The sequence below is a fragment of the Orbicella faveolata genome, unplaced genomic scaffold (genome assembly GCF_042242905.1).
Source record: "Orbicella faveolata isolate gen_17 unplaced genomic scaffold, um_ofav_v1 contig_24, whole genome shotgun sequence".
NCBI lineage: Eukaryota > Metazoa > Cnidaria > Anthozoa > Scleractinia > Merulinidae > Orbicella > Orbicella faveolata.
The window spans coordinates 9,026,212-9,311,357 of record NW_028301552.1 but is presented as its reverse complement, the minus strand read 5'-3'; the positions used below and the strand labels follow the sequence as shown (position 1 = coordinate 9,311,357).

The following is a 285,146-nucleotide window of genomic DNA, read 5'->3' as shown; positions in this document are numbered from 1 at the left end:
GCGGTTTCACATTTTAGGACATTTTAACGCGAGTGCACTGCATATATTGGTTAAATTGTTAGGGTAAAATACTGGACCGATGTCACAATACAAACGATTATAAATTAACAATTATTCGCCCAATCAGAATTGTTTTTCAATTTTTCGATCAATCAGAATGTCCAATTCTTATATTCACCTCTGGAAATTACACTAATGTGGGATATATTTTCGTTTGTCTTGGTCTATTGATGCTGGTGCAATGGAAGACACCAAGTGTGTTATGGTAAAAGAGCCGAAGACACGTATCATTAATTTATTTTGATCACAAAACCAATTGAAGCAATGCTAAGAGGTGTAAAGCGGTTTCAAATATAATACAAATAGAAATAACGGGATAAAGTCGAGACACTTAGAAACGTTGTATGACTCAGGAACACGAAGCGTTAAAGAAAGCGGCGAAGACGTAATATATCAAGACCGAAAGGCAGTGTTTAACCACATTTCCAAACATCGGGAAGAGAGTTGAAAATACGACACCTAGGGGAGTATTTTGGACGAACTTCGTGGTTTTTGTTTAGTTTCCTCAGAAACGAAATGGCGTTGTTTTCAGTTCAGGGTTGAACTATTTACATAATGGAGGTAATATGCAATCATGATCAGAGTAAAGTTCGTAATTGTTAATGTAACTACGGCGGCAAAATCTCAGCCAAAACTCGGTGCATCGCAACAACATGTGGCATTTGCAACATTTCAATTGTTGCCTTGTGCGAAAATGGGGAATTACGATTAAAACTCTCGTTTCTCCTTTTTATATTACACAAGAAAACTAGAAACTAGACTTCTAATCGGATAGTGTTACATTAAAGAAAAGGAAATATATTTTCGAGGTAGGGACACCACCACACCACACGATTTGTCCACCAATGCGATATTTTAATCCGATGGAAGCAGTTAGTACTAAATTTGTTCAGTTCAACGAAGAAATCGTACTGTTTTCCGTTTCAGAGTGATTTATTGACATAGTGAGTACAGAGTGATTTCTTGACATAGTGAGTATGAATGTTATCAGGCTAACGCTTGTAATTCACAAGGTAACTGAACGTGTTCAGCAAAAACAACTTGTTGAAACTAAATTTAATTTCATATCACGGAAACAAAAGGAACTCAAAATGCCATACAGGTGGAAATAGTTGGCGACCTATTTGGTTCTAAGTCAGACTGAAACCATGTATTCTAGAGAAACGAAGATATCTGTTTCCGTGCTTGATTAAAATGTAATTAAGAACACAACTACGACGACATAATTTTGGTCAATCAGAACACCTGTCAGGAATAACGATCCTGCCCCTTTTCTGTGGCTGTTTAGGGGAAATGAACACGCATGCACTTAGAACGATTGGACGATACTATAGGTACGATATATTGTGGAAGGTAACTAATTCATCATATTTTATTTTAATCAACGTCGCTATATTGCGATATTTTACAGATTTAGTTGAATTTGTCAAATTTTCCGGCACAATTCGAGTAGAGTATGTTCTAAGAACGCGCTTTTAAAAATAAGAAAATTTGTATTTTGACGTACCGTTTCCATGAAAATACCGATAGCATTTGTCTTTTAGCTTCATAATATTCCAGCAGAAATGGAAGAATAATTGCACAACTGTTCGTCACACATACGACGTCCTTTTTGAAAAGAAAAATATACTGCATCACTGACAAGGAAACATAGAATGTCGCTTCCATTCGAATCAAGCGCTGTCTGACACAGAAATAGGAAAACGCTTTTGCCTCTTAGCTTCATTTAGCCTCACACCCAATACTTTGCATTTATGAAAAATTCGGCGGGGCTGTGTGGCCCTCTTCCCAAAGCACTCACCCAACTATTCAAGACCAAAAATCTGCGATTTTTCTACCCTATTTGTGACCTGAATCCTTAATTAATATCCTGTTTCAGACCTGCCTTAGTTCTTTTGTTCAGAATAATGTTAAATTTATTGTGAATGGCGTTATTTGCTGGTCTTATCGATAATGATGAAAGAAGTAGCTTGTCCTAAAAAGCATACCTAATTCAAGACTGGAGTGAAAAAAAAGCATACCCAGTTTGAGACCAAAATGACCACAATCGATACTGTACTTCTGACCAAACTGTCTTAAAAAGAACCATACGCTTTGAGGCTGGACATACCAGTATACCCCCCTCCCCTAGGGCAGAGTCAAAGGGATGTAAATACATTTCGAAGTGTGTTGACTGTAGTAACTGCGGATACATGTGTAGACAACTTAAATTAATTAGCCCTTTCTCTTTTACAGCACGTTTAGTACTACACCTCGCCTGGACGAGACTCCCAGTCTCTGGCACCTGAGCGCATCAGTGCGGCGCAAAGCGGCGCATTAGCACAAATTTCCCTCACCCCGGGACTTCTCATGCACGAGATATCAAAACCCCAGCCTTTCTCAGACTTTGAATATTTTTCCGGAAACGAAACGCTATTTCCCTCTGAAAAAGAGCTTCCTGTTGGAAATGTGGCCAAACACGGACGTCTTGATGATTTGATATATATATATTCTGAATCGAAACTAAAACTAAGGAGAAAACGGGGAAATAAAATTATCAAAATCCAAGCTAATTATGATCAGATATCCGTCACAATCAATCAACACCGTCACAATCAAGATTTCCTTTGTTTAAGGCTGATTAATTATTAATGAGTTTAAGAAGGTTAACTTTAAAGCCTAGTTTTTACTAGCGACGCAAGCACAAGCGTAAGCACAAACGTAAGCAATAGAGATGACCCAAGTGCCAACGTAATTCGACGCAAACACAAGCAAAACCAAAATTATCCGAACATTCCGAACTGTTTAGGCGCGAGGTAATCTGGATCCAGTGTTTTCACCGGCCAAACATATCCACGAGTGGTAATTATACTTGTGCTTGTGTTATGCTTGAGCTGGTATTTCGTTTTCATTTGTTGCAGCGCAAACGCAAGCATAAGCGCAAGCACAACTGAAAAAGGACAAATTTTCATTCTTGTGCTTGTGCTCATGCCTGTATCAAGGCCGTTTTCACGGTGAAATAAGAATTGTTGTGCTTGCGCTTGTGCTAGCGTCGCTAGTGAAAACCAGGCTTAACGTTGCAGAACGCACGATGCGAAAGAAATAAAAGGACATGACAAGATGAGGCGACAACAGCGAAGAGTGAGAGGTTTGAGTGACTAGTCCCCTCTCTAACCCTTTTTCTCTCGCAGTTCTTCAATGAGTCAAGTGTATCCACTAATGTTTGGTTCTCAAACAATTCCTGTTTACTGTCACATGGGAAACTTTGGATGTGGAGATGGAGGATGGACGCTGGCCATGAAGATTGATGGAACGAAGGTACAAATCTCTTTACCGTTACTGAAAATTGTTATTATTGAGGACATTTCAGTGAGATGGAAACCCAAGTTTTACTTTAAATTTTCAGAGAACTTTCCATTACAATTCTCACTTTTGGAGCGACAGAAATAGCTATCATCTTGCAGGAGGCAAGACTGGGTTTGACTTACAAGAGACCAAGTTACCGACCTACTGGAACACATCCTTCTCCCAGATCTGTCTTGGTATGAAGACCGGCCAACAGATCAACTTCATTGTCATCAACAAGCAGGCCAACTCTCTGTACTCACTGATCGCTGACGGGCAATACCGCAACACCTCTCTGGGTCGTAACACGTGGAAGACGCTGATTGGTTCACAGGCTTCCTTACAGCGCAACTGTAATAAGGAAGGTTTCAATGCTGTGGGTACTAATCGTAACTTTGCTAAAGCAAGAATCGGTATCGTTGCTAATCAGGATAATGACTGCAGCAGCTGTGATTCCAGAATCGGGTTTGGCACCGGAGGGAAATTTGATGACTCCAACACTTGTGGAAACCAAGCGACGCACTCACCAGATAACGGAAACAAACACATCAAAGCCATGGGCTACATCTTGGTGCAATGACAAAACCTGTATGATGCTGTTAAGTCAAAAAACTTTAAACATCTCGATTAGCAATGATACGCTTTGATTTGAGAGAATAAGTGTACTGTAGAAAAAGAATAAAATGTAGTGATAAAAATGTCGACTGATATCGTGGTGTTCTACATCAAATACATTCTGCACACATCGAAGAAAAAACAATTTCCGTCAGGCTCCCGGGTTACGTTCTGCCTCCAAAAGTCAGGGACAACTCTTAGAATGAAAATATACATTATATATTAACAGTCCTCAGCGAAAGTCATTTATTCGTGAGAAAAAAGGGAAAGCTTTTGACCTTACATTCACATGAACTGTGAGGTACATCGTGACTGATGGCGCGCGCAGCTCAAGATGAGCCAAATCCATTCACGCGAGCCAACCAGTGGAGATGAAGAAATAATGCGTTCCATGGCGTATCTAATAGTTTTTTTAAGCTCCAATTATAAAAATAATATTCTTATGAATTTGGTTCATTATAGCCTATCCAAAGCTTTGTAGAACCCTTGATTGAGTTCATGGCGAACATTGTTGACTGCTGAAATTTAATATCTGTTTCACTCTGGCCAATATTGGAAGCTAGGATCGCAACTTCATCGCATCTAACACCATGACTGGTGTAAGAATAGAAAATTGTTTTCGCTTTTTGTGTGGAACACCTACATAAGTTGAGCTGTTGAAATTTTAATAAGCGTTGACAACGTACCATTTGAAGTCTTACTCCGTGATTGAGACTTGTTGTCTGATCTCAAGTATGCCTTTCAAAAACACAATATACAGATGGAATGTTCAAATTCCTTTTTGGACAACGAATTCATGCCTGGTAGGAGAAAAAGGTCAGATTGATACTGGCTAGGAACTGGCCCATAATCCTTACTCAACCTTCTCCTTGGTGACACTCAACCTTCCCCAAGCTCCGACTTTTTTTATATCTCTTGCTGTAGTTTTTAAAAGTGAAAGATGCTGAGTGACCTAAGAAGGCAAAAATATCTGGGATTCACCGCACTTGTTGGGAATTAACATAAAGCGCATGGAAGATCGAAATGTTTCTTTGACAAGCTTCCGTAATTTCTAAAAGCGGTATGGGTTACATATCAGTAGCAACAAGGACCACTTAGCTTAAATGTCCTTCAAGTGACGTTAAAAATAAACTAGGAACAAGCTGATTGGATCTGGCTGAGTGCGAGTGAGAAAATATCAGAAATTACTGTCTTTTTGCCAATAAAAAGAACCAGACGGCACTCCATCAATTCAGACAAAGGATTCAGTGGAGAGACACGAAATCACTTTTACGACGAATTCGCAAAAATGCATTTGTTGTTATTCGTAGCTTGTTTTAGCGTAAATTTGCTCGCGTTGATGGCCCAGGGCAGCCACATGATACCAAACCACACACCTACAAACTGCTGCAATACGATGATTTCAGCCATTAAGACGTTGGAAACGAAGCTGGAAAACCTTATTGCATTGCTAAACAATACTAGCACCCCAACTCCTCAGCAGACACCACCAGGTAAATTAGATTGATTTCAAGGTTTCCTTTTTAAACTAATCTTTTCAAAAATTAACGTCTAACCTTGGTTTTACTGATCTCGTTTCCAATAGGTCCTGTCTCTTCTTGTAAAGAACAGTATGACACATACCCGTAAGTCATCAGCAAAAATGTCTTTCATTAAGTAAAAGATACACTTTGCCATGTACTGTAGTCGTTTTATTGTTATAGTTAGCTTGGAAAACGTAAACGAGTTTAGGAAGCAAAGAGGCCCTTGTACTTTTATAAAGGAAAGTGACAGAGAAGTTAAAACCGTTGCCACCTCACATTTAAGGCATTTTAACGCGAGTGCGCTGCGTGTATTGGCTGAATTGTTGGTGGTAAAATACTGGACCGATGCCAAAGTACAAAAGATTATAATCTGGGATATATTTCCGTTTGTCTTGTCCTATTGATGCTGGTGTAAGAGAAGACACCAAGTCTGTGGTGGTCAAAGAGCCGACGACACGTATCATTAATTTATTTTAATCACAACGAAGTGAAGCGATGCGAAGAGAAGTAAAGTGGTTGCAAATATAAGACAAATGGAAATAACATGATAAAGTTAGACGCTTGGAGACGTTGTATGACTCAGGTACACGATGCCTTGAAGAAAGCGCTCAAGGCATAATGTATTAAGACCCCAAGACAGTGTTTAACGACATTTCCAAACACCGAGAAGAGAGTTGAAAATACGACGCGTAGTGGAGTATTTTGGACGAAATTCGTGGTTTTTGTTCCGTTTCTTCAGAAATGAAACGGTATTGTTTTCAGTTCAGGGGTGAACTATTTACATAGTAGAGGCTATATCCAATCAGAGAAAAGTTTGTAATTGTTAATGTAAATACGGCGGCAAAATCTCCGTCAAAATTCGGTGCATCGCAACAAAATGTGGCATTTTCAACATTTCAACTGTTGCCTTGTACGAAAATGGGGAATTACGATTGAAACTCTCGTTTCTCTTTATTATATTAGACAAGAAAACTACGAACTGGACTTCTAATCGGATAGTGTTAGTGAAAAGGAAATATATTTTCGATGTAGGGACACCGCTACACCACGTGATTTATCCACCAATACGATATTTTAAGCCGATGAAAGCAGTTAGTTTTGTTTAGTTCAACGAAGAAATGGTACTGTTTTCCGTTTGAGAGTGATTTATTGACATAGTGAATATGAATGTTATCAGGGTAATGCTTGTAATTTACAAGGCAAACATGTTCAACAAAAATAACTAATTGAAACTAAATTTAATTTCGTGTCACGGAAACAAAAGGAAGTTAAAATATCATACAGGTAAAAATAGTTGGCGACCTAAATGGTTCTAAATCAGACTGAAACGATGTATTCTAGAGAAACGAAGATATCTGTTGCCGTGGTTGATTTAAAGGTGATTAAGATCACAACTGCGGCGACATAAGTAATTTCGGTCAATCAAAACATTTGTTAGGAATAACAATCCTTCCCCTTTTCTGTGGCTGTTTACGAGAGAAGAACATGCATGCACTTGGAGCGCTTGGACAATACTACAGATACGATATATTGTGGTGGAAGATAACTAATTCATCATATTGTATTTTAATCAACGTTGCTATATTGCGATATTTTCCAGATTTAGTTGAATTTGTCAAAATTTCCGCCACAATTCGAGTAGCCTAACTTCTGAGATCGCGCTTTTTAAAGTAAGAAAATTTGTATTTTGAGTTACCGCCGCATTTCAAGAATTGGTTTTCATGAAAACACCGATAGCATTTGTATTTTAGCTTCATAATATTCAAGCAAAAGTGGAGGAATTATTGGACAACCGTCGTCACACATAAGACGTCCTTTTTGAACAGGAAAATATACTGCTTCACTGTCAAGAAAACGTCGAATGCCGCATCCATTCAAATCGAGCGGTTCCTGACACAGTAATGGAAAAATTATGCGTCAAATGCTTTTGCCTCTTATACTTTGAATTTATGAAAAATTTGGCGGGGCTGCACAGCCCGCTTCCCAAAGCACTTTACCGGCTATTTAAGACCAAAGTCTGCGATTCTTCTACCCTATTTATGACCTGACTCCTTAATTAGTACCCAGTTTCAGTCCTGCCTTAGTTCTCTTGTTCAGAATGATGTTAAAGGTATTGAGAATGGCTTTAATTGCTAGTCTTATCGATAATGATGAAAGAAGTAGCTTCTCCTAAAAAGCATACCTTATTCAAGACAACATACCCAGTTTGAGACCAAAATGACCAAAATCGATGCGCTGTATTTCTGACCAAAATATCTTTAAAAAAACCATACGATTTGAGGCTTGGACATACCTATATAGCCGACATATAAGGGGGTATCCCCCTTCCCTAGGACAGAGTCAAAGGGAAGTATCACAAGTAAATACATGTCGAAGTGTGTTGTTTGTAATAACCGATACATGTGTGGACAACTTAACTTAAGTAGCTCTTTCTCTTTTCAAGCACGTTTAGTACTGCACCACGCTTGAACGAAAATCCCCAGCCTCTGGTAACTGAGCGGATCAGTGTGGTGCAAAGGGGCGCATTAGCACAATTTCCCCACATCCCGGCACTTCGCATGCACAGGATATCAAGATATCAAAACTCCAGCCTTTCTAAGACTTTGAATATCTTTCCGGAAACGAAACACTATTTTCTTCTGAGAAATAGCGTCTTGTTGGAAGTTTTGTCAAACACGGACGTCTTGATGATTTCGATATATCTTCTGAATCGTAACTAAAACCAAGGAGAAAACGGAGAAATATAATCGTAAAACTCCAAGCTAATCACGATCAGATATCCAAACACCGTCACAATAATGATTTCCTTTGTTTAAGCCTGATGAATTATTAATGAGTTTGAGAAGGTTAACTTTAAAGCCTGGTCACAGCGAGCACACGATCTTGTTGAGTAGGAAGAGAGTTATAAGGGAATAAAAAGAACGAAATAGTTAACCTTTGTCTCCTGTTGTCATTTCTTACGCGACAACCGCTACCTACAAGTCCTACGTAACATTGTGACGCTAAACTCGTACCTAGGCCTTTTCGCGCTCTGCAAAAATTTTTTTGGTTTACATATAACACTGACAAGGGAGGCAACTCTTTGCCCAAACGTTTTGAACACAATCCGAATATTCGCTCGAATCTCTAAATTTCGTTGCTTTCACAAAACCAAACAAACACAAAACGAAGTCGAAAGATTTTACTACAACTTGGCCGAATTTGTTTTTGAATAGTTTCACGACAGTCGGAGTGTCACGTAGGACTTGTAGGTAGCGGTTGTCGTGTAAGAGACAACAGTAGACAAAAGTAAATTGTATATTCTTTTCATCCCTTATAACTGTCTTCCTACTCAACAAGGTCGTGTGCTCCCTGTGGCCTGGTTTTCACTAGACAGGAACGCACGAACGCGAGCAACGGGGATGGCCCAAGTGACAACGAAATTCGACGCAAACACAAGCACGAGCAAAATCATTCGAACATTTCCGAGCTGTTTAGGCGCGAGGTAATCTGGATCCAGTGTTTTTACTGGCCAAACATATTCATGTGTGGTAAATATCCTTGTGCTTGTGTTATGCCTGAGCGGTATTTCGTTTTCACTTGTTGCAGCGCAAACGCAAGCATACGCGCAAGCACAACTGAAAAAGGACAAATTTTGAACCTTGTGTTTGTGCTTTTGCCTATGCTTATGCCTGAGTCTAGCCCGTTTTCACGGTGAAATAAGAATTGCTGTGCTTGCGCTTGTGCTAGCGTCGCTAGTGAAAACCAGGCTTAACGATGCAGAACCCACGATGCGAAAGAAATAAAAGGGCATGACAAGATGAGGCGACAACAGCGAAGAGTGAGAGGTTTCAGTGACTAGCCTCCTCTCTAACCCTTTTTCTTCTCACAGTTCTTCAAAGAGTCAAGTGTATCCACTAATGTTTGGTTCTCAAACAATTCCTGTTTACTGTCACATGGGAAACTTTGGATGTGGAGATGGAGGATGGACGCTGGCCATGAAGATTGACGGAACGAAGGTACAAATCTCTTTACTGTTACTGAAAATTGTTATTATTGAGGACATTTCAGTGAGATGGAAACCAAGGCTTTACTTTAAATTTTCAGAGAACTTTCCATTACAATTCTCACTTTTGGAGCGACAGAAATGGCTATAATCTTGCAGGAGGAAGGACTGGGTTTGACTTACTAGAGACCAAGTTACCGACCTACTGGAACACATCCTTCTCCAAGATCTGTCTTGGTATGAAGATCGGCCAACAGATCAACTTCATTGTCATCAACAAGCAGGCCAACTCTCTGTACTCACTGATTGCTGACGGCCAATACCGCGCCACCTCACTGGGTCGTCACACGTGGAAGACCCTGATTGGTTCACAGGCTTCCTTACAGCGCAACTGTAACAAGGAAGGCTTCAATGCTGTAGGTACTAATGATAGATATGCTAAAGCAAGAATCGGTATCGTTGCTAATCAGGAAAATGACTGCAACACCTGTGATTCCAGAATCGGGTTTGGTACCGGAGGGAGACATGATGACTCCAACACATGTGGAAACCAAGCAACACACAAAGCAGATAATGGCAACAAACACATCAAAGCCATGGGTTATATCTTGGTGCAATGACATAACCTGTACGATGCTGTTCAGTCAAAAAAGCTCTTAACATTTCAATAGATTAGCATTGATACCATTTGATTAAAGAGAATAAGTCTACTGTAGAACAAATAAAAAGTAATGATAAAAATGTTGACTGATATCGTGGTGTTGCACATCAAATACATTCTGCACATATCGAAGAAAGTAAAATCTCCGCCACGCTCCTGGTTAAGTTCTGTCCCCAAAAGTCAGAGACATCTCTTAGAATGAAAATATATATTATGTATTAACAGTTCTCGGTGAAAGTCATTTAACTCTGGGAAAAAAAAAAAAAAAAAACAGAAAAGAAAAGAAAAATCCTGTTACCTCACTGAAATATTAAAATATAATGTTCCTGCCTATGTCATTTTGTTGTATATCAGATATTGACTCAGCATAGCACATGCGGTGGGGGGCAATCTGCAATTTTAGAAATTAAGGTGGTCTTGCACCTTGAAATATAAAGTTTTTCTCCAAAAAGCCATTTTCCCGTAACATGGACGTTCAGCATAAAATTAAGAAATCCGCACACTGGCAACTATATTTCAACCTAGCAACGCCTATCGCAGCGGTTGTTTACAGTCGTGGGATGGTTGCAAAATGGATTTGATTGAGTAAATTTCAATGATAAATTACAGGAAAGCTTTTTGACATCAAATTCACAGAGGACTTTCCATATCAACTGTTGGGGTACAGCTTGACTGATTGCGCGCGCAGCTTACGATGAGCCAAACCCATTCATGCGAGGAAGCCAATGAAGCTTACTCAACACATTCGAAGTTTGTATTATTCCCCAAATAGTTTTTATAAGCACAAACGCTCTTTGCATAGCTCTCATTGTAAAAATGGCGGGTTCTCTATTTTCCACAATAATATTACGAGCTTAAAAAGAAATCTTGAAAGTCTCCAAACTCACTTGCTTAGCGAACTAGATTTTCAGTTTAGTATAATTGCATTAACTGAAACCAGAATAACGAATTTAAAGGAAATTGATTTTAATCCAAACATTAGAGGCTATGTTTTTGAGTATGTCCCAACACCTCTGTCTGCTGGAGGTGTGGGAATTTATATCAATGAGAATCTTGATTATACCGCAGTTGAGAGAACGTCTACTCCGGCGTTCCAGGCTTTATGGATAGAAATTCTTGTTCCAAACAAAAAGAATGTTATTTGTGGCGTATTGTATAGGCAACACAATTCTCCGGAGAGTTTTCTTTCTTATTTTAATGAAACGGTTGAACGGTTTAATGCCTGTGACAAAACTGTTTACATAGTTGGCGACTTCAACATCGACCTCCTCAAATCTGAAAGCTGCAATTATGCGCATATTTTTCTACTTTCGTTACAGAGCTATTCTTTTATCCCCTTAATAGATAAACCTACAAGAGTTTACGGAAATTCCGCTACCCTAATTGATAACATGCTTGTAAATAATACAACCAATCTCTTATCCTGTGGTAATATAATTTCAGATATCAGTGATCACTTTTCGCAGTTCTGTGTAATGTCAAATAAGCTAATGAAAAGGAGTGTTAACGGATTTAAAAATGTCCGTGATTGTTCGCACTTTTCGGAAGTTAAATTTTAGCGGAGGTCTCAAATATTAACTGAAATGAAATAATTTCTCTACCAAATATGAACACCGATAAATTGTTTTCAAAATTTTACAACAAATTCAACAAGGTAGTTAACACCCACGTGCCTTTTAAAACTGTCTCAAAACGCGGAGCAAGACAACTTTCTAAACCATGGATTACCAAGGGTATCAGGAAATCAATCAAAATTAAGAACAGCCTATACCATTCTAACTTTAAAGATGAATATAGACTATATAGAAATAAAATTACAACTCTAATTAGACTGCGTAAGAAACAATATTTTCATAACTATTTTCAATGGAATATTTTCAGCAGGAAGAAGACCTGGGCAGGTATAAGTGAACTCATTAATTGCGGAAGGAAAAAAATGAAAAAAATCCCAGCCTTAAAGGATGAAAGCAGCTGTCGTTTAATCTACGATCAGAAGGAATTACCTTCCATCCTGAACAAACACTTCGCTTCATGTGGAGCAGCGTTAGCTGCTAAGCTACCCTACTCGGAACGCCATTTTTCGGAATTTCTTGTTAATAATCCAAAGACCTTTTATTTCGATCCTGTCACTCTTGGTGGAGTAGAATCGGAGATATCGCTATTACCTTCGAACAAGTCACATGGAGTTTACTCGTGCCCTGTTAGTATTTTAAAAGTTGGAAAATGTTTTATTAGTCAACCACTAATGGAAATAATGAATGCTTCGATCCTTGAGGGAACCTTTCCTAGTAAATTAAAGCTAGCTAAAGTGGTCCCTGTCCTCAAAAGTGGTGAGGATACCGACCCCAATAATTATCGTCCTGTATCGCTGCTCTCTATATTCAACAGAATCCTTGAAAGACTAATGTACAAGCGTTTAAAATCGTTCTTTGAGATAAACGGTCTGTTTTATGAGTCACAGTACGGGTTTAGAGAGAAACACTCCACGCAGCATGCATTAATTGATATAGTAAATAGGATCCAAAACAACATGGGCAAAGGGATGTTCTCTACTGGAGTGTTTATCGATCTGAAAAAGGCGGTTGACACGGTTGATCATGAAATTCTATTAGATAAGTTGCACCGCTATGGAATCAGAGAAATTATGTTAGAATGGTTCTCATCCTATCTTAAGGGAAGATCCCAAGTAACCCAAATCGATGGGCATGTCTCACCTAAAGACCTAAATCCTTGTGGTGTCCTCCTGGGATCTGTGTTGGGTCCTCTCTTATTTCTTATTTATATTAATGATATTCACAAATCTTCTGATAAATTAAATTTCTTTCTTTTTGCGGACGACACCACTATCCTATTTGCTCACAAAAATTTAAAAGTACTTGAATAAGTAGTTAACTCAGAGTTGAGTAAAGTTTCGGAGTGGTTAATTGTAAATAAGCTTACTCTAAATATCAAGAAATCCAATTTTGTTATCTTTTGTCCGAGCCAGATGAAGATTAATAGGGAAATTAGTATCAAAATGTGTGATAACAGTGCCAATAAGTTTTGTTCTCTAGATCGTAAAGATTTTGTGAAATTTCTGGAAATTCTTATTGATTGTAACCTAAAGTAGAAGCACCATATCGACTTTATCTCATTGAAAATAAGTAAGACTATTGGAATTCGAGCTAGACTAAGACACTTAGTTTCAACTGAAACTCTTTTAATGATTTATCGCTCGCTTATTCTGCCATATTTATCCTACGGGATTTGTGTATGGGGTCGCGCAGCCAAGTCGTACATTGGCAAACTGTTCTCCAAAAACGAGCTCTTCGACTGATTTATTTTGCGCCCAGTGATGTTCATGCTATTCCTCTTTTCATTCAATCAAAGATTTTACCTGTAAACATGATCTATTTTGACGCGATTGTGAATCTCATGCATGATATTTGGAAAAAATTAGCCCCTTCGCCTATCAGAGATCTTTTCACTAGGTCAAATGAAATTCACGGGTACAACACAAGGCATGCCGCAAAAGGGAATTATCTTCGGAAAGGAGTTAAGTCGGAAATTTTCAAACGCTCTTTTTCGAGAACTGGCGCGATATTATGGAATCAAATTTCTCCAGACTGGAGAGATTTATCCAAACCAGTCTCTAAGAAAACAATTCGTAGATTTTTATTTGAGACTCTTTCAGATAGGGATGACTATGTTGAAGTCGACACCCTGACTCAAGTTCTTAAATTTAGTTCCTGATTAATTTTAACCCTTTGAATACCAAACTTTAGCCAAAAAATACCGTTTTTAACCGTTTAGTCAGGGTTTTTAGCTGCCATGACGCTAAATAAGCCTAAGTTTTGCTAAGGAAGCTTTTTTTTTTTACTAAAAGGAGAGATTTTTCGAGGATTAGGCACAAAATTGAGTAAAATTTCAATTCCGCATAAGCCAAAATTTGGACTTCTTCTTCTTCTGTTTTTTTTTTTTAGTTTTTGTTTTTTCTGCCATTAACCGTTCTCAATTTTGTTTGTTGCCCCCTTTCCTTTCTGTTTTTCTCGGCCCTTTTACACTGGCTACCTTTTGCGTTGTATGTTCTTTCTGGCTGCCGTGAAAAGTTGGATGTTAATTACGGGCGAAGCCTAGAAATGGACCTTGATCAATCATAGGCGTAGTGCACCATTTTACCACCGTTTTTGCACCAAAACTGATAACGTTGTTTTTCGATTTGCGACGTCGGAATGTCGTCGATATCTAAACCTGACCATAGTGCGGAAAGGCCTAGCCTAGTACTACTATCTGCTCATTAAGAATATCTGATGACATTTAAATTGATGACGTCGCAAGTGGTACAAAGAGCACGACCATTAAGTGGCCGTATATGGCCACTTGGGCGTCAAAGGGTTAACCCATAGTTTAGTTTATCTCTAGTAAATCATAGCTCCTAATGTCAATCAAAATATGTAAATGAACTTGTATTAAACGGTTTTGTAAATCCTTCTATAAGTAGTTGCATAGCAATCTTAGTTTTTATTTACTTATTTATTTATTTATTTATTTACTTTTTAAATATAAATATAGATGTAGCCCGCCTAGATTAGCCCAGGCTACCTGCGGGTTCGCGCTGTTGCTATTATCAAGCATTTTTAACTTAATCTGTATATCTATTTCTGTAAAAATTGTAAATATGCGAGTCATAATAATAAAAAAGTTGCTGTTGTTGAGTAAGAAATAATGCGTTCCATGATGCATCTAACAGTTTTTCAAGCACCAGTTATAAAAATAATATTCTTATAAATTTGGTTCATAAGAGCTTATGAGCCCGTGCTTCGGACTGGCCGGAAGCTATGTAGGACCCTAGATTGATTTCATGGCGAACATTGTTGACTGCTGAAATTCAATATCTGTTTCACCCTGGCCAACACTGAAAAATGCTTACGACGAGGTCATCGTATCTAACTCCATGATTGGCATAAGAATAGAGCATGTTTTTTTTTCGTTTTTTGTGTGGAACACAAAATACGTTGAGCTGTTGAAATTTTAATAAGCAGTGAAAACGTAGCATTTGAAGTCGTACTCTGTGAAGAAGACTTCTTGTCTGATCTCAAGTACGCCTTTCAAAAACACCAATATACAGATGGAATGTTCAAATTCTTTTTTGGATAACGAATTCATGTCTGGTGGGAGAAAAAGGTCAAATTGATACTGGCTAAGAACTGGCCCATAAACCTCACTGGATCTTGTAATGAGCATGGTGACACTCAACCTCCCACAAGCTCCGATTTCCTTTTTTTTTCTTTAATTAATATTTCTCTTGCTGTAGTCAGTTTAAAAGTGAAAGATTCTGAGTGACCTAAGAAGGCAAAAATATCTGGGATTCACCGCACTTGTTTTGATTTAATGTAAAGCACATGGAAGATCGAAATGTTTCTCTGACAAGCTTTCGTAATTTCTGAAAGCGGCATAGGTTACATATCAATAACAACTTGAACCACTTAGCTTAAAGTGTGCCTAACCCCAAATTTTTTTTTCGCTAAAACGAATTTACTTGTTATTTGAAATACTTATGCGAAAAAATGTTTGGATTCGGTTAAGTCCTCGATTTTCTGTGCCCCGACGAAATCTCGAAAATAGCTTTAAAACACCGCCATTTTGTTTCGCGACCCAGTTTGAGGAGAATGGGTCCAGCGGCTGTTGTGACGTCTACCCAGGAAGATCGAATATCTCACGCCCTCTCATTTCCTTGAGGATGGTGCAGTACACATTCGAAAAGTGCTCAGAAACGCCTTCCAGAAGTGCTATCGGCTGTTACAGCAATATCCCAGACATAAAGAAAGATATACTGTGCAATTTACTGGCGATGAGCGGTCAATGCTACAATAAAGACGTAAACGGTAGTTGATTTTGTCGAACCGAAACAAGCGAACTGAGTCCGTGAGAACCATTGAAGAACTCTCACAGGAATTTGTTCCGCAGACTTTCAAACGCTATTTTCAAAATTTTCTGCTTAGAGCCAACCAGCAATTTGTAGAAGGACTACCGACAACCTATATCTTCCACTCCCGTAGTATTTATAACATAGCCGGCAAAGTTGTGTGATCAATCAAGAAGCGTTACGACCTATGTACTGATATGTAAATGTACGTCGCAACTGTACGCCGCCAACCAACACTTATTTCTCTTTCGATTAAGATAAAAGTCGAAGATTAATCCTTAAGAATTACATTATAACAAAACTGTTAGACTCACAGAGTTTTTCGAAGGTTTGAAAATCAGCAGTGCGACAAACATCCTGTGCAATAGTGTCGAAAATATGACCGCGTAACATTACCTGCGGACCGCTTAGGGAACACATCCTTTTCGCTTATCCGACGAATTTCACTGCAAACTTTGAGAAAAATTTACATTGGTTATTTGGAGTTACGACTTAAAACGTGTGACAATGTGAAATCGGTAAATGTATGAAATGTCTCCTTCCGCCTTTGCTTCCCGCAGCTTCAAAAATACAGGTCCAAACAATTCTGCGATTTTCAATCGATCGAAGCCAGTGTTTTGGAGGTCATCAAGTCTCGAAAACTGCAACACTTACGTCGCTCTTATAAACATGAAGCATTCCAGAGAGTAAAACACAAACTGGATTTAATAGAACAACCATACCTTGACAAAATACATTCTCGCTAAGGACAAATGTAATCGGGCTATAAACACGCCTGGGAATCTTGTGTTTAGGTGACGAAATTACCATCCAGTTTTTTCAGTTTTCAGTTTTTTATTATCGCACACTATTTACAGAAAAAAAAACAACTTAACAAAAGATGGTTAACAATGATACAGGAAAAATAAATACAGATAGAAATTAACTAGAAGAAACAATATTTAATTGTGTACAGTGACCAAACTAGCCAATGAGCTTACGAGTTGGTCACTGTTACGTAGATGTAAGTTGGCGTTGGCCGCATGCTAAGTTAATTTAAATTAATATTTACATTAAAGACGATATTATTATCATAAAAGAAGAAAGACATATATAAATGCAAGCTAAAATAAAGGAAAAACAATGTCCTGAATATTGTACAGTAGTATCTTATAGTTAAACTATGGTCAGTTTTGAGTGGTCAGGAAGAATCTTTTATACCGATCCGAAGCAGTCCTTGAGTTTTCTTTACTGCTTTTCGTTTGCCTGCTCCTCCACTTCGTATCTAGCTTTCCATTTCTAATATACAAGCAGCTCGTCCGCAAAGAAGTCTTCCCCGTCGTCGCTTGAAATATTGCAAATTGCTCTCAGAGCTCTATGCAGTGAGTTCACAGTTGTCGAACGTGCTCGATCGAAGTTTATTTCGGATTCTTCCGAATCGAAACTTAACTCTGACTCCAGTGACGAAAAAGAAATGATTCTGAAACAAAACATGACCGTTTTAGTACCAAAATATATTGGAACGATCAGTCTTTTTTTCCATTTTCTCCAGCAAATACAGAGAGCTGACTGAGGCGCCATTGTGTTTGGTTCCTGGGTAGACGTCATCAGCAACCGCCGCCCCAGACTCCCTAAAACGCGGTCGTGTAACACTTCAAGCGCGACTTTGAAAGGGCATAGAAAATCGAGGATTCAACCAAATTCAAAACTTGTTTCGCCCAAATGCTTCGAATAACAAGTGGATTCGTTTTAGCGAAAAACGTTTTTGGGGTTAGGTGCACTTTAAGTGTCCTTCAAGTGACGTTAAAAATAAACTAGGAACAAGTTGATTGGATGTGGCTGAGTGCGCGTGACAAAATCATGTTTCAGAAATTACTATCTTTTTTCCAACAAAAAGAACCCGACGGCTCTCTATCAATTCAGACGCAGGATTCCGACAGTGGAGAGACACGAAATCACTTTTACGGCGAATCCGCAAGAATGCATTTGCTGTTATTCGCAGCTTGTTTTAGTGCAAATTTGCTCGCGTTGACGGCTCAAGCCAGCCACATGATACCAAACCACACACCTACAAACTGCTGCAATACGATGATTTCAGCCGTTAAGGCGTTGGAAACAAAGCTGGAAAACCTTATTGCATTGGTAAAGAAAACTTCTACTAGCACTCCTCAGCCGACACCACCAGGTAAACTAGACTGATTTCAATAAGATTTCCTTTTTAAACTAAACTTTTGAAAATAACATCTAACCTAGGTTTTATTGATCTCGTTTCCAGCAGGTCCTGTGTCTTCTTGTAAAGAACAGTATGACACATACCCGTAAGTTAACAGCTAAAATCTCTCTCACTAAGTAAAAAATACCCTTTAATATGTACTGCAGTCGTTTTATTATAATAGTTAGCCTACAATACGATACGATACGATACGATAGGATACGATACGATACTTTATTTAACGTGGGGTTTACGCTTACCTAATCAGCTAGTTTACAGGTAATCCACGGCCCTAGTAAATTCTAGAAATTAAAACTAAAAATGTACAATGATTGATCGTATAAAACTATAAAGGCAGAGAACTAAAAATGTCGATTCCACTTAAGTTATTTTTAGTTTTAGACGGAAACGGAAGTCTATTTCCTCAGACGTCCGCATGATACCTTTCACCCGTTGATCATGGAATTTTGAAGGGCCGTCTGCGAGGAAATAGGTTTTGTCAGTAGAAGCGCCTAAAGAAAAATGATAGAATCCACAATCTCTTTGGAATAAGAACGCTGGGTGGAAGAAATGTCAAAGTTTGTCCCCTAAGAATTTGAATGAAAGAAATCAGCGATGACAAGAAGAAAGAATGCATTTGCTTTCATTTGTATAACAACATACAGAGAAGCATCGTATTGTTCGATATTGTAACATAACATGAAATACTGTTTCGGTCTGTAGCGATCCTGATCCCGCTAAACGCATCGACGAAAGAGATCTTAGCCCACCGAAGAAAACTATTTTGGTTCCCACGGCAAAACTATTTTTGAACCCAGCGACAAAATTACTCTCAGCCCAGCGACAGGAGTAATTCTGGCCGAGCTGCAAAACAATTCGGAGGGTAGCTAAAATATTTTGAATCCAGAGACCAAAACAACTCGAAGCCTAGCGATTAGCGACAAAACTCAATTTGAATACTATATCGCAATAAAGCAATTCCTAACCATGCGACGGTTGAACGGCCCTAACAGCGCGGATAAAACTCAACAAAACAGCAGCTCGGAGCGAAGTGATCAGCGACAGAAATAATGTTGAATAGCGGTACAGTGACAAATAGTCCATTTTACAGTTGTGTGCTTAGTTACCTGGCCTATGAATGCAAGTGAGGCTGGAGGTGACCTTGCTTTGATACAGGCCTCTCTGCTTTTCTCATATAAATACCAACTAGTTAGCATAAGAATAACTTGACTTACACGACAAAAACAGTGAGGTCTTTATCAAAACAAGGTCAGCTCCAGCCTCGCTGCCATTTAAAGGTCAGGTCACTGAATAGACAACTGTAAAATGCTCTGTTGAAAATAGCTCGGAGTGAAGCGACCTGCGACACATATAACTTGGAATCCAGGAACAAAACAGCTCGAAGTGGGACGACCAGTGACAGAAATAATTTTGAATGCAACAACAAATACCTTGGAGTAATGCTCAGCGAGAGAAATAATTTTGAATGCCGGCACAGCGACTAAACAACTAAAAGCATGGCGATCATGGAAATGTAGCAACAGAACTAGTTGTGAATACTGGTACAGCAACAAAACAACTCCTGCAGCTCGGAGCGAAGCGATCAGCGGCAGAAACCAGGGTAGAAATACTTTTGAATTCACAGAGAAACAGAACAACTCAGAGCGCTGATCAGTGATCAGCGACAGAAACAATTTTTCCATTCGACAACAAAATAACTCACATATAAGCGACAAAATATGATGTTGAACCAGCAACCAAAGTACACTGACCTGAGCTAAAGAGATAACTTCTTCTGACTGCTTTTCCAGCGGAGGAAACCAGAAAAAACAGAGGTGTCATCCTCCTTTGATCATGTTCATGCCAGGTTTTCTTCACCTTCGGTTAATTTGCACTAATGTGAACTTTCTCTCCTCAGTGTGAGGAGAAAATCTCATTGTTATTGCCAACATCATTGTCGAAGTCCATCGGCTTGTAAACTCCATTTGAAAAAGTCACAGCGCATAGTCCATAACAGCAGCCACGACCTTTACAACATGTTCCGCCGGAACGTTTTGTTGTTTTTGTTGACCACTCAGAACTACATTTCCGCCCGTCTGCATGTGCCATTTTATTTCCAACGAGTTGTGAAAATATATCTCCCACTTTGATTTATCCATCCAGAAATACCAACTCTCTCTAACGTACCCGCAAAAGGCGTTTCTAGCGACAACGCGTATTTCCCCGTGGACCGCTGTTTCTAAATTGCCTGATCACTTTAAGAATGATATCATGCAGACGGTGTTGGACACGGTTCACGTGACAGTATTCGACCAATCATATGTCGTCTCAGCCGGAGTAATGGCGGACACATTTTTCGTTGCGAATGGAGAGTAGGTTGCCGTTTCTCGACCGATTTCTGCAGTCATCATGAGAATCAAACGAACCTTTTCTAGGAGCTGCTAGTGTAATATCTAGACCAGTTATTTGCCAAGCCTCAAGTGCAGGTAAGCAATTTTTGCATCAGAACTAGTCAATGGAAGTTATGCTATGTTGAAAACGTTTGTTCACCACACGCGCTTGACATGGAAATTCTTTTGGTCGTTTGCAGGGTAACAGGGATCAGTGTTGTGAAATTTTTTTGCGTGAAGCTTTAGTTCGAGAGTTGAACTTTAAGAAAAGTCCGGCGGGTCCAGGCGGGCCCCGCCGTTTTAACGGTCAAAATCGGACTTGAAGTTGGGGCATTTTCCTTGATTTGTCAGATGTTTGCGGTATTTCGCGGGAGTGATTGTGTGATTTCTACCCTTGTTATTTTGTGGCTCGGTTCGTTCCCTTTACATCTTAATGTTTTCTTGTTATGTTTTTTTTGTAGTGCGTATGTCATCCGTTTGTTTGGCCGATGTTCAAGATTTTTGGATCCTGCTTTGGATGCTAGTCCATTAAAGATATCATCTCATTTTCAGTGAATTTTCACTATCATGACCACTGCCTGTCTTGAATTGTTATCTCTAACAGAAATTTACTACTCTTGGATCGGATGTTATTGTTCAGTCGTCTATGGCTGATCATTTTTGATCTCCCACTTGTTTATGCTTGTTTTCCTTTGAATGTTGGTAGTAGTGGGAGACTATACATTAATAAATAATAAGTGTTTCATGTGTATAGTTACGCATAATTGTCAACCCACCTGGAGCAGAACCAGCCAATGTGATTGAAGCAAATGCTGAATTACCCGCTGGTATTTTAAAAGACTATGGGCTTGGAATTAACTTTGCTATATTTCCCAAGAACTAAATTTATCCACTTACACTGTAGTGATCTAACAAAGAAAGCTACAGCATGCTGCCGTTTAGGATATCAAATTTAGAATGGAATAGACCAAAACAGAATAGATAATTGAAACATACTAGCAAAAGTATGGCTCGGTGACATAACAACACAAGTTGACTAGGCTTGCTCAACACAACAACTTTATTCTCTAAGCATCTTGGGTAATACAACAGCTTAAAGTGCCACTGAAACGAAATTTTCGTACTCTCTTTTATTAGCCCAATTTGTAGTTTCAAACGTGCTTAAAATAATGGTGAACTTTATTTCTGTCAAATCCTAACGGAAAGTGCTTTTTTTAGCTGCTGAAATCGACTTTTTGGAGCAAAACTGTGTCCGGGCTCTGGAACCGAATTTAAGGACCTTGTGACGTCACTGGTTGTATTCACGCAAGAAGCGCTATAGATTTTCTCTTGTTTTCACTTGATTTATTCAAGTCTATTTTTCATATTGTCGATACCTGCTAGTTTTCTACCTTGTAATTTCTGTCCCGTCTTGACAGGAAATACATATCATGAACGTTGGAGGGCGCCAAAGAGTGTAGATTCACCAAAATAAATGCTACAGATTAGAACAGCTCAGTTACTTTTCGAACATCTTGAGTACTCGATTGGAGGTTTCGAAGACGAGTGTGGCAACTTTTATATCACGTCCTAAAGCCTAAACATGATATTTCGTCGTCTGTTTTCAGCCTGGTTCTGAAATTTGGATTCTCACGTTTATCTAAGGTCTATTACACAAGGTTCGAATATATCCTCGGCAACTATACTGCGGTAAAAGCCGTAAGCGCATCAGCCATTCGCACAATCACGAAGTTATTAACGGTCCACAAACTTTGAGTCGAGTACTTCTTTGCATACAGAGGGCATCCTTTTATGATACTAATAAGTGAGAGTTCTTGTGGTAGACAAAATGTATCTTTGAAAATTGTGATCCGCAGCAGGGTTTGCTTTATCGCCGCATACGTATCAGTGTAAACAAAGCGGGAATTTCGCTTCTCTTTTACACGTATCTCCCAATTGCAATATTTCATGGTCGATGGATTACTTTGAGTTCTTTAGCACATACTTATGTCTATGATCTTCATTTAACGGTATCCAAATTCAAAGCAATTCGTTAAAACGTCACTAGTTTACACTCCTTTCGAAGGTTTATTAAACAGAATTTGAACTAATTTGCATATATCACCTTTCGCCGTCGACATTGTCACGCTTTCTCACGTTTCCTGAAAACATACCTGCAGGGTCATGGCAGCTTAGTTTACCTTTATAGTTTAAATTCGCTCCCTCACATAAAAGAAGAGGGTTTCTTAAATTGTTGCTGATTTGATAACTTGTAGGATGTAACAGATACAACTGGACTAAAGGTCACTGTAGCACAATCTCGTCCGCGGTGAAACTCACAAAGCGTCCGGTTTCCTCGAAGCGAAGCGACTCGAAACTCGAAGCGTTGTTGTTGCGATTCGTGCAGCAGCAGTCCGGATAACAATTTCAAAAGCCGCTTTCTCTTGTTTTCATGTCTTTTTTACTTTATGAGTGTAGGTTTTCTTTAATTGAGTGGTGGCCATTTCACCAAGAGTCCCGATCATTTTGCGATCTAAGAACTCCCACTCGTTTGCTTGCTTACATAAAATGTCCTGCAAATATCCAATTAAATAGACTGAAAAGCCCCAGGATCGACTCTCCACCTCTTCTTGTCTAAGGCTACTGTTATTATCTGCTTTACAGCTCTGAGATGTCCTTAAGATGTTTTTTGAGGGGCTTCGAACAGTATTCTCTTCTCCCATAATCACTCTAAATTTTCAGCGCGGCATGAGAGTAATACAACCAGTGACGTCACTAGGCTGTTTTGGCCGCGCCAAGATGGCCGCCAGTTTTGGACTTAACCTGCCAACTTCGAACGGCTGAAAAAGCAGTTTTCGCTTACCGTATGCGAAAAAAAAGTCCGCAGTTTTTCCAAGTAAGGTTGAAACTTTATTACTAAGCAAAAATCTCACATACGAAAATTTCGTTTCAGTGGCACTTTAACACAACTTCCGGTTACGAATATATTACACTGCTTTCCCCCAGATTTTCAGGATGCACTTATACCCAAGACATAGTGATAACCTACAGCTACAGGTTAAGTTTAACAACTGGTTTTCTAATCCTTTGAGATCTTCGCAAAACTGTAGGTGGACTACTTACAACTAAAGGAGATACAACAGTATCCTCGTTTTCAGGCAGATCTACATGTGGTTCAGAAGTACTATCGAGAGGATTCACATTATCATCATTTTATTTTCTGACCACTTGATTCAGGCACTACGACATCTGGCTCACTGACATCATCTGGTACATTATCATGTGCTCTTATTATGTGATCAGTGTGCACATATCTGGTTTTGTGTCCTGTCCTAACTACATAGGTTCTGGGCCCACAAACTTTAATTACAGTGCCTGGAATCCACTTATCAGTCTTAGAATTAGCCCTCGAGTTTCGTACCCGCACCCTGTCATTTCTTACAAAGGATCTTCCCCTCTTACATTTCAAATCCTTATACATTTTCTGTTTCTCTTGCTTATTCTCTACAACTTGTGCCGGATTAGGCTTAATCAGACTTAATCTTGTTCTTAGGCAACGCTTCACCATCAACTCAGCGGGGGTCTCACCAGTTGTACTGTGAGGGGTTGTGCGATACCGAAATAGAAAATTAGCAAGTCTGTGTTTCATAGAGATGCCCTTTTTACCCTCAAGCACTTGTTTAACTAAAGCATCCTTAACAACTCTCACAGACCTCTCCGCTGCCCCATTAGATTGAGGGTGATAGGGTGGAACCAACGTGTGCTTGATGCCGTTTTTGCGCATGAATTCGGCAAATTCAATGGACGTAAACTGTGGTCCGTTGTCAGACACCACCTCTTCAGGTAAACCATGAGTAGCAAAAATTAAACGGAGCTCATCAATAGTCCGTTCAGTAGTTGTAGAGCTCATATGTTTCACTTCAATCCACTTTGAGTGGCTATCGATTACTACAAGGAAGTAATCATTACCCTTCTGACAGAAATCAATATGGATCCGTTGAAATGGTCTAGTTGGCCACTTCCATGGGATCAGGGGTGCACTGGGTGGGGCATTTCTAACATTTTGGCATACTGTACATACTCTCACTGCTTCCTCGATTTCCTGATCCATTTTTGGCCACCACATGCATGTACGAGCAATTGCTTTCATACCACATATACCAGGGGTGTTCCCAATGCAGCTGCCCCAGCATTTTGGCTCTAAAGATTGGTGGAATAATCACCCTAGAGCCCCAAAGGACACAATCCCGTTCACAGGACAGCTCATTTCTTCTATTATGATAGGGTTTGAGGGTCTCATCAGGACACCCTTCTGGCCAACCTGACATCACAAATTGATGTACCTTACCAAGTACAGGATCTACAAGGGTTGCCTTTCCTATATCTTCTGCAGTGATTGGAAAATCATCATCAATTACACTCACACTGTAGACCACACCCTCACTTCCCACTGTGGAGTCCTCATGTGGTAGCCTTGAGAGAGCATCACAGTTGGCATGGTCTTCAGATCTTTTGTATTCAATCTCATAGTCATACGCCGAAAGTACTAGAGCCCACCTCTGCATTCGAGCTGCTGCTAGTGTGGGGATAGCGGATTTTGGATTGAAAATTGCCAACAGTGGTTTGTGATCAGTGATCAGGGTAAATTTACGCCCATACAAAAACTGGTGAAATTTTTTTACACCAAAAACAATTGATAATGCTTCACGCTCAATTTGTGCATAGTTCCTTTCACTTGAACTCAGTGTCCGAGAGGCATAGGCTATTGGCCTCTCCTGGCCATCATCCATCACATGGCTAATAACTGCTCCAATTCCATAGCTGGACGCATCACAAGCAAGTCTCATATCACGGTCCCCATCATAATGCACCAACAGTGCATCACTGGTGAGACCTTGTTTACAAGCTTCGTATGCTTGCTGACACTCTTTTGTCCATGTCCACTGGACACCCTTTTTGAGGAGCTCATGTAATGGTGCTAGTGTGGTTGCTAAACCTGGTAGAAATGGGTGATAGTACTGGACCATGCCCAAAAAAGATCTCAACTCACTGACGTTTTGTGGTACTGGTGCCCTTTTTACAGCATCTACTTTTTCCTCAACTGGATGCAAACCTTCAGCATCTATCTTCAAACCCAAAAAGACAACTTCCCTCTTCAGAAATTCACACTTTGCCATCTTCAAATGCAGGTTATATTTATGCAACCTCTCCAATACCTCAGCCAGGATTTTGATATTCTCCTGCCAACTGACACCACCAATAAGAATGTCATCCTGCTTACACACACATTTTTCTACTCCTTGCAAAATCATATCCATTTTAGCTTGGAATATTTTAGGTGCTGATTTAACCCCATATGGTAATTTAGTGTAGGAATAGAGTCCCTTGTGTGTGCTAATTGTCAGGTACTCACGACTTGCTTTATCAACACTTAGCTGAGCATATGCATGCGACAAATCAAGTTTGCTGAAAAATTTTGATCCCGAGAGGGCAGCATACAAGTCCTGTTGGGTGGGAAGGGGATACTGCTCATCTTCAACAGCTGAGTTGATGGTTACTTTGTAGTCCCCACAAATTCTAACCGATTTGTCAGCCTTTGGCACAACTACTATTGGGCTTGCCCAGTCTGATCTGTCAGTTTTAACGATTACCCCATTTTTCTCTAATTTATCCAACTCCTTTTCAACTTCATCTTTTAGTGCATATGGAACCCTACGTGACTTAATAAATATGGGCTTTGCACCATCTTTCATGGTGATGTGTGCTTCCAACCCTTTCATGCCCTCATAGCTATCTTTGAACAACTCACTGTGTTTAACTAGTAATCCATCAAGTTGACTTTTGGCACTTTCCAACTCGGATCTTGTTAAACTAAATATTTCACCCCACTCAAGCCTTATATGGTTTAACCAATTTCTTCCCAGCAAAGTAGGCTTCTTCTCATAATCAGCTACAATAATTGGCAATGTATATTCATGGCCCTTGTACACTACATCACACAGCATTTCACCACACACTGTAAGGGTTTCACCCGTATAGGTTTTCAATTCAACTTTTGATGGACGAAGTGGAAAATTACTGAATTTCTGAGAATGTGTGCTCTTACTCATTATTGAGTAATCAGCTGCAGTGTCTACTTCCATTGCACATGGTGAACATGGTCATTTCTACAGTATAACGTTTGTTGGTAGGATTGTCTGTACCAACTGCATACATGGAATAAATACCTAACTCATCATTATCATCATAACCTTCTGTGTTTGATTCTAAGACACTATGAACAGTACCTTTAGCTCCTGGTTGTTTTGTTTTCAAGCTAGACTCAACATCTTTACTGCGACAAACTGATGCAAGGTGACCTACTTTGCTACATTTGTAGCATTTTGCTGACTTAAATTTACACTTAGGTGCAGCATGCTTACCACCACACCGGTAACATGAGGGTTCCTTAGTGTTTACAGTTTCCAGTTTATTTACTATGCCTTGGCTGTCATCACTTGCACTGACAGGACGGAATTCTTGGGTGTTCTTCTCTGCCATTTCCATTGACTTGGCAATCTGGCACGCTTTCTCAAAAGAAAGATCCTCGGTGTTCAAAAGTTTATTCTGTATTTTGGGATTGTTCAATCCGCACACAAAACGGTCTCTCAGAGCTCGGTTGAGAAACTCTCCATAGTTACAATGAATCGATAACTTCTTCTAGGCCACAATAAAGTCACTGATGGATTCGTCTTGTTTTTGATAGCGAGTTCCAAAATGAAAACTCTCTGCTATCTCCAATGGCGCTGGATTGTAATGTTTCTCCAATGCTTTGACAATGTCCGCAAAAGGAGTGTCTTTTGGTTTCACTGGTGCCAGCAGATTGCTCAGGGTAGAATATGCTTCGGGTCCAATCTCAGTCAGAAAGATAGCACGTTTTCTATTTGCAACTGCGAGATTGGCTTCCTCTTTACCCTCGCCTGTTTCTTCTATAATATTATTTGCCATGAAGAACATTTCCATTCTTTCCACATAGGAACGAAAAGTCTCTCGCTCAGGGCTGAGCTCGCCAACACGACCAAACAATCCAATTCCCGCCATTTTGATAGCACGAGCTCAAACTTTGATCAAGTTGCCTCGGTCGAAAACAAACCTTTTTCCTCACACAGAGAAAATCAAAACTTCACTGGATTTCTCATACATCTTCGTGCATGTAGAGGATCCCATCCTCGTCGCTAAAATGAAACATACTAGCAAAAGTATGGCTCGGTGACATAACAACACAAGTTGACTAGGCTTGCTCAACACAACAACTTTATTCTCTAAGCATCTTGGGTAAAACAACAACTTAACACAACTTCCGGTTACGAATGTATTACAATAATGACATAATGCAGGTGACTACTTAGAAAGCTGCATGGCAATACCAAGTTTTGAGAGCTACTGCAAGTGTTCAATATAGTGCATCTGCTTGTATTTTAAAATGTTGTTACAATTTAGTTATCTCAGTCAAAACATCTCACTATAGACGATCTAGGATACAGCTACATGCTAGATTACTCTGAATTCAGTTGGTCACAGTCATTACGAGTCAACACGAGGAAGTGCTGTGGAGACTGTTTTTAGCAAAATATTTAACAGCCAATGTAGGAAATGTTAATATCGGTACATGATCACTTTGTTGTTGATCACAGGACTTGCATTAAATAATAAATTTTAAACTGATAGATATTTCAAATGACCTGCAAAGCACTGGATAAGGAGCTCCCTTTAGTTTACACAAGTTACATTGAACCTTAAACTTCAGCAGAGTTGTGATATGAGGACATGCAATGAAGGCACAGGACCATGAGCAATTCAGTCATTGCTAATTGACCGTGCCTATCATTCACAGTCTTCCAGTTTACTAATTTATAAGTGAACGTAATGTTGGCTGCTGTTTCCAGAATATGGTTTTTGTGCTATTTTGCTGGTGTTTTGTTGTGCTTGTCAGTACTTTGCAAATATTCAGGTTAAAAAGCATACTTTGGAATTGAATTATTATTTGCAAGTAAATATAAGTCAGTTTTTTTTTTCACATCTCCCATCTGCAATTTTAGTTGCAACCACTTTAAATAGCATGAGGTATATTATTTGTCCAAAGCATTGATTTCATTTAACTCAACCAAGCCTTCTTTCCATTGAGCCTGATTTCCCTTTGACATGGCCTCACATGTACTGAGAACCCAGGAATGGACACTTGGAGCAGATACAAGTTACATCTAACACCTAAGCACTAGGCGAAGAGAAATCTCAAACTCTCATCAGTTTGAACACTGATATTGCCAGTGGCAATGTCTGAGGCAAAGTCATTTGTAGACCTTTTACTTTAAACACATTCAAGGAAGTTGAACAAGACCAAAATCGTGTTATCCCATTGTCTACAACATAGATCCACGCAGTACATATTTAATCTTGGATTTGTAAGTTGAACAAAAATTTGCTGGAAGCGTGACCTGGTACAGGGGACGAATACAATTATTTTTTACCACTTACATTGAAGCAAAACATACCCTACTTTTCCCATTAAGCTTCTAGTTTTTTAATTTCATTTATTGCAAATTATGTTTGTTATTTCGAAAGAGCCATAGCTCATTAGCAAGCTGTTTATGATTCGTTTTGGTTAATAAGGAAATACAGCGGGCGAAACTCGATTAATCAAGCTTTACACAAGTTTTCAAGGACAAAACATTGCTTTGATTTCGAATTATTCAAACCTTTCCTTCGTAGGTTTTTCTTCTCAGCTCTCTTATCGTCGAACGAAAACATAATAGCTGTCAACAACCATGTTGTTGGCCAGCGATACACTGATACACTGCACACACAAGTCGAGATATCTAAGAAGGAAAGTGCCGAAGGTAGGTTCAATTCCGGCAAGTTAAGATCCAATTCGAAGAGATCAGAAACGGAAATAATTTATCTTTCAACCGTAGAGATTCGACGAGCCGCGAAGCTTCGATTCCTAAAATCATCTGTTTAGCACTGAAAATGGTGGCTTTGTAAATCAAGCAGAAGTCATCTACAGCTATTACTTGGAGTGCGGAACATTTCATATGGATGTCATTCCAGATATCTTTCAGCATCGGATGCGAACGAACCTCCTATAAGTCATATTTCCACATCACCATCGAGGGTCTCCCAGGGGGGGTCTTTGTTCCCTTGTTCCCTTCCAAAATTGCCCTATTTTCCCATGCTCCCACACATCTTCGTTATTTGTTCCCCTTTGTAATTTTTCGAATTTTGCTCCCCTGTTCCCAAAAAATGGCTAATGTTCCCTTGTTCCCTTCAATTTTTCGCCAATGTTCCCTTGTTCCCCAAAACCCCTGGGAGACCCTCACCATCAGCGCGTGGAGATGCTTGCCGTTCAGCGATCAGATGAAAATGAGCTCCAGGGAAAACTTCTCCCGGCATGCTTTGCGAGTCGTGTCAAACACCGCCTGGGTATCATGCGGAAGTAAAAGGAAATCCACTCCCGCTGTTTTCGGCAACCCTAAAATAACCGTTTAGCGGAATTGACATATCCCAAGGCCTGGACTAGGAGCCTCCCTCTCTGTCCCTCATTTTCTCTTGTTCTAATATTATTCATTAGCTTGTTCCCTTTCTTTACGGCAAAATACCTCGCTTGGAAAACGTACAGGAGCTTAGGGAGCAAAAAAGCCCCTGTAAGCATTGCATTTTCAAAGGGATAAAGGAAAGTGGTCGAAAAGTTAAAACATTCCGATTTTACATTTTAGATATTCTAACGCGAGTGCACTGCATATATTGGTTGAATTGTTGGGGTAAAATACTGGACCGATGTCAAAGTTATTTTAGGGTTGCCGAAAACAATGGGAGTACATTCCCTTTTACGTCCGCATGACAACATTCTTAAGGTGATCAGGCAATTTAGCAACGGCTGCTGTTATGGACTATGCACTGTGGCTTTTTTCAAATGGAGTTTACAAGCCGATGGACTTTGACATTGTTATTGGCAATGGCATTGAGATTTTCTGCTCACACTAAGGATAGAAAGCTTACATTAGAGCAAATTAACCGAAGGTGAAGAAAACGTGGCATGAACATGATCAAAGGAAGATGACACCTCCGGTTTTGTTTTTCTCTGTTGGAAAAGCAGTCAGAAGAAGTTATCCCGTTCGCTCAGTTCAGTGTACCCTGTTTGCTGATTTAAAATCATTTTTTGTCGCTTTGATGTGAGTTATTTTGTCGTTGAATTGAAAATTTTTTCTGTCGCTGACCACTACCGCGCTCTGAGCGTTGTTTTGTTTTTCTGTGAATTCAAACCTATTTCTGCCCGGGTTTCTGTCGCTGACCGCTTGCTCAGAGCTACAGGAGCAGTTTTGTCGCTGTACCAGTATTCACAACTAGTTCTGTTGCTACAATCCCATGATCGCCATGCTGCTAGTTGTTTAGTCGCTGTGCCGGCATTCAAAAATTATTTCTCTCGCTGAGCGTTACTCTCCAAGGTATTTGTTGCTGTATTCAAAATTATTTCTGTCACTGGTCGTTCCACTTCGAGCTGCTTTGTTGCTGGATTCCAGATTTCTGTCATAGGTCGCTTTGCTGCGAGCTATTTTGTCACTATACCGCTGTTCAACATTATTTCTGTCGCTGATCACTTTGCTCCGAGCTGTTGTTTTGTTGAATTATTTTCTAGGGTGATAGCTACACTCCGAGTTGTTTTATCCGCGCTGTTCAAAATAAACTTCTGTCGCAGGGTTGGAAATTGCTTTGAAATCGCTTTGTTGTGGTAGAGTATTCAAATTGATTTCTGTCGCTAATCGTTAGACTTCGAGTTGTTTTGGTTCCTGGATTCAAAATATTTTAGCTACCCTCCGAATTGTTTTGCAGCTCGGCCAGAATTACTTCTGTCGCTGAGTTAAAAACAGTTTTGCCATGAGAACCAAAACAGTTTTCTTCGGTGGGCTAAGATTTCTTTCGTCGATGCGTTTAGAGGTATCAGGATCGCCACAGATGGAAACAGTATTTCATGTTATGGTGCAATATCGAACAATACGATACCTCTCTGCATGTTGTTATACAGAAAGCAAATAAATTCTTTCTTGCTGTCATCGCTGATTTCGCTGTTTCAAATTCTCAGAGGACAAACTTTGATATTTTTTCCACCCAGCGTTTTTATCCCAAATAGGTTTGGGTTCTTTAGGCGCTTCTGTTGACAAAATGTATTTCCACGCAGACCGCCATTTCAAAATTCGCTGATCAATGGGTGAAAGACAGATATCATGCGGATGTCTGGGGAAATAGACTTTCGTTTCCGCCTCAAACTAAAAATAACTATAGTAGAATCCACCTATCCCAGCCAACGCCCGCAACGTCCCACCCTGTCCCCTCATTTTCTCTTGCAGCGACATAATTTTGGTAATTTTGGTCAATCAGAACATTCGTTAGGAATAACAATCCTGCCCCTTTTCTGTGGCTGTTTACGGGAAAAGAATACGCATGCACTTGGGGCGCTTGGACGATACTACAGATACGATATAGTGAGGAAGATAACTAATTCATCGTCTTTTAATCAACGTTGCAATATTGCGACATTTTCCGGATTTAGTTGAATTTGTCAAATTTTCCGCCACAGTTCGAGTAGCCTTACTTCTAAGATCGCGCTTTTAAAAATAAGAAAATTTGTATTTTGACGTACCGCAGCATTTCAAGAGCTGGTTTTCATGAAAACACCGATAGCATTTGTATTTTAGCTTCATAAAATATTTAAGTAAAAGTGGAGGATTTATTGCACAACTGTCGTCAGACATAAGACGTCCTTCTTGAAAAGAAAAATATACTGTGTAAACTGCTTCACTGACAAGGAAACGTAGAATGCCGCATCCATTCGAATCAAGCGCTGCCTGACACAGAAATGGAAAAATTATGCGTCAAGTGCTTTTGCCTCTAGCGTTATTTAGCCTCAAACATAATACTTTGAATTTATGAAACATTTGACGGGACTGTGCAACCCGCTTCCCAAAGGGCTTACCCTATTCAGTTTAATTAAAACCAAAATCTGCGATTTTCCCACCCTATTCCTAAATTAATACCCAGTTTCAGACCTTCCTTAGTTTCCTTGCTCAGAATGATGTTAAAGGTATTGCGAATGACTTTAGTTGTTGGTCTTAATGATGAAAGAAGTATAACTTCTTCTAAAAAGCATACCTATACTACTAGAGTGCAAAACCCACACCCAGTTTGAGACCAAAATGGCCAAAATTGAAACTCTATTTCTGATCAAAATTTCTTAAAAAACCATACGCTTTGAGGCTGGACATACCTATATAGCCGATATGAGGGGGTACCCCGTCCCCTAAATACCTAAGTAATACATTTCGAAGTGTGTTGACAGTAATAACTGATAAATGTGTAGATAACATAATCGTAATTAGCCCTTTGTCTTTTACAATATGTTCGATACTAATAAGTTTGAGAAGGTTAACTCCAACGATGCAGAGCGGACAATGCGAAAGAAATAGATGATAACAAAATGGGGCAGTAACCGCAAGGAGTGAGAGGTTTGAGTGACTAGCCCCCTCTCTAACCCTTTTTCTCTCACAGTTCTTCAAAGAGTCAAGTGTATCCACTAATGTTTGGTTCTCAAACAATTCCTGTTTACTGTCACATGGGAAACTTTGGATGCGGAGATGGAGGATGGACGCTGGCCATGAAGATTGACGGAACGAAGGTACAATCTCTTTAAAGTTACTGAAAATCGTCATTATTGTGGACATTTCAGTGGGATGAAAACTCAAGTTTTACTTTCAATTTTCAGAGAACTTTCCATTACAATTCTCAATTTTGGAGCGACAGAAATGGCTACAATCTTGCAGGAGGAAGGACAGGGTTTGACTTACAAGAGACCAAGTTACCGACCTACTGGAACACACCCTTCTCCAAGATCTGTCTTCGAATAAAGATCAGCCAAAAGATCAACGTAATTGTCATTAACAAGCAGGCCAACTCTTTGTACTCACTGATCGCTGACGGGCAATACCGCAACACCTCACTGGGTTGTAACACGTGGAAGACGCTGATTGGTTCACAGGCTTCCTTACAGCTCAACGGTAACAAGGAAGGTTTCAATGCTGTAGGTACTAATCGTAACTTTGCTAAAGCAAGAATCGGTATCGTTGCTAATCAGGATAATGACTGCAGCAGCTGTGATTCCAGAATCGGGTTTGGCACCGGAGGGAAATTTGATGACTCCAACACTTGTGGAAACCAAGCGACGCACTCACCAGATAACGGAAACAAACACATCAAAGCCATGGGCTACATCTTGGTGCAATGACAAAACCTATATGATGCTGTTAAGTCAAAAAAAATTTAAACATCTCGATTAGCAATGAACGCTTTGATTTGAGAGAATAAGTGTACTGTAGAAAAAGAATAAAATGTAGTGATAAAAATGTCGACTGATATCGTGGTGCTCTACATCAAATACATTCTGCACACATCGAAGAAAGAGCAATTTACGTCAGGCTCCTGGTTACGTTCTGCCCCCAAAAGTCAGAGACAACCCTTAGAATGAAAATATACATTCTACATTAACAGTCCTAAGTGAAAAACATTTATTTGTGAGAAAAAAGGAAAGCTTTTTGACCTTACATTCACAGATGACTGTCCACATGAACTGTGAGGTACATCTGGACTAGCCAGGCTCACCTTTGAGTCACACGCGCGAGCGGCGAAGAGCAAAGCGATCCGGCGGGGAGGAGTCTGGTGATGAGGCTTAACCGCTCGATTTCGCGCGCGCGCTTGTGCTCCAACGTGAGCCTGCTCGCAGGCTACATCGTGACTGATTGCGCGCGCAGCTCACGATGATCCAAACCCATTCACGCGAGCCAACCAATGGAGAAAGAAATAATGCGTTCCATGACGTATCTAATAGTTTTTCAAGCTCCAATTATAAAAATCATATTCGTATAAACTTGGTTCATTATAGCCTATCAAAAAGTTTTGTCAGGAACCCTTGATTGATTTCATGGCGAACATTGTTGACTGCTGAAATTTAATATCTGTTTCACTCTGGCCAATATTGGAAGATAGGTTCGCAACTTCATCGCATCTAGCACCATGACCTGTATAAGAATAGAGAATTTTTTTTCGCTTTTTGTGTGGAACACCTACATAAGTTGAGCTGTTGAAATTTTAATAAGCGTTGACAACGTACCATTTGAAGTCTTACTCCGTGATTGAGACTTGTTTTCGGATCTCAAGTATGCCTTTCAAAAACACAATATACAGACGGAATGGTCAAATTCTTTTTTTGGATGACGAATTCATGCCTGGTGGGAGAAAAAGATCAAATTGATACTGACTAGGAACTGGCCCATAAACCTTACTCGATCTTTTATTGAGCATGGTGACACTCAACCTTCCCCAAGCTCCGACTTTTTTATATCTCTTGCTGCAGTTTTTAAAAGTGAAAGATGCTGAGTGACCTAAGAAGGCAAAAATATCTGGGATTCACCGCACTTGTTGGGAATTAATACATAGCGCATGGAAGATCAAAATGTTTCTTTGACAAGCTTCCATAATTTCTAAAAGCGGTATGGGTTACATATCAGTAGCAACTAGAACCACTTAGCTTAAATGTCCTTCAAGTGACGATAAAAATAAACTAGGAACAAGCTGATTGGATCTGGCTGAGTGCGAGTGAGAAAATATCAGAAATTACTGTCTTTTTGCCAATAAAAAGAACCAGACGGCACTCTATCAATTCAGACGAAGGATTCAGTGGAGAGACACGAAATCACTTTTACGACGAATCCACAAAAATGCATTTGTTGTTATTCTTACCTTGTTTTAGCGTAAATTTGCTCGCGTTGATGGCCCAGGGCAGCCACATGATACCAAACCACACACCTACAAACTTCTGCAATACGATGATTTCAGCCATTAAGACGTTGGAAACGAAGCTGGAAAACCTTATTCCATTGCTAAACAATACTTGCACCCCAACTCCTCAGCCGACACCACCAGGTAAACTAGACTGATTCCAATAAGGTTTCCTTTTTAAACTAACCTTCTCAGATTAACATCTAACCTTGGTTTGATCGATCTCGTTTCCAATAGGTCCTGTCTCTTCTTGTAAAGACCAGTATGACACATACCCGTAAGTCATCAGCAAAAATGTCTTTCATTAAGTAAAAGATACACTTTACCATGTACTGCAGTCGTTTTATTATTATAGTTAGCTTGGAAAACGTACACGAGTTTAGGAAGCAAAGAAGCCCTTGTACTTTTCAGTATAAAGGAAAGGGGCAGGGAAGTTTAAACGTTGCGACTTCACATTTAAGGCATTTTAACGCGAGTGCGCTGCACGTATTGGCTGAATTGTTGGTGGTAAAATACTGGACCGATGCGAAAGTAGATTATGATGTGGGATATATTTCCGTTTGTCTTGTTCTATTGATGCCGGTGTAAGAGAAGACACCAAGTGTGTAGTGGTCAAAGAGCCGACGACACGTATCATTAATTTATTTTAATCACAACGAAGTGAAGCGATGCGAAGAGAAGTAAAGAGGTTGCAAATATAAGACAAATAGAAATAACATGATAAAGTTAGACGCTTATAGAAACGTTGTATGACTCAGGTACACGAAGCCTTGAAGAAAGCGCTCAAGACGTAATATACCAAGACCGAAAGACAGTGTTTAACCACATTTCCAAACACCGAGAAGAGAGTTGAAAATACGACGCGTAGTGGAGTATTTTGGACGAAATTCGTGGTTTTTGTTTCGTTTCTTCAGAAATCAAACGGTATTGTTTTCAGTTCAGGGGTGAACTATTTACATAGTGGAGGCTATATCCAATCAGAGTAAAGTTTGTAATTGTTAATATAAATACAGCGGCAAAATCTCCGCCAAAATTCGGTGTATCGGAACAAAATGTGTCATTTTCAACATTTCAACTGTTGCCTTGTACGAAAACGGGGAATTACGATTGAAACTCTCGTTTCTCTTTATTATATTAGACAAGAAAACTACGAACTGGACTTCTAATCGGATAGTGTTAGTGAAAAGGAAATATATTTTCGAGGTAGGGACACCGCCACACCACGCGATTTACCCACCAATATACGATATTTTAAGCCGATGGAAGCAGTTAGTTTTGTTTAGTTCAACGAAGAAATGGTACTGTTTTCCGTTTCAGTGTGATTTATTGACATAGTGAATATGAATGTTATCAGGGTAATGCTTGTAATTTACAAAGCAAACATCCATGTTCAACAAAATAAACTTGTTGAAACTAAATTTAATTTCGTGTCACGGAAACAAAAGGAAGTTAAAATGTCATACAGGTAAAAATAGTTGGCGACCTAAATGGTTCTAAATCAGACTGAAACGGCGGTATTCTAGAGAAACGAGGATATCTGTTGCCTTGGTTGATTTAAATGTGATTAAGATCACAACTACGGCGACATCAGTAATTTTGGTCAATCAGAACACTTGTCAGCAATAACAATCCTTCCTCTTTTCTGTGGCTGTTTACGAGAGAAGAACATGCATGCACTTGGAGCGCTCGGACAATACTACAGGTACGATATATTGTGGAAGATAACTAATTCATCATATTGTATTTTAATCAACGTTGCTATATATTGCGATATTTTCCAGATTTAGTTGAATTTGTCAAATTTTCCGCCACAATTCGAGTAGCCTAACTTCTGAGATCGCGCTTTTTAAGGTAAGAAAGTTTGTATTTTGACTCATTGCCGCATTTCAAGAGTTGGTTTCCATGAAAACACCGATAGCATTTGTATTTTAGCTTCATAATATTCAAGCAAAAGTGGAGGAATTATTGGACAACTCTCGCCACACATAAGACGTCCTTTTTGAAAAGGAAAATATACTGCTTCACTGACAAGAAAACGTAGAATAGGGGTGGCGAATGGTACCCTGAAAATCGTGGATCTCGGAAATTCTTGATCCGATCTCGGAATCTCGGAAGCTTTCGTAACGAGTCACGAAGTCTCGTTTTTCATGTGTTTCTTTCGGTCTCGGGTCTCGAATTTTTTTCGCAAGGTCTCGGAGTCTCGGATTTGCTTTTTTAGCAGAGGTTCTCCAGCAAAAGTTATCGCGTTGAGCGAGCAGAGTCTGTTGCTGCGTAGCGTTTACGCAAACGGCAGCAAGTACGGAACTTTTACTTCTCCTATTATATTCACTCAGCCCGCGCGCATGCTCATTTGATCAGGTTTCCGCTGACAATAACCATGCGCACGCTTTGATGCTGAAATCGCACGAAAACATAGTCGGTGGACTGTATTTTTAGTCGGTTAAGTCAAAGAATTCAAGTAACTCGATTTAGATTTTATAAGTAATTAGCCTAAGGACGTGCGATTGTAGTCTGGAATATACCGGCTGTCTTAGACGATGTATTCTAAGCTATGGTAGAATACCGTTTCGCAAAAGAAACACAATATTTTACTATAGTGGTCTTTGCAGTAAAGGAGCACTACGTCAACTGGAGAACTGCTAGAGGTCGTAGAAAATACAAATGTAGATATAACCTCTAAATAAGACGTCTTAAAGAAAACGACTAACTGCATGCTTACTTTAATTTTGCTTTACTTTTACATTATGTAGTGTTCTTACCATGTGTTTGGTAATCCAACGTTTTGTTCTCCTCGTCCTCTGTGGTAAGTTACTTCACATTCGTGAGTCGTGCGCCGCGTCGCCTTCTAGAGCAAGCTAAACACTTTACTTTCACAGCAGTTGACCTGCACCTCTTTAGAACCTCTATTTTGATTCGTTCCTGTTAATCTGCACCTCTTTTGTTCTTTGAGCTTCTTTGGGCTAGGGTTATTGTTTGTGTTGTTAACCTATTGTTAATTTTTTATTGTTTCGTTTGGCCAATTATAAAAAACCTTGTAATCGGTGCAGGTCGCCCCTTTCACAGTGCCTTTGTCTACCCGAGTATAAATGGGTACCTGCCAACTGTCAGGGAACTTTAAAAAATGCTCAGTAGGGGTTAACCCTTTGAATACCAAACTTTCGCCAAAAATACCGTTTTTTACCGTTTAGTTAGGTTTTTTGGCTGCCATGACGCTAAATAAGCCTAAGTTTTTGCTAAGATAGCTTTTTTTTTTACCAAAAGGAGAGATTTTTCGAGGATTCCGTGCAAAATTGAGCAATATTTCAATTCCGGGCATGCGCATAAGCCAAAATTTGGACTTCTTTTGGTGCCATTACCCGTTCTCAATTTTGTTTGTTGCCCCTTTCCTTTGTTTTTTCTCGGCCCTTTTAGTCTGGCTTCCTTTTGCGTTGCATGTTCTCTCTGGCTGCCGTGGAAATTTGAATGTTAATTACGGGCGAACCCTAGAAATGGACCTTGATCAATCATAGGCATAGTGGGCCATTTTACCACCCTTTTTGCACCAAACCTGATAACGTTGTTTTTCGATTTGCGACGTCGGAATGTCGTCGATATCTAAACCTGACAACTGTACGGACAGGCCTAGCCTAGCACTACTATCTGCCTATCAAGAATATCTGATGACATTGAAATTGATGACGTCACAAATGGCACAAATAAAATGACCATCAATTACGCGTATATGCGCGATTGGAGCTCAAAGGGTTAACATGCGTCGAACTCCTCGTCCTTGGATGTTAAGCCACTTGACACGTGAAGACTTTACTTTTATACCACATTTTACTGGCGATATCTGTGTGGAAGCCTCAGTCAGTGATCGCCCTCTGGAAGTACTGGCACTATTTTTGTCTCTGACTGCCGTTTCTATGGAGGGTTCTTTCCTAGGAATTGGGCTCAATTCCATCACAGACTGAAGGTAAATAGCTTCATCAATTTCCAGATGAAAATCATCATCAACATAACTGATAGAGCCCTCGGCTCTTAGCTTACTTGCAACTTGATCCAACTTAACCATGCCAGTGAACTCATAGTGAAACAGCAAACAGTCCTCTGAATCTGGAGAGTGGTGGCCTCCCACTGGAGAGTATATGTGCATTTTTGCTGCATCACAGGGTTGGGATGGTCTCCAACCTGGCACCAGCTGGTCAAACTTGTTCCAGTATCGAGCCTAGGTTTTTATCCATTTCGCGGTCGAAATTATCGTTTTACTAGGTTACTCACACAGGTGGCCTGTGCAAGAAAATAATTTGCCGGCGAATTTGTTCACGCCATGACAGCCGGTCACTATGATGCTTCATTAGTCTTTCATTGCGCGGTTAAAATACAAGCCAATACAGTTTTAGAGTAAAAGCCTTACGAAGACACAAGCAAATGCATATGTAGATCCCCTTACATCGATGCGTACGAGTAGCAAGAGCTATTCAAGATACATCTTTTATAGGCAATGTCTGGTGATACGAGAATAATAATGAATAATCATGTATGAATAATTACAAAGTTAACAATTTACTTACATTTGCGTTTTCGCCGTTTCTTGTCCTCCACCCTCTCCTCGTCCATAACGCGTTATATCAACCAGTACGGAAGGTCAAAAAATATTTAGCAGCTGAAGTTAGATCGCGTAGTAAGCTCGAGAGACTAACGGATGATCGTCGATGAGAAGCTATGAGATGTTTGAAGCTAGCTGACCGGAAGTTGATGACAGCGCGTGACCTCGAAAGTAGCTTAAAGTCGGGTCGTGATAGGCCGTAAAAAGGTCGAAATGTTAATGCATAACTAAATAGTTAGCGTTTATCTGTGACTGCTATTTTGGTAGTTCAAATAAACTACAAGTTATTGATTGTATAATAGTTTTGACCACTTCCCTGAATGAGATCCAGTTTCAAGCGACCAAGAGCGCACGAATCTCACGTCTCAGGCTCGGCGTTTTGCATAATTAAGGTCCCGGGCTCGGTTTTCTCTGCACTGAGTTTCGGGCTTGGATTTTCCGAAATCGTTTAAGTCTCGGTCTCGAATTTTTAAACAACGGTCTCGGCGTCTCGGCAAGTCTCGGATTTTACCATTCGCCGCCCCTTAGAATGCCGCATCCATTCAAATCGAGCGGTGCCTGACACAGTAATGGAAAAATTATGCGTCAAATGCTTTTGCCTCCTATACTTTGAATTTATGAAAACTTTTGGCGGCCCGCTTCCCAAAGCACTTTACCGGCTACTTAAGACCAAAATCTGCGATTTTTCTACCCTATTTATGACCTGACTCCTTAATTAGTACCCAGTTTCAGTCCTGCCCTAGTTCCCTTGTTCAGAATGATGTTAAAGGTATTGTGAATGGCTTTATTTGTTGGTCTTATCGACAATGACGAAAGAAATAGCTTCTCCTAAAAAGCATACCTTATTCAAGACAACATATCCAGTTTGAGAACAAAATGACCAAAATCGATACTGTATTTCTAACCTAAATGTCTTAAAAAAACCATACGCTTTGAGGCTGGGACATACCTATATAGCCGATATATAAGGGGTATCCCCTTCCCTAGGACAGAGTGAAAGGAAAGTATCACAAGTAAATACATTTCGAAGTGTGTTGACTGTAATAACCGATACATGTGTGGACAACTTAACTTAATTAGCTCTTTCTCTTTTAAAACATGTTCAGTACTATTCCGCGCCTGAACGAAAATCCCCAGGCTCTGGTAACTGAGCGGATCAGTGTGGTGCAAAGGGGCGCATTAGCACAATTTCCCCTCATCCCGGCACTTCGCATACACAGGATGTCAAGATATCGAAACTCCAATCTTTCTGAGACTTTGAATATCTTTCCGGAAACGAAACACTATTTTCCTCTGAGAAATAGCGTCTTGTTGGAACTTATGTCAAACACGGACGTCTTGATGGTTTTGATATATCTTCTGAATCGTAACTAAAACTAAGGAGAAAACGGAGAAATATAGTCGTAAAACTCCAAACTAATCACGATCAGATATCTAAACACCGTCACAATAATGATTTCCTTTGTTTAAGCCTGATGAATTATTAATGAGTTTGAGAAGGTTAACTTTAAAGCCTGGTCACGGGGAGCACACGCTCTTGTTGAGTAGGGAGAGAGTTATAAAGGAATGAAAAGAACGAAATAGTCAACCTTTGTCTCCTGTTGTCATTTCTTATACGACAACCGCTACCTACTGGTCCTACGTAACATTGTCGCGCTAAACTCGTACCTAGGCCTTTTCGCGCTCTGCAAAATTTTTTTAGTTTACATATAACATTGACAAGGGAGGCAACTCTTTGCCCAAACGTTTTGAACACAATCCGAATATTCGCTCGAATCTCTAAATTTCGTTGCTTCCACAAAACCAATCAAACACAAAACGAAGTCGAAAGATTTTACTACAACTTGGCCGAATTTGTTTTCCAATAGTTCCACGACAGTCGGAGTGTCACGTAAGACTTGCGGTTGTCGTAGCGGTTGTCGTGTTAGAGACAACGGTAGACAAAAGTAAATTGTATATTCTTTTTATTCCTTATAACTGTCTTGCTACTCAACAAGGTCGTGTGCTCCCTGTGGCCTGGTTTTCACTAGAGACGAACGCACGAATGCAAGTAACGGGGATGGCCCAAGTGACAACGAAATTTGACGCAAACACAAGCACGAGCAAAATCATCCGAACATTTCCGAGCTGTTTAGGCGCGAGGTAATCTGGATCCAGTGTTTTCACTGGCCAAACATATCCACGTGTCGTAAATAACCTTGTGCTTGTGTTATGCCTGAGCGGTATTTCGTTTTCACTTGTTGCGGCGCAAACGCGAACATTAGCGCAAGCACAACTGAAAAAGGACAAATTTTGAACCGGCTTCTGTTTGTGCTTTTGCCTATGTTTATGCCTAAGTCTAGCCCGTTTTCACGGTGAAATAAGAATTGCTGTGCTTGCACTTGTGCTAGCGTCGCTAGTGAAAATCAGGCTTAACGATGCAGAACGCACGATGCGAAAGAAATAAAAGGGCATGACAAGATGAGGCAACATCAGCGAAGAGTGAGAGATTTCAGTGACTAGCCTCCTCTCTAACCCTTTTTCCCTCACAGTTCTTCAAAGAGTCAAGTGTATCCACTAATGTTTGGTTCTCAAACAATTCCTGTTTACTGTCACATGGGAAACTTTGGATGTGGAGATGGAGGATGGACGCTGGCCATGAAGATTGACGGAACGAAGGTACAAATCTCTTTACCGTTACTGAAAATTGTTATTATTGAGGACATTTCAGTGAGATGGAAACCAAAGTTTTGCTTTTAATTTTCAGAGAACTTTCCATTACAATTCTCGCTTTTGGAGCGACAGAAATATCTATAATCTTGCAGGAGGCAAGACTGGGTTTGACTTACAAGAGACCAAGTTACTGACCTACTGGAACACACCCTTCTCCAAGATCTGTCTTGGTATGAAGATCGGCCATCAGATCAACTTCATTGTCATTAACAAGCAGGCCAACTCTCTGTACTCACTGATCGCTGACTGGCAATACCGCGCTACCTCACTAGGTCGTAACACGTGGAAGACGCTGATTGGTTCACAGGCTTCCTTACAGCTCAACTGTAATAAGGAAGGCTTCAATGCTGTAGGTACTAAGGGTAGATTTGCTAAAGCAAGAATCGGTATCGTTGCTAATCAGCAAAATAACTGCAAAAGCTGTGACTCCAGAATCGGCTTTGGCACCGGAGGGAAACACGATGACTCCAACACTTGTGGAAACCAAGCGACGCACTCACCAGATAACGGAAACAAACACATCAAAGCGATGGGCTACATCTTGGTGCAATGACAAAACCTGTGTGATGCTGTTTAGTCAAAAAAGTCCTTAACATCTCAATAGATTAGCATTGACACGCTTTGATTTGTATATGTAATCGCAAGTGCCCGAGTGCAATTAAGGATTAATTTCACGTGTATTTTAAACGTTTTTACAAAATTGCCCGAGTCAGAAGCGACGAGGGCAATTTTGAAAACTTTAGAAATAAAAGTGAAATTAATCCTTAATTGCCCGATGGCACTTGCGATTACTTGTTTATCACATAAAGGGCAAAATTCTGTTCAAAGGAAAACTTTCAAGGTCTTGCCGTCGAGTAAACAGGTTTGTCGGTTGTCAATAAAGAACAGGCTAGCAGTAGAGCGAGGAAAGCCTACTACAGTAGTAAGCAAAACACAGCAAGTTTAATTCACTCAAAGCAATTTCTTAACAAATAAAGCTTTAAGAAATCTAATTTTATTCACCTGTTTAACGTTTGCGAAGCTTGCAACGGCGTGAAACTACTTAATCGATCGATGAAAGACGTAAACAAGCGTCCAAACAGTTAATAACTTCTTGAATCCAAAACTCTCCTTTCCACCGCGAAAACTTAACGTACTAGCAAAATTTACGCTGTTTTTTACGCCGGTAAGGTGACCTTTGATACTAATGAGGCGACCCGAAGCAAAAAGAAGAAATTAACTTTCAGTTTGGCAGCCATGAGGTTCTGTGACTCTATGCTTCGTGCGACACCAGCCGACCCCACTCAAACCTTTTTCCAGGCTGCGAATCAATACATTTTTGGCTGGAAAAATCATTTTGCTTTTCCACCAAAAGACTGCGCTTTGCTGCATGTCGATTTTCGTTCACGTTAAAATGAAATAACCGCGTTTAGATCAAACTCAGAAGCGATGCGTTTCTGAAATTCCTTTTCAAAATCCGTTTGAAGCGTGAAACCAACTTAATGCAGGCGTGCTCAGTCTATCAGCATGGAGTTAATATACCCTCTTGATTACCAAAAGTGCCCTCGTGATTAGGAAAAAATGCCCTCTGTCTCAGCCAATCAGTATTCAGTAATTTTGCCCTTATGTGACAAGAGAGAATGAGTGTACTGTAGAACAAATAAACAGTAAAAATAAAAATGTCGACTGATATCGCGGTGTTCTACATCAAATAAATTCTGCACACATAGAGGAAGGAACAATCTCCGCCATGCTCCTGGTTACGTTCCGTCCCCAAAAGTCAGAGATAACTCTTAGAATGAAAATATACATTATATATTAACAGTCTTTTTTAGAAGTCAATAATCTGTGAGAAAAAAAAAAGAAAAAACAAGAAAAGAAAAATCCTGTTGTTTTGCACTTGAATCAGGCCACAACAGCTGGGAATTAAGAGGATTTATTTTTACACTCCCTCTGTCTAGAAGTATATAGTCTAACTGAAAGAGACAAATTACAATTACTTTGAGGCTCTGTGCCGTAATTGTCGTAATTGTCCTTGATCTAATACAAACTGAAAATATGTTATAATTCTACTTACAATTCTTGTAATCCTCTCCCGTCCGTAAACCTTGCGTTTAGGTTATGATTCTTTCTCTGTACGAATTTAGCGTCTCTTAACGAAATAGCGTCCCCTCTGCGAGATTCGAACTGCGTGATCCCTTTTATAGTAGTATGTCCCTAGGGACCTTACATACTCACGCAAGGATTTAAGATAACTTTGTTTTCGTACAAAACACCTGTGACCTCAAATATTGAAAAATGTTTCAGTTTCAGGTCGATTTATTTTGAAATTGTTAATCACGATATGTTGCTATCTCTTATTACACTTCCCAAAATGAGGCAAAATAGAAATAACTACATGTACAGAATGTAACTGAAACTAAGCTTCAGGAAATTGCAATGAGGCTGAAATGCAGCAGGCTGAAAAAACCCAAGCACTGTTTCAAATATCACTAGAAACTTGAAAAAGCCAAGCTGTAAACAGGCTCCTGGTGAGAATGAACAACAGCATCAAGTTCGCGACAAATTGTTTTGCGTTAGGTGTAAGCGACGACTGAATTTCTTCATCGAAATTTTTAAAAACATAACAAACTGCAAAAAGAGCTTGGAGCAGAGAACCTCGTGTAGATCCGTTCACTGATTCTCTGTCGAAATTGTTACCTCCGTGGAGAATGCCAATGAGTAACCCCGGATTATTTCGTTAAACGACGAAAAGTACCAACAGAACCATTTCTGGGAGCATACAGATAAGGCGAAAACAGCAACTGATTTTGTGCAAAAAGAACTTTGAGCAGAGAACCTTGCGAAAAATGCATTGTCTATCCATAACCTAAGCAACTCGTTGTTTGAAAATGCGCGAAAGAATAGCCACGCGACGTAACAACATTGCGTTTATCAACTTTTTTCGGAGTGGATTCTACCTGACCTTCTTATCAGTAATACAACGGAACAAAGACTGCAGTTTTTACAGACTGTAAGTTTTTATACTCTTTAGAAAAGGAAACGAAATTAGAAAGAGTTTGTCTCTATCCGCTTTAAAATGGCAAGAAAAGTCACTGTCAGTAAATTCAAACGAGTGTTACATTTGTGAGAGTTGTTTGGTTGTTTTAATTTTAGCTCGGCTCTGTAATGGCGCGTGGTCTTATGTTTCTCTCGACCTACAATTTTCACTAAAAACTGAGTGAATTTCATTCGAGTCCACCACCTCTTTGATCGTATCGTTGGTGTATTTAAGACAATTTCTTTGGAATACACTTAACGAATTCCCTCTCTTTCTGCTGGTTAATTTATGATCGGAGTATAAAACCCTGATTTTAAAAGATTCGCACCGCTGACAGAAATTATTTTTGTAGTGCAACTCCAAACTTAACACAAAATTTCACACCGGAAAAACAATTTTGTAGAACTTAAGCGGGGAACTAAATGCAATAAATATTAATTTGTAAGAAATGTATCTGTTCTTTTATACATACTTTTGTGTCTAGTATATTAAATTTGTTAATATGAGATGTGAATTTCAAATACATCGCGTGGTTTGTGAAAGCATTATCATACTTTCTACTGCTAAAAAGCCTTGATATGTAAATACATTTAAGCACCAGAGCACTATTTCCGTGTTTACATAGCCTCATCTAAGCATGAGGGAGGTTCGGAGAATTCGAGACAGTTATGCAAACCCGAGACGTAGTGGCTGTCGAGAATTCTCCTAACCCCCAAAGTGTTTAGATGAGGCTATGTAAACAAGGAAAAAGTGCTCTCTTGCTTTTATGAAATAATCTCAAGAATAGGCGCGAACCTAAAACATCACAACCATGTTCACATACTCTCATCTTAACACACCTATCGACCAATGAGAGCGCGCGCAGTAGCTCAGCTGTTGTTTAATATGGCCGGGTTTTCCAAAGCCTGATTCAGCTAACCTTTTAGCGCGAATTTTGATTTCAAAATAACTTTATACACTTTTTACTGAGGTTTTATAGTTGCTTTATTCTATTCTCCAGTTCTGAAGTACAGCGATCCCAGACCCCAAAAAACTTTACAGTAATACGTTTATGCAACAGAAATCAAAATAAAAAGAGTGTTGTAAAACAAACAAAAAAGTTGGTGGTGGGAATAAATGTTTCTGACTTATTTTATTGTGTTTTATATCAGGTTTTTACTGAATATTAGTCATCTGCAATTAACAATTAGCTGGACTGCACACAGAAGTATCGATAGCAACGCCGCGAATGAACAGTTCAAGTCCGACCAGTTTTTCTAATTACCTGTGATTAAGAATTAAAATTTCCGCACATCTTGGACGAATTATTCTGAAACCTTTCTTTACAATATAACGCTGAAGATTTTTAGCAAATTATAACAACCAGTTTGTCAGTAAACTGCATCCATTTTAAGGAATTAATGATTAAATGTACTCAAATTTGAATGATTCAGAATATTTCAATATGGCTGAGACATAGCAACGGCAAAAAAGGCAAGAATATTTCTGTGAGTCTCTTTCCGAGGAAAAAAATGGCTTAAAACAAATAGATTTAACTTTTACGGCATTTGTGCCTTGAGAAAATTATTTCCGTGTTTCTTGAGTGAATGGATTGTGCTGAGTACAAATGACTATAGGTTGAACTAGAAAATTAAAAATACACTCTCTATTTTTTATGAGGATATTGCTTTTCAGACTGACGCTGAATACTCTTATTTTCTGCCGATTGCAAGCTAAAAATAATCTTGTGAATATTCTAAAATTACTGCGTATGACATTTTTGTTTTCGAAGGTATTTGGTGTCTGGATGCATGTATGGTAGAAGAGTAATTTTAGAGCCAGCCTGCAGGCATCAGAGCATCGAACATACGGCTAGTCCTGTTGAAGTTGCTTTACGGCTAGTTTTGTCGTTTAGAGAAGGAACGATTTTATACGGTTTAATTAAAAACACTGATAGAATTGTGTTGTTTTAACAAATTTCCAACGCAAAAAATTTTGTTCTTTTCAAAATCTCAGCCTCGGTTTAATTCTTAAACTATTCTTAAAAATTCGCAAGTTTCAGCCTCGATATTCTTATAAAACATATTGTTATGAAAAAAATAAACAGTTTAACTTAGTACAAAAAAGATTGTTACTAGTTCTGAAGTACAGCGATCCCAGACCCCAAAAAACTTTACAGTAATACGTTTATGCAACAGAAATCAATCGACCACTGTTACTCAGCACTTATTGTGCCATTGTCTTTACTAACATATCTTTGGCGACGACGTCCGCTGCTACTTGTAATTGATGGCATAATTGCAGCAACCTGAAATATAATCCATGCATGTTAAACAATTCTCTGTTTTCTCAATAATTGATCACTTGTCTCTTTTGTTTTGACCGTAATGTGTTAATGTACATAAGTGTCAAAACTGAAACATCTCATCAGAGATAAAACGGAGGTATGGTGTCTGTGTACCGAGAAATTCTCATATCGTGCATCGACGGCAGTTGCAGCAGCAGATATATCATGTAGAAGGAAGGCTGTTGAAGATGCCGGTATGTGTGATTCTTGCTTCGCTCCGATCGTGTAATGTAGTTATGCAAAAGCAATTAAGCTTAAGTTTCGTCCTTCAAGCAAAAACCGGTCTGTGTTTCATGACATGCGGAGTAGGAAAGCAATATGGCGACTGTTGAGTATAATAGTGTGTGCGGTGGTTCTTACTTCTCTTCAGCAAAGTTATGTAGAAGGTGGAGAACGAAGTCTATGATCTTGAATTTGAACAGGGGAGTGAAACGAAAATCAGCGTTTAAGAGGTAATGCACTGCCATCTGCATTATAAACCGCTCCATTCTGTTTGCTCGAATGGTATTTGAAAGGTATGAATGATCTTAACGCAAAATATGCTCCTTATCATTGTCAGCCGCATTGGTGGGAAGTTGGAGCGCAGTCAGCTGGGAATGAACACGTCGCTTGCGCTCAGCAATTTTATTCGGCAAATAAAATGCGACGTTTAAATCAAATCAGCCGAACTTATTCATTCGAGTCGACTAAAATTAGTATTTGATTCGGCGCATGTAAAATGCGGCGTTTAATCCGTGCCTAAGGAGAATTAATTTTTCCAGTTTGGGACAAAAGGAGGTTAACATGAGTGGCGTTCACGTTATTTTTGTCAGAAACCTTTGCATAAAAGCTAATGTTAATTACCATTTACACAACAACATTGCCTCGCTTGTGTTCATTAAGCACCAACTTTTTCATGTTAGTGCATCAATGCTTCTATCAGAAAGTCACTTTTCTCACTTTCTGTAATAAAAGTGGGATTCCCTTTCGAGACTTTTACCTGGTTAAGTTTGCTTCGATTCAAGATTATCCGTGTGAAAAAAGTACAAATTGAGCACAAGCCAAATCACCACTTTTGATTAAAACCTGTCTATATCTTGATCAAATGTATTCAAAAACCTCGCTCAGTGGAGAATCGAGAGATAGCACCCCTTCCTTATCCACTTCACCCAACCCTCGCTAATTTTTAACTTCTTCTCTAATTTCGCCACTGATTTGATGGATCTACCGCTTGCTATCGCGATTTTATAGCATTAAAATGATCGATCGGACTGTGTAAATAAAATAAACACAGACAGTTTACTTTTATCGCCTACAAATAAAGCCTTGTGAATAATACAACCTCACATTTTGTGGTCTTTTGATTCATACGAAACCAACAATAAATCATACCAAATTACGGGCCTATTATCCTTTCAGTTTTAAAACTTTTTTATTCCCCTGAAAAGAGAGAAAAACAAATCTGTTCAAAGAGGCTACCTCTGCGTGAATTAGTCACTAGAAGTTCAAAACAAACCAAGAAACTGCTTTGATTGGTCGATATGGCTGCAAGCAAGAAAATATTCGCGTACTGTTGACAATAACACCTTTAGCATAAGGTGGCACAGTCATCAGAAGTTGTAATATACAGAACTCAGTCAGACCGACAACGTACGTTTTCAGTGATCTATCACGAACTCCCAAAATGCGCGTGTTATTTGCAGCTTGTTTGAGCACCAACCTGCTCGTACTCATGGCCGTTATATCATCCGCCGGCGAAGGGCGCCAAATCTTTGTCTCTTGGTAAGGGCATCAAAACACCAAAGCATCAGGCAAAACTCTACGCCGACAAAATGATGGTGTGTAACCTGATTCAGGATTCGCATGTTAACGAAGCTATTACCAAGTTGGAAGCGAAACTTGAAACTCTGATTGCGTTAGTCAACAAAACCAGTGACAAAACTCATATTCCACAACGACCGCAACCAACACCAGGTGACTCGATCGTTAAATTGTTTTGATAATTTTTAACAGACTCGGAGCCCTGTGTATTTTTTACCTAGCCAGCGCTTTTTAAACCGGTTAACATCTGACAGAAGTTTAATCCTTTTTTACAGCCGCTCCCGTGTTTTCTTGTAAGGAACAGTATGACAAACACAAGTAAGTTCACTGTTAGTAAATTACGTCTTAATAATTTACAATCGTTTAGTCCCTACAGCACTTTTCATGATGCAGCCCTTGGAAAGCGTTTGGTCGAAGAGAGCAAAGCTCTAGGCGGATCCGCATACTTCATTTTATAAACTCTCCTGGGCACAGGAAGAGAGAAAATTTTTACAAGCGATTCAGTCGACGAAGAAATCAATAACAGAAATCAGTCCTAGCGGTTTATTCCTCTTGCTTTTTAATACTGTTTTAACTCAGCCCTTAATGTTTGTCCAATGATACTATACTCTAGTACGTACAACACAGAGAATTTGTTTGGAGTTCTTCTCTTTCAGTTGCAACCTATGCACTGCACTGTTGTTTTGAACAGCAGCAAACGAAACTACTCACCAGCCAGAGTGTTACTGTAAATGCTGGAGCTCGAGTAGAAGTACATGGCGAACTGAGCGAGAAAGTCCTCTGATCGTGCGTTAATGATTTAAGGATTGGCCTCAACTTCCAACATTCTCTTCTTTATCCCCTCTATCATCAGGTCGACAAAGAGTCAAGTGATTCCACTGATGTTTAGTTCCCAGAAGGTTCCTGTGTACTGTCACATGGGAAACTTTGGATGTGGAGATGGAGGATGGACGCTGGCCATGAAGATCGATGGCAACAAGGTACAAATCACTTCACAACATGGTTTTAAATTACAAGCACTGTGGAAATTTATCGAATTTAAATCTTATGTTTTATCTTTTATTTCAGAAAACATTTCATTACAATTCTCACTTTTGGAGCGACAGAAATGGCTATAATCTTGCAGGAGGAAGGACTGGGTTTGATTTCCAAGAAACCAAGTTACCGACCTACTGGAACACACCCTTCTCCAAGGTCTGCCTCGGTATGAAGATCGGCCATCAGATCAACTTCATTGTCATCAACAAGCAGGCCAACTCTCTGTACTCACTGATCGCTGACGGCAAATACCGCGCCACCTCACTGGGCCGTAATACGTGGAAGACGTTGGTTGGTTCACAGGCCTCCTTGCAGCTTAACTGTAACAAGGAAGGCTTCAATGCTGTGGTTTTGACCACAACTTCTAAAACAAGAATTGGCATCATTGGCAATGAGCAAAATGACTGCAACAGCTGTGATTCCAGAATCGGATTTGGTACAGGCGGGTATCCTGATGACCCCAACACGTGTGGAAACGGGGCAAAACACTCAGCAGATAATGGAGACAAACGCATCAAATCCATGGGATACATTTTGGTGCAGTGAGAAGAACTTTTCCTCGCCTTTAAGGCCATTCAAAGCAAAAAAAAAAGTATCTCCTGACAGAAAAGCTCTTAAGTCATCTTCACTGCTTAGTAAAGCCCTTCGATTTTTGTGAACAGATTTTAAAATAAAAAGAGTGTTGTAAAACAAACAAAAAAGTTGGTGGTGGGAATAAATGTTTCTGACTTATTTTATTGTGTTTTATATCAGGTTTTTACTGAATATTAGTCATCTGCAATTAACAATTAGCTGGACTGCACACAGAAGTATCGATAGCAACGCCGCGAATGAACAGTTCAAGTCCGACCAGTTTTTCTAATTACCTGCGATTAAGAATTAAAATTTCCGCACATCTTGGACGAATTATTCTGAAACCTTTCTTTACAATATAACGCTGAAGATTTTTAGCAAATTATAACAACCAGTTTGTCAGTAAACTGCATCCATTTTAAGGAATTAATGATTAAATGTACTCAAATTTGAATGATTCAGAATATTTCAATATGGCTGAGACATAGCAACGGCAAAAAAGGCAAGAATATTTCTGTGAGTCTCTTTCCGAGGAAAAAAATGGCTTAAAACAAATAGATTTAACTTTTACGGCATTTGTGCCTTGAGAAAATTATTTCCGTGTTTCTTGAGTGAATGGATTGTGCTGAGTACAAATGACTATAGGTTGAACTAGAAAATTAAAAATACACTCTCTATTTTTTATGAGGATATTGCTTTTCAGACTGACGCTGAATACTCTTATTTTCTGCCGATTGCAAGCTAAAAATAATCTTGTGAATATTCTAAAATTACTGCGTATGACATTTTTGTTTTCGAAGGTATTTGGTGTCTGGATGCATGTATGGTAGAAGAGTAATTTTAGAGCCAGCCTGCAGGCATCAGAGCATCGAACATACGGCTAGTCCTGTTGAAGTTGCTTTACGGCTAGTTTTGTCGTTTAGAGAAGGAACGATTTTATACGGTTTAATTAAAAACACTGATAGAATTGTGTTGTTTTAACAAATTTCCAACGCAAAAAATTTTGTTCTTTTCAAAATCTCAGCCTCGGTTTAATTCTTAAACTATTCTTAAAAATTCGCAAGTTTCAGCCTCGATATTCTTATAAAACATATTGTTATGAAAAAAATAAACAGTTTAACTTAGTACAAAAAAGATTGTTACTATGCAGGAAATTTCTTTTTCTTCCCTAACGAAATATTTACCGATGGAGGTGTATCTGTAATATCATTGATTGTTATCGGTGATCCCGAAGACAAGGACGATCAAAAATGGAAAGCTTGACTTTGACTTAATCACTGATAGATAGCAATGATCTCTCAAGCAATGCTATGGTCAGATTCTTCTGGCTACGTTCAGCAAACAAGACCGGGCCGCGTTTCTTTCGCCAGATTTCAAAATAACCGGAAGTGAGTGAATTTCCAATTAATGTTCACAATATATTTATTGCACAAATCGAGGATGAAGCCCGAGGCAGAGAGCTGACTTCCAAACAACTTAAAGCGAATTCCTCTTAGTTAGTCCAGCAAATTTAATAACTTTCCGTAGTACGCAGGTAAATTCCTAGAGATTAACATGAAATTAATTACTACAAAAATAACTAACCGAAGAGAGCAGAAAACTAAGAGGAAAATACAAAACAGGCGATATACTGAACGGCTTACCGAATGCCGGAAACGGGGTTAGGGAACCAAAAAGTTACGAGGGTAACGGACGATAAACTGACTCTAAATAAACATGAAAGAATAACACAAATATATACGGAACGAAATTTACATACGAAGGGAAAAGAAAAAAAAAGCATGCAGAATATGAGAAAATATATTAACATACGGAACGAAAAAAAGACACAAAGAAAAAAAGAAATAGCCACAACAGGGGAGGTTGCAGTCTTTGCCCAGCATGATCGTGGCTACTTTCTGTCCACTCAGCTTAAGTATCAGATAACCACCTTCATGAAAATGTACGTTAAGGTAGTACAGTTAACAGTGCCCTGTTTTCAGTCAAAGTCAATTATCTGTGAGAAAAAATATCCTTTCATTTTAATATCAAAAAATATTTCAGTTCCACGACGATTTCAGTTGTAATCGCTGTCGACGATATGTTGGCTACTCGTTGATTACACCTTCCATAAAGGATTCAAACTAGAACATTTAACCTACATGAACATGTAAAGCTAAATGAGGCTGAAATATTGTCAAAGAAGAATCACATTTCCGCTGCCTAAGGACTCAGTAAGGGCTGTTCTAGAAATGAAAAACTTGAACGAACTAAGCTTTATACAGGCTCCTAGGTTTACTTATGAGAGAACAAACATAAACAAGTCCGCAACTGACTACAATAGTTCTTACTCAAGTTGTAAGCGACAACTGAATTGAAATTTCCCTTTTTTCAAGTATCCTCTTCGGTAAGAAAAGGGGTTTGCCTTTTTGTTAGTAACACTTGTGTTACTAACAAGAAGGCAACTTGTGGAAAATGGCGGCGAAATGTGTATGAGTGCGGACGCGAAGTTTTGCTTTCGAGATGTATGTCAGATTTTGTTGTAATGCATTCAGTATACGTCTCATGAAAATCTTCACAATATCGTTTTTTTTTTCTTCAAAAGAAAACAGACTGCAGTTGTTTAGCTTTTATGCACATAGAAGAGGAAGCAAAATCAGAAACGTTTATGTGTCCTGGCAAGCGAGAAGGTTCAAAGAAAATGGATGACAATCACGCAATTTCGCCTAATGTTGTAGATGTTAAAATGGACGCGTTGAAACTGTACACTGCGGAAATAAACTAACGTTTTTAACAATCAGACATGTGGTGCAGTTGATTTTATTCCGCTTTTATTTTGACGGAATACTTGGCGCGGGCCTGCTGGCAAGCTTTAATGTCACCGAGTTTTGGACGAAAGCTTAGTTTTATTTATAATATTGACATATGGTCCAAAATGGTTTCGATCAATGTTATTGTGTTTTACATGTGTTACACTTTAGGAGGAAAAAAATCTCAGACATATTAGAGTTGGAACTAACTCCTTCTTCTCAGAGAAAAAGCGGAAAGCCACATTAACGAGGGATTAACAGACAAAAAAACAAGGCTTTATGAAATCTGATCAGTATGGCTGAAATATAGCCGGCGAAAAAGGTGTAAATGGACTATTGACCAGGCGTGAGATCAGAATGTATGGATATTGGCCATTTTTTTTTACGTATTTTGTTTATGGACCGAGACGGAGTCGAGGTCAAAAAAACACGCGAAAAAAGAACAAGGTCAATATCCATTATCTTGAGCAAACAAGCTTGGTCAATATGAGATTTATTTTTTGGAAAAAATATGCTATTTCCTTGAGATTCACAGCGGGTAATCCCGATATCTTGCCCACTCGGGTATCCAATCACAGCGCAGGATTCGGCTCATTCTATCCTGCTCACAGAGCTAGCCATATAATGAAGGCGAGTAACTCTATGTGAGTCAACCTCATAAGTCCTCAGATAGTGCGCTGACGGTTTAACCGCTTAGTTTCGGTCGCTAGACTTGAACAATTATTTATGGCTTCATATGTTTCAGACTACGTAGCTGCCATCTGAGGCTCTGACCTTGCAATGAATCGTAGATACATAGTTTTTCAAATGAGTAGAGTAAAACCGAAACCAAAGTAATCAGTCTACCCAATGACAAAGGGCACGGACAATCAAGTGAAGCATTGAAAACTCAAAGCAAACACAGGAGTCCGTCACATCAAATAAGACGATGAATAAAAGAGACAACGCGATGTTTTGTTTTCATGACGGCCATTTTGAATTTTAAGTAGTAAAATATAAGGGATCATGGATGGCTGACGCAAATCGGAAATTCTCGGGACATCCGCTGGTGCCCCGAGAACCTCCCACCAGATGAACGCGTACTAAAATTCAAAATGTTCGGCAAAGGGCTGCAGGTCAGGCCCCTCCACGACAGCGGCGTTCATTACCTCCTCCTAAAAGTGGAAAAGGGATGTACGTAAACCCTCCGCCTTTCTTCGGCAGTTGGGAAGATTATAAAAAAAAAATGATGTTCAAAGACGTTCCGCTTACCCATTTTGATTTAACGCAAACTGGTGCAAATACCTCAAAATCCCTGTCAAAGGGGTGTTTTCGCGCAACGAGGAAAACCCTTTTCTCCATTCACCGTGTATCATCAACCTGGACGATTTCGGAAGCATGGGCACACACTGGGTTTGTTGCTGGGGCGCGAAAAACGGTGAACATGAATATTTTCACTCTTTCCGACTGCCGCCGCCGAATGAGTGGGAATTAGAACTGAAAAAAATTAGGAAAGAAGACCTTTCTTCGTAATGACAACCAGCTGCAGTGGGTTTGGAGTGTAAGATGTGGATATTATCGTTTTCCTTTTCTAAATGAAAGAAACAAAGGCAAAAGTTTAAAAGACATCCTCGACATGTTTTCTGAAAACGTGCATGAAAACGAACGAATTGTAAAAAATTATTTTTCTTAATATACGAACATGGATGTCTACTGCGTGAGAGACAGGCGTGTGACACCGAATGTTGAAGGTACAGGAAAAATAGTTTTGACAAAAAACAAACAGAAAATGCTCAAAGTCAAGTGCGCTGTGTGCGGAATCACCAAAACCCGTTTTTTTTCCCCTGGAAACTGACGGGGCCCTCTCGCGCAGAAGGCTTTGGAATCTTAAGCAGCGTCGCCGACACCGGGCTCGAGCTGTTTATCTCAAAAGGTATCCCCTTTCTCGCAAAAAAAAAGGCTTCAAGGCTGGCAGATATTATGCTCCTGAGGCAATGAGAAATCCTGCGTTGCAAAAGAAAGCAATAAACTATGGCATGAAAAAAGCTCGGCCTGCCATTGAAAAAGTTGGGCGCGAGTTGCTTGACCAGCTTTCAACAAAAGTGAGGCCAAACTACCGATACAAGACTGATAGGGCTGATCTTGATGGCGTAGGCTTTGACATTCATTCGGCGATTGGAAAGCTCCCTGCCCCCCAAAAAGGTTGGACCTTGCCTGGACATAATTATACCGGCCCATACAATCCTCTTGAACAACAACTGAAATATAATCCAGAAACAGGAGAAATTATTGAAATATATAACAGCCTACCGGCCCTACTGACGCTGTAGCTATGCAACATGACGTTGATTACAGTAGTTGCGCTTTTCGTAAACAAAAATATGGTGGAAACGAGAAAAAATACAAAAACGCCGCAAATCGTAAAATTGTCAAGTCTCTTGATTCTATTCCGTGGAAAAAAGATAATGGGGGCATGCACTCGCGCGAAACGCTATCAACTCAAAACAAAAACTTGGTTTGGGTTACAAAAAAACAATAAAACCGTTTGCTTTCTGCCAACTCTCGGTTCACAAAAAATTTTTTTTCAGGCCAAGGTAGGCGTTTTGTTGTTCCGAACAGCTTGAAATCATAATACTTGTTGCCCTTTTCTGGTTGTCTCATTCCAGTGTAAGCGTTTTGTTGTTTAGAACAGCTTGAAATCATAATACATTCCAATGTCCGTGCGCTGTCTGTTTTGCAACGCCTACGCTAGCGAAGACAGCGCCCACACGAACATTATTGGCCCATTTTCACGTTCCAGTTTCAACACGACCGATGGTCCGTATTTATTGCGACCGCGATCTTGGACTTCATGCACCTTGTATATGACTTGCTGGATATCGCGCCATTTGCCGACTTCTTCTCGCTCTTGGAAGTCTTTGACTGCTGGCTAGTAGCACCTATCTTTTGGTCGTGTGTCAACGATGTCATTTTGTTATCTCCCCAAGAGTTGCATTTGTTCAATAGGAAAAAAGTTGATGACGGCTTCGATAAAACTTGAATTCGACGTTGCCGTTCAATTGACCCTCTTCGCGCCTGCGCCTTTTTTTTTTACCAAACTTGCTTGCCATCGCGGCCCACAACAACCGCACGCTAGATCTTCCTGCCTCGTCAATAGCCTCTTGTGAATTTCTGTACTCATCTCGTGTCATCCCCTGCTCGTCAAACACATCTTCAATAGGCTCTTGTGCGTTTCTGTACTCATCTTCTGTCATCCCCTGCCACATTATTTCTCTTACAGCCTCGGGATCCAACTGCATTCTCGCCGCCTTCACAGGTCTTGTATATATTTCAAAAAATTACTGCTCTCGCCGTCCGTTCGAATTAACATTTAAAATTCACGGCTTCGTTTACATATTATAAAAACATGATTGTCAGTGTTCACTTGATTGCGTTTCTTGTAAATGAATATTTCACGCCTGAGTGGCAGAGACACGTGCGTGATATTACACGCGAAGTTGTTGATTGCTTACATGACGCGCTTCCGGTTGTTTAAGGGACCGTTCACTTTTTATGAGGGAGGGGGGGCTGGTGGGATTTGGGAAGCACCATTTAAAAATCGCATGACCCCCCCTCAGCTTACCAATTTTTTCACATGGCCCCCCCTTATAGCGGTCATTTTTTGGGATGACCCCCCCCAAAAAAAAAAATTGAACAAACGATATTTAGATTTCAACTTTTTTAATATTTCTCTATTATCTGCCTACTTCACGTTATTGTGCTCACTATGAAGACAATATTTACAATCCCTATACTACAGAGAGCTGTTGTTTAAAAAACAAATCAAAAGAAAGAGAAGTCAATTTCGGATCTCCTAGTTATGGCTCGCCCTGAGCGTGTGGCATTTGGCCTCTCATTGGTATCTTCCTCATCTGAATTGATGAATGCAAGAATGACATCACTTGAGTCATTTTCTCTCCTAGAGTCAATGGCATCACTGTCATACTCATCATTGTCACTTTCATCCGTTTCACTGCTGTCAGCACTTACCCTGTTGTCATTTTGTGTCAATGTCCTGGCATTTCTCAGTGTTGGTTGGCCAGCTCTGAGAGGACTCTTCTGCCGCAAGCATGAATGTCTTTATTAAATAAAGTAAACAGAAAAAAGAACAACAAAATAAGTCAAACAGATGGTTTAGAGATCAAACTACAATCATTCTTAATATGCGCAGGAGAATATCACATGGAGCCTTCATCTCCTAATTTGGCCGGTGCTACGACGTTTTCACACCATGAGCTATTTTTAGAAACTGTTTCCTGATGGTCCGCATGAAACCTGGCTTCCGCTGACCAATATGAAAGCGTGTATCCTCCATTTGAGACGTCTCCTTGCTGATGTTCCGCCATTTCTATCTTTCCTATTTCTTCTTCCCTTTTACATTTTTCCCCTGTAATGTTCCTATGATTCAATAAGACCTCTCGCTCATTACTTGCAGACTTGATCGTTTTGGTTTATACCAGCTTAGTTGTACAATGCTTATTTTGTTTCAATGCGAGAATTTTGACTGTCATACGTCTTATTAAAAAATATATATATAGTTAAAAAGCGAAAAAAAGCTTAGAGAATATTTATGGGAAACTGATTATAATGAAGTGCTCTTTTTCGGGTAACCTAAATCATGGAATCCGGAACCGGAAACCGGAATCCAGAACCGGAAACCGCAAGCTGGAATCGGAAATCGAGAATCCGGAATCCGGAATCCGGAATCCAGAATCCAGAATCCAGATATTATGAATGACGATAGAAATAATTAACTTCAGCGATGTCTAATAACTAAATATAGGGAATAATTATTTTGGTGCTATTTATTTTCTTTGCCTTACTTGAACCACAAATCCTAATTGTTAAAAAAGTAATTGTCTAGCTTTCAACAACCCCTAGCTATACACTAGTGTCCTGTTTGTTCAAAAGCTGGATAAAGTTATCCATTGGGTAAATCCCACTAGTGATTTTTCGGGTGGAGAGAGCTACCCATAGCCTGCGAGCAGGCTACGGTGCCTGGGTTTCCCACTCAAGCGCTGCTTTCTTACTTTTTACGTTGGTATGTGAGCGAGAGTCTTCTCGCGGCTTCGCCACTCGCGCCCCCGGCCCAAACACGACAGCCTGCTCGCAGGCTAAGTTACCCATCTTTTGTTCAACCTGACCCTGGTGAGAGCGTGGTGCTTGTCGAGATCAAATTGCTCTGAGAAGGCTGGTGAGTAGCACAATAGTAACAAGCTACTGCGGTGAGTTTCTGGTAGTCTTTTAGCATCTTTAAACAACATGTGGTCCGATCCGTTCGCAAACGAGAAGCAGACGGAAGTAAGTGTGCAAAATTTCTATAAATTGCTTTAATATAATACGATGGCCGACAAGAATAAGTAGTGGTGATTTGTAACAGTATCAGTGTGGAAATGGTGTTGATCTGGAAATAGCCTCGTATCTGTTGAGAAAATCAAATCTATTTAGACGAGCCAGGTTAGCCTTTGGACATCGAAAGTGGGGGGCGTGACCGTCGATGTACAGGTAGCTGCTACTGACATAAACTGTTCACAGCCTCTTTATTTACGCACGCGAAAGAAAAAGCGAGCGCGAAGCGCGCGGGGGTGGGGTTTGCGAGCGAAGCGAGCAAGAAGAATAGAGAGGCTGTTAGCACACCGGTTACGTGGACGAGTCCTTTACTGCAGCTTTCTGTGGCAGTCAACAGGAAACTGTCTTATAAAGAATTTCGTGACCTGCTTATACTTATTTACGGTGATAGTATTGTCTCAAATGAAGAGTTTTTACTGTTGTACGAAACGTTCAAAACATAAAATTCCGAATTTCCTCATGGAAGCTACGAGCGACTTGATCTGGATTCTATGGACTCCGCCAAATGCAAAGCAGAGTTTCGTGTCGAGAAGCAAGACCTCCCTCGCCTGGTTGCAGCACTCCAACTACCACCGCTGTTGAGATGTGAACAGAGAAGTATTTGTGACGACATAGAAGGGCTATGTATGCTTCTCAAAAGAGTTGCCTACCCATGCCGGCTCAGCGATATGATTCCACGATTTGGCCGACCAGTTCCTGTAATAAGTCTGATCACAAATGATGTGATCGACTGCATCTATGACTTTCATGAGCACCTTATAACCCAGTGGAATCAAGATCTTCTGAACCATAGGGCTTTACAACGTTATGCAGATGCTATATCAGGACAAGGAGCCCCCCTCGACAATTGCTTTGGTTTCGTCGAAGGGACTGTCAGACCCATTTCAAGTCCTGATGAACGTCAGAGAATAGTTTACAATGGTCATAAGAGGGTCCATGCCCTGAAATTCCAATCGTTGTCTCTACCAAATGGACTCATTAGAAATTTATGTGGACCGGTCGGTGAGTTTTTTGTTTTGTTTTTTTTTTAAGAAAGTTCTTGTTATTGCTTTTAGCTATGTAAACTTTCTAAGCAACTTCTATTCTCACCTTTGATTTTTGTTTTCTTCGTTTTAGAGGGGCGTAAACACTACGCAGGGATGTTAGCAGATTCTGGACTATTACGTGACCTCCAACGGCGTGCTTTTTCTCCAGCAGGTCAACCAATGTGCATATTTGGCGTACCCTCTCCGTGTGCATCTTCAAACCCCGTTTCGCCATGTCCCACTTGCACCCCTCATGCAGGATTATAACGAAGCTATGAGCGCTTTAAGGATTTCAGTGGAATGGCTTTTCGGGGATGTCATCAATTCGTTTAAGTTTCTTGACTATAAGAAGAATTTGAAGATCGGACTTAGCAATGTGGATAAAATGCACGTTGTCTGCGCACTATTCGTAATGCCATAACATGCCTTTACGGTAATACCACCAGTGATTATTTTGGTATTGAGCCGCCCACTTTGGAACAATACTTTCACTAATTCGGGCATAAAATATAGAATGTAGGGAGGGGACATCACACACTGCAGAGACACGAAAAAACAGACCACCCTCTTCTACAAATAATGGCCCTTTAGCCCCAGTTAGCCTGGACATTTTTGTTTTTCTTGAGCTTGGGGCTGGACTCAAAGTTTCCCACACCCCCCTCTTAAATAAAAATATATATTTGCAAAAGGGGAAGGGCCATTACCTTCAAAACAGCTTAAATGTGTGGGAAAGAGGAAACCAGTTCCATTGTTCGGCATAAATTATCATATCTTAACAAACAGATTATGTTATAAACATTTACATTTCTTCTGCTTTTCCTTTTAGTAACTTCATCGCAATTTGTATCAGCATTCCTCTTTCTGGTTTGTCCCTGGCGCTCTATGGCTTTTAATCTACTTTCTTCTACAGAGGCCTTATCATTTTCATTCTTTTTAGTAAGGGTATTCGAATTTTCTTTCCTTTCGAATTCTAAATCAACTGCCTGTTCCTTTTCTATGATTTCAGGCAATGCTATCTCTATTTCTGTTTCATCATCACATGCTATGCCAGAACCTTGCTCTTCCTTTCTCATCTTTTCTTTGTATTTGGCATGCAAAAGAGTAAGCCTGTCCCTCACAGAGCGCTCACTAACTCTGAATTTCGGTGAACTGATGCTATTTAAGCTTAGTGCTATTTCACCCCAGATTTCCCCCCTCTCTTTACTCTGTCTTGGTGCTTAAATGGTTCAAGAAGAAGAACCTCCCTACAAAGCATAAGGTCATGTTCTTCTGACCACTTCATGGAATAATTTCTGAAAACAAATACAATTTTTATTACGTAAGGAATTTCATCTTCTATTTAGTGTTATTGCAATAAACTTTATCCTATGGTAAAATTAATTAAATTTTGAGTACTTAAGCTTATTTACAAGCTCAAAATTTTTATGCTGTAAATATTTGTAAATTAATTTTTGTTTTAATTTATTTTCTTCGGCTGAAAATCAATGTTAGCTAAAACATGTCAAATGTTCTGCTAATTTCAAAATGTAAAAATTATCTACTCAAACAATAAACGTTTATTCAGTGTTGTAATCAACGTCAAGCTAAGTGATTCAGAGCTAAGCTAAGTTTATAGTCGATCCGAGCAGTTCGGATATTTTTCAAAGCCCAGAAATCTTCTTAAAAATGCCAAGCGGTATGAATTACAAAACTATAACGAAATACCCGCGATTTGTAATTATAAAAGCACTACCACGTACCCTGCAGTACTTTTATCATCATCCGCCATTGCTTTCTCCACTTTGCACTGTAAAGCTCTACCTGCAACTCGAAAGAAATCAGGGTACGATCAAATTACTTTCGGCACTGTTTTTATTCACTAACCGACCCTTTAGATTGAAGAAATCCGTAAGATACGTACATACTCACGTTCTGGACGAGACGGCAGATGGCGAAAAATGGCGTCCTGAACGAGATGTGGATGACGAGTCCTGCTCGATTGGGCATGCGTGGTAGCATCGAAATTCGTTTTCCCAACTTCTGGTCGGTGACGTTCACGTTCTCGTCGTCATCGCTAAAGGTCCCTAATGTCGTGTCAGACGACATCTTCAACTCCAAGAAAAGCTACTAAAAGGGGGAGAAAGCCGAAATCAAGCGCTCCTTCCGATTTTTGTAGAATATGCGCTAGCTCTTTTGCTATTCGCTTGGGGAATCTTGGCAGGACGTCTTACATATCTGCGGGGAATATATTCCGAAGGTGTTACACGGTGTGGCACTCGTCAACTACAATGAGCGTGACACAATTGTTAGCGGCGAATTTTCATTCTATAACATGTTTTGGAATTTTGTATCCAAAAAGTCATCTGCTGTCTTCCGAAAACAAGCTTGTATTTCGCTTCGCCAATCAGCAGAAGCGCGTCCTCCTTTGTCTCCTTTGTTGACAAAACGATGGAAGGAGTCCTAAGCTCTTTCATCTGTCCTGATTTGCTTCAGCATCGGCACATTTGCATTTCTTTTGCCGTTGCGTAGAGTTGATATATCAGACTTTCCTCAAAGCCAGTCGGCAAAATTGCAACAGCAGCCTCTATCTGTTCATCCTTGAGCGAAGAAACGCTGAAATTTCTCTTAACAGGATTCTATTTTAAAAACAACCGCTCTATTACGAATCACGGCACGTGTCAGTGATGACAACTGCTGCAAGCCGCAAAATACACCTGGACGCAATCATGATCAGCCGTTGTCAAGGTGATGACACTGTTGTCGCCTCTCAACCAATGGGAATTTTCCGTTTCTGGAGAAACGGGAAATTCACTTTTTTCCAAAGATGTTTACAACTCCTCTATCTTTCTCAGTCCCCACCCCCTACCCAGTCAAGTCTTCCGTTTTGCGTTGGCGTCCAGTTCTCTCGCGATTCTATCCGCAAGTACGATCAGATTAAAAAACGAGAAAATAGAGGACTGTGAACAGTCTACCACTGACAGAGACCCTGTTCTCTATGACATTTTCTATCTTGTTCAGTATCTACTAGACAGAAAGGCCGAATTTATACCTCCAGTTAATTGCAGATCACTTATTAAACAAAATGGCAATTACCAGCAAGCTTATTTTAGACGCTCTCAGGATGCTCAGAATCAAATTAAGACGCACGTTATTTAGATTCTCATAATCATAGCCCTCACTAGAAATAACGGTTGCACGAATTTCGAGAGACGGGGAATCCTTGTTTTAAAGAAGGTTAAGTTTGAGGTCCTTTTTACTTGGCATCTTAATTTCTACAGAAGCTATGCAAAATTATTATCGCGTATTTGAAGAACTTGTTTTCTTTGATTTGTGGATTATAGATTGCAGTTTCTGGTTTCTGGTTTCTGGTTCCTGATTCCGGTTCCGGATTCCGGGTTCCAGATTCTATGTTTTAGCTAGGGTTGCCCTACTAAAAGACGGTAACAGAAGTCTGTTAAACTTCGTTAACTTCGTGTAAGGGTAGCTGGGGGCGTATATGAACTTCCTTGCAGGGTAGGTGGGGCAAGTGACCCTTTGAAAATACTGAGAAATTGCCTGTCGCACTTAGGTACCTTTGTGTTTTGGTTCTTTGCATATTCTAGGGGGTAGGGGAACGGTTTGTTTTCCGAAACAAACATGGCGTGGTTTTCTTTTAGACGGCAAAATGCTGTACTTAAAACTAAGATTTCGAAATGTAAGGAATAAGCATCAAGAAGACTCGACCGATGGTTAGGAGGGCCACAATGGCTTTAACGCTGTGATATCGTCCTTCGGGTTGCAAGAAGGTCTGAATCAAAAATCTTCTCGAATACACATGAAGTACATGTCAAACAAAACCGCGCTACGGTCCATAGTGGTACGTAAGTTTAAAATGGACTTCAGTTCTTGGGCCCTACGGTATGGAAATATCGCTAGTTCAACCGAATTTGTCGCTTATTAAATTAGCATTCTCTTCGAAAGGAATATTTTAGGTGTTATTTATATAAACGTTTCAGCTGACTTTTGCGTTCTCAACGGATCGACAACAACACGCATTTGGTTGGCACAAATACACTCTTGGAGAACGGTTACATCCAAGTCACTATTTTTCATAAACACGAGCTTTATGTCGTTCACCAATTTATTATTAACTGAAGCTTTCTGACTTCAAACTTTCCGTTCGGAAGCGCTCGTTGATTATAGCTTTTCAAACCTACTTATGAACCTACAACTTCGATTCGCGAAATACTGTCGTACTCGTAGTTGTAAAATTTTGAGACTGCCACGTCAACGTTATTTTTGACAGGCCTGCTGAGCCAAATCAAACTCGCTGATCATGTTTAAGGTTTTCTTCACCAGTTAGATATATTATTTATAACAACTGTTGTTAATGGAAGAAATATATATATTTGTGGTTCATAAATGTTCAACGATAAAAACGTCAACTCCTTAGCTTCGAAGCCATGAATAACGAATATGTTCTCTCCTATACCAGAATGAATCTAATACTGTAGGAAGACATTTGTTCAGTAGTATGTGATGTACAAGAGACTGTTTGCATGGATAGCGCCAAATGCTGTTCAGATCGGTGCAAATGTCAGAGGTTTTTACAAAAAGACAGGAATCTTCTGCTAGACATATTAGTGTGTAGTATCACAGTGGAGTTTGTAAGCTTTTCAGTCATCCAGTGAACTCGGCAAACTACTGGAAGACTTACCGAAAAATATGTAATGAGGCTACATACAAAATTTATTCAGAATTAATTCATTCGCAAAAGAAATATTTAAGGTCGCTCAACGGAAACCAAAAGTCATTCAAAAGGGAAGTGATTAAACTTCATATAATTATATGTTACATTATAACTTAATATATCGGCAGAATATAATGATCTAAGCACAAGGAAGCATTGTCATAAGACTTGAATAGAACTGACTCAAAACAATTTGAAAAATACTACAAACCGACATTTTAATATTCTTCCTACGTCATTGTGAGTGTAAGCCAACAACAACTGTCATGTGTTCCGGTCTGATAGGCGCCTATTGTTTTCTCTTCAACAGCTTCCAAACAAAAGACTACTCAGATAAACTTATTTATGAATCGTAGTTCGCGGCAAGTCAATTTTTTTGAAAAACCGACGTAATATGTCGTGATTTCAGTATTTCCTCCTTTTTCTGGCAAATTTCCTTCTCGAAAGAAGTCGAACACCGGGCAAACACCGCGTAATTTTATTGGTGAAAAGTAAATTTGGAAGTGGTTGATTGGTCGACGAGGCTGCAAGCAAGAAAATATTCGCGGATTTTGTTTACAATAAGGTCTTGTAAACAGGGAAGCGAAATCAGCGAAGTCATTTATCCACGACAGTCAACCGATTAAACTCTCAAAGTTTATTTTTCTTGAGTTTTCAAAATGCGCTTGTTGTTCGCAGCTTGTTTTGGCGTACATGGCGTAGCCTTGCTCGTTCTCGTTGCTATACATGGCGCCGAATCTGGCACCTGTGACAAGACTAACGTCTGTCCAGCCATTAAGGCCTTGGAAAAGAAATTGGAAAAGCTTATCGCGCTTGTTAGCCCGTCAGGTAACTTGGATTAACTCATTCTTTATTGTATTTTTTTATTATTTTGCTTTCGTTTGTTTCTGTTATTATTTTTTTTGATACCAAGCGCCTCACATGAGTTTAATTTTCTTCACAGTTCCTTCCGCTTCTTCTTGCAAGGAACTGCATGACAAACACAAGTAAGTTTACAGCTAAATATATTTTCACCTACTACATCAAAACAATCCTTTACATAACGCAACACTGATTTAATAGGGCCTGAAACACCTACAATGTAGTGGCAAGGCGCTGCGAAGCAGCTTTACGCAGGCCATCGATTTTTCGACCGAGATTGGGGGGAAGTATGTCAAGGCTTTCGTTATTGGCGCACGGCGTTTTGTTCTCTTGTCGGAGCAAGAAAAATCGATCAGTGACTTAATTCATGAACTGTTCTAAAATAATGATTTGCTTTCATTCTCTCCAGGGATAAATTTCAAGCCGAATCAATATGCTTAAACAAACAATGACGTTGTATGCTAAAACCTGAAATATCTTATTTTCACTCACCAGCTTGCGAGTTAACAAAGCTTACATGTTGCAGACTGGCAGTGGAAAGATCCCTGTGTATTGTCACATGACCAGCCAGCTTATTGGCGCATGCGGAGGGGGAGGGTGGACACTGGTCATGAAAATTGATGGCCATAAGGTATAACAAACTAGATGAAAGCAAAGATCCTGGTTTGTTTAGCTGTTTCGTTTGTTAGTTGAAAAAGGAGAGTTCAGTACCGTTGTCAGGGTTTTGAAAACGTGCGTTTTTGTTTCTTTCCTTTCAAATAGTCAACCTTCCACTACAATTCCCCACTCTGGACCAACAAGAATGAGTTTAACCGTCCGGGTGGCAAGACTGGGTTTGATTTTCAAGAGACCAAGCTACCAACCTACTGGAACACACCCTTCTCCAAGATTTGTCTTGGTATGAAGATCGGCCATCAGATCAAGTTCATGGTCGTTAACAGGCATGCCAACTCTCTGTATTCACTGATCGCTGATGGAATATACCGCCGGACCTCACTGGGACGTAACACGTGGAAGACGTTGATTGGTTTACAGGCTTCCTTGCAGACCAACTGTAATAAAGAAGGCTTCAATGCTGCAGGTAGTGGTCAGGGCTCGTCCAAAGCAAGAATCGGTTTCCTAGGTAACAACGGAAACGATTGCGTCACTCCTGACTCGAGAATCGGGTTTGGTACAGGAGGATATCATGATGACTCCAACACGTGTGGAAACGAGGCAACGCACTCAGGAGATAATGGAGACAAACACATCAAAGCCATGGGTTATATTTTGGTCCATTGAGAAGAACGGCCCAGTCACTTGACCTTTCAAGACCATTCAAAGAAATTGAATGTTGTAAAACAAATGGGATTAAACAAGGTGGTGGGAATAAAAAGAAATGTTGTTTTTGACTCATTTTATTGTGTTTTGCTGATATCAGGTTTCACCCATCGGTGCGGGTTTCACTGAACGTGACTCATCTGCAATTAACAATTAGCTGGACTGTACGCAAAAGTATCGATAACACCTCAAGTTGAACGTCTAAAAATTCGATTATCTGCGAAATAATTAAGGAAAAAACTGCCTGTATTTGTTTTTGACACAGAAGGAATATTTCTGCAGTTTTTGGATGCATTATTCCGAAATATTTCTCAACTATATAACGCTGATAAATTTAGCAAATGACAACAACCAGTTTGTCCGTGAATTGCATACATTTTAAGGACGCTCGCGCCAACTGTTTCTGCGCGTCCTAACCGCGCACGCAAATTCACACGCCACGTCATGCAGCATGCACGCGCTAAGTAATAAAATGAGCAGTGATAGGGCAGATGGCCATTGCTATAGCTTTGGCTGGATGTAAGGATCTTGGGCGTTGGGTGACCCCTATTTTTCTTTTGATGGATCGTTGTAAGCGACGATTGAAGTTAAATTTCCTTTTACAGAAGTCTCCCCTCCGGAGGGAAAAGGGGGTTGCATTCTTGTTAGTAACACAACAACAAACAAAACAACGAGGAAGTGTTAGGTGTGATATTGTGGAAAATGGCAGCGAAATGTGAGCGGACGCGGAGTTTGCTTTCGAGAAGTATGTTGGATTTTGTTGTCTTCTTTCTGCCTTCATCAGCAACAATGCAGTGAGTCTCTCGTACGGAACTGGGACAATGTCTTCAGAGGAAAACAGACTGAAGTTGTTTAGCTCTTATGCCGTTAGAACAGGAAGCGAAATCAGAAACATTTGTGTGTCTGGGTAAGCGAGAGGGCATGCGCAGGATATCTATGGGTAATCAAATGGTTACGAGTGAGATTAGGAAATAATTTTACACGTGTTTTGTCAAAATTCTTATAATTTTAGGCGAGAGAAATCATTAGAATTTTGACTAAACGTAAGTGAAATTCCTTTCCTAATTTCACGAGTATACCATTTGAATACCTTTTAATCTCGTGGGTGACAAATTACGCTTATACTATCCTGGGTTTTTCACTTCTTTGTTGTATCGAGAAATCTCGCGCCAAGCGTTACCATGGCAATTTTGCAACTGATCGCAGACGATCGCAGAAGTGTGTTTCCATATGATCGCAGACGATCGCAGAACTTTTTGCGATCTGCGATACGCGATCCGCGATCATCTGCGATCATATGGAAACCAACCTTAAGTAATTTGTCACCCATAAAATTTTATGACAACCGCGATGTTCCGCGCAATGTTGTAGCTGATAAAATCAACGCGTTAAAACTGAATACTGCAGAAATAAAGCAAGCTTTTTCTTCACACTCAGACATGCGGTGTAGTACGGGTTGTAAGGACGTGCGCGCGAAAAGGTTCTACTCGATAGATTTTTTTCACACTTCCATACTGATACATAATGAATTATTGGTTTCAGAAACGAGAAAAAAATGAGGGTCACGGACTTCGCTTCAGAGATAAAGCGTGTGAAAAACTGATTTTGAAAAATTGCAGCGCAAAAATTAGCATGGTCCCCAGGGTTTTTAGCTTAAAATATCGAAGATAAATAAATGGAAACAAACTATAATAGTAGTATTTTGTATAAGTGAATCCGTTGCGTCAATAATTCCAAATTCTGCCAACGTTTTCACAAAACCTAACCCCTCAAGAGGTATTTGAAACCGCCGCACAGATAACTGGTTGAACCAAGAGCTAAAAAGAATGGAATTCGATGGCGCATTTTGCAAAAAAATTCAAACTTCTAATTGATAGATTTGCTCCATTTTTTCGCTAAACGTAGACAATCGATAGAGAAAATAATCCATCAAAAGATAAACGGCGTTCACCGAACGTTCAAGATCGTTAAATCGAGCCGCAGAGCTATAGCAATGCTTATCTGCCCTATCACTGTTCATTTTATTACTTAGCGCGCGCATCGATGCATGACGTGGCGTATGCGCAGTAAGGATTCACCAGAAACAATTTGCGCGAACGTCCTTAATTTTATCCTGCTTTACTTGGCGCGGGCCTGCTGGCAAACTTTAATTTTACAGGGTTTTGGAAGAGAATTAAGTTTTTATTTACAAGATTCAAGATCACTGAACAGAAGCCTGAACTTGACATTTTAATAATGGTCAATAATCTTTTTGATCAATGTTATTGTGTTTTACATCTGTTACACTTTGGGAGGAATAAAATTTCAGACATATTAGAGTTAAGACCAACCTCTTCTTCCCCAAAAAAGCGGAAAGCCATATTAACGAGGGATTAACAGACTCAAATAACCAAGGCTTCATAAAATCTGATCAACGTGGCTGAAATATAGCAATTTTGGTTGGGTATGTTTGAGACGTACGCGGCTGACACCCGAGCTCACTGACCTTGCAGTGAATCGTAGATACTATACATAGAGCGGTTTTCAACTGAGTGGAATAAAAACAAAACCAAAGTAATCACTCTGGCCAGTTATAAAAAGCGCATACAACCAAGAGAGCTGCTGAAAACTCGAAGCATACACAGGAGTCCCTCAAATAATAAAGAAAAAGGATGAATAAAAGCGACAACGCGAGTTTTGTTTTCATGTCCCCTATTTTGAATTTTATTTGGTAAAATGTAAAAGGTCTGGGACGGCTGACGCAAATCGGAAATTCTCGCGGCATCCGACCTCCCACCAGATTAACTTGTAATAAAATTCAAAAAGGTTATTGCACAATGGCTGAGATTACGTCATATATCCTCTGATTTGATGTAAGGGGCTTCTGTGTGCAAAGTATATCAGTGTAGCTGACGCGGCGTGCGGGACCTGCTTTTGATTTTGGTTTTAATTCTGTTGAATGACAAAGCAGCACGAGTAATGCGAAGTCAAAGCAAATGTAAATTTCTTTCCACATGCACTCAAGTGTAAACTGTTCTACAGACATCTCACAGCGCAATAAAGAACGTATTGCACAACTTGGAAAACTCATTTCTTCTCCGCAAGACAACTGGCATCGAATACCAGTGGACAACTCTTAGCAAAGGACTCTCAGTAAACGTCGCAAAGCAAATTTAGTTTAGAGACTCCCGCCCATTTACATTTTTTTCTATCGCGTGTTTTCGCGCGTTTAGCGATGCGGCACACTCGCGTTTATGGTGTGGGGATCCCAAACTATGCTTACGGGGCTCTATAAAAATGCAAGTTTTGGTCTTCCACCAAATCTACACAAACGTATTTCACTTGTGGAAGTCTATGGACAATGCCTGGGTTGAAGATTCTTGCCTATTTATATTTTTTTCACTCGCGTGTTTTCGCGCGTTTAGAGATGCGCCACACTTGCGATTTCGGTGTCGGCATTTCAAACTATGCTTACTGGACTTTTTAAAGATGGTAGATTTGGCCCTTTCTCAAATCTACACACGTGTATTTCACTTGTGGAAGTCTATCGATTTGGACAATGTTTAGGTTGGAGATTCTCGCCTATATCAACTTTCTTTTCTCTCGTAAGTTCTCGCGCGTTTATAGATGCGCCACACTCGCGTTTTAGGTCCAGGGATCCCAACCAGTGCTTACCTAACTTTTTAAAGATGCAACTTTTAGCCCTATCCCAAATCTACACACGTGTATTTAACTTGTGGAAGTCTATCGATTTGGACAGTGTTTGGATTGGAGATTCTCGCCCATATAAACTTTCTTTCCTCTTGTTAGTTCTCCCGCATTTAGAGATGCGCCACACTCGCGTTTTAAGGTGGCTCCATAAGGTAATCATTCATGGCGTTGCGACCGCAAGTGTTATGTTTTGAATGCTGTTTTCGCATTCGCTTTCACACCTAGTCCTCTCAAAATTATTACCTGTAATAAGCAATGATTAAATAGTGTTTTGCTATCATCTCTGTTAAAATTTTGGGATTTAGTCTCAAATTATAAATGCCAAAACAAATGTGTTTTTCACTGTTTTTATGGCTTTATTTGTGATTTTCACGAATTTCCTTCGGTGAAATCTTCCAAAATTATTACATCACATCGCTTCCAGCGGGATACGAATTTTAAACACGAAAAAAGTAGGGTTTGTAAATGCAGTTTTTTCGATGTTTCAAATTTACGTCTTTTACCGCTGCAAAAAGCCTGGTCTCATAGATTTCCCTGAAAAACAAGCTCCGACTAAAGTAAAGTATTTACTACCAATCTGCCAAATTTTACGGAATTTCACCGAAGGAAACGCGAGAAAATTCACTGTCAGTTTTGCTTTTTGTGCTCATGTTGACATAACAAAATATCGAAAAACACTGACGTTTTCCTTTGAGCGCGCGCAGATTACTTCCTCAGCGCTCGTGCGATCGTAAAACTATAGGCAGCCACCTTAAGTGCGGGAATCCCAGCCAATGCTTACCTAACTTTTTAAACATGCTACTTTTAGCGCTCCCCCAAAACTATAGGCAGCCACCTTAAGTGCGGGAATCCCAGCCAATGCCTACCTAACTCTTTAAACATGCTACTTTTAGCGCTCCCCCAAATCTACACACGTGTGTTTCACTTCTGGAAGTCTATCGATTTGGACAGTGCTTGAGCGAGAGATTCTCGCCCATATCAAATTTCTTTTCTCTAGTAAGTTGTCGCGCGTTTAGAGATTCGTCCCAGTCGCAGTTTTTGTGTCGGCATTTCAAACTATGCTGACTGGACTTTTTAAAGATGCTAGATTTGGCCCTTTCAAATCTACACACGTGTATTTCACTTGTGGAAGTCTATCGATTTGGACAGTGTTTAGGTTGGAGATTCTCGCCCATATCAACTTTCTTTTCTCTAGTAAGTGCTCGCGCGTTTAGAGATGCGCCACATTCGCGTTTTAGGTGCCAAACGGAGCCAAATTGCGAAACATTGAACAAACCTAGCAAAATACTAATAAACAAAATGAGGAACTGAAGATTGCTGTAAAAAGGCTACAACAAGAGCAATTTAGCTACTCCATTCTCATTAAGAAGCCAAATACATTTAAGTACTTGTGTAGATTATCTGTGGAACAGTTCAAAATGATAAATTACTGAGTATGGCTAATCTGTGCACCCTGCGTAACAGATGGTTACAGGATATGGCTGTTTTTATGTACAAGACAAAAAAACACATTTGTCCGAAATATATTGCAGACCTCCTCCATATGACAGACACCAAATATTCACTGAGAAACAAGGAGTTCACCATGCAAAGATTTAACACGACTACATATGGCAAGCATTCCATCAGATGCATTGGCCCAAAGTTATGGAGTCTAATACCCAAAAATATAAGACCTTCCTGCATTACCGGTATTTAGGCAACGTATTAGAAAGCTTGATTTAAATTCCTTACTAACTGATGCTCATTGTTCTGATTGTATTTTATGTCGTACATAACAGACACTTTAGTATTTTATAAAGTCTATATGTATTTGTAAATAGTTGTAAGCCACACTCAACAATCATGCACAGGTAAATAATGTCATTAATTTCACACTCGTTTTATCAATTGTAAATAGTTTTATTAATTTTAATTTATTTATAGTGTCCCCATTTAGTGGTTATTTACTGCTATTTTAGTTTGACACTTAAATAAAGGTATTCATTCATTCATTCTCTGGAATTGTGTGCAGCCTTACAGTGATGTCATCATCTATACTGATTGTAAAGGTACTGGGAAGAGATCTCTAGATAAATCAACAGAACTCTTTGCAGTGCTTACAATCTGTAGACATTCTCTCCATCAGGGTGTGATGGCATTTATGCTTAAAGTAGGAGAGAGCACAATTCAGTGCAAATTTGTTAGTTAGTCAGGATAGTTTTCCTTGAAACAATCTTCACGTGTATTAACCTGAAGCCTGAAGCTGGGTTTTACTAAAGAAGATGCCAAACATTTTCGTTACGACTGGCCATGGACTCACAGACATGATCCTCGATTGTACTGAATTCAAATTTCAGCATGTATCAAATCTTGATTTACATTGTCTCATGTTTTCTAACTACAAGAACACCATAACAGGCAAAGCCCTCATTGGAATTGCATCACGTGGGATGGGTCTTTTTTTTTTCAGTGATATCTACCCAGGTTCTATATCAGATAACTGTATCACTGAAAAGTCAGGGGTTGTTCAGTGGACTCAACCAGTACTGTGTACACATGATGTTCAAATGGTTTAAAGGTCTCCTCAATTTTAATGATTCCACTTTTCATTTCATCTCCCATTTGTTGAACATCACGTTTCATCGTGCTATTTTGGGAATCAGCCACTTGATTGCTACCTCCTTTGTTTTCAACTCTTACAGCAGATTTAACTTTTAACTCCCTCGGTGGTACCATTGGTATAGCACTCTTGTGTGAGGACCTATGCCATTTCTGGAGTTGTTCTGGACATGTTAAGGCTTGTATTTTCTCTCCAGTTTCATGATAGTGTTTCAAAAAGAGAAGCAATGCTAATACATGGCAACAGATTCCTCTTAGTCCCATTGGACAACTACAATAAGCTTTGGTTGGTATTCCATTTTCAAACACCGTCGGTGGCTGCCCTCCACTTGGCTGTGGCCGGTGGAATATCCGCGGAATCAAGACTACAGGGAAATACGTAATCTTTTTCTGACTTTACCTTGCATTTCTGGACTAGTCCTGGATATCTTGATAATCGATTTATCCTCATTGTTAGTCCTTGTTTTGAAACAGATGTAGAGGCTCCGATATCTGCCAACCACTTCACGTAATTTTCCTTGTCAAACTCTGCACTTTTCTCCATATTTCTTGAATTTCTTTCTGCATGGCCAACCACTTGAAAGCGGGTATGTGTATTTTCTTAATTTTTACATAGGGTTTTCTACCTCCAAAGACGAATTTCTGATGAAAAGTTTTTAAAACTATGACAATTCATTAAGGACCGCCATATTTACAGTTTTTCCCGCGAAAATTTTGTCCCTACAAACCGCGAAACTAGTACCCAGGCTTCCCGGTATGAGTATGGGGCTCCCCTTGGCGGCCCTTCGGGTCGCCGGAGCTCCGCTAAAAACTAAACGAGCTGAGTAGTTACAAGGGGGAATGGAGAAAGCTAAGGCTGTTGATGAACTTTATGAAACTTCGAAATATTCAAAACTTGGTATCGTGGCAGAGTTGAAACCGGTTTACACAGACGAAGCACGTGATTCCTTTCCTCCTGCGAAAGAGCCTCAGGCTGGATCGAACTTTAAGAATGGCGACTTCAAGCAAGTTGGGAGAAACTATTCTAAATCAGTGCTGAATCTAGGTGCTCAACCTTAGGACCCAGGACCTCCGCAGAACATCATCGGTGCTGGAGACCTGTCTGGTTCCCAAAAGTTGCAAGAAATGTCAACACAGCAGCAAGAAGCTTTGCAGCTTATGGCGTACACAATTCGAAAAGAATTTGAAATGCCCAAAAGTAAGAGCTTTTGACCTTCGATGGTAACCCGCTTAAGGGGGTATGGTACCCTAAAATATGGCGATGTTCATGAAAAATTCAATTTCTTGGAAATACAAGACTTAAGACCCTTGAGGACTTGTCAAAAACATTTTGAAACGATCTTGCCGAATTTCCTTCCAGATGAGTGTGAAATTTAAGGAAAGTACACAGTGCTATAAGTTTTTTCACGTGGCAACGGCCATAACAACGACTGTTTACTATAAGAACGTGACCAAAAATATAGATTATTTTTAATTTATATGAACGAAACTATTTAGAAAAAACTTTTAAGACATGCACAACTCGATTGGTATAATTATTTGTTAAAAGCTTTGCCTCAAATTGCCATCACAGGCTCATTCATTTCCCTTATGACAAGGAATATTTCCCACAACTGCGGTAACTTTTTACAAAATAGAACAACCATTGCACCCCCTCCCCCGAGATCCAATCTGCCCCCCCCCCCCACTATTTGTGGCTCGTTAAATGCTTAATACTTCGTGTAAGAAACTTAGAGTGCATTTTTCCCAAAAGTTTACTTTTTTACCGACTGACTTCGCGCCAACATTTCTACTTTGCAAGGTTTTTAAGTAGAATTTCTGAAAATTGGGCTCATCAAAGACCAATAGTGTCGTGATGATATAAACCAAAAAATCGTAACGTTTTAAGGTCTGTCACGTGACATGAGATGATTTGTCCACTGGGTGTGGTGAAAAATAGGGTTATTTCCAAATAAAGCTGTAAAAAGCACTGAAAATAAGAGTTAACTGTCAAAACTTAGGTTCATATCACAGAACAAAACAGAAACTTACATGATGTGCTTATTTCACAGTCAATTCTTGTTTTGTAAAAGAGCAGGAAGTGTTGGCGTCAATACTATAAAACACTACTTCAAAAGGCTGTGGCTGGTTTCCATAGCAACCATTTTGAGTAAAACTCTAGAAATTTAATTTCTCTTCTTGAGTGCAATAGCACACAATTGATCTTTCTTCACCATATTTAAACAAACTTTTTGGTCCATTTGAGGGTACCATACCACCTTAACTACTGCTTGTTCATAAACAACTTCGAGGTCAACATCGCTAATAGGGTACTGGACGCCGAGACGAGGCTAGCTTACCTTATTCAACATTGTACTGGGAAGGCTAGGGAAGCCATTAAGAACTGTGCTATAATTTCCGGACCAGAAAAAGGCTACAGGAAAGCCCAAGAAATCTTGTACCATAGATTTGAACAGAAACACATCATTGCGCACGCGCACATCACGAAAATTGTGGATCTCACTGGCTTATCAGACCTGTCCGTTGAAATGTAGAATTGTGCGCTGACTCTCGTTCAAATGGGCTACGAGGCAGATGTTAACAGCTCGGAAAATCTCGTAAAGGTGGCGAAGCGCTTCCCCGTTCATCTGTAGTCTAAATGGGCTGACAGAGCCGGCTCATTAACCTTAGCTGGAACGGAACCTACCTTCATGGAACAACACCCAAAAAGGGGCCAAAATAAAAATAATTAATTTCATATACAAAATGCATTTTGTACATGTAAGGATTTAATCTTTGGAAAACTTAAGTACTTCAGTCCTTAAATATCACAAGGAAAGTAGAGGAAAGCGAATATATTCTTAGGCCAGTCACATTTCCACTGGCTAAGCGCTGATTCAAATTTAGAAACTTGAGCCAAGCTGAGCATCACAAAATGCAAAAATGATTACCACAATAATTGCCACAATACATCGAGATTGCCAAAGAGTACGAGTAAAACTGGGTTATCTCATTAAACGACGAAAAATTTCAAATAGATTCGTTTGTGAAAGCGTCTAGGTAAGTCGAAAAAAGTAACAAAAGAATATGCCAAGACAGACAAACTCTGATTTTGAGGCAGTTCCGTGACGAAGGAAAATCAATACCTTTTTTTTTTGTTTTTTCTTGCTGGTCACAAGCTTTTTATTTAATTCTGGGATAAATGCAATGAGAATGAAAACGTCATTTGAACAACGCCGTAATGGAAACAAAGCATGTTTGGCCTTTAATTGATAACTACAGCAATCGTTACAGAAACTGCAATATGAAACGTACTATGCAATGGAGTCTTATGAACTTTGTTGCCCTTTACGCAAATATTTGCGCCAAACTCTGAGCGTTTTCTGAGTTTCCTTTCAATTAAAATAGCTGAATCCCAGAATGTTTCCACTTTGTTTTAATCTGTGCTATCTGTGAACTCCTAGATGGATCAAAAAGTTCAGCGAATCCGTGAAGTTGCCAACTGAATTAGCCCAGCGAAACAATTCCGACACAAACTATACAAATTTATTCCACTGATCAAGGGACGGAGGCCTGGTTTTTACATACATGTAAATCCTCCAGGGAACAGTTTGTTTGAAGGAGAACTCTTTGGGGGGAAGAGTACTGAGGCCTCTGATAAGAACTTGCGTCTCTTCCAAGTGTAGCAGTCTTTTCCATATCTTGAAGCAATTTAGAATATTGTTACTTCCCTGGATGGTATATTTTAGTCCTTCACACGCTACCATTCTGCCCAAACACGAAAAGCTTGGTGAGGACTCTTCAACTCCGGGGTCTAACTATTTAGGCACTCTATTTAGGCACTCTATTTGATCAGAGTGCCTCCACAAATGGATTTAACCTGACTCCCGTCATACTGTAGAATTTAGAATGTGGTATGGGCAACATGTAGAGATCTAAATTTCGTCAAGTGTATCAGATACAGAAGAATGAAGAAGATTGGTGCGAGTCACAATGTTAGTCAAGGGGGTGGGGTGGGGGCTTCCCCACCCCCTCTCTCCCACCCTTCTTCTCATGTATTTACTTGCATAACTCACACCCTTTATTGTTGATTAGACTTCCCTACACTGCACCCGAAAAAAATATGAAATAAAGTTTACTCATAGTATCAGCTGTTTTGTCATTAGCTTGGTTTTTTGTTACATACTACGTATTCTTGCATGCATTGGATTGTTAGAGCTAAGTGGCAGATGAAATTAATTCTGATTGGCACTACGGGCTATTACAATGCGAAATATGACGTGCTATTACATTTTTTACGACAGTTCGGATTCTTGCAAATTTTCAGGCTTTGATTTCACAGCTGCTTAAGCTGTGGATATAACTGTGATGATCAATTATGTCTTCATATCTTTCTCCGCAGTTCAAATATACGATATTTCATATATTCACTTACAACAGCTGTGTTATTACAAAACACAACAACTGTTATTACAATTCATAGGTGTTTTCATCCAAGACAAGTGTTGCAATTACCGACTCATTACATTTCACGATCACAGTATCACAGGTAAACGTGCCAGCATGTAAGAAAATATTTGTGCGCTACAAGAACATCTTGGAAACTGAGAAGCACAATCAGTAAAGTCAAATATCCGCAATTTATATATTTTTTTTCTTTTGATCAATTGACTGATTAATTCTGTGGATAAAAACCCGCCATTTAAACAATGAAGCAAACGCCAGTCAGCAGTACTTTTATTTGCTTTTCAAAAATTCAGCCTTGGATGTATTCTTAAAATATTCTTACAATTTCGCAAATTTCAGCCTCGATATTCTCATAAAATATCGCTTTGATGAACCACACGATGTTTTTGAAACGATACATGTTTCGGATGAAACATCATCAATCTTCAGTTGTACAGTGAGAAATAAAAAGAAAATAAGCAATAAATAGTATAACAAAGTGAGATATTAACAATAATAATTAAGGATGAAGGCGCGAATCAAAAAAAGGGGTAAAACTGTAAATCTTCTTATAAAATATATTCTTATAAAAAAAAGAGAGAGTGTACAGAAGAAAACTCTTCCACAGTGCTTTCTTGTGGCTCTGTTAATTTTGTTGAACAAGGTGGTCCCGACGGTTGCCTGTAAAGGTGCAAAATGAAGCAACCCGGCGAAAACAATATGAAAACGCTTGTCGCGTTTAGTAATAACCCGTAGTGCCAATCACAACTTTATCTGTCACCAAGGAAACTTCAAAGTAAGACAGTTAATCCTCCGTATAAGCCTTATACCCAAAGTCAGGCCCAAGGTTATTTTTAGACATGGTACCCATTTCTTCTGAGGATGTTACTCGCGCGCGCGATGCGTGGACAGCCGAAGCGAATTTACACGCAAGGCCTCGCGTTTTCCTCGAGAGTACTTGAGACAAAAAGGCGGGAAATGCAGTGAAAATCTTTAACCCGTTTTGATGTTCAAAAGAAGTTTCATAGCACAGATGATTTCTGTACTCTCAACCGCCTGTTTGTTCGGTTGGGGCTGTGTTCAGGTTTTCGTTTGCAATGTTCTCGTGTGGATATTTATTCCTCTGCCGTTCATGCGGTTTTCTTAGAGAGTTAAAGCAAACTACACTGACAACGGCAATGGGACGTCACCAAACAAAACGCTTTATGAGCAATTTAATGGCTGTGCACATGCGTTATAATTCTTGGTACATTTCGTTTTCTACAAAACAAGAACATGAAATAACCGCATTCTAATGGTTTCGGTTATTATTACTTTGTTGATTTCTCATATTAAGTATAAGTAAAAGTATTAAGTAAAAGTGTGTTCACGTGACGTCATCAAATTCTCAAATCCAAAACTGAAGAGCCACTAAAGGTTTTATCCTCATCAGGCATAAGATGTACTAATAAAATTTATATCTGTTTACAACTTTCCAGCTCATTAGCGTCCTTCCTTTGGAAACCAGCTTGAAAAGTGCTTGAGTAAATGTTTTTGGGTTCGGTTCAGAAAATCAGTCGACTAGATAGTCAAAGTAAGTTCCAGATGTTTACACAACTTTCCGGCCGCCATATTGGAGGACTAGGCTCTATAATTTTGAGCGGAACATTTCGACGAATATCTCAACTTTGGGACAACGCACGCTCCTTAAACTTGAAAAACTGTCTTCTTTATTCAGATCGTCTATGATATCAAAATTTCTTGACTTTATCCACTGAATGATTTTTGATTTTTCTTTATTATTATCATTGCGTGACAATGAACACACTCTATTCTTGCATGCATTGGATTGTATAAGAGTTAAGTGGCTGTGAAACCGTTAACGTGACCGAGGTCAGAGATACGAAAATCCGGACTGCGCTAAGAACCAATCAGATTCCAGGATTCGTCACCGTGCCCTCTTGAGAAAAAAATGAGTTCCTATATAACATATTCTTGTATCTTGCTTACATGCACTAGAAGTAAAAGTTAAATGGTGCGCACAGATGCAAATATGATTGACACTACGGGTTATTACAAAACACCACAATGTATTATGGCAATTTAGAACACTTCGGATTATTGCAAATTTCGACAACTTGTTATGAAAATTTACGATCGGTACGTTATTACAAACACATTACCTGTTATTACAACTCACGACAGCTGTTATAAGTCACGGTCACATGTCACGATCACAGTACACATGTAAACGTGCCTGCACGCAAGAAAATATTTGCGCATACAAAAACATCTTGTAAGCGGGGAAACGCAACCAGAGATCTTCAAAAGTCGTCCAGACGCTCAAAGGTTTTTTTTTGTTGAGTTCTAAAAATGCACTTGTTGTTTGCGACTTGTTTTAGCGCAACCTTGCTAGTTCCGATCGGTATACATGGCGCTGACTCTGGCACAGCCATTCAGCCCATACTACCGAAGCTGCCAGATCTTGGTGCACTGTTTAAAAATATGCCAGCGCCGCCGCCGGCTCCGCTGCCAGTTGCGCTAGGTAAGCTCAGACTAATTGATCTTCATTAGCTTTTTTTTCTCGCTTCTTTCTCTCTTTTATGACGACTGAGTTCAATTTTCTTTTCAGCCTCTTCTTGCAAGGAACTGTATGACAAATACGGGTAAGTTAAGGTATCAAATTTTTTCACGTTCTATACTTACCACATGCTACTGAAAAGGCCTCGCGCACTTCTGTACTGGAGGGGTAAAAGAGTTAAGTTTGCATACGAGGCAAGTGGCCCATCAGGTCGGAGCTTATTGCTGGTGTTTGTAGCATGAAACGATTAGGATTATTTACCTACCCCCTGAATGATGGGGATCCTAGTCCATCGCAGGTTTACCCCAAGCTTTAAATTCGCCGTTACTTATTTTCACACCTAGATGGAGAGAGGCACTGTGAGAGTTAAATGTCTTGCCCCGGAGCAAAAAATTAAATCCCCAGCCAGGGCTCGAACCCGGACCGCTCCACCCAGAGTCGAGCGCATTGATCATGGGCATGCGGATAGCGAGGAGCCAAAATTTAGCGGCTAGAAACCATCGATAGATTTTTGTCATGGGCACAGTGTTTTGTCCTTGCCATGGCAAGAGGCATCTCCCAGTGACTGCAACGAGGCTACAGATCGGATGCTTGCTCTTAACCTCTCTAAGGCTTAATTCACTTGGAACGGATAGGCAATTACATACAATGGCTTTGTATAACAGAACCTGAAATATCTTGTTTTTATTCATCAGTTTTCGAGCAAATAACGCTTACATGCTGCAGACTGACAGTGGAACGATCCCTGTGTATTGCCAAATGACAAGCATAGGCGAATGCGGAGATGGAGGATGGACACTGGTCATGAAAACGGATGGCCATAAGGTATAACAAACCAGATGGGACGTCTGGTTAGTTAGAGATAAAATACGGAAGACAAAAAGTTGCGAATGTTCAATTAAGTTGAGGAAGTTTTGAAAACCTGCCTATTTTTCTTTCCTCTCATTCAGTCAACCTTCCACAACAATTCCCCGCACTGGACCGACAAGAAGGATTTTAACCTTCCAGGAGGCAAGACTGGGTTTGACTTACAAGAGACCAAGTTACCGACCTACTGGAACACACCCTTCTCCAAGATCTGTCTCGGTATGAAGATCGGCCAACAGACCAAGTTCATTGTCATCAACAAGCCAGCCAACTCTCTGTACTCACTGATCGCTGACGGGAAGTACCGAGCCACCTCACTGGGTCGTAACAAGTGGAAGAAGCTGATTGGCTCACAGGCCTCCTTACAGCGCAACTGTAACAAGGAAGGGTTCAATGCAGTGTGCAACAGTTATCGTAGGGCGAGAATTGGCATTCTTAGTAACAACGAGAACGCGTGCACCACCTGTGACTCGAGAATCGGGTTCGGTATAGGACCACCTAAACAAATCACTTGTGGAAACGTGGCAATGCATGGCGGTGATAATGGAGACAAACACATTAAAGCTATGGGATACATTCTAGTTCAGTGATAAGAACTTTGTAAGATGCCGTCCTGTCAAACAAGCTTTTAACGGCTCAATAGATTAGCATCGATACGCTTTGTTTCGAGAGAATTAGTGTACTGTAGGACAAATAAAAAGTGGTGATGGCAAAAAAAAGATGTCGACTTCCTTTTTACTAATGCTGGGACGTTCGGATTTAGATGCAAAAATCGGGGAGTGCAAGCTCCTGGCTGGTTTCTGTCCACCTTAGTCAAACATAAGCATTAAGGCCCTGTGGTGAACAGTTCCCCGTTCTCAGTGAAAGTCAATTATCTGCGAGAAAAAACATAATACCCCAATATTCAAATGATCACAATATTTTAGTCTTAGGACGATTTTGATTAACTAGAAGTTGTTGATTTCGTTATGTCCCGCAACGTCTTACATTGCATCAACCAAAAAGAGAACAAAATGGACCTATCAAGAAATGGTCTATTGTAGTGGGTCCGTTTTGGTGATTTAACATAAACAATAGCCCTTTTGTTAAACCTAAACAATAGCCCTTTTGTTATTAGAAGCGCCGAGTTCTTTTCCGAAGCTTAGCGAGAAAACTTGTGATCATCGGAAAAATTGTCGGCATGACAAATTAACTACCTTAGAGGAGTGAGGAGTGTAATTTTTGTTATCACAAGATCAATTTCCACCGGGGGAGCCCAAAGGGACACTTGACCGGCTGTATGAGTATCGGCCAGACTCTCATCCCTGAATAAAGTAAGAGCTTTAGGCCTATTCCAAACGTCGTACCACTGCCCTGCCGAACTAAATTCAAGAACTTAATTTGACTTAAGCACGACAGTTGCACAACGTATATTTTTGTAATCGGCTATTGAGGCATGGCCCGCCTAGATTAGCCTTTGCTAGTTGCGGGCATGCCCTTTTTTTGTAAAATATAAATTGAAAATAATAAAGTGTGTGTGTGACGTTTGAAACCATTCAGTTCGGCAAGCTGAATTACTTAGCACAGCAGGCCTTGCCGTGTCGCGACTTGGCTTCAAACGACGTGCTCTTGCAGGCAGGAATTCGTAGCCTGTTACCAGCTGCCATTGCTTGCTATCATTTAAAATGGTCTTAAGCAAGGCAAACTTCGTCCCATCTTCGGCGACTGAATTAAATTCGACGTTTGAAACCACTGCCGTTCTTAAGTTGTCATACCACTACTGGGCCAAATTCATTTGAGTTCGTCACTGCAGTAGCACGACGTTTGGAATAAGCATCAGCTTACAAGTTTGATTGGCAATGTTCGCTTTTATATCGCTTTAACTTGGCAAAAGATAAAATGATTTATTTACTTGTACTAGCATGACAAAGTATTATTAAACTTAAACTTAAACTTAAACTTAAACGGCCGGGACAAGAACGGAAGTTGAGGAGGAGTGATTGATGTAATATATTTCTATGTGTTAATAAATTTAGCCTTCATAAATTTTTGACTTATTTTATCGTTGTGATAGTATCAGGCAAGAGAAAAAACGGTCACTGTGCACGACGCTTCGTTTCTTTGTTTGTCGCGTCCAAAGCAGGCGGCGTAAGTCAAAAGAAAAGAAACAAGTGCGATTTCTAAAAATCCATTAACGGTTTTGTTTTCAACTAATTAAAAAGTGAAAAAAACAGCGGCCTCCGAAAGAGCAAAAGTTTACACAACTCAGTTATCATTAGTGCAAGCAAAATATTACCAAGCTGGTTTCTGTCCACCTTAGTCAAACATAAGCATTAAGGCCCTGTGGTGAACAGTTCCCCGTTCTCAGTGAAAGTCAATTATCTGCGAGAAAAAACATAATACCCCAATATTCACGAAATGATCACAATATTTTAGTCTTAGGACGATTTTGATTAACTAGAAGTTGTTGATTTCGTTATGTCCCGCAACGTCTTACATTGCATCAACCAAAAAGAGAACAAAATGGACAAACTTTAAACTACATGCACAAAATGAAATTCAAACTAAGATTCTGAAAGTTTCAATGAAGCAGAAATACAGCCAACGAAAGAAAGAAAAAAAAGAAATATTTTCATATGAAACACATCTCGATTGACTGAGCGCTCATCACAAAATAAGAAAACCTAACAGAGCTAAGCTTTGTACTAAGCAAGGTCGCGTCTAACTCTCTTGGATTACTCTAGTGTAAACGACGATCGAATCCGGCCTACAAACTTTAACATCACCAAGTGGAAAACGAAAGAAAGAAAAAAAGGGATGTCTAATAATAGGCTGGGGAACCTATTATTAGACACCTCTTTCTTTCTTTCTTTCTTTCTTTCTTTCTTTCTTTCTTTCATTCATTCTTTCTTTCTTTCTTTCTTTCTTTCTTTCTTTCTTTCTTCCTTTCTTTCTTTCTTTCTTTCTTTCATTCATTCTTTCTGTCTTTCTTTCTTTCTTTCTTTCTCTCTTTCTGTCTTTCTTTCTTTCTCTCTTTCTTTCTTTCTTTCTCTCTTTCTTTCTTTCTTTCTTTCTTTCTCTCTTTCTTTCTTTCTTTCTTTCTTTCTCTCTTTCTCTCTTTCTCTCTCTAGACATAAAGTGTGGCACATGTGCCACCTTTAGTCTCTGTTTAAAGAGGAAAATCATTGACTTGCTTTTATCCTAAGCAAAGCTATAGATCCGTTATTTGCAGCCTGTTTAACGGTTCTTGCGAATACTGATTCAATCAATAACTCCCTCGTGAATTTATAGCATTTTAAAGACCAAAATGTAACCTTTGTGGCACACATCAGGGGTAAGAGCCAATTTAAACGGGTAAACTCCCATTTTGTTAGCGATCAATGAATAGATCGATGTCAAACAAATGCTGGTAGGTTCACTCACTTACCCTTGAACTTTTAAATACCTTTAAATACATTTTGAACTTTTAAATACTTTTAAATACATTTTGCTGAGCATTCCAAAAGATCGAGTAAAGTCGTATGAAATTTATCTGACATTAAAGTTTGGCATTTCAGTTTTAGGCCTAAAATGTAATTATCAACTTGCGAAGTTTCCTGCGTCCTTGTAATTTAAGCTGTGATTACCAAAATAAAACAAATAATAGACCAATCTACTAGTAATGTTTTGGCTAAGTTTTACTCCCCTAGGTTGAAAGGTTTTTTTTTTTTTTTAACCGGTGTTTTATCAGATCCCACTTTAGCCGACAAGACGGGTCACAATAGGGCCATAACTCCAATTCCAGAATTCCAGTGCAAGGAGATACCTATTCAAACAACTCAGAATTTAATCATTTTTGATGTGAATATTAATTAATACCATATCTCTTTGTCACGGTAATTGGGAAGGACTGGGGTTTAAGCTCTTTATGCTAGAGCCAGTTATGTCAGGTTTGTCAGTACAAGGTATGTTTCCGTGGAACAGCTAACATATCAGGCAACGCTTCATACAGCTTGTGTGATAACGGCACAGAGCGGGAAGGCTTTTTGCACTTCGTGCGAGTTGCTAAAACGCTACTTAAACTATTTCGAAAAGTATTTATTAGACTTGGTTACAATTCAGGCGAGACATTAAAAAAATTTATAGCGACATTGGCAATCGTAAGACATCTGCCAGCAGCATTACAAAATAAGTCGCACAAATCTTTCATGGAAGCAACAGTGCAAAAATCTTAGTTATATAAATAGCATTAGAAAAGAAAAGTTCCTTTATAAAGGAACTTGTTTTGGTTTGAAAGTTGCGGCTAGGGTCGGCAGACTAACATTGAAAGCTTTATGGTTCGACAATCATTGTAAAAATTGACAACTGGGTCATAAATTGGTACTGACTAAGAAATGTTGGGGGTAACCCTGCGATGGACTAGCATTCCAACCAAGGTTGACCAGCATCCCAACCAGGAAGGGGGGGGGGGGGGGGGGGTGAAGGAGACAGAAAGGTGGTTGTTGTTGTTGTTGTTGTTGTTGTTGATGTACGACAAATAAAAAGTGGTAATGGCAAAAAAAAATTGTCGTGTTTCATTGTTTGCTAAGCTGTGATGTTTTACCTCAGATTTATTGCACAGCCCAGTCCCCGCGCGCCAAGCTCGTGGCTACTAGGTGTTCAGGATTCAGCAAAAACTGCACCGTCCTGAAGTCAAAATGCATGTCAACAAGGAAAGGCATTGAAGTCAGGCGACTTTTCTCACTAGAGACGGCTTTTAATATTCACGAAAAGGGATTTATAACTCCAAAAATCCCATGAGATTGTAAAAAGTGAAAAATATGAAACATTATATTTCGTGTCTCCAAGCTCTTAATTTGGCGCCAAAACTTGGTCACGCGGGTTTGGCAACCCCCTCTTTGATCACTGTTGCCTGGTAGGATAAAAGTCGTGTCATTTTGAAAAAAATATGCTGTTCCTCGTCAAATTAAACCCAGAATTCTTGATTTAAGGATTAGCAGAGGCCAAAGCAAGTTAGCAATGTCTTTATTTTTTGTTAACTGCGAAGAAAAAGACCATTATCGTGTCGTTTCGGTAGGGTAGCTCGGTTTTGACTGCCGCTTGTACTGCAGGCGCAGCTACCGTTTGCAATTCTCTAGTGCGCAGTTCTCTTTCCTTTCTCAATCCTTCGTAGGATAAAAGAAGGATGGCGGCTGTGTATTTTACCACAACACAATGCGATCCTTACAAACCCCATAAGGTACAAGGAAAGCCATATTTTTGCAATATTTGTCCCTGTGCTAAAGACAGTGTATGCGATGGCACTGTATATGCTAGGTTTGAGCGTTGTTAAAGTTTTAATGCGCTAAGAATTATGGGCAAATGTACCAGTCGCCATCTTTAATTTTCCTTTCGGAGTATTATCTGCAAGAACAAATATTACCTCAATATCCAAAACATATTTAGGTTTCGGGACGATTAAATTAGAAATCGCTTATGTCGCTATGTTGGCTGTTCTTTTTATTACACCACCCAAAAAGAGGCCGAAATAGAAAATTTAAGCTATATGTACAACACGCATTTTGCACATGCAAGCATTTTAAGCTTCGGAAAATTTCAGGGCAAGATTTCCGTATAACCCCACCATTTATTATGCATACAGTGCTTTGTTTAATTACTCAATGGACGAAACAGTAGATTTCCTTTGAGACGCGCTTTGAACGACTACAAAACTTCTAAGTCTCAAGATCTCGGGCACAGGTTTTAATGCCACTGTAACATCGGGTTATCTCATTAAACGTCGAAAAATATCAAATAGAATCGTTTGTCATGGCATGTAGGTAAGGCGAAAAGAGCAGTAAAGGAATGTGCCGAGACAAAGACAAACTCTGACTTTGAGGAGGGTGAGGACGGAAATGAACACCACCCCCACACCCGTATTTTAAACTTTTCCCCGTTGGTTTAAAAAAAATTGCTGGTCAGAAGCGTCTTATGTAACTCTGGAAGCAATGAGAACGAAAACGTCATTTCTATGGAAAGCGTGTTTGACTTTTAATTAATATCTACAGCAATCGTCAAAAGCAATGCAATATGAAACGTACTGTAAAATGGAATCTTGTGAACTTTGGTTCTTTTTACAAAAAAAAAAAAAAGAAAAGATTGGCACCAAACGCTGAGAGCTTTCTGTGTCTTTCGATTAAAATAGCTTGTTCTGAGAACGATTTCACTTTGTTTTAGTCTATGCTGTCTCTGAACTCTTAGATGGATCAAAAAGTTCAGCAAGTTCAGTCAGGTCGTCAGTTTCTGTCGGCTCAGTCTTGACAGGAATCTTGATTGGAGGAAGATCTTTGATCTTGATCTCATTCTTGAACAATTCGCCAATGGGTTTCTATGGAATAGTAACGGACATAGATAAGTAACGTAAGGGTGATACTCATGGCTTTGTGAGCTTATCACTAGCCAGTCGAGCCAGTCGTTTAAGTAACTGTGCTGTGTCCGCATTCAGATCAATTTATCAGTTGAGTGTTTTTGTGGACGAAGGCCCACGAGCAATACTTTCATGTCTTACCGTACCCAACTTCGTGGAGCCGTGGAGCCAGAACCCGTGTCTACTGTCCTGATATCCTGATATCCTGCGATATCAAGTCAGTGACCTGATATGACTACAGTATCGTGCACTTGGGTACGTTAAATACCTAACCGTACCATTTTTGTATGCTTCGGCGGCACATCAGGCTCGTTTGGTCTCGCCTTGGAGGAGGCGTAGTCAAGCCAAAATATCCATAGCGATTCCAAGCGAGCCTGATGTGCCACCGAAACGTACTATTTATCATGCTATACGTGGTGGCGAATGGCTCTAACTTTTAAGTCTGTGGATAAAATCCTAGAGTGTGACTATCCAAATGAAAGATACTGGGTAGTAATTTCGTGCGGTACTAGCTAGTACTGACCGTGCAAAGTGGTTCAAACTTTTTTTATGTTGGTGGACTAAGCCCTAATGAGTGACTATTCAAATAAAAGCTAGCGAGTAGCCCTTTCACGTGGCACTGTTTATTATACTATGTGTGGTGGTTCTAATTTTAAAGTTTGTAGATATACCCCTGTTTGACAATTCATATAAAAGCTATTGAGCTGTACGTCATGTGGTGCTGTTTATTATACTGTCCAAGGTGGTTCTAATTTTTCGTTTGTGGATGGAACTCTAGAGTGTGACCATTCAAATGAAAGCTAATGAGCAGTACATTTACATGTGGTACTGTGTATTATCCTGAACAAGGTGGTCCTAACAGAAAATTGTTAAGTCTGTAAAGTTGCCACCTGACCAAACCCACCGGAAATGATAAGTGAAAATAGAAATAACCAACGGTTAGGAAGTGCGGGCTAGATACTGGGAGTAGCCATCATTTAAAGAACAAACAAAATAACATACCATTTTTATTTGATCAAAACCAGGGCATGATGTGAGAAATTATGGGGTGTCTGGAAAAACCGAATAGCGAATAGCGGATAGTCGCGAATAGCGAATAGCGAATATCCCGAATAGTGCGAATAGTCTCAAATAGTGCGAATAGTGGCGAACGGTCGCGAAAAGTGGTGAATAGTGACAGGAGCCATAATCAGGGACGGAGACCGTAAGCGCGCGCCATTTGTAGTATTGGGGCTGTCCCTATGATATGAGACAATTTTTCTATTTTTAGAGCAAATTGCGCCATCCTGTGCGGCACACGCGCGTACATGCTGCGAGGATTTTTGCGGATGTGGCGCGGGGAAATGGCGTCCGAAATTCCCGAAATGTTTGATGCTTTTGGCCCACAACTCAATACTTTCAGGTCTGTTGGAATTTTGCTTCAGTATTTTCGTCGTAAGCTGCTCCAGTTTGCGTGAAGAAAGACCGTGTCGACTTAAGTTATGTGCCGCTTTATGATATCACTGACCAAGTCAGTGTGTTCCGCTGCTTCTTTTGCAACAGTTCCACATTACTCCACTCTAAGTTTCAAATATGTTGAAGATTAACAGCTTTTCCAAAACACAGCAAAAAACTAGTTGGATATATTTGGATATAGCAGCGTTTCAGGACTTCAAAATTTCCCTCCTCTTGCCCCACGCTTGCGAGGATTTCACCAGTCTATCTCGATCGAACAATAAAAATTTCGCCTGAATTGTAAGCAACGCTTGATGTTTTATCAAGGCCTAATAAGTGACAATAAAGTTTATGTCTGTAGATGCTGCTCAGTTTTGGTTGTGTAAAAATCCAATAAATTGACTGTTGTCGATGAATAAGAGCGCCCGCCGATGCGTGTTTTGTACAGTCAGTAAAACTGATATGACAAATTGGACTTTCCCACTTTCGTGTGGAAACGTACATCGAACTCATGTATCTCTAGTTTTTAAATTCGTTTAAGGTTGATAAATGTTTGAGAACATATTAAAAGCTTATCTGAAAATATGTGAATACAGCAGAAATAATCAACTTTCTTTAATCAACTTGAATAGTCACGGTACTGGAATAAAGATTTCGATTTTGTTGGTAGAGTTATCAAAACTCCTTGTCTATTTTATTTTCGCAGTCTTAAATTTCGCTATGTTAAAGAAACACACATGGTGTTAGTAACCTTTTGGCGTTGGTGAAACTTGTTGCAGCATCTCGGCACAAAAGACACCGAAAGAAATCTTTGTCAAGATTTGTTGACAATTGAAAACATCGACTCGGACTTGAAAGTGCACGCGCTGCACTATGCAAATGAGCTACTTGTACGCGTCAGACTTTCCTTTCAAAAACTTTTGCAAACTCGCCAAACAAACAGAAACAATAAGAAACTATCAAAACAGGGTTTGGATATAATTAAGCATTGTTTGGGAAACTCACAAATTAACTCGATACCAGAGTAAAGAGTTTTCTTACATAGCTTTTCTTTATAGAACAAGCGCAAAAGCTTACGCGTACAACTAGCGCGAGCATTCATTCACAGCACGAAATCGAAGTCATGTTTTCGACCCTGAAAAACTCACCTTTTCCATTAGTTCAGAGCATAAAACTACGTATAAGAACCCTGGTTCTTATTCCCTGCCTTATTCCCTGCCATCGCTGTGAAAAATCTGCAAGAGAATCTCGCAACTCTCACCATTTGATCAAGCAACGTGACAACATCCACGCGAGAGCCCCCGACATGTGCGTGGATCTGCGCGGATATATGACGTCAGGATGGCGCAATTTGCTCTAAAAATAGAAAAATTGTCCCATATCATAGGTGCGCGCGGATCCCAAGACTTACGATCTCCGTCCCCGATTATGGTTCCTGATAGTGACGAATAGTCGTCAATAGTCACCGCTTTAGATCTAATATCCTGCGTTAATCAATTATCCAAATAAGCAACAGAATTTCAGTGAATTTATTACCTTTTCTTCTCCGGACTCAGGCTAGGGCTGTTCATCGCCGACATAAAGAAAACAGAAAACACAAGGATAACCTCACAAAGACGTATTTACTCTTTTGCAGCAGTTAAAACAGAAGAAATCACGTTTAGAAACACCTTTTGTCCTGATAAGCGTATGTGCGTTGTAGCGGGAAAATCCCATCCTACGTTGCTGCGAGGTTGACTGCGAGATACTGAGTACCCTATTTGCTACGATTTGCCACTACTTGCCACTATTTGCACTATTTGAGACTATTCGGACTATTCGCACTACTCGTTATTCGCTGTTCGCGACTATTCGCTATTCGGGTTTTCCAGACACCCGAAATAATGTGTGAATTTGCGTGCAGTAAGGATACACAGAAACAATTGATGCGTACGTCCTTAAGTAAATGTCCAATAAAGTGAATTTATTTAGGATAAATTCATATGCACAAGAAATGTTCAAGATCGCTCAGCCGAAACCAACAGTTGTTCAAAAGAAAGTGAATGATTTGTTTTGACTCCACTGGTATATAATTATTTATGATTGTTTCATGAAGAGTGAATGGCACTGGCAACATCGTCTATATATGACACTGAAAAGCAAAAGGGCGAATTGTGCAATCACTCAAAACGATTTGATTAATGGTAACAAATGTTTAAACCGATGTTTTAAAAAATCTTTTCTACCTAATTTTGAAAGAACAATTTTGAAAGAACAATTCCGTCTGGTACGTGCGTAATTATTCTGTTACACCGGCTTGCAAACAAACGGCTATTTATGAGCTCATTTATGAAACGTATTTCGCGAAAATTCGCCTCAATACGTTTTGAAAAATCGACGCAATATGTTAAGATTTCAGCCCTTCGCAACTGTTTCGTCGTTCGTCTTACAAATTTATTTCTCGCAAGCACCCCTATACCGAAAAGAGATCGCATACTTTTATTACTTAGAAATAAGTTTGGAATTGTTTGGTTGGTTGACGTGGCTGCAAGCGAGAAAATATTCGCGCATATTGTTTTATACGAAAATATCATTTGTAAACAGGAAAAGCTAAATCACTGAAGTCAGTTATCGACAACACTCAGCCAGTTAAACGCATAAAACATTTTTATCTTCTTAAGTTCTTAAAATGCGCTTGTTATTCGCTATTCGTTTATACGTACCTTTGCTAATTCTGGTCGCTATACATGTCGCTGAATCTGGCACGTGTGACAATATGAATGTCTGTTCAGCCATTAAGGATTTGGGAAAGAAATTGGACAACCTTATCGCGCTGGTTACCCCGCCAGGTATAAACTTGGATTGATCGATCTTCATAAGATTTTTTGCTTTCGTTTTTCTTTCTTTTTTCGATAACAAGCGCCTCACATAGGTTTAATTTTCTTGACAGTTGTTCCCGCTTCTTCCTGTAAGGAACTGTATGACAAACACAAGTAAGTTCACAGTTAGAATGTATTTTCACGTTCTACTTCAAAACAATTACTCGGCCACTGACATCCATCAGAGACTTAACAAGACTACAGATGTAATCATGAATTGTTTTAAAATAATGATTTGCTTCCAACCCCTCAAGGATAACTTTCCTTGTAAACCGATATATTTTCACTAACAATAACTTTGTTTGCCAGAACCTGAAACATCTAATTTCCATTCTACAGGTTGCGAGTAAATGGAGATTACGTGCTGCAGACTGACAGTGGAAAGATCCCTGTTTATTGTCACATGACCAGCCACAGTATTAGCGCATGCGGAGGTGGAGGATGGACACTGGTCATGAAAACTGATGGCCATAAGGTATAACAAAGACAAAAATCCTGGTTTATTTACCCTCCCATATAGCAGTTGACAAAATTGAAAGACGTTTTGTGATGGAAAAAATGTCGCGAATGTTTAATTAGGTTGATATGGTTTTGAAAGCCCGTCTTTATTTTTCTTCTTTCCTCTCATGTAGTCAACCTTCCACTACGATTCTCCACTCTGGACCAACAAGAACGAGTTTAACCGCCCGGGTGGCAAGACTGGGTTTGACACACAAGAGACCAAGTTACCGACCTACTGGAGCACACCCTTCTCCAGGATTTGTCTTGGTATGAAGATCGGCCATCGGATTAACTTCATTGTCATCAACAAGCAGGCCAACTCTCTGTACTCCCTAATCGCTGATGGAAAATATCGCTCCATCACATTGGGTCGTAACACGTGGAAGACGCTGATTGGTTCACAGGCCTCGTTACAGTTTTACTGCAACAAAGAAGGACTGAATGCCGTTGGTGACAGCTCTGACCCAACTAAAGCACGAATCGGTATCCTTGGTAACAATCAAAATGACTGCTCTTCTTGTGATTCCAGAATCGGGTTTGGTACAGGAGGGTATTATGATGACTCCAACACGTGTGGAAACGAGGCAACGCGCTCACCAGATAACGGACACAAACACATCAAAGCCATGGGTTATATTTTGGTCCAGTAATGAGAACTCTGTGTGATGCCGTTCTACCAAAAAAGTTAAACAGGCTTAAAACCGTGACAGCTCAGTAGATTAGCACTGAGGATGCGCTTCAACTGAGCGAAAATAATTGTACTGTAGGACAAATAAAATGTGGCGATGGGGGAAAAGATGTCGACGTTCTTTCTTACGAAGTTGCGATGCGGTGATCCCCCTTTTATTGCATCGGGAAGAGCCCAGTCTCCTCACGCTATGCCCGTGGTTACTATGTGCCCACCTAAATCACAGATAACTCCCTAAATAAAGACGTACATTAAAGCCCGGTGGTGAACAGTTCCCTGTTCTCAGTGAAAATCAGTTATCTGCGTAAAAAAAAAAAAAAATTGCTTAATATGGAAAAAAACATTTCAGTTTCGGGAAGCTTTAATTAAAAATCGCTGATGTCGTTATGTTGGTTACCCTTTACTTTGCACCACCCGAACGAGAGGCTAAAGTAACTGCATGTGCAAAATATATGCTAAACAAGGCTTCAGAAATTCTCAGGAATACAGTCCTGAAAAATCGCCAAGAAAAGTCAACGAAAAGAAATATATTCTTATGCGAGTCACATTTTCACTTGAGGCGCTGTTTCAACACTTAGAAATACAAGCTCCCTGATGAGTTGAGAGCGAACAACATAAACAAGCTCGTGACTGATTGTTTACTCTGCTACTCTTCTAACAAGCGACAATTGAATTTCGTATACAGTTGAACATCACACAGCGCAAAAATAAGTTAGAACAGAGGACCTAGTATTAAAAAGACCAATTCATTGATCCTGTTTCAAAATGACTACTTCGATGTATCGAGAACGCCCACGTCTGACACTGGGTCACCTCGCTAAACGACGGAAAATTTCAATAAAATCGTTACTAGGAGAATATAAGAGAGGGGATTACTAGGAGAATATAAGAGAGGGGAAAACAGTAAAAAGGGAGTATGTCAAGAGTGAGCCAAACTCTGATTTTGGGGAGGATGAGAACGGAAAGTGCACACCTCTGTCCCTTCTCCACCCACAGCGTATTTTGAACGTTTTTGCTGGTTTCAAGCTGAAAGCACTAAGAAGAAAACGTCCAACAACTCTATGGAAAGAGTGTTTGACCTTCTTAAATTAATAACCACCGCAATCATCAAAAATAATACAATGAGAACAGAAAAGTCATATTTGAACAACACTAAAGCATGGAAAACATGTTTGACCTTTATTTAACATCTACAGCAATCGTCAAAAACAATGCATTGTGAAACGTACTATGCAATGGACTCTTGTGAACTTTGGTTCTTTTTACAAAAAAAAATTCACACCAAACTCTGAGAGCTTTCTGTGTTTCTTTCAATTAAAATAGCTTGTTCTGAGAACGATTTCACTTTATATTAGTTTATGCTATCTCTGAACTCTTCGATGGATCAAAGAGTTCAGCAAGTCCAGTCAGGTCGTCAGTTCCTGTCGGTTCAGGCTTGACACGAATCTCGATTGGAGGAAGATCTTTGATCTTGATCTCATTCTTGAACAACTCGCCAATGGGTTTCTATGGAATAGTAACGGACATAGATAAGTAACGCCAGGGTGATACACATGGCTTTCTGAGCTAATCACTAACCAGTCGAGCTAGGCGTTTAATTAACTGTGGTGTGTCCGCATTCAGAACAATTTATTCATTGTTTCTGTGGACGAAAGTCCAGTGTATGATCATTCAAGCGAAAGCTAATGACTAGTACTTACATGTGGTACTATTTATTATCCTGAACAAGGTGGTCCTAACAGAAAACTGTTAAGTCTGTAAAGTTGACAAATGACCTAACCCAGCGGCAATAATATGTAAAAATATTTTCTAATAATCCTCACCCCGACAATTCCAGACACCAGTTTCCTGAACTGATCTTTCTTCCTCTTTTCCGGAACCTCTCTTCCTTCGAAACAAGAAGCTTCAAAAGCCTCCAAAAAAGAAACAATAAATAAACAAATATATAAATAAACAAATAAATAAACAAACAAATAAATAAATAAAATCGCGTCAAATTGGTATGCACAGTAAGCAATGGCCGGCCAATGAAATTTAACCCTCACAAGCTCACCCCCTGCACTGAAGTTGAAATACCTTAACTTAATTTCACAAAAGGAAAAGAAGTCCACTACATATCGAATTCTAGTTTTACTGCGCCATAATTACGTCAGCTAACATTTACATGCACGAATTAAGTCAATGGGAAAGGGATGGCATCGAGTCTAACTTTCAAGCATTTTGGACATAAAATGCCCCGTTTTGGGGGTAAGGAAAACGTCTTTTACAGTTTTAGCATGCTTTAAACGAAAGAATTCCGTACAAAACTACCCAAAGTTAATCTCTTGATCATGGAACGAAAGGTTGTACATACATGTAAATCCTCCAGGGAGCAGTTTGTTTGAAGGAGAACTTGTTGGAGAGAAGAGTACTGAGGCCTCTGAAAAGTAAAACAGTTCATGAAAATTAAGTCCGTTTCAAGTGTGTTAGTCCACCGGTAACAGGGTTTAACGCTGCAGTCCACATCGTGAATCAACTAGGAGTACTGCTACTCCCCTGAATGGTTTGTTAGCCCTTCACAGGCTGCCCTTCTGGTCAAACGAGTTAAACTTAGTACAGAGATCTGTCTAACCATGAGATTACAGTACTGTACCTCTACAAATGGACTTACACGCAGAGAATCGTCATATTCGTATTTAGCATAAATCTACTAGCATTCTATCACGACTGCCGTTCTCTGATTGGCTACTCTATATACCCACTATCTCAGTCTACTCTGTGAACAGCGGGTAGCCTAGCAGTGTTTGGTTTTGTCAACGAAGTATCTGTGAAGAGGATTTAGATCAGGTTTTGAACCAGTCGTAGATTTATACTATAACAATTATATTATTCGCTCTCGATTTCTATGCTTCAACTATCGCGCGATAGAAATCTGGAGCTCATAATTAATCTAATTGTTAAGTAGAATTTATAGAGTGGTACGAGCAACATGTAGAGATCTAAATTTCGTTATGTCTTGTACCAGTTTCAGTAAAACGAGGATGATATTGAAGCGAGTCAAAACGGCGGTTAATGGAGTGGGGAGGGGAGGGGGCGTCCCGTCTCCCTATCCCCCCCCCCCCCGCACACCTCTTACTTGACTCACCCTCATAACCTCTCTTCATTGTTGTTTACCTGTAAAAATGCCTACCCTGCAGAGTAACAAGGACTGAGCGTCAACAAAAAGGCACTTACCAGAAGTTCGTACATGTTCTGTCCAGTGTAAGTCAAGTATGTTTCGGTAGAACCTTGGCCATGAACATGGAGACCCTGGAATAAAAGATAAATACAATGATCGAAAACAGTTCTATCGCTTAATTACAATCGCTTGTTAATGAGATTCTGGTGACGGAATATCGAAGGTGACAGAGACTGTGCTTTGCCTCAGTCATCCACACGAAAGTAAGACAAAAATGTTACATCACAATAAGAGCTAAAATATCACACCAGATGACAAAACTTGAGCAAGCACCACTGGACCATTAGATTCACTTATTCCAACAAGATATGATATATCACCCAATCTTATAAACGTAATATATCTAACAGGAAAGACCGTGTTTGACCACATTACCAGACACCTAGAAGAGAGTTGAAAAGACAACGGGTAGAGGAGCGTTTTTGACGAACTTCCAGGTGTATCGAAATGTGGTCAAACACCGTCTTTCGTGTTTGATATGTTACATTCAAGTACAGAGTTTCAAAAATAGAGACGGCATCTTCAGAAACAAAAACAGCCCTAACCTTCAAGACCTGAGAGAACAACTGATCCACGACGGTGTCTGCAATCCTGGACCCAGCCTCCTTACATATCATCACAATCTATAAAGACAATCAATGTAATCACTAGACTGATTTCCTATCCTCTTGGCCTTCTGATTCAATTGCCTAGTAGTCATGTAAGAACTAGTAGTGGCACAGGGTGGTACTAATGCGTTCACAGTGTCTTTGTGCCTTACTCCACCCAGGGGTATAAATGGGTAATGGTGAATTTAATGCGAAGGGTAACCCTGCAATGGACTAGAATCCCATCCAGGGAGGGGGGGGGGGAAATACTCCTAGTCGCTAAATACTTCGGAATCCTGGAAAAACGCCGTTCTGATGGACCACCAAACTCGAACGCACTTAACCTAATTTCTCTACGAATGCCCGTAACTGCGCTCCCGAAGAAAGTGTGAGAACTTCTGAAGTATGTTCTTACTTTCAGTTAGTCTTCATTCTATGTTCGTAATGTCCTCATTAGTGTGTTCACCATTAATTGTATTCACATTATACCTTATATTATTATACATTATACATTGTTTGTCTTGGGACGAATTTGCACTTTTGCCGCTTTTTTGCACACGCTAAACAGACAACCACGCTCGAATACAACGTCATTTTCCCCCACCCCCCCCCCCCCCACCCCACCTACAATGCTGAACACTGCAACCTGCAATTTTTCCGAGTTTCAACATTGTCTATAGAGGGGGAGGGAGAAACAGCAGTGATTTTCAAAATGATAGCAGTACGTTTGCAAACTTCTGAGGTGGAATAAGATAATTCGTTGCATTAAGTCAGTGTCCCACGGACTTTTCTCCGCCATTGTAGGTTCTAATGCTTCGAGTACAGCAAACAAGAGAACAGAGAATCAGTGCACACCTCCTTGATGAAAGACATTGCAAGTCGTGTAGCTTTATGGCAAACAGTTGAATCTGGCCACGTCATACAGGCGAAAACAGTACACAGCATCTGCATGTTCGCACTCTGAAATTCAGAACTACACATATTAGTTCTAAACCCAAGTCAAGTTCTGTTAACAATTGGCCTCAGTTGGTCCTGCATTGCAAATGGTAAGCAACTGTAAACTGATACAAACAAATTTTTCACTAAACTTTCGCAAATTTGGAGTGTTTGTTTAACATTGTTTTACTGAACAAGCCGCGGTGTTTTTTGCGAAATAAAATTTTGGCGATTTTTTGAAGCGAAAATGTGAAAGTTTCGAGTAACAAGGTAGTTCAGACCAACAGAGGACACCCAATAAGAGTCAGATACCACAGTAAAACCAACTAAACAGAACCAGTCTTCTTTTGTTAAAATGGCTTTTATTCTCACCTCTGTTCTTAGAAGAAGCAAACCCAGGGATCCCAATCTGGCATTGTACGGATCCAAACCTACACACGGCATTTTGAGTTATGTTAGCCACGTAAAAAAAACCTTAAAATTGAAAGACACTTGAAAATAGTAGCTTACTAAGATAGAAAAACACCAAAGAGATAATAAAAAACCATAAAGGAACAAGGATGGTTAAAGATGGAGAAGATTAACACGGATTACCGACGGCCAATTTGATGATACGCAAACCGTGACGTAGCAACAACGCCATGATTCTCTATCCTCTAATATCGTACCCAGATCTTTTTTTACTCTGGATGAGTGAGGAGACCTGGATACAGGTTATCTTCCAGCTGGAGCGAGTCAACGAACATACTTATGTTTTCAGTGGTAAAATCTTTCATTGCAATCATTTAATACAATTAGTACATGTGATGATCAATGCCTCGACCTGGAAAAACTGATGTAGTGATTAAACCCTCTTTTTCGGACGACTGCCAAGAAATTATTGAATGTTTAGTCCGAAGGATTTACCTGAAAGTACACACTAGCTACGCAATGCTCTCTCGTGGTATACCATGGAATATCCCACAAGCCACTTGTATTTTCTCGGTATAAACTCTCACATAAAGGCCCGTGTCTATACCTAGAAATACAAGTGACAAGTGGGATATTCCATGGTATACCACGAGAAAGTGTTGAATAACTATTTTATACCATGCCATAGAAAATATAGAGGCCAATACAATTCATGCACAGCGCACGATGGGAAAGTTGGGTGTAATACCGACCAGTGTACAACGGCTTCCTTGTATTCTGATTGGCTGTATTTTCTATGCTATGGTATAAACCGAGTCATGAAAAGCTGAATTGGATAATGCAATTCGAGAGTTTTTATTGGCTTAGCCACCATGGGTTATGAATCATTATACCATGCTCTACAAATATGGTAAGCGTACGAGTGATTTTTGAGGCGTTTTTATGTTCACTTTAGTTTAGTTTTCTATATTTTGGAGGCGCTGTTAATGAAACAATTATTCCACTCGCGCTTGTTGGATATGTGATGATTATAGCCAACTAGGTGCTTAACGCGCCTCGCTATCTATCTACCATCTCATATCGAACGCGCGGTCATGAAATAATTGTTAAGTATACCACGAGAAAGTGTTGCATAACTATTTGATACCCAATGCAGCGCACGATAAGAAGGTTGGGTGAAATACCATCGAGTACGCAAGGGTTTTCCTGTATTCTGATTGCGGGGGCGTAGCCAGGATTTTTCAAAGGGGGCGAGGGGGGGGGGGGAGGGTGCGGTCACACTGTGTCAAAGTGAGGGTACTCCCCAGATTGTCATGTTGTTTTCGCCACCCGTTGTAGGTTGTTTGCTCAAAAAAAAGGCTTACAAAAAGGGGGGTAACGGCCACTCTAAGACCCATCCCCTAGCTACGCCCTGGATTGGCTACATGTTACAAATCGAGATATTTAACACTGGTTAATTATTAGAAATAACCTGTGGATCACAAGGTACCTTTCATTTCATCCTCTTCAGTGACCTCCATTCTTGTTGCTGACTGGTTATCCTTGTTCACAATACACGCCAAAGCTGAAATTATTTTACAAAATAACAGAAATCATACATAGCTGGAACTCAGACCTTCCTAAGAGTAGAATAGGTCGGTCGATGATGCGCCGCCACAACAGCGGATCTCACCTCAGCGGCCGGGGCCGCCTTCACTTTCATTGCGCCTCGGATAGGATAGGGGAGCAGGGATGGCGCAGTAGTGAGAGCGCTCGCCTCCAACCAATGTGGCCCGGGTTCGATTCCGGCCCGGTGTCATATATGGGTTGAGTTTGTTGTTGGTTCTCGCCTTGACTCGAGGGTTTTACTCCGGGTTCTGCGTTTTTCCTCCCTCCGCAAAAACCAACACTCCAAATTCCAATTCGACCAGGATAGAGGACCTGCATGAAAACCATCTAAGGCTGATGTGGCTTCCTCTCTGAATATTGATAATTTGACGTTCGGCGTGAACAAATCCGCCGCCAAAGTTTACTAAAGGACTGAGTGGTCCATAAAAGGAAATCTTGTCTTGGTTCTTTAGTATTAAGAACCTTTAAATCAGAGTACGAGGGCGAAATCGAAGACAAGTATGACTTTTCTAACCTAATGCTTATGAGTTCGATTATTGCATTTCAGAGCAATCTCGAACTGACAGTCCCCTGTTTAACCGGTCCGAAACAGGGAGGAGTGAGGTTCTGGTAACCTAAATAGATTTAAATTGAACTTGATCTCGTGTTCATACTGCTAGAAAGCAGAGGTCCCTATTAGAAGAACTGCAAAGCAAATAACTTACTGAAAACATCCAAGTAGTCTTTACTGATAATAGAAACCAGTTGATCTTCAATGATCTCTTTAGATTCCATATTATCCTCCTCATTTACTGCTTCCGTGCTGTTGATTTAAAGAAGCTCATTACTCAGTACAATTTCCCACTACCTTTGAATTTGAAAAGGTCCAGCTAAATAAAATCTTGCTACGTTCTTCTCGAGAGTAACTATACTGTCTGATTTTCAGACACCTCAAATTTTGCTTTGGGAAGAGTATGGTCTCTGTACCTTCCTTTAACTTCTTACACCCACGAAATTGTAAGCCAGCCCCGATAGATTGTAAGCTCATGCCAGTAGGCACGCGTTTTGATATAAGGGAGGGGGAGAAAGGTGCGTGAGAAAACTACTGGCGCGATTTGGAGAGCGCCATAGCTGGGAGCTTCTCGGGGTATTGCCCTCCGGGAATTTTGAAAAATGACAAGGTTGTCCGAGACCGGATTTCGTGCGTTATGAAGGCAGCTCGATAGGAAACTTGCTGCTAGCATTTGAATGATTTTTAAGTTAACGTTAACTGGAACCCAAGAAAGGCCTTATCAGTACAATTCTGAATATATCTTGACATAAAAACCACAGTGCTTGCAAAATTCTTCAGGTGATAATTACCTCTCGGCTTGATGTTTTCTGACTATCTGCCACTGTTCTTCAAGGTGCTAGAAAATGAGAAGTGGCAAAAAACATTACTCTGATATTATCAACACTACCACTGTGTTAGCACTCTGACGGGTAGGTAAGGGCTCAAGCAAATTGTCGATGTGCACCAAGTCTAAAAACATTTCTTGGCTGAAATAATAGGAAGTTTTAGCAACGACGACAGCGACGCCAAGGGCGACGCCTAGTCAAAAAGGGATTTATGTTTTACCTTCGAAATTCGCCATTATCTGGATCTGTTCACTTCGCCGACCGGTCTAAAAACCTGATCAAACTCAATACACAATGGCAGCAATCAATTCCACACACACAAAAAAACGAAAAATTAGCCATCGTGGCCGAGTTCTTCGAAATACGCAGAACTTGATCATTTCACGTTGTTGCTGTGCAAAGGACGGCTAAGAAGTGTACGTGTACAAGGATTTAAAACGCTCTTTAGTCTTTAAACCTTTTGTTTAGGCCCCGTCCACAATATGCCGGAAAAAATTGTTTTTTTTGAAAACAGTGTTTTCTCTGAAAATGCATCAAATGTTTTCCGTTCACACTTTGCCGGAGAAATTTGAAAACGCAACAACCAACGGTCATTTTGGAAGCCTAGAAATGGGCCTTGATCAATCATAGGCGTTGTGGACCATTTTACCACCGTTTTTGCACCAAAACTGATAACGTTGTTTTTCGATTTGCGACGTCGGAATGTCGTCGATATTTAAACCTGACCATTGTGCGGAAAGGGCTAGCCTAGCACTACCATCAGCTTATCAAGAATATCTGATGACATTTAAATTGATGACGTCAAAAGTGGTACAAAGAGCACGACCATTAATTACGCGTATGCGTAGTTGGCATTCAAGGGGTTCAAAGCTTCGTTTTCAGAAAGTTTTCCGTCCACACTAAAACGCAAAGCCGGCGTTTTCAAATTTCTCCGGTTTGAAAAGCGTTTTCGAAAAGCTCAGTTTTCGAAACGGATTAGTGTGGACGGTAGGCCTAACCGTAGAAAAAAAATTAAAGCTGCGTTTACAAATTTCTCCGGCGTAGTGTGGACTAAGAGACGTTCTCGTTGTCGCTACCGTCCTGGTTTGGTTAAAGAAGCACCCTACAATTTCCAGAAGAAGCGAGTAAAGTTACAATGAGATGAACAACGAACCAAAACAAAAAAACAAACAAACATAAGACGACAATTTCTCTCTTCGCTCGATGTGGATACCATACCTGAAGCATGAATGAGAAGAATGGAGACAAGACAGGTATCATTACATCTTGATAGTCACACTCGGGGCAGTGCAGGATAAACAACTTTAAAAAATTACCTGAGCTATGTCAAGGAAATCAAGGACACACAGAAAGACAAGCATAACATAAACATAAATAAGTATCAGAACTTTTAACCTGTTCTGTCAAACACATATCCAGTTTTTTTTTTTTTTTTTTTTTTTACTTTATTTTTTTTACATGGTCCTAGGTTCTAATGACCAGTAAATAAAAAAAAACTTTTTTAACAGCATTGTGGATGTATTGGTGGTGTGGCCCAGTGGTTAGGCTGCAGGATTTGTACAAACCGTTTCACCCTTCACTCAAATAACACGTGATTTATATTCCACGTACCCCTGATGAGATACAATTTTCCGATCGTATACGGACCGAAAACTGTCTTTTACGATCTGTCAAACTGTTACGGATCGAGAACCGTATATCAGTCGGTGTAAATTGGACTTGTTGAAGTTCAAAGGATACGCACAACAAACCTCAGTCTATAGTTTGGAACATACTGTAGAGACTTGATGACATTGTCCGCGAGAAGACGCGACAAGTCAGGAATACTGTAGAAATCATGGCTAAGACAAGACGCTGAATACCCCAGTGCATGGTAACTAAATTAGAGATAAAATCCAACGTAAATCAGATCACAGATGTTTCAAGAGTTCTTGTGATGAGTCCCTTGTTAATGACTAATTTCTCAAACTTATGAATAATTCATCAAGTTTAAACAAAAGAAATCATGACCGTGAGAGTGTTTGGATCTCTGATCTTGGATAGCATAGATTTTCACGATTTTAATTTTCCGTTTTCTCCTTAGTTTTAGTTTCGATTGAGAAGATATATCAAACACTCAAGACAGTGTTTGACCACATTTCCAAACACCTCGACTTTCGTCAAAAATATTCCGCTGCGCATCGTATTTTCAACTCTCTTCTCGGTGTTTGGAATTGTGGTCAAACATGACCTTGCGTGTTTGATATATTAAGTTATAGTACGTAACTCAAATTTTTGGTGGTGGGGTGCTGGACATTTCTTGCGACTCTTACCCATTTCAGACCAAAATATGTGATTTTCGTAACCCTCATTCAGCCTTAACCCGAACACTGATAGCCAATTTACCTCTAAAATTAGTAAGTCTTTAAGGCTCGGCTAATCAGGAATGGCTGAAGCATTTGCATAACTTCAATTTCCTCGAGTTTTATCAGGGAAAACAAAAACAGGTCTCATCTAAACAAAACATTAAATTCCAGGCCAGAGTGTAAAACAGATCTTATTTCAAATCAAAATGGTTAAAATCTTTCCTCTGTCTCGGACCAAAACGATTTGGTCCCGAGACAGAACATAGATTTTAACCATTTTGATTAGCCGAGCCTTAAATCGCTCTTACTTGGGAAATACCCTCCAGGGTTCCAACCCAAAGCTTTTATTCGAAAGGTTAACTAGCGCAGGAATAATGAGAGTCGTGAAGAAACAGAACTTGGTGTTTCCTGTGGGGCCAGCAATTAACTGCTTAGGGACAATGTTTCCCCTACTTCCATCCTCACCATGTGTCAGATAAGTGATATAAAAAGCTTCTTGTTGCTGCAAGAGGGTTTTGGACAGTTGGCACTTCACTTTTGACCCTTTCGTAAGGCAGCACTGGAAAAGAAATAAGAAGAGACAGCATTTATCTTATTTGAACAAATATAGACGGCTTAACCACGCCTTGTCCTGTAATACGAGGGACCTTAAGCAAACCACAACTCTAAAACGGCAAATTCTGGCAGGTCCCTGAAGAGTCTATTGAATGGGGCGAAACGGCGCGTTAGACTCGCCACGAACTATTTTTTGACAACTATTTGACCATTCTTTATTATAGTATTTTAGGAGATTATGCTTTTATAACTTTGACCGTGATGTTTGATACATGTAATTCATACCATAAATTGCGCTTGTATCAAGATCATGCATGTCAAGGGCTGCGGTGTAAGCAGGAGTCATGGCTGATTTTACTACAGGATCATACAGACTGTTCAGGCACCTGAGAAATAAAGATTCCAAACATACAGATGTAATATGTCAAAGCAAAAATCTTTATTTTAGAAACCATGACTGCATTGTTTCACCCAAACCATACACAGATACACCAATGAGAAAATAACACAAATTCTATCACGTCGTTACGCAGTGTGTCAACTAGAGTTCGCTCCATAAAATAAAGGAAGAGTTTGGGGGCTAATCAAAACTTTTATGCGGTACCGTAAATATTTCGGACGCTTTAAACTTCGGACACTCAATCTTATCCGAATCGACCGAAATTTTTTGCAAGTAATGTAGTAAACTTCTGTATGCCATGTATGTTTACTTCTCAATTTCTCAATCACAGAATGGTTCGGACTTAAGATCAAAGAATAAGCACCTTTAATTACGCAACTCTGATATAAAAAGCACTCACGAGATTGGGAAGTTTAAAGTAAAACGAAACCTTTTTACAGGCACTACTGCATCCTCCTACTCCCTTGGATGACATGCAAGTGTAACATACTCAATCCCACGGCATCATGTCTGGTCGCCCTGACAATCGGCCGATCCCCCTGTCTACCCCTGCGTCATGAGAGGTATAACACAAAGATCCCACCCACCAGTGCTCGAAACCAGACCACTCGATCCGGAGTCCACTGCCCCTATATGCCTCCCAGAGTGAGTGGAAGTCTAATAAACAAAGGTAGCTGCAGTACTTACTTTGCTAACACCGTAATATTGCCGAGTAATGGCAAGACATGGGGTGCACACGGGTTGTGCACATAAGGAGTCCCATTGGGCATCGACCCAATGGACAGCCCCTCACTGGTCGCCGTCTGCACAGAAACAAGTTATAACCAGTTTACAACAGACTTCCATCAACAAGAATCTTGGAAAAATCAATCACTTACTCCTCATGTTCTAAATCTATTTATCAAATGCAAGCCAACAATAATATCAAAGTAAAACTTGTAACAACCTTCGAAGAAATACATCTTGATTAAAATCATACGTAACTGGAGTGTACCTTTAGAGAGATCATTCAGTTATACCAGAAGCATATATGGCGATATGCTTCTGGTCTTACATACGTGTAACAATTGAAAATAACATAAGGACTAGGGAAGAGGTAGAACAGTTCTAATCGTCCCTCTTTTTATTACTATCGTGCAGTGCTGTTTGGGGGCGGGGGGGGGGGGGGGGAACTCCCATATAAAAAGGACGGGGGTGCTTGTCATGCCTTTTAGGGGCTAAAACGCAGATTTGGTACCCCCTCCACAGTGGGAGCTTTTGCAGTACCTTTCAGGGTGTTGAGCCGAAAAAAAATATGACAGGAGTTAATGTGTTGTTCTAGAATTCGTACCTCTTAGGGGTGAAAAATTTCAAGCCACACCCACAAAACAAGATCTTGGTACCTCATAAGAGTTCTTTTCAAAATTTCCGACGAGCACCCCTGTCCTTTTTATGTGGGAGTTCGCCCCCCCCCGGAGGGGGGGGGCTGTAGCACCATTCTATTTTGCCATCTTGTGAAGAGAACCAGCTAAGCAATGCCCGTTTATTCGAAAGTATAAGAGAAGGTTGGTAAACCTGTGCTACCCCTTGGAACCAAAATAATGCAGGTTCTATTGATGTCAATTTAGCAACGAATCGAACTGTAAATTCTTACAAAAGCATGCTGACAAAACACTGACTAATCACACTCTGAAATTGTTTCACAGATGTTTCTGCTAGCCTGAGCCGGGTTGTTCAAAAACCCGATTACCCTAACCCAGGATTAGCGAGAATTTTGATTTCATTTTTGTACATTTTCGATGAAGTTTTCTGTTTATATTGTTTGTCCTTCACTTTTTCGCTTGTGTAATCTCAAACTACACAAAACATAAGTAGTGAAAAACATTTCTGTGGAGGAAAATTGTTACTTCGGTTCACTTTTAATCCCGGATTAGCATTAACCGGCTTTCGAACAACCCAGCTCTGGTATTTAGTTACAAAACTTTGCTCATGTAATCAATAGGATCAAACTGCAAGCATTAACCCACCTGGGTATTGAGTAAAGCACAGCTTCGAACAACGGCCATTATAGTGGTGACACACAACATGACCTGGATAAAAATCAATTAAATCGAGACTGACCGCTTGTACCAACAATATAAAATAAACATTGATCAATTTCCACAATTCAGCTCCACTGTACAAAAAAGACTTTTCTTTGCATTATCAGTGTGGCGTATTAGATTTTTATTACATTTAACAGCTCACTTACTTGAAATCTCCTTCCTTTCAACTCAGCTGAAATGTTTATTATAAAATGAACAGTAATTATTAAAAAGTCAAAACATTTTAAAACTATGTGACTGTGTATCTAACTTAATCTGCAAAATTAAGTACAATCCCACCATGCCTTACAACCACCCATTACTACAGTCAGCTTGTTAATACAGCCATTTTCGTCTAACCTGAACAAAAGGTCAGTCAGTGATTGCTTTATTTAAGGAATGCCTAAATACAGCCGCAGTTAATGAAGCCAGATTCTTGTGGCCCCCTGGATAAAGTTTTGAACGACTAGTAGATTTAAAGACTAAAACAATTAGATTATTAATTTGCTCTCGATTTCTATCACGTGATCATAATCTAATTGTTTATTATAACCCAGCTTTTGTAAAATAGTTTGTAATGTAGTGTTGGCATAAAAGTATTGCCTTTGTCACAATGCTTGTCACAAAGGTTGTGCAGACTCTCATAACAAAAATTAAGTTTACATTGCTCTAAAATACAATAACAAAATTTAAAAACAAAACTGTCATTTCCAAACCATTTTGAAAGTAAGAAGCTGTATCCTGGTCCATTCCAATGAATGAAAGAAAATTTTCTGGAGATGAGATTGCCCTAAGATAAAGTATAAGACGATAAAAATGATCACATTTCTTTAAAAAAAAACCTTTTGTGATAATACAGATCACTCACTTACCCTTGCATTTTGTCACTAAGCCAGATGTCTCTGATGGGAGTCAACAGCTCAATCAGAAATTCATTCTGTTTTTCTCTACTTAGCTTATTGCTGAAATTAAAACAACACAAGCAAACGCTTCATTTTAACAGTGTAAAAGCGCAACTTAGCTTACACCTAGCAAGAGTAGTTTTTGAATGCTTTACTCAATCTCTTAAATAACAGTTAAACTACCTCCTCCCAACAGTTTTGCTGACAGAGATAAAGAACTTTTAGCTTTTTGTCGACCTGGTTTAAGGTCTGGAGCAGTTACACAGAATGTGAACATTGTAGATTCTAAGCTTTAAATGCTGTACATAGAAAGACATTATTATAACCTGGCAATGACTAATGCTTCAGTTAAAGTGCATCTGTCTTTCACAGGAACTAGCTCTCCTACAAACAAGGACTGAACATGCTGCTTTAGGGCATCAAACACTGGCTGAAAGAAACAAACAAACAAACTGTAAACAAATGATTAATAATTAATTATTTTAATACTAAGCTTGTAAAATGTTCCAGCTACATATGTGTGGTGACACTGGCCACAGCGGTGTTGTTGTTGTTGACAATGGCGATAACCTTGACCATTTAGGAAGCCAAATGGTTTACTAGTTTAATAAGCCAAGTCTTACCACAAGTAGCTCTCCAAAACCTTTGCAAATTTTTATGACTGCAGCACATGCATGCCGACGGGCGTGGAGAACATCAGGACTCCAGGGACCCTATAGAAAAAAATAATTAACACATGGTCACTAGATACTTAACAGTGATTGGCCACCTGAGCAGGAAAGATGCAGCTATCTTCTTTCCTGCTTAGGAGTGTCCACTGTGTCCTGCAAAAAATGGTGGTCTTTATACCACATAATGGAAGAACCTTTGTCTAAAATATTTACCTTATTAGCATAAGCAATACAGTTTCTGATGGAGCTACAAAAACATTAGTTCTGAATATTGAAGGTGCACAGCACAATTAACTGTCCCGAGGAATTTGAGCCCAAAATGGGTTTAAAAACTCAAAATTTTACAAAGAATGTATGAGCTCATTTATTTAGTGCTTTTGCCATCTAGAAATTTTGCAGTTTTTGAACGCCAATTTCTCCTTGAATATTACACCCAAAGACCCACACATTTCACCCATTACTAAGTTCCAGAAGCCCTTTACGTGTAAATGTTTGTAGCCAATTTGTGTCTAACATGAAGCCTTCTCTGCACAAAGTAAAGATTCGCCCATAAACCTTAACTAACTAATGCAACCAGGTGGCTGGAAATTAACCTTAAATTCTTTTTTGCATGTGTTCATGGTCCTTGGCTACGTCTTGGTGGATAAACACACACAAAAAATTATTACTTATTAGTTATTGGTAAAAAATTCTGCCATCTTGCCACATGCTTGATCAACAACCCACATAGCCGACTTTTATTAATCATTGTGCATACCTTTGGATCACCAGTTGTATTAAACAGAATCACTTGAAACATCTACACAAGAAAAAGAGTAAATGATTTGTGATCAACAAAGCATAGAACAAAAATAGATTAAATTATTAATATTATTTGGTTAACTTGGCAAACATTTCTGCATGCTATGCTGTCTGACACACAGGGCCCTTTGAGAATCACTACCAGTCGAGATTGTTTCTACAATAACAAAAAAAGAATAGGTTTGAAGTGCTGAGCCACAGTATTTGTAGGGCGCTTTTTAAGAAAGTCACATATTTACCCAAAACCGTCCATCCCAACTTCAAAATTACTAGTCCTAACTGAACACTCTGACTGGATTTTTTGTTAATGTTGAGAAGTTAAAGGTTCATCAAGATAACATACTCATGTCCCTTAGTTGATCTTTTCAATTTTCTCCTCACCTGACTGATTGACAGTATATAGAAATAATTATTGTAAGCAGAAATTTTGGGGGTGAATTTGCATTAAGTTAGTTACCTTTTTAAGGACATCCATCACCAAGTCTTTGTTGTATGTAAGGAAAGGATAGAGGGCTTGAGTAGCATCAGCCACACTAGACAACACATCGGGGACCTGTTGAAAAATTATTTTCAATGACCTTTGACCATGAAATGTAAAAGGAGGCAGCAAGACAGAGTGGTTGAGAAGCTGGTCTTGTAATCCAGAGCTGACTATGTCAACAAATAGACACTGTATATTACTTGCAAAAAATTTCACACGATTTTAATTTCAGACAAAAAAAGTGTCTGAAAAAATTAAAAAGTCCAAAATTTTTAAGCGTCCAAATTTTTATAAGTGTCCGAAATATTTACAGTACAGTATGAAACTTTTAAATAGCTCCAGAGCTGCTAGTTTCCTTCATAGAGCGAACTCTAAATGAGATACGTAATGGCTTGATAGTCACCAAATCTTGATTTTGACTATTTTTATAGAAAAAAGTCAATATCAGTAATAAAAAGTAATAAATATATATCAATTTTTTTCTTTTTTTGTCGGTGTATCTGTAAAACCTTGAGGGTGCAGTAAAGCTAACATTTTCACAGATGTTGTTTCATTCTAAATGGATTTTATAGCCATGAATTTACGTTTCTTAGCTATGTTTCAGCAAAGTGTCTGAGATACAAAGAGTCCAAGCTTAAACATCCGAAATTTTTTCTAAATAACGTACCCAAACAGACAAGAGTTAAAGGGAAAGGCTTGCAACTAGTCTAAACACAGTGCTTGCTCCTACCTTTGAGTCAACTGCTAAAGTTGACTGGATGCATTTCCTGACCAGTTCAACAAATGCCACGGGTAATTCTCGAAATGTCACCTGGCCTTGAATGATCTCCTATGTGTGACAAGTGAACAAGACAAGACAAACCTTTTCAACATCATCACATAAGTTAGAAATTAAACCATCACAAATACACATGTTTTGTACAAATGTATTTGTATATGTACATGCTAGAGAGTGATCAGTGATAAACGTATAGAGGTGTAACGCTCTACAAAAACTTGTACGCCTATTCGAGCTTCATAAAACGGGCTGGGTAAATGGGCCATTGACCTTGCAAAGTAAATCTTAGCACCTTTCAAGTTTGCAGCACTTCATTTCCCTTTAACTAACCTCGTAATTATCCACTTTAAAAAATCTGGACATCACTGAATCCAAGTAGCGAGTAAGCCCATCCCACTCATGTATCATCTTCTCTGTTTCAGCTGCACTGACTGAAAAAAATATAGGTCTGCAGTGCATACTTGTGTTACAAGCTTTTATAGATGATACTTACAAGCATGAGTTTTTGTACGGGAGCAAAAATCTTGTCGTTGTACATCAAGAGGGAATAAAATCTGCCCTGGAAACAGCCACGCTTTTTCTGGTTAGTTTTTTTTTTTTTTTTTTTTTTTTGGAGGGGGGGAGTGGGGGTTTGTATCATGTTAACAAATTCAGAGCCATGGTAACAGGAGGGACCTGGAGTTACATGTCTTACCACTACTAAGGTTATACTGGTATTATATCCTTAGATCAGCAAAGTTTTAATAATGAGCCTCCCTTGCCACCAGATTGCTACTTAAAAAGCCTTCTGCACCCTTTCCCAAAGCCTATAGGCTGGTACATGTGGCTTTTAATTTTTTTGAGGGAACTCAACTCTCTTTAGCACTTGACTAAGTTCACTATGATAATCAAACAATTTCATTTTACCATTGGATTGCATTTGTTTTTCAATAAATGAGATAAATTTTACATTTAGATACTACATGCAGTCTGTTAAGAACATTTGAAAACTTAAGGTGCAAGCCAATTTCCAACACTGTTTAGGAATATAATTTAACATGTACACTTTCCTCATCATTTTGGCGAATTGTACAGCGCCTAGAGCAGGCATGGATAGGCGCTATATAAATATTTATTTATTATTATTATTATTATTATTATTATTATTATTATTATTATTCCTCATTACCCTTGTGTTGTTAGGAAACCCATTGTAGAGTATCTAATGACAGTACAAATAAAGGCTTAAAACATTTTTATCACTGACTTCTAGGTGTACAAAATTATTGTACTTAATACATCACAGATAAATTTTATTACAAAGTAACATACGTTGCACATCAGCTGCTGGGGTTTGTGTGGCCCGCTGTAACAACCAGTCGGCTCCATACAGGAAAGTATCAACAGGATGTATCATTGTTATTTGACGAATGATGTCCATGGTTTCCCCTCGCACCTCTGAAATAGGACATTAAGATGGCTTTTATATACTTCTCAGGCCTACCTCAATTATCAAACACCTCTACAGGCAGACACCTCTTGTCTTAAGTTAGTTCCTGAGCATAATATTATACAGGTAAGGTCAGTGCACTGTTAAGTGGTTTTTGATATATGATATCTGCAGGAAGAATGTTTCATTGTTTATAGATATACTGTATACAGGCTGACTCATGATTATAACAGAATGAGAAACTTTATCTCAATTGAGGAATCACCTTTTTTTATTTTAATAATATTAATTTTATGTTCAACATTTGCTCAAAAAGCATGACTGTCACATTAATTTTATGCTCAACATTTTGTTCAAAGAGCATGACATTAATGCTTGCCATTTGCTCAAAGAGCATAGCATGCTCATGAAGAGAGCAAAAATTAAGTCCTATGAAAATATAGACCTTTATGCATTCTTAAGTCTTTGGATTCCTTGTGGAAGCACAGTGAACAAATTGATGGTTGAAAGCACTCAGGACTCTAGATAGAGATAGCCTGGTTTAAGAAACACTGTTCAGGAAAACTTGTCTATCACAGGACTACCCCCCCCCCCCCTCCCGCCAGCACCAATTTATACTCCTGGGTGGAGAGAGGCACTGTGAGAGTAACATGTCATAACCAAGAACACAACGCAATGTCCCATGGGTTCGAACCCAGACCACTCGATCCTGAGTCAGGCACATTAACCATGAGGTCACCATGCCTTCCACATGCTATCCATGGCTGTTGTATGACTTGTTTTGTGAGTAGACTTTGCTCTTCCTTACAACTACCTTTTACCAGTTACATTTAACACAAGGACATTTTCAACTACATTTTTTTCTTAACACTTACGGCCATTAACAGAAGTGAATTCTCTCTCACTGTTGAAGTCTTCTCGGTTAAAAACACTTCCTGGTGAATCCTCCTCTTCTGGATCACCAACCTAACAAGAATAGGAATAAAATTATGTGACATATCATGTCTCATGAAAATGAAATCACCCTCTGCTGTATTATGGCCACCTCACTATCTTTAGTTAGTTGATTACTTGTTAGTACACGCTCTCACATGTGGGAGGCATGGTGACCTCATGGTTAGTGCGCTCATCTTTGGATCAAGTGGTCTGGGTTTGAGCCATGGCCGGGGTCATTATGTTGTGTTCTTGGGCACTTTACTCCCACAGTGCCTAATTCTCTACTCAGGTGTACAAATGGGTACTGGCAAAGATAATGCTGCGAGTAACCTTGTGATGGACTAGCATGCCATCCAGTTGGAAGTACAAATACTCCTAGTCTTTTCATGCTACAGACACCAGGACAAGCTCCGGCCTGTTCGGCCCCTTTGCTCATATGCAGACTTTATCTTCTACCTTACATGATCATTACATTCTGTACATATTTCTTGAAATTTTGTCACTGTGGTGTCAAACACCCTGTAGCATGCAACACCTTGCTCACAAATAAGTTATGAATCAATTCATTCATTCAGTCTGTTTGAAAGCAATGATATGATGCAGTAACTGATTATACACACACTCAAATACTTGTACCTTGTAAAGTTTAGCTTTGGCTATCTCCAAAAGAGATGGAAATATTTCCTGAAATGTTTCATCAATAGCGATAACAGGATTTCTCAGCAATGAAAGCCAGAGTCCATTTGTCAAGTGTGGCAGAGTCTGGAAATAACAACAAAAGAAAATCACTACTGTAACAACTCTAAAATTTTATTGATCAGGGTAATTATTACTGATGTCACTCCTACAGTGTGTAAAGAAAGTCCTGTCTGATAGCCAGGGGCTGGTGGATTTTCTAGATGGGCTACTGAATTCTATCTGTCACTTGGGAAGGGATTATGAAATAGTATCTCGGGAAAATCTTTTGAAGAAATTAATATTACAGAGACAAAGAGACAATTTTTTTTGGGGGGGGGGGGTGGGGTGGGACTAGTGTGAATGATTTTCAGCCCAAAGATTTTTTTTCTTTGCACCCTGTCCTAGCATATCTCTCTTATAACTAATATCTGCAAATAATCTCCTTTGTGTTAGCACATAGCTTGTAGAACACCTTGTAATAAGGAGACATGGAACTCTAAAACCTCAAACAATGGGAACCTAGTGTAACAGCACCGAAAGAACCTGGTCAAGGTGGAGATCTTGTTAAGACAATGACCACGGCTTTGGTTAAACCTGGACTATGCAATTCAGACTCTGATTTATTTATTAATAATCATTCTCAGCCACTTCCACGTCATCCTTAATTCTTTTACATGTATTAATGATCGCATGATCTATAGAGAATACAATTGTGTCTGTGCTTTATGCATATGTAGCTATACCCTTGGTCACTCAGTGCAAAGAAGGAAAAACCTAACTAAGATACCAAGCTTTCATGCTTTGAGAATGCTATCAGTGCTTCTAAATACTGTCTGAAGTTTGGAGGTCTTTCTTTAGGCTTGTCAGCATTCTAAACAAACAGAAAAGTGCTTGAGAAGAATAATTAATAATAAATACATGTATCAGAAACTACATTTAAAGGTGTAGAGATTTATTCATCATCATCATCATCATCAACATTAATTTATTTCAGCTTATCATTCAATTTTAGACAACATTTTAATTATGTACCACAGCTGACTAAATATCACGATGAATTCACTCAAAATTCAAGCAATACAGGTAAGCACAAAAATTACTAAAAATATACTCATGGCATGGTAATGTTTGAATAATTACTATTTGAAATATCTCTGTCACTTTAATTCATTTCTCTGAGGGACCCTGTGATTATATTCTCAAGCATTCTCGAGAAAGTTAATGTGAAACCTCATAAGCCTGCTGTTTTGAACTGATTTGAAATGTCCATTTGAATTAAAATATGGATAACAGTTTTCTCTCATGGGGTCAGCTTGAGAGCTTAAGTCTCAATAAGTTCTTCTTAACTGTATTCAAATTACTACAACCATGCTTTGAGGGTTTTTAGAAACTTTATTTTTGCCATTATATATTGCTCATATGTTCAGCAGAAATCATCTTAAATATTAATATTGAGGAAAAAAATGATTCCAAACTTTTCCTCTTCTTACCCATAAATAATATAGCTGTACTTCCCCTAGATTGACAAGCACTTGACATAGCCTTTTCAGAAAAAGATACTGCTTCTCATCAAATTCAGCTGTAATAGATTTCCTGGAGGACAACAGAAAAGACAATACTTTTAATACATCTCCAATTTGTTTTTTACAACAGTTTCAAACCATTCTTCATGATTACACCCACCATATCTAGGGGTAGCAAATTGTCCCTCAAAAACCATGGGTCTCGCTGTCTCATTTTTTAGTGGTTATGTGCATCTTGCAGTCTCAATTTTTTTTTGCAAGGATATAAGAAAGTCTCAAAGTAACAATTTGTTTTTATTTTTTTATAGATGATGTCTGAATGTCTTAGAACCTGAACATCTTGAGCTTGTATTTAAAATGCCTCTCGGTCTCACATATGAAGAAGTAAAAATGTCTTGGGCTCGCAAAGAAAGTCTTGCCTACTCACAAAGTCTCGCAATACCCATTCACCACCCCTATTATCTTGAGAAGGACCACGCACAACCTTATAGCAATGGAGTACACAAAGAAAAATTGCTGCACAAAATTAGATATAAGAGTAGATTGGTTGGTTGGTTGGTTGGTTGATTGATTGATTGATTGATTGATTGACTGGTAATATTAATTTAATAAAATAACAGAGAGAGAGAAAAAGAAGTCATAACAATTTTTAACAATACTTTAAGATCCTAACAGGTGCCAAGGCTTATGGGACTAACACAAAAGAAATCACGTTCAGGATAACACATGAATTTATAAATATACAGTTTCTTTTGTTTTGTTTCCCTAAGCCTTTGTGTATTGAAATTGGCCTACTAAATTGACAAAACAAAAACTCATCAAGGCACAAGGTGACAAACATATTGCAAAATTATACACAGGAAAAGATGCAGCAAAGTAATGGCACTGCAACACAGCAACAGCAGAGCTGGAAAAATTTAATTATATGTGTATCTTCACTAACTGGGTTACTTATTTCATACTTACTGGGCAGCGGACAGCATAACGCTCATGGCATCCTCACTAAAGAGCTTCAACATTGGTGTCCTCTGCTCATGTTTTCCCTGGAACAAATTAAAGTTTCAAGAGGTACTATACCCTGTGTACGCTGTTAGTAGTTTTTCAATAATAAAAGCAAATTCATATATAAACAAAAAATTGCTTCCATTTGGCATGAAAATGTGCTCCAAAGATATTAGTGCGTGGGCATTACCTGTTCTGAGAAGTGAACAGTTTTCTGAAAATGAAGCTCAAGGAAAACTGTGAGCTTCAAGTAACAGATAATGTTGAAGGACAAATATCTGAACATAATTTTTTATAGTCAAAAGGAGGCTACTTGTGTTTATCATCTTTCAAATATTTTTTGAAACATGCAGGGTCTTTTTACAATTGGGGGATATCACTGACAGTTATTTACCAGATTTAGCTAGGGCATGTTCAGTCACATGATGCATTTACAGTAGACCTATCACATGGTTCATAACAAGAATTAACCTCAAAATTATTGGGGTGTGTGTACACAGGCCTGTATTACACAGGTACATGTATGTGGGTAAATATGGCAGTCTGCAGACATTTAGCAGATTTTTAAGGTATGTAAAATAGATTCAAAGCTCAATAATATAAAGTTCATTACTCAATAGTGATTTGTTTGGCTTGCCCTAGGCAAGTCTTGGTTTACTTCTTTTAAATACTTAATAATTGGCAGATGACTTGCCTGGGCCCTTGCCCCTCAGGCAAGTAAAAATGAAAAGTTACTCGTCCAGCAGGAAAATCTACATGTACTTGTCCTGGATGACCAGACAACCCTTTTTTGAGCCCTAAGTGTGTTATATGAAAATTGTTACGTAAATGTGGCTGAAAATAACTTTGATTTCAATTACCTTTCTACTAACAATAATGAGAAGACATTCACAACTTGGTATTTTTAGTGCATCTTCCTCTAGTAACAAGCACAGCATCTGTAGAATGATGCAATCCTGAACATACAGCACTCCAAACTTTACCCAGTCTAAGTATCCAGTCAGTGTTAACAGTGTCTGCTCAGCTAGACGCTGATGAACTGCTGCCTGGAAGAAGGGAGAATACTCAAATATTAGACAGAGCTTTTAAGCCATGCCTAATTTACGACTATTATGTTTCAAAAATCATATACACTGTACATGTATTCCGTTACCAAAGTGTTAACTTCTCACGGCTGAGAACAAATTAAAGATGGAAATGAAAATTGAAAGTTTTTCTTGCAACCTGTGAAATTCTTGTATTGAGGAGAAGAATGGTTGACTACATGTACATGTGACTTGATATACAGTAAGCCCTTGCAGTTGTCCATTATTAACAGTCTTATTTTTTTCCCAACAACAAAAATTAAGAAAACATATTACTAACCTGAGCTTGACAGCTAACATCTCCGCTTTGTATCTCACTCTGTGGATAAACATTGCATAACAAAAATTCAAACAGTGATCAAATCAAGTTGGGAATAAATAATTGGCAGTTAAAATATCGACAAGGTTGTTCTAAAAAAAAATCACACATCAAAACAAGGGATCCATTTCACTTGTCAGATCGTCAAGTGGTCAGTCATACAGTTAGTCAGAAAGTCATACAATCATGTTGTACAGTTCAGGAGTAATGCATAGAAGAATATCGCTATGGATATTTGAGTTTAACTGAATGTATTGCTAAAATATCACCAAAGTTTAATAAATGAAGCAATTATGCAGTCGGACCACCTTTAGAGTTCTAAACTTTGCAGTATTCTTCTGAAGTGTCTCGATAAAGAAGGTAAACAATCCGTCCATATGTGTGTGTAACTCCTGTGTGATCTGTTTCTTCCTGGTCGGTTGCAGGTTGCTGTCCATTGAGATCACATCTTCCGCAAGTCGAAGTAGAATCATTAGAACCACTTCAGTTTGAACATCCTGACAAAGAATAGATATAAAACGTACAAAGCCGTCATTACAACTGTAACTAAAATTAAATGCTAATGAGAGTGAGTATTAAACACAGGTCTACGTATACAACTTGACAGCATAGAGTGCTGACCATCAGAACTCCATTCTTGTTCCCGGAGTCCTCATTTCTTTAGGTCACAAGGTCAGCGAAACAAGTACAATTTAGGATTCATGAGAAAAGTTAACCACATGACCACAAGGCCTTAAGTTTGTAAGTAAAACTCAGCTTACCCCTAATGCACAGATACTATTAAGGTCTGGAAGAAGTGATCCCCATTTCTGTGGCCATTCCCTCTTGGTTATCTCAACAATCAGTCGTGATAATGCTTCTTTGATGTGTAGAGGTTCATCTGGCAAAGAGCCACTTCCCTGCACAAAGCAATTGACATTGTCATTGACATTGATCAATTATGGTTCAAATTTGATTTCCAAACCAGTTACATGTAAAAAATGTTTCTACGAATTCCAGCACTTTGCATATTGTTAGTTGTGTCCCTACACAACGAAAAAGGAGAGGAGAACTAACGAGCACATCTAGTCATCCTTAAGTATACATGAAAAATCATGATGAAGGTACAATCTAATGGCTTTAATTAATTTCTCGAAGTCTGTACCTGTGCAAGCAGGTGAAGAGAGATTCCCTTCAATCTTGCTTGATCATCACTGCTCATTGAGTTCCAGTTGAACCTGTTATTATATAACAGAGATATTATGTTATAAAAACATTCAAGTCTCAAAAATCTTATCAACACTTCAATAACTTTTGGTGAATTTATAAATATTTGAATTAAACTACGGTACATACAGTGCATACGGCCTTATGCGCCTACTGGCGCCTCAAAAACTGATGACACACTGTAGTGTCTACATTGTACTTGCTGTATGCATTCTATATGAAAAATCCTTTCAGGTATAAAAGGCAAGCCAATTATTGTCTCTCAAATAGACTAGTGGGGTTTGTAGTTATTAATATCTCTCAGATGGCACACATGCTGGGATTGGTCAAGCTTACATGAACATGCTCTTCCTGTAAACAAATTTTCTTTCTCCATAGTGTTCAACAGATGGATTTGGCTAAGGTGTTTATATCCTTGTTGCCACCCAATTCAGACCATGTGATGATTCATTTAGGGGTTACCAAATTGTGCAACTTGCCACATGCAACTGATTGCATGTTTTTGTATTAACAAACAGAACAATTTTACCTCCCAAATGAATCATCACCTGGCAACCAGGATGCAAACACATCAGCGGAATCCATCTATTGCATGTACATACATAGTAAACATCTTCTTAATCTCATTTTCTCGGTCATGACCTATTACTGTCAGTGAAACATGGATCTTCATTTCGTTTTGATAATTTTTGCACAGTATGGCTCATAAATTTACAGGAAATATTTTACAGTAGAGTCCTTGAGCTCAATTATTAAAGAGACATGTAGATCTTAAACTGAATTCTTTCCAAGATAATTAAAGAGTATGTCTGGAAATAATAAGATTCTTACATTAGATAGGCTTGGATTTCATTTCGTGTTGGGTCTTTTATATGTTTGCTTTTCTGTTGGTTTAACAGTTGATGTGAAGCCTAAATCATCAGCTTAAATACCAACATAATAAAGATGATGATGATGATGAGAATTTAGATGCCGAGCTTGGTTTTAGCATGTTAAATAATTATCTAGAAAGAAAACAATCCTCAGAATCCACATTACTTGACAGCGTGCTCCAACAGCTGAAGTCCGGTATGGCGTACCACAGCAGAGTTTTGACGATCGTGCATCAATAGCCCCACAGCAACACATAATGGAGAGCTGGCTTTGAACTGCTCGATGAACTGCATAACACACAAAAGAACAAGCATCAAGCTTAGCATTTTTTGTAATAAATTATTTCTTGGTTTTCATGTGACACTGCCGTTGCCATATTGGTGATCATTAACAAAAGATTTCTAATGACCTGCTTTTGTTTGTACAAAAAACATTGACGAAAGTTAGAAAACGAAATGGACCAGTTTTTGCCAACGATTCTCGAGGGAAATCTCGCTAATTGTCACTACTGACAGAGCTGATAAACTATACAGGATTAAAATCTGATGTGCAAACCAATGTCCGAGACTACAAACTGAAACCACCTGATTATATCACCTTATGGGGCTCTAGTTATGCGCAAGCGACACTTATTATTAAATTAAAGAGGTGGGGAAATACTGCTTTCTTTTTCTTTTAGATTAGTATTTACTCGTTCTCAATATGAAAATACCTTTGAAAAATCTATACCTCATAAGCTTCTATCCTCTGTTTCTGCGCTGTTGACGGATTTAACGCCGTTTCAACAGCTTGAGTCATTCGCAACGCGGCTTCTTGTTCGGCCGCCATATTTGATTCAAAACACGGAAATCAGTGCGTCATGTCGTGATAATGTAGTGTCCTTTGGAGCAAATACCGCTTACCGTATACACCACATGCTCATGTTTACACCCAATTGGCTTTGGCCTGCGGGCTTGCAGTAGTACAAGTACGCAAAAGAATTATTCCTTTGTTGTTTGATAGCATTCGTATAACAAACACTTTTTAAAATGATCGATCAGTTCTCAAACTGACCGTTTCGTGGATATCTTTGAGCACGAGAGTGCGCGCGGGAATTTCGCGAGGAAGATGACTCCTAATGCGTCCCCTCCCGTTCGGAATTAAATTATGTGCCAAGAACTTGATTAATGAGTTCCTTCCGCTTACATAATGGCGGACGATTCTTTTAACGATGGCAGAGCATCGGAAGAACCTTATACCAGGATTCGAACTCTAGGAAGGGGAGCTTTTGGTGAAGCGGTGTTATATCGAAAAACGGAGGTGAGTTATCCATTGAAGCTGACGGCAGCTGCTCGAGAAATCGAATATGGTGCACACGATGTTGTGGGCTCCTAGAAAACGTCAACTAAGCTTTACCATTTTGATTTTTTGTAGTTATCTCTCCAACAATTTGTTGTACATGTAAATCACGTTTCGGTTGCCATAAGCTTGAATTTATTTCTCAGCAAGTTACGACTGCTGCTGAAATTATCATTATGGAAATGGTGTTTAAGATTATTGATAATTTGGAATTGTTTTTGATTGCGGGAAAAGTTATTCCCTGGTTGAAAATTCTCGTCGTTAATCATTTATAATGACCACAGCTGTAGCTACATTTGTCAAAATGGTGGTTTGACCCTCTTATTTCAGTTGACTTCTTCCTAGAAAAAACATGCATGCTATTTTAGAGAATTTTTGTTCGCGATCGTCCGGCCACAAAAATATTATTTTACTTTTATTTAAAAATGTGCAACAGATACCAAGCTTCCTCTCAAGGCCGAAACATGTCTTATTTCCCCTCGTAGTTTTGATGTTTTGTTAGCCAGATGGATGAAATAAATCATAATCATGACAAATTTAAGCTCATCAATCACAGAAAACAGTAACTAAAATTGAATGGACAATATTTTTTATAATTTTAGCTGTACCATGAATGGGTTTGGTTGCATGACAAAGCTGCAATTCAAAATTATCGCAATTTTGGAGATCATAAAATTAATACAGTGGAACCTCGATTTAGCGAACCTCTATATGACAAAGTCCTTGGTATAACAAATGATATTCTTCACCCTAGCAATAGTAAAATGTAAGGAAAAGTACCTTGATACAACAAAACCTCGCTGTAGCGTACATATTTTGCCAGTCCTTTCACCCTTTGTAATATCGAGGTTCCACTGTAGTCACATTCTAAAGTTATGGGCCACTGTATCAGGTCACTCTTATTTGGCAATGATCATGCAGAACAAGATGGCAGATCTGTATCACACTGCTCTGAAGAAATTAAGCATGTAATCTTTAGTTCATAATGATAATTGAACTGACTTGGAGTGCAATTTGGTCTAAAATCATGCATGTGATAATATTTGAAGGGATGCATGGAGAAAGACCCTAAGTGGTATCTGATGGATTACAAGATTCTCCAAGCAAATTTCCAAAAAAAATCGCTTCCTTGTACAAAAAAGGAGAATTTGATGTGAGATCAAGAGTCACTTATGGCTTTTTTCCACGAACCCCTTCATTTGTCCAAATAATATAAGATTTTGCAATAAGTTAACAAAATGAAAATTTGGGTAATTGGCCAGTTGAATGATCTTTTCAACCTTAAAGAATCAAATTATATAGTCACATTAATCGTATCTATAACAAAATTCTCAAGCGTGATTGGTTCTCCCTGTGCCTATTTGTGGCATAATCAGCACGCAAACATGTGAGTGTCCAATTACAGGTATCCAATTTCAACTTTTTGTGATTGGATACCCGTAACGGGATACCACGTGATTCACACATCAATTACGAGCGCTTTAATGGCTTCCTTTGCAATGTTTTCTACAGTTTTCAAAGCTTATGAAAAACGTTACAGACATTTTCGCTCAAACGAAGTTCTCAAAAGACATTTTTAATTGCGAAATTTGTTATAGATACGATTAATTAGTAATTGGACCTCGTGTCGTACAATTCAAGGAGTACATGTAATCATGCTCGTAATTTCAAATCGACCTCGCGCTTCGCAAGGCTGAATTACTCACTGAATTGTAGTTCACTCAGTCCAATTACTGTTACTAAGCATCTAGAAATCCAAATTCCTCAAGTTAAAATGAATCAGCCCGTGATCAGTTGGAAACAAATGACGATGTACATATACATGAATACTGCTTTTCTTAAATTAAAACTAGCACCAACCCTCAATAAAGCTTCCTGGCACCAAGAATAGGTTGCCAAGAAAGAAACATGAAATTATATAATAATTCGATCATCTCTATCATCGAAAAGCAGAATGTATGAAATCAATGTCAGTAGAATGTTAAGTTCTCTTATGAAAACTAAATTAATGCTTTGAAAAAGTTAATCTGGCTCAACATGGAGATTAATGAGGAAAAACCCCGAAATTTAAACTTTACATGTGGTTACCCTGCTCCAAAAAAACAGTATATATAGTGCACATCAATCTTGTTGCTAACTTATTACTTGTTTTAAAAATACATACATGTACAGTACTTTTAAGTACTATATTTAAATATTTATACTAAATATTTTTAATTTTTATAAATATATATTTTTTAATATGTACAAATATTTCAAATATCTATACTAAATATTTTTAAAATAAAAAGAAATGATTTTAATTTGATGTTAAGAACAGTTATGAGTTGTTTTTAAATTATTTTTTTGCTACTTCATTCAGGACAATGTCCTTGTGGTTGTTAAGGAAGTGAACTTAAGTCGTGCAAGTGAGAAGGAAAGAATCGATGCTGAGAAAGAAGTTGATATCCTGTCCTTGTTGAATCACACCAATATTGTGACATACTTTAATCATTACATTGATGGTACATCACTGCTGATTGAAATGGAATATTGCAATGGTATGTTTATATTACAATCTTGAAGATTAAGCGCTTGCAATAATGTTTTATTACCAATTCAAAAGTGGCTAGGTAACAGAATAAAATGACAGCCATTTTTCTATCAAGTCTATTGAAAGAGAATTTTCAGGTCAGGCCTCTTTCTGCATAGAGTTTAGTAAGTTACAGATGAGTAAATTATCTGTATGCTGATTTTTAAGCATCTTGTTTTTCTGGAAGATTTCTGTGATCGCCCATCATATGACATGTACATTGTCAAACCTTACAGTATTGTGTTACTGTACGTATTACTTAATTCTCTGACCTTTTATTGGACAATCCAGAAAACTGGGAAGCACTTTTCAATTTGATTAGGCTAATCAAGGGCAGTTTTAGGTTTAGGGCCACCCTTAAATGCTTAGAGGGCTGAATATTTCTCATCCTGCCTCCTAACCTTACAAAATTATGTTATATTAATATTAAATTTCAGGTGGAACGCTCAATGACAAGATATGCGGTCAAAAAGAACTATTTGCAGAAGAGGTATTTATGATAATCATTTTTCTTCTTGCCAAGTTGTCTTATGATGCTTAGAGAGGTACTTTGGGTAGATAGCAATGAGTTTTGCCCTTAACTTTCACAACACCACCTCTATTTGGCCACTGTTAATAAAAGATGACGTTTTTCGCAAAATCACTCTCAAGTTACAGATTAATGAATTAATAAAAGTATCTTGCTATGGCTGATCTTTGTTGTTTGCAGATTGTGATCTGGTATTTTTTCCAAATATGTTCCGGTATGAGTCACATTCATGAGTGTGGTATAGTTCACAGGTACTGTATGTGGTTTGTCATTGTTTTAATCTGCTTAGCATTTGTAGTGTTCGAGACTTTCATTTTTCTTTTTTTTCCCTCCCTCTCCCTTTAGCTTTAGTAAAGTATCTTTTTAGTTAGTTTGTCAGTTCTCAAAGTTATTTCCCTTCTGTTTGTAATTTTTTCACTGAACTTTAGTATCATTGTGATGGGTGCTTAGGCTGAGGATGGGTTTGTCATGTGGGGCTCATGGCTGGGGTACTGGTAGGCAAGCTAATATATGGTGTTGTACTGACCCATATTTGTGTCGGTGGTACCTGCCCTGCCAGGCTCTTGGGCATCCAACCCTCATTGGCAGCATGGGCATTTACTCTTATTAATAAAAGTAATTGCATTTTGCAGCAAGCCTCTCATTTTTGTCTGCCCTTTTCAGAGACATAAAAACCCTAAACATATTCTTGACTAAAACTGGCTTAGTAAAGCTTGGAGACTTTGGTATTGCAACTGTGTTGAAAGGTTCAAGAGAATATATGGCAGAATCTGTAAGTACATGTACATGTACAGTGTATAATCTCTGACTGATGTTCATTGTAAATAGTGTCATTCTTATACTCTTTTGATTATTAATCAAGTCTAAACATAAGATTTCAAAGTGCCAGTCGAGAACTTCTTAATTAGTACTTGTACACTACGTAATTCAAGCATAACAACATTAAACCAGAAGAATAATAAAAGAAGGAAATTTTCTTTCTAAGTCTCATATTTTATATTAGATCACCCTCTTTGTGCTACCTGTACATCTAACAACAACAACAACAATAACAATGTCAACCATTTTATTTTGCATTAAATACAGAGAATATCACTCAGCAAAAGAATACATTAAACTTAAATAAGCAAAAAAAACTACTCAAAATAGTGAAAACTAAACAAGCTGAGTAGTTACAAGAATTATTACGCTTGAAATCAGTTGTAGGAAAAATAAAGAAAAGAAGAGATAGAAAGAGAAAAAAATATAGATAGATATAAATATAAAAAGAAATACACAATGTAAGTATTAACAGTACCAGTTATAGACAGAGCATTGTTTAATTAAGAGCGATAGTAACTTAAAGAAAAAAATACTACCGGTAAGCTAGCATTAAGGGTAAGAACTTAGAAATTGCTTAGTCAAGGTTTGTTTAAATAAATGCGCAGATAAACTTTTTATCTCTTCATCCAAATTGTTCCAGATAGAAGGACCAGAGAAATGTAGATTGAAGTTATACTGTCTACACATAATATTTCTCCTCGTCAGGTTGTTGGAACACCATATTACATGTCACCAGAAATAGTTCAAGGACAAAAGTAGGTTCATACTGCAAGTAGTTTGCTTTTTCTTAGTACTTTTTACAATCCACTTAAAACCCAGTCTTTAATAAATAAATTGTTGGAACCTTGCATGTGCAGAAATTAGCAAGGCTGAGCAGCAGCCTTAGGTAACCTGGGTACTGTTTGAGGTTGTACATGTACGTACCCTGAAAAAAGGCAACGCCCATCTATTTATTTCCATTCTGTTCGATTTGTCATCTTACCATTTCATTTCTGTAACTATCAGTTTCATGTCAAATTGATCCATGTGTGATAATCTGCTGTGGTACAGCCCTCGCTGGTTTTTAAGAAATACATGTCCACTCCATATAGGTACAACCAGAAGAGCGACATGTGGGCAATGGGATGTGTCTTGTACGAAATGCTCACCTTGAGAAAAGTGTTTGATGCCACTGTAAGTAAAATGTCTCTTAAGTTCCATGTGCATATGGTTTCTGACCCCTCCCCCCTCCAGGGGGGGGGGGTGGTACTCAACACGGATAAATATGGCTCCACCCATGAGCCCAACCCCTTACCCTTTTGTATGCCATTTTGAAAAGGTATCCCTTTTGGATATGTCTTAGTAAAAATGTACCCCTTTCAAACACTTTCATAACTGGCCGATGTATTATGAATAATTTGCCAGAAAAGTGAGTGTCCTCTTGTTATTTTTATGTAGTGCTTTTAAAAATGATCCACCATAAGGTGCATCTGTTCAAAGTACTTCAATTTAAGGCCCTTTGAAATAACTACATGACAGAGTTCCGTCTCCTTTCGTATACCTCGACTTGTGAAATCCCTACCCTTTTATATACTTGAAGCCTGAAAAAGGTGCCCCTTTTGGGTGGAGCCTACCCCTATAGGCTATTATAGGAACTAACTCCCTCCCTCTAGTTTTCTAACTTGCTTTGCTTGGCTACTTTATAACATAGTGTTATTCTACATTATTTGTTGGACTTAATCTGATCTTGTATAATTCTGGTGTAGATCAAAACAGTGAGACCACATACTACTCTCTCTATTCTTTAGAATCCTCTTAGACTAGTTTCTGACATAGTAAAGGGAGAATTTGAAGATATCAGCCCACAGTACACAAGTGAGATGAGCAGCCTGGTAACAATACTGTTGTCACAGGTAACAAAAAAGGCCAGCCCAGTATAAAGTTAAAAACCTCAAATGTGGAAATGTAATAATAATATATTGTTGACATTATGCATGTGGAAACTGTAAGCTAAGTAAGCATCAAAATATTGTGGCCCGTTGCACTTTGGAGAAACACCAGTCTCAGTTTTTAATGGATCAACATCTTTTACTCCATAAAACCAGACCACTGCTTTGTAAGAACAATTATATGAAATTTTATTGGGAGCCATTATATTTTACTTAATGCCTTAGGTTCATGTTTGATTAATATAATTATGAACATGTGCTATATAGATCATACTACTGAAAAATCGAATATAAAATTGTTGTTAATAGTAAAACAATGTTAACACTAGAATCCAGATGACAGGCCAACAGTTGATGCAGTTCTGGCCATGCCACTGTTGAGCAATTTAGGAAGGTAAGTCACTACGTTTTGGAAAAATACTGAGTTTGGTAATTAACATTAAAAGTGTAATTTGTTATTACAGCCTGCAGTACTTAAAATAAGTCACTGAGTGTATATGTATATAAAACCACACTGGAAAAATTATGCTTGAAGGAAAAAAGTACTTATATGACACTAGTTTTCCACTTTTTAATACTTACTCTTTAAGGTATCTTTTCTTTCCAATGTTCAAAGAGAGATGGAAAAGAAAGTTTGGGAATTGAATGCTACAACCAGGAGGGCCAGGTTAGTGTAACGCAGACTTATTTTATAAGTGTCATGTGTTTATGTAAAAACTAGTTTTTTGTAGATACATGTAGCTAACTTAGTAAATATTTCCTAACGACTTCTAAAATACAGTCCATAGTTAGTGCAGAACCCAAAGGAGGGCTTCATATTTTGAACCAAAACATTGGGAAACATGTTCCTTTTTTTCAGACTTGCCAGTGGCTTGACTGAAGTTGTGCCTGTGATTACATCCAAAACCAGTGAGGTGAGAATGTTACATTCACATCAGTGATAAACAATCCTTCTGTTGTTAATGTAGAGCTTTAGGTAGCCCGATATTGAGACTGAAAGCAGCAAACAATGTTTGCATGTCATTCACTTCTTTCACTAATAAAATCAATTAGTGATGCATTATGGCAAAGGTTTTATTTATAACAATTAGGTAGTAGTACTCTACCACCATATTACATGTATAACTCTAGTTAGCATCATAAACAAGGATTATTTCCAAAAAGGAATATGTAACAGTAGTCCTTTGGATCCATTGCAGTCCAATGATAAAGCAGAATACCGCTAGTCCAGTTGCATCATCCCTGCTTTTTGATTGCTTATATTTGTGTTAATTTATAACAGGTATTTTACTGGGGAGGTGGTAAACAAACACCACATAAAGTGGACATGTTCCAGGGAGGACATTCTGCTTTACAGGTATTCATTACATATGTTGAAATTACATGTACAAAGCCATTAAAGTTTCTTAAGAAAGTGTTGAGCAGGGTCAGTTGGGTGAAACAGTTGTGAAGCAGACGTTTTATGCATTAGCCCTTCATCGTGTTAAAATAAGCCTAACTGAATAATATTAATGATTCTACGTATCCCTTCATATGTTCAGTCTTCCCATTTTAGAGAGACTACCAGCTACATGTATAATTTCAACTCAAATACTTCCATACTGATGACACAGCCTAACTGACTTTTGTGTAACTTCTCTGATTGGTTGTCTCAGTTTTCTTTAACTGTAATCAAAATGAAGTGCGTTAAGAAGGACCATCTTTAGTTTCTCATGCAGGTTTGGTTGAATTTACTGTGCATTCAGTGGGAACAGCACTTTCAGATGTTTCTAGCCGCATCTCTTACGAGCTTTGCATCTTCTCAGCCATTCAATAATACTCTGAACGTACTCGCACAGTACTGCTTTTCACCCTGTAATGATGTCGTTCTTGTAATTTCAGCTTGCTGTTGGTCAGTCCCATTTTGCTGTTGTCACTGTAGAAAATGAACTCTTTACTTGGGCTGTAAGTACAAAGTAAATTTTTATTTCAGACACTGTACAGGATGTTAGTAGATAGCTTAAGCAATGAGAAGGGTGACCCAGAGGACGACGCCTACTAAAAAAATGGATTTACTTTTACCTTTGAATTTCGCGATTGTGAACCTATTGGCCTCAGAACTTGCTCAAGCTAAATATATAACGCCAGTGTTCAATTCCAAACGAAAATACGAAAAATTAGCGGCCGTCGTTCTCATTCTACAAAATACGCGGAACTTAGTCATTTCACGTTGTTATTTTCCAGAGGACGGCAGAGAAATGAACAAAGATTTATAGCGCACTTGCACAGCCATTGTTCTACTTATTATACCTTTTGTTTGGTGGCGTTCTCGTTGCCATCGCCTTCGTGGTTTGATTAAGCTCTCTGGCATTAGCCGAAAACGTGATTCAACTTCCAGGTATTGTGTGGTTGAGTTCAAAGTGCTTCTTGTTCAAAGAGTCCTCTGGGTGTATTCCCTAGAGCTGGTACTGTACATTCTGAAGTTTATATTATTTGTTTGATTTTTCCAGAATGCTCATGGTGGTAAACAGATGGTGGGTCAGCTGGGACATGGTGACACTGCAGCTTATCGCATTCCTAAACCAGTTGAGGCAATGCATGGAATCGCCATAAAACAAGTGGCCTGTGGAGATGAGTTTACTGCATGTGTTACAGGTAGAAATTCCACATGAGATGACTTTTTGTTCTTCTTTCCCCTTCGAAGCCGTTATTTGCGTTCGTCACGCAACGCTTCTCCCCACTTACAGTTGCTTTAACCCGATCTGCATTCCTTTCCGCAGATTTGCCAATCATAGCTTGTGTCACATATTCTTTTAGTTGTTTACAGTAGTTTTACAGTAGTAGAAATAAACTGTTGTTGTTGAGGCAGTCGCGTCATGGTGTAGACCGTTTATCCGTCTCAGACGAATAAATCGTCTCAGAAGGATAACTCGTCGCCTGAAACAAATTCAGCATCGAATGATCTGGCTCTAGTGTAAATTCGGCCATCAACAAATCTTCTCAGTGTTTGGAAACGTGTTGAAACTTGGTCTCTCGTGTCTTATAAATTACATCCAAATGGCGTCTCTGACCGAGACTGGATGATAGAGGCGGATCAAATCCACAAGCCAGAAGTAAAGTCTTCATCCAACACCTAATTCTCCGAGCCGGAAAATATAGGAAATATAAATATCTAAGGTGGTGTAGATAATTTCGATGTTGATATATCTTTATTTTCGACCAGAGGAAGGTGTCTTGTACACATTTGGGTCAGACTACTGGGGTTGCATTGGTTGTAACAATGAGTTGGACGAGGAAGTTGCCACGCCTTACAGAGTGGAATTCTTTGCTGAAAACCCTGTGTCACAAGTGGCGTGTGGGGAGTGCCATATTGTGGCTCTTACAGGTTGGTTTAGCTTCCTGCTGTTTCGTTTTAACGGCTTCATTTAGACTAGAGTTATTTCAAGTGTCTGCAGCTGAAGAAAGCTGACCATAGAGCGGTTTACAATTGATACTCGAAAGTAATCAGGCAATTACTTTGGTTTTGGTTTTGGTTTTACTACGGTTTGAGATTGGCTGAGTAGTCTAATTGGTAAGTTATTGGTTTGGTTTTGGTTTTACGATGCTCAACTGAAAACCGCTCTATCTGACTTACCACAACGTAGTCGAATAGTGCAACAAGCCAATCAGGGCTTACTATTAAAACCGCGCACGTAGCAATCCACAAATCCAGTTCACGATTGGTTTCGTTACCGTTCCTAATTGGTCGAGAGAATTTTGGATTTGTGTTTGAGGAAACCTCGGTCAGGGAAATCACATGATTCTCGCGACGCCATCGTTTCCGGAAAGCTCCGTTTTCAAAATGTTTTCCGTACTCACGAAAACGCAAAGTCGGCGTTTTCAAATTCTTTCGGTTTGAAGAGCGGTTTCGAAAAGCTCTGTTTTCGTGACGGATCAGTGTGGACGCCAGTCACAACCGTAGAAATAAAACTGCGTTTTCAGATTTCTCTGGCGTAGTATGGACGCTGGCTAAAAGCAGCTGCCCCAAACGGGGCCTTGTTCTTCTGCAAAGCAAATCCATCTGCCCTTGCATTAGTTTTGTAAGCTCATGGTTTCCATTCAAGTTAAGTTATCCTTTTTGCAGGAACACTACCGCTTCAGTGCGAAACGTTTTGGGGTGAACCGATGGTGTAGTCACAACACGTCGCTTTTTTCGTGTCTAGACTAGTCTCGTAAATTGCTAGATGTTCTGCTTTTCAACGGAGAACATTATTATATGTTTCACTGTGACCAAATAGGTCTTGACGTGAAAACTTTACTAAGCAAAACCTAGACGTGCATATAATGCTTCACACTTTGCTGTCTGTTCGTCTAAACCTCAGTTCTTTTTCTCTTTCTTCATACAGTTTCAATGGAAGTGTATTCTTGGGGCTGTGGAGAGTATGGTAAGCCTGCTGATATGAAATTTTGGAATTTGTTCAGCTTTCTGTTTCCAATAAGATGTTTTGAAAAAGAAGAAGCTATTTTTAAAAATCATTTTCATTGCAGTGTATGATTTTTCAATAGTCTTTGTCAAACTCATTAATAATTCATCAAGTTTAGACAAAGGAAATCTTGACCGTGAGAGTGTTGGATCTCTGATCTTAAGTAGCATAGATTTTTACGCTTTTTTTTCTCCGTTTTCTCCTTAGTTTTAGTTTCGATAGAGCAGATACATCAAACACTCAAGACAGTGTTTGACCACATTTCCAAACACCTCGAATTTCGACAAAAATACTCCGCTACACGTCGTATTTTCAACTCTCTTCTCGGTGTTTGGAAATGTGGTCAAATACGATCTTTCGTGTTTGATTTATTACTTGAAGCTGTAAATAGAAATTTCTTGTTTTATTGAGTGGAAATGCATTTTGGACAGTATTTTGTCTTTTTAGGTCGTTTGGGCCTGGGAAATGAAGACGATTGTGCTGCCCCTCAGAAGGTAAGAGTTGCACCTCACTACGCTGATGTCGTTTTGTGGTGATACTGACGCTGTCAACCTACAATCTAGCTATTTTACCGAAACGTTTTTTCCAAGCTGCAAGGTTCAAGATTGGCAGTTATAACGTGTCGATCGGTGGACGGGATATTGTGTGACTTAGGGAACGTCCTCCAAGGAGCTGTGGAGGCCGTGGTAGTTTTAGCCTGCCAGCAGGTTCGTTACGAACTCAGGTTCTTTGCGGGTTTCGCCTCTCTCTCCTCCGTCATTTTTCCCGCGAAGAGCAGCCTGCTCGCAGGCTAATGGTATTTGCAATATAGAGCACCATACTCTGAAGCATGTCCAGATCTTCTGTTTAATCCACTAGTAATCTGCGGATAACAGTGTCTTTGCAAAATACCATTAACTTCTGAAAATACGCCTTCATGAAAGTTAGTCTCCTAAAAACCCTCCAGTATCACGCTCCCTTGAATATGATCCCATGCGTGGACCGGCATACTTGCTTCAGCTATATCGCAGCCGCCATACCGGAAAGTTTTGTTTTGCGTTTCATATCTTTGCAGCATGTATAGTATAGTAGCCAGCGTTACAGACAGAAATTTCCGTGTAAATTCCGTCTGCGAATTAGTGCACAATTTCTTGTTCGAGACCCCCAACGAACTACTAGGATCTGTGTAGTCGTGTGTGATTGGCCTCTTCATAAAGCGATTTTTTGATACTGGCGATAAAATGGCTCTCATTGAATAAGGAAATCTCCCGAGCTATGTATCAACGGAAACTATCCGCGAGTTAAAATAGGCTACGTGTACAAGAGTGACTGAAATGATTCGTTCTGTTCCAGGTTGATGTTCCATTGCAGTGTAAGGTGGTATCAGTTTGCTGTGGTTCTGACTTCACCTTCTTGCTGACATCAACTGGACGACTGATGGGTTTTGGCAACAACGATGAAAATCAACTAGGAATTGACACACCCCAGTCACTGAGGAAAAGACAAGTTAAGGTATACTGATGACTGAATTTGTTTGACGTTCATTTTGGGATCGATTCCTCTTTTTTGGTGTGCTTACCATTTACAAAAACCATCCGGTTGGAAATTTCAGGCATAAAGATTAAACAATTGCGTGCGACGTTGTGTGAGAAGGAATCGCTATAAAGTATATCCACATCAATTCGAGAGACTTAAAAGAGCAGAAAAATAGCATCACCTCAAATCACAGCCCATATTTTCTGAAGCTTCCCAAACGGAAAGTCGCGAACCATTTGATTTTCTAACTGGAATTTCCGGTTTTCCCATGTAAATGGTAAGTACCCTTGGTTTTGGTTTTCTTTCATTTTGATGTTGAGTAACTACTCCTTGAGCCAGTATTTAAAGGGCTCAGTCACGGTATTTTGAGTTATTTTGGCCACATACAAAATTACCTTTAAATGGTAGGAAACCTAAAAGTAACAGTTTAACAAGATAGAAAAACACCAAAGAGATAATGATAAACCATAAAGGAACAAAGATGGCTAAGGATGGAGAAGATTAACACGGATTACAAACGACGAATTTGAAAAATTGAGGCTAAACTTTTCAATATGCGCAAACCGTGACTGAGCTCCTTTAACATGTTAATCTGACTTACATCAATATTGCTCTTCAGTCTGTAATATTACTTTCTGTTTTGCTCTTAGTCTACCACAGGCCATTTTCCGTACGTCACTCTTCCCAAACCTGTGATGCCGCTTAACAAGTGAGTACACATTGTTAGCTTCTCTTTCAACTTCCTAGCCTCATGGAACGAGTAATCCTTATATGGTCCTTTCCCCATCACGTGAGCCATCTCTTCCTCAAGGAGGGTGGGGAAAAGGGCGATTAAGAATGGGTTGATCATCAGCAAATAGTTGCTATTCGATCTGTATTTGAATGCTGGTATTAAAGGCCCAGGTCAAACGTGGAACTTCGCACGAGACGAACTAAACTGAGCGGATTAAGTTCATGGTAAGCTCGACGTTTGACTGAAGCAGACGGATGAAACGTGTTGGTCCATCTAATTTCGAATTAATTTCGACGTTTGACCCAACAGTCGAGCTTTACCCGTTTGTATGGACTCAAGTTGCAATTTCGTTCGTCTCATGTGAAGTTTGACGTTTGACCTGGGCTTAATAATGTCCTTTGGGAGAAGGTCAATTTTCTTTCTGTAATTGAATTAAGCAATATGGTTGCCTTGCGTTTTTCTTTTCTTTTCATTTTTTTTTTTTTTTTTTTTTTTTTTTTGTCTCCCTTTCATGTGTGGGTGTTTTGTGTTTTTCAGATACAGTATCGCGTCTGTATCCGCTGGTAGATCGCACTCAGCTGTAATAGATGGTAAGTGTCAAAGCTGAGTTTGAACTAGGGTTTAATGATACTTTTAATTAAGCTTTACAACCAAAATGTTGTAAAATTGACTTACAGAACTGAGGCCTTTCCTGCTGCGCTCTCGATTCTTTCCCGCTCAAGAGACGTTCAATCTGAAAAAATCCTTAGTGATGTCCCTGATTGGTTGTTAATTGCGCGGGAAATTCAAAGCCTTTAATCACAATGCTGTAATTTCAACTATTTTATTTGACTTTTTCGCAGCATATGGGCGCCTAATAACAGTGGGATCCAACAAATTCGGTCAGCTGGGGGTAGGAGACTTCAAATCCCGAACGGGACCTTGTGTCATCGGTGGGGAAATGGTCGGCAAACGAATTGTGCAAGCGGCGTGCGGAGATGACTTCACTGTGGTGGCCACTGCAGGTATGAACGCTCCATCCTTTACATGATATCTGACTACGCAAAATAAAACACCTTATCGGGAACTAAACCTTCGATTTTCTCAGCTTTGTACCTCTTTTTTTCTTCTCGGTTTTTTTTAGTGGTTAAATTTTCTTTGTGATGTGTAATCTTCCAATACATGTATGTTTTACATCTTCTTTTCCACAGACAATCAGATCTACTCTTGGGGAAGGGGTGACAATGGTCGGCTTGGCGTATTGACTGACAGCCTCGCCCGGGCTAAGGGTGGAATCCCGTGCACGGCTGTCCCGCGACCTATTTTCGGCGCCCTCCACGTGTTGTCGTGTGTGGCTTGTAGACACTGGAACTCTCTAATAGTGGCAGGTGACTGAAAATATTTGAACTGTTTCAAACTTAAAATTTAACAAGACGCTTTCTTTGGTCGTACAATTTTTCCTCGCCACTGACAAATCACGACATTTTGGTCAACCTCGTGCAATAATTGCTAAATATTTGGAATAAAGATAACACATCAAAATTAACTCATCCTTCGTTGTTTTTTTTTTTCACAGAGCGTGTTCTTAGTTCCCGAACAGTTAAACGTGGTGGGTCATCTGGACGGTCGCTTGAGTCTCAGTCATGTAAGTGCGGAGTTCATTACCTCGTCGTTTTTAGTACATTCTTTAGTCTGTGTGACAAAGTCGGTTTCGTAAGGAGTTTAAGGTAGAAAGGGGTTTAAGTGTGGACAGGAAACATTTTGAAAACGAAGCTTTTCGGGAACGGTGCCATCCCGATAATCATGTGGTTTCTCTGACTGAGTTTTCCGCAACCACAAATCCTTAATGACTGGTGAGTGTTGCGTTTTCAAATTCCCCCCGCCGTAGTGTGGACAGGGTATTAGGGCCTCTTCGTATGAGCCCGGTCAACCGGGCTGGCTCGGTTTCCGGGATCTCGCCTGGCCACTCTTTCCTTCGTAAAAATCGCGATGTGTTCATGTGAGAAGCCAGGCTGGCCCGGTAACCGAGATCTCGGGTTTTGCGACCGAGATCTCGGTAACCGGGATGAAAATTTTCCCATATGAACACTCCAGCCCGGGTAACCGGGACGCAACTTTTTAGACGAAATAACTTCGCTTTCGCAACATAGCGGCTAAAATGACATAATTTTTGCCTTGTATGTATTTCCACTTTAGGAGTGGGCGAATTAGCTTTATTAGTAAAGTTACAAGTGTCTACAAAGCTGCGACAGCCGCGAACGATACAAGTTTATGTTCCACCATTTTGGTTGTGTTTCTTGGATTTTATCCCGGTAGACCAGGCTGAAATTTCCCATATGAACAGACAACAAAATTCGTCCCGGTAACCGAGCCAGCCCGGTTACCGGGCTCATATGAAGAGGCCCTTGGCGGAGAAAGTAGCCTCCTGCTGTTAAGATGCCTGTGTTATTGCCCCCTTTTTAATTGGCTGAGTGTTTGGAAAATAAACAAACAATTCAAAGTCAATCAACAACTTAAACAATGGGTTTCGTTTTTATTATTTCTACAAATATTTCATTTGAAGACGTTTGCTTAGAAGATTCCAGTAGAAAAAGAACGACTGAGCAGATGATAAAACCAATATTTTGTCTTCTACAGCGGGCGATAATGGTGCGGACTCTGTGTTCTCCGAGCCGATGGGACTGAACCTCAATCACGACAGTGGACCTGCCAATCCAAATGATCCGTTTGGTGATACGAAGGACTCTGGTGTTGGTCGCTCGCCCCGGGCACCAGGGTCTGGCTCTGACCCCAGGAGTCTGGGAGAGAGTAGCTTGGCACCAGCTTGGCTTCAAGACGTAACTGTGCTTTTATTTTTGTACTTTTAAAAGGGAATTTTTGAAGCACCCATTTCTCGCCTTCTTCATATGAAGTTGTTTTTGTAACGTGTAAAGTTACCTTCAGATAGATGAAAGTCTCAAAATAATGGGTTGCCAAGATAGAAAAATAACTAACTAAGAAGAGTCAGCGATGTTTAAGATTCGAGGAAATTGAGATCGATGACGAAATGGGAACCTGAATATATAGGCTTTACTTTTCAAGGTCCACCATCAACGAAGTAAGGCCTTTGACGTCTGGACATTGAGAAAATGTTTCAACATTTTCTAGAGTTTCTGTAACCTATTGCTGGTACTTGACAATTTGAATACTTCTTTCTTACTTCTGTAAACATCCCTTTCTCTCCTTCCCCCACAGGAACTTGACCAAGCGGAGTACATTTCCATTGAGTCGAGTGGCTCACACGATTCCAACAGAGGCCCGTCCCAGGCTAGCGCGTCCAGTTATGGTCGTTCTCTTTCCAGTTCAGAGAGCAATGTGCCAGCATGGTTGAAAAATGTATGTGTTTGGTTTGTAGTAAATCCGCTCTCCTTAATTATGATAGTTGGACACAAAAATAGGTATTTTGACGTGCGCGTTTGCAAAAAATTTCTTCAGGAGAGAGCTGTTGTTTTTTCTCGCACCAAAAATTTAAAAAATTCTTTCGAGGTTGACAAAGGATATTTGATGATCAGAATTCAGCTCAATGATGCCTTGTTTTCCGCCTGGGTGTTCACTTTTATGTCAGTAGAATTACCTTTGATTAAGTTAAGAACATATTCTCAAAACGTTCTTCGCTTCAGAATCATTCTTCTGGGCAAGTACCGTGTTTGTAGAATTGTTTTTGAATTTTTTAAAGTGCTTGAACGCTCCAAAAGCTTAAATGTCGCCATGTTTCTTAGTAACATCTCTTCCGAAACTGGCGGTCTTAATCAAACTGTTTTCGCGGCTTTCTAGACTTGATTTACCTGGGCCCTCTCTAGCTCCCCAAGAAGAGCGCGAACTACTTTCCCGAACAGCGGCTGGTAATTAAGCCCAGCTGCTTCCCCGCTCGAGACAAAAATTTCCAAGCTTGATATTTCAAATTGTCAATGCTTTCGTATTAGGAGCTTCGTGAGGCGGAGTATATTCCTATACATGGCCAGGCGAAGCCTCCAACACCTTCTCTTAACAACAAGTAAGTAATATAATTACTTAATTGTTAAAACAATCATTTTGCCCTCACTATATCAATACAAAGTCAGAAATGCAGTTATAAGAATTAAAAAGCTAATCACCAAGAGGAAGTAAAAGAGGGCTATATTTTGACCCTTCTAGAAGGGTAATCCTTCCAAGAGGGTCATAAACAGGCCCTTAATCCTCCCATCTATTACTGCAAAAATGATTAGATACCGTTAATGAGAATCGAATTTATTTGCTGACCGTGAGTTAGGAGTTATCCCATGATCGTTACTGCATAGTAATTCAGGCGAGGATTTGAAAGTGGTCCCACCATGGCTTAGGTTCGATTTCCGCCGCTCTCTCGATTCCGGTCTACATTCCTCTCCGTTCCTCTTGGATACTTCAATAATATCGATTTCTACTTTCCCGAACAGCGGCTGGTATTAAATCGACCTTAACCTAGTTGGTAAAATTTGGTAACTTTCATAACATTTTAAGCAAACGGAATGTCGATCGGTTGATACGATAGGGTACTTTAGAGTATCACGTTGGTTTGTTAATCGGCTTCCTTGCCTTTGACTTCTTTTCTTTTTTTCTGACATTTCAGGGAAATATCCACGACATCTGTAGCGGTCCAATGCGATCTGGAGCCAGGTAAAAACATTCCCTGTTGAATATTTTAAGTTCACAAAGGACCAAAATAACGATGGACTCTCAAAATTAGCATTGTTGTGTTTGTTGTCGTTGTTTTGCAAATTGGAGCGTAAATAAACATAGTGTCGTTGTCCTTTTAGGCAATGTAGAGGAAATGAAGGCCCGTCTATTACAGTTGGAGCAGGAGAATACCAAGGTAATTGCAAGTCTTTGGATTGTTTGCCAGATGAGACGGGGTGTTCGAAGAAGGAACTGGGAATTTTGAAATCTAGGAAAGTAACATAAGCTACCAATAATGCTGGTTTCTCTCATTCAATTTTCATTTGCTATCTAGCTTCGAGGAAAGTTGTCACAGCAAAATGCTAAAATGAAGATCTTACAACAAGAGGTAGGTTTTTGAAAATGCTTTGGGGACATAGTTGGGGGAACATTCAAGTAATGAGGTCTCGACAGGCTTGCCTCAAGAATAACCAAGATGTATAGATTTTTACGTGGAATGTGATTGTCATTTTAGTATTATAACTTCCATGGACCAGGATTCCTTGGTCCTAGCTTCCCGTTCTGATCAATAGTCCGCGGGAGGCTGTGACAAGTAGACGATGCCCCCCCCCCCCCCCCCCTCCTTTAGTCTGTATCTGATTGCCTGCGAAGATCGCTTCTTTGTTCTGATTGGTCGCTCCGGTTGCAACACTTGCACCAGCTTTATGAACCAATGATAGAGTTCAGGAAGAAAAAATCAAAAGAACTGCGCAATCACTTTCCATCGTCATCGGAAATGCGCTCCGCTTGTAAACGGTTCGTTTCTTGTCTTCTTCCCCAGAACGTTACTTTTGTCGCAAACCAGAGGAAGTTCTGGGAGTTAATCGATTCATGGCACAAGGATTGTCAAAAGGCTTCTTCTTTGGGCGCCATCAACAGCAAGGTATGATCTGTTCTAAGAAACACATTTACGTTTGCCTTCGTAACGAAACCATACTAAGAAATATTTAATTACAGTTAGTACTCAAATTATGTACAAAAAGCAATTTACCTTGATCTTTAGCCTGCAGTAACTTTTTTTGTAAACGTGCTTGAGTTCAACTATGAACGATACGAGAAGCAAATAAACACTCAATGTAAGTGTTAGTCGCTAACAGCAGGAATTCCATGCTGCAGTATGGAATTCATCACGCACAGCTTTTGGTCTATCAATCCCTGTGGTTGGAATGAACTTAAACGTTGTTCAGTTATCGTGTTCTCTGTTGGAATATGTAATTTCTGACGGTTGAGTGACAATGAATTAGTTTGAAATTGATATTCTAACGGTACGAATGAGAAGCTCGCGGGTGTCATGGGCTGCTTACGGCTTATTGAAGCATTTGACAGGAGACTGTCAAAGTGTTGTGGTTTATTTATTCTGTGCCCTTCCGTGGGGTCTCGTGCGACTGCATGACCTGCATTAGATGAGGAATACGTTTCCACATGTATATTTTGGGCCACGTCTAAAAGGGTGATTTTTTAGTGGTTTATTGTGTCTCTTAGAACTTCGGGGGGGGGGGGGAAGGGATTTACTCCCTTATATGGGCTATATAGGTATGTGCGGCCCCAAAGGGTATGATTTTTCAGCCGTTTTGGTCATAAATAGGGTATCGATTTTAGCTGATTTTGGCCATTTTGGTCATAAATAGGGTATGATTTTTGCACTCTAGCCTTGATATGGGTAAGTTGTTAAGAAGAAGCCACTTTTTCATCATTATCGAAAAGAAAATCAACGAAAACCCTTCACAAATTATGTTTGCGGTAATTTAACATTGGTCTGAACTAGGAAACTAAGTATAACGCAAGTCTGGAACAGGGCTTTGATTTAAGGATCAGGTCATAAGTAGGGTTTCGAATTTTTGGTCGGGTCATAAATAGGGTAGGGAATGTCGCAGATTTTGGTTATAAATTGGGTAAGGGTTTTGGGAAGCGGGTCGCACACCACCACCCAATTTTTCAGGGAGTAACCCCCCCCCCCCCCCCGGAGGGGCGTAGAACCAATAGTTGTAATTTGTGAGGATGCAGAGTTTGGTATTAAGATACGTTTGCATCAGACCTGACTGACGCACGCATACTCAATAAACTTTTCACATTGAATGTCTCGTGTTCGTGTAGTCAGAATGAAAGGTATGGGTCGTGAACGATGAACGATTGAAACATTCGTGTCTCTCATTACATCACTAGGATATGGATCGAGTCGGCCCAGGTCACAGCTCGACAGATTCATCTGACGATACGTGGGAGGTCTGACATGCCAGTGGATATCAAGGTTATTTCCTTCAAAGTCACCGAAGTTGTATTGATGGATGTACGTTTTCCCTGGCGGTAGAAGGCTATCCAGGACGCTGTTTAAAGGGATGCAGCTTTTGGCCTCCTAAATCGTGGACCATAGCTTGCATTACATAATAACAGTGACTTATTTATTTCCCCGAGGTAAATAAAATATGAGGAAATTATATGTCCCGGTCAGATTGGGCATTATTTAGTCCGTGGGTACTAAGTGGGCCTTAGGTCCCCCAACGCGATTATCTTATGGTAGCCAATCTATTTTAGGCTTGTCTGTCACGTTAGGTCACGTGTTTGTCTGTCACGTCATGGTTGCTCACTCTATTGTAGACGTTTCAATAGACGTTTCTGTCACGATAGGTCACGTGCTTGTCTGTCACTTCATGTTACCTCACTCTATTTAAGGCTTTCCAGTCAAGTTAGATCACGTATTTCAGGCGTTTTCTGTCACTTTATGTTGTATCATAGCATTTATTCTTTGAAACTAGGTCATGCTACGTTAGAAGGCGATTCTGTCACGCGTCATTCTAGAGCGTGACAATTGCGTGACCGAGCCAGACCATAACTCCAATATGAATCAATTGGAACTCGAAATAAAACTAGTGACAAGCACGGGAAATGCCGCGTGCGCCTTATCACGATTGGTTCAAAATGCTGAACCTGATTGGTTAAAAATACGCGTCATTGCTCCTAATTGGTTAGAATTGTTGGCAAGAGTTTTGTGACTAGACTTGTGTGACTTTTCAGAGATATTGTCACGAATTAGAAACTCAATGTTGAAACGCGGAAATGAAGCCTTTATGTCAATTTCTTTGACAATTTGCTTGTATGTCGCATTTCTTTCCTCTGAAAATATTGCCATTAGCAAAGAGATGTTATTATGATAGTATTTTATCAATAATTAGTCGGTTTTAAATTCATTATTGTTAAATTTTTTAGATAGGTTACATTGGGTATAGGGAGGGAAAGGATTGGAGTAAGGGAATATTTTATTTGTTACAGAATGAACTAATATTTGAAAATAATGGGACAGTGCATAGACGGAAGCGTCATGCAATTTATTTATCGTTAATGTCATGGTTCAAAACTCATGACCTACGTATTTACTGCACACTGGGTCAATGTTGTATTTATTGCGGGGTGGTCAGTGTCTTGGCCTCAAATGCCAGTCATCTCCCCCGCCCTCGGCCTAATCTCCGGGCGAGAGACGGTAATTACTACGATTATCAGTTGAGTAAGGTGCGACGAAAGTTTGGTGACCGGGTTTTAAGATTCAACTTGTTTTGTTGTCACGGGCAACTAGCTCCGTTTCTAGTTGCGACTTCGGCCTTTGACGTAATTGGCAGCAAAGAGCACGAAATTGCACGCGACGGTATTGGTACCATTAGAAGCGAGGAAGGTTGCCTGTGGCAACACGGTAATTTTTAATCCAAAACTTTGTCACCAAAACTCCGTCAAAGCTCTCGTCTTACTCAGTTGATAATCGTAGTAGGCTGATGGCGTGAGGTGACTGGCAGTTCAGGCTATCAGTGTCTGGTAGATTAAAAGGGTTCAGTGGATGTATTTATTTAGCATTTCTATTAAAATTTAATAAGTCTAATATTTATGCTGTCTATCCTTTGCGGAGATGGTGCTAAATATATTTAAAAGGCGGGTGTAAAGGAATCTTGCGTTAGGCGCAGACTTCTCGCACTCGGTTGCAAGGTACATTCTGTAGGATTAATCAGTCGTTGAGGCGTATTTAAAAGGGCTATGTTACGAAGTTTTGCCACGAAAAAAATCGCTTTCAATTTGTGGAAACTTCGAAATCATAGTTTACTAAGGCTGAAAAATACCACAGTGGTAATTTGAACCAGAGAACAAGTGAGGATGGTAAAGGATGGAAAAGATTACGCGGAATGTGAATTACCTACTTGAAAGACTTAGGCTACATTTTTCAAGACGAGCAAATCGTGCTATGACTCCTTTAAATCAAGCCTCTTTGTGAATTTCTCGTTCTCTTCCCAGGGAAAGTCGGGAACATTCACTTGTAACTATTGAATTTCTTTAATTATTAACTGTAAGAAAAGAGCTTTAAACTTAAAAAATATAATTAAATGGCGTGTCATTCTCACTTGTCTTTGTTGCACGCGCTTCACGACTAAAAACGGCGTGGAAAGGACACGATCCGAAGGTCATGCCCGTGATGTCCACAATTGGAGAGATCTGTGCTCTTAGGGTATTAATTTTGCTTTTAATGTTTCCTGCGGTAAGATCTCCGGTCCTCGGGGACTACCGAACAAACGTGAAACAAAGCTTGTATTATATCGCCCTATATCATCCAGATTTCCTTGCTTTGGTGACCGCCATAATCTTGTAAAGTATTTTTTTGATGAGTATCTCCCTCTTCGTAGAATCAGCCTACCTAACTAGGAAAATTTAATTAGCAGGAAAAAAAGAGTAGAAAGAAAGATAACACCATGCATGTCTAAAATTTCTAGTTCGTGACTCTATCCAAACTCATCAATATGTATTACTAGGTTAAAAGGGCCGGCTTGTGATACCGTCAGTCGTGAAAAAAGCCACAAGCAAGTCAAGGGTAAAAGCCTGTAAAAGAATTAACGAGCCTTGTATTGTCTTGATTTACTACTAGGTAACCACCACTAAACGAAGCCAAGCATCTGTGTGGCAATCAATGATGAAAATAACCTAACTCTCAAAATATCAATTCTCTTAGCTTTACAGTACAGCTACCTCTACTTGCGGAGAATTTCGCGGATCATCAGGAAAGTGCATATGACGAACATCTCCGAAGTACATTGATACGGCCGGTTCATTCTCATCACCTAATTGCGAGAATCTGTATTGAATGAGTAAAGAGAAACTATTACTTGAACAACTGGAATGGAGAAATGGGAAACTTAACTTATTTGAAATCTAAGAATTTTAACTGAAAGCCATTAAAAGGCTCTATATGACTACTAAATTGTTCGTCAACTAATTCAGTTCCATTTACTATACTTTTTCGAGCTAACTAGCAGCAGCTGCAAAGTGAGTTTTAGCCGGAAACTCAACATTTCCTGCCGTAAAATCACAATGCCAGAGTCGTTAAAATTATTGCTCATTTGTTTACAACGGAAGCCCGATTATCTGTGTTTTTGTTTCAAGCTCCCTGTTGAAAAAAGTCACGCAAATTATAGATGTTTTACATGGCTTTGACAAAAGTGCAAAATATATATATATATATTATATTATATATATATATATATATATATATATATATATATATATATATATATATATATATATATATATATATATATATATTGTTTTCTATTTTCATTTTAGTTTCAGAAAATAAGCTTTCCCTTTGCAAAAATCACTCACGGACCAGATTTATTCGTCTCTTTCCCAAAGCCTCGGGTAAACGTAACTGAGACCTGGGGAGGGAAAAGCCTTGAGATCAACCAGTTTTCATTGGTGATTTTTATTCTTTGCGTTTAAAATTTGGTAACGTAAAATTTTCTACTTTTTTTGTGATTCAATATCTCTACAAATAAGGCTAATAGCAGTGAATAATTAGCATTAAGTTATTTTTCTTGTTGAAAAAATTGACTTGGCCAAGTATGATTGATGCGCAGCATGTACAATATTTCAAAAGACAATTCTGAACAGAATTCTAAACACTCCTGAGTATTTTGACAACATGTGTAAGGTAAGAAGTTGAATCTAATTTTTTTTTACTTTTAAATTTATCAGTGTTTGGCGGAGTCTACTCTTGCCATGTTTAATCATCTCCATAAAGGAAAAGAACGAAATCAGAAAGTCATAGACTTAATCACAACTAGTCTTCGTATCCGCCCAATCAGGGTTTATTTTTGTCTTTCCGGCCCAAAAAGGTTAAGCAGATGACAAAACAGTCTTAGTTTCATCATTGCAGAAAAGCCATGCATCTCCACGTAAGGTATATACGGGGCTGAAATAATAATAAAAAAAACGATAGACAGAAGACAAGATATATATTCCAAGACTTTCTGTTTTTGATTTAAATAGCCCAGGGTCATATTTTTGTTACTATGAAAACTTCCTTTTCCGCGAACTAATTAATTTAATTTCACGTCGCGTATCCAAAGCAGTCACGGAAAGACTTTTGTCTCCTCGAACAACACAACACAAAGTTTGTGTGGTCTACAGCCGGGAGACTTTATTGCAGCCATAATAGTGCGAGAGAAGCGAATTCGTATTTCGGCAAATTTTCCTCTGGCTTCGTCGTCTGGGAATATCTAGAACCTTCGGGGATGACACTACAAACAATACTGTTATCACTGAGTTATCGCTCTGAATTATGCTATTAAGATGGAAATATTACGGCGGTGATTGGTCGCAGTGTTGAAATAATGGCCATGTGTATTTACATTCATATTTAAAACACCGCTTTATTTGCTTTACGAAAGCGATATTTGTCAAGAGAACTAAATTAAAATTGAAACTTTTCACAGACTTCCTAATTTTAATCAACGACTAGGGGAAGCGAGGAGCTCTCGAGAATTTTCCTTTCCGGCTCAACCTTTCTCACTGAACAAACCGTGAGTATTTTTAACGTTTATATTCACTAAAATTCCTCCGCTAAATCATCTCGGACAATACACCCAGAACAGTTTTCCTTCTTGATTCGTGTGAGCCGTAACCGATGTACCTAACGGTCTGAATAATGCATCACTTTGTAAGGGGAGGAATATTTTCCGCAAAAGCTTTTCTCGCCCATACTCTGTTCTTTTGTGTGTTTCGCCGCGATGTTGTCTCCTTGCCGACTCACGTGGAAATATAACAGAACAAGATTAATTTTACAGACTTTACCCGAAGAAATTCAGTAAATTAGTTTGCAAACTTTATCACATCTGGGCGAACTTGAATGAATGAAATAGTTTTCGAAGGACTATTGTTATAATAGCATATTATATAGGTAGGAACGATAAGATACAGGGACCGCTTAAGCCCGGATAAATAGGGAAAAAATGTCTTCTTTTTTTCATGATGCTACAACTGTATCAACAGCAAAAATACTGCCAAAGCAACGCTTATCAATTAATATTTTATTCCTTCCAAGATAACAAAATATTTATTTACCTTGAGGTTTGTTTGTTAATTCAAATATATTTAAATTTTACTCTTAATAAAACCCGAGTTTAACCGCACCTAGTTATAAGACAACCAATATTATGACTATTCTTTTTACTAGCTGGATTTTAATGATAACGCTGAGGAAATTCAGTGAGAGCATTTGTTCGTGGCTTTTCACTTGAGGTGTAACGCGTCGACGAAGGAAGCAAAGTGTATTACGCAACTATAAAGGTTTCAAGATAGTCTTCTGACAAAATATCGGCAGCTTTTGAGACAATCCCTTAGTCTTCAAGTAATTTATTCATTTCGCAGCTTTTAGCCCATTAAAAAACCTGAAACTGGAGCAGTTTGGGGTCGGTAATCACACACGAATAATGCTTCTGATCTTATATAGGCGTGGTTCCACTTTGTTAGTGAACTTGCATGTAAGAATAGTCTAAATAGAACGATTTTAAAGCACACCAAGACCCAAGATAATCAAATTTAGTTCAGTGGTGTTTTCCTGCACACCCTCTTTTTCTATAAGGATATTGCTTTCCTAGCATGGCCCAGTCTGAACGTAGTCTCCTCAACTAACTATGGTCTAAATAAAAGGAATACAAAGTGGATGCCGTCAGATTATCTGTCCTATCACGACATTGTTGGCGTTGAAGTAATTTTGAAGCCAGACTACAGAAAAAAATTAAAATAACACCGTTTTGGAGCCAGACTTCATAACACAAAACGTCTTGCAGAAAATTCGTTAGCATCGAATATAAAGCTAGTACCGACTGTGTTGTTTTTTGGCTATTTTTGCCGCTTAGAGAAAGGAAGGATTCTATACGGTTTAGTTAGAAACAAATAATTGTATTATATTTACAAATTTTCAACGCACAAAATTAGATTCTTTTCAAAATCTCAGCCTCGGGCTTGTTCTTAAGATATTCTTAAAACTTCGCAAATTTTAACCTCGATATTCTTATAAAATATATTCAAATAACAAAAAGACTGTAAAACGTTGGAGCAATCTCAATCGAGTGCAAATATATAGAGGCATGCTGTTGATCAGCGACAGTTCACAGAATTACGCGTCTGTTTTCACCTACAGCCGCCGCCTGATGTTAAATAATTTCATTTAATTAATTTACTGAATGCTTCATCATCGATCGCTCGGTCAGTTAGTTAGATTGTCTACAGTCGAAGCTTCACTGACGGCCACCTCTCCGCTAAGGTCATTTTTTCTGTTCCGGCGGACAGTCCATACCTTCACTCATATTTTAACCTCTCCACAACGGTAACGGCCATTGAGGCCCATCACATTTACCAAAATAACCTCTTGAAAACGCCCAGTTAATCAACGTCTGAGGAACAGGTTTGTACAAATCCCTTTTTCTTCTAGAAGGTCACAAAGTTTGATCCATACCGCGCGTTCTTGGTATATCTGTTTCTGTTTGGCTAATGTTTTATCGATATATTTTGATTGTGCTACGTATTTACATGCTACAATAAGCATCTTTCAAGGATAAAAACGTTGCACCCCGGAAAAAAAAATTGGAGTCATATTACACTCCTACCTCCCCGTAATGGCCACCTCTCTACAACGGCCACTTCGTAGAGAAGTTGGACGGTGTAAGTTGAATCTGACTCGGCAAATACCTAGTTACCCAGTTTTTGTAACGCACGAGTACTTGTCGGTGTATGAAGAGATTGTCCAGCGCGGGAAACCGAAATAAGCTTGGATACACCTCATTTGTCAAAAGAGTCAATTCTGTCTTCTGATTCGCTGATTTAATGCCATGTAACACCTCGAAAACGAAGTTAAATTGTACACGGCCGAGTAAATAGCTTCTTTCTCGTAAAAAGCTGTATTTTGGATGAGTATTTCGCTTCTAGTGCTATAGCCAGGATGGTTTTTGATAAATTCGAGAGATTCAAAATATGGCGTGACAGTTAAAACGATCTGCTGGGTGGGGCATGGTCTTGAATGAAGCAATATTACAGGACCCTTCAGGGAGCATCACAGGTTTTCGTGTATTTTACAAACCAAAGACGTCAACACTTCGTTTAATTCCTCGCTTGAAAACAAAGCCTACCAAAATAATTCTTAGCATGCTTTTCTTTCCTCATGTGCTTTCCGTGCGCGTTTCCCCGGATTAGGCTGGTGTCAATTATATCTGTATTGTGTTTTCATTTAAACGGCTCGTATATCATTTACGATAAAACCCTATCCTATCAATCTGTTACACTATTTTTACGGTAGCCCTGATTGACCCACTACTATCGCTTTCGATTCCTGTCCTGGAGGGACGCATTCCACTTCTTTGTTACCTTTTCGAAGAGCCTTCTGGATTCCAAGGTAACGATCATTTCTACATTTCCTACCCAGTTTTCCTCAGAATTTAGCAAATCTCTTTAGAAATCGGGGAGTATTCGATCTCTGTGCGCGGTATTAGCTCGGAACATTTATACCTGCTTATACAGCACATATCTTTCGTGACATGCCAATTTTAGGTCTTGTATTCGACTCTTCAATATTTTGCAGTACACTGTGGAGCATTAAAAAAATCACGTTTGTTGGAACGTAAGACCAACAAACAAATAACTACAATCATTTCAAAGGCTTTTCTTACATTTAAATGCCCTGTGTTCCGGTAAGTATCAGGTCTATGTCTGGGGCAAGGAGAATTTGTTCGAATTAGCAACTTGGCAGCCTAAAATTTGCTCCACTTATTATTGCTCTCTGTTTTCAAAACAGTAGCTACGGTCATAAATAGAAAGAGGAAAAAACATCCCTGACTTCGAAGATGGAAAAATCTACTAGAAATTCCATTAATTCAGATCACAAGGTACTTAAAGTTTGCAAGTAGAGTACTTTAACTTTTGTACCCACGCTATCGTCATAAGATTCACCACGCGCCCGTGCTTTGTTTGGCCATTGACCTTTGAATGCCCCGCTTTCTCCGATCGCAAAAGAGACCGCGGATTGTGCGGTTTTCCTCCCTCCACAAAAACCAACATTTTTTTATTCCAAATTGGTCTGAAAGCAGTGGACAAAGAGTGATTGTGCCACTACTAAATGGCGCAGATCCCACTTATTTATTTTATTTTATTTATTTATTTGCCGTAAAGAAATCGATCACCGGCATGGCCGATAGAGATCTCGTTGTCACAAGCATAACTTGCATATTATTTACCGTGCTCTCGTTTTTCACCTGCAAGAAACAAAACTGTGAAAACAGATCTCAAGTTATTTCTCTCCGAGATGCTGGGGGTCTCTGCTGCGCCAAACAGCGGGGCTCATGCCGTTGTTAGGATTAAAGCTGACGATACCAGTTGATGGCCTTTCGGCAGAAAGTAGTACACGTTCCACGGACCCGTTCCACGCACGTCTCGCTTTAACCACGCGAGTTGCCAGGGAAGCCCGTCTGAACAAACACTGTTAATTATACGAACATATTTAATTTATGACTTGTCCTTCAGTTTAAATGGTTGTGGTTTCGTGACAAAGGGATGGGAAAATACGGCAGCCCTTGGTAGGTTTTGTTGTGAAACACATTTCGGCACCTCACCCGCTTCAAACCCCGAATTCTCATCAGCGTTTTCCGCAGTCATAATTGGTAAGTTAATGTTTTACTTTGGCGAATTTCCGATCCCTGATGTTATTTTTCGTCCATTGACCAATCCGGAAAATTTCAAACGTTGCATGTCTGGTTATAAATTAGTCATTTTGTGAATTCAGTTATGAAAACCCGCTACCGAGTTATGTTAAGTTACCTTTTGTAAATTCACCTTCTTTTCGTTTTCGTTTGATTTTAAAATGCATCTGTTTTGGTATTTATTTACTATATGTATAAGCCCTGGTTGTAGATATTCCTGAAGACTAACTACATTCTACAATATCAACGACGTTATTGTAAGACCTTGTTAACTGTGATCTTGGAACTGGCGGCCAAAGACGCCTAAAATTAATTTGCTAAAATTAATTGTTGAGCTCGCGCCAAATAATAAGAAAAACAGCGAGTTCGTTTTCTTTTCCAGTCCGGAATAGCAAATATTTTATAGGTGTATCGAATTTTTTCAGTCATAATTTAATTTGAGATCTCAAAACCTTGCAAAGCTTGGGATTAAATTCAAACTTTTCAGTGATGCCCGCGAATTGCATGTCACTGAATCACAACACAAGGGTCATTAGCAATTTTATTTATCTATTTATTTATTTATTTATTTATTTATTTATTTATTTATTTATTACGGAGGAGACAATTCAAGGCAAATGTTACTTTTTTCTTCCATTCCCCGCACTTCTTAAAGTTGGTGTTCTTTTTCATATCGAATGAATCGATCAATCCATCTCTTAGTTCCTCTTCCGAACCTTCTAGTTCTTCAGTCATCAGACGGGTTTTCAGTTTTCATTCGGTTTCAATTATGCTAAATGAAATACCAGACATCAGACCCAGTGGTCATAGAAATCAGAAATTATGGCTCAGTGAACAAACAAACGGACATGTAAACACAAATTAAAGACAAGAAACCCGCTCGTTTGGGGTGAAATCTTTACTCTACGCGAATCCAATTATGTAGAATTTTTCGTTGGAATCAGAATTAGAAGGTTTGAGCTAGGTCGGTATCATCACTCGCCATATTTAAATTTTTAGTCCATTTTAACATATTCAGTCTATAGTTTCTATCCGTGATTATCTCGTCAAGTATATCACAATTTCCGCTGAAAACCCGTTGAAGCACCTTGTGTTAGGTAAATAATAAAGAGGCAATTAGACAAAAACTAACATCACAAATAAAAGTGTGTCCTTCAGCCAGGTTTCTCATAATGTCTCTGATTTATCACTGGAGTGCTATCAACTTTTCGATATTGCTTCCGATTTTCCTGTCTTCAATTCAGTTATCATGACCACGAAAATAAAACGGCAAGAACCATTTTAAACTCACTTTGCTTTTAAGAACAAACAAATTTTAGACTCAGTTAAAATAGAAGTCTATTCGAATTTTATTATCTATTTAAGCGCTCGGGAATTGAATTCGACCGAATTCGTACAAGGGTCGCTATGCTATTCGCTGACATAATTTTATATTTATGATCTGGTTGTATTTACGAGAGACCCGTGCAAATACAAATCAAAAATATTTCAGTAGTCACGGTATAAAGCCACAATTCTATGCTTTAGTCTGTTTTTAAATATATTTCTTTAATTCAGCTTCGTTCTATTTATTTTTAATGATGTTTTTATTGGCGATTCCTCGAGGGCATATGCATTGCAAAAACGGATCTTCTCAATTAAAGTCGAATTTCAACTCCTTATCTCGTAAACGCAGCAACGAAATCAATGTTATAGTAACTGCCTTCCAGGCTTGTTTTCATTTTCTCCAACACCCCACGTTACTGCAAGCAAAATATCAACCAGAAACTAATTAAGGAAAGTTTGTTTCTGAATTGAAAATAGCTCGAAAATTATTTAAAAAGTTTAAGACTATTAGAATGCCCTTTGGGAAGTACGGAAAATGCTTTTTATTAAGTTACCGGCGTTGAGGCTGAAAGAATAGGTTCTTTTACATAAATGTCCAGGTGATGGAGTAAAAAGCAAACTTCACCTTGGCTAAAAGCTGACTCACTATAATCACTATACCCACCTTTACTAATTAGACGTCTTATCTAGTTTCTCGCTCGATTTCTATCAAAATCAGAAACAGACATTATGGAAATACATAACAGCGCAAAGTATTTGAAAATGTCAAAATAATCGAGGACGGTTAAGAGGGGCGGTGCCCTTCTAAAGCAACAAGCTGGGTTGTTTGTTTATTTTCTCTCATATCTCGCGGTTGCTTCGACCACTGCTTTTTCGCGACAGAAGGATTTAATAGAGAAAAGCTCTGGGATGATTGGCTGGGGAAAGAAATGTCCTGGTCAGGAGTTTTAAAAGCAAGTTAAGCTCAAGAACAGGAAAACTGAAACAAGCTGTACTTGAATTACTTCAACGTAAAGTTTTTTGACTTTTCGTTTGAGATTACTTTAGGTTTAGGACAATCACAAAACCCACACTAGTTACTGGTGGTAAATTAGGAAGAGAAACACCACATCAAGCTCACCGTGTAGTTTTATGACTGGCGTTCGCCTAGATCCAGTACGGCCTTTTCTCAGGCCATCATGGTCGATTCATTTCAGTGACGTATCCGAGACGAGCGGCCGCGACAAAATATCGATGTCGAGGCTTAGGATTCAGGCTAGACCATAACCACACAACTTCTTGCGTTTAACTTATCACGTGCACCACCATTAATTTGCTTTCGTTCTTCACCGAACAAAGTTCTTCAGGTGTGATCATATCAGCCGGTATAAATCGTCACTGTATCGGCTGTCTGTTTCAGTTGTAGGGCGTCCTGTGTGCAGCTATTTGTACCGAGGTTTAATTTAATTTAATTTTAATTTATTGCGCACGACCCCATAAGCTACTGAGCTTTAATCATAGGCGTGTCTTAAATAAAGGTTGTCTGTCTATCTGTCTCTCTCTCTGTCTCTCTCTGTCTCTGTCTCTCTGTCTCTCTGTCTCTGTCTCTGTCTCTCTCTGTCTGTCTATTGAAAATTCCCGAGCTGTGTTTGGTCCTCTTTTTTTCTCAAGACGTCACAGCAGCCATATTGGTATTCCAAAACAATGAAACAGCGGCCATGTTGGTGTACCAAACCAATCAAAGTTGACCTTTTTTCTCATGTAAACCCTTCCTTTTGTTCCAATAAATTTACACGGGTGCTTGCCACGGGAGTGAAAACGCTCTATTAGGAAAATAAATTAAACAAAGCTAAATTTTTTTTAATTAAAATTTTAGGAACTCGTGTGTTGTATGCAGTCAGATGACCCTAGCTTTGTGGACAGTCCCAAGCTATAAACGGATCGATTACCTGCCTTTGCTCCAGTGGAATATTCCTTGAACATTTTTCATTCCTTGAGGGGAAAAAAGTTAAAAACTATAAATTGTGTTTTCGGTTCTGTTTGGTTAGGCCACTGGGAAGATTTCAATTTTTTTTTTTTCGGATTGTTTGGAGCGCCGCCGAGAATTCAAAACAGCTGTAACTCTTCAACACAGTATGAAATTTGTTTTTTCAAGCGAGTATCTGTCAGCGCTTGGTGTAGATCTGTTATCTTTGCTCACAAGACATGTTCGTGAAGTATCAAGTACAATATATATATATATATATAGTTTACACATCATGAATTCATAAAGAGATGGAGGCTGAACGATGTTCTGACACTGTTTTCGGAGCACTGTCCGATCAGGCTTAGAGCTCGATTTGGAGGTGAGATTCACTATCAGTGATCCGACACAAATTGATAATATGCCATGTTTAATGATGTCATGTACCTTAATTTAATACATACACCACATTACACTTTCATTTTGCTTTCGATGACGGAGAATTCGTCATAATCTCCGCTCATGGTGGTGAAGAATGAAAAACAAGGATAAAACCACCTAAAAAGGCGAGCAGAATCTACCAGGAACACAGCCATGCAAGGCAAACAAAGGGCATAATTTAGTGTAGACAGTGTGCATTTTGCATGTGGTGCAATCAGACTGATCTTCAGGCTATTTCTTCAGCACTGGAGATGTTTTAGGATCTTTTAGGTCGACATTCCAACACGGGGGCTTGTTTCACTAATTTTTTAATTGCATTCGTTAGATTCATATCAAAACCCCTATAAGTTACAATAATTTTCAGCCGGGAGTATTACCCTACGCTTGGGGTACCCGTATCTTGTCACGGTTTGTCCCGTTCCGCTGATTGGCCAGAAAAATATTTTTCTGGCCAATCAGCGGGACGGGATTCGAACACTTCTGGAACTGGTTCGGTAAGAATAACTGCCCAGGGGCTTGTCCGCTCTTGAAGTAAACTTTCGCCTGAAAATATCGCTCGCCCGAAAATATCGCATCGTTCCGACTAGTAGTCCCTGGGTCTCCGAGGATGAAGTTTAATAAACATGAGAAGAATTGCAGGCACGGAGTAACTGAAATCTTCGAAAGTTTTTAGGCTCGACTGTGCGAAATATGAATAGCTGACCAGGTAGTAATTACATCGTCGTAGAATCGAGTCTAGATTAAACAAAAAAATTGCTTGTTTCCAGCCCAGTGCTATACGACTGAGATCTATTAATGACTGCCCGTTTCAGTATGGACATACAGTATGCCCCAAGACTGGCCTCAATTAAAGGCACACCTTCTCTAAACAGAGCGCTATTTATAGTTGTTACTATTCGGTCAGAGTTCGTTTATAAAGCAGACTGTTGGGACAGATCTGTAGTATGTTAATTGGTTGGTTAAAATAAACATGTATATCTCTCAAGTACTCTGTATCCACCTGCCTATCTATCGTACAATACACCGATACACTGACTTGCTGTTCGTAAAAAGACTTTAAAAAAATCTTGAAATGTACCTTTTTGAACGACAGCTTTTCGTTTGGAACCAGTACCAAAAGTGTTATATCAGTTTCCTCGAGCGACTTCAAGGATCTTCTTGGTACAAAACCGAATTCAAGGACCGGATCTGTTTTGCCATATGCTCTGCTACTGATCTCCATAATTTTTGATAGTTCTAAATGCTAACAAAAGTTTTTGTTTTCTTAATGTACTTCGTCCTTCCCCGAAAATGCCCGAAAATATGAAAAAACAGAAGAAAAAATTCTGCACTTATTAGTTAATCAAATTTACTGTTAACGAGATGCGTCTGACATTTGTTTCGCGTGACCAAATTTTGTCCAGCATCATGTACACCTAGCAGAGAGTACGGTATAATATTTCAGTCACATTTGTGACTGAAAAAGTACAGATGGCAAAACTAAACCACGAAGGCAAGTCCCTTATCACTGAAACAAGAACGCCGGACACGTACACGAGACGAGCGGAAATTGCGCGTTCTCTGCGCAGCTTTCAAAATTATCATCGTACCGTGATCTCTTTTGTTGGCTCCCGCCCCCACTGCCACACTGAAGTGGTCTCTTTTGTTTTGGAGACCATTTTTCAATAAAGCCTGGATAAAGCAGGGATTTAGGTCCAGGTCATGTCATTGAAAATTCAATATATGCGCTTCACAAAAGCTGCCGTATCGTGCCTAAACTTGTGGGAATATAGAATGTCTGATATGTGTAGGTAAGTTGATACCATTACTCAATTGTACTTTTTGCTATTTATGATAATCGCGGGGGTGATGGCTCGCGCGGCCGGCTGTCATGTCACTGGCTTTCACCGGCTGTACTGTCAGTGCAGTGAATGGGCTGTCTTCACGGCCAGTAGCCAATCAGATCGCTCCAATTCAGTCCCAAGAGCTTTATTTAGTTCCCTAGTGTTCATTTACGTCGCTTTGCAAACTCAAACTGGAAGCTGTAACGTACCATGAAACCTACACGGTAGATTTTCCGGGATTCGCTTCAAGGTATTCCTTTTATTACGACTTTTCTCGTTATCCCGTTGTGCACACTTGATATCAGAAGCTCTTTGACTCGCCTTAATGCTTCAAAACGTCGTTGAACATGTATAAATATGGTTGTGCTCGTACACACTTTGAGAATGAAATTTTCTTCTTTGCGGCATTATTTTGAAGCTTGACGTTCTTAGAATTATACGAGTTGTTGTATCTCTAGTATGTTTTGTTTCCACTCCTTGGTAGTGCTTAGTAAAATATAGCGAAAATGTAGCTTGCCGCAGGGGAGCGAAGGAGTAGAAACGAACACGCATTTCTTTGTCAACGGCACCTGGCCCTCATTGTGAGTTGGAAATGAGCTTACGTATTTCATAATTTTGCCGTCCGCTAGTTAAGTTAAACGAAGGCAGGGTTTTTGCTTGAATAGTTCAGTGTCTTACTCAGGGCTTAATATTTCAGCGTGGTCAAACGGTTGGTGTGTATTTTTAAGTTATCTTGAACATATTGTGGTGTTTCGCAGGGTACAACCACCCGTCCTTCCGCTGAATTTTTTATGCTCTTCCGAAATGTCCGACTTTTCTCGTTTAAAAAGAACGAGTTTGTCTGTCGTCTCCGTTTGAACCTTTGTAGGTCTCTCATGGATTAAGCGTTACTTGCGTCTCATGACATTTTCGTTTATTCCTCGAAATTTACCTTGCTTTATCGAGCCCTTGGAAGTAAAACGACAGCGAATCGAAGATGGGAGCTCGGTTAGATGCATGTACAATTTCGAATTGTGTGTTGTGTTTTCAGCACGTAAGCTTGTTAGCTCGTCGCTCTCATTTGAAGGTAAATTCTCTCTTTCAGACGAAGGGCCACTAATTATAATTTCACGTTGAACTAGATTTTTGAGGGGGATTATAATTTTACCGTGCAGCAAAACACGAATTCTAGCTGACATTTTTGACCTGTTTCTGTGATCGCTGCTCAACCGCAAGAACTGCATTTCAATGAGTTTCGGACCCTCGCTGAGTGTAATTGAAGAATTTGGAAGAACGTAGATTTTAAAGCATTAATGATTACGTTGTCTGAGAAATAAATTTTTATGCCGATATATTTTTGTTTTTTTTTCCTTTCTTTCGTGTAGGGCGCCGCGACGTCAACTTGACGCCACAGGAACTCGCGGGAAATACGTTCTTGTTCCCGCCATCCAACAGTTCACCCAGCGACTTATCAGCAAAGAAATGCTGAAATTTTTGGCTCTCAAGTTCAAGAACCAATCCATCAATGAAGTCAAGCCTTACGAGCCACAGGTAAAAGAGTTAACGATTCCTTTCTTCGCAATAACTCTAGTGTTGACACGAACTCATTTGTTCTTATAGCTGGTATCATAGACGCTGGGTAAGCGTAATTTTTAATTTTTTCTCGTTAATATATTTTTTTCAGGTATTTTTACCAGAAAGTTCCGACTTAGAGGAGAGTGCAGACGAAGATGACGAACTGAGGGAGATAAATGGAGGTAATCAAAAATTTGCTCTGTTTTATTCAGTCTCAACATCGATATCACTAATATTTGTCGTTTTAACTTGGCCCCATCAGCCGACAAAGCATTCCGCAACAATAACATACACGAGGAGTCTTTAAAGATCAAGTCATCTTTCGCAGGACAAGTTGAACATGAGGCGACAAAGGAGAATATCTACACAGCGAGAGACAACAGGGAAGAAAACAGAGGTTTTTTGCCGATAGAAATTCCCAGTAGAGAAAGCGGTGCCGCGGAAAAGCGAAAGTGGTCTCAAGTGAACACTCACAAGCTGCTTCAACAATTTGCATCTGGCAACGATAGTTCATCGAGTGACGATGAAATCAAAGAACTTTGTTCTAAAAAGAGTGGCCCGCTGGTGCTCAGCTCAAGTCCGCCTGGCAAAGTCACAATTTTATCAAAACATTCTGCTTTTTCTGCAAGAGTGAGGCCAACGACATACACAAGAGAGGGTCACTCGAGGAAAAAACACCGGGTCGTTTTCGCCGAAGATGATGGATTTTTCTCTAGGCCGTCATTAAACTTCGAGAAGATGCAACAGGTAAAGATTATCAGGCCTTCGTTTGGTCGAAACAATAACTTCCATTGTTTTAATATTTCTGCCTACTCGTGCATGTAAATGTGATATTGCCAGTGTTTATTCTGATGATTTACCTGCATGCAGTGTAAACACCACAACAATTATGACACCAAAAACCCGTTTGAAATGACCTACAATGAACTGCAGCTTCTTTTTGATGCAATTTGTTGAGAGGCGGCAATTCAACGCCCTGCCTTCGTTATTTCCAAAGACACTCGCGCAGAGTTGCGGTTGACTGCGTTGTTGCCACTGGCCTCGTAAGTTCTGTTTGTTTATGTTCCCGTAACGGGTAATCTGAGATATGCTGGCGTTACGTCTTGTGAAATTGAGAAATTCCTGTGCAAAGAACCTTTTGTGTTTCAATGTCAGGCTGATGCAATTTGCTGAAATTCTTTGTGTCAGGATTGATAAGAATCAAGGCTGATTGGCTGACAAATTGAATAGCAGATTTCAGTTGTGCTCATTAGTCATTAAATTATACAAAATCTCTAGTGTTGCATGAGAAGAAATAACCAAGAACTGTGTAACAACAAAAAAACTTTTTTGGTGGCTTATGATATCAAACTCAGAGATAACTAGTAAGGGCCCTTGTCTAAAGTGATAATACCTCTTACAGTCTGGAATTCCCTTTGTCCCAAAGTCATATGAGTTGAGTAGGCCAAATTTCAAGCCTGGAGTAACTGAATATTCTTTATTAGTAGACACTAATGGTAGTCCATCACAAACCAGATAGGTTCTTTACTGTCTGTCCACTGACAAAACATAATGACATGCATTGCCTTGAAAAATATATATGTAGTATGTCTTGTCCCCCCCCCCCCCCCCCCCCTCCTCCGCCGAAGGACACAAAGAGGATTGAGTGATTGTCTTGGTCCCCTTTCCTAAAAGAATAAAAAAGTCAAAAAACAGTGTCTGCCAGTGACAGTCACCTTGGCTGAAGGTGGTTGAGTATTTTTCCATGACCTTGGGTCATTAATTAAATACACCACATCTTCACACATGTCAACTGAAGTGTTCAACTATCCTTCAAGATGAACTTCAGTCTCAAGACAGAGAATAAGAAGAGCTTATGAAGTGACCAATTTTGATGGGTAGCAATGTGCTGTCAAGAGATGTATACAAGTTGTTTTTGATTAACTGAAATTCTCTGTTTCTAGAAATCGGTGCTAATAAAGAAGCATACACATGGCCTGTCGAGACCGAGACCAGTAAGAATAAGGGTAAGTTATGTGCTTGCTAACATGCTGTAAGAATAATTTTTCTGTGTATTGTCATCTGTCAAATCACAGATCCACCAGTAGGAAGGGTGTACTTGTGACAACATTGTGTGTGGTGCTGTACATGTTCTGAATAGCAATGAACGATTTTGTAATAGGCCTAGCGTTGGATCATTTTAATGTAAAAAATACACGCCAGATATGCAATGATCATTCTACAAAAAGTCTGGGTAAGATTCCATAAAATCCCATACTTAGTTGTACATGAAAGTTTGGGAGTCTTGTTGTCAGTATTCATGATGACTATTTTGTGTACATGTGGTGGATACCGTCATGGGTTTCATTAAGAACTAGGCAAATTGACCAGCTGCGAGGATGATTTTGCCTGCCTGGTTTGACCATCAAGAGGAAAGTTTTTCTTATAAAGTAGTTCAGTTCAAAAAGTTTTGCCCGCCTGTGAAAACCAGTTGACCTCTTGCTGAAACGTGTAATGAAGCCCCTGGGTACTATAAAAGAAATTGAAGTCGGGTATACATGGCTATATGGAAATCCTTCCAAGACCATGTATACATGTATGTAGAGATACAATTTAGACCCTAGCTATTTTATTCAGTCTATATATTTTTTTTATTTTTGTGGGTAATAATGGGTATACAGTGGTGACCCTTGACGTGACAGGTTTCCAGTTGAGTTTGTGTGAGGCTGTGTAAACGTAATGTTGTCAACTTTTCTCAGATTTTACCTACATGTAGTCAATGACACTTATACTATCATGTTGTGTTTACATAATCTGACACAAACACTTGAGTTACTTTGAGAGAAGTTCAAAGTACTTATTGTAAACCTTTGTATGCAGTTTGGAGTTGTTCAAGTGTTTGTGTCAGGCTGTTAACTGTAAACATGCATGCACTATTGTTATTATTATTATTTTTTGTAATTTCTAAAGTTATTGTGCCCATGGTGTCCCTAAAAAATGTAGTATACTGTTACCTTGAAGGACTGTTTGTGACAAATCTGAAAGTACACATCATTCTGTTAATATTAATGGATAGGACTTGTTACTCATCAGCAACGTGACCAGAGCTGCCATTAAGGGCCATAACCCGTAACACCTGTTACGGCTGAGTGTGCTTAATTTCCCCTCCATGCTACAGGTGAAATTGCCTGTTATTGAAAGAATTCACCCACAAAGTAACAAGTTTGCTGTGGGTGTGGAGAACAAGGGTACAGGTGACTCAAAACTAAACAACAGCCCCGATGACAATTCCCAGCTTGTTCTAAATAACCTTCCCTGTTTTCGTCTTGCGTTCCTTGCAGAGTATCTCCAGTGGTAGACATAGTCGGGGCTGTGACCCAGCTGTGTTGTCATTCAAGCCCATCCAGATGAACCCATCATTCAGTCTTGCACCAGTCGAAGAACCAGGCTTTGCCTATTAACATGTTTCAGCCGGCATGTTTCCACGCTGTTATTGGCTACATATTAGTACCTAACTCTGGAACCTTTTACAAGTCGTGTGCATCGCACACAGAACGTTAAAAAGGTAGATTACTTGGATACAAGTGAGATACCTTACAGGTCTTAACCCGCCTTATGTGTCATCACTGGTTGCCTACAAGTGGCAGAAGAGCCCAGAGGTTGTATCAAGTTGACATCAGTTAATTGAGCTTTGCATTTTGCAACTTTAGACTCAGAGTAAAGTTAGCTCTCATTTATTCTCGGTTTAATATATATGGTTGCTCAATTTTCGGAGCATTTAGATATGTATGTATAAATGAAAGTTTTCGTGCAATTGGTCATGTGCTGGTTACAATACCTTGTGATACCAACATAATTAACTCAGAAGATGGCCAAATGACTAGTAGGTCTTGTAGAGGTGACCAGCCACATTTTTCACAAGTTGAACATCTTGTGTCAGCGATTTATTTCATTCTGTTCATTGGTCACTCTTGACTAGCCAGGAGAAGTAGGAAGTTTCCATTAGGAAAGCAGTATTGTAGATGAACTTTTTACCAATTTTGATTGGTAACTTGTTGTCTGCTTCTGTGCTGCATCACTTCTGATGTCCAAAAATGCTCAAGATTATCTTTTGGTTTTTGCAGCATGCCTTTGTCTTGGGCTTACATTTGTTGTGATCTAAAATGATAGTGGGTGATTCTCGACAAAAGATCTGACAGGTTGATCCCACATGAAAACTTCTTCAACCATTTTACAACCCTTTGAGCCTTAGCAGTACTATTGATCAGCTTTTTGCTTCTCTTTAAATCGTCATTGGAAAGTCTTGCTTGTAGGTTACAATAATCTAGCAAGTGGTTGACAGAGAGAAAGAGAGAGAAATAATCTTGTGTTTGTTCTAACCAGTTCTGTGTCTTTTGAAAACTGTTGTACAGAAAAAGGGTGTAAGGGTCGATTCAGTACTAAACATGGCTAGTTTGGTGGCAGTGTTTTCTTATCTCAGATGAGGGAAGCAGGCTTCCGTCACCCTCTGTGTGGGATTGCTGATAACAATGGCAAGCTACCAATCAAGCTTTGTTGTATTGTTGGAATGCGTGAAGGAAGTATTTCTGATGACTGTCAAAAACTGTCATGAAATGCAGACTGAAAATTGTACAATGCTAGCTTTAGATCAGAGGGTGGTAGATTTTTCAATGATAGAATACACTTTTGAAGTGATAGTAACTCAGTGAAGAATGAGGGAGATTGTGATGGATATTGAAAAGTAAACTTGGAAAATGTAGGTCAAATTTCACGCCAGCTCAAGAGTACATGGCACATTCAATTTGATAGAAACCCAAGTTAATGTTTAAATGTGAATAAATAATTAATAAAACAACAAACAAGTAAACATACACTTTTTACCAGATTTAGCAGCTTGCAATCTCCCTCCGACTTCTGCTGTAATTTGTTAGCTTTAAACTACCATAAACATGTTAGCGTTTCCTTTCATCTGAACTCTTACAGTACTCACTTAAGTTTTAACACCTGTGTGGAGAGAGCAAAGATTTTCACCTTTAAAGTGGTATATAGCAGGATACAATGACCAGTATCAACTTATCTTGGGAATGTGTACATCACTTAGACTTCTATCCTGTGGTTGTAATTTTGTTAGATCTGAATTCTAATGTAAGTTTTTTTTTACTTGGATTCGATTGTTAAAAGCATGAGTAGTTGATCCATAACAATTGTAAGCCTGAATGTTGAAATCAATTTTGTAACTTTTCTTTGAGGTTTTCTGTTTATTTTTTGCTTTTATTTTCTGTTTTCCAGTTTTGATGTTGATCATGCCAAACTAAACAAAACATTTAGCAATGAGAAACACTTTTATACCAGAGAATTTCAAACCATGACCCTGTTTTGGTGTTGATCAGCTTTTGAGCAATCTGGTCTAGGGATGTAGTTTGTTTTCATCAGAACTAGCTTGTATTTTTGGTATTGAATAGTTTGGAGTTTCTCAGAAAGGGTCACTTGATAAGTGTTTGGTCACTGATTATTTTAAAGGTTCTGTGATTTTTTCCAACCATATCAACCATTTTTCATGAAATGATATGCACACTCATGTCTTGCTAGTCAAGTTTTCCCACATAAAATCTGATTTTAAAATCCAAGGGATTTCTCTCATGACTGCTTTATGTCGATAATGTAAATCTGACCGGGTGCATTTCATCATGTAAACCCATTGTTGTTTGGGGCATGTATATACTCCTATGTATATACTGCAACTATCTAAAGTTTGTTTATGTGTGCCTATAGACATGGAGATCTGACTTGGGTTGTTTGAAAGGTGGATAACGCTATCTATTGGAGACTTCACCATCCAGTGGATAACATGGCTTGTTTTGTGAACACTTGTCCACTGGATAGCAATTTATCTGGTGGATAGCGTTATCCATCTTTTGAACGACTGGGGCCTGACATTAGAGAGTGTTATAAGTCTTCACATTTTCTTTCTTACAGAATAGGTATGGAATTGTTTTGGCTTTTTCACTTTGGACACTTCATTAACCTATTACATTAAGTTTTCTTTAACATCAGGTCTATATTTTTCCAACCTTCCCTTTTTGATACAGTGTGGTATAAGCAAGCTGGATTTCCTTGCAGGCTCCTTTCCCAAATAGTGACTGGTTATTGAGCCCATGTAGCAAGGTGCACCCATAATTTCTTTCTTTTAAGTAAGGTCTTTTTCAAGTTTTGGTTAAGTGAAACAGCCATTACAACAAGGTCTTGTTAAATTGTCCTCTTTATCTGATAGTTTGTTGACTTGAAGACTTAATATTTATCTACTTAAGTATATTTATACAGATATTTTGTACATATGTATTTTATAACTACAAAAGAGTAAGTCAGATTATCTGAGAGTTTGAAACTTAGAAGAGTATTTATTCGGACTGAGACGTACATGTACATTGTTTGTTCATAACGCAACATAGAGTTCGGCAAGGGTGTGTTTTGTTTGCCTCTCAAACATTAATTAAAATGTGTTTTACAATACCTGTCTCATTGTGATCAATTCTTTAACGTGTATTTTCTTTCCTCTTTCATTTCCACTCTTAAAAACTAATTTCATCTTGGGCCGCATAAAATATGAGTTCCTCACACTTGGATAAAATTCTAAAATAGTCTTACCAAAGTTTACAGAATTAAAATAAAAATATGTCTTGAGCTCCTCACACTTTGATAAATTCTAAAATAGTCTTGCTAAAAACCGAACTGTCTAATCTTCATCGTTTCTTCTTCAAACGAGCAGGCTTGGCCTTAATGTCTTTGCATTTTGGTATGTGTCTTTCAGCTGTAGCAGGATTGAATTTCCTCTCGCAATGAGGGCATTGGACATAGTCTGGGTTTTCTGTTGGAGGCGGAGGTTCATTGCTCACTCCCTTTGCGTACCGGATAGCTTTGACAAAATTTTCATGCTGAGTTCTCCAGTCTGCTTTGGGCTGGAATGAAAATAAAATCAAGCTTAGTTTCTATTTTGGCATTGTCTCAGTTGGAGGGGTATACCCGGGAATAAAAGTCATGGACAGGTGTGAAGGATGATTGATTCTATGACACTGACAGATGATTTTTTGTTTATTAAGAAATTTTTTGTGCCAAGTTTTTTACCAGAACAATTTTCGGGGAGGATGGGGGTATATAGTGAGTCATAATAGATAATGAGGTTTGAGTAATTCAATTGCCTTGTGCTGGGATTCTTCTTTAATACCTTTAAGGTGGTTCATGTAAATTATGACCCTTAACATTTTCATCCTGTGTGCATTTTGGGGGATGGATGTAGGTGATGTGTTAATCTATTTGCAGTGTATTGACTGGTAAAGGTTAAGTCTGCATGTGAGCCAAGTGGCCCATCAGGGCGGGGCTTATCTCCAGTTTCATTAGCATGAAGTGACTAGGAATATTTCTAATACCCACTGCCTCCTTGAGGGGATGCTAGTCCATTGCAGGGTTACCTTCCACCACTAAATTTGCCGGTACACATTTATACACCAGGGTGGAGAAAAGAACTCAGAGAGTAAAGTGTATTGCCCAAGAACACAGCACGATCTCCCTGGCCAAGGCTCCAACCCAGACTGTTTGATCCGGAGGCGAGTGTGTTTATAACTGTGAGGCCACTGCACCTCCTCATAGTGTTTTGATAACAGCTATTAAAATCTAAGGGTGCAGGTAGTATGGAAATGCAACTTACCCTTTTCTTGGGTTCCTCCAGGTATTTTCCACTCTCTACATATTTCTCATGCTCAGTACCAACACTTCGGTGCTTTCTTGTGTCAAAAACCTTCCGTTTTGTGTTTGCAGTTTTTGCGCACACTTTTTCATGCTTGGCCAGCCTGTCTGGAGCAAAATTACGTCCACAGATAGAGCAGGGGGAGACAGCAAGCAAAACCTCATTAACATCCTTGGTTGCTTCATCATAGAAATTATTGTATGCATTGTCATGGATATTCTCGCTTTGATCAAGTTCGTCCTCCAGTGTCTGAGTAGGAGGGGGAGTTTCTTTTTTCACTGGTTGTTTGGTGGGTTTTGGCACCTTCTTTGAGACTGTTCTCTTGATCTGTTTAGAATCTTCAGCAGGATCATGTTGCTGAGGCAAGATGGCATGCTCCTCTAAACTGTGTTTTTCTGCCAACCATTTTTCATGCTCTTCCTTTTGCTGTTTCTCCTGTTCTTCCAGTTCTTTCCTCTGCTGTTTTAACTTATCAAGTCGCAATTGCTCCTCTTGTATCTTATTAAGAATTTCGTTCTCCCTTTGGGAAAGAGACAACTCTGATTTCTGTTTGTGTTTTTCCAGCCGCTCTGTTCTCTCTCTGTCCTGTTCCATCTGCCATGTTTGGAAGTCTGTCAGTTTACCATTATCAACATTATCTTGCTGATTCGTAGTTATTAATTTTTGCTTGCTTAGTTGCCTTTGCCTCAGAGCTTTTGCTTTTAGTTTACTTAGATTTGGAGGTACACTGCTATAATCTGTAAGGGTACTAAGGGCATCGTCGTAATCGCTGACAGATTCTTCAGCACTTGGGGATGGTAATGGAGCCTTTGATCGTTTTGTGTTTGGTTTACTCTCAATAGGAGGTACTGGCATGAATGGGCCAGAAGTCTCAAAATCTTCACCATCATCTTGTGCCAAAATGGAATGAGTTTCGTATCTTTTATTAGGAGTTGGTGGTTTTCTTCTTGTGACATCAGAGCCACGCTTGCTTACCGGAGGCAGAGGGTCTTGTTTATCAATACCCTTTGTCCTTTTCCTTACATTGACGCCAATGTGTCTTGTCTGAATCCTTGTTGAGTATTTTGAAGACAGTGGTTTTTGTGGTGACAGAGGTTCCTGTTTCAGACTAATTCTTCTCCCAGCCGGCATGTGTGTTTTTGAAAGTTGTTCACTTTTAACTATGCCTTGTGAAAATGTGTCCTGTTTTTGCTCCTTCACCTTTTTGAAATGTGATTCAATCGGGGGTAGCAGTTCAGGATTTTTCTGTCCTTTTCTCGTAGCTTCCATTGCTCTTCTCTCTGCAAAGAATTCTCGTACCATCCCTCCACCATTACTGCCTGGTTTTAGACTATTTTCTTGTTGAACAACTCGCAACTTATTGATCTTCTCTTCTCTTTCAAGTTGAAGTTTCTTGCTATAATCATTTCTGAGTAACTCCAGACGAGATAACTTCTTCTTTTTTGGGGCACTTCTATTGTGGTTCATGTTGTAATTTGCTTGAGAAATATTTGCCGAGACTGACTTCATAGTATCAGGGACATGGGAAGAAATCGCTGCATTGCTGTTGTACTGATGCAGTGACCGCGTTGGTGAGCTGTCATAAAGGATCTGCGCCATGAAGTTTCTCACTTAATCTATGGTAAAATTAGAATTAAAGGAATAATATTGTAAGAATCCTGAACAATGATACGTTTGAATGGCATTCAATTTCATCATACAGCCTCACCAAAAATTGCCTTGGCTGCCTTTGAAGACAAAGGAGAACAGAAGAGAGCTCAAGGGTGAGAGTGATCACAAGAGGCCCCATGTAGCTAATAGTTTTGGAGAAAGTTGTACACACCCCACTGGTGATTGAGAGGGCCATCATAAAATGATTACACTTCTTATCAGTAATGAGGTGCTACAAATTTATTTAATTTTTGGACAAATCTGTTAGTTATCAGTAAAGCCTCTGCAGATGATAAAATCCCTTAAATTAGTCGTAGATTCAAACTGTCAACAAAAGGAAGAACAGTGTCCCAGCAGATGGCACATGTCACAAAAATGTACTTTGAATTTGAAGTGTCCTTTTCCCATGTTTTGGTGGATCAATATTACCTTATGATGTGAACCTGTTGGACTGCTGTGTCCTTTGATAAAGTCTTTCATGTTAGAGATTTTCATCAACAGAAGTAACCTTACGTACTGTTTGAAAACCAGTCATATTTTCCAAAATTTGTAGTTGTTAGGTAAAGACAGTGGGTGTCGACACGCACATCACATCACTCAATTACACCGCACCAATAAATAAAAAGACGGACATTCTGAAGTGTCCCTGCGGTGTTTGTTTTCATAAACACTTCTTGTTTCTTGAGGCTCGAATAATTTCAACAAAATCAATGAACACAGGGATAGTATTTTGAATACCAAAAGTGTCAATAAAATATTTAATAATCAAGGATGGCTTCCGACATTTGTTGTAAACTACAACAATGATTTGCCGAGTGTACGTGCTTCAAATCATTTGTGATCAGGCAATGTTTCGGAACAGTGAATCTGCTGGGCTTCTTCAAAATGGCACTTGATTAATCGATAGCAGTGGATGAAATCCTCAGTTTAAAATACTGAAATGTCGAATCAGTACAGGTACAACATGAATTCACTGAACCTAGAATGTCTGTACACATTTCAGATCTTGCGGGTAAATAAAACCAAAGTAAAAAGTACAGTTTGTGGCACGTGTGAAACACATTTTCTGTGATTTGTCTTTTTAATTCTAAAGCGTTCTCTTTTACGGAATCGTAAGCTGTATTCACGTTTACTCGAAGACTTTTTATGAGTCTGAAAATTTAGCACACGATAAAACAATCGTTAAGAATATAGACGTAAAGAAAAATCGACTTTTGTTAAGTTGCGCTGTATTGTTCATGCACTGGCGATCCGAGAGGCCAGGGAGAAATCACGAAACTAAGCCCATTTTTTAAAAAAAAGAATTCGACGCAAGTTTTCCTTTTCTTGTTTGAAACGAGTTAAAACGTGTGACAGATACCCACCTCCAAGCACAGATTGTTTTCTCTTTCGGTAGTTTCCAAACCTGTTAGCGAATTTCCACGACGGTCTGATCGTAAGTACATTATTCTTACATGTTTAGTGAATTATTTTTACATCCGATTGGCGTTGCTATGTAAATAAGATACTCGTTGCTATGATCGTTCTTGGTGTCTTTCGTTTCCTAGCAACCTTTTTAATTTCAAACCCAGTCTTCTCAGGAAAGCTCATCCAACATGGCGACCTCTACGCCGAAAAAGTCCAAGTCACCAAAATCTCAGAAAACTCCATCAAGAAAAGAAGTAATTTCGCAGTCAACCTCTCCGAAATCATCTCCCAACAGAAATTTGTCGGATGTTGCTAAAAGGCTAAGAGACTGTTGCGCTACTTGGCATGAGCACGTGAATAAATGGTCCAAATTGAACGAACTGGGAACATCGTTGGCTAACAGATTGGTTAATTTACAACTTCAAAAAGAGTAGGTAACAGTATTTTTTTCCAAAATTTAAACTTTTTGTTTATTTTTATTTTGAATAGATATATTAATCTGATGATCCATAGGGGACCTGTAAGGGTACGAAATGTTGCAGAGAAGTTATAATAATGGGCAATTGCAATTTCCATTCAGTTCATATTTTTACCGTTTAAAACTGCTGTAAATATGAGCACAAGTTTGATTAGTTAAGCTTATTTACTTATAAGCTTAATATTACATTTTTATTGAATAGATACAATGCTGTTGAGGAAAGCACCACACTTTCTCTGGCAAACGACCAAGACTTGGCCTTTAAACTTCAAGGGGACATACCAAAGGCTTCCCAAGAACTTTCAAGAATTTACAGTTCTTTGGTATCGGCAGCAATCTTCTTTTAACCTTTGTTTTATTAGAAAATTTCTTAAGACATTCAAGCTGTATTGCTTGCAGTCTCATTTTGGTCGTCACACAGTACTTCTCCCCACTGAGTAATGCATTTTACAATAACCTGACATGTCACTCATACCATTGCCTTTACCTTAAAAATTCTGATAAGCCTTACCTAACCCCAAAAATAAGCCCTCTCTAAATGAATCCCTCAAAAATATCAGCGTTCTTATCCTCAGAGGCTGCACTCCTTTTCGTCAGCACCAAGAATCGCGACCTCTGACTGGACCCGATTTTCTGAGCATGCACAGAGTATTTGCTTTGTATTCCCAGCCAATCAGATTTGCCAGATTTGACGGGAAGTCTGTGACTCATGGACTTTTGGTGTTGGACCAGCCCAGGGCTCACGATTCTTGGTGCTGACCAAAAGGAGTGTGGCCTCTGGGGACAAGAATGAAATATCAGGTGCAAAGTTCCCCTTCCAGCCACACAAACAGAAGCCCATCATGTTATAATATTCAGTTTTGGGTCTCAAACAAGGATACACAATTTTTTAGATTGACATGGGAGATCTTGTTTTGCATTTGTCATAACAGTAATTTCTGATGTGTGATGTTTATTGACTGTGGGACTTGCTTTGTTTCATAATAATATTATGGTTATGTTTGAGGGTTTTATCATAGAGACACAATTAATTTCCCGTCCAAATGTAAACCTGAATCACTTCTTCTGCCAACGTGTCCCCAATCTGCAAAATGCCTTCTGATAAAGTGCAAGCACAAATGATATAATCAGAGTGTTTTTGTATGTTGGTATATTCTTTCCCTGAAAACTGTCTCTTTCTGTTAGGCTGATTTACATACAAAAATGGAAGCTTTAGTACAGAACTTTCACGCAATAAGAAAACTACAGTCTATTCAGAGAAACAATGACAATGGATCAGACAACCGAATCTTCAATACCTGGACTATTGAGCGTTTTTGTAAGTACGTGTATTTTGTCAAGTGACATAATGGCTGCTAATATGGAAGGGCATTCAAGGCAAGCACTAACAGGGGTCACTGAGTTTATATAATTTTTTGGGCAAAACATGCATGCAATAAGTGCAATTTGGTTTCAAACAAGCTATATCACAACATTTATTATATGGCTGTGTCTCACAAGGACTGGGAACCAGTGAATTCACGAATTTGATTGGCTGAAATTGATATTGTGCGCGGTCTAGATTTTCCCATCTAGACCAGCATATTGCGTTGAAAAAGTAGCAAACTAAAATTCAAAATGTTCACCATTTTCTTCTATTTTCTTCTCAATCATTTATGGAAGTGCCAAAAAGCCCGATGACAAAAAAAAAAAAGAAAAGTAAAGAGGACGAGCAAATTTCGGCAGGTTTAAGTTAAGCTCATTTCCGTTTGCAAGCAAAATGTCAGCACACCAGTTACATTAAACGAATTAAAGTTTTCTTCTTTGCCATATAATAAACATCTTATTAACCCAGTTAAGTTGGTCTGTATGAGAGAATCTTGACCTTGGTCGTGTGTACAGACCTCACTGTGTTCGGTCTGTACTCACGACCTTGGTCAAGATTCTCCCATACAGACCTCCTACTCAGTTAATAAGAGCTAAGTAATGTTGCATCATAATTTCTTATAAAAATTGCCAATTTTTACAAATATTTTATCATTTTTGCAATGTCTTAACCTTCCTCAGTCATAGCCATTCTAACTTATTTTTTGTTTTTTAGTGATTATTGTTCATTAGTTTTTTTGACCTATAAAAACTACTACCAGTTAGTTTAAGATTTCAATCTAATCAGTAATCTGTATACATGTATATCAAAACCAGGAATAATTAAAAAAAATGAATCAAAACTTAAGAAATTTGTAAATATGTACTGTTATGGCATGATTTGATGTAGTGCTCTCCTTCAAATAAGCACCCTCTTTCTAATAAGCATTCCCCATTGAGTGTCATTAGTTCAATAAGCACCCTCCCTTGAGCTACCAAAAGAAAATTAGTGCATAAATACAAATTGGGTATTGATGATGAAATGTAATGAAGTTTCCTGCATTTTTTTTTTCCAGGTGATGCATCACAGAGACTTTTAGATTCATTTACCAAAGAACTTTCTTTAAAGGAAAGACTTGTAACAGAATTTACCTACTGTAAGAACAGAGATCAACTGATGGTGTATCTGTCACTGTGGCTCCATGAGCCACTTTTAAATGATGATAATGACGTCCTCTTAGAAAGCATGTTGATTGAAACTGAGTTGAGATGACACAAAAATCACACAATGGAAAATAGTTTGAATGTACTATAATTCCACAAAAAAGGTTGGTACCTTGGGTAATCCATTAATAGCTAAGTTAATATCCAGTGAGGATGCTGGTCCAGCTTTGTAATATTCTTGTCGAAGGAGCTCAATGGATTTGGATAAGCAAGATGCAAGTTTCCAACATAGCTACCAAGTACTGATGCAATGCCTATTGTGTCTCATCTCATTCCTCATCGTGCTCCGCAAGACACCTGAGGCCATATGTCTGTACTCACATGAAATACCACTGATCATAACACCTTGTAAGCTGGGTACAGTTTGCCTAAGTTCCTAGACCTCCGTATTTTGCCATGGTCAATCCCTTTTGGGCTGAATTGATCATGAAAGCCCGGGATAAAGCCATACAGGAACTTGTCAAGGTGCTGTCTACATCTACATGCCCCCAATTGAATTCCTTTGCCATTAATTTTGCTAATTGCTACAGACAATCATAACCACTGACACTTCACAACATATTTTATTGCTTTTTCACAAGCTAAAAGAACAGTCAAAAGTCCACTAGAGACCAAGAGACAGTTTAATAAATAAGCTTTTTAAATTTACTATTTTCTTCACTTGATATCCATTTACCCAGTTGATTGTAAATTGATGGCAAAAGTCCTCATTATACAGGGATGAAGACTTTCTTAACCATAAGTTTTACTTTCCTACTGTTAAGTTGGTTTTATAGACTTGTGACAAGTCTACTTGGGCTGGGAGGGGTATTTTTACACAATGCACGAAGGCCTGGGTCAGTGCCTCAGTACAATAATTGTAAGTTCTTTTTTTAAACAGAAACCTTGAAATAAAGACATACAAGTATCTTTATAATATATGGTGGTATTATTTATACACAAGTCTAAGCAGATTCATTCCTTTTCTTCCTTTTGACTTTCTCTGTCAGTTTCTTTTATACTCTGAGAAGCACCTGAACTAGGGGATGCCCCAGCTCTTTGAAGTAAGCTTGATCCCAAAGAGCGTGGACTGCCTCCACTAAGAAGTCGGCTTGACAGTGTGCTGCTTATACTGCTAAGGGTGCTGGTAATACCACTTGTCTGACGACGTGAAAGCACAGGTCTTTCAAGTGGTGCATCTAATATTGGGATGTTATCAAGAGCTTGCACTTCACAGGATGCCCAGTCTGGTATCTTGTTATCTTGTATGTACCTCTCTTTCGTTACAGAGCGGTCTGCCAGCACTTCAAGAGCACCAAATATTGCACCTACAAAACCACACTACAATAAGCTTGGGAGTGAAGATAGAAACATTCAACAGGGGGAAGAAGCATCTTTTAGTATAATTATGAATTCTACACCATGAGCAGTCATATTTCTATAGATTGCTAATAAGTAAGAAAGTGTAATTTTAGTCACGTCCTTTATCTTAAATGCTCGGTAATATTCTGTGTTGTCTATTTGAATCCTGCCTATGACATTTGACAAGCTTGCTCTTAAGAAATATAATTTTTGTATTGTAATGAAAGCAGCTAACTGATCTTACAACATTATTTTGGCATTACACTTGAAACTGTTTGGTAAATGGTTAATTAAGCCTGCCTGCCAAATCTCATCTCTACTAATGCCTAGCTTTAATAGCATTTGTAGCAGGACGATCTTAGCAGTGACGTAGCTAAGAGCTGGCAACTGGCAAAATTTTACAAGTGGAAAATTAAGAGAACTTATCACTGGCTAAAATGTCAGTACAAGAACAGCATTGGGTTTTGGCGCATGGAGCGAGACAACAGTGGCTGCTCGTGACTGTGTGACATGGTGAAGGAGAATGTCTGGCCCTATACCCACTTAGGGTTACGGTCAAAATCAAATCAAATCAAAATGTCAGTACAAAACAAAGACCCATAGTAATCCTCAAGGGACACTGGCTAGAAAAGCTATCTAACTTTAAGCTTGTTGATGAGCTGGCTTAGTTTTTCTCAACTGCATCCCTAGAGTAGGAGCATTTTGGATTCCTTCCCCTGGATGAAGAAGGGTGCCGTTTGGGGGGGGGGGGATAGTGGAATAGTGTAGGGGTGGGAGAGTAACAATCCTTTATGCTACAGAACATACTCAGCAGTTATAAGTCACTCAGCTTTTGGAAACCTTCCTACAAGGATTTTTAAAAAAAATCACACAGTCAGATGACATACCTCCAAGCCATGATGTACAGTTAGGGCTGACAGGTGTCCGATGCATTTTGATGGTTTTAATAAACAAGTTCTCCTTGTATCGAGGTGACTGGAGTAAACAATAAATCTCTTGCAAAAGACGGTGCCTAGACCAAAGAAATAGAAAACACCGGTCAACTTAAAATAATCGTCATCTATGTAAAACCCCCTCTCCCCTTTTCTTTTCTCATGGTGTGAATTCCAGACAACCTGCAGTTCAAATGTGTATTTCAGAAAAGAAAACCTTGGAAGATACATCCAAGTCCTCCTCTGCCCCTCCCTCCCCATCCCTTTTCCACTGTTATTTCAGTGCGATGGGTGCCTGGATGACCGTGGGTGGGGGCTCATGGATGGGTTGTGAGGACAGCCAGCCATGGAAGCTTTTTATGATCTAGGGACTGGCTGATCTCAGTGGAGGCCCCTGGACATCCTGGACACCCATCTTCCATGCAGCTGGATGCAGTTCTTCGTTTCTCCAAAACAAAACTTTGAACTATGTTTTTCATTGCATGTGCTCAGGCAACTGCAACCAACTTGCTGTAGCCAGTTTCCTGGTGCATAAGATTTATTTATAGCGGGGGAATTTGAAATATGTTTTGGAATATTATTTGTACTCCACCAGAAGGGTTGAATAATACAATTAATATGAAACTTACGTCTTATAATATTAACACAATTTGTTGTGTGGTAATGTACATTTTACTCTTTATTTGCATTATATGTATAGCTTTACATGTACCTCTACAAAATGATATACTAATACAGTTAGTACTAAGATAAAATGGGACTTACTTAAACCCTGGTGTCATAACTGTTCCTCCAATGAGAACTATGTTTTCTGCCAAAGTTTTCCTGGTGTCAATAGGACACTACAAACCCAAGTTGACATTATAAACATTAGGTACATGTACTTAATTATTACTAAAAATGCAATGATATTGTGAGCATTACTTAAAAGTAAAAGATTAAATTGGGTTCACCATGTACCTTGAGTATGGAATCCAAAACACATGTTGCAATGGATTTTTCTTCCTCATCACCATCAAACAGAATATCAAATGTCTGTTCTCTGTAAACAAGGCAGAACAATATTATCCTTCAACTGAGATTTGTATACATGTCACTCTGGGCATTAATGTGCTCCCTGACTCATCTGCCTCTATTATTCTTATACATGCAGTGCATCTAAAAAAACATGTAATCAAGAAATAATTATTGTTAACCTTACCAGTAGTAGGAGTAGTCAAATCAGTGATTTTACATGTGAATCAAAGACTATGAACATTTTAATAATCTCCTTCGCAGCCGTTATTAGGGTCATTGTGCAACACTTATCCCCTAGTAGGGGAGAAGCATGGTGTGACAACCCTAACAGTGGCGGCGAAGGAGGCTAATTAATGAGCATTGCACTATTAAGGTGGCTTACTACAGTTTTGATGGATTATAACAGCCCAACTTCTAACTCTTTTAAAAAATGTTCCAAGATGTTTTTCCTTTCTCTGTTTACTGTTTACGCATTACAAGTCTTTTACCATTCTACGTGAAACTTGAACAATTAAACGTCAACAAATGCCTAAAATGAATGACCGAGTACCTAAGGATAGACTGAGCACTAGTAGGTTAAATCACATTTTTCTCAAAATCTACCACCTCAACATTTCAGGAATAAGAAATTGGCTCTTATTTAACATTCATGCAAAGTAAAATAAAAATCTGTAAGACATTTTGAGCTATTTTTGATTTCACATTTTCTTAGTTTGAGAAAAATCTGTCTTATTAATAAGACAATTTATAGTCAAATAGATTGTGTTTTGAGCATATTCCTCCGACAATCTCACTACATCCTGTCCTGTCTTTGCTATTTTACCTGATTTGACCTTCAATTCTGAGTATCCTTCCACCATCAAGTGGATAATCAACCTTTGGCACTTGTGAAGCTGGGCGTGGTTCTCCCTCTGGGCCACTAAACTTTGGTGCCACAAAGCAGGTACGCACTACAGAGCAACCATAACAATGTTCAAAACACACAGAGTAGATGATGTGTAACCCGTAGCTGGGGGATCAATCTGGCCCTGCTGATGTATGACCTCTTCTCAGAACATTACAAATAAGATGACAGACGATCAGACAAGCCTCCCAAGAGTTGTATTGACAAGGGTGCAAGACAAAAATTCTTCATGAACATTTTATTGTGTTTGTAAAAATAAAGTTCACCAATAAAGGTATCTGTCTGTCTACTGGTCTATCTGTCTGTGTCTGTCTATCTGTCTGTCTGTTGTCAGTCCGTCAGTCAGTCAGTTAATCATTAACTAATAAAAGGAGAATTTTTCCCAATCAATAGGTTCACTTTCTGGACTGTCCAGATCAAAAGAACTGTTCCTTATTTATTTTTGCACTTCTGCCAGTTGAAAGGGCAAAACAGGTCCTGAGTAGTGACCAGGTCAAAGAAGTCACTTGTCTTAAATGACAAGTTTACCTTTGATATCCTCCAAAGTTTCTGTTTCGACAGCATCTGAAAAATCATTTAAATAACAAATCATCACCCAGTGACTTTTACTTTTACTTTTACTAATTTTCTCAAGAGGTTATGATTGGATACACTCTTCATACAAAACATTAGGGGCAAAAAAATCAATTTGTAGATTTAAGAGCAACCCCAAATTTATGACACACCACATCATTGTCACAATCACTGTTAACTATACAGCTTCACATCAAACTTGCACAGTTCAAGTTTGCAACAGTAGGTTCATGACTAGGGTAAATGTAATGTTTGCGTAAAAGCCAAGCAGCTCATCAGGCCTGCAGTTTAATACCAGTTTCTGTAGCATGAAGCGACTAGGAGTATTTCTACTTCCCCCTGGAAGGCCATTTACACATGTACAGTGTACACCTGGGTGGAGAGAGGTACTGCAAGAGTAAAGTGTCTTGCCCAGGAACACAACACAATGTCCCCGGCCAGGGCTGGATCGCTTGATCTGGAGTGGATGGCACTAACCATGAGGCCACTGCACCTCCCACAGGTTCGTGACTAGTGTGTTTTTTAAAATCTTAATAATTATTTATAATAATATCAGCCTGAGCTATGACAGAGTTTACTCACTCATAACAGATGACAAAGGTTTTATTCCAGTTTCTATTTGCACAAGACTTCTATCCATAAGCTGCTTTTCTAAGTACCTGAAATTGCAAAATGTTCATTGTCACATAAAATACTGTACATTTTTTACTAAGTCTTTCCAATAATACTTGCAAGTCCATTTGGCCAGGGCTTAACACACACTTCTGTCAATGATTGGAAGAAAGAGCTATAACTTAATCTTACTTGTGAATGGCTTGTGACCCTAGGGGAATTGTTTCAACAGCCTTCAGAATGGCCGTCCCTTCATAGATGTGATGGCAGAAGCAAAAATGAGTCAAGTAACACAACTTCTAAATAAACATGAAAAGTCCAATTCATCTGGAGAAGGGATTATATTGACTTTCTGCTACATTAAAACTTGATCTCGTTCAAATTCCAGCTATATATAATTTAAACTAAATATCAAATAAATAAATACCTTGGTACATATATGAGTTTACCAATTAATTTCTAAATTGATGACAGGCTCTGTCAGGTGCCCATAGAAAGGTTTCTGATTGGAACTTGCTAATAAATAAACAATTATAACCTCTATTTGGCACAGAAATATGCTTGGATATTTGTCTGCAGACATTATCTGTTCCAAGAAGCAAACAGTTTTTCTGATAGCAAAGCATGAGGAAAACTGTGAGCTTTAAGGAACAGATAATGCCCAAGAACAAATATTCATTACAAGAATATTTTTAACGACAGATGGAGGCTACTGTGTTTGTTCCTACAAATACTTTTGGCAGCATTAACAGGCAGGATCACTCAGATATTCCTCAGTTTTAGCTGGCACATATTTAATCACATGACAATGTGTTTAGACCAATCACTTCACATGCCAACAAAAACATTCATGATAGATTATAATGAAATTTACTGTTTCAAGGTTCTGGTATAAAAAAATTCACGAGGAGCCCAAAGGTTCCTAACAATGAAATCCTGTGCGCCCATCATTTACTATAAGCATATATAAGAAAAGTAGGTTTTTCCAGTCACTGAAAGGCAAAATTTAGTCGCCTGTGGCACCCACTCGCTTCTAGAGCACAGCCCTGAGTTTTCCAGAAGTATTGATGTACATATTTAACAAATAAAGAAGCCTAAGCTGTGTGTTGCACTGTTATAAAGCACGACAGGCATTTGAGAACATGAGGAAAATGTAGGAAACACAAGCTGCGGGCGAGTGTTTTCTACATTTTTCGAGTGTTCTTAAATGTCCAGAGTGTTTTATCACAGTGTAATACACAGCTTAGGCTTCTTCATTTGCTTTATGATATAGACTCAGTAAAACAAGTTTTTTCTATGTTTTATACTCTAATAAAACATGGGTTTTTGACCAATCAGAGGGCGGACAGGGTCCTATCTATATTACATATTAAAAGGATATTGGTAAGACAACTGTTTCTGTAAGGCTACAGTCTAAGACCAGGCCTGAAGGTACTCCAAGAGTAAATAGTGCCAACAGGTGATGGGGTGCAAACAATAATGATGGAACCTGTTCAAATTGTAACAAAATAAATGGTTTAAAGAGAGAGAAGTAGGTGTAGCCTGATAATCAGTGTATTAGGTTGAGGCTAACTTGTCCAGCTTCCTGGCCATGTAATATATCAAACACAAAAGACTGTGTTTGACCACATCTCTAAACACTGAGAAGAGGGTTGAAAATACGATGCGCAGCAGAGTATTTTTGGCGAACTTAGAGGTGTTTGGAAATGTGGTCAAACACTATCTTGAGTATTTGATATATCTTCTCAATCAAGACTAAAACTAAAGAGAAAACAGAGAAATATAATTGTTAAAATCTATGCTAATTAAGATCAGATATCCAAACACTGTCACGATCATGATTTCCTTTGTTTGAACTTAATGAATTATTAATGAGTTTGAGATGAGCGGTTCAACTCAGTGTTGTAAAACCAAGACCAAAGTTATCACTCTGGCCTATCACAAAAGACACAGACAATCCAATGAACAAATCAAAACTTGAACTTATGAAAGTAGCTCATGTGAAAAGCGGAAAAACATAAACGAACGATTGGTTATTGGTTTGGTTTAAATTCTGATTGGATGAAAAAGTGGTGCGACTTTTTTAAGCCAATCATATGGCATTGTAATGCAAGACCAATTATTTTTCGACTCTCATAACACAAGTGAATACCATTATATACTGTCTGTCAAGAGATTTGTTCACTTGGGTGAAATGAAGCACTGGCAATGATAGCACATGTACATTAATTTGTAAACTGCACAGATTTTCAAAAAGACAAAACAAAGGCAACAACTGGGATTAGCTACGGACCTCTGATATGGCAAATACATATTAAATCAAATACATGGATAACATGAAGAAACATTTTAAATTTGTTTTTATAAATATGCATATTTTACACAATTTTCCACCAAGTGTTTAATATATAAATTATAGAAAAGAAAGATGAATTATTAAAAGATCTCTTTAATTGTAGAATTAAATCACAATTTTATACCTCAAAGTGCTTGAAAAGAACTTTTGCAATTGTATTCCTCCAAAGAGTTGAGCAAAGCACAGACTCGCAAATAACCACTCTTCTGTCACGTGGGTTAACAAGAAGGTACCTGATATGGGAAAAGGTAACTTTTGTTTTATTTTAACCTTAAGTACATGTACACAATTTATGCTTCAAAATTTTGTTATAATCAGTAACACTCAATCTTCAAATTGAAACAAATAATTTCTGACTTTTCCCTAAGTTAGTCCAAATTATTTTTTATTTTATTATTATTATTCTAAAGTCTTGAACAATAACAACTTTTTAAAACATAAACAAGTGAATATTAAGGTTAATGGCTGACGTTTCAGAGTCATTGTGATACCATTCTCAAGACAAAGTGAATAAATTAAATAAATATGATCTTCAAATCTTTGCATTAATCTATTCACTTTGTCTTGAGAATGGTGTCACGATAATACTGAAATGTCGGCTCTTAACCTTAATATTCACTTGTTTATATCATTATTTTAAATAATGTTCATTTATTTGATCAGATGCCTAATGTGCTAAATTCCCTGTCAGTGAGTTTTCCCTGAACTGGCAAATATTTTCCGAAACATTTTTTCTGACATTTGGCAACCCTGATAGTCTCTGTAATGTCTGAATTAACAGGGTTCAATTGCAAGTGTATGACTTGCAATACTCCATGAACTTTGCAATTTGAAGTGTTCATTCACATATCCTACTCTGTTCACCTGCTTGATTATATTTAATTCAACTCATCAAAAGAAATTAGAAAATAGTGCAAAGAGTCTAAATATGTGCTGATAAAATGGTTTAAAATCATGTTTCTGTAACTCGACAGAAACTCAAGAAAGCTGTGGAAACGCTTGCCTCTCAGCTCATGTTCCCACAATGCTCAATTCTCATTCTCCCAAACTTCCACTTGTGTTTCTCAGTACGATAGAAATGCAATACGTTTTCTATTTCTTAACAATTGTTTTGCATGCTAGTTTGGCCTTACCTGAAGTACACTTGGTGGAGAAAGTCTCTAAGGATAGCATACAATTCATCAGGCCTTCTATCTTGTTCATTGGTAATAACATTCACTGTTTCTGTCTGAATAGGGAAAAAACCACAAACCATTGTGTGCAAAATGAAAATTAACAGGTTGTATTTTGGAAACTTCCAAATACAGTGTAATCCTGTCATTTTTTAAATCTGGACTTGATTTTTCAAACCTCTCAATAACTGTAATTTACCCCAATTTTTGAAACTGTACACAACTTTTCAAACTAATGTTCGTTTCCCTAGGAGCAGGGCTTGAAAAAGGGCTTGAAAAACTTGAATTCCAGCTTGCCCTTCAGAGCATGTAGCTCTCAAATTTTTCCTGCCCTGGGAAAGTCAAGATTAGTTTACTTTTATTGTGTTTTAGTTTGCCAATGACTTGCCTGGGTCCTTGACCATTGGGAAAGTGAAAATGAAAAATAACTTGCCTGGTAGAAAAATTTACATGTTTATTTTTTTGAGCCCTGAGGAGGTTCAAAAAATTGTGATTCCAATGCAATTGGCTATAAGACTTTGAAAATTTCACTTGAGGTGTACCGTAAGCGATATTAATTATAAATGGTACCTCTCCATTTATTGTGTGTGTGACGACACTGCGAATGATGTGACGAGGACTTGTCTCTGAAGCAAAACCACATCTGAATACAAAAGCACAACATCTTTATTTAAAGATTTAAACTAAGACAACAATATTGATAATAATCACTTGAGGTGTAAGCAATATTATTTATAAATGGTACCTCTCCATTTATTGTGTGTTTGACGACATGCAATATTATTAATAACAGGGCGCGGCAAACAGATGTGTCCACAAGTTCCAGAGGACTGATGTGGACCTTTAGACAAATATGTTATTGATTGTGCCTGTCCTTAAGAGCAGACAAGCAATTTACTCTTCCTTACTTACTGTTAATGGTGTTTTACTACTACTACTACCAAGTTTCCAAGGCTGCTACTGACAGTCACAGAGGGTGTGCCAGTAATTAGTACAGCTTTCAGGTTCATGAATTCTCAGTCAAAATATATCATATAACCTTGACATTCCCAAGTTGCTGACCTATTTAATTATTGATTGTGATTGGTTCTCTGCATCTCTATTTGTGATGTAATTGGTGTAAAATCATCTGGGTGTCCATTTTCAGCTTTCTGAAATTGGATACCTGGAATTATAGAAATCTACAGCATTTGCAGGTTAACTGCATGCGCCTTATTGTTGTTGCCCCCCAGTTCTCCACTTAAAAGCAGTTCTCAAAGTATTTCCAAACTTGAATAGGCCATATTTGTACTGTCGGTACTGGACTGGAACTAGCTTGCAACTAAGGCTTACATGGGGAGTCTTTTCAAATGCAAATGATATTAATCTCGTTTTAATGATACTCACCTACATGAGCCTCCATTGTACGCTAATTCTACCCCAATACCAAGAAAACGAATATAGCCTATTTTGATGTTGATAGGCTTAATTAGTACCTGAACTATCCTTTGTACAATTCAGAGAGTAATTGTCAATTGTGACCCAGTGGTGGATTTGTAATTTTAAAAAATTATTGTACAGTAAAACACTTAAAATACAACAGCTATAGCTACCCAGATCATGATCAGCTATATATGAGCTTATAACAACAACCCGCGTGGGTTTATTGCGCCGATAAACCCATAGAAATCTGAGCGGTCTGTTGCTAAAATAAAGGCTGGGTGTCGTTGTAAAGCTTACTGTGTACTCAATATAAGACCCTTCTTACTTTGTATAGGCTGCCCCAATGTCGATAACAACAGCATGCTTTTCTCCCCCAAGTCCAATAACGTCAAACAAAGGCATTATATCTCTGTCATCTCAAAGGAAAAGTTCAAAACACATCAGAAATTCACAGCAATCTTCGAAATCTTCTGTATCCTGTGAAATAGCTCCTGAAAGCTTCTGAACGATTCTTGAACGAAAACGAGGCCATCTAACCTACCGCAAACACAACAATCAGCGGCTACAAACATGAGTACCTTATTTCCGGTATTCCCAGTCTTCTGCTGGCGTGGGAGATTGCGCTTCCGGTTTTCCGGCTCCGCTTTCTTTCAAAATGGCGGGAGAGGCTGAAAATTTCGATGTTGTGGTTGTCGGTTCTTGCATGACAGACCTCGTGAGGTAGGCTTGGCGACAGCCTTAGCATCTCCTGCATAACCACGCGAAAAGTATTTTGCATAACTGTTCTACTTTCGCTCTTCTACAGCTTCGTTCCGCGGCTCCCAAAAGCGGGCGAAACCATACATGGCGAGAAATTCTTGATGGGCTTCGGTGGTAAAGGAGCGAATCAATGTGTCATGGCTGCTCGACTGGGAGCTAAAACAGCAATGGTCGCCAAAGTGAGTACCACATGATTTAAACGAAATGAGATGGTGATATTCTTCATTCAAGACACAGAGAACTGTGTTGACTATTAAACATGTGGGCATGTTCACAGTTTAAATTTTGCCGGCAAGCAAATTTGCAATTTGTAGCCATCACTACCAACATGTGTTTGGTTTTCCGAGGACCTGGTTGATGATTTCGTGCTTTTAATTGCTATTTTTTCTAAGGTGTGTAGAAGCAAATGTAGTTGTGTCTTTTTTTTGAGCATCAGGTATTGTACAGTACATTTTCCTAATCAATGGGAATTTGTAAGCTACGCTTAGCTTACATGTTGAATACGTACCGGCCTTGAATTAGGTTCTTAACCTTTTTATCATTTCCATAATGTTGTCCACCTTGTCTTCTTGGTTGTTTAGATCAGGTAAAGATGTTGCCCATTTCTTTTATTGTTTGTGTTTAATATGGAAGTATTAAACTGGGTAAAGAGCTCAAGAAATGAAATCTATAGGTATCACAGAAAAAATAAACTGCACGCCTCGGTATGTTTTAATTGAAGTTAATCACTTCTAAAAACTCAATTCTCGATTTGAGTCATATGGAATGCTTGCGAAATCGCCGATGGCGAGAAATGAAAATAACAAAAGTAAACAGACTATGCGAGACTTCTATTTGTTGCCTTTAAAAACTAGATGAAACTGCCAACGGTACTTCAATTTTAATTACACAACTTCTGACGAACAAGTGCGAAAATCGACTAAGCGATCTCTGGATTGTTCTGTACAAAAGATTTCTCTTGCCATTTTAAAGAAACACTTCAAGTTCAGCTGGAAAATAATCGATGCGTTTTGGCAAAAGTCGTTAATCTTCTGTTCATCCCTGTTGTGATGTAATTAAATTCTTGGACAATGTCAATTGCTAAATCTCTTTTAATGGTTCAGACAAGTTCCTCCATTGAAATGCAAATTTTCCAGACTCCAGTCGAGCAGCTGTTTGCTAGACAGAAAGAGGAAAGATAAGCTTAAAACATCCCATGCTCTTTTGAAAGTACGCTTCCTATTTGGGAAGTTTGTATTCATGAGTGTTTGTCTGGGTAGTTGAGTGACAGTAAAATTGACAGAAGAACCACCAGGAATGTTATTCCTTTGTGAGATCTATAGACTCTCAGATATTTAGACAGCCTTAGAGATAATCTTAACAAATAAGTGACAAATATTTGGAGTTGGTAGGGACGAGCCTGTGTTTTGAGTGTTGGTTTAGCTTTCTTGGAATGGAGTGAATACATCTGTGTACTAATCTTCTTTGCAAGCAGTTGACTTTCAACTTGGGTCGTGAACATGGAATCTGTATGACAGTTCTGAGAGCCGCAATTCTATACTTTGTGGATGAACCCGTAATTAGTGTTACATGGCGTGACCTCACTTATGCCCATTGGCATGTTAAATATAACTATTCAAATCTCTTTCATGCTGGTTTTAAAAAGCTTGGACAAAATGTGGCAAACAATCAGTTTACACAAAATTTAGAGGAGATTCCCTTGTTCAAACTTTTACTACAGAGTGCATCTAAAAGTATGCACAACAAGCTATAAATTAGAACTTTCTCACTTTACTTAGCAGAGAGCAGAATTGTCTGTTTGAATGTTTACATTCTGTTTAGCAAAACATGCTGTATTATCATTTGTGTTATGTGTTTCTTCATTTTGATTGGCTATGGGATTTGTCAAAAGCATCAAGGCTGCAAAGAAAAATCAATCATGGGAGTAAAAAGAACTCAATAATTTTTTGAGTTGTCTCCTGACATGTGAAGCTGATTACCTTCAGTAACCAGCCAGTATCTCTATTCAGTTTAAGCATTTTGAATCTAGCTATTTCAGCTATCATAGTCCTACTGATTCATTCTGTGCTGTCTATGAAACATGACTTTTGTTGCATTCTGTCCCTGATGAGGTCAGGGCAGGGTATTTTGTTAAACACAATTAACCATGCAGTTATGTCTACAAGTGGCTAGGAGAATGATGTGCTAATCATACCTCTGTAAACTTTTCTCTAGGTTGGCGATGACTCCTTTGGAGAGCGATACATTGAGAATTTTAAACAAAATGGTGTAAACACAGGTTCGTTTTATTTATACAATGCATCATTTGCATTGATTTTCAAACTGACATTTGTTTTGAAACTCTGTGGCTTGATCACATACAAATATTTATAGTCGTGTAATACAAACATTTGTTAAAATAATTTGTTAGGCAGCTAATGGCTGACGTATTAATTCTGACCTCTCACTGTTGACCTTTTACAGGTCATGTGGGGATAACAAAAGAGGCTGCTACAGGGGTTGCTCCAATTTCAGTTAATGCAAATGGTAAATGGTAACTGCTTTACGTCATTTGTATGGGTAGTCAAATGGTGACGAGTGAAACTACGAAATAACTTCACACGTTTTGTGAAAATTCTAATAATTTTTTTGAGCCTTTTGGCAAGGGATATTACAGTATTAGAATTCTGACAAAAGGTAAGTGAATTTATTTATTTATTTTACGAGTATAACATTTGGTTGGTTACCTTTTAATCTTATGGGTGACAAATTACACCTACAATCCTGGGTTTTTGACTTGTTTATTGTTAGTGAGAAATTTCTCACCAAACATTGCCATGGTAATTTTGTAATTTCTCATGTGAAATTATAAAGTAACACTGAAATTTTGCTCCAAAATTAAGGAATAATATATTTGTCACCCATAATATTGAAGCTATAATTCATTCTTAATAAAGTGTACAAACATTGGCCCTTTAGAGGAAGTTGCTATGGTCTCTCTGAGTGCACCTTGACAGGTGCTGCCAAAATGGAGGCACCTTAATATATTTTTATAGAAAGTGCTGTATTTGTTGTTTATTGTAGTAGCTGTTGATCATTTGAATCTGTTTTATTTGTAGGAGAGAATTCCATTGTCATTGTGAGTGGGGCTAATGATATTCTCTCTGAAGAAGACATAAAAAGAGCAAAGTCTGTAATATCATCATCGTCAGTTTGCGTTTGTCAACTGGAAATAAATCCAGAAGTGACACATTACACGTTATCTCTTGCAAAGAAAGCTGGAGGTGAGTATTGCAGGAAGTGCAATGTTCAGATTAGTTATTTTACCCAGTGATATTTATTTTACCCCATCCAGGGGAGGGGGTGAGGGGCAGGGAGCAGGGGCATAGCTTTAAATACTCCTAGTCACTTAATGCTTTGGAAATGGGGATAAACTCTAGTCGTAACGTTGACCACTTGGCCAGATGCAGACTTCTAAATTACCTTTTTGCCTGACAAAGGTTGAGAATAACCAATCGTAAGTCACCACATGCAGTAGATATCAAAGTTTTTTGATGCTATGTTTATTACCTGCCTGTTTGCAAACTGTATGAGACTGTACTTATTTCCTTTTATCTTTGCAGTGCAAACAATCTTCAACCCTGCTCCAGCCTTGTCATGGTTGGATTATTTTTATTATAGACTAAGTGATGTATTTTGTGCAAATGAAAGTGAGGTAAGAATATTCACTTGATAAATTCTAATTGATGAAAAATAAATCTCACTGATAATTTATTGTCACATTTACAGTTTGTAATATTTTCTTCATTGTGGTCATCTGATTGTTTCCAAAGATGCACATCAATTTAATAGCAGAGTGGTAAAGCAATGTATTTTTTGAACACCTGTAAGAATATTTTTTTCATGTTCTTACCAGCTGGAAATGTTTTGTGCAAGTCAAACGTCTTGTGAACATATACCCCTGGGACCTGAAAAAGTGTCTACAGGTCCGCTTTGGTCAGAGGTATCTCCATAATGGAAGATTAAAAATATCATGTTTTTAATGGTTTGGACCATGACTGAGTGTCCACTGACAGGAGGTGTCCATTAGTCAGAAGTCACATGCAACCACCGCTGCCCCACTCCACAATGCAAAACCAAAGGCTGTCCTTTCTTTCTCTGTGGTTCTTCGCAAGTCTCCCTCTGTCTACCACATTGTCTCTTTCCCTCTGGAGCCCTGGTTGAATGCCATCTTGGGATGTTGGAACTTGGCATTCATTCTGAGGTTGAGGCCAAAGAACCTCCAGTGCCTCTGGTATACTTGTTTACTGATGGTGCTGATGTAAGCCTTGTTTAATTAATACAATATTTGTTATTTTTGTTTCAGGCGGAACTATTAACAGGCTTATCAGTAAAAACAATAGATGATGCTGAGAAAGCTGTGCTCATGATATTGGAGAGAGGAGCTGGAAAAGCTGTGATAACTCTTGGTGGAAAAGGTTCTGTTATTGGGACTCAGGAAAACCGCATGCCAAAACACATTCCAGTTACGCCTGCAGAACCTGTTGATACAACGGTAACTTACTACTCATATGCAGCGCATTTAATAATTATTTTCTGGAAATTAATATTAATAATTAAAATTAGTTTAGTGCATAGGAGTTCAAGAAGCTTCATAACATGGTTGGCATTGCGCTTTGTTCTTGCTAACAATCTGCCATGCAGGACTGGTCTGGGTTGTTTGAAAGGTGGATAATGCTATCCACGGGATAAATCAGTATCCAACGTAACGGATAGCCTGTTTTTTATAATCATCAACTAAATAGTGATTTATCCATCTTTCAAACAACTGGTACCTGGTTTTTTCTCACTTTTGGGTGATGACATGAGGTACTGTGTGGATCACTGTCAGCATGGCTAAAATGTTATGTCATTTGTGTGGAATTTTTCAGTTGAATCTCAGACATCTAATTCTTGATAACAGGAAGAATCGGCATGCATTCATTAAGAGAGACATCTTTTAATTGACTAACTAAGGTTCTAAGGTATTCTATTACATTGAAACATTTGAATATGACAATAATTCATGTCTGGTATCATTGCTGTTAGGGTGCTGGAGATGCGTTTATTGGAGCTCTAGCATTTTACATGGCAAAATTCAAAGACCGGCTTCCCTTTGATGAGATGGTTAGGAGATCAGGTGAAATTGCTCGAGCGACAGTACTGGCCAAAGGGACACAGTCAAGTTATCCGAAAAGAAAAGAACTGCCCCCTTCTCTCTTTAGCAATACTGTTCCAAGAGACAGGTTATCATCAACGTGAACTTCAGAAGTCTTATAATAATCAAGAACAAATTATATTATTTTCAGTAATAATAATAATATTATAATTATTATTATGTATCGCTCTAAATATTATTGCTGTTTGTGGAGTTGAGTAATGACGTACATGGCAGCTTTTAAGGAGTGTCTTCAGGTGAAAGAAAAAAATGTACAGCACATTGGTTGTCTAGATACAGCCAAACCCATATCATCCTTGTGGGCACCTTTATGGTACAAGCAGTTCACTTGGTCTCAGGGAAACTGAGTTGAATTTTGTAATTATTATTACCTCTGCAGTGGGGACACCTTGTTACTACATCTACCACTTCATTTGTTCCTGTAATGAACAAAGTTTGATTTGCCTTTTTTTCCTGTTCACTTCTGTCATATTTATGAACACCCTGATACAAGGAATGTCTCCGTATCCATCACTACTCGTCAGGAGATTTAATGATAATATTTTTGGACTCCTGTAATTAACAGCATCTGATCAGTGTTTTCTTGTCACAACATGACATAATCTTTTGATCTTAATAAGCTTTTAGCCAGATGGGTGTTCAGGCATCCTGTGGACTCCCACTCCCACTTCCCACTTCATGTTGCTTTATAAATCGTTCCCTTTCAGCACATTTTGGACACCCACTCCTCAAATCCTGGCTAAAAGCCTGCCTGCCTCCAAAATCACTATTAGGATTAATAAATAATAAATAAAATTTATATAGGGCAATGAATGATAAAGTGTGATTTTCATAATATCATCACTGACAGAAAAATGTTTCTTAGAGATGAATTGATTTTTTAAAACATTATTTTCTGCTTTTGTACCAGTTATAAGAATTTAAATTACAGTTCAACAAGATAATCATGTATCTCTTAATTGCGCTGTTTTGAATTGCAATAGGTCTCTGTTTGACATTGAATTGATATAAACAGCAACAAATAAGATTGTGGATATTTTTTTTTCTTGTTGGTGTGCGTGCAGTGAATAGCCCAGATGGCAGAGACAAATATTTTGAATCCCTGAAAGATTCTACCATGAATAATGTTGATGGTGATGTTGGTCACTTACATATAATATTTTGGTCTAAATCTACTTAAAATTTAGATTTAAATGGCTTCCTACAAAAAACAGGTACTACGCTGGGTAGAAGGTGGTATTGATTAAAAATTATTAACGGAACGAGACTCAGCACTAGTTAGTTTAATCTTATTTTCTCAGAAACTTTAACTGTTCATAATAAACATGGAGCTTAAATTAAATTTGTGTCAAGGTCCTTTCTTACAAATCGCAAAAGTGTGAGTGTTTGAAAGCTATCAACAACAATTTGAACCTTGTATATAATATATGAACACTAAAGACCACATTTTCAAAGATGGAGTGGAGAGTTGAAAGTATGGCGTGCAGCAGAGTATATTTGACGAACTTCAAACACTGTCTTGAGTGTTCAATATTATTGTCTCAATCGAAAGTAAAACTCGGGAGAAAAAAAAACTGTGCTAATTAAGATCAGACATCCAAACACTGTCATGGTCATGACTTTGATAAATTATTTATGAGTTTGAAAAAGCATGATTGTTTCGTTCACAAAAGAGCGTGTGTTATTTTAAGCCTGCACGTGCTTAGATATGCATGAATAATCGCAGTTAACGTATTAGCATATTCTATCCGTTTTTCACAATCAGTGTTCTTGTAATGGTTACTGTAGATTTTGAGTTGTAGTTTTGTTTTGCTGTAACTCTCTTGAGCTGCCGGGTAAGTGTTAGTCATGAGGCATCGAACTTCACTTTGCTTTTCTTCATTTAGTTTCATGTTTGTTCACACCTGTATATATTTCTAGGTTTCGAAGTAATTACCAATGAATGGAATTAAATTGTGACTAAAGTGTCCACTGATACTTTGATAACGGTGAATTGTACAGTGAATGAAGCAACAATGAACAATACCAAATGAAGTACTCCTGAATAGCTCTTATTTTAAATAGCTGCTTTAAGCAAGGTTTCACCTGCTAGGGTTTAGGAGTTAAATGCTTTTCATGCTGCCTGGACTTGCAAAAAATGGCAAACAGTGAAGTTCTCATGTACTAAAGGGAGGCTGGCTTTGACTTAAACTATTCCAAATATTTCGCTTGCACATGATTGGTCTAAACACGTCACACAACTAAATATGCCACAGTTAATGCTGACAAATATCTGAGTGATATTCCCCAATTTTAAAAACCGCATGTGTTGTGAAAAATACTTGAAGGATAATAAACACAGCCTCTATTTGACATGAAAATATGCTTGGATGAGTGTCCTTGGACATTATCTGTTCCTCAAAGCTCACAGATTTCTTCAAGCTACACTCGCAGAAAATTGTTCGCTTCTTAGAGCAGATAATGTCTGCAGACAAATATCTGAGCATATTTTCGCACCAAATTAATGGAGATTATTGTTTATATGTATCACACTTAATGTTCATGTTACAGATAAGTGGCATTGAAATTATTGAATATAAACGATCTTTACAAAACTTAACAGATTACTATTGTATACCTAGGATCCTGGTTAATCACATGCTCTTAGAGTACTGAAAACAAGTTCATGAATTATTCATTGATAACCTAGATATGGTCCTCGCATTTCACTATGTTAAATTGTCAAGAATAAAAAAATTCCTTAGTCTCGAGTGTATATATCTTTGCTTTGTTAAATAACATTTTGTGGCAACATGGCGATCCTCAAACACTCTGAATATATTTTCTTTTCTGCTGCTTGAGGCACATGTCCAAAGTTTTAAGATGATGATGCTAGCTTATTCTGCAAATATGAATGTTTCTATGTTGTCTGTCTATGTTTCCAGTGCTTATTGCTTGCCCTTCTTGACCTTTTGTTCCACAAATAGCACATGCTTGTTCACTAGGGAACAAAAAAGGGATGTGAGATGGTAAACAAGATTTATATCAGAATAATTTTTTCTGTCTGTCTCTCTGTCTGTCCCTCCATCAGACAGTCAGTCTTTGTTAATATATAATTATTATTAGGTAGCTCCATATTATCCCATTTAAAACAGCCAAAACGTTTAATCTGATTTTTGTCAATTCAGTTATTTTCCAAATGTAAAACGTCCCTAAATTCTCACAACACAGACTACTGCCAGAGAAAACTGACTAAACAAATGGCAGATAAATTGTTTTTTTTTTTGCTTTTTGTATTTTTTTTGACAAAACAGTTTTCACATAATTATAGATATTTCCAGGGGCTTCACAATTTGCCTCAGAGATTTCCTTACCATGGATATGCAATATTCTAATTATGAATAAATATATGTAGAATACCATTTGGTCTATACATCCAGCAGGAGCTGACAGCTTAGGCTTAAAATTAGTAGTAACATTTCTGAAAAGTCTAAGAGGGTCCAACATAGACTTTTTCACTCCTGCATCTGGCCGCTATTTTAGCTCAATCCTTCCACAATCAGAATGTTTCTCTTGATCTGGCCTGGTTGAAGATGCAGTTCTCCACATAACACATGATTTTCTGTTATCATCCCGTAACCTGCATCTCCCTGATCAAAATAAGAAAATCCTGCTCCCACCAAAGTATTTTTATCCTGTGTCCTGCCATTAAATTTTCTGTCATTCTACATCCTGCCTTCATTTTTTCTCTTATCCTGCATCCCACCAAACCTATGTTGGACCCTCAAACACCGGTAGGTATGTGCAAGTGGTTTAAATTTGCTTTTGGCTTTTCAGATCATGTACATGTATCAGTTTGATTGCATTTTTACTTTCCTTTGTCTGGAACACATGTGATTCTTAAACTGTTGCTTACCGATAGGATCATGTTTCATAAACTCCAGCTTGGGTTTAAGTCTGTTTCTTGTCATCATGTAGTAATACCCTGTCCCAGCCATGCTAACAAGGCGTACAATTATACGTCTAAAGAGAAATAACAGAGTCAAGATTGAAAAACTTTCAGAGGAGAACACAAAATTTACAGTTATGCTAAGATCTGTGCAACATGTGTAAACAGAGGTCTTTGAATGCTAATGTTTTGTGTTGTGAGAGATTTCCCACAATACTGAAAATCCATGACATGTATGAAACTTTTCAGACACTGAGTTGCCAAGAGGTGTGAGGCAGTTTCTGGCAGTTTTGTAGTCTGTCCGAAATTGCCTTGCATCCGCGTTGAATTAAATAAGACAAATTAACCATAAAAAGGGGTATTTAACTGTAGGTCTACGTCTCAAGAACTGGTTCCAAGTTCCCTCTAACACTCCAACCCCTACCCCTGCTTGAGGAATTATTTTGTATTGTGAGAAGATAAGAGTAAATGTGAATGAATATGACATAGTTCAACAACAGACCCCTACTTCCCATCTACATTACCGTAGAAATTTCAATTTCGGTATATCATTCTTAAGTCTTCTGCATTATTGCAGAACACTCTGGTAGACGCAACGCATGTGCTTTGCAGAACGAAGCATTAAACTGTACTCCTCTTAGAGTGCAAATACACGGTTGTGTATTCTTCTGTAAAGCAAAAGATTCAAACTTAAGCAGCTGGGGTTTCAGCTAACATTATCCCTCACAACTGTAGCAAATCGTAATAAGGTCGTCAAACATAGCCGTGAACCTAGAGGCTCGCCTAGTGTGGTTTGCAAAGACTAGCCACTTACTTTGATTTTGACTTTACCACTGAAATCGAAAGTAAACCGAAAATTAGCAAAAGACAAGAATAAGCTTAGAAAAGGAAAGGAAAAAAGGAAAAAAGCAGCAAAAAATAGCTTACTTCTTTGCTTTTGGAAAATGCACGAACCTAAGATGGTGATCTTTAATGTGTCATGTAAGAGTCCATGAAAAGTATACTTTTTTAGAAATCGCAAAGGTCTACGGGATATCGCGCGAAAGAGTTTCAATATGGCGCGTCCCAAAGACAATTTTAACTTGATAAGCTTATGTTTTTGTTTACTTCTAACATAAGAAGAGAAACTCATTTGACTAATTAGATTACTGATGTCGAATAACTGAAGTAACTGCTCAGCTCTCCAAGAATGATCCGCCCTTTGCAGGAAGAAGTACGTTCCCATTTGAGATCAGGGGTCGCTATCACAAACCTGACGCAGTGTGTGGAAGAACTTATTTTGAACAGCCTGGATGCTGAAGCTTCCTGCATAACAGTTCGAATAGACATCCCTAATTTCAAGATTCAAGTGTCTGACAATGGTAATGGAATCGCCTTTGAAGATTTGAAATCTGTCGGAGAACGATACTCGAGTAGTAAATGCCACGTTCTTGAAGATCTGCAACAGCCGAGTTTTTACGGATTCAGAGGAGAAGCGCTTGCAAGCTTACGTGAGATGTGCGATGTGCTAGAATTAGTCACTCGCCACCGGTCTTCTTATCACACTTACTGCAAAATCTTTCGAAATTCGCAAGTTCTGGAACTCACAGAGTCTAGATTTCCAAGAACTAGCGCTGGAACAAGTGTAACAATTCATGGCATTTTCGCAAACCTTCCAGTAAGGCGGAAAGCCATCTCTGAAATTCTTGATTTTGAACGTGTTCGGCACAGAATTGCGTCCGTTGCTCTCATTCACCCTAAGACATCATTCTTGTTAATTAATGATTCAACCGGTTCAAAATGCCTCCAAACTCATGTCTGCAAGTCGGTTGTCTCCACTTTCTCTCAGCTGTTTGGTAACCAAAGATCCAAGAATCTGCAGCCAGTCACATTTGAGCACAAGAATTTCAAAGTTTCAGGTTTCATTTCAACTGACACTCACCACAGTAAGAGCTTGCAATTTTTGTTTGTCAATGGCCGTCTTCTATTGAAGACAAGTATTCACAAGCTGGTTAATAACATTCTTGGGAAATCCGAGCTTTTAAGAAAATTGCCTTTGGTTGAGGTTAAAGAAAGTATCAGATCAGAAGGCTATCAGAGTAAAACAACAAGTCCTCAACATGGAAAGATTGTTGACAAATATGGCATTTTTGTCCTCAACATAGAGTGTCTTGTCACTGAATTTGACATTTGCCTTGAACCAGCAAAGACTTTGATTGAATTTCAGGACTGGGACAAAGTCCTCTATTGCACAAAAAGATGTATTGAAGAATTTCTGATTAAAAACAATTTGATTTTAAACTTTGATGATTCCGCAAACTCAACAGAATCGGAAGCTAATGATGATGACTGTCACTCAGGGGATTCATGGCGCCCCACAAATCTTGAGGCTTTTGAGTACAAAAGAGAGATTGAAACGTGTAATGTGAAGAAAAGTCTACACTCTTCCACTGTGTTTAGGTCAAAAAGGGAATGTGTGAGCCAAGAGAAAACTTCTAGCTGCATTGAGAAAGGGCTTTCAGATTTTTTACTTTCTGATAGAAAACTCAGTCACATCAATTGTGATGCTAAGGCAACTTCAAATGATTTTATTTCTGGAGATCTCACAGCTTTGGGTTCTGAGTCTGTTTCAAGAGTAGCAGTCTCAGATACTGTGACAGTAAATGTAGACAAACATTTCTCTTTTTGCACCAACAAAGATGCAAAACACTTGAATGAAAGTACAAAGCAAGTTGCTTGTAATGACAAGACAACATGCCATGTACCTCACACAGAAGGCTGTGCCTCAATTACTAAATCAGTCGCTGTCAAAGAGGTTCAAAATGAAACAGATGACATACGTGCAACTGCAGATCTTGTATGCGCATTGTCAGATGTCAGCAATTGTTGTGTTTTAAGTGACTTGGAACACATTTCTTCCAGTCATTCTGGTGATAATGGTGTCGGGCACCATGCAACAACTCTTTTGAATGACCTCTCAAACAAGAATGGTAAAGGTAGAGTATGTACTTCTAGTACATTCACAAGAACTACATGTGATAAGGTCTTGGGTTCATCAGTCTCTGTTGAGAAACCTGACTGTCTGCCAGTAAAACGCAATGGATCTGGTTTTGTTCACTCAGCTAACCCGGAGAGATTTATACCTTTGTCAAGCAGAAGTCATGACCCAGAGCCCTCTGTTACATTACGTAGAAGGACTGAAACCTCTAGCACAAAGATTAACAAAGCAAGAACTTTCACAATGCCGGCATTCACTTCTCCACGCCCTATCACACTGAAAGGGCAGCGCACAAGAAAGAGACATCAGAGCAGCAAGGAAACATCTGTAGCTGAGCTGGCATTGCCATCAAAGAATAGAAAACTGATCACATTACACGGAGGCTGTCAAAGAAGAGTTAGAGGTGGTTGCAATAACGCAGGACAATTATTAGCTAATGTTAAGGATGGAGAAGGTAGGGATTGTGATACAAACTGTAGCCACAATACACACAAGCCTGAAGATAATTGTAGCAGTAAGCTTTCGGCAACCTCTGGTGATAATATTGTGACTCGAACTGGTACATGCACGTTGTCAAATACTGCCATATGCAACAGTGAAGTTAACTGCGATGCTTCCATTTCTGGTTTGTCTGTGCCAATTGACAAGACCTTTGAGACAGATCATTCTAACAATCTCATTCAACAATGTTTGGGAGATTCTGGGGACCAAATGTGTGGGACAAGATTTAGCACTGAAAACAAGAATTGTGAAGAACATGACAGTCTAAGCTGTGTGGGTTCAAACTTAAATGTTACTGCAAAACAAAGGAATGCACACAAACGTACAGAATATTTTGACTGTGCTCAGAAAGAGAGTGAAGGAAATGAAGTGTTTCTGGAGCAGGATGAAAATCATTGCTCAGTGATGGCAGAGTCAAACTCAGAGCCTAAATTAATATCAGTTGACAATAATGACATTGACGAAGGACCAAACTTTCCCAATGAGGACTGGCATTGTACATTTGATGTGCTACTTGGAAAAAAAGTCTTTATCAACACTCGAACTGGGCACTCGTCTTTTCAAGCTCCCTGCGGATTTAACATTAAAGATGATGACTGCTCTGGGCAGATTGTACCTGAAGCTAATGAGATAGCAAAACACTGTTCCCAGCACTTGCCACACCCATGTGCTTCCCACCTGTCATTTTCATGCACTCCATGGCTTCCACGAGGGGACCGAAGACGGCAAAAATCTGTTTGTGATGATGGAAATGGTGTTCTGTGTTCTCAAGGTATGTACACATAATGTCATTGGCAAATCTACTGTTTTGTAAAACTAATGGTAATACTTGATTTCTGACTTGACATGTATGCGATACATGTTATAAAATACTTTCAGTGGTAGATGCACTGGCCTAATGTTCAGTTGGACTTGAGGTCAGGTTCCTGTCTGCTGGTTGGGGTCACTGATTAGTGTTCTTGGGCAAGACACTTTACTCACAGTGCTTCTCATGGGTAAAAAAGGTTAAGTCTGCATATGAGTCAAGTGGCGCATCAGGCCAGAGCTTTTCCCGGTTTCTGTAGCATGAAGTGAGTATTTCAACTCCCCACTGGATGGGATGCTGGTACATCGCAGGGTTACCCCCAGCATTAAATTGGCTGTTACCCATTTGTACAGCTGGGTGGAGAGAGGCACCCTGAGTAAAAGTGTCTTGCCCAAGATCACAACACAATGTCCCCAGCCAGGACTTGAACCTGGATTGCTTTGTCTGGAGTCAAGCGTACTAACCATGAGGCCACAGCACCCTCAGGCTTCTCATAGTCTAGGTTTATAAATGAGTACAGTCAAAATGGAGATGAGACCTACCCAGAATCCTACTCAGGGAAAACCTACAAGGACTCATAACCTACCTTGGGGAGGGTCAGGGCCTCAGGGGTTTTTTGAGGCCTGTTTTTAGTATAAATAGTATCCCAAGTTGTGTGTGTAACTTGGTGAAGGATTCAGTTGTTCAGTTATCTTGCAAAATTACAGTGCAATCCCAGTTTGTAGACTTACTTTGGGGCACGGAATTCAAAGTGGTTTGAAAAATCACACTGGGAGGTTTAAAACATCAAGAGCATTTTTTTTCCTTGACACTTTTGCCAAGGAAAATAGTATTCATCTTGTAAGTTGCCTTAAGTAAATAATCAGGAGGTTGGAAAAAAGTTTGTAAACATGTACATCTAGACTACTTTGTCACTCCTTCAGACTTTCTCTACTTATTGCCCTGTTGCCTTCTCTTTCCCACCCTCTTCATTCATTGATGTAATATTAAGGTCAGTTTATCATTACAGACTTGCCTATGTCTCAGTTGAATGATCTATACAAGGAACACTTAGAACAGAAAGAAACAGAGGAAAAGCTCTGCAAATGGAAGGATGCCAACATGTTGCAAGCTTACGAACGAGATGTGTTAAATAACAGAAGCAAAACTGTGGCACAACTGCTCGGTTCTTGGCAGAATCCTGTGTTTACTGCACCAGAAAAGGTGAGATCACATCGACAGGAATGGGTAAAGTGGCACATGAATTAAAGCACTTACTTTTGTCAATGAGATCAAGTGAACACTACTGTGCATCACTTTGAGTAAAATTTCATTTTAAATGATGTTGGGCTTTTTCACACATTAAACCTTGTAAGTTCTCATTTGCACTGTCCCTACAAAGAGAATTTAACCATGGATAGTGCCTCAGTCATAATTATTTTTGATAATGGTCCCGCTGTGCACTGGATCTCTGGTCTTCAATCCTCCCTTCCCTTTGCTTTATTTCCTAAGACTACATTAATTATTTTAGTTTTCACGTTATTGCTTATTCTTGAAAATCAGTGTTTTTATTGTATATATCTTGCAAGGATATAATGAAGATCAACAAAGCAGCCAGCGATAAGACACAGGTCTTAGTTCACAACGTGGTTCACCCATATTGCTTCACAAGAGATATGCTGACAAGCATGCGAGTACTGCGACAGCTGGATGAGAAGTTTATTGTCGGGCTAGTTTCACAAGGAGGTGAGATTGTTTCCTTTAAGAGTGAACTTACCATGTATCCCCTATGTGTAAGCATGGAAAAGTGGAAATGTGGCAAATTTCCAAAGTTTGCATTGGGAACACTATGGGCCAATAACATCATTCAGTTCTACTGAAATCCTGAAAAAAAAACAATGCCTGATGGCAGGTTACATAATTACTGACTCAAAAAGAGGACATGTTTAAAACACGGAATAGTGAAATGATGAAATGGCATCAAGGATAAGAGTCAATGTGGGATACGGGTGTCTGTAAGGGTTAACCCAATATAGTTATTGAGAGCCAACTTCTGATACATGACTGTATTTAGGTTAACCTGAGTGCTATTTAGGCTAACGAAAGCACTATTGAGGCTAACTGTTAAGTGCCATTTTGTCATTTTGTTATTTCGCCATTTCATGTTTTAAACACACCCTCAAAAATGTGGTAATCATTTTGTGACTCACTTGTCTCCTTTTCTTCATCCTTATAGGAGAAAACAATGGCTTGCTGGTGTTAGTGGATCAACATGCTGCTCATGAGCGAGTTCGATTAGAACATCTACAATCAGGTACGCACAGCTGCAAAACAACATGAATATTTCAAGGCAAGTTGCTGCAACCACCCTCAGATGTTTTGTCACTTATAATTTTTTGAGCTTATTTTTCTGTAAGATTTATTATTATATGTATGAGAGATTTGTTTTCTTTCTCTTCTGTGTTTCTTTCTTTCATTTTCTATTGAGAGCAATAAATTGGAGTGTACATGTATGTTAAAGCGGATCTTTTATCAGAATCACAATTATTGTGGTGTACAGAATGTATTTCCAATCTGTGATAGTGGATTTTTGTAACAAATCTCTTATTCACCAAGCTTGCTTGGAACCCTTCAGGGAAATATATGTTTGCCCTTGGTCTTTTTGTTTGGATCTCGCTGTGCTCAGTCCATAATGTCAGGACCTCAGCCTGGTTAATATTCTCCCAGTACGGTTCTCGTGCTTGGTTAATAACTAGAGATGTATGTACTGTATTTTCTGTGTTAATTTATAGAACTCTTTGAAGATGATGATACAGGTATATGCTGGAATAGAGACAAACCTTGCATAAAATCATCCTCAGTCTCACCTCCTTTAGAATTTACCTTGTTTCCAGAAGAAGTGCAACTGTTAAAAACATTTCAGACTGAAATTGAGCGTATTGGAATACGCTTTGTGATCAGTGAATCTTCACAAGTCTCACAGGAGACAGTGATCCTTGTACATGGTGTACCATCAGTGTTTGTGGAGCGGGAGGTATCAGAAGTGAAACGTGGAAGGCCTTCAGTTGCCATCAGTAAAGTAAAGGTAAATGTAATGTTAATCACTGACATTCTTTCTACATTAATTTTATGTCTCTGTGGTATACCATATTCCTTGACTTTCATAAAGTATTTGAAAATGTTTGGTTGAAGTAAATGATGAATGTATATAAGTTAGATTGACTGTTGAATCAAGACTCCTGGTGCTTGGTCAAGGTACCAATGTCCATTTGAAGTCTAGCATTTATTTTAGCCGACCTTTTGTTACAACTGAGTGTTACAGACCTAAATTTGTGCTAATCATTTGGTGATCTTTACTTGTAACTGTATGAAAAAGTTCTGTAATGGAAAGAAAGTTGGCCTATCGTACTGTCCACTCCATTGTGACTGATCTTGAGTACTGAATTGTCTGCAACTTACTTTACCATTTATGACGATGGACAAAGTCACTGACAATCATAACAAAAAATAGTTCATGAAAGTAACCTTAGTAGTAGTATATGTAGCTCAATGCTCCTATCATTTCAAGCCAACGGAGACAGAAACCAGTGACATCTTAGATCTACATTTACATTTGCAAGATGATAACAGTGTCTGATTATTACCCATATTGTTTCTGTAAAGTTCTCAAAAAATGCGATAGTCTACATGTAATATTACATCTTTTGTCAAAAAGTGGCTAAGTTATTTTCCCTTTGATAAGCATTGACACAACTTAATGGGTACATGTACTTTCTTCAATGTATATTATGTTATTTTATTTCTTATTAGGGGCTGATCAGGGAGCATCTTGAAGTAAGTATTGACGGAATGTCAGGAGTTAATGGTATAACAGCGATTATGGATGAGATAGTTTGCATCATTAATTAAGGTGGCTGATATCAGTTTCCAGCTCTTATGCTCTGATGGATCAACACTGCCACTCTTTATTGGAAAATGCCACATAAAGATGTCAAGCAAGCAGTTTTACCAGTCATTGGTGGACAATGAATCCCTTCCTCAACTTGTTCACAAGTGATTGGGCATTTGTTTGTCAGAAACCAGGAAAAATGTAATTAAAACTTATTCCTTGAAAATACACTTAAAATTTTCAACTTTTACAATCAACAAGGGGTCTAGTTTACATGTAAGGTTGAAGTTGTAGAAATTTGTGTTCTGGTGCAAGAGGCTTCTCCTGCATAGTACCTCTTGCAAACCAGGAGGATCAGTGGGCATCTGCTTATTGTCAGGGCAACCAGACAATTATGTTAGGAAGTAATTACCTGTACTCCTAGTCACACGATATAAAAATCACTAAACACCAGCAGCGTGGGCTACTTTACCAGCTGAAATTGTTAACACTTATGTGCACTTATTTTGTTTTGACAGATATCATTATCTGCCCTTTGAATGACCAGGGCTGGGTGTTTCTGTTAATTAAAACTGAAATATTTTTATGGTCGAAAACATTTAAATTGTACATTATACAATGAGTGACATCTCTTAACCCTTCTTAACAGCATCTTACAAGCACACATGGAGTACCAGCAGTGATTCCTAAAGTCATCTCTCAAGTGATCAGCTCCCAGGCATGCCATGGTATAAAAACCACTTACACCTGTCTTGTTTTAAACTATTCTCCTGGCATCTTTGTTTCTTACATGTACATGTGTATGCAACTATGCAAAGGTCAAATGTCAGTGTACCACCTGTACATGTATTTTCAAACCTTAATAGCAGAGCTCTGGCAGACCAAAGAGCTGCCAAGCAGAGCACCATAAAGTTCTGTAGGAACAGAACCACATGCATGCCTAAAATTACAAAACCATTCAACTCTTTTTTCATGGACAACATGGTTAGCAAAAAATGACGAGGACGTCGCACATCAATGTAGCCATACTCCAACTAATTGTGATTTCATCCTTATTTAAACCTTAGGTGTCTTTTGTTGTTCAGGTGCTGTAAAGTTTGGGGAGCCTCTTGGTAGAAGTGAGTGTCAGGAGCTAATCAAGTGTCTGTCCAAGTGTCAGTTACCTTTTCAGTGTGCTCATGGCAGGTGAGTGGAGTGACCATCTTATCGCTGATCCTTTTGATGCCCCAACCTGTTTGCATGGTGGGTGCAAAAGCAACAACTGTGAAGTACAAGGGAAATGAGGGGTGATTTAGAGGGGTTTTCAAGTGAGTATTGTTAAACCAAACCCAAAATAATCACTCTGACCAATCACAAAGGGCACAGACAATCCAGTGAACCAATCAGAACTTAAAATAATTGCACATTCATGTAACTGACATAAACGGGACGTGTACAAATGAGTTACGATTGGTTTTGGTTTTACCTCTGATTGAATGGAAAAGTGACGCATGTAGCATAGTTGATACAAAACCAATTGCTTTTCGACACTCAAATGAAAATCACTCTTGACTAATGTTAGTTGGTTTCACCAGTTCACAAAAAGGAAGTAAATTTCAGTTTCAGGAGGCCTTTGATATTAGAAAGTGTCTGCAAGATTATGTCAGTTTTGATGCTACAGGACATACACTGTAGCTTGCTTGTTATAATATTTACAATTTCAGTTCATGTAGATTTATAACTACATGGTTTGGTGTTGTTTCCACAGGCCCTCTATTATACCACTGGTTGATCTCAAGTTCTTGGGAAGCAAAATGAACTTCGAGGTAATTATAGGAAAGAGTCAGTGGAAATGGAAACACATGCTAACAATAAATTATGCACTACAAGTGAAAATGTGAGAAAGGAAAGTGTACACTTGTTGCAAACGAATTTAGTCCTTGGATCTCAGTAATTTGGGGTGTTTTGGGCCTGTTCTGTTCAGGCTACGAAATAACCTTTGCTCTCGACAACAGTAAATGATCCCTTTAATGATCTGAAGAAAAACTAGCACTAGCTTCGAACAATGAGTACAATTCTTCGAGCGAAAAGCACATGTTCTGGCACCCCATAACATTAAGACAACAAATGTCCCCAGTAGGGTGGCTACATTACAAGTCTAGTCTCACAGGGGGTCATGATGCTCTTCCACAGCGGCTCCTGGCCCGAACAGGGGGTGCAATCAAGCATTCTCAGCCATAACCGGTGTGTTTTAGGTTACAGCCCTTAATGATGACCCTGCTTCATACTAGTATGCCAACATGCTCTCCTGAAGACAGACTGAATCTTCTGGTGTGCAGCATGGGTTGCTAAACCTTCCAGGCACAAAAACACTGCAATTACAAGTCATGCAATGTAGTTTCCAACTGATTTTGGCATTATCTTGGGCACTCTCACTGGTAATCTTTAATCAGCTTTATTGGGAAGATATATGTACAACTTTATCTAAAATCATAACAAATGAAAAAAAGAGAGAGAATAGAGAATAATCTCAAAAGGGAGCACATGAACGTGGAATGAGTACCCTTGCAGGGCACTTCCCAGTAATGTGGGATGCTGATGACGTTTATTCCATGGAATTTGTGGACCATTTTACTTGTTGTGTAGGTCATGTTTAGGCACTGAGAATCAAGACAATGCATCTTTGAGCAACGTTGACAATCTCCCAGATAATTTTTGAATTTTGGATGGTATCTAGAACTAATAAATTTGTTTAAACCATTCTAACTTTTTGTTTCTTTCAGGAAAATGAGGGTCGATCACGGCTAGCAAAGCTGCACATCACCAGATCATAAGACAATTAGTAAAAAACACTATGACTCAATAATGACAAGACTTGGCATCGTTGCTTTTTTACTCACTGTTTCTTGCTGGAAAGGAACAAAAAGGAATGGGAGGGTTGGTTTATTAGAGAGCATCTTATTTAGCTGTCTTCAAAACAGCATTACTGTATTTTTAAGAATCTTCCATGAGGTATGCAAAGTTTTGCAGGCTCTTATAGACCTGAGTTAGACGTGCAGCAAACAGACTATAAAAATACCGTGTGGACTTGTTTTCAACTTAGAGAATGCATCATTTTATTTCACACTAATTTCAATTTTGGTTAATTATCATATTGACAGTGTTACCTGCCATGATCTTTTAATTGTTATTTTATTATTACTTCCTTTGGTATGCTTATGTGCCAGTAATTTAATGTACTGTACATGACCAAACCATATTTTCTCCTTCTTTCTTCCCACACTCTATATTCTCTTCACATTTTTGTACTTTTTTGCTGTACAACAGTTGGAAAGGATTTTGAAAAAGTATGTTTTATTATCATTGAGAAAAATGTTGTTTTAGAAGAAGAAAGCTGGCTCTTTCCAATAAATGTTGGTACATTAAAAAATTGACCACACTACTGTATGTATGTAAGGCTCTTTTTTAAAAAGCACCAAATCACCCTAAAATGAACAACAATTTAATATTTAACCAAGGTGCGAAGGTGTGAATAGGGATTAATACATGTAAGTCAAAGAAACAAAGTTGATTTAGACTGTCTAATCTTGACATGGATTACAGAATGAAGAACTTGCAAAATTGTAGGCTATATCTGTGGCAACAGAAGCACTTCAGGGTCGGGTTATTCAAAGCCCAATTAAGCTAACCCAGGATTGGCAAGAATTTTGATTACAGTTCTGTAACCTTTTTGGTGAGGTTTCCTATTGTTGATCCTTCAGTTTGTGTTTGAATAATCTCAAACCTGAACTATACAAAACAAAACCAGGGGAAAACAATTTTACAAAGGAAAAATGAATACTCATACTTTTATTCGTGGGTAGCGTTAACCATCTTTCAAACAACAATCAATTTCAATGAATTCGTTGCTTCAAAAATTGCGAATAAATTTGCTGGTTGAAAATTGAGTGTTTTTTGGCACTTATACTGGTGAAAATTCCATACGTTTTGGGACCAGCTGTTGACCTGAGCATATGTGATTAATTTTTTATTCAGATGTGCACATGTCAGTCAGTCAGTCAGTCAGTCAGTCATCAGTGCGTTCATCCATCTGTCCATCCGTCCGTCCGTCTGTACATGTGCGTCCCCAGGGGGTACTCCCAGAAAAATTGGTGGTGGTGTCTCAGGAGTCAGGCAAGCAGGTGGGCAAGTGGGTGGTCATTCAGTTGCTCAGTCGCTCAGTCAGTCAGACAGATAGTCAGTCACTTAGAATAAGAACACCAGTAAAAAGTGGTCAGATGTCAAGTATTCTTTATTGCATTGATGGCCTTTTCTACAGCAAGGAACAAGCTAGTTCCTCTACTGAACTAAGATGTATCCCATGGCTTTAATGTTTTTGGGACCATTATCTGCAGTATAACCCTTAATAGCATTGTTTCCGCATGTGTTGGAGTCATCTGTCGCCCCTCCTGTTCCAAAACCAATTTTGGAATCACAAGTGTTGCAATTTCTCTGGTCATTTCCAAGGATGCCGATTCTTGCTCTAGCATAAGATTTAGAACCTCCAACATTATTAAACCCTTCGTTATTACACTCAGTCTGCAATGAGGCTGAGGAGCCAATCAGAGACTTCCATGTGCTACGACCCAGTGAGGTTTTGCGGTATTTCCCATCAGCAATCAGTGAGTACAGAGAGTTCGCCTGCTTGGTCATGGTGATGAACTTGATCTGTTGGCTGATCTTCATACCAAGACAGATCTTAGAGAAGGGTGTATTCCAGTAGGTCGGTAACTTGGTCTCTTGTAGGTCAAAGCCAGTCTTGCCTCCTGGAAGATTATAAGCATTTCGGTTGCTCCAAAACTGAGAATCATAGTGGAATGTTTTCTAAAAAACAATAAGAATGTGTTACCTAACTGCAGTTTGTTAAGGTTACCGGTAGAATATAATAGAGAGTTGCAGACCTTTGCGCCATCAATTTTCATGGCCAGCGTCCATCCTCCATCTCCACATCCAAAGTCTCCCATGTGACAGTAAACAGGAATCTCTTGTGAACCAAACTTCAGTGGAAGCACTTGACTTTTTGTCCACCTGTGTGCAGTCAAAGTGATGGTGGTTAACTCATCCATTTAATAGGCCTTTTGCAAAAGTTAGTCACATTACCTAATTTCTGTGAAGAAAGAGCCTGCAGAAATGAATTTTCATTCAAATTTTCAGACCAAAAATTATTTCAAAAGGGAGTGTGCATGTGAAAATAAAGGGATTTGTTTAAGCATCGCCATTTTGTCACGGTCTAGTGTTTCTCATCACAAGTCCCTCAAAGTTTTTAAATGTTTAAACTACCACAAAATCCAATCCTAAATGTGGCTAACTGGGCTCCCATTCTCTATGATGGTTAATTTTAAACCTCCTGATCTTTCAATTTTTTGCTGTTACATGTGTATATGTAGCACCCGTGTCTCTTTTTTAGAGATTTTAATTTAACAGACATACGGCATTATAGTAAATTTATTTAACTACAAGGTCCTCTCACTTTCACACAAAACCTTCAAATTTCTGAAATGTTCAAACTGGCATAAAATGTCACTGTTTCACAACACCAGTCTGAATGCTTCTTTCTGGGCAACTGGAACATGCTCCTAATAATTGGTCACGTCACTAAGTTTTGTAAAAGGCCTATTAAAGTACAGTAGCCATCGAAAAGTGATTTCATCATAAAAATGATACAGGTAATGAGTGAAAAGAAATGCATTTCAATCAACTTCTAATGGCTGGGTATTAGGTGGGTATTTGTTTGAGCTTTAAGCCAGCAGGTGGGGAATTTGAAGTGCATGCCTGGGGCAGGCATTTATCCACCCATGGGACAACCCTGGGGCATTTGGCGCCTTTGTGGTTTTGGTCTTGCTCTTGAGTAGTCAAACATGTTATTGCTCAATTGTCTTGATCAAATGCGGATCAATGGGAATAAATTGATTTTAGGCCTATGTTATGACATGATCAGTTTCACAAAAGTCTTTTCACTTCTTTTTCTTCTTTTTTGAATGTAGAATCACGTATTTAAGGATTTTTTTTAACATTTACATTTTAATATTAAATTGTCTAAATTTACCAATTTGAATTTACCCAATGAAATGTGCTTGTACAAAATAATAAACCGAAAGCAAATGCAGGTAATGTTGTTTCAGATTCCTGCATTTTTACATTTTCACCCGTTGTTTTCTTTTGGAGACTGATGTGGGGCATTTGCCGTCTTTTTTGTTAGTAAGTTTTGCGTGGGGGAGTAGGCACTGCTAAAATTGACAGATGCATCTCTCAACATTACAGTATTTGCTCTCTACATTATGGTTGTTTTTCATTGTTGGAATGGAAACGTACCCCCTGTCGAGTGCACAAAATTGCGCAGAATTTAAGTCGCCCTATGGACGTATTGCGTGCCTGTGTAACGCATTGTTTTGGAAGCGCAGCAATGAAATGAGTGCGTCAATTGAGAACGCGCTTTTTAATTTTTCAAATAGACATGGAGGGAAATATTGATTTAGAACCCAGGGTCGGGTTGTTCGAAAGCCGGCTAACGCTAAGTTATTTTAACTGAATGTATTAATTTTTCTTGGATACAAATGCTTTTCACTGTAGTTTGAAATTATTCAAACTCAAAACAGAAGGACAATTAAAGCAAATAAACAGAAAAACTTATCGAAAAGTTGCAAATTAATTTTAAAATCGAAATTCTCTCTAACCCTGAGTTAACTTAACCGGGTTTTGACCAAACGGCCCCGATTTTTACGAAGTACCAACTTCGAGAGCTGGACAAAACCCGCGGGGTTAAGGAAGGATTGATCAGGTCTGTAATAAAACCGTAGTGAGTTTGAAACAAAATATAAGGTGTAAACCAACTTACTTGTATTTTTCATACTGTTGCTTACATGAAGAAGCGGGAACAGCTGCAAAGAATATAAAACTCCGGTTATTTTCGAAATGCGTCAATCCAAGAATAGGTTGAAAACATGCTGGCAAAATTAGATTTCTTACCTGGATGTGAAGAAGGTTTCTTGATCACTGAAGTAAGGCTTTCCAGTTTTGTTTGCAGCATTTTCATGGCATTGTTGGCGTCCGAATCGTGAATCATGTTACAAATCAGGTTACAGGCCGTCATCTTGTCGTATGGTTTGGGGCAAGATGGGGGAGATTTGTCAGCATTCACGCCCAGTATAATCGAGATTGCGATAAAACAAGCTCGAAAAGACAAACGCATTTTGGCGTTTTGTAGAATAACGTTTTGCTCCACAAGGGAATTGTGTGAAGTCTTTCTTGTGACTCATAGTTTTGCCCCTGTTTATGTCTAAGGAGCTATTGTCTACAAACCCGATAATTTTCTTGCTTGCGGCCCTCGTCCAATGAACTTAGTCCAAGTTTACCCGGAAGTTTGCTCTGTGATCACACGCTCGTGTCAGTGTTTGATCGCCCTGTCTGTTTCGTGCGTGACTTAATTTGCGTAAGTTTTGCTTGCACTCACACTGTCACAGCGTGAAGAAAAAGGAAATTTGTAGTCTGAAGATTAATCTCCGAGCGGTTTTCCTTCATTAAAAAACTAGAAGTGAGCTGAGTTAGAATTAAGGCCTTCATAACCTCATTTTCAATATTGGAGTGGTGGGAGAGGGGTGTTTAAAAGAACACAAACTGACAAAATGGCACTAAGGGTAAGATTCGATGGGGGATACGGGTGTTTGTAAGGGTTAACTTAACCCTTACAATGATTGAGAGCTAACAACTGTCGAGTCAGTCATATTTAGGCTAACTAGCTATCCAGCCGCTATTTCTAAAAGTTAACGGGAGCGCAATTTAGGCTACCCCCTAGTGCCATATATTTCGTGCTTAAAGAGAGGATACAGCCAGGGAAATACATCTGGGCCGAGTTATTCGAAGCTCGATTAAGCTAACCCAGGCTTTTCGGTGAGCTTTTCTGTTTATACTGCTTGTCCGTCGGTTTTGAGCTTGTGTAATCTCAAAATACGCAAGACATAAGCACTCAAAAGCAATTTTATTCAAGAAAAATCAACACTTCGGTTAAACCTTACTTCTGGGTCAGAGTTAACCGGCTTTCGAACAAGCCGGCCCAGGGCGGTGGGACACATCCACAGATAACAAATCACACGTGACACCGCCGCTCTCATGATATCAGAGGTTTCCTTCATACGTGGCAGAAAAACTTCGCCAGTGAACCCTGCTAATGAATCGCTAAGCAACACGCTATTAGAGACGGTAGCCGCTTTCGGGCGTTCAAATAGTTGGGGCACGGCGCGTATTGGGGAATATTGGCCAGTACGCGCTGTGTTGCTCCCCAGGGGCGGATCTAGGGGTAGGGAGTGCAGGGGGTGCCACCCCCGTAGCCCGAGCGTACCGACGTCTGCACAAAAACTGCCGAGAACCAAAAGTCTCCAGTATGGCTGTAGTCTTGCTAAGGATCGCTAGGAATCATTCCGTCAAGAAAGTGCAAAAACTGATCGAGCGGAGATTATTAGAATGAGAAATATGACATATTTCTATCCATAAATGCATGTCACAACTCAGCTGTGGCTTAAAGTATAAACTTGCAGCTATTCACTAAAATCCCATGATTGATTACAAAATGGTGGCCCTCCTTTCGCGCGAATGGTTGAGAAAAAAATAAGCAACGCCAACGTAGGATGAGCAATTTTCCTACGTTGTGCCATTACTTTATTACTAATCGCTTTTACAAACTTGAATCATGTTTTAATAATAATAATAATAATAATAATAATAATACAATAATAATAATAATAATAGTAGAGCGGTTTTCAATTGAGTGTCGAAAGTAATTAGACAATTACTTTGGTTTTGGTTTTGGTTTTGGTTTTAATACGGTTTGAGACTGGCTGAGTAGTCTAATTGGTAAGTGCTTGGTTTGGTTTTGGTTTTACGACACTCAAATGAAAACCGCTCTAATAATAATGATATCGCTTTGATGAACCACACGATGTTTTTGAAGTTCATTTTTTAATGAAGACAATACATGTTTCGGGTGAGACATCATCCATCGTCAGTTGTACAGTGAGAAATAAATTGAAACTATATGCAATAAATAGTATGACAAAGTGAGATAATAACAAGAATAATTAAGGATGAAGGCGCGAACTAAAAAGGGGGTAAAATTTACGCGCGAACGTGCTTTGAAAGGGATAAATTAAGATGTTTGACCTGGGAATTTAAAGACGGCTGCTCCTAAAGGATGTGCATGGCTTTATACAGGCAGATTGCTTTATACCACGTGTAAAACAAGTGACGTTACAGGGAAAATTTGAGCACGCACCTGGAATATTCCGCCTCGAGATTCCTCGAACAAACAAAATTTAGAACTTAAAAAAGCGAACAATGATCCGTCCATTTCTGGTTAAAGCTCCCCTCAGCCGAATTACTCCATAGTAATACCAGGTAAGTAATCAGGAAAATTCGATTTTCGTGATGACCCCATCTTTGGCCACCTGCTCTGTTTTGTAAGACAATAATTCTTAAAAGAAAAAAACAAATCAATATCAACCAATTTCCGTTCAGAGCTATCTATTCTTTGCGCCGATGCATTCATTATTCATTGCTTAGTAATTTTGCATAGACGGTTGATTGTCTTAAAAACAATGAGCAATGATTTCCATAGCTTAGTGCTAATTATTGAAGCTCACGTTGGGTCACAACTTGGCAACAAAAATTGTCAGACCACTAAAATAAATGCAATGTCAATTTCAAAGAGTTAAATCCTTTGGATAAGAACAAAAATTTCAAAGTTCTGTCACAGTACCGGTGTATTCATAACAATAGTCGTGTTTTTGTGGCGACTTCCAATTAAAAAAAGGCAGTGCCAATGTAGATTATATTTTGGAAACTTGTTGTTTACTCGAAATCACAATTAACGATACGAACGTTCTATGACATTCCGATGACGTACCTCATGTTATCATTATTGTCGAGCGCGGAAGAAATTTTAAACATGACATACAGATACATGACGATAGGTTTTTCCCTTGCGACTGTAAATTTCTGAATGAACCGTGACACTTGGACTGAAACTTGGGGAATCTTCATTGCTCTGGAGAGCACTGCTTTGCCTGCGGGAACAGAAACTCGTCACGATTTCCTGGTACACGAGGATCTACTTCAATGGTCTTCACTACGGACGCCAAGGAGGAGACATAACTTGGTCCAACGGCAGTTTATTCCGCACTCGTCAATAATAATCTTCGTAATACAGTGTGATCGAAAAGCTTTACAAATGCACTCTCTTATATATCACCATTTACACATTAAGTGTTTACAATTAGAACAATGCAACATACAATACGAGCGGAAAGTACTTTAATTAAGATAGCGAATTTTAATCAACACCATGAAGTTTCCAAAATTAAAAATAGAAAGCTAAGGTTAAAATTCACAGGTTGAAATTAAGATAGAACTGGCAAACTTCAGAAATTGAAAGTAAGATACTTGATTTAAATTTAAATTTAATCCCAAAATTGTAAGATAATGTTTGAGTGATGCCAGTAACGATAATTAACTCGTGAAATAGTTAAATTATGTTTAGAGCTTATGTTCAGCTGGTTGTTTTCCAGTTACGCGTGAAAACTCAAGGAAATTGAAGACAGGTTATCTCTATATAATATATATAGAGAAATGTAAATGAAAAAAAAAAAAAAGATTAAATACTACTTATGTAATTTCTTTTGCACTAGACAATGATGACATGAGGTCGTCGAAACATCATGTAACCTTCTTATCCGTTATATTCATTTTACAATGTTTTTCTAAATCGATCCTTATTAGATGCTTAGTTAACAAGTTTTTTTTTTGTTCGAATTAATTCATAGACACAACCCTATTAATAATAAAACGACATTTGAAGTTTACTAGTATTTACAGGAAGTTTAGACAAAGTCGTGACATTGAGGTCATTCTGCTGATCACGAATGTATTCGTCCTTTTATCAGCGAGTACTTTTATCTGGTTTTCGTGTCAGGTATTAGATGATACCTTCTGCGACGCCACTCACTTGGCCGGCCTTCAACGGGACCCAAACGAACAGTGCAGATACGCACAATTCATAAACATTTTTATCATGTTCTGGACTTTGCAAAAATCGAAGGAGTCGCCGTTCAAACGGAAATACAATGCCTGTTGCGATGCGTAAGGAACGGTCGGTGCTTTTCCGCAAACATTGGAGCTTTTCATCCACCAAACGGGAATATATGATTATATCGTGTGACTTACTTCCAACTGACAAATGCAATGCATCTGAGACGTTCAAAGCGAATTATACTTTCCATCACTACAGTATTACGGTAAGTACTAATTACGTCTATAGTACTGAAATTTGCTTTGAATCCAAATTTTGGTACATAAGTGGAGTTCATACGTTTTCTACAACTAGGCGAGTGTTAAATTACTGCAGTATCAAATTACCTGACATGTGCCGCACAAAAGCCCTGCGCACCAATCTCTTTTACTTTTAATTTTTTGAACTGAATTAGGACTTGAAATAGTATACTAAAACGTTTGTGACAAAATACCATGCTTGTAAGTTAGCATGTAAATAATTAGGATCTTATACCGGCTTTTAAGCCGGTATTCTGGTATGTAACCTGCACAGATAACGTCCCTTTCTTGGTCCAAAAATGGACTCCATCACCAGGGGTAACTTCATAATGAGTTAATTTATCTGAACCTCTATTTTTTTCTATTATTTAGTGATCAGTTTTTCCAGTGAAGCAAATTTGACGGTAATGCAAACAGTAAACGTGGATGTGACGCGTGCTTCTATCAAACCGCATCTCCCTAAATATCCTATAAAGTTAATTTTAGTCAGCTGACAGAACTTTCTCTTTATCCAAATAAAAACCACCAGTTTATAATAAACTTGCTCCTCTTGACAACAACACGGTGCTAATACACAATCAGCACAGTCAACTGAACTCACTGAATCGTTTAGGTTGAAGTTATCATTTTTTTTTAGAAGACGAAATGGTTTTCTTTTATTCAGTATGACACAGAAAAGGTAAAAGAAAATTTTCTGAATACTTAGGACATCCGAAGACATCCGAGGATCCTCCAAAGTTTCACAAATATGTTCTAAGAAAACCCAAAAGTATTCAGTAACTTCGCAGTAATTTTGCGTTCTCTGTAAAACAGGGCAAAAATTTCTGAACTTCTGCTTTACTGCACACTTTTTTCCGCTCTTTAATTGGCCGGATATTTTGTTGAAGCTTAGTGGACCATAGTAGCTCTCTGCTCTAAAAGTAATATGCTTAATTGTTCTATTCTGTATTTTGGACTTGAAAGTATAAGTTGAGGGAACTTGCGAGTTGAATCTTCTGCTGGTGCTTGTATCGTGATAATGCAACACAAGACAGGCCTGAAAATTTTAATTTGAGAAATGAGAAAATATTTCAAGAATTAAATGTCTCAAGTGCTTCTTTTGGCCGAATTTTTACTAGTAATCGATGGGAAAATTCTTAGCTAGATAGTTCTTGCCGATTTCGAGCGGGTACGTTGAGACGAAAAAACGGCTTTTGTGTTTCAGTGAATGTTTACGAAATGGCCGTAAAAGGTAATGTCCTAAAATAGATCGTAAACAGTGCGCGAGCACAGAAGAAATGTCAAAGCTAGAATAATGTGTTATGCTGTTACTGACTACAGATATTTGCCCTCAGTTCAAGGCGATGCACAACACTGCGAAATATGCACCTGACCTACGACGGAGCCACGAAGATAAATCAATTCGCCAAGTTTTATTGATGTATTTCCCTTTGAGAGTGATAATTGTCGATCATGACCCCCTGAATTTAGTTTTCACAAGGCCTTTCTCGTCGTAGAAATACAAAACCAAAGGAAACTAATTAAATGGGCATTTTTTTGCGGGGGTTCTCCCTAACTTGGGGGATTAAAAGATTTGACCTAATATGCCATAGTCCTTCAATCATCAATACCCAACGTTTGTGCCAAGTTTGAGTGAATTCGATAATTTGAGCTGCGTAACCCTCGGCATGGTTCTTTCATGGACATACTCTTAAGAATGGCACACTTTTTGTACGATTTACCACTACAGTGTAATTTAACATTTCCTCGTGAAAGCAATTTGCATCTCGGTATTTTTTTTAAGAGACAAGTAATAGTTAACGATAATATTACCAGGCCGCTTCTTTCTAAAGACGGTTTGCAGTTTAACGGTTTAACCGCCGACCGGTTAGCTCAGTGGTAGAGCACTGGACTAGCGTGCGGGAGGTCGCGGGTTCAAACCCCGGCCGGACCAACACTCGGGGTCTTTAAATAATTGAGGAGAAAGTGCTGCCTTTGTAATGAAATCTGCAAATGGTTAGACTTTCTAGTCTTCTCGGATAAGGACGATAAACCGTAGGCCCCGTCTCAGAACTCTTCTGTGGGACGTTAAAGGACCCACACTCGGCACTGATCGAAAAGAGTAGGGGACGTATTTAACCATCTCATCTGATGGTTAAATGCTCGGAGATATTAGCTGCATAAGCTACTCTGAAATTAGAGGGTAAATAAAGTAATGTATGCAGATTGTTGAGTTAACGATTTTTGTTGTTGCTTTCTTCTGTGGAATAGAAACGCCTACCACAATGATCCCCACAACAGCTGAATGTTTGGTAAAGACAACGAGTGGCAGATGCTGCAGCATACCTTTCATTTACAGAGGAGTGAAATACCATTCCTGTATTAGAGCCAATCACCATCTATTATAACGCTATCTACATTAGAAACTGGGAAAATTGTGGCAAGCATTAGACTGGTGTTGTGATTAAATATACACTTTAGAGTGTATGTCTGTAGGAGGATCTTAATAAGGTTAACCATCAATCGTCAAATGACCTAAAATTTAATCGTCAACCGTCAAAACGGATTATTTTCAAAAGGGACCCCACACATTGAAACCCTCCAGTAAGAATCAAACAAAATTGGCCATACGGTAGAAATTTGAAAGATTAGTTATCCATAGGGGGTTGTAGATCATTCCGTGGTTCATTTGTCAAGTAATTTTATTTTTCGCACAAAAAGAACGAAAATTATATTCAAGGCCTGATACAATAAAATCCAATTGAAAATTAGCCATTTTAACGCACTGCAAAGACATTCACATGTTATCAGGTTTTTCCAAGATTTTGCGAGAATTTATTTTATTATTCCTTAGAAAATTAAACTAAAAAAAATCCCAGAAAAAACAAAAACTGACATAGAGAGAGACTCAATTGAATCGGCACTGTTTCTGTATTTCAAACTAAATTGAAAAAAAGGTCTACACTGCTACCTCCTGTGATTCAAATTGTACAGCTGTGAGTTTTATGCGATAAGGTAAAGGAGCTAGATTCAAATTATCAGGTTAACTGAGTGATTCGATTTCCTTACGTCTATTTTATTTGCGATAAAATTCCGCCCAAAGAGCTCTTCAGGAAAAAAAATGATTTGTGAATTAAAAGCGATTTTCTTACGATTTATTTAAGTCTATATTTTGGTGACACACCCACGCTCCTGATGAGTTTATATGACGTAGTTGGAGCCAAATTGAAAAGTTCCGGGAAATTATATTTTAAATTGCATTTTATTATCTTTTTATTCAGCATGATGGCTTAACAACTGGCTACGTGACAAGGATGAGAAATAAGAATTATAAATTACACGGAAAAAAAACATCAAGTTAACAGCCAAAGTCTAGAGCATTACTGAGGAAATTATAGTCTTGGAGAAGAAATAAAGTTTGCGAGTTATACATCTCTATGTTGTGGTTTCTTCGTTTTCCAAGCCAATGTACACTGTACTAGTCACAAATCATTTGGTTTTCGTCTGGGTGACTCAACTACCGCATGACGTGAGATCTCGACTTACAATGTGAGATCTCGTGTTAATAACGCGAGATCTTGACTTAAAATTTGAGATCTCGCTTTATTTCGACTTATAATGCGAGATCTAGACTTAGTAACAAGAGATTTCGAGTTATATTGCGACATCTCGCTTTACTAACTCGAGATCTCGAGCTGTTACATCACGAGATTTTGACTTATAACACGAGAACACGAGAACCCGGCAAATCATATAATTTTATAATTACATCAATAGTAGATAATCGATTCTGAAACAATAATTATCTTGTCACAAAAATAAATGAAAAATGTTACGATACCTAGAACACTCAAGCTAAAAACTAACGAACGACAGAAAACAAACTAAATCTTGAGATAAAAGACTTTACAAGCATTCCAATATTAAAAGATCCCGAAAGCTGCTGTTCAAAACCAAACCATATGCTCACCCAGTCTTTGGATACGGCGCAGCTGCTTTCCTATGTCCCAGTCTGGCAGCGTTATTGATTAAAACTGACTAGTCGAACTACTGTTTCCACCACCACAAAATGGCGGTTTCATCGTTAACGAGGCAACTGATAACCGCCAGCAACATCTGTAGACTAGCCTGAGGACATCGAAAACCAAATTGCTCCGAATGTCTTGTCTCGCCTGGCGGAATATGATACGTAAACACATGACGAAAAATAAAAATCACGTTTGAAGGACTGCTGTCAGAATCAGAAACGCATATTTGACGATACACACGCATCCCCCTCGACTTGATGTTGTTATGTCTTGGTAATGAGTATTTAGATGCAACACCATAACATGCATCATAAGCTCACGCGAATACGAGTTCATGCTTGATTTTGAACTTGTAAGTCCAGATTTAACTTTAGGCTGCGTAGCAGGCGTTTCCAAAAAAGCACGCGAAGGGAACGAAACTGCGAGTGAGCGCGAAAAATAAGCATCCCCTCTCCACTTCTCCCCGATTTCTTGCTCACCTCAGGCCTGCGTTTTCGCTCGCCCGCTTGCTTGCTCGCTTGTACTATCACTCCACCTGGAAAAGGAAAGGAAACGGCTGCTACGCAGGCTAATTTAACTTGTATGTGGAAGCACCTCTCCAGTTGTTTCCTGTTTAGCCTTGAAGCCTGTTAAGGAAAGTTATAAATAAGTTTCAGCTGCAAAAATATTTGTCGCAGATGTTCCTACAACTTCAACCGACACGTGTAGCGTTAAAGCGTGTTAAGTTTGCATTGTTATGTACGGTATTTGTTAATCTTTGATGACAGTCAAAGATATCACATTAGCGTGCGAACTCAGCCTTAGACCTTGTCCAGAGGAATTCTTTGATCAATCTTACAGCAATCAGCGTGGTTTTTCTCGCTAAATCTGCATGAAATCTGAATTCGAATTTTCCATGGGGTCAAAGTCTTTGCGTTGTTTAATTTTCTGCCTCCGGAGTTCAAGCCTGGGAAGTGGGCAATACCCCTCTTCTACCAACGGCGATGGCAACCACTCTAAGGCATAAGAAAAGTTGTCCTGTCGCAACATCTTGATACTTAGCAACCAGGAAGAACTTCATCACTACTACAGAGTAGTACCAGAGCCGGAGCAGTATAATAGCTACCTCCCCCTTCAAAACTAGTGCCGGGGTAACAAGAGATTGTTTCAAGCGATTCCTTTAGATGACAGATTCGACGGGATTCATCATTTGTTGGAAGTTTGTTGGAGGAAGGAGGGCTATAGCACGTGAGCAGTTTATTTGATTTGCCTTTTACCGTTTCATGCGAGCAATTCTAAACCAGAGAGAACGATCGAGCTTGGAAAACCACCAATGTGACCGTTAGATATGTTTCATTCCACGCAGTAACACACTCGTGAAAAAAGAGAGGAATTGTGTTTGAATTGAACTTTCTAATAGCAGTAGATACCAAATTTAACCAGATTCACCGTTTGTTTGAGGAAGGAAGGCCATAGCTTTCAAGCAGGAATTCTGGTTTGGAATTTCACATTTCTTGCGAGAAACGAAAAACCAGAGTCTTCTTTGCAGGACCTCAATATAATTCAAACATTAAACTTGTATTATAAGACACAAGAAGTCAACACGCACATAAAAAAAGACTACTGGTGTGTTTTTTCTTTGTAACAGATTTATCGTCGTCTGGTGGACATAGAACCTGGTAGCATGTGATTTGGCTTCGATTTTCCACGTATAATGCGAGAAATTCCATACCGGAGAGTCAATACGCTAGGATAACCGTAGCCTGCAGACTGCAGTACAGGCGTTATTTTGGAGCGGAACGTTAGATAGTAATAATAAAATCAGGTTTCCGATTAATGCCGCCATCTTGGATTGTAATTGGATGCTTGACCGGTGGAGTGTTGGTGCAGAGGCCGGGGGTGGGTAGGGTAGGGGTGGTGCACTTGATATAGTTTTTACTTTCCCCTCCCTCCTTGCCCATATTTCCAGTTCACGCCTACTCCCTCGGCAAATATTTCTTCGCCCTAATCCTCCACAGTTACTAAATTCAAGATGGCGGCCTAATACGAAAATGTGCACCCGCGCACCAAAAACTAAGCCTGTACTGTAGGCTAGGATAACCGTCAATCCTATTTTGGAAGGCGTCATGCAAGGAAAGCTTCATGCAAGGAAATCCAAATCAGAGATTCCACTCGTTATTAGATCGTTGGACTTTCATTATCTGAGACACTGACACCGGTACCTTAACACTGGAATTCTGATTTGGAATTTCGTGCTTCATGCAAGAGATTCCAAACCAGAGAGTCTGCCCACTAGGAGGACCGTCAGCTGGGCAATAGACTTTTATTTGACACACTGACACTTCATCAGAAAACGAGGGAGTCTAATTGAATGTAGCGTAGTTTGCAAGCTGTAGATGACAGATGCAACTGAGTTCATGGTTCCTCGTTTGAGGCAAGACCAGAAGCCTGCGAGAAGGATTTCTGGTTTGTAATCTCGTGCTTCATGCAAGAAATTCCAAAGCAGAAAGTCTGCTCGTGAGGAAAGCCATCAGTTGGAGAACTGGACTTTCATCATTTTAGAGACACTGACACACTAAGACTGACCTTACTATGGTAGATGACAGATTGCCTCTTGGAGGAAGGAACCATAGCTCGTGAACGGGAATTCTGATTTGGAATTTCTTGTACCATACGAGAAATTCCAAACCAGAGACTGGGCTCGCTAGGAGGACCATCAATTCGAGCGGTAAACTTTCATTGTTTTCACATTCGGAAAACGAGGGAGTCCCTTCGTGGTATAGTTTCCTAGCTATGGATGACGGTTAAAGGAAGACACACTAAGACTGACCTAATTGTGGTAGATAACATATTGATTCTTAACATGTTGAGAAAGGAAAACCAAAGACTGCGAGCGGGGATTCTGATTTGGAATTCCATGCTTCATGCGAGAAATTCCAAATCAGAGTCTGCTCGCTAGGGGACCACCAATTGTAGCAATAGACTTTCATCTGACACACTGACACTTCATCAGAAAACGAAGGAGTCTATTTGTAGTGTAGTGTTAGGAGCTACAGATGACTTAATTACATAATTGCATCCACTACCGGTAGTTGACAAATTTAACCAGATTCATGGTTTGTTGGAAGAAAGAGGGCTATAGTCTGCGAGCAGGAATTATGATTTGGAATTTTGAGCTTCAGGTGAGAAACCGCAAACAAGAGAGTTTCAGTTGCTGACTGGAGGATCATCAATGTGACCGTTAGACTTATATCGCTCAGCACAGCAACACTCAGGTAAAATACCTTTGAAACTTGAGGTCGAGGAAAATCGTTTCGACCTGTGCGTTGTTAACCAATTAGATTATGTAATTTGCAATAGTGTACTAGGAGAACTATACGAGTAACAATAGTAAGCTCAGTGATGGGGTTGAACTGTGGCAATTTGCACATCCAGGTTTGTTGCGGTACAATAATAATAATAATAATAATAATAATAATAATAATGATGATAATAATAATAATAATAATAACATCTACTAGACTTAGATGACAGATTGAATTACAAGCAGGTGATCTGGTTTGCAATTCCACTTTAAATTCGAGGAATTCCAAATCAGAGCGTCTGCTCGCTAGGAGAACCGTCAATGTGACCGTTATTAGAATTACGTCACTTAACACGCGAACATAGTCAGTGGAAAAAACAGATGTTTTTGACATTTGCTTTCTAAAAGCAGTAGATAACACATTTAACTAAACGCATTCATCGTTTCTGATAAAGAGACTAAAGAATGTAAGCGGGTGATGTGGTTCTATGGTAGACTTTATTCATTAGAACTAACTTAACTGTGGTAGAATACAGATTAACTCTTACAGGAGGGAGAACCATAGGAGCCGGAATTCTGGTTTGGAATCCTCCGTAGAAATAAAGATGGCGACTGGTGCATTTACCCATAGTTCCTAGCGCACGAAAACCTTAATAACGTTCACTAAAACGTACGGAAACGTTATAAAATCTTCAAACCTAGGCTACTTAATGTCCTTGGAACAGGGACGAATACTGTAAAAGAAATTGGCTTTCTTTGTGCCTTATAGGCTGTGGTAGGCTCTCAGGGCATTGTGGTAAAATGTGCAGCCGCCATCGTTTTTCCTACGATGGATTTCTCGCTTCATGCCAGAAACTACAAGTGATATTATTTCGCACACGTAGTCAACACGCGCACGGAGAAAACCGAGTGATTTTGCAGAAAATTTATCATTTATTATTGGAAGGAGAAACAAAGCTTGTGAGGAGGTGATCTAGTTTGGAATTCCACGTTTAATGCGAGGAATTCCAAACCAGAGCGTCTGCTCGCTAGGAGAACTGTCAATGTGACCATTATTAGAATTACATCACTTGAAACACGAACAGACTTATTGGGAAAAAGAGATGTCTTTGCAATTTGCTTTCTAAAAGCAGTAGATGACACATTCAAAGGCATTCATCGTTTCTGATAAAGAGACCAAAGCCTCTAAACGGGTGATGTGGTTCTACCTTCTATGGTGGACTTTATCCATTAAGACTAACCTAACTGTTGGTAGATAACATATTAACTCTTACAGGAAGAAGAACCCGATAGCCTACCAGCGGGAATTCTGCTGATTTGGGATTTCGTACTTGAGAGACTCAGAGGCTCGCTGGGAGGACCATCAATTGGGACTCCGCATGGTACATTTAACACTGACCTATAACTGTGGTAAATGACACATTGATTCTTAGAGAAAAGAGAATCATAACCTGCGAGCGGTAATTTTGATTTGGAATTTCGTGCTTCATAAGAGAAATTCTAAACTAGAGACTCACAAGTGGTAACTCCAAGTTAGAGTCTGCTTGCTAGAAAGACCATCATTGTGACCGTTACACTCATGATATCGTTCAGCACATCGAGACATAGAAACAAATAAAATTCAATCCAAAAACAAATTAATTAGTGAATAATGCAGAGATGATGTCTGCTAAATTTCAGATCTATAGCTAGCTCTATTACTCAAGCTAGAAAAATATATTGTTAAATTACAGAGCATGTATGGGAACACCATTACAGAGAATGTGTGAGCACATTGCACATAATTGCGAATTTCTCGGCTGTTAATGATTCAATCCAAAAACAAAATGATTATTTTAATGCCAGTCATATAGGAATAAAAGGTCTAATATTTGAGGACAAGAACCAACAACAAACTCAACCCACAGATGATTCCGTGAGCGGGATTAGTTGAAAACTGGGCCACATTGGTGGAACTGATATAAATGCTTTCACCACTGCTCTGCACCTTCCCCACTCCCTGATATTTCAGCTTCAATAACAGATTTAATTATCTAAATTTTAGTGAAATTTCAACGAACACTATTTGATGGCTGAAAAAAAAAAGTGTTGAGACCCGTTGCGTGAATTCATCACCGTTCTTTGTTGGATTATTTGGCGTTCGCCCGTTATTGGGAGCTTAAGCAAACCACGAAGACGTACGGCAAGGGGAGCTTCACTAAACAAAAGATTTATTGAGCAAAACAATAGAGGCATGATATCTTAACTTCAACAACGGATTTTCTTATTTAGATTATGATGAAATTTCAACTAATACTTGTGAAGCGGCGTCCCTATCAGGTGTCTGGAACAAAATATGTTGCGAGCCGATGCGTAGATTCATCATCCTTCTTTATTAGATCATTTGGTGTTCGCTCTGCTAAGTAATTATAGGAAAAAATGATCACTATTCACTCTGACAAAAATTTATCAAACCTTGCTGAAAGTTCCTTTTTCAACTTAAGTAGTTGCCAAGAAATAATTTGATAACTACTCTCTAGTCCAGGGAGTTCCACACTTGAAAGAATGGATCACACTTGGAAAAAATGTTCACATTTGGAAAAATGGGTCACATTGGGGAAAATAGGTAATACTTTGAAAAATGGGTCACTTTTAGAAAAGTGGCTCAACTTTGAAAAATGGGTCACACCTGGAAAAAAGGGTTTCACACTTATAAAAATGGGTCAAACTTGGAAAAATGGGTCACACTTGGAGAAAAGGATCACACTTAGACAAGTAAGCAACACTTGGAAAAATGAGTCACACTTGGAAAAATGGGTCACATTTTAAAAAATGGTGACTTTTAGAAAAGTGGGTCACAGTTGGAAAAATGGGTCACACCTGGAACAATGGGTACCAAGTAGAAAAACGGCTCACACTTCGACAAATAGATAACACTTGGGAAAATGGGTCACTCTTGGAGAAATGGGTCACACTTGAAAAAACGAATCGCACTTGGAAAAATAGGTCACACTTGGAAAAATGCGTCACACTTGGAAAAAGGGGGTAACACTTGGATAAAACGGTCACACTTGTAAAAATGGGTCAAACTTGTAAAAATAGGAAACATTTGGAAAAAGGTAACACTTCAAAAAATGGGTCACACTTGGAAAAATCGGCCACACTTGGAAAATCAGGTAGCACTTGGAAAAATGGGTCACACCTAGAAAAGTGGGTCACACTTACAAGAATGGGTTACACTTGGAAAAATGGGTTACATTTGGAAAAATGGTTCACAGTTGGAAAAATGGTTCAAACTTGTAAAAATGGGTCACACTTGGAAAAATGGGTCACGGTTATAAAAATGGGTCACACTTGGAAAAATGGGTCACACTTTGAAAAATAAGCCAAACTTGGTAAAAGGGGGACACACTTGGAAATAAGGGTCAAACTTGAAAAAAAAAAGGTTCATACTTGGGAAAATGGGTCAGACATATTTTGAATCAAATAAGTGAATAAATAGTTTGAACACTAGACATACAACGGTCCTGGACAGAATCGGTCCTAATCCTGACAGATTACACAGCGAAAAGTGAAAACATTGAGTGATAACAGTTATGGCTTCGCGAAAATTGAGTGCGCCTTAGTTTAGTCACATGATCTTTCTCTCCCCTTGATTTTTTTCGCATCTCAATGTTGCTCTGTAATCTTTGACAGCATGGAGAACACTGAAAAATAAAACTATAAGCAATCCCGCAAGAAGGCACTCTCGAAATTTTAACAATGTCAGGTCTCTCGGTACTCGATTGGACCAACAGTGAATTAGATTGCTTTTCACGTTGTTCTTTTAGATCGCATTTGAAAAAAGAAAAGAAATCACTTATTCTTCTGTAAACAGAGTAAATTAATATTTTTCTTATTGACTTTGCAACATAATTCCTTTCTACAGTTATAACATCCGTGGCAATTTCCCTACTCCAACGTCAATAACGTTATTTCGGTGGAAATTAAATAAAGCGGCAAAAAACTATATAAATGCAAAACAGTCTATTTCATCACATCGTCTGCTGCCCCTGATTAGCAGCTGTCGCTCGGCTACGTCCAATGTGTTGAACCTGTTTTCTTACAAGTTTTAGTGGAATTTTTAGCCAAGATCTTGGGCAAATAACGCACCAACCCTACCACAATGTTGCTAAGCATGAACACAACGTCGAACTGTCTCAGTCCCGATAGTCTGAAAGCAGTAAATATCGGAAGTACCGTTGCTTACAGCATTATTCTTGTTGCTTCGCTTGCTGGAAATTCTTTCGTCGCAATAATTGTCTACAAGACCAAAACCATGAGAAAAACTATTAACTTTTTCATCGTTAACATGGCTATGTCTGATCTGCTCTTTTCGGTTTTCGCCTTTACATGGGAACTAACAGGGCTTAACAGCGACTCATGGCTGATACATGGTACTCTTGGCCACACCTTATGTAAAATAGTTTCCTTCGCAACAGTTGTCTCCGTTGCAGTGTCTATCCAGAACCTGGTTCTGATAGCAGTGGATCGATTTGGAGCTGTGGTATTTCCCCTCCGTTCAGCACTAATCGGTCCAAAGTTATGTCCTTTCTTGATTCTTGTCACATGGATCTTCGCGATAACTACCCAGTTTCCAGTTGGTCTATAAATTTGTTGAGTATCCAGAAAAGCTGGCTTGTGAGGTCCGTTGGAATGAAGTTTTTGATGATTCTTCATATCATTTTTTTCAAAATTACATTATAGTGCTGTCTATAATAGAAGTATTTATCCCTTTTGCATTGATGACCATTCTTTACTCAATCATTCTTTTTAAGCTCAAGACACAGAAGTTCCCAGGCGAGCAATCGATCAACACTGAAAACCTACGGGCAAAAAAGCAAAGAAACGTGTTAAAGATGGCCATTACCATTGTTTCAGTGTTTGTAATATGCTGGTTGCCTGTCAGTGTTTTAACTTTTCTTTCGACCTTCGGGTGGGACCACACTAGTTCGCCTTCATGTGGCACCGTGCGCTATTGGTTTGTTGTCCAGATTATTGCCAGCGCAAGTTGTGCCATGAACCCTTGTATCTGTTTTATCTTCAGTGGAAACTATCGCCAAGGTCTTAGAAGTCTCCTTGACAAGTTGTTTTGTCGAATATTTAAGGTTAAGGCAAACTTCGCCATTCCTTCCTAGAGGGCCGTGAACAAAACAAAACAACATTCAAAGTCAGGGGAATAACCAAATTTAGTCATACGCACCATGTGATTTCTCGAACGAAACCTTGAATACGGAGAAGCCAGGTGATTTTCTGGACTTATCCATGATAAAAAAACGTTTCAGTTTTGCAAAATCCAACAACTGAATGCAATAAAGTCGGTTTAAGACTTTCCGGGTGGAATATATTACAAATACCAATGTCTCGACTTAAAATTGTTTTAACCAACACAGAATTTCCGGGTTCCTTGAAAGTGACTATGGACTCTGATGACACTAGAGGTAGTCCTTAGTAAATATCTGAAGCAATCTTGACAACAAAGTCTTCCTCTTCTTTTAGATTTTACCTCCATGAGCATCTTTATCATTCTCATATTATTAAACATTTACTGTAATGACGAAATTTAATTTTCATTATATTTTTTCCCTATTTTATAGACATATACATAATATGAGCAGATTTATGAGCAGGTTGTTAAAGAAAAGTTCCATCTTTTACACCAAATGAGCTATAGACACTTGGACTTCTCGACTTCTTAAGGCTTAAAAATCACTCCAAACGATCAGGAAAAAAATGTATGAAGAGTAAGACAAGAAAGAAGATGGCAGAGGGAGAAGGAAAACTTCGGAGAAAAAAACTCTTACACTAGGGTGGAATTTCTTTAACACCCTTTTCAATACTCCAGACATTACGCTCCCCATTTAGATCCCCTAATTTGCATAAGAATCTATCATACATTTATATGTATGTAATGTTAGTTGTATTGTCACCGAAAAGTCACGCCAGCACCAGAGGAGTGTCGTTAAATTTATTTTGATTGTATTAAAAGAAAAGAAAATTTCAAAGCAGTCATAATAAGCAGTTGTCGCTTATATCTGTGTATTGTTTACTCAAGTTTTTGAGCACTTTGTGAAGACAGAGAGATGGATAGTACATTGTATGCATGCGATGAGGAATGGTAGGGTTGAGCGTTTGTTCTCAGCGTGAATACTCATGGAAATTAAGTGTTTCTCCGTCGCTCACAAATCCCTTTTCCCCAGCCTTACTATAAAAACCACCTACGGTGAAGAGATCTTAGGGTTCTATAAGGTTCCTTAAAGGTTTGAGGACCGTGAATCGCATGCGTTTTGAAGCTCTTTTCTTTTCACATGTACACAGTCTCTTCAACCGCAGGAAATGTAACTCTAATGAAATGATCCAACGAATGAGTTTTTGTTCAACTTGTTTGATCGCGGTCAAACTACGTGCGCAAAAAGCCAGCTTGAAAGAGAGATAGCCCCAGTTACTGCGTGTGAAGTGTTTTTCACTCATTTCCTTGTCTTCCGCAGAAACATTAATTCGGGTGAAAAGCTTACACAACAGCTACAGATAAAACGGCACCATATATGGCCTAATGAATCAACTCTTCGAAGCAAATGAGCAGGAAGTCAATTAACGAGATTTCAAACAAAATCGTCTCTTTTGACAACCTACTATAATGTAAATGATTTTTAATGATTTCCTTTCAGCCACGAATTTAAGTAAAGTTATAATAATATTGATTTTGCAACGAATACACCCTTGACAAGTGAATGAGAAACTTTCATAATATAAGACTATTTCTTGCTTTAATATACCGATTCTTAACGAGTTCTTTGCCGTTTGGAATCAAAGCGTTTCTTATTGAATACGGAAGCGTGATTCTCCAGAACTATTAAAGCGATTTTTAATTGCCGAAAGAAACATCGCTTAAAAGGTGGCAGCAAAAGAAAACTACTTTCAAAATTTGGGAACAAAACCTTTCAAAGCGTTTCGTATTGAATACGGAAGCGCGATTCTCCAGAACTATTAAAGCGATTTTTAATTGCCGAAAAAAACATCGCTTAAAAGGTGGCAGCAAAAGAAAACTACTATCAAAATTTGGGAACAAAACTTGACTTTTTAGTGCTCTATTTCACCGGATATGTTTTTTGTTTTCGAGGTTTTATGTGTTAAAGTAAGCAGCTACTGATTGTTCTGTGATAACAATAGGGACAGCTATTTTGCAAAGAAGAATCACTTTTTCCGTAGTAGTACTTAGCTATTCGAAGTCAACCTACGAGTTAATACAGTGTATACTGTCTTGCTCTCCGTCGATAATTGTCAACTGATGTCAAAGCACTGAAATAGAGGAGAATTGTGTCTTTTAGGGTGGCTCAAAACAGTTTTCTGCTTTTTTGAGACTTGTTAAACTAGGTGCGATTTTTCAGGCTTGGAACTGTACTGTTTTGAATGGCTGTGCTATTTTTAACGTCACTCTCCACTGTACTTTTCATTATGTTTAAGTCATAAATCAAGGTTGCACTGTCCTGTTGCACAGCAACAAACTTGACCCACTTTTTACTATCAATTGCACCTATTTTAAAAACTAAGCCGGTGACCCCATATTTTTCCATAAAAATCTTTTTATTACACACAGAAGAAGAAACAGGCAAAATTATAAAAATTCTATTGAGTTGGTTTTTGTTAAAAAAAGAAATATGAAAAATTTCCAAGTTGGAGAAATTCCACTCCACATTTTTTTTTACAATTTCGCATATGCATTTCGCTTTTGCTGTTGAATATTTTTTTTTGCATTAAAAAGTAGGGTCACCGCATCAGTTTTTGAGATATTAGCTTGATGGATAAGGTATTTTTCGCCCACGTTCTACACGCAAATTAAAATCTCGACTTTGCAAGCTCGCCCCTTGCACACACGTGAAGGCGGTCCGCTGATCGGCAAGGCCCGCAATTCCACGCGAATAAACGCGAATAGTGTTTTATTTTTGGCTGTTGTCGTTAGCAGCATAAGCGGTGAAAGAAGAGTACCATAAATTCCCGAAGGTTAAACTAGCCAAGTAGGAAAGAACGCTGTCTTTTTGATTTATAGCCGCCGCGATCGATCGCAACATCAACATCACAATTTTCGTTTACGTTCCAGCACAGCAGTTTAAAAAGATATTTTCCTTTAAAATTGCCCGAAGGATGGCTGTTTTCCAGGGTAAAAATAACTGATAACGCCAACAGCTTACTAAACTTGGCGGAAAGTACGCTTCGCGCTGCCATTTTTGTTTTGATTTTTGCAAACTTAAGAATTTTCCGGTCAATAGGTTTTTTTTAAATTTTCTACTGCAGTCAGATAATGAGTTACTTGTATCAGAAATGCAGAAAAAAAAATTGGAGGTCATCGACTTCGTTTCAAAGATAAAGCGTGTGGAAAACTACCCTGATTTGAAAAAGTTGGTGCACTTAATTCAGCATGGTCTACAGGGGTTTATAGCTAAAAATATCGAAGGCGAGTCAACGGAGCCAAACGATCTTAGTCATATTTTGTAGAAATGGATCTGTTGCGTAAATAATTCCAAATGTTACCATCGTTTTCACAAAACTTAACCCTTCAAGAGGCATTTGAAACCGTCGCACAGATAAACGATGAGCTAAAAAGAACTGAATTCGATGGTGCATTTTGCAAAAAACTCAAACTTCTAGTCAATAGAGTTTCTTCATTGTTTCGCTAAACGTAGAAAACGGTAGAGAAAATGATCCATCAAAAGAAAAATAGGGGTCAACGTCCAAGATCGTTACATCCAGGCAAAGCTATAGCAGTGGCCATCTGCCCTCTCATTGTTCACTTAATTACTTAGCGCGCGCTCTCATGCATGAAGTGGCGTGTGAATTTGCGTGCGCAGTAAGGATGCGCAGAAACAATTAGCGCGAACGTCCTTAAAATCTCGCGACCCCTCGGCTGATCGCGTGTAGATTTGCCACAAGTCGGCCTTTTCTTAATCCTTGACTTCTTTACCTCCCGCGAGCGAAGCGAGAGGGTAATCTTCTAGCGACGAAGTCGCGAGGGCAAGCGCGAGCGACAGGCCAGGGAAGAATTATTGGAAAAGACTTCTAGAAGGTCTAATCGCGTGATGCCTCGTGCTGAATTGCACGCTAGAGCCCAGGCGTCTCGCGGAAATGTTACTGTTTTGAGCCACCTTAAAAGGGGAAAGCCTAGAAACGAAAACTAAAGTTCTCGTACCTAGTCCTCGCGCCTATGAGACACTGTCGAGGGGGAATGGAACTCGGCTGCGAGCAAAAACCACGTCATGACTGGATATTAGTCTTCATTTCTGAATAACTGGAATCTGAGGCAACTGGAATCCGAGGCAACTGGACTGGACTCCTGGTAAACTAAGAACTTAAGAATATTAAAGATCCGTAATCAGTATTCATAACAAAACTATAAAAAGCGTTCTCTGCTCTCGGCAGATGTCTTCAACGTATTACAATGAGTCAAAACGTGAGATGACAACTCTTTATTGATACCACAAACTTTACTCTCTTCTATACACGTAAATTAAATTACCACTTCAATACCACCGCAGTTGTATGATTATATACAGCAGCCCAAAATAAACAATAAAATAGATAAATAAAATTAAGCAAAGCGGTTCTTTAAGTTAAGCTGTTACTACATGTAAGTAACACTAACGGTAAAACATTTCTTACTTCTTTTGTGACAAGTTTAATTTCCTTCAGTATTGATTAATTAATTGCTTATTATGTCATCCTGAGGTATAGGAATACTTGCTTCTCAGGCCGGTAACAAGATCCTCTTAAGCTAAAAAATTTCTGCTTGTGTTAAATACCTATTTTTTTCGTCACGTATAACTAAGGTATTACCTTTCAACGTCGACTCTAATCGACTACAGCAACAAAGACAAAAAATCAAGTTCAATTTATCAGTTCCTTATCACTGCACCAAAATGTATCCCATTGCTTCGATGCGTTTGTCTCCATTATCTGGTCCGTTGATAGCTGTGTTTCCACAGGTAACACCGTCATGTGGATATCCTCTTGTACCGAACCCGATTCTAGATTTACTTTTGTTGCAGTTGGGATTATCGTCACCAAGCAAACCGATTCTTGCTTTTGACATCCAATCAGTGTCAGAAACAACATTGAACCCTTCCCTGTTACAGTTCAAATGTAAGGAGGCCTATGAACCAATCAGCTTCTTCCACGTATTACGGCCTAGTGAGGTGTTGCGGTATTGGCCGTCAGCGATCAGTGAGTACAGAGAGTTGGCCTGCTTGTTGATGACAATGAAGTTGATCTGATGGCCGATCTTCATACCAAGGCAGATCTTGGAGAAGGGTGTGTTCCAGTAGGTCGGTAGTTTAGTCTCTTGTAAGTCAAGCCCAGTCTCTCCCTCAGAAACGTTGAATGATTCTTGGTTCACCCAAAGACTGGAACTGTAATGGAAAGTTCTCTTTGTGGAAAAAAAAAATTAAACAGTTTTGAAATTAGCCAATGCTGCTGCGAAATGACTGTACTCCATTCGATTCGTGCCAGCAGAAAAATAGTGTTAATGAATTTTCTCTATAATCCAGCACCAGGACTGAGACTAAGCCTGTGCTAAGACGATCTAAGTCAAAATTCACTCAGTTCTCTGGAAGAATTACTGGTTAAGTGCAATAAAGTGTAGCAAAAAAAGAAAAACAAAAAAAAAACAACAAAAAAAAACAAAAAAACAGAAAAACTAGAAATAAAGGAATGACCCCTAAAAATAAGCAGTCCCACTCAATAAGGACTGCAGAAAATGTGCAGAGAGAAAAGTCTTCTTGTTTAAGCTTTCCTTCAAGGAACCTGACGATTTTATCTACTCACAGGAATAAGGGACAGTATCTCATTAGATTGATTAATTTACTTTGTGTCGTGACCAGTGTTCTAAATGGAAAAGTACTTTTCCGTGAGGACAGTTGATACTTGAACAAACGATCTTGGTTTGATCTGGGGAAATGATTTATTATTACTCGGGGTGACGCTAAATCCAAACTAATTATTTACTTTGTTGGAAATCGCGCGGAAAGCAATACATCAAAATAACAACATGTAATGCTTATTCAACTGTGGAATGCTGTTTACTACCTTGTTACCATCGATCTTCATGACCAGCGTCCATCCACCACCTCCGCATGAGCCAAGGTCATCATCAGTCATGTGACAATAGACAGGAACTGTTGCAGATCCCAGCTTCAGGGAATAAGCTTTGTTCCTTTTACACCTGATGAACATTAAAATATTTATGAAAACGCGAATCGCCTCCTCCTAAAATATCGAAAAGACATATCATTTCATTTATAAGATTTTTTTATCGCGTGTAATTGCCACTTCTAATAAATACGAGGACGTGGCGATTTCTCCTGGGAAAATGGGTAAATGACACAAAGAATATTTCTGAGTTTGTTCATCAGCTGTATGCCAACTTATCCACTTATCCACCCTCGAGTTCCCTGCGATCTATTTTACTTAAACTGTATCTTCGAACTCCTTCGCAATAAAAACAGAGACTGTGTTTTAACATTATTTTTCATCGACGATTTCAGCGAGTTTCGTGTTTAGCAAATTTGTGTCCACTCTTGTATCTCCATCACTAAATTTGCCAAACGCATACAGCTTCTGTGCGTTTGACTGATATTCTGTTCAATCTACTACTTACCATTTACAGTTGCCATACAGCTCCCTGCAGGTCTGAAATAACGCTGACGAAAGAAAATAACAATGCATTAATAGCCACATTTTCCTCAGTTTATTGTCTTTAGAAGAATGTTGTTGTAACAGTGCTGACCTAAAGAACTAATGTTAACAAAACGATGCGTTTTGGTCTTGTCCGAAGAAATTTAGTTTAAACTGATTTTACTGGTGTTTAGAGTGCATTTTTCCCTTTAAGATCTAAGATTCTAGTGCTATTAAGAAACGGTGCAAAAGTAGTTTATGAAGGCAGTAAAGTACTCCCTCTTTTTACCTATTTCGCAGTTTTCTCCAGTAAGGTAAGCTGGACACACGCAATGGTATTTCTTGTCAGTAAATCCATTCAGACAGGTCCTTTCATTAACACAAGGATTGCTAGAGCACGCGTTCTGATGAAAGCAAAATACAAGACTCAAGTCAGTTTTGTATCAAGAGCTAACTTTTAATTCTTTTTACGTTTTTTTTTTGTATTTATTAATTTTTATTGATTTGAGGTTACTTACAATTTTTTATAAACACACATAATTCATAAACAAACAGACACGGTACATCATACATTTACACACGCACACACACCTCAGTTAACTCTCTTCTACTTTTAGATATACTACTAGTACAGCGCAGCAACAACACAAGATTCTATATCAATCTAATTGTTTTTTACTCGCCCTATTTCATATTGTGAGCTTTTAATTTATTATTTGATTTTGCGATAATTGTCTCAAGCTGGGGAATCATTTTAATTTTGGAATTTTAATAATATTTTAATTGAAGGGAGAGATTTGTTCCGTCTGCAAGAATATAAATACTGTTTAGCAATTATCAAAGTATGATTAACAAAGCTAACTTTAAATACTATTTCAAATACTGTTTCAGGTTTCAACGGGTTTGAACGCACGAACTCTGTGGCGACGATGCCAAAGAAAGTGAAAGCTGTCCAAGACATATTTTTAAAGATCTTATTATTATTACGCCGCAGTTACATGTAGAATATTTATTTTCCATAACCAGCCTGATTAGTGTGCATCCTGTCGAGAGAACTTCTAAGTGAGGGAACTTGTGATTGATCCGCGGTATTTTGTCCGGAAGAGCCTAATGCATCATCATTGATCCCTACGAAATATATCAAACACGGGAGACCGTGTTTTACCAAAAGTCGAAACACCAAGAAGAGAGTTGAAAATAGGACCCGCTACGGAGTATTTTTGACCAATGTCGAGGTGTTTGGAAATGTGGTGAAACGTTCCCGAGCGATTGATATATGTTTCCAATAAAACTAAAACTGTATGGAAAAAGAAGGGGCGCGTGTGGAATCCTGGGACTAGTGGAGTTGTCACGTGACTCGAGATCGTATACGATCAAACTACGTCGCGTTCTAGCCATGTGTGGCGTTGTGACTCGGAGTTTATACCGTGTTTATGTATTAAAGACACTACATTGTTGGCGACGTGGAACACGATCGAACGACCATGATCTGGTAGACAAGAGGGAATCGAAGTTTGCACCGAAAATGCCTACGTTTAGGAAATTAGATGAGTATAGCGAAACGGAAGATTAGTGCCATTACATAGAGCGTGTAAACCACTTCTTCGAAGCCATCGAGATTACGGATCCTGTCAATAAAAGATCCATCTTTCTGGTTAGCGTGGGAGCCAAAACCTAGAAGCTCATACGAAGTCTTGTCGCTCCGGAAGATCCGAAGGATAAAAGCTTTGAGGCCTTAGCGCAACTCGCCCAGGATCATTTTATGCCCAAACCTTCGACCATTGTACAACAGCTCAAGGTTAACACTCGCTCTCAACAACCAGGTGAGACAATTGCGATGTTTTTAGCTTAGTTAAGACGCCTAACCGAACACTGTGAATTTGGGGCAAAATTAGATGAAATGCTACGTGATCGACTTGAATGTTGTGTCCACAACATCAGAATACAGCGTCGGTTACTGGCTGAACCGAAATTAACCCTTAAGCAAGCGCTCGATCTGGTTCTCTCAGACAAAAGGTGTCTCGAAACTCTCAAGAAGAAGATGATCCTCTCAACAAGGTAAATCCTAAAGTTGAGAAAGCTGGGGAAATAATTTGTGATCGTTGTGACGGTCATCTCTACCCAGAGAGCTGTCATTTCAAGCATGCGAAATACTATGGCTGTGGCACGTTAGGCTACTTATTTCGAGTGTGCCAGGCCAGAAAGAAAAATAAACAAGCCCCACCTAGTACAAATAAGAAGTCAGATACTCCTCAGACTACCCACCAGAGGGAGAAGAGAACACCCCGGGGAGAGAAAAGAGATCTGGGCACATATTCTTAGTTTTCCTTTGGCAGCAAACGCCCCGCACCATACAAAGTACAACTAAGTGTTGGTGGGCAACCTCTGGAAAAGGAAGTTGACACAGGGGCTTCTTTGTCAGCGATCACTGAGAGAATATACGACAAATTTGTTTCAGAGAAGAGTGCCCTTTCATTGGAGAAATCAAGAATTGTCCTCCGTAAATACATTGGTGAAGAGTTCAAACCCAAAGGGTCGTGAACAGCTGATGTAAGCTACGAAGGGCAAGAATACTCCCTCCCACTTCTCCTAGAAGGCTCAGCTCTGTTAGGTAGGAACTGGCTGGAAGAGATTAAGCTCAATTGGAAAGGATTTAGAAGCTTACTTTGCACGGTAATCGGCTTAAAGGCATTCCGCAGAAACATGCTCCACCGTTTGGAAAGTGTCTGGGGACCCTACAGGGTACAAAGACCCAAATACACGTGGATCTCTCAGCCATTCCATTTGCCATAAAGCCATACCAGTGCCATACTCTCTGAGGGAGAAAATTGAACAAGACCTGGGAAGACTTAGAAGGCAGGGACCATTCAGGAGAAGGTAGGGACCATTCATCGCGTCCAATATTCCGAAAGGGCCACACTCATTGTTCCAGTTATGAGGTATCGAAACTGGATGGCTACCCTATTTCTTAGCTTGATGACCTGTACGTTTACCGAGCTAGACTTGAGCCATGCGTATAAACAGACGCTCGTAGATGAGGATTCAGAGGATTTTCTGACAATTAACACACATATAAAAGGCCTTTTCAGATACAACCGTCTTCCGTATGGAGTTAGGAAGGAATCCCTTCAACAGGAGTCCTGCTAGATAGCATTCTTATCACGGGGCCCTGATCTGAAGAGCAACTAGAAAACATTGAGAGAGTCTTGGAGCTTATTTCTTATGTTGGCTTGCGACTTAAAGCTAAGTAGTGCCAATTTATGAAGCCCGCTTTGGAGTACCTGGGGCACGTCATTGACGCGGAAGGGTTCTACCCAGTTGACGCAAAGGTGAAGTCCATCAAGGAGGCTCCAATTCGAACTAAACGCTCTGAGTTGAAGTCTTTCCAGGGGATGTTAAACTTATATGGCAAGTTTATGACCAAGTTATCATCAACCTTAGAGCCACTGCAGGAGCTACTGAGGAAAAATACCAGTTGGAAATGGAGAACAAAGCAGCAAGAGGCGTTTGAAAAGGCCAAGAATCGGCTCCGATCATCAGGTTTCCAAATGCATTATGACCCCAAGAAATAGTTGGTGGTATCTTGCGATGCTTCCCCTTATGGTATTGGGGCAGTGCTGGCCCATGTTATGGAAGATCGCTCAGAGAAACTAGTTATATATTCCTCACGAAAACTCTCCACAACAGAGAAACTATGGCCACTTGGATAAAGGGGTTACAAGCTGTAGCTTTTGCAATGAAGGAGTTCCTTCAATTTCTTTTTGGGCTTCATTTCAAAATCTACACAGATCACAAACCACTTCTGGGGCTACTTAGCCCTGAACGAGCCACACCTTTAATGCATGCCCTTGAGCAGGATGCAGGCCTGAGCATTGTCTTTGCTTGCATTCGAATACGAGCTGCTCTATCGCCCGGGTGAACAAAATGGCAACGCAGACGCTCTTGGCTGTTTACCCCTCCGGATGCTCCACAGACCACACCCATCCCAGGGGACGTTATACGCCTTCTAGAGACCATCAATACCTGCCCAGTAGACACCGCTAAGGTGAAGTTGTGGACAGCTCGTGATCCAGTGCTTTCCCAAGTCCTTTAAGAAGAAGAAGCTTTGAAGCATTATTTTGCGAGGAGAGAGAGGAATTAAGTGTACATGCTGGCTGTCTCTTGGGGGGATCCCGGGTCATAATACCCCGCCAGGGAAGAGAGGACATGTTAGAATATGGACAAATGTTTGGAAGAAAAGGTTAGAAGCTGTGTCACCTGCCAAAGCCACCAAAAAGGATCCACATTGTTCACCCTTACACCCTTGGGAATGGCCAGGCCGTCCCTGACCTCAAATACACGTAGGTCATGTGGGTCCTTTTACGGGGAAGATGTTTCTCATGATCGTTGATGCACATTCTAAATGGATGGACATCCATTGCATGTGTGAAATCCGCCAAATCGAGCACCACTATTGAAAAGCTAAGGACCACCTTTGCTTCACAGGGTCTACCAGAGATTTTAGTGTCCGACAGTGGGTCCAATTTTGTGAGCAGCGAATTCAAGTCATTCCTAAAGAGGAACGGCAACAAGCACATTACTTCTGCTCCTTATCATCCCGCCTTAAATGGCCTCGTATTATTATTATTATTATTATTATTATTATTACGTTGCGTTGTAACCATGTGTGTGTTGTAACTCGGAGTTTTGTACGGTGTTCATGTATTAAAGACACTACAGCGCGAGAAAAAGAATCTTAGGAATACACGCTAGTTAAGGTCAAATGTCCAAACGCCGTCGTTGTCATCATTTCTTTTCTTTAGACTTGATGAAGCATAGATGAGTTTTAAACAGATCTTTACAAAGGCGCGACATTGTTCTTTCGATTGTTAGGGGGGTGGGGGGGGGGGCGAATGGTGGAGTAGGGGAGTTCAAAAATTTAAAAATGGGTTGTGAGCGCAAAATGATCTGTCACTGGATGCTACTTTGCTAAGCGCCCTCAAGGATCATGGTCTATAATTGTATCTATCTAGCTGCGGTTTCATAACACAGTCCCCTTGATAAGTGTTTGTGCCAGTATCGCAGAAGTCTTCTGTTTGAATCCTGTTTCCGGCTGACTTCATGCATAGGAAATATTTGACCTGTCAATTCTTGGAAGCCCTAAACTGCTTTCAGGTTTTTTAATTGTTTTATTAAATTTATGATGGGGAGTTCCTGAAGCTGAATTTTAATCTCTCACCTCAGTGCTGGTGTATGTAAAGCCTGGTCGTGGTTTCAGATCTTCGGGGTGTAAAGAGTAATCCGAATGACTCAGCTCGCATATCACTTTGTTGTTTATTGGTGGACCAGTGTTGATTGACACGCAATGACTCTCCATAACACACTGACTTCTGCAGGGATTACGTGTATCCAAATGTAGAGTAAGGTTTTTAATCACGTGACCCTGAAGAGAATAGCCATCCTTTACAGTAGTGAATTTGACATGTCGCTTGCACGTGCCTACGAATAGATTAACTAATTCTTACAAAAGAGCATCAAAAATGTACGGAGATCCTTTATCAATGAAAGAGTTCCTTGGTTTTATCTTTATAACCAGCCTCATTCTTACAGTCTTCCATTATTTTTGATTCTTAGCATTATTAATTAGGATTAGAATTTTAATTTGTTATATCTACAGATTTGATTCAACTCCGGTATAAGATTATGGTATGTGTCTTAAGGTGGCTCAAAAAAGTTTCCAGCACTTTCCAAGTCTTAGATTTTGATAGGTTATTAAACCATTCTTTTTCAATCGATCCTACAATCATGCTATCCAAAATAACGCCCAATCGTTGGTAAACACCTTGTTATCATTTTCATGACACAATAGGTTACCACAGCAACAGTATGGCCTGTTAAAAACACCCTTAATTATAGCTTTTAGGGCCCATAATTCAAAAACGACACTTTGAAACTTTGTTTATATTATCAAATTTTGATCAGCGGGTTAAGAGAGAGGTTTTGGCAAAGTTTAAAAAATTCTGTACATAAGACTCACAGCCAACTTAAATTTTCAAGGCTTTAATGTGGCTCTGAACCCTATGGCGTCTTAACTTACTAATCAAAATTTATTAATATAAATATTTCACCATGCCGTTTTTGAATTATAAGACTTAAAGGGATCATGCTGTTGTTATGGTAACCTATTTTGTCACGAAAATGATAACAACGTGTTTACCAATGATTAAGTAGAGTTTTGATACCATGATTGTAGCATCAATTGATAAAGAGTGGCTTCAAGTCTTTAAAAGTGGTAAGACGAAAATCGCATATTTCCAATCAAATCCATTTTGAAACATAGACAAGTAGTTTGCACGAGACAAAAAAACGCTGTTTACTATTTTCAAATATCCCTTTTCGTTCCAGAGATAGTCAAGTTTTAAAAATATGCAAATTAGCTAAGTGATGACGTCATAAACTCAACCGGATGTTGATCAAATATGATGAACAAAGATTTCTCAGCTAACTGAATCAGAAATAATTGATTCTTGGCAGTGCGATTCTGCTAGAGGTGTTCCACAATATGACCCTAACATTTTTGTTGCCATGGCACCATACTGGGTTCCAGACCTCCCTGATATTAAAGGCTTTTCTGGCCACATTTAGAATTCTTAAATTTGATCATAGAGTACCACTTCAAAGAGCTGGAAACTGTTTTCAGCCACCGTAAATTAAGCCGGCATAACTTTACGTTAAGTTATCTATTTTGTACGTCCGAAGGTCAACGTCGTGGGCAGTATCGCATTGACAGTTCATTAGCTGTAATTTTCCTCGTAAATTTAGGCTTGCAGGTGACAAGAACACTGTTAACCCTTTCCATGAAAGAAACGCAATATTTTGAAATAATTCATAATGTTTCATCTTGAAAATATTTGCTTGGTTACGATTACTTGTATAGTGTAAAAACACAGAGCAGAAATGTAACTCGTAAACTTGTGAATATATATAAAAAACTTTTTAAACTATGCTTGTAGCTATACAGTGTAATGGTGTAGGCTGACTTTAGCAAAGATCTCATGTATGGCGAGGTAAGGAATTTTTTTCTTTTTTAAGAGTGAATGCCTATAAAAATGGACCTAAATCGCCTATCAATGGCACAAGTCGAAAAATTGATTTCGTTTGTATTTTGTCCATAGATAGGTCCTAGTAAGAATAGAAACGGACCATAGTTAGTTTCTGCTAATACAGCTTTCTTTGGTAGAAATACGCCAAAAACGATTTCGACCCGATTGGGCTCAAAATCTACTTCCGGTTTTGCTGAATTTTCCGAACATTTGATTGCTTCGCGCTCCGCAGAACAGCTACTTGAGAATCTTTCAATGGATTTTATATTCAGTTCAGGTCTTCGTGGTATGACTGAGCGAAAAATAAAATAAATCAAAGTTAGTTTTGAGCCCGAAAAGAGATCAAACTGACACGCAAAATTTTACAGTGTGTCGCAAAAGAATTATTGCATAAAAACATCGCCATATTTTTCTATGGGCTATAACTTTAGATACCATAAAAACACTTTCTACGGGTTAAATATACACCCACCTGTTAGGCTATCAAAAAACATCTCTGGGCAAATGATTTCCAATCGCCCGCCTTGGCCTGTGTTTCTCATATATTTTGCCCAAAATCCGCCGTTGGAATGTAAACAATTGCGTGACGCGGATAGCCACTCTCGAGTAAAATATTCGTTTCCAGCAATCCGATGAAAGCAATTTTTGAAACGTTGTGTAGATAAAATAATGGAAAATGTTTTGTTGTTGTTGTTGTTGTTGTTGTTTAAGTTAGTATAAATATATATGTTTTTTCATTTGCATTGCAACACCCACGACATCCCTGATAAAGAACGTTGCTACAGTACTCCGGGAAATGAGTTTAACACTTGTTTATTTTATTGATTTCACTGATAACTTACAATATAGTGGCAGTTTTAGAGATACACTTAACCAATCCTCTATGGTTTATGGCAATTTAATCATTGACTGACAAATAAAGTCAAGTGGAAATACCATAATTTCTATAAACTACTAACTGCGTGATGGCATCTCCGCTCTTCTAGCTGTGTAGAAAATTTGTACCTACACAATATGCTCAAACTCAGCTAGAAAACCCGGAATTTCTTGAATTGAATTAGCCCAGGAAGAAATTGCGTTAAGTTTCGATCATACTGGGAAAAATCCATCTTTTCTACTTTGGTTGTTTGATCAATTAACTGAAATTTGCAGATCATAACACTGGTAGACAAATAAACATTACAGTGGTCGATCTAGGACTAGGTTTACACTAAAGGAGTTTTTTTGGATTCGTAAAAGTTCCCGGATTCATCAATTTTAGAGTATTCGGATTAGTAGGGGTTTACAGTGAAAGGATATTCGGATTCTTAACCGTTTACACACGACGATAACTCCGGGAACATTCATGATGAAATGGTTAACAAGCAGTTTGTTGCCTCGACAACGAGAAACAAAATGCCTCCGAAAATAAGGCTACGGGTAGGTTGAGACAGTCTGCAGTTTTTTTTCAACTCGCTGACCACGGTACTGTTGTCCATCATGTCAGGTCTCTCCAGGTATTTATTCTGGTCTTTACTTAATATCTAGAACCGTCGAGGTTTTCGATCGTGCCATCGTCGTCATCTGCGCAGTAAAGTATAAATTGGGTTTCTGAGGAGTATGGCATTACCCATTATAAAAGTGATTACCTACACCTGAAACTGCACGAGGTAATCACCCAGCGACCGCCATCAAATGGCCATCAATGTGCCTACGAGTCGACTACGACTGGATCAGGTAATTCGATCTGCCGTTTTCGTTCCACCGCAAACTCAAAAGATCACAGGCGGAAAAATATCCGGATTCGAGAGAAAATCGTTTACTCGACAAAACTCTCCAGATTCAAAAGTTTTCGGATTCAAAGTTCCCACTTTAAATTCCGGATTCAAAATCTCCGGAGACACGACCAAACCGGGGAGTTTTTATTTCGGATTCGTCCACTTTTGTGTAAACGGCAAAATCAATCCGGCACTAAAACGTTCCGAATTCATCACGAATCCGGAACAATTTCCTCTAGTGTAAACCTACAATCCTGGCCATAAGTTGTTGGGACACCTCCCCCTTTTGCGCGCTAAAACCCTCGATTTCAACTACGTCCTTAACGTTTTAGAACAAAAGATGAATAGAAGCAAGTGCAATTGACCCCCTCCCCCCTAGCAATGTTGCATGAAAACGAAGCTATTCTAAAGACTAGATCGGATATGGGAAAAAAAGGAAAAATGGACACCAGAAAGTGGTTAGACAGTTGTGTTGGAACCAAACGCGATTGCTGAAAAATCGCTATTATTGGAATTAGACGTGAATATCTATCTTCTCGTCTCTTTAGTACGAGAATACTGTCCTAGGAGGCGAACAATTCTTGAAACGTGGCTATTCTGAAGCTATTGTCAAGGATTTTTTTCTTCAAGATTTTTTATCAACATTGACAGGGGGAGGGGGGTAGGTGGGCTTGCGCGGTTTTGGTCTTAAGAGAGGCTGCCTGTGAAGTCATCTGCCGTAACTGTCCCAACACTTTTGACCAGGATTGTAGTCTTAAATGAACAACGAACATCCATCTTGTTTTGTTAGCGGAAGTCGGTCACGGAAGAGCGAATTTCAATAAAATATAAATATAATTTGATTAAGCAATTAGCCAAAAATAGGTTGGCCGCCAAAACCGTTTAGGGTTTAGCCTAATTCTAACCTTAAGTTTTAAGACTGAAGAAAAAACGAAAAAAAAGCATTCAGCATTTCAGTTGTTTGAAACAGAAACATTCGCGCACAATGAACTATATGTATAGTACGTGCGTAACATGGAAAGCAATCCGTCCAGCACAGTAATTGTTCAAATTAACAGCTTACCGAGACCCTCGCACTGTCGATGCCTCTTATTTATGATTTAAACTTTTAGGATTTGTTTACTTTACTTTTTCCGACTTTTTAGCCGGAGAAAAGGCACTAAATGTGTTGGTACAAATAAAAAGGTTTAACCCGAAAATCGATCCGTCGAAATCAACAAATACAAATTTAATCACTGTAGCGTTCCTTCAGATAACGTAAGGCTACAAACCAACAATATCAACATGTCATCACGCTTAACAAATGAACTTAGAACGATTTTCTTTCTAAAACTCGCTCTTGTAATTAAAATGATCAAAGAAAGAACGACAGCTTAAAACGACATAGCAGTAACACCCGAACTCCAAGTAAATTGCTTTTAATTGGCGTTTTTAATTAACGAAATTTCCAAAGCGATGACTTTCAAAATATTAAAGTTAAAAGTGGTCCACTATGTTTTTTTTTTTTTTTTTTCACCCAAATGTTCTAAGATAGCCATCTGCGGTTTGTTGGAAACGAATTATGTATTCACGGTGACCGCCCGCGTCATGCAATTGTTTACATTCTCACGGCGGTTCAGGCAAAAATCTATGAGAAGCACAGGCCAAGGCGGGCGACTTAAAACCATTTGCCCAGAGATATTTTTTGATTTTCAAACAGGTGGGTGTACAGTTAACCCGTAGAAAGTGTTTTTATGGCATTTAAAGTTATAGCCCATAGAAAAATATGGCGATTTTTTAGTGCTATAATTCGTTTGCAACACATCGTAATATTTTGCGTTTCTGTTCGATCTCGTTTCGGGCTCAAAAGAAACCTCGATTTATTTTATTTTTCGCTCAGTCATACCATGAAGACCTGAGCTGAATGTAAAGACCATTGAAAGATTCTTAAGTAGCTGCTGTGCGACGCGCAAAGCAATCAAATTTTCAGAAAATTTAGCATAACAGGAAGTAGATTTTGAGCTCAATCGGGGCAAAATCGTTTTTCGCAAATTTCTCCCCAAAAAAGCTGCATTAGCAGAAACTAACTATGGTCCGTTTGTTTACTAGCTAGGGCCAATCTATGGGCAAAAAATGAGCAAAATCGATTTTTCGACTTGTGCCGTTGTTTGGTCCATAGTTATGGGCACTGGCTCTTAAGTTTCTTAGAGTAAAATTGTAGTTTTTGGAAATAGTTTTATAAAGCGCCTCGGAAAAATAATGGATTAATTCGCTATATAAACGAGCTATTATTATTATTATTATTATTATTATTATTATTATTATTATTATTATTAAGGCCTCGTAGCAGCACGAAGTAAGATATAGTTTTGATGAGCGACAAGATGTTTTTGAAGTTCATTTTTCAAAGTGCCTATGAAATAAAAAGTAATTCCTGCTTATTTGAACGGCTTTTCAAAGTAAAGAAGAATGGCGTTTTCCTTTTTGGAATATCTTTTTTCGTTTTAGAGATATTCACGTTTTTGTATTGTGCAAATGAGGAAAGTGATGACGTCATACGTGGTTCCTCTAAAACACTCAATCGAGAATGACTCTAGAAATATTAAAGCAGTGTTCTTGAAACTTGGCACCAGCAATGTACATCACAAAAGAAACAGAATGACACCTACTATGCTGTTGCCATGGCAACACTCTTGGCTCCAGTCTCTTTCCGTGAAAAACCAAATATTCCCATTTGCAACCTTTTAAAGTAGGACAGAGGGTCTTGCTCGGAACACACATGGTTCCCATATTGTCTTAACTCTCCCCATTAGATTGTTGGGAGTGGATGATCCTTGATTAAGATAAAATCTGGGAATTTTAGTCTTAATTAAAACAGAACCAGCGGCGTAGGCACGACGGGTGTCATTATGTTTCTTTTGTGATGTACATTTCTGGTGCCAAGTTTAAAGAACACTGCTTTAATATTTCTAGAGTTATTCTCGATTGAGCGTTGTGCTGTTTTAGTGGAACCACCTATGACGTCATCACTTTCCTTACAAAAACGTAAATATCTCTCAGACGAAAAATGAGATTCCAAAAAGGAAAACGCCATTCCTCTTTACTTTGAAAAGCCTTTCAAATAAGCAGCAATTATTTTTTACTTAATAGGCACTTTAATGAAGGCAATACATTTTTCGGATGAGGCATCATCCATCGTCAGTTGTGCAGTGAGAAACAAAATGAAAATATCCAATAAATAGTATAACAAAGTGAGATATTAACAAGAATAATTAGGGACAGAAGAATGTTTTAAAATTCTCGACTCTGCTTCCCCAAGCTTCCAATTGAAAATCAAGAAAGCCATGTACATCCTTTGGGAGCAGTCGTCTTTAAATTCCCAGGTCAAACATCTTAATTTATGCCTTTCATACTAATTAGTCTCCTGTCTTAGCTTAAATGGTTTTACCCTTTTTTTGGTTCGTGCCTTCATCCTTAATTATTCTTGTCAAGGTATCATGGCTGGTGGATTGACAGTGTGTAGAAATCGCGCTGTTATACTGGCGCTTTGAAAGAAAACCCCATTAACCTATACATTTTCTGAAATCTTAATAGTTATAGAATACAATCATATCTTTGAAATTTTCTTTAAAGTTATTGTCGCAGTGATATAAAAAGAAATACCCAGAAACACTGCTTCTCTTAAACCGGTTCGCTTCCACGCGTGAATTATCTGAGCGGCACGATTAACATAGGAAGTGTTTTCTCACACATCACCCTCAAAAAGGGTGTCGGCGATTTTCCAGATGTGGTTTGGTTTTTTTCTACACCCTCCTAAAGTTTGATATTTTCAATGCGGACGTTTCCTTCTACTAAAGAGGCCGTAACTTTGAAACGGAGGCGAAATTAAACAAAGCTCGACACCCGTTTTCGACGCAGGTATCCTGGAACATACCTGCCGATTTTCAGCCAATTCCGTTGGAAGACGCGCGTAAACTAACTAAAAATGTTTATCCTTATGCAGTGAAACCTCTATTGAGCGGACACTTAGCCGGGTCCCGAAATTAACGTGTTATATTTCCCTTTATAACAAACCCCTATTCAGCGGACACCTCTATTAAACGGACGCGGACACTAAAATAAATTGTTCTTGGCTAATTTCTATTGTTAAAAACCTCTATTAAGCGGACACCTGTAGTCGATTAAAAAAGACAACTCAATACATTTAGCTGTCAATAAACTGTCGATGAGACCGATATTCGGCCTGATGATTGTCACCCGCGATCAAAGTTCACCTAAAAGTCTTGCACAAAGTACAGCTCAGCTATTCACAATCAAATCCTTCTTTGGCTAATTTTGTCTTTGGCCACTCACATGAAAACTTATCACCATAAAAGAGGTATTCGCAGGAAAGATCTAAGCCATATCCGGCACCTCGATTTACTCTTTTTCTCGTAACTGTTACCTTGCCAGAATTAAGCTTCTCGAATATGCAAGATATAAAAGGGAATGAGAAGCTTCCGCTGGTCCTGTCTAAATCAACAGATCTGCTTCAGGAAATAGTTATTCGAAACCAGAAACAATCTTCAATTTATAATTACCTTAAGAAATAACTAATTTGCACACAAACAATGAAAGAGTCCGTGTACAGCGCGTATTATCGTTGCTGTTTTGCTGTTATGTTTTTGCATTTAAAAAACAAATTAAAATTGATAATGAAAGGTGTGGAACTTGAACACTGGATAGCTTCCTTAACAAAATGGAACTTTGGCCCGGGTCGCAATTTTGTTTGTATAAGTAATAAATCTTTCAACAAGAAGCGTAAAATAAGAGCAACCCCCAGTATCAAAAACTTGCCAAATTTTTGCGGATTGTCAAAATTTTGCCAATCTTCAAAGAAGCAGAAGTGTTGCCTCGGAGGCTTCGAAATTTTGGCAAAGCAAACAATTTTGTTTGTTTGTTTGTTTGTTTGTTTTAACCATTTAACTGTCATATCTTTTAAAACAATGATGTCTGGATAAAATTATGGCAAGAAAATAACTTTGACGGCTAGTCCTGTTTGGCGCGTGCGATGGCGGGACAAAATCATTTTTTACCCGGTACATCTGACGCTTTTTACAGTCATTTCGATGCGAAGGAGGAATATGAGCGGCGTTTTATTAAAATTCCTATGACTCGTACCCTGGATCCGGTTACTGGGAGCAATTTGAAGAGACGGCTTCAGCGAGACAATCTTCTTCGACGCAAGTGGCACAAGCAACAACACAAACGCATGCCCAGCAAAACTGCTCGTCCAATTAATGGGCCGAAAATCACGAGTTGCTGTAGAGCGGAGAGTCAAGAACATGCAGCGTGGAGAAAAATCTGCGAAGAGTTAATTGAGAAATATAGATCTTCTGACGTATATTTCAATCAGTAACGTTTTGTTTCCGACATGTTGGTCTAATGCGACCACTGCCAAAATTTGGAGCTTGCGAAATTTTTGCCAATTTTTTTCCTCGCCAAAAAATTGGAAATATTTGAATTCGCTCTAGTGCGACCCGGCCCTTTATCATAGTACAGAGTAGCCGTTAAATGTTAATCGTTAACAAACATTGCGCAATTTTTTACAAACCTCTATTACGGACACCCTCTATTAAACCTTAATAGAGGTTTCACTGTATGCAGTTTTATTTTATCGAGAAAAAGACGAAAAACCTTTTATGAGATTGGTCTGGTTAGGTGTTAAAAATCCCCTCCGCACTGACAAATGTCGGCGTGGGTCAGTTTACCACAACAGTGGCTTATGACAACTTGAAATAAGCAGACGTCTACAATTCTGGTCCGAGGGAAACCAGTCAAATCGTCCGAGATGCGACAAACTGCCAAGAGCTTTATACAGGTTTGTATTTAAACTGCCGTGATTTATTTTACTGAGAAGATTTCGTCGGCGGCATTGGTATTATGTTGCTCAAGTTAAGGCTTCTTCGTTTTCAGACAGTTTTTGAAACCATGCCTCGTGAAGCCAAAAAGAGGAAACCTTTTCATCGTCTACATCTACATCTGCGCTTGACTCTCTCGTTATGGAAGTTTCAGAATCGCGTCCGTTCTCCAGCAATTTCGTGCGACTAGCACTTGTTGTAGTTTGTCTTTCAGCTTAATTGGTGGGACGTTTTGGTTACAGTGCGACCCGGGGTCGCTCGGAGCCAAAGATCTTGTTCGACGCTGAATCTTCATCAAAGCGATATTATTATTATTATTATTATTATTATTATTATTATTATTATTATTATTATTATTATTATCATTATCATTCAGGCTTATTATTTTATTATTATTTAAGGCTTCGTAGCAGCACGAAGTAAGAAATGATGCTTTGGTGAAACACACGATGTTTCTGAAGACAATACATGTTTCGGATGGGACATCATCCATCGTCAGTTGTACAGTGAGAAATGAAATGAAAATATCCAATAAATAGTATAACAAAGTGAGATATTAACAAGAATAATTAAGGATGAAGGCGCGAACCAAAAAAAGTGTGAAACTATTTAAGCTAAGAAAGGAGACTAATTAGTATGAAAGGGATAAATTAAGATGTTTGACCAGGGAATTTGATGTCGTAAGTCTTTTCACCAACATTCCTCTCATCGAATCTGTCGACTTAGCGGTAGACTACATTATGAAGGGCAACCCAGATATCAAATTAGGACGGGACAGTCTTACTGAGTAATTTTTTATTGCCATTGCCCAGACCCATTTTTCCTTCTTGGGTAATTTCTACGATCAAATTGATGGGGTGGCCATGGGCTCTCCGCTCCGGCGCTCCTGTATTAGCTAATCTTTTCATGGATCGCCACGAGAAACGCTGGTTAGAGAATTACAATTCGGGTGTTGAGTTTTACCGCAGATATGTCGACGATACTATTGCTTAGATACAGGGACACTCCAGCTCCCTTCACTCCCTTCCCTGCTAAATTTTATGTAATGAAAATGCGTTTCGCTCTTTTCTCTACACTTCTGACTGTGTCTTCCTCAAGGAAAAAAGGGATATCTTTTACCCTTTGCCAGAAAACAAGAATCACAGTACAGAGTATTTTAATATGATCGGCAGTATAAAAAGTGTGGGTTTGAGCTCCTCTCCAGTCCCTCCCGCCTGAGTATGCAAATGACTGACGCAGACGAAGAACAACTGCACAAAATAATTGCGAGGGAAATTTATCAAATGATCTCCGCTTTTTCCACCCTTAAAAAATTAATTCATCAAACGCATTCCACAGAGCTAGATTTAAGAAGCGCATGCGTTTACAGGGAAATTATCAAGGCGATTTTGGTCTAAACAGCGCCAATGAACATTAAAACTAAAGAGGAACCTTCGCTAGTACAAGACATTCTCTTGACGCATCAAGATGGAATCATTAAGTGAATTGTTGAGGGAGACCAAATTGTAAAAATGTGTTTACTTTTTGTCAGGACTCAACAACAGTTTTGGAAACGCCTACCAAGGCTTTATCAATTTCACGTCACAGTTCTCTGCAGGAATAACTCATTTTATTATCCAACTGCAGCGAATACCGTCCAAATAACAGTAAAAATATTCAGCGATATTGTACAGTTATTTGTACAGTAGAAAACTTGTTTGCCGGACCGGCCGCAAAACTCTGACACTCTCCATCTTTCACTGATGAATTTATTGACTACAGCAGTTGGATAATAAATCTCTTATTAGATGTCTTGGTGTGTAGTATCGCTTTATATTTTCACTCGTTGTTTGTATTTTGACTCGCCCTACTATACGGGCTCGTCAAAATACGGCAAAACTCGTAAATATATTTAGCTCTTATTAACCGAGCAGGAGGTCTGTATGGGAGAATCTTGACCGAGGTCGTGAGTACAGACCGAACGCAGTGAGGTCTGTACACACGACCGAGGTCAAGATTCTCCCATACAGACCGACTAAGCTCGGTTGATAAGATTAATTAGTTTGCAACTCTTTCACCGCAAAATGTAACCGGTCTAGATGTTGGTCTAGATGGGAAAATCTAGACCGTGGTCATTATCGATTTCAGCCAATCAAATTCGTGAATTCTGCAGTTCCCAGTCCTTGTGAGACACAGCCATATAATAAACAGCGATACTACACAGCAAAACATCTAATAAGATATATATAATGTGGGAGGAAAAACACAAATAAACTACAAGTTCATCCCTACAAGCCTGTTTCGTGGTTGCCCACTCATCAGGGGGCCACTCATCAAATCCCCTGATGAGTGGGCAACCACGAAACAGGCTTGTAGGGATGAACTTGTAGTTTATTTGTGTTTTTCCTCCCACATTATATACTTCGCTCTACTCTGATGTATTGAGCACTGTTTTACGAAAATCAAATTTTACACTTAATAAGATATATATATATATATATATATATATAACACTCCTTTTATAGCTTCATTTCACCTATCTATTCATATTTAATTAAGGTGCCGTTAGAGAATTTTCTTTCATCATAGCCCTTGACCTTGAGAAATGATAAATATGTTGTAAGTCCTAGCCTCGACAAACCACTCCGTTTTCCATAGTGCCAGCCTTGCATTCAGCTTTGGTTATACACTTCTGGTGACGTCTGGAACGAACATCGAGATCCGACAACTGCAGTATGTTTTGTTTCTTTCGTCCTCTGAACCTCTACATATAAAAGATTTCTTACATCGTACTTTGAAGCATTTTTTTTTTTGGATTTCAACTTTTTGGAGCCATACTCATGATAGTGTGTGCGTTTTATTTAAGTCTAGCCTTTGGTTCGGCCCCTTCGCAAACAGGAATAATTAACGATCAACTTGAATATCCCTTTCTCCAATCGCATCGAGCGAGCAACAGCTTTTGTGAGGTTAGAATTTGTGGTTACCTCGCAAAATTGGCTAGTTAGGATTACTAGGAAAATATTCGCGATGTGCAATGGATTATGCAGTGGGAGAACCTTAAGTTAAAGACTATTTTGCGAAATAAACATAAAACACAACCATTCCACGTACCTTGCTCTGCAAATGCTAGGTCTTCGTGAAAGGTAAACACGCCCAGTGACAGTAATGCTATTAGCAAATAGCATTTCATTTTTCTAAGCGCCTAAAAAGCCGGATATGGGTCACTTATTCCACAACATCGACGGGAACTTTGAAAAGACAAGTTGCTGTACTCTTCGATAATGCGAAAAAAGCAATATTCGGGCGATGAACAAATCGACATTACAACGTCTGAAAACGATCAATTATTCATGTCGTTTAATAAATAAAATAATGAAAGAGAAGACTAAGATGACTAATATGTCTTAGGACGGATGCCATTTAAGCCTTGACAATAGGATAGTTGTACTGAGAAAAATCAAATATACAGGAGGGTGGATAAATTATTGTCTTGCAGACGCTTGACGCCATCTTAATATATAAGCGATTTATTCTCTAAGCAAAGAAAAATTGAAACAGACCCTGCACCGATCAATTCTCTTTACGTACTGTTAATTAAATTATAATGAATTCCCCGCGGCTGCAAAGGACTGCAGTTGACTTAGGGTGTCTGTCAAATGACATAGATTCAGTGATGATGGCTTTTATGCAGCTTATAGCTATAGATAGCTTACCATGTAGAAATTAACAAAATGAATGAACCTGGACTCATGGATAATACATAGGAATGTAGAAGTTTGACTACCTTCAAAATTCGTTCGTTTACATAGCCCATTGGGGGTTGAGGTGGGGGTTACTCAGCACGCAGGGTCTATCACCTTTCGCTCAGGATCAACGGTTAGATTCTCTTTAGCTCCTGTCGAACTAGGCTGTTACCTGAACGTTAATAAAAACAGTACTGTGCTTCTTACCACAACACTGTAGTGATGGAAAGAGTATTTGGTTCTGAACTTTTCTGGTGCGCTGTATCTGTCTGCAGATAGAAACTCGCTACTAGGTTCCACTAGGTTTCCATCTGGTCGTGGATAAGAAATTGCAAACTAAGAAAACTAAATAAGAAAAAACTAAATACATAAAAAAAAGAAATTACAAACTAAATAAGAAATTGCAAACTAAGAAAATCAAACGAAAAAAGTTACTTTAAAGGCGATGAATCACTATCGTCAGTTACTAGAATATTCTTATTTAGATTGCAAACAAACGTTTCGAAAAGTTACATTGTTTAAACCTGGTGTTCTCTGTTAAAAGCCGGACAGATTCAAGACGTCTACTGTGTTTTCTTACAGGTACTGATTTATGAAAGTTCCAGAAAATAAAATAAAATAAAATAAAATAAAATAAAATAAAATAAAATAAAATAAAATAAAATAAAATAAAGACTCTCAACATAATTTTTAGATTCATCAACTGAATTTATATTTATTCGGGTGCAGTAGTGGCAGAGAAAATAAATACATTTTTTTGCAAAACTGTTTGAAATTGATATCGAGTAAAAAACAGATACTTAAAGCATTTGTTGCCGTTATTCAATATCTCATCACTCATATCGTAAACAAATGCTTTTTTCCCATCAAAACACGACAGCATGCTACTGACATATGAAAAAGTGATAAGTTAATAAAGATGGTGAATTTTAAGCTCGGTAATGAAATGTGAAGGTGAATTAATCAACATGACGCGAGCGTGGGACAAAGAAAAATTCTGAGTCCCCGACAGGAATCGAACCCATGACCTCCCGAACACCGGGCGGGCGCTCTATCCACTGAGCTACGAGAACTCATGGTCAGCAAGGTCATTTAACTGAGTTCATATATGATAGGTGTCCTGCATACTGCTAGGATCAACGCTATCGAATTCATCGTGAGTAGTGATAAGTTAATAAAGAAAAAATTCACCATCTTTATTATCATATCTTTATTAACTTATCACTACTCACGATGAATTCGATAGCGTTGATCCTAGCAGTATGCAGGACACCTATCATATATGAACTCAGTTAAATGACCGTGCTGTCCATGAGTTCTCGTAGCTCAGTGGATAGAGCGCCCGCCCGGTGTTCGGGAGGTCATGGGTTCGATTCCTGTCGGGGACTCAGAATTTTTCTTTGTCCCACGCTCGCGTCATGTTGATTAATTCACCTTCACATATAAAAAAGTGTCTCCATTTGACGTGGAAATATACTCGGATATTTGTACGGGGACGTTATCTGTTCCGAGAAGCAAACAGTTTTCTGAGAGCGAAGCTCGAGAAAAACCGTGGGCTTTGAGGAGCAAATAATGTTCAAGGGATAAAAATATCCGAGATATAGGCGGGTGGCGAATTGTCCCTCAAAAACCATGGGCCTCGCAAAATGTTTGTCGAACTTCACGGGTCTCGCAGTGTCGTTTTTTTTAAGCATTTGTGCGTCTCGCCGTCTCGATTTTTTTCGTAAAGCTGTCTCGGAGTCTCTAATTTTTGCATAGCTAAATTGCTTTTTTTGTGTCTTATAGTCTGAACGTCTCGAGCTGGAAGTTAAAAAAGCCAAAACGCTTCTGGCTCGCAAAGAAAAACGCTAGTCTCGCCTTCACCCATTTTCTTGTATTTAGCATTCACCACCCCTGAATAGGTAGGAGACTTCCCTGGGGCTGTCGACTGATTGCATTTGACCTTCAAGCCATGCAGGAAAAGAGAGGGAAAGAGAACTTTCGTTTTCAGAGTTTAGAACTGCGGTATAAACAGACTAGTTGGTTTACATGCTCTGAATATTGTTTAGATAGTGAGCGTGATTCTAATGGCCGTCATATCAAGTTATTCAATACAAATAGAAAGCGTTAACTAAACATCAGAGAAAATGTTTGATAAAATATCAGTGGTGACACCCGCTCAATCATCTTATGCGGAGTTTTAATTAAGAATCTTATTGATTACAACACTCTACTCCTAGCTTTTAATTATGCGGAAACTTTTCTTTCGCTCAGATTACAAGCAGCCCCTCTTTTTTTGCTGTCGTGTTCTATTGATTGGTTTCTTTTGGGAAAAAGGAATTTTCGATCCCATCAAACCAGGTTACAAATTAAAGGCTGAAAAAGTATGGGTAGCGGTCGCTGTCGCTGTCGCTTTACAGCTGCTCTCGACGCTAGCTGTAAACAAAAATAAAATTGGTGCGTTACTCGTCCTCGCATCATAGACTTCGGTTATGGAATAAATATAGGCATCCTTGTGAATGCGTGTTCCTCAGAAGGCGGAGCACCCGGTTCAGGTTTTTTTTAAGAAAAATAATTGTTGACTTATGCCTGGGAAACAAAACAACCACGTAAAAGGTTTAATGAATTAACCACAGGGGGTCTCTATGAAAGCTAACGTTTGGCATTTTGAGACGTCTGATAACTAAGGGATGGTAGTGAAATATAATCAGAAACGTACTCAATTCACCGCAATTTTTGCCAGTCCAGAATCGTCTACAAATGCAAATCTGTTTCGTACAACGGCCGACAGGCTCCGCCATTCTGACAAGGAAAACTCTCACAGCGAGTGTGGGCATTAAAATATGGATAGTCAAAATAAATTTAACTGAAAAAAAATGTCCGCTTGTAGGAGAAATCTGGGAAATAGATATCGTTTTTAATTAGTATCGTATACCACTCCCCAACGTAACCATTTTAAATTGGTCTACTTGTCGCTATTCATCGCCGTCTTGCCTTTGCAGAGTAAATTAGGAAAGTTTTCGTTAAGAATCTACTGAGAAGCAAACTCTACGAAAATGAAATACCCTTGGTAAACTCTCTCTTTATCTCTTGCCAATAAATCAAGACTACAGAGTTTGATTTCCACACAATTTAATTGGAGGTAATATCTTAATATATAAGCGATTTATTCTTTAAGCAAAGATAAATTGAAACAGGTCCTGCACCGTTCAATTTTCTTTACTGTTAATTAAATTATAACGAACTCCCCCGGCTGCAAAGGACTGCAGTTGATTTAGGGTGTCTGTCAAGTGACAAACATTCAACGATGATGGCTTTTATGCAGCTTATAGCTGTAGATAGCTTACCATGTAGAAATTAACAAAATGAGAGAACTTGGAATCATGGATAATACACAGGAATGTAGAAGTTTAACTACCTTCAAAATTCGTTCTCGCGACCGGATGATCTGTACATAGCCCACTGGGGGTTGAGGTGGGGGTTATTCAGCACGCAGGGTCATCTTTCGCTCATGATCAACGGTTAGATTCTCTTTGGCTCGTGTCGAACTAGACTGTTACCTGAACGTTAATAAAAACAATACTGTGCTTCTTACCACAACACTGTAGTGATGGATTTTTTAGTGATATTTCTGGTAAAAACACGTCAAAAGTGCGTCAAAAGTTTAAATGATGACGAAAGTAGGCGCACCTTCAACATCGTTCCCAGTCTCTCTCTTCTCTGCCTCTCTTGATCGTTGGAATAAACACCCTGGTTGCGGCTAGTCACGTGACCACCCAGAATCTGGGTGGTAAAAAAATCTGTTGGGTGGGAGGGGTGGCAGAGTGTTTTGTTTGTTGCAGTGAGAAACTTTGTGGGTTTCAAAACCTCGAGCAGTCGCTAATCTAATCTAGATCTGGTAAACCAAGTATTTCAAGCAAACTGAGCTTTGCTAATCTGGCATAAGACATTTCTTCACATCTCATTTCTACGTGATCAATAATTCTAATACGATAACCCAGACGTGGGAACCTTCTATCACTGAGAAAGATCGATACTATCTATTATGTCTACACTGGTGCAGATTACTGGCAGTTCTAGCTTTCTGTGCACCAAAATGTAGCCCATGGCTTTAATTATTTTGTCTCCATTATTTGTTAAGTGTTTTGCCTCGTTTCCACACGTGTTGGAGTCATCAGGATATCCTCCTGTACCAAACCCGATTCTGAAATCACAGCTGCTGCAGTCATTTCCGTTGTTACTAATGATACCGATTCTCGCTTTCGAATGAAAACTAGAAGTGCCCACAGCTTTGAACCCTTAGTTGTTACACTTGTACTGCAAGGAAGCCTGTAAGCTAATCAGCGTGTTCCACGTGTTACCGTCCAGTGAGGTGGTGCGGTATTGACCGTCAGCGATCAGTGAGTACAGAGAATTGACGTGCTTGCTGATAACGATGAACTTGATCTGTTGGCCGATCTTCATGCCAAGACAGATTTTGGAGAAGGGTGTGCTCCAGTAGGTCGGTAGCTTGGTCTTTTGGAAATCAAACTCCGATTTTCCGTCTGCATGTTATAGGCATTCCTGTCAATCCAGAAATAAGAATTGAGATTAAAAGTCCTCTGAAATCAAAAAATAAAAAAACGTGGTTCCCTTTACTGTAAAATGGTTTTACAGTAGTCCAAATTTATCATCAGAGAGATCTTTAATTTACCTTCGTGCCGGTCAATTTTCATAACCAGCGTCCATCCTCCACCTCCGCATCCGAAACTTCCCATGTGACAGTAAACAGCGAAGAAAACCTCAGTTGAAACACTTGACTCTATTTCGACCTGTAAGATCGAGAAAGAAGGGCAATAAATTGAATGAAAATTTCCGTACGCGAACCATAAATGGATTAACTGCGTGGGAGGCTTTCTGTTATCATATTTTATCCGCTTTCCTTGATTTGTTAACTTACTTATGTTTGTCATGAAGTTCTTTACAAGAAGACACGGGCACGGCTGTATAAGTAAAGAAAAAAAGAAAAAAACTCTGTTTAGTGATCTGAACGCGCACGTTAAAAGCATAACTTTGAAAAGATGTCCAAAAAGTATTGTCTGAGGTTACCTGTTGACTTTCGTTGCGAAGTGTAAATCTTGCTGACTAGCACTACAAGAACGTCCAGTTTCGCTTCCAATTTGGTAAGTTGCTTCGTTAAGGCGGGAATCCTGAGCCAAGTTACAAACCATCATCTTGTCGTAAGTTTTGGGGGGATACGGTGTTTGACTGTCGCTAGCGGAATTGGCGCTTGTCACCGCGATCAGTACGTGCACGATTACTCTGGTAAAGCAAGATGAAAATAGTATACTCATTTTGAGAAATCGAAGTAGCATTTTTCAACATCAAGAGTTTGATCAGTTTGCGTTAATGATGGAATCTGGAGTTCAACTGCATATAATCTGCGATACGAAGATCACTTTGAACTTAGTCCCTTAAGTTATGCTATTTAACAAATTGATGCGTCTGTCCTCTTATTGATGATAAATTTCGTCATAACATTGTTAAGGTGGCTGTGGAACCACGAGCCGCGGGCGAGTGGTTCCACAGTAAACTTTGACAATGTTATGACGAAATTTATCATCAATAAGAGGACAGACGCATAAAAAAACTGATGTCAATTTGCTTTTTACAATGACAAGACCCCAAAATGGTCAAATGCCGGGAATAAATGCGGGGAAAAGACGCCGTAAAGTTGCCGTCAACAAAGATAACTGAATTTTATTCAAAATGATGCGAACATTGTCAATAGCTTTTCTCACTTTTTGATTGGCTACTTAAAAAAGTCCATAAAATCTCATTGGTTAAAAAGTTGACAGTCTGAAAGCTGAAAGTTGAACTTGAAAGTTTGTATTAATTTAAAATTTTATCCGTCTGTACTCTTATTGATGATAAAAATGAGCCAATCAGCGCGCGAGAAATTTGACAGTTATTGTAAAATTTACAATCGCTGTAATTTTCATCGGCTTAGTGCATCGATACGCAGCATTAATTTCTCTTTTTTTTTGCTGCAAGCAAGACATGTAAATAGGTCTGTGTGTCAGTGACTTGTACTCTTAACATTTTTAGGATTTTTGTGATACTCTCATTAATGAAATAAGTCATTCCTTCGTTTAGACCTTTCTGCTTCTTGAACCCATTAAGGTTGACTAATCTTATCAGTAGTCATTCTTATCGCAAATTTTGACAATTGCAGTAGCCACGTCTGAGTTACACGTTGGGTTTTCCGGCCACCGCACACTAACTTCAAGAGGCCTTATCTAGCAGCGGACAATAACAGCTTGTAAAGTTTACTTGAAACAACTGTAAGTAATTGTTTCTGATTGTACGAAATGATGTGTGATGTAAAATGCAATGTTTTTTTGCAATGGCTGAAAAGAGTTTAACAGTAGCAAACTCCAGGTGGCAAAATCTAAACGGCTCACTGGTTTCAAAGTGAGCATCATGCAGATGGAATGAAAAGTGCAAATCCAAACCAGTTTATTTCAATTCTTCCATGATTGATACGATAGTTTACCCACCTGTGCTGCAACATACTTGTAACCAAACATATAATCCGCGATACGAAGATTGTGTGGTACAGAGAAACAACGATATTCAACCCATGTGGTAAATGTTCCGTTTTTCAGTTGACTGCCATTCGAGAGCCACTAGTTTCAGGAGCCTATGTTCTGCTTGTTTTCATTTACAATTTTCCTGCTTCATACAGTTCGTCTCGGAAGATTGTATACAGAAACTGATCTGATAGTCTTAAAGTTAAAGCCAATATTAAGAGCCAGTCGACTACAAAACAAAGTATTTATTCCGAAATAACTGAGATAGTACTTTTTATCTCTTATCTGACTATACAAGAAATTCAGCAGAAAAACAATTCTTACACTTCCAGTAATTTTAACTGCCATTTTGGATGACGTAAATGCAAATTCAATCGAGTGACAATTGCGGCTTTACACTTGACAAACCTGCTATTGGCCTGAAGCTTTGTTTCAAGTCAAGGCTTGGTTTTTATCCCACCGTTAAGTAAATAGTCTAACCTTCTGTTTAATTACGCTTGAGTGCAAAGCGGAGTATGATGTAAAATTCTATGTTTTTGTTTTTGCAATGGCTGAAAAGAAATTAACAGCAGAAAAATCTAGGGGGCAAAGAATTTTAAACGGCTCAGTGGTTTTGAAGTGAACATCATGCAGATTGAATAAAAAATATATATATATACAAACCAGTTTATTTCCTATATGATATATAGATACGATAGATTTTTCTTAACATTTTTTCAATGATTCCTGTGGAACTCTCATAAATGAAGAAACAAATTGATTCTCACCTCAGCTTCTTTCAAATAGTAGCTACATGACGTGTTTTAACATTTATCACAAGGTTTATTTGGTTTTAGTGGAACGATTTTGAACCATATTTCAAGGTCCATAACTTGGTCTCTGTTCACCCTGACAGCATCAAACTTGGTCAAATGACAAGTCTTAACGTGTTCTTTTTCGTGAAGGTGTCGGCTCATCGACTGGTTAAAATTTGAAACTCGCCCCAGTATCCCCCGCAATCTCGGTATCGCCTGTTGGCCATCTGTATGTTCAAAATTTGAGTTACAGCGTCACTATTGAACAAAGTCAGGAAGTTGTCTTAGCAGTAAGCCCACTGATATAATTCTAACTAGCCGTGATGATAACTTAATAATTTTGTGTGATATCGATAGAATTATAGCTTGACAACTAAAAAAAACGCTCTTTTTTTTTATCTAGAGAACTGGATATCTTTGTATTTGTGTGGTACAGAGAAACAGCGATATTCAATCCATTTGATATCAACAGTGTTTCAGTTGACTGCCTGCCATTCGAGAGTTATTTGGGTTCTTCTACAATTTTTCTGTCTTATTCAGTTCGCCTCAGAAGTACGGTATTTAGAGGAACTGAACTCGAAGTCTTAAATATAAACACAAGTTCAAAAGCCAGTCGGCTACAAAAGAAAGTGTTAATCCCAAAACAACTGCAATAGTTTTTGTTATCTGACTACAAGACATTTTATAGCAGAAACAAAATTTCAAGGTTTTCAGTAATTTTATCCGCCTTTTTGAATGACGTAAATGCAAGTGCAACGGCGTGGCAATTACCGCTTTCTGTGGTACACTCGCAAATGAAAACAAAACAAAACAAAACAAAAAACATTGCTGTCTCCTCAGCCTCATTCAAATAGTAGTTACATGACGTGTTTTACCAGTTATCACAAAGTTTATCTAGCTGGTTTTAGGGGAACGATTTTGAACCATGTTTCAAGGTTCATAACTTGGTCTCTGTTCACCCTGAAAGCATCAAACTTGGTCACATGACACATTTTAACGTGATCTTTTATGTGAAGGCGTCAGTTTATCGATTGGTTAATAAAACTCGCCTCAGTTTCCCTCGCAATCTCGGAATGGCCTATTTGCCATCTGCATGATCAACATTTGAGTTACAGCGTCGCTGTTGAACAACGTGAAAAGAACGTTATCTTGAACAAATAGCAGTAAGCCCACTGATATAATTCTAGCTAGCCGTGATGATAACTCAGTAATTTTGTGGGATATCGATAATAATAATAATAATAATAATAATAATAATAATAATAATAATAATAATGAATTTGTTGTTCGCAAATTCCATACGTATATGTTCAAATGCGCATAAAAACGTAGCTTATCTATAGAACTGGGGTTTCTTTGTATTTGTGTGGTACAGAGAAAAAGTGTTATTCAACTGATTTAATAAAATGCTCCGTTTTTCAGTTGACTGCCATTCGAGAGCCACTAGTTTTGAGAGCCCACGCTCTAATTGTTTTCATTTACTATTTTCCTGTTTCATACAGTTCGTCTCAGAAGAGTGTTTAGAGGAAATGATCTGATAGTCTTGAAGTTAAAGCCGATATTAAGAGCCAGTCGACTACAAAACTAAGTATTTGTTGCGTTCGACGAAGTGGGACGCAAATCTAATTTTTACCTGTGGCTTTTCCGAGTTGCTCTTCCTGTGCACGGTTCTGGGCCGAAAAAAAACACATTCCTGTAAGGGCACCAAAATGGCCACCCCGCTTGATTTTTGCAGGGGCATGTCACGGCCAGTAAACTAGTACCGTTTAATGCTAAGACATGTGATAAGACATGTGGCGAACATGTGAGTATGTGAGCAGGCTATGTGAGCTCGTCTTTCCTATGGATCCTTTCTTGACTTCTTTCCATTCAGTCGCCGTACGCCATGCTATTATGTACTCTCAGCGTTAGATTTTGGCGAATTTAAACGCTTCGACGGCAGCATTTTTCGCAATCTGAGGGAATTGTCCTTGTTTATTGACACGACTTGGCTTTGGGATGATAACCGTGGGAACAGCTACATTTTGATTGCATTTGTTGATTAGTTCCAGTCGCGACAGATGGCTCAGTCTTTATCCGGTCGAAATTTTATTGTTTAGAATCGGTGGAAAAGTACTCCGAAGGTAAGATCCATAAGACTACTTTATTCATCAGGTAAATACTCGAATTAGTCGCGAAACGAGCACGCGACTGCAAATGCTAGCTTAGAATAATGTACGTAATTTAAATATTCTATGAAACTTGAGAGGCTACAGAAGCAGGCAGCGTCACGCAACGTATCAACAAATCGTGACCTCTTCACTAGCATGGACTTTGACACTATGCATATCTGACTGTAAAACCTCGGTTGCTGCTGAAAAATGTTGATTTTAGCAATAGACAAAGGTTGAAAGTCAGCTAGTGAAATCATTTATTTACGATATATAATTATATATTAAAGTGAGAGCGTCGAACGCACTCTCATAATCTCTGATTACTACTAGTTCCAATATAATTGCGATAGTACTGTTTATCTCTTATCTGGCTACAAGAAATTTAGCAGAGAAAAAAATTCCAAGATATTCAGTAATTTTAACTGCCTATTTGGATGACGTAAATGCAAAATGAATCCAATCGCGTGACAATTACCGCTTTAAACTTGGCAAACTTGCATTTTGCCTGAAGGCTTGTTTCAATTCAAAGCCTGGTTTTCATCCCACTGTAAGTGAAAAGCTCTAACCTTCTGTTCATTTTAAAGTTTGAATTTTCAGTCTGAGTTACAGGCGGAGTAGATTACCAACTAATAGTTTATAAAGACGCTTGACGATTGTTTGTTTGTCTTCATCTCCTGAGTGAAATTTTGATTTTATCCTCTTCGTTTACAATAAGTCCTTCTGACGTTTAGCCCTTGCTGCTTTTTGAACCCATTAAGGCTGATGACAACTTACAATATTTATTCCCATCGGACATTTTGACAATTGCAGGAGCCACGTATGAGCTACATTGTGCTACACTTTGGTTTTTCCGGCCACCACGCACTGACTGCAAGAGGCCTTATCTAGCAGGGACAATAACAGCTCGTAAAGGGACAATAACAGGGATAATAACAGCTCGTGAAGTTTACTGGATACAACTGTAAGTAATTATTAAGATTAGTGATTGTAAAATATGACGTCTAATGTAAAATGCTATGTCTTGTTTTTGCAATGGCTGAATAGTAATTAACAGTAGCAAAATCTAGGCGGCAAAGAATTTTAAACGGCTCACTGGTTTTAAAGTGAATGTCATGCAGATGGAATGAAAGGAAAAAGTCAAAACCCGTTTATTTCAATTTTTATATGATAGATACGATAGTTCACCCATCTGTATTGCAACATACTTGTAGCCAAACATATAATCCGCGATACGAACATTACCCCTTTAGTTATGTTATTTTACGATCGTTGTAATTTTCATCGGCTTGGTGCATTGATACGCAGGATAACTTTTTTCTCTTGTTTTGCTGCAAGCTAGACATGTAAATAGTTCTGTGTGTCAGTGACTTGTTTTCTTAACATTTTTTATTGATTTCTGTGATATTCTCATAAATGAAAAAAAAAATTGTTTTCATCTCAGCTTCTTTCAAATAGTAGTTACATGACGTGTTTCAACAGTAATCACAAAATTCATCTAGCTGGTTTTAGAGGAACGATTTTGAACCATGTTTCAAAGTCCATAACTTGGTCTCCGTTCACTCTAAAAACATCAAACTTGATCACATGACACATCTCAACGTGATCTTTTATGTGAAGGTGTCAGTTTATCGATTGGTTAATAAACCTCGCCTCAGTTCCTCGAGCAATCTCGGAATGGCCTATTTGCCAACTGTGTGATCAACTTTTACAGGAACAACTTCAAAACGTTATCTTGGACGAATAGCAGTAAACACTCTGTTATGATTGTAACTAGCCGTGATGATCACACAGTGATTTTGTGAGATATCGACAGAGTGATAGAATGATAGCTTGATAACTAAAGAAACGTGCTTTATTTAGAGAACTGGATATCTTTGTATTTACAAGTATGGTACAGAGAAACAGTGATATTCAACTCATTTGATATGCACAGTGTTTCAGTTGACTGCCTCCCATTCGAGAGTGACTGGCTTTCATTTATAATTTTCCTGTTTTATACAGTTCGTCTTAGAAGTTTTCTTAGAGAAACAGATCTGATAGTCTCAAATATAAACCCAATTTTTAAAAAGCCAGTCGCTCCAAAAAAACTTGTAACAGTTTCCTCATCTGACTGCGAGACATTTAGCAGAGAAAAGAATTTCAAGATTTTCATTAATTTTAACCGCCTCTTTGGATGACGTATATGCAAATACATTCGCGTGACAATTACCGCTTTACACTTGACAAACTTGGTATTTGTTTGAAGGTTTGCCTCAATTCAAAGCTTGGTTTTCATCCCACTCTGAGTAAATAGCTCTTACCTTCTGCTTATTTTAAAATTTGTATTTTTAGTCTGAGTTACAGTCGGAATAGATTACCATCTAATAGTTTATCAGTGGCGGATCTGGGGGAGGGTCCCTTATTTTGGGTAAAAAAAATCGCAGAATGATGAAAAGCCGGCAGGGCAAACAACCGCCCCCCCCCCCCCCCCGTCTTAGGTTGAGGTCTGGATCCGCCACTGGTTTATGAAAACGCTTGAAGATTGCCAACATATTCTGTCTTCATCTCCTGATTAGAATATTGATTTTATTATCCCCTTGGTTTACAAGACGTCTTGTTCCCTAATCACTCTGCAGTGAAACGAGAACAAATCATTTTCATGCTAGATATAATGAACGCAGACAACAATCAGGAATAGGCGTATCATTTATTGATAGCTACGCGGGCAAAGTACAGGGATAATCACTTAACAAATAAGCGAGGACGCAAAACTACTTACAAGCTCTCAAATATCTACAATAATAACTTATATGAAAATTGCAGCAATAGGCAGAGGTAAAGGATAACAGTGACAGAACAGAATGGTAGCGAGAGATGCCGTCAAGTGACCTTGAAACTGCAAAAAGCATCTTATGTACCTGACAACAAATAATCACGCGCACTTCCGAAATAACTCACACGACAAATACCAATGCAACGCATCCGCGCTAACGAAGCGTGCATTCCAAAACGCGAGAAGATACATTTGGCGTTTAGCCCTTGCTGCTTTTTGAAGCCATTAAAACTGATGAAGCCTAGCAGTATTCATTCTCATCGCAAATTTTGGTAATATTGCAGGAGCAACGTTTGAGTTACAGTTTGGGTTTTCCCGCACACTGACTTCAAGTGGCCTTATCTAGCAGGGACAATAACAGCTTGTAAAGTTTACTGGATACAATTGTAAGTAATTGTTACTGATTGTGAGAAATTATGTCTGATATAAAATAATATGTATTTGTTTTTGCGATGGCTAAAAAGAAACTAACAGTAGCAAAATCTAGGCGGTAAAACGGCCAACTGGTTTTAAAGTTAAGAATGTTTCCAACTCCGACAATCTGTAGTTTTCACTGGATCATAAGCGACGGAATCGCTATTCTGCTTTTGACTCCGTCGGTCACTGAGTGATTTTCACTAGATGCCAGTGTATTTCACTGCACATCTGATTAAAGAGCTCAAGCAAACCTCGACGACGACGGCATCGAGAACGTCACCAAAACAAAATGTTCGATGGGAAAACTGAAAGCAGTAGCTGTGCACGTGCGTTACATATCTTTGCACATTTCTGTGCTGTCCTCTGCAAAACACAAACGTAAAACAATCAAGTTCTGCGTCGTCTGAGGAACGCAGAGGTCGACGGCTAATTTTTCGTGTTTTCATTTGGAATTGAACGTTGTCATTGCATATATAGCCTGAGCACGTTTTTAGAGCCATCGGCGTACTGAACAGATCTGGACAATTGCGAATTTCGCTGGTAAAATATCAATTTATTTGTGATTATGGGACGTCGTCCTCGGCGTCGATGTCATCGTCGCTTAAGCTCCCTACTTTGTCGGGCTCCTGAAACACTTAACAGCTATTTATCAAAGGTCTACAGTTAACCGCCGGAGTGAACGAGTGAAGCTAACGTTTCCAGCGATAGTCTTTCATCAGCGTTATAGTCTAAGCTCTAACAAAGGGCTAACGCCTGAAACCTGAAACATCATCTTCACTACCTCATAAAGAACAAAGTTTTTCCGGAAGGATGAGAGTTTGTGGCGGTGACCACAAAGGACCGAATTACTGTCTCAGAAGAAGTGTGACAAAACTCCGGTGGAATTTGTTAGTTGGCACTCGTCTTTGAAAGAATTTCAATGGAAATCCTATTAACTTGTGTGCTCTTGATGCATTTTTTAGCGAAATTGGTGCTTTAATTTCTTCGCGTTGCCAGAAGAGAGCAGTAAAATATAAACGTGAGATACATGTATTTTACAAGTCGTCTTTGAAAAGTTTAGAATCTGCTTTTTTTTTCTGATTGGTGATAATGCTAAGATCCAAATGCCTAGAAGCTGTTTTAATTGGGGGGAAAATGCCATGCCCCCGGATAGTAACAACATTTCAAACGCCCCGCCATTAGGATTAAAAAGCGAGCAAATTCTGAGTATTGACAAAATTGAAAACACAAATCCCAACAAGTAAAAATTAAAAGATTCGTTTACGAACGATTCTCACAGGGAACTGCACAATAAAAAATTACAAGAAGAAAATGGCCGTAATTAAATTGAGAGGCTATTCCAGGCTACCTTTCAGTGATTGTCAATATACCGAAGTACGCAGCGGATCTGTCGCCTCAAACCCTTGTTTTACGGTCAATTTCTTATTTGCCGAGGAAATCCATAGCTAACCCTAGGCCGGTACGTGGTGATTGCCCGTAGGTTATCGACCTAAGAAAATTGACCTAACCCTAGGGTCGTATGTGTTGATCGCCCGTTGGTTGGACTTAACTTGCTGGCAGGTTAAATTAGGTCTGATTGCCTGAAACTATACGGCCCTGCAGGAACAACGATCATCCGCCCAATTTACAGGGCTTTTCCGGTTTAGAGTTAATCCAAGGCGACTGATTACCGAAATTATAGCCCTGGGAACAAGGTTGCATTGCGCTATACAAATCTATTATTATTATTATATTATTATTATTAATATAGCCCCTCCTTCCCTATAGGTGTCAATATGGCACTGTGAGTGGAGTCACACCTCTTAGTGTGTTGTAAATTTGAATGAATTTACACCCAGCGCATTTCCACCCCCGACTTATAAAAGTGTATCACGGTAACAAAAGAACTCACGCGTGCTGCACGTTGTGTTCTATCGTTGTGTTCTTTATGATATATTCACGTTCAAGGTACAGTACATATTTCACGTTAAACGTAGAGCACACAGGTTCCCGCTCCACCACCCCCTGCTTACTAATTAATCTAACTTAATGAACAATAAAGGTATATTATAACTGGTTAAAGTTGTAAACTGCGCCTGCCCTTCTGGAACCATTAAGATAATAGAACCAAATTACCACTGGTACGCCCACTCGTACGCCAAGGAAAAGTAAAATCCAAATATCACTTGGCTCCCTTGAAAATTACAATGAGGACCAACTCAGTGGCAATGTAAAAAGAAACATCAATAAACCATTATCAACCTGCCATATTTTCTTATGCATATTTCCTCTTTTCTAGGAGTGAAGCAAATTGATCACATTAATACCTGAACATAAAAATGTTAAAAAGAAGTATAGAGAAACACATGGGAGACCTTGATAATGCAAAAGGATTGGGCGATAAGGCTGGAGAAGGACGTGCTTGTAGCAATCTTGGCAACGCCTACCAACAGCAGGGTGATTTCAAACAAGCCATGGATTACCACAAGCAGCATCTTAACATTGCAAAAGAACTGGCGGATAAGGTCGAGGAAGCACGTGCTTACTGCAATCTTGGTATTGCTTACAAAAGTCTGGGTGATTTCAAACAGGCCATAGAGTGTCACAACCAGCAGCTTAGGATTGCAGAGGATCTGGGGTTGAAAAATGGAGAAGGATTTGCGTTATGCAATCTTGGCAACGCCTACCGGAATCTGGGTGATTTTAAACAGGCCATAGATTACTACAAGAAATACCTCAGCATTGCAAGAGAACTGGGGCAGAGAGATGGAGAAGAACGTGCTTTCTGCGGTCTTGGCAACGCCTTCCGTGGTCTGGGTGATTTCAAACAAGCCATGGAATACCACAAGGAGCACCTCAGCATTGCAAAAGAACTAGGGCAGAGAGCTGGAGAAGGACTTGCTTATGGCAATCTTGGTGTCATTTGCGATAGCATGGGTGATTTCAAACAAGCGTTAAAGTACCACAATCAACATCGTAGCATTGCAAAGGAACTGAGGCAGATACAGGCAGAAGGACGTGCTTGCTGCAATCTTGGCAACGCTTACCAGGGTCTGGGTGATTTCCAAGAGGCAATAGAATTCCACAGCCAACATCTTAGCATTACAAAGAAACTGCGGCAGAGAGATGCCGAAGGACGTGCTTATGGCAATCTTGGCAACGACTACATGAATCTGGGTGATTTCAAACGGGCCATAGATTACCACAAGCAGGCTCTGAGCATTGCAAAAGAACTGGGGCAGGGAGATGCAGAAGGACGTGCTTATTGCAATCTTGGCAGCGCCTACAGAAGTCTGGGTGACTTCAAACAGGCCATAGATTACAACAAGAAATATCTGAACATTGCAAAAGAACGGGGGCAGAAAGCTCAAGAAGGAAATGCTTATGGAAATCTTGGCAACGCCTACAAGAGTCTGGGTGATTACAAGCAGGCCATAGATTACCACAAAAAGAACCTCAGCATTGCAAAAGAACTGGGGCAAAGAGATGGAGAAGGTCGTGCTTATGGCAATCTTGGCAACGCTTACAACAGCCTGGGTTATATTAAACGGGCCATAGATTACCACAAGAAATCCCTTAGCATTGCAGAAGAACTGGGGCAAAAAGATAGAGTAGGAAGTGCTTATGGCAATCTCGGCAACGCCTACCAGAATCTGGGTGAGTTCAAAGAGGCCATAGGTTACCACAAGAAACACCAAACCATTGCAGAAAAACTGGGGCAGAAAGATGAACTAGGAGTTGCTTATTGCAATCTTGGTAATGCCTACCTGATTACAGGTCCTTTAGAAGAGGCTATAGAGTACTACGAGAAAGATCTTAATATTGCAAAGGAACTAGGGCAGAGAGTTAAAGAAGGACGTACTTATGGCAATCTCGGCAACGCTCACCTGCGCCTTGGTAAATTAAAACAAGCCATGGACTATTTCGAGAAACACCTTGGCATTAGTAAAAAACTGAAGGACAGAGATGGAGAAGGAAAAGCTTATGGCAATCTTGGCACAGCTTACCAGAGTCTGGGTGATTACAAACAGGCCATAGATTACCACAAGCAATATCTGAGCATTGCAAGGGAACTGGGACAGAAAAAGGAAGAAGGGAGTGCATGCTATTCTCTAGCTTGTGATTTCGAATTATCGGATGAGTTGCCTGAAGCACTTAATTATTATCGATCCAGTGTAAAAGTCTACAATGAAGTAAGAAGTCTTCTTCAGTCTGAGGATACGTGGAAAATAAGCTTCCGTAACGCATGTCAGCATTCTTACACTGCCCTGTGGAGTCTTCTACTACGTCTTGAAATGCCCAAAGAAGCTTTAGGTGTTGCTGAACAAGGACGAGCACAGGCCTTGATGGATCTGATGAAATTGCAATATGGCTCTGAGTCACTGGAATCTAAAGCAACTACGGCTGACGTATTGAGTGAGATTCCCACGCAAACAGTTTTTATCGCACTGCAAGGTAACATAGTCAATTTATGGCTACTCATTGGTACAGATGTTCATTTTGAGAAAACGAGCATTGAAGATGTCACCTCGCTAATGGAAAATTCCTTCAAAGAAATTGGTGTTCGTGTCGATGTTAAAAGCGAGAATCGTTCAGCGGATGAGTCAGAAAGTGACGCACCACTCAATGAAGAATCTTGCCAGAAAATGGTTGATTGTAAAACCAATTCTCTCCGCCTCTTGTTCGATACTGTAATTGGCCCAATTGCATACTTGCTCAAAGGCGACGAATTAACCATTGTCCCGGATGGCCCATTGTGCTTGGCCCCTTTTGCTGCGTGTGTGGATGAGGCCGATAAATATCTGAGCGAATCTACCAGGATCCGCATTCTTCCCTCGCTTACAAGTTTAAAATTGATCATAAGTTGTCCAGAGGGCTACCATAGTAAGAATGGAGTGCTTCTTGTGGGAGATCCATGTTTGAAGAGAGCCAGGCAAAAGCATCGCGAGTTAGACCCTTTGCCAGGGGCCAGGAAGGAAGTACAGATGATAGGCGAGATTCTTAACACCAAGCCTCTTACGGGAGAAGAAGCAACTAAAGATGAGGTGCTTAAGCAGCTAGGCTCAGTTGCCTTGGTACACATTGCAGCTCATGGTGACGTGAAAGCTGGCGAAATTTTGTTGGCCCCAAATCAGACTGCAGGGACATCCAAGCCCCCCAAGGAGAAAGACTACATGTTAAGAATGTCAGATGTACAAGCTGTTCAGCTGCGAGCGAGACTTGTTGTACTCAGTTGTTGTCACAGTGGTCGAGGGAGGATTACACCTGAGGGTGTGGTCGGTATTGGCAGGGCTTTCCTGGGCGCTGGTGCTCGTTCGGTGCTGGTGTCACTCTGGGCAGTTAATGACAAAGCCACTATGGAGTTTATGAAAAGCTTTTACGAACATTTGGCTCGCGGGCATAGTGCTAGTGTGGCTCTAAACTGGGCTATGAAATGTCTCCGAGAGTCAGAGAAGTTTTGTGCCGTGAAGCACTGGGCTCCGTTTGTCCTCATCGGTGATGACGTCACGATCGAATTCGGACAAAATCAATAAGAACATTGAGTGTACCTTTTACTTTCAGTTGACTTTAGTTTGATTATTTATGATTTGGATAAAGGTTTGCATTGAAAGAGACGTAACTTTGCCAGAGAGATTTGCGTCCAATATCTTCTTAGCAAAGGCGGATATGTCACCTGAGCCTGCGCGCCAGAAAAGTTTACATTTGGCTATCACCCGCTTGTCCGGTAAACTGCTCTCACCAAATTACCCACCGTGGAACTTAATTCAGAGGGTAGATGTTGCAATCATTTGACCTCGCAGGGACAACATCGGGACCATCGCAAAGAGAAACTGTGTAAACCAAACTTGACAATACCGCCTTGTCAACTGATCATTTAGTGGTAAAGCAACAGATTGGAAAAAGAGAGCGGGGACTGAAGAGACAACGTGAAACATGACCAAGATGAAATGACTTCCTCCCCGCGAGTGACTGTTCAATTGATATTGACACATTCAAACAACATTCAGTTACTGTAGGTGGCACATTAGTGTTTACTGTGTTCGTACATGGATTCTAAAGTCGGTTAACATCGATTAGGTTTAGTTCAACTCTTAAGTGGAGATGTTTTGTGGAACTTCCACCTGCATGTGTGGAGTGCATTCGAATATGCATTTACTGTTTTAGCTTACATTTGAAACATACTTTGCCTTCGTGACATCGCGGAAAAGCAAGGAGAACTTATTTCATCGCGTATTAAACGTTACATTATAGTAACGGATTTATTTGTTTCAGTTTCCGCTTGTAGTTTAGAGCTTTTTGTTGTATTTGTATTTTAGGAGCTAAATTGTGTGTTCCCGTTGTCGAATTTTCCATAATAGTTTAGCCATTGAACAGGCCAGGCTCCCGATTGGTTTATAGGACGAGAAAAAGAAAATGGCTAACGGAGGGCAGTCTGGAGAGGAAAAAAGTGCACAGGCCACGCTCGGCTGGCTTCGCTCGCCCAACCTCGACTAGCTTCGTACGCTCAATTCTTTTGGCGCCTGCCGAAATTTTTCGACCTATACCCCATTCGAGAGCCTGTCCACAGGCTAGAAAAATATTATGTTATATTACTAGAGAATAAGTGTGGGCGCGGTGGTCCTCATGGGTAGTGCACTCGAGTCCGGATCAAGCGGTCTGGGTTCGAGCCTTGGCTGGAGTGGGGACATTGTGTTGTGTTCTTGGGCAAGACACTTTACTCTCAGTGCCTCTTTCCGCCCAGGTATACAAATGGGAACCGGCGAATTCAATGCTGGGGGTAACTCTGCGATGGACTAGCATCCCATCCTGGGAGGAGTAGAAATGCTTCTAGTCGCTTCATGCTACGGAAACTGGGATAAGCTCCGGCTTGATGGGTCACTTGGCTCGTATGCAGGCTTTTTACTAGAGAATAGGGAGATTTCAAATCTGTTAAGGCTAGTGTGAGCAGTCATTAAAATGATTTCAACATATTATTGTTCTTTTCGTAACAAGGAATTAACCCTTAAGCCCTGTCCAAACGGGAAATGTTTGGCGTTCAAACATTATCAAACATTGTTTGCTGACCAAACATATTGATCTAGTACTGAGTGGCCAAACGGTCAAACATGTTTGATCACCGTCCAATCAAACAAAATGTTTTGCTATGATTGATTAAATGTTTGTCGTCTTTCAAATTTTATCAAAGAAGGCCAAACACGATCAAACAAGATGTCCAAACGGGAAAATGCTTTAGTTGCCAAACAATGTTTGATCGCCAAACATTTAAGGCTTCATTTTTATGGGAATAGAATTCTTTTTATAGAAAACTGTTAGAGTTTGCATGTATGATATTATGTTAATCAGCCATAGTTATAGTTCAACGAAAAATGTGATTACAATCGTATATGTTCTAAAGAAGAGTCATATTAAAACTCTAACTTGTATTTGTTTCAAACAGAGACCTGATTTCTTCTCTTCTCTGGAAGGCGAGCGTGGTCACGTGACTGTGATTAATAAAACTGAAACGAGCTCTCTGTAAGTGACGACTTTGACTTGACAATGTTTGGGTCGATAAACCTGTATCCAATGGGCGTTTTTAGTGTTGGTCAAATCTTTCAGTTCTTAATATAAAGAAAAAACAGAAAAAGAATAGAAAAAATATCTTTGATATCTTTGACTATATAGTACTTGTTCTATACCAGTCGAATCCAGCGGTAACAAAATGCAAGGAAAACAGCGACTAGAAAAGGTTGTAGCCATTTCAGTCGTTTGATCAGCGGTGTATCAAAAGCCCTTGCCTTTGCTCAAGTTTTCAAGCATCCTTTCTGTTACTATGTTTTTGCATCTGTTTTTTTTTTTGTAGGAGACAGGAGAAGACAGCTCGCAATCCAACTGCGTCAATACTTCATTCATATCTACTCTGGATCCCCGGGGGAGTACCCCATATATAAGCTATACGTGTATATGCCGCTGTGAAGGGTGAGGTTTTCAGGCAGTCTCGTCTGGGATAGGGTATAGAAATCAGAAAGTTTTGAACTGGAATAGGGTATAACTGACTGGGAAAGTGGCCAGTGTATAAATAGTTTAGTCTCGGCACAGAGTTCTTCACCCGGGGTTCTATATAATAGAATTTGAAACTCGGAACTAACTTTGAAAGCCGAGATATTTGTTTAGTTAGCGTTATGTTGGGCTACGATATAGTGATGAAGTTTCAGCATGTAGAATCATGGCTAGCCTGGAGTAGGGTAGGGGCTTTAAATGCCAAGTCTAGAAGAGGGTTGCAAAATCAAGCTAATTATGGTCTAGTATAAGGTGAGGGTCAAAGATTTACAGAGTATCCCCCGGATCGATATCTCGGCGATCGATAAGGATTACCGACATTCAATTTCTTTGGCTGGTCTTTGTTGCAAAGGACAAAGTGACCAATCATTCTAACTAAGTTCCGAGGCTTGATGGAGAAGTAAACCAATCCCCGAGTGCACACTCATATAAAAACAACGGGGGTTTTCGTCGTACCTCTTAGGAGTAGCTATTGCGGTACCCTTTAGGGTATTGAGCGGAAAAAATATAACAGAGCTATGTGGTTTTAGAAGACTGAGAATTGGTACCTCTTAAGGGTGAAAACATTTCAAGCCACACCATCAAAACAGGATCTTGGTACCTCTTAAGACTTCTTTTCAAAATTTCCGATGAACACCCCGGTCCTTTTTATATAGGAGTTCCCTCCGGGCACTGATCCTTCCCTTTTATTACATGTGCGTCTTAAGAGAACTCTTCAGTAGTAACCTCGATCCCAGGCTCTCTTTCCTTTAGCGCACTGAACGTAATTTTCTCTGAGCCTAAGAAATTCCACAGTTCTTGAAACAAGTATCACGAAAATCGTTTTGTTACCGTAGAATTCCGCAAATAAATCCCATGGTTATGTTTGGCTTTCGCGTTCGGACCCTCAAGGGAGGGGGTGGCCATATTATTTCAATTACAGCTATTTGCAAGAATGGTACGGTTCAGTCTCTGAATTCTCCCTACCTCACTCTATACAGGGATTACAACCCTTCTCCACACGATGGGTTAATTCGTCCCTAAGTAGAGTGGGACAGCCAAGGAGAATCACTGAACTGAGCTAAGAATGGTTTAGCAATGGGCTCGAATTTCACCGCTCTTTGTTCCGCTCTTCGGGGTCCAGTCCAATCTCGAGTCGACGCAACCGCTGACCGAGCCGGAGAGACTCTGGGATCGAAACTAGATCGAAACTGGGTCTAGTCGCGTTGCTTCCCGAAACGAGACGGCTGGAGGCTGGAGGGACGTGGGCTCCTTTCGTACCACATGCAAAAAGGCATTACACGTAATATGTTAAGTGACAAAGAAAAGAGTGAAATTAGAAAAGGCAATGAAGACACAGCAGTTGCTGATACGGCATTATCCATTTTATTTCCTTATGAATGAAAAGTACTGTACATATTTTAATATCTTGTAAGTTTTATATATATAAGCAATTTTAATACATATATGCAATAACAGTGGCTCTCTGATCTGCAAAGTACCTGCAATGCACATGTGTATAAAACTTGTAATTTATTATTTTTGTACAATTTATTGTTTTGTATTGTGTAATTCCAGAAAATATCCATACCTCCCCCATGGAAGGGATTTTTTCTAAGACCTCCCACCCCCACCCCCACCCCTCTGAAAATACCAATTAAGCTTCACACATTTCTTTAAATTTTTTGGTCTTAAAGAACCCCCCCCCCCCCCCCAGGAAATTCCAATCCCTTCTGTGGGGGAGTATGAATATTTTCTGATGGCTGGATATAAAGGCCAAAATGTCTCTCTTTTTTTATTGTATAATTTTTATATAGCCATATTTTTCATCTATTTTTCATTGTGGGTCTAATATCTATATTGTTTTGGTCTTTCCCACATTTTAAAACTATTTCAATATTGAGTTTGATTTGTATACAGTGTGGTTCTGAAAACCACTGAACGAATGTGATGAAAATTATTCCACTCTGTTTAAAAATATTGTAACTATTAAGATCCTATGCTTGGTCAACAACCTTTATTCAATAATTCATTGGACTAAGTCATAACTTTAGTATTTTGGTGAGTCATTAAAACTTTGACAAAGCTCAGTCTAAAAATATCTCCTCACAAAGAAATCTTTGACATTGTGCTTTTCAACGTAACACCTGTGAACAATACTAGTGGCCTATTTTGCACTATTAATTTGTAAAGTAATTATTAAGGCCTTGTAAAAGTGATTTTAAACAAAACTAGGTCTGCATTGTGCAGTGTATGTGTATCGCTAGATTAAAGTATTATTAAAATATGACACTGGTAACTTAAATACAAAGTAAAAAATATTCAGATTGTCAGCCAGTTTGATCTAAAAACCAGTTAAGGTACACACTGTAAGTTATAAAAGTTGTCAGAAATAATATTTCTTGACAGCATACGCTACGGAAGCCTGAGAATAATATCACTCATTGCGCTCTCGAGTGGAACCCTCAGGGGTCTAGAACAAGAGGTCGCCTAAAGCAATCCTGGAGGCGAAGTGTGATAGCTGAGCTTGCCAAGAATAAGTTCACGTGGATAGAGGCAAAGCGAACTGCCAGTAATAGAGTTAGGTGGAGATCCATGGTTGACGCCCTATGCTCCCCTTTAGGAGTGAAGATGGCCTAATGTAATGTAAATGACAGCAGTACAGTTCCAATCCATTTATGGTCAAGTCATCTTTCAGGATCTGTTGGTGGAGTGACTTCTTCTCTTTCTCTCTCTGGCATTCTGTGAAACGCAACCACATTTTAAAATATATTTTGTTGTAACACAGTGGAATGATTATAAAATATTTCCATAAAATACAGCGCATGTCTGGGCTGCTGCATAAAAGATGATCAGGATGCCTACTAGAAATATTGAAAAGTACAATAGTACATATTTAGGGTGTGGTCTGAGTTTTACAGCCTTTTTTTTTTATATCCGATAAGAGACACAAGGTAGCTAAGAGAGAAAAATAAACAGTTCAAACTCCTATTAAATGGCCACCTTCTGGGAACTGGATAGTAGCTGGCCCCTAAAAAACAATAGAAAAGGGTAAAAACAGTAGAAAAGCCCTCTTGGGATTTTGATTACTGGCTGTTTAATAGGTGGCTGCTTAATAGGCCGGGTTGGACTGTATTCATAAATAATTAAAACTTATTTATTTGCAACTCACTCTTAAAAAAACTACCCAACAAGTACCACAATTCCTTTCGTTTTTTCTTTATTACTTAAATTTTGAATTCCCAGTGGGGTTTAAATAACAATTGCCCTAATTAGCACATTAAGAAATGGAAAAAGTGAAGGATTCTGGTAGTTGTAGTCAAATGACGCCATCATGCAAATTGCCTATTCTCCAGGCTGTCAGTGTAATAGAAACTCTTCTGGGCTTGACTCCTAATCAAGCCATTCTATAAAACCACACAGTCGAACATACATATTGTATGGAAACGAGAAACTACAAGATGTAATACACTCCACATGTTCAGTTGCGGTGACTTCATATCCCTTCTAGTGTTATTTTTAAAAAAATTCCTGTATTTTTCCCACCTACATGAGAAATCTCCTCTGGTCCCACAGCCTTATCATTCACAATTCAGAAGCCAACATTATTCTTCCTAAAATTGAGTGCTAGAATTCCACCATACTATTAGTACACATGCATCCATAACTAAAAATTATGATTATCATATTTATAGAATATTGTATTTGAATGTACTCACCCTGTGTTGTAAATGAAAGCAGCTGGAATCATAATAATTAATGTAGTGATACTGAACCATGAGCTTGTCTGGAAGTAAGGATGCCAGCCAAAAGGTTTCTCTTGAAATAACATCCAAAAAATAAACCCAAGGGGTGTGCAGAGAGACTAGAGTTAAAACAAATGTGGGAAAGAGGAATTTAAAAGATAATACTTACTTTTTAGCCGTAATGTATTAGATCAGTTACAATTTATAAGCAGTTTTGTAGTGATGAATGTTTTACAGTATTACTCTAACAGTCATTCGTGCTCCTCCCAGGCCACACCCAGCTAGCTTCCTGACCTGAAATATTTTTCATGCTTGCCCATCTTTTTTCTCCCTACAGCTGTGTATCCCAATTGTGAGCCTGTTTACAGGTTTTTAAGTATTGTGAACAGCTTCTAAAAAAGCTGTAAGTGTACATGACTGAAACAAACAAGAGACAAAGGCAGTAATAACCCCTAATAGGGTTGTACACATAGGGTCAACAGAAAAGAAACAACAGATTGAGTGTATTCCATGAAAGATCTTCATCCCTAAGCCACACTCTGCTCTGCTCCCTGATATGATTTTGCCCTTACCCTTCTAGTTAGGGAGCCTGTTCATGGCCTTTATACTTGTGCATGCCCATCTTCACAAAGGTTTAATAGAAGCAGCACAAGTGACAAGCAAGCAATTATCTCTGACAGATCCACTGAAGTGTTCAAAAAGTTTGTGTATGAGGATTTCAAAGTGAAGATGGGCTTTGGTTTTGGTAAAAAGAGGAGGTTTTCTTGCTTGAACAAGGGCAGGGGGGGGGGGGGGGGTGTGGACCTGAGCAAAAATTAGGCCTGTAAAATGCTCTCTGGCAATAAAAGAGGAGTGGTCCCTGGGTCAGAAGTTATACCACTGATACATGTAACATGTAACTCACCATAACAATTGCAAGTAAAGTAGCCCCCTCGGAATATCGTAGAAGGAGTGCACAGCCACATACTGTCATGATGTAGCCAGCAATAAATAGAAATGCAAGCACACCTGGGGTCCAGGAACATCCTGCTCCACCAAATACACATAGGAATCCAAACGCCCAGCTAGAGAAATTTATTTAATAAATATAATTTTATATAATGATAAATAAAGTGACTACTGGTATATGAAAAAGGCTGTTTCTAAGGAAGACTTCTAATTAGTTTAATCACAGGTGGAGATCCTAATGTTTTCCAGATGGATCATCACATGTGTACTAAAGGCATCTGCAGTCGAGTGTCAACTGATACCCTTGATCAACAGTTGGCTTAAACAATACTTGATCAATGTCTCTACCAGCCAAGATCTACAATTGACTAACAGTCGGGCGATAGTCAGCAGTGTCAATCAACACTCATTGGCATGTCTGCAAAAATTGGTTGATTCTTAACCAACTTTTGACAGACATTGATCAGGTGTCAATTGAGTATCAACCGAGGTGTCAATCAAGGGTCGATCAAGGGTATCAATCAGGGGTATTGATTGGCACTCAACCAAAGATACCTTTTAAGGAATAATGTGTGCTTAAAAGTACAAATTATCAAGAACATAAAAGTGCTTAAAAGTACACAATTATCCTTCCTGACTAGCTATATAGATGGCTATTGTGCATTCCAGAGTGATGATGTCTCTCTACAGTAAATATCTGACCACGAAGTATTTTTCTATTGGTTACCGCATTTGTATGTATAGTTGCAGTGTACTTTCAAACCCATTAGCAACAAGAAGATCTTTTAGATCTTATAACCGCGCTTTTAAAATCTAACTATTTTCTTAGTACTACAGTCGAAACGCAGTGCACATTCCAAAACAGTCCTTGACGATTCATTGATTACTGCAGACACCACATCACTTGATCAACACAAACTTCGTTGTTGCACCATCGCTCTTAACCTTTGTGAAATCTATGATGACCTAATGGTCTTAATCTGGAAGTTCGCTCGGGACATGCCCATGAATGATACGAAAAGGAAACAAGTGTCACGCTATTAATGACGCCTATTAATAAACAGCTTTCTTCCTTAAAAGTCAAAATTTAATTTGTTTGTGCTATGTGTAAAGGACAAGCAAAGTAGTCATGCGAGTCACACAATCCCAGGTTTACACTATCCACGGCTAATTTTAGAACGGTTGTGTTTTTTCTCCTAGCATTGACATAAACGCTGCAAGTTCTGGCAAGCTCCCGTTTGTTCCTGTTTATAACTGCACTTTTAAAATTGAACTATTTTCTTAGTACTACAGTCGCAATGCAGTGCACACTCCAAAGCAGTCCTTGATGATTCATTGATTACTGTGGACACCACATCACTTGATCAGTACAAACTGTGTTATTGCACCATCGCTCTTAGCCTTTGTGAAATCTATGATGATGCAATGGTCTCAATCTGGAAGTTCGCTTGGGACATGCCCACAAATGATACAAAAAGGAATTTAGTGTCAAGCTCTTAATAACGCTATCAATGAACAGCTTTCTTCCTTAAAAGTCAAAATTTAATTTGTTTGTGCTATGTGTAACACACAGTCCGAGGTTTATGCTATCCACTAATTTTAGAACGGTTTTTTTGACATAAATGCTGCAAGTTCTGCCAAGCTCTTGTTTACCTCAGCAAATATTTAATTTTCCTTCAAATCTCTTAACTCACTTCGATGAAATAGCCAAAGAATTCACTTCATTTGCCTAAACCCACAAGAAATACCTGCAAAATTGCAAATAAATTAATGACCGTCGCTTCTGGCAAAATAAACTTGCAAAGTAAAAAGTGAAAGCTGCAACGTCAGCGCAGTCCATGGCTGATGTAATACCTTTTTGTAGTGTATTTATTATTCCCTTTGAATCCAACGCTTCGATAAAACCAAATAAAATATATTTTACACACAATAAAGAAAACAGTATCCGTAACATTTTTCTTGTATTAATGTTTCAACAGCTTTTGGCGAGTAAACATCACAGGTTGCGTGGTTCAAAGTGGCCGAGTAAAGGCTTGGGTCTGGTCGCCGACAAAACAAAACAAAATAAACCCTGTGCAGAGCAAGAACCGCACTCGGCCCATGGCCATGCAGTTAATTACCAGCAAGTGTAGGTAATAGAAGTACATTGTTAAATACCAGTGTAATTCAGGATTTACACCACATTAGTAGTAATTGAAAATTCTCTCAAAATTGCACAAGCTCCTGACAGCTTGAAAATTTTAACATACAGTATCAACTAGGTATGTGTATTCATGACATGTTTTGTGACAAAAAAGCAGCTGCAGTGTTTTCAAAACAAGCTGGCAACCGTCGGATTTCTGCTGCCTACTTGATTACATGTATATATTGACTGCCTACTTTGGTTATAGCAATCAGCTTGTTACAAATAAGCTCAGCATTGCGTCTTCTCAATAAATCTTTTAACGGTGGCAGAGTAACTCCACACTCAATTTTGCAGCAATATTCATTTATGCAATAGGAAGCTTGTTAAAACAAAAGCTCAAAACATCTACTGTATTTTGTGCCCTTCAGATTATAGGGCGAAGGGGCCTAATGCCACCCCTAACTTGTCATAGCCACCTACCCTTCCAGCTGCAGATGCCTACTTCAAACAATTTTGAAACCCCTGTTCAAGCAGTTGTGAGTTCTTTCATGTAGCTGAGCTCTCTGAAGCTCATGTGACTCGGAGCTCAGCTGAATGATCTTGAATGTGGCTGGACTTACACTGTACAAGAACTGTACTTAATTTTCAGGTTAGAAACAGTTCATTATAATTTTATAAAATGAATGCTTACTTCTGAATAAATTCATGAATATTGTTTGTATATCCAAATCCAGGAATGAAGTCAGCCCAAAACAGTGGCACGACAACAAGAAATTGTGCCAGTGATGTCCAAAAGAGAACTGATACCAGCCCCGCCTGGGTGTGGTCACTGCCTTGCATCTTGACTACTTTCTCTTCAACTATGTAAGCAAAGGCTGCAATTCCCTTTGAAGAAATAAAGGAAGAAATTTAACAGACAGTTTGACAATCTGTATAATCTCTTCCCTCGTTAAAATGCAACTGAATTGATCAGTATGCCTCCAATGGATGAGCTATAGTTACAGTTTCTACAATCCTATACAAACATTTACTAGCCAATATTATGTTCAAAAATTAAACATATTTTTGTTCCAGAAAATATTAATAATCCCCCCACCTTTTTTCCGTTCCTACCCTCCTTTGAAAATTTCATCAACGTATACTTGATGGTGTTATATGTATTATTTCAGTAGGCAGACAACTCCTTCAGTGTCTCTTCCTGCCCCGTCCATATGATAAAAATGTCGCTGGGCCCTGGATGTTACAGGTGAACTTACTTGTACTTGATACAATTCACCCATAAAGCAACACATTTGTTAAATGAGTGGAGATCAATATGTTTCTGGCTACACGTGAATCAAAACTTAATGACAGCCCTGAAAAGTCCCAGTTCCTTGGGACTTTGTTATATCACAGGTATGGGTAGTTAGGCACAGTGAACATTGCCTAACAGCATTACTATAAGAGTAAATTGTATAGTACTAATGTAACAATGTAACATTTCAAAAGATGAAATTGACAAATTGAATAAAAATGACTTACTTCAACTCCTCTGTGTGTTATTCTTGTTTCCGTGCCGTTTTGGGGTTGTTTTAACACAATTCTAGCCAGTTTCAGTTTCATCATTTTCCTCTCTATAAATTTTATATAAAATTAATATAAATATATAGGAATGTATATATAGAGGGGAAAACGATGAACATGAAACTTGCTGGAATTGCTTTGAAATGGCCCCAAAACGGCATGGAAACAATAGTAACACACAGCAGAGTCAAAGTAAGTCATTTTTCCATATTTTGAACTGTTACATACGATGATTGTTACATTCCTATACAAACTCTTATATTTACGCTGTTATGCAATTCATATGTGTTATTGACCATAAGTGAGGTCAAGATGGCTGGATATTGGCCAAGTTCTTTTTTGTGTGTGTTTATGGACCAAGACAGAGTCGAGGTCCAGAAACTTGCAAAAAAAGAACGAGGCCAATATCAAGCCATCTTAACCGAGCAAGCTTGGTCAATAAAGGATTAATTATTATAATTATGGCTTTCAGGGAAATTTTTCTCATGGGACAAGGCGGGTAGTCCTGAGCGGAGAAGACAGCTCCAGCTTGCCCGCTCAGGTAGCCAATCACAGTGCAGGATTTGATTCATCTTGCCCACCCACAGAGCTAGCCATATAATAACATATAATAATACTCACTGCTCCTAACTACCCAAGGAGCTTGGGATACCTGTGGATATAGCAGGATTTCAAATGAAAGTAGTGTACTCACAAATCCAAGCATAAAAGCTAAAGGCCACAGGACTCGTCCCACTCCTGTAGCTCCACCGAGATGACTTGTACCTTGAGGGTCAATTTGTGAGGAGAACGTAGGAATAAGACATATGAACAGACCAAGCACAACTGCAATGGCGGATAAGAATTTTCTCCTTGTAGGAATCTTCTTTAAAAACAGGAACCTGTCAAAAAAAATAAGCATAAAAACAATAATTACACCTAATAGTACCTTTTTGGTATGCGTCGGCAGCATTTCAGGCAAGTTTGGTCAAGCCATGGTTCATATTTTGGCACAAAATGCTGGTAGTTGAGCCAGAATACCCATGGTGAGACCATTTATCGCCTGATATACTGCTGAAGCATACCAAAAAGATATGATTAGGTATTTATCGTACCCAAATTTGGCCAAGTGAGTATGATTGTAGTCATATCAGGTCAGTGATTTGATATTGCAGGATATCACAGAGAGTAGACATGGCTTTTGAGTGGCTAATTGTGAATTTGGATAGGGTAAAATGGCTAATTCAGTATTATTACTCAATCATGGACAGCTACAAGAGATTCCATCCCACAGGGTCTCTCTCCTGAGTTAGGTGAAATATGCCAAGAACATTGTGTCCAGTAGCCTGGGGTCAGTGCATAATATTATTGCAGTTGTAGGGCTTGTGGGTTATGTCCTTAATGCTCACCCAGTGGGCAAGTATATTTTTGGGGGGATGTGTTTGAAGAAATTCAAATTAGAGAAGTGCTGCCAAAGATGAAATAATCCTTTTTTAAATTGTTGGATCCTTTTTTGGAGCGCTAGTCCATCATAGTAACAGTTTGCCTGAAATTGTTTTTCTTTGCATCCCGCTGGAACTGGGAAATGTAATGCTGGGGACTGTTAACTCCCTGGGATGCACTACTCCTGGGAATCCTCCAAAAAAGGATTCAACAATTTAAAATGGGATTGATACAATCAAAAAACAATTTGATCTCTCAGGCAATACTTCTTTAATTTGCATTTCTTCCAGGGTCTTGAAGGTCTTCTTCTCTCTAGTCTGCCTGTGAATCGTTGTTCCTGTCGATCCGGTGTCATCTAGTTGGAGAAAAACATTAGCCTGGGATAACCACGTAAATTCCCATTCACTATCCAAGTTAGCCATGAAGTCAGCACGGTTGCTCTGATAGTGTGGTGATGATCACACAGGACCGGTAATCAGGGAGATGTGGGTTCAAATCCCTTTCAGGGCATAAAAAGTTTTTCTTCCAATGAAAATGCCTTTCAGAAGTTGTCTGCTCTTGGTTCCTTCATTAACAGAGATGTACTCTTGGCAAGTTAAGAGACTACTTAACTTGTATACATATAGCTATATGTATGTGCCGCTGTGAAGGGTATGGTTTTCAGTCAGTTTAGTCTGGGATACGGTATAGATATCAGACAATTTTGGTCTAGAATAGGGTTTAAATTCAAGAGCAGGGCTCTTAACCTGGGATTCTATAAATAGCCTAATTGAAACTCAGAAGTGACTTTGTAAGATATTGGTTCAGTTTGTGTATGTTGGACTTTAGATGGTGCAAAAGTTTGTGCATAGAAAATAGCTACAGTAGTCTGGGATAAGATCAGGGGTGTTTGGTGTTAGAATAGGGTTGCAAAATCAAGCTGATCATGGTCTGGTATAGATTTACGGAGTACCACTGTACTCCCAGTGCACTATCACCTCACCAACTTTGGGTTGCACAAATTATGATTGATGGTATGTAAATGTATCAGGTCTATGAAAGCGCTCTGCATTGATCCTTTACAGAGGAGACATCCAGGACTCTGTATTTAAGATTTGTTACTACCCATTTAACCTAAGTGGTCCATCAGGCCGGAGCTTATCCCGGGTTTCTGTAGCATGACGCAACTAGGAGTATTTCCACTCACCCCTGGGTGGAATGCTAGTCCATTGCAGGGTTACCACCAGCATTAAATTCGCCCGTACTTAAAGTGCCTATGAAGTAAAAAATAATTGCTGCTTATTTGAAAGGCTTTTCAAAGTAAAGAAGAATGGTGTTTCCCTTTCTGGAATATCTTTTTTTGTTCTAGAGATATTTCAATTTTGCATTATGCAAATGAGGAAAGTGATGACGTCATAGGTGGTTCCACTTGAACGGTAAAACACTGAATCAAGAATATCTCTAGAAATATTGGAGCAGTGTTCTTCAAACTTGGCACCACAAATGTGCATCACAAAAGAAACAGAATGACACCTTCTGTGTTGCTGCCATGGCAACACTTTTGGCTTCAGTCTCTTTCTGTGAAAAACCAAATATGTCAATTTACAACCCTTCGAAAAAAGACAGAGGGTCTTACTTGGAACACACATGATTCCGACATTGTCTTAACTCTCCCCATTAGATTGTTGGGAGTGGATGATCCTTGTTTAAGATAAAATCTGGTAAGGTTAGTTTTAATTAAAACAGGACCAGCAGCGTAACTGTTGTCATGGCGACGGCACGACAGGTGTCATTTTGTTTCTTTTGTGATGTACATTTCTGGTGCCAAGTTTAAAGAACACTGCTTTAGTATTTCTAGAGATATTCTTGATTGAGTGTTGAACTGTTTTAGTGGAACCACCTATGACATCATCACTTAGAGTACAAAAACGTGAATATCTCTAAAACGAAAAAAGATATTCCAAAAAGGAAAACGCCATTCTTCTTTACTTTGAAAAGCCTTTCAAATCAGCAGCAATTATTTTTTACTTCATAGGCACTTTAAATACCTGAGTGGAGAGAGGCACTGTGAGAGTAAAGTGTCTTGCCCGATAACACAACACAAGGGCTCTAACCCGGACGGTCGAGCGCACTAACCACAAGGCCACCTTCGGTGACTACATGGTAACCAAGCCTGCCTGGTAAAACCGGCTGGTAAACCATTCGAAAGTGTGGTCTATCAATTGGTACCTCTAGCTCATACAAACCTTACCTTAATATCAGAGTTACAGGAATGGAAAAGTTACCAAGAATAGCTTGCAAATAAGGTGGGGTTCTGTTACCACTGCTGGAAAATACGATAAACATTGCTGAAACACCTTGAAAGGAACCAACCAAAAGCATTAACCGACGATAACTCCACTCTGTCTTGACCAAGTAGTTTGGGCAAATGAAGTCACTGCATAGCAACACGAAACCAAAGACAATCACGAACGAAAGAGAAGCAAAGGATACCACAAAATAGCCGTCTACGGTTGGCTTCCATTTTGCCGTCTGGTTTTGAGTTGATGTCGTGCTGTCGATCCACAAAGGCAAGCTGGCATATTGCATGACCTGCCCGGTCACGACAACAGTTGAAAATAATATGGTGGCTACACTGACCAAAGAACAACAGGAAAAGCTACTCGTTTGCCGTCTTTCTTGATGCCTATTGACAAGATGATCGTCTTCAAACGCGCTGCTGTTGATAAGAGGATCGTGTTCTTTAGGAAAACCGATCACAGAATAGTTGTTGTCGACCGACATAATTTCTGCTTTAAAGCTTCACTGAGAGCCAACTTTACAAAGGCTAAGTACACCGTTGGATCAGTGAAAAATCAGCACACAGTTGTGAAAAATCTGCACACAGGTGTGATTCGTCCATCAATAAAATTGATATTGAGTGAAAAGAGCCAGGCTTGAAATAGGACAGTGAACGACTCGCATTATACCCCCCGCGGACCAAAATTGAGTGACCTTCCATCATTTGAAAGTCATGTGAGAGAAAAAACTGTTGTCATAGGGGAGGGGAGGCTTGAGTGATTTACTCTGGCGTTTTATTGTCATTTCCCAGACTTGCCACCAGTCGACCTTTTGAGTTTCAGGGTAGAATAGCTAAGCAAGCTTCCATTGTTTTAGGCCCTGTTTACAAGCAGGTAGGGTAACCCTAGTGCTAGAGTTACCCTGGTAGGAAGGTTACCCTAACGCTCCCACGTTTCTTCTTTTTTTCATCGACGTGTTTACAAGGCAGCTAGGGTTAGCCTGACACTAGGGTAACCCTAGCTGCCTTGTGAACGCTCTGCTAGGGATAACTCGCCTACCCGGTGTCCGGGAAAACTTTTTACTTGTTTCCAGACCCTTTGAAGGTTGACAACAAACGGCCATCATCATCTTCCATTTGCTTTCCTACACCCTGCCCTCAAATAAGTTTCTCAACCATTGATCCGTACGGCCTGGTTTTCTTTAAAAATCATCTTCGTCGAATAACTCTCCTTTTTACATGACGCATTCGAGCGAGTGCTTTGGCTCAGAGAGCAAGACCATGGTTTGTGACACTTAGAATTTCTTTAGGTCGACTGCCGGTCAGGGTTTCCAACTCACTAAATGATCACGGCGGCAGTCTGATATTTTACTCAGATTTAAGGAATCGAAGGAACCCATCCCAACCCAAGCGATCCAGAAGAGCTGTATAGATCGCAAGTTTAATAAACGCTTGGTTTACGCTCGGCTCAGATCAGAGAGCGAGACTGTGGTTTGTGACACTTCCGTCGATATTTTTTGGTCGACTGCTGACCGGTAACGGTCTTCAAATTATTACTAAATGACGGCAGTCCGAGTTTAGGGAATCGAGCGAACCGATCATGTACAAGCTATCTTACAACTGAGAAGTTTCAAGCGATCCAAAAAATTTTTTTATATTATAAGTATGAGAATGGATGGGTTCCTTCGATTCCTTAATTTGAGAAAAATATCAGAACTGCCGGTCATTTAGTGAGTTGGAAACCGTGACCGGCAGTCGACCTAAAGAAATTCTAAGTGTCGCAAACCATGGTCTCGCTATCTGAGCCGAGCGTAAACCAAGCATTAGACTTGCGAACTATTCTCGGTTTTCACCGGTCGTGATGAAAACTAAAAATCGTAATCATGCAATAAATAAATTCAAGAATCTGGGATATAATAGATGATTGCTATATAAACGACCTCGCCAAGAATCAGGTATTTGCTGTTTTTCATTCGCCCGTTATTCGAAGTAGTGTGTCACCCAAATTTATAGAGCTTTGTATGGAGACGCCATGTTTGTGCGCTTCTGAGGGGCACAAACATGGCGGCCGTAAGATAACCAAAACATCTGTCGTTGAGTATTGCCATTGAAACGAAAATACTTTTACTCTAGAGCTCCGACATATTGAAATAAATGCTTCTTCTAGAGCAAGCACCGTTTATTTAGCAAAAACTAAAGTGATAACTCATCTTTTGACCTACGCGACAGTCTTTTCGGGCTTGGAGTGCTCTATTACAAAAAGAAGAACTCTGTCGAGCTAAAACATTGTCAAACGTCACGTTAACGTTCCTATAGGGTCTTTTATCTGATGAAACTAAAACCTCAGAAGGAAAGATAATGTCTAATTTTGGAATATGACTACGTCACATGAAAACTCAGAATACAGCTCTCCTGGATCGCTTGGCAGTTCTTGATCGACATGTTAGTCCGGCAGCAAATGTCATGAAATAAAGTCCTGTGAGAATTTCGTGAAGAAAGCTAGCCAGTAGTCTAACTGTGTTAAGGGGACCCTAAATTACATGAAAACTTTTGGTGGCAACTTTGGAACTCGCTTAGACGGGAATTATGGAACAACATGGAAACGAGGCTCAAACATAAACTTGTCCATTGCTATCCATTATTTGCATAAAATTGAACCAAAATCACCACAATTATGCAAATGTCTCAAATATGAAGATACGATTTTAAGAGGTTATTGGGGTCACGTGACCAAGCTAGCATGAAAACGAGGCTCACACAAAAGCTGCACTGGAAAACCCTTAAAAGTCTCCTGACGAAGAAAGAGATTGAGGAAAGTATTGTTGGGTGTATGTCATCCGTGTAATCAAACATACTCATATTGTAAGGGTTATTACGTGACCATGCTTGCATGAAAACGAGGCTGACACAATAGTTGAAGTGGAGAGCATAGGACATTGCAAAAAGATGAGGTATGAAGTATTGTTGGTAGATAACACCTGTGCATTCAAACAAGTTTATAAGGTTCGGGTTTTCAGATGAAAAGTCTATCATGAAAAAAAGAATATGCACGTATGATTCCTTTGTACCTTGCTGAGATGTCATCCTTGAAAGCATCAGATCCAGAAATCTATGAAGAGTTCATCCAAGGAAACTGGGTAGTGAACAAAAATGCTGAAGTACCATTCTGCGCAGTAGGAGCCGACAATGTACTCGAACATAAAAACCGTTCTATGAAAGACTCTGGAGGATTGGTTGGGATCACATCACCCTAAATGCAGCTGCTCGGACGAAATTCTTCCTGATAGATCCAGAGCTCGCAAGCCTAGCTGAACAAGCAAAGAACATGGCTGGGGGTGTCTTCCAAGCCTCAAGGTCGTCATCATAACCTCACTACAGCTGTCTTAGCTCGCGAAGAGAAAGGTGTAGCACAGTTAACAGCCACCAATGAAAAGTTCACGAATCCATTCTCTGATGCACATACCGACCTGTTCAACCTAGTGACCAAGGTGGTTATGCCAGAAACGGTAAAGAGAGATTTGTGTGAACAAAGTGAGATCGGTAGGAGACTGTTTGACTGTTTTGTAAAAGAACGAGTCCAGTCTGGCGAAGTCAACCTTTGGTCGACCATGAAGAAGACAAAACTCCTAACATGGAAAACCAGGTTAAAGGTGGTACAGGTGACTGCAGCAGACAAGATTGTGGAGCTTCAAGAGGATAGGTCCCTTTTCGCGCGTATGATGATGGTGTGCAAGAGCAGGCCAGAAATTGATATAAAGGAGACTGTAGGCCAATACGAATTTTCGGTACACCCGCGATCAATATTGTTTGCTGCTGATTGCACAATGCTTCACTGTTCATCCAAGAGTAATCTAATGAACATTCTAGAGAAGCTGAAAGACAAATAGAAACAACAGGAGAGTAGCTAGTCCAAATGAAGATCAACTGCAAGTCGCAATTTTAGATGGTATGGCAGAGGTTCAGTCACTTGACAAGCCAGAGTGGATCAAAAATTGCGCACAGCTGGCTGAACACTTCAGGAACCGTGTTCTGCAGACGTATACTGGAAGTAATAAAATGCGTTTAATTTTCGGCAGATATAATTTACCTTTTTCACTCAAAGCGGCCACCAGGGTTAGACGGCAAGGAGGCCAAGCTCAAGTGTATTACACACATCACCGACACAACGCACATTGCTAAAGTTCCACTGAAACGACCCCTGTCACACACGAGGCCAAGATGGAGCTCACCATCTATTTGGGCCAAAAGGTTTAAGAGTATGCTAATCGTAGTGGAAGGAAACTGGTGGTGGCATGGGGAAGTGAGTGTCAGGCAACACACAAGGATGTGGTACATGTGGCAGAAAAAAGTTTATGTGATCCGCTGTAATGTTTTGGTTACATTATATCACTGCTATGAAGAGTGACAAGGAGATGTCAGACTATTTTGATTAAACTAGTTAACTGGCCAATGTCTGTCATATTTATATTTTTAATCAATTCGTAAAATAGGCTCCCTTAAAAGATTGTCATTTTGGAAAACAACCAAGGCTTCATTTATAACAGCCTCGTTTTCGTGCAAGCATGGTCACGTGATTACCCTTACCATATAAGCACGTTTGATTACACGGATGACATACTGTCTTCGTAAGGAGACGTTTAAAGGGCTTTCCAGTGCAGCTTTTGTGTGAGCTTCGTTTTCATGTTAGCTTGGTCACGTGACCCAAATAACCTCTTAAAATTGCATCTTCATATTTGAAACATTTATTTGCATAATTGTGGTGATTTTGGACAATTATAGACAATTTTATGTTTGAGCCTCGTTTCCATGTTGGGATACACGCGTTACATTTTCAACCCCCTCATAATCCCGTACGAGCAAGTTGCCACCAAAACTTTCCATGTTATTTAGGGTCCTCTAACACATTCAGACTAGTGGCTCGCTTTCTTCATGAAATTCCCATGGCATTACACATGCTCCCGGACTATGTGATAGTTTGAAT

The 285,146-nt window shown here is 39.1% G+C and overlaps 21 protein-coding genes, 1 long non-coding RNA gene and 4 pseudogenes across 36 annotated transcripts in view; 17 read left to right on the top strand and 9 right to left on the bottom strand.

Moving 5' to 3' along the window:
* Positions 1-4,086, top strand: part of LOC110061058 (putative skeletal organic matrix protein 5) — a 4,884-nt gene extending 798 nt beyond the window's left edge. For both annotated transcript variants that reach the window (XM_089291689.1, XM_089291688.1), the window contains exons 3-4: positions 3,231-3,357; positions 3,446-4,086. In XM_089291689.1, the coding sequence (XP_089147815.1) occupies positions 3,231-3,357; positions 3,446-3,964 (646 nt within the window). In that variant the 3' untranslated portion in view covers positions 3,965-4,086. The remainder of the gene's footprint in view (positions 1-3,230; positions 3,358-3,445) is intronic.
* A 1,120-nt stretch (positions 4,087-5,206) lies between these two features.
* LOC149110284 (putative skeletal organic matrix protein 5) lies at positions 5,207-10,506 on the top strand. Its single transcript, XM_089291698.1, has 4 exons — positions 5,207-5,492; positions 5,585-5,624; positions 9,394-9,520; positions 9,609-10,506. The coding sequence occupies exons 1-4, from the start codon at positions 5,288-5,290 to the stop codon at positions 10,125-10,127; spliced, it is 891 nt and encodes a 296-aa protein (XP_089147824.1). The 5' UTR covers positions 5,207-5,287; the 3' UTR covers positions 10,128-10,506.
* Positions 10,507-17,027: 6,521 nt separating this feature from the next.
* Positions 17,028-34,067, top strand: LOC149110283 (putative skeletal organic matrix protein 5). Its single transcript, XM_089291707.1, has 4 exons — positions 17,028-18,237; positions 18,331-18,370; positions 33,213-33,339; positions 33,427-34,067. Exons 1-4 carry the CDS (start codon positions 17,886-17,888, stop codon positions 33,943-33,945), a joined length of 1,038 nt encoding a protein of 345 aa, XP_089147833.1. The 5' UTR covers positions 17,028-17,885; the 3' UTR covers positions 33,946-34,067.
* A 1,298-nt stretch (positions 34,068-35,365) lies between these two features.
* LOC149110282 (putative skeletal organic matrix protein 5) lies at positions 35,366-44,464 on the top strand. Of its 2 annotated transcripts, none has more exons than XM_089291629.1 (4): positions 35,366-35,639; positions 35,733-35,772; positions 42,615-42,741; positions 42,830-44,464. In XM_089291629.1, exons 1-4 carry the CDS (start codon positions 35,435-35,437, stop codon positions 43,346-43,348), a joined length of 891 nt encoding a protein of 296 aa, XP_089147755.1. In that variant the 5' UTR covers positions 35,366-35,434; the 3' UTR covers positions 43,349-44,464. The 2 variants fall into 2 exon arrangements, with proteins under 2 accessions (XP_089147755.1, XP_089147756.1); XM_089291630.1 differs by lacking the exon at positions 35,366-35,639 and adding an exon at positions 36,254-37,346 and having other exon boundaries at positions 35,753-35,772.
* A 3,735-nt stretch (positions 44,465-48,199) lies between these two features.
* Positions 48,200-51,710, top strand: LOC110052550 (putative skeletal organic matrix protein 5). 3 transcript variants are annotated; one of them, XM_089292141.1, is made up of 5 exons: positions 48,251-49,893; positions 49,931-50,093; positions 50,216-50,258; positions 50,794-50,920; positions 51,009-51,710. In XM_089292141.1, the coding sequence occupies exons 1-5, from the start codon at positions 49,804-49,806 to the stop codon at positions 51,522-51,524; spliced, it is 939 nt and encodes a 312-aa protein (XP_089148267.1). In that variant the 5' UTR covers positions 48,251-49,803; the 3' UTR covers positions 51,525-51,710. The 3 variants fall into 3 exon arrangements, with proteins under 3 accessions (XP_089148266.1, XP_089148267.1, XP_089148265.1); XM_089292140.1 differs by lacking the exon at positions 49,931-50,093 and having other exon boundaries at positions 48,200-48,334; XM_089292139.1 differs by having other exon boundaries at positions 48,251-50,093.
* Positions 51,711-60,183: 8,473 nt separating this feature from the next.
* LOC149110281 (uncharacterized) lies at positions 60,184-61,272 on the top strand (annotated as a pseudogene).
* A 176-nt stretch (positions 61,273-61,448) lies between these two features.
* Positions 61,449-62,831, bottom strand: LOC110052632 (uncharacterized; annotated as a pseudogene). Its single transcript, XR_016208061.1, has 2 exons — positions 62,472-62,831; positions 61,449-62,024 (listed from the first exon to the last, which is right to left on the bottom strand). The product of XR_016208061.1 is annotated as an uncharacterized LOC110052632 (transcript).
* Positions 62,832-64,488: 1,657 nt separating this feature from the next.
* Positions 64,489-67,694, top strand: LOC110052595 (putative skeletal organic matrix protein 5). Of its 2 annotated transcripts, none has more exons than XM_020758737.2 (4): positions 64,489-64,567; positions 66,384-66,426; positions 66,797-66,932; positions 67,064-67,694. In XM_020758737.2, exons 3-4 carry the CDS (start codon positions 66,819-66,821, stop codon positions 67,580-67,582), a joined length of 633 nt encoding a protein of 210 aa, XP_020614396.2. In that variant the 5' UTR covers positions 64,489-64,567; positions 66,384-66,426; positions 66,797-66,818; the 3' UTR covers positions 67,583-67,694. The 2 variants fall into 2 exon arrangements, with proteins under 2 accessions (XP_020614396.2, XP_020614395.2); XM_020758736.2 differs by lacking the exon at positions 64,489-64,567 and adding an exon at positions 65,808-66,268.
* Positions 67,695-80,568: 12,874 nt separating this feature from the next.
* Positions 80,569-82,483, top strand: LOC110052631 (putative skeletal organic matrix protein 5). Its single transcript, XM_089292505.1, has 4 exons — positions 80,569-80,861; positions 80,949-80,982; positions 81,593-81,722; positions 81,848-82,483. The coding sequence occupies exons 1-4, from the start codon at positions 80,690-80,692 to the stop codon at positions 82,352-82,354; spliced, it is 843 nt and encodes a 280-aa protein (XP_089148631.1). The 5' UTR covers positions 80,569-80,689; the 3' UTR covers positions 82,355-82,483.
* Positions 82,484-87,727: 5,244 nt separating this feature from the next.
* LOC110052655 (exportin-5-like) lies at positions 87,728-120,660 on the bottom strand. 3 transcript variants are annotated; one of them, XM_089292010.1, is made up of 38 exons: positions 120,522-120,660; positions 119,958-120,079; positions 118,858-118,930; positions 118,475-118,612; positions 118,022-118,210; positions 117,675-117,713; positions 117,170-117,355; positions 116,274-116,350; positions 115,275-115,377; positions 114,572-114,655; positions 113,743-113,868; positions 113,046-113,136; positions 112,053-112,178; positions 111,072-111,172; positions 110,694-110,792; positions 109,940-110,035; positions 109,439-109,480; positions 108,634-108,723; positions 108,337-108,440; positions 107,981-108,070; positions 107,825-107,898; positions 107,276-107,301; positions 107,052-107,114; positions 105,733-105,848; positions 104,931-105,031; positions 104,556-104,649; positions 103,486-103,622; positions 102,964-103,061; positions 101,710-101,756; positions 101,073-101,170; positions 100,250-100,324; positions 98,722-98,780; positions 98,269-98,373; positions 97,372-97,449; positions 96,823-96,897; positions 95,963-96,028; positions 95,433-95,522; positions 87,728-88,089 (listed from the first exon to the last, which is right to left on the bottom strand). In XM_089292010.1, the coding sequence occupies exons 1-38, from the start codon at positions 120,618-120,620 to the stop codon at positions 87,940-87,942; spliced, it is 3,627 nt and encodes a 1,208-aa protein (XP_089148136.1). In that variant the 5' UTR covers positions 120,621-120,660; the 3' UTR covers positions 87,728-87,939. The 3 variants fall into 3 exon arrangements, with proteins under 3 accessions (XP_089148136.1, XP_089148135.1, XP_089148137.1); XM_089292009.1 differs by lacking the exon at positions 87,728-88,089 and adding an exon at positions 94,768-95,115 and having other exon boundaries at positions 120,522-120,657; XM_089292011.1 differs by lacking the exon at positions 87,728-88,089 and adding an exon at positions 94,768-95,115 and having other exon boundaries at positions 120,505-120,608.
* On the top strand, positions 91,996-93,994 carry LOC110052662 (putative skeletal organic matrix protein 5). Its single transcript, XM_020758807.2, has 4 exons — positions 91,996-92,390; positions 92,492-92,534; positions 92,760-92,895; positions 93,053-93,994. The coding sequence occupies exons 1-4, from the start codon at positions 92,231-92,233 to the stop codon at positions 93,569-93,571; spliced, it is 858 nt and encodes a 285-aa protein (XP_020614466.1). The 5' UTR covers positions 91,996-92,230; the 3' UTR covers positions 93,572-93,994.
* A 50-nt stretch (positions 120,661-120,710) lies between the features above and the next one.
* Positions 120,711-142,732, top strand: LOC110052656 (serine/threonine-protein kinase Nek9-like). The gene is made up of 31 exons (XM_020758800.2): positions 120,711-121,091; positions 123,493-123,670; positions 124,140-124,192; positions 124,412-124,482; positions 124,895-125,003; positions 125,759-125,808; positions 126,145-126,226; positions 126,841-126,945; positions 127,311-127,375; positions 127,598-127,648; positions 127,841-127,895; positions 128,264-128,338; positions 128,863-128,925; positions 129,471-129,615; positions 130,184-130,345; positions 131,346-131,384; positions 131,871-131,917; positions 132,756-132,914; positions 133,589-133,647; positions 134,209-134,261; positions 134,514-134,675; positions 134,862-135,038; positions 135,227-135,295; positions 136,288-136,487; positions 136,885-137,025; positions 137,613-137,683; positions 138,275-138,321; positions 138,462-138,517; positions 138,656-138,709; positions 139,142-139,243; positions 140,524-142,732. The coding sequence occupies exons 1-31, from the start codon at positions 120,981-120,983 to the stop codon at positions 140,587-140,589; spliced, it is 2,877 nt and encodes a 958-aa protein (XP_020614459.2). The 5' UTR covers positions 120,711-120,980; the 3' UTR covers positions 140,590-142,732.
* Positions 142,733-145,165: 2,433 nt separating this feature from the next.
* LOC110052663 (uncharacterized) lies at positions 145,166-162,933 on the top strand. Of its 3 annotated transcripts, none has more exons than XM_089292482.1 (6): positions 145,166-145,190; positions 156,257-156,422; positions 156,556-156,628; positions 156,709-157,193; positions 158,390-158,452; positions 159,767-162,933. In XM_089292482.1, the coding sequence occupies exons 2-6, from the start codon at positions 156,354-156,356 to the stop codon at positions 159,884-159,886; spliced, it is 810 nt and encodes a 269-aa protein (XP_089148608.1). In that variant the 5' UTR covers positions 145,166-145,190; positions 156,257-156,353; the 3' UTR covers positions 159,887-162,933. The 3 variants fall into 3 exon arrangements, with proteins under 3 accessions (XP_089148608.1, XP_020614468.1, XP_020614467.1); XM_020758809.2 differs by lacking the exon at positions 145,166-145,190 and adding an exon at positions 147,959-148,060; XM_020758808.2 differs by lacking the exon at positions 145,166-145,190 and adding an exon at positions 155,035-155,142.
* Positions 162,793-167,318, bottom strand: LOC110052658 (uncharacterized). Its single transcript, XM_020758801.2, has 3 exons — positions 167,181-167,318; positions 164,128-165,782; positions 162,793-163,381 (listed from the first exon to the last, which is right to left on the bottom strand). The coding sequence occupies exons 2-3, from the start codon at positions 165,763-165,765 to the stop codon at positions 163,166-163,168; spliced, it is 1,854 nt and encodes a 617-aa protein (XP_020614460.1). The 5' UTR covers positions 165,766-165,782; positions 167,181-167,318; the 3' UTR covers positions 162,793-163,165.
* A 52-nt stretch (positions 167,319-167,370) lies between these two features.
* On the top strand, positions 167,371-171,187 carry LOC110052664 (cyclin-dependent kinase 2-interacting protein-like). Its single transcript, XM_020758810.2, has 4 exons — positions 167,371-167,653; positions 167,904-168,024; positions 168,887-169,019; positions 170,122-171,187. The coding sequence occupies exons 1-4, from the start codon at positions 167,412-167,414 to the stop codon at positions 170,316-170,318; spliced, it is 693 nt and encodes a 230-aa protein (XP_020614469.2). The 5' UTR covers positions 167,371-167,411; the 3' UTR covers positions 170,319-171,187.
* On the bottom strand, positions 170,814-181,108 carry LOC110052659 (actin-related protein 10-like). Its single transcript, XM_020758802.2, has 13 exons — positions 180,924-181,108; positions 179,747-179,819; positions 179,138-179,232; positions 178,129-178,237; positions 177,030-177,137; positions 175,841-175,908; positions 175,619-175,695; positions 174,992-175,027; positions 174,383-174,509; positions 173,503-173,584; positions 173,308-173,384; positions 172,498-172,622; positions 170,814-171,576 (listed from the first exon to the last, which is right to left on the bottom strand). The coding sequence occupies exons 1-13, from the start codon at positions 180,998-181,000 to the stop codon at positions 171,224-171,226; spliced, it is 1,407 nt and encodes a 468-aa protein (XP_020614461.1). The 5' UTR covers positions 181,001-181,108; the 3' UTR covers positions 170,814-171,223.
* Positions 181,109-181,185: 77 nt separating this feature from the next.
* On the top strand, positions 181,186-187,896 carry LOC110052660 (ribokinase-like). Its single transcript, XM_020758803.2, has 8 exons — positions 181,186-181,318; positions 181,404-181,536; positions 183,572-183,635; positions 183,821-183,883; positions 184,456-184,620; positions 184,960-185,051; positions 185,703-185,891; positions 186,425-187,896. The coding sequence occupies exons 1-8, from the start codon at positions 181,254-181,256 to the stop codon at positions 186,635-186,637; spliced, it is 984 nt and encodes a 327-aa protein (XP_020614462.1). The 5' UTR covers positions 181,186-181,253; the 3' UTR covers positions 186,638-187,896.
* Positions 187,823-191,711, bottom strand: LOC149110280 (uncharacterized). Its single transcript, XM_089292483.1, has 4 exons — positions 191,410-191,711; positions 191,297-191,315; positions 190,450-190,556; positions 187,823-189,534 (listed from the first exon to the last, which is right to left on the bottom strand). Exons 1-4 carry the CDS (start codon positions 191,705-191,707, stop codon positions 189,482-189,484), a joined length of 477 nt encoding a protein of 158 aa, XP_089148609.1. The 5' UTR covers positions 191,708-191,711; the 3' UTR covers positions 187,823-189,481.
* LOC110052630 (DNA mismatch repair protein Mlh3-like) lies at positions 191,532-202,054 on the top strand. The gene is made up of 10 exons (XM_089292481.1): positions 191,532-194,732; positions 195,775-195,968; positions 196,334-196,490; positions 196,981-197,058; positions 197,537-197,829; positions 198,555-198,578; positions 199,283-199,361; positions 199,719-199,818; positions 200,381-200,438; positions 201,396-202,054. Exons 1-10 carry the CDS (start codon positions 191,672-191,674, stop codon positions 201,444-201,446), a joined length of 4,095 nt encoding a protein of 1,364 aa, XP_089148607.1. The 5' UTR covers positions 191,532-191,671; the 3' UTR covers positions 201,447-202,054.
* Positions 202,055-202,885: 831 nt separating this feature from the next.
* On the bottom strand, positions 202,886-205,932 carry LOC110052661 (putative skeletal organic matrix protein 5). The gene is made up of 4 exons (XM_020758806.2): positions 205,618-205,932; positions 205,487-205,529; positions 203,553-203,679; positions 202,886-203,475 (listed from the first exon to the last, which is right to left on the bottom strand). The coding sequence occupies exons 1-4, from the start codon at positions 205,838-205,840 to the stop codon at positions 202,951-202,953; spliced, it is 918 nt and encodes a 305-aa protein (XP_020614465.1). The 5' UTR covers positions 205,841-205,932; the 3' UTR covers positions 202,886-202,950.
* A 15,275-nt stretch (positions 205,933-221,207) lies between these two features.
* Positions 221,208-223,293, top strand: LOC110052680 (neuropeptide receptor 22-like; annotated as a pseudogene).
* A 3,428-nt stretch (positions 223,294-226,721) lies between these two features.
* LOC110052678 (putative skeletal organic matrix protein 5) lies at positions 226,722-246,940 on the bottom strand (annotated as a pseudogene). The gene is made up of 6 exons (XR_016207981.1): positions 246,748-246,940; positions 234,158-234,417; positions 229,229-229,343; positions 228,923-228,965; positions 228,352-228,487; positions 226,722-227,692 (listed from the first exon to the last, which is right to left on the bottom strand). The product of XR_016207981.1 is annotated as a putative skeletal organic matrix protein 5 (transcript).
* A 4,717-nt stretch (positions 246,941-251,657) lies between these two features.
* LOC110052629 (putative skeletal organic matrix protein 5) lies at positions 251,658-252,571 on the bottom strand. The gene is made up of 3 exons (XM_020758772.2): positions 252,566-252,571; positions 252,052-252,169; positions 251,658-251,902 (listed from the first exon to the last, which is right to left on the bottom strand). The coding sequence occupies exons 1-3, from the start codon at positions 252,569-252,571 to the stop codon at positions 251,658-251,660; spliced, it is 369 nt and encodes a 122-aa protein (XP_020614431.2).
* An 800-nt stretch (positions 252,572-253,371) lies between these two features.
* Positions 253,372-269,461, top strand: LOC110052686 (uncharacterized). Of its 4 annotated transcripts, none has more exons than XM_089292014.1 (5): positions 253,372-253,407; positions 253,573-253,681; positions 257,688-257,838; positions 259,974-260,075; positions 262,385-267,595. In XM_089292014.1, the coding sequence occupies exon 5, from the start codon at positions 262,425-262,427 to the stop codon at positions 265,617-265,619; it is 3,195 nt and encodes a 1,064-aa protein (XP_089148140.1). In that variant the 5' UTR covers positions 253,372-253,407; positions 253,573-253,681; positions 257,688-257,838; positions 259,974-260,075; positions 262,385-262,424; the 3' UTR covers positions 265,620-267,595. The 4 variants fall into 4 exon arrangements, 3 of the variants coding, with proteins under 3 accessions (XP_089148140.1, XP_089148138.1, XP_089148139.1); XR_016207979.1 differs by lacking the exons at positions 253,372-253,407; positions 253,573-253,681 and adding exons at positions 256,194-256,847; positions 267,929-269,461 and having other exon boundaries at positions 267,524-267,600; XM_089292012.1 differs by lacking the exons at positions 253,372-253,407; positions 253,573-253,681 and adding an exon at positions 256,183-256,847.
* Positions 269,462-269,937: 476 nt separating this feature from the next.
* Positions 269,938-280,873, bottom strand: LOC110052670 (uncharacterized). Its single transcript, XM_020758818.2, has 6 exons — positions 280,139-280,873; positions 277,181-277,367; positions 275,615-275,808; positions 272,755-272,914; positions 271,824-271,969; positions 269,938-270,846 (listed from the first exon to the last, which is right to left on the bottom strand). The coding sequence occupies exons 1-6, from the start codon at positions 280,669-280,671 to the stop codon at positions 270,792-270,794; spliced, it is 1,275 nt and encodes a 424-aa protein (XP_020614477.2). The 5' UTR covers positions 280,672-280,873; the 3' UTR covers positions 269,938-270,791.
* Positions 274,300-275,840, top strand: LOC149110279 (uncharacterized). Its single transcript, XR_016207982.1, has 2 exons — positions 274,300-274,930; positions 275,658-275,840. It is a non-coding gene; the product is annotated as an uncharacterized LOC149110279 (long non-coding RNA).
* Positions 280,874-285,146: the final 4,273 nt, after the last annotated feature.

Bases quoted from the DNA above. Each gene is read 5' to 3' on its own strand.
- LOC110052661 (XM_020758806.2), bottom strand. From the start codon at position 205,840: ATGCGTTTGTCTTTTCGAGCTTGTTTTATCGCAATCTCGATTATACTG. The intron at 205,530-205,617 runs GTAAGAAATCTA...TATTCTTTGCAG, and splicing joins GAAACCTTCTTCACATCCAG to CTGTTCCCGCTTCTTCATGT. The intron at 203,680-205,486 runs GTAAGTTGGTTT...GACTGCACACAG, and splicing joins CAACAGTATGAAAAATACAA to GTGGACAAAAAGTCAAGTGC.
- LOC110052686 (XM_089292014.1), top strand. From the start codon at position 262,425: ATGTTAAAAAGAAGTATAGAGAAACACATGGGAGACCTTGATAATGCA.
- LOC110052595 (XM_020758736.2), top strand. From the start codon at position 66,100: ATGCGCTTGTTGTTCGCAGCTTGTTTTGGCGTACATGGCGTAGCCTTG. The intron at 66,269-66,383 runs GTAACTTGGATT...TTTTCTTCACAG, and splicing joins CGCGCTTGTTAGCCCGTCAG to TTCCTTCCGCTTCTTCTTGC. The intron at 66,933-67,063 runs GTATAACAAACT...CCTTTCAAATAG, and splicing joins TGAAAATTGATGGCCATAAG to TCAACCTTCCACTACAATTC.
- LOC110052670 (XM_020758818.2), bottom strand. From the start codon at position 280,671: ATGTCGGTCGACAACAACTATTCTGTGATCGGTTTTCCTAAAGAACAC. The intron at 275,809-277,180 runs GTGAGTACACTA...ATTTCTTCAAAG, and splicing joins TAGCTTTTATGCTTGGATTT to GGAATTGCAGCCTTTGCTTA. The intron at 272,915-275,614 runs GTAAGCATTCAT...AAATTTCTCTAG, and splicing joins ATTCATGAATTTATTCAGAA to CTGGGCGTTTGGATTCCTAT.
- LOC110052656 (XM_020758800.2), top strand. From the start codon at position 120,981: ATGGCGGACGATTCTTTTAACGATGGCAGAGCATCGGAAGAACCTTAT. The intron at 131,385-131,870 runs GTAAGCCTGCTG...TTGTCTTTTTAG, and splicing joins TTGGGGCTGTGGAGAGTATG to GTCGTTTGGGCCTGGGAAAT. The intron at 135,039-135,226 runs GTGACTGAAAAT...TTTTTTTCACAG, and splicing joins GAACTCTCTAATAGTGGCAG to AGCGTGTTCTTAGTTCCCGA.
- LOC110052630 (XM_089292481.1), top strand. From the start codon at position 191,672: ATGATCCGCCCTTTGCAGGAAGAAGTACGTTCCCATTTGAGATCAGGG. The intron at 197,059-197,536 runs GTACGCACAGCT...GTTAATTTATAG, and splicing joins ATTAGAACATCTACAATCAG to AACTCTTTGAAGATGATGAT. The intron at 197,830-198,554 runs GTAAATGTAATG...ATTTCTTATTAG, and splicing joins TTGCCATCAGTAAAGTAAAG to GGGCTGATCAGGGAGCATCT.
- LOC149110284 (XM_089291698.1), top strand. From the start codon at position 5,288: ATGCATTTGTTGTTATTCGTAGCTTGTTTTAGCGTAAATTTGCTCGCG. The intron at 5,493-5,584 runs GTAAATTAGATT...CGTTTCCAATAG, and splicing joins TCCTCAGCAGACACCACCAG to GTCCTGTCTCTTCTTGTAAA. The intron at 9,521-9,608 runs GTACAAATCTCT...TTAAATTTTCAG, and splicing joins TGAAGATTGACGGAACGAAG to AGAACTTTCCATTACAATTC.
- LOC110052631 (XM_089292505.1), top strand. From the start codon at position 80,690: ATGCACTTGTTGTTTGCGACTTGTTTTAGCGCAACCTTGCTAGTTCCG. The intron at 80,862-80,948 runs GTAAGCTCAGAC...TTTTCTTTTCAG, and splicing joins TCCGCTGCCAGTTGCGCTAG to CCTCTTCTTGCAAGGAACTG. The intron at 81,723-81,847 runs GTATAACAAACC...CCTCTCATTCAG, and splicing joins TGAAAACGGATGGCCATAAG to TCAACCTTCCACAACAATTC.
- LOC110052664 (XM_020758810.2), top strand. From the start codon at position 167,412: ATGGCGACCTCTACGCCGAAAAAGTCCAAGTCACCAAAATCTCAGAAA. The intron at 167,654-167,903 runs GTAGGTAACAGT...TTTATTGAATAG, and splicing joins AATTTACAACTTCAAAAAGA to ATACAATGCTGTTGAGGAAA. The intron at 168,025-168,886 runs GTATCGGCAGCA...TCTTTCTGTTAG, and splicing joins CAAGAATTTACAGTTCTTTG to GCTGATTTACATACAAAAAT.
- LOC110052550 (XM_089292141.1), top strand. From the start codon at position 49,804: ATGCGCGTGTTATTTGCAGCTTGTTTGAGCACCAACCTGCTCGTACTC. The intron at 49,894-49,930 runs GTCTCTTGGTAA...CCAAAGCATCAG, and splicing joins GCGAAGGGCGCCAAATCTTT to GCAAAACTCTACGCCGACAA. The intron at 50,921-51,008 runs GTACAAATCACT...CTTTTATTTCAG, and splicing joins TGAAGATCGATGGCAACAAG to AAAACATTTCATTACAATTC.
- LOC110052629 (XM_020758772.2), bottom strand. The intron at 251,903-252,051 runs GTAAATTAAAGA...TATAACATGCAG, and splicing joins GAAAATTGACCGGCACGAAG to ACGGAAAATCGGAGTTTGAT.
- LOC110052663 (XM_089292482.1), top strand. From the start codon at position 156,354: ATGCTGAAATTTTTGGCTCTCAAGTTCAAGAACCAATCCATCAATGAA. The intron at 156,423-156,555 runs GTAAAAGAGTTA...TATTTTTTTCAG, and splicing joins TCAAGCCTTACGAGCCACAG to GTATTTTTACCAGAAAGTTC. The intron at 156,629-156,708 runs GTAATCAAAAAT...TGGCCCCATCAG, and splicing joins ACTGAGGGAGATAAATGGAG to CCGACAAAGCATTCCGCAAC.
- LOC110052660 (XM_020758803.2), top strand. From the start codon at position 181,254: ATGGCGGGAGAGGCTGAAAATTTCGATGTTGTGGTTGTCGGTTCTTGC. The intron at 181,537-183,571 runs GTGAGTACCACA...ACTTTTCTCTAG, and splicing joins AAACAGCAATGGTCGCCAAA to GTTGGCGATGACTCCTTTGG. The intron at 184,621-184,959 runs GTGAGTATTGCA...TTATCTTTGCAG, and splicing joins TCTTGCAAAGAAAGCTGGAG to TGCAAACAATCTTCAACCCT.
- LOC149110283 (XM_089291707.1), top strand. From the start codon at position 17,886: ATGTGGCTGAGTGCGCGTGACAAAATCATGTTTCAGAAATTACTATCT. The intron at 18,238-18,330 runs GTAAACTAGACT...CGTTTCCAGCAG, and splicing joins TCCTCAGCCGACACCACCAG to GTCCTGTGTCTTCTTGTAAA. The intron at 18,371-33,212 runs GTAAGTTAACAG...TTTCTCTCACAG, and splicing joins GAACAGTATGACACATACCC to TTCTTCAAAGAGTCAAGTGT.
- LOC110052658 (XM_020758801.2), bottom strand. From the start codon at position 165,765: ATGGCGCAGATCCTTTATGACAGCTCACCAACGCGGTCACTGCATCAG. The intron at 163,382-164,127 runs GTAAGTTGCATT...TTTTCATTCCAG, and splicing joins TGGAGGAACCCAAGAAAAGG to CCCAAAGCAGACTGGAGAAC.
- LOC110052655 (XM_089292010.1), bottom strand. From the start codon at position 120,620: ATGGCGGCCGAACAAGAAGCCGCGTTGCGAATGACTCAAGCTGTTGAA. The intron at 117,714-118,021 runs GTGGTCCGACTG...GTTTATCCACAG, and splicing joins CAAAGTTTAGAACTCTAAAG to AGTGAGATACAAAGCGGAGA. The intron at 98,374-98,721 runs GTGAGAATAAAA...TCTGAATTTCAG, and splicing joins TGCTTCTTCTAAGAACAGAG to AGTGCGAACATGCAGATGCT.
- LOC149110282 (XM_089291629.1), top strand. From the start codon at position 35,435: ATGCATTTGTTGTTATTCTTACCTTGTTTTAGCGTAAATTTGCTCGCG. The intron at 35,773-42,614 runs GTAAGTCATCAG...TTTCCCTCACAG, and splicing joins GACCAGTATGACACATACCC to TTCTTCAAAGAGTCAAGTGT. The intron at 42,742-42,829 runs GTACAAATCTCT...TTTAATTTTCAG, and splicing joins TGAAGATTGACGGAACGAAG to AGAACTTTCCATTACAATTC.
- LOC110052659 (XM_020758802.2), bottom strand. From the start codon at position 181,000: ATGCCTTTGTTTGACGTTATTGGACTTGGGGGAGAAAAGCATGCTGTT. The intron at 179,820-180,923 runs GTAAGAAGGGTC...TTTTGTATTCAG, and splicing joins ATTGGGGCAGCCTATACAAA to ATGTGGTTTTGCTTCAGAGA. The intron at 173,385-173,502 runs GTACATGGTGAA...TTGGGTTTGTAG, and splicing joins TTTTGGATTCCATACTCAAG to TGTCCTATTGACACCAGGAA.
- LOC110052662 (XM_020758807.2), top strand. From the start codon at position 92,231: ATGCGCTTGTTATTCGCTATTCGTTTATACGTACCTTTGCTAATTCTG. The intron at 92,391-92,491 runs GTATAAACTTGG...TTTTCTTGACAG, and splicing joins CGCGCTGGTTACCCCGCCAG to TTGTTCCCGCTTCTTCCTGT. The intron at 92,896-93,052 runs GTATAACAAAGA...CCTCTCATGTAG, and splicing joins TGAAAACTGATGGCCATAAG to TCAACCTTCCACTACGATTC.
- LOC149110280 (XM_089292483.1), bottom strand. From the start codon at position 191,707: ATGGGAACGTACTTCTTCCTGCAAAGGGCGGATCATTCTTGGAGAGCT. The intron at 189,535-190,449 runs GTAAGCAACAGT...TTTGTTCCCTAG, and splicing joins TATGAAACATGATCCTATCG to TGAACAAGCATGTGCTATTT.